This window comes from Aegilops tauschii, chromosome 7 (assembly GCF_002575655.3).
Source record: "Aegilops tauschii subsp. strangulata cultivar AL8/78 chromosome 7, Aet v6.0, whole genome shotgun sequence".
In the NCBI taxonomy this organism is placed as follows: Eukaryota; Viridiplantae; Streptophyta; class Magnoliopsida; order Poales; family Poaceae; genus Aegilops; species Aegilops tauschii.
The window spans coordinates 73,052,617-73,340,974 of NC_053041.3; the positions used below are offsets into that span (position 1 = coordinate 73,052,617).

General features: G+C 47.6%; 1 protein-coding gene across 2 annotated transcripts; it reads left to right on the forward strand.

The window, feature by feature from the left end:
- Positions 1-245,290: 245,290 nt before the first annotated feature.
- On the forward strand, positions 245,291-248,847 carry LOC109753420 (uncharacterized). 2 transcript variants are annotated; one of them, XM_020312320.4, is made up of 6 exons: positions 245,291-245,960; positions 246,495-246,614; positions 246,812-246,865; positions 247,350-247,405; positions 247,769-247,946; positions 248,662-248,847. In XM_020312320.4, the coding sequence occupies exons 1-4, from the start codon at positions 245,796-245,798 to the stop codon at positions 247,359-247,361; spliced, it is 351 nt and encodes a 116-aa protein (XP_020167909.3). In that variant the 5' UTR covers positions 245,291-245,795; the 3' UTR covers positions 247,362-247,405; positions 247,769-247,946; positions 248,662-248,847. The 2 variants fall into 2 exon arrangements, 1 of the variants encoding a protein (XP_020167909.3); XR_012188747.1 differs by having other exon boundaries at positions 245,315-245,960; positions 246,464-246,865.
- Positions 248,848-288,358: the final 39,511 nt, after the last annotated feature.

Sequence of the window (288,358 nt, forward strand, 5' to 3'; positions counted from 1 at the left end):
GTTTCTACATATATACAACATGACAAAGTTATATGGAGGAGTACGAACGCTAATTTGCATTGCATGGTGCCCACAATGATATTTATTCCGCACTGTGAATTTGTATATTTTTATACTATATACAAAGTTAGTCATAATAAAGAGAAACGAAGAGAATCTCTCTCTCCATCGCATACCCCCCTGTACGCCCCTTTCACGTATGCACACAAAACTATCTCGAGGTCCTCTAAAAGTAAGCCCCCAGAAAATTCATGCATGTTTCATCTTTCTCTCGCGATATATGCAATGACGATCTTTGTATTTGAAGCGAAAGCACGATACATACGTTGGACTTCAGAATCCACTCATGATGGTCACCATTTATGTTTAGTGGTTATTATACAGTCACAGGCTCACCGTACAACTCTGTATTTGCTCATGACATGACTAGTTGACCAGTTAAACGCTCGACTTGGTACCTCGAGTGTTGCATCACATTATCTCACTACCATCGTGCCCACCTGTCGACTTGTATATACTCTACATCTACACTCTTATAAAATACATAAAATACACTCTTATAAAAACAGAGTTGGTGATGATCGTGTGCCTGCCATCCTGCAATATAGGCCGTCCGATTTATATCTGACGGATAGGAAAGGAACTATGGCAATTTTGCAAAAAAGTATCCACACACCTCTCCACATTTTCAAATAAGGCCTTCCCTCGTTCATCCATTTCTCTCACAAGATAAACAAGTCATACAAATGCATCTTGATGTTACGTGCAACGCACGGGCATCTTGCTAGTAAGAATGAAAACAAACGACAAAAAAATATTTGGACGGTAGTTCGAAGTCATGACCACGGGCACAGCGGACAAGGTGGCCTTGTATTGGTATGCTGAGCCGTCTGTTGTAACACACATGAGCTAGTGTGGTGATTATACACACACGCACGCATGCACACGAACTGCATCCACGCAACACTCACAGAAACACATGCACCCACGCACGGACGCAACACTCACACGTACACACGCAGCCACGCACGCACGCAACACCCACACGCACACATGCACGCATGCATGCACACACTAGTACACCACACGACCAACACACACTCTCACGCTCAAGTGCTCAACCTACAGGTGCATGCGCACACATCAGGCCCTGACAGACACATACACAACCAGGTGATTCCCGTGCACGGGTTGGAGCCTTGTCGCGCCTATGTAAATTTGTGTTTATCTGACCTTTTGCCTATGTGAACTGACAGGTGGGACCCACAAGGAACGTGGTCAATTTAACTAGTCAACATGGCGCCACGCAGACTATTTGGCCGGTCAACAGAGTGCAATCCGATGCTGAACTGTGAGCAAGTGACCGTATAATCACAGCAAAACGTATATAGTGACCGTAATCAGCTTATTCTGAAGTTCGGTGACCGTATTACGCTTTTCTCTCTGTAGGCCCTCCATAACTACATCTCTACACGTTCTCGCATATTACATCTAACAACTATGCAATACAACACTACTACTACACTCTAACACAATAAATCATATGTGTTTTTAGTTTTACTAGATATCATATTGTTACTTATAATTATTCAGTTTGCATACATTAAAATTGCCTTTGAAATGTATGGCCAGTATCATCTACCGTGCGGGAAAAATCCCGCCCTTTCCTGTTTAATCGGGTTTGTATCGATGGATCGTGCGAAACAGCAAAACTGTAGTACTATAAAGTACTACAAGTGACAGTTCACTGGGCCGTCGTGTCGTCTACTCCTCCGTCGTAAGAGTGGAGCGCTCGCTTTCATAAATCTTCTAGTCCCTTTCGCCGACATGTGGGACATCAAGCTACCGGGTCCACGTGCCATACCGGAATACAGTGCAGAGCAGCCGGGGTGAAGCACCCCAGTCATGGCACCGGCGTAGTAATGAGCAATGAGGCGTCAAATCACAAAGCTGCACCTTTCCCGCAGTTAAGTTGGAGGGACGAAGCAACCATCATTTCACTCGTTGCTGAATCTGCTTCTCCCTCATCTTCTTCAACTTAACCACGTGTTGCTTCTGCTGTTGTTCTGCCTCATGTGGGACGCGGATCGGCTTGGTAAAGCACTGACACGTGGGACCGCACACTAGTAGAAAAAGGGGCTTTTACCCCGGTTGGTAAGGGCCTTTTGTCCCGGTTTTCGAACCGGGACTAAAGGGTCGTTACTAAAGCCCTAACCCTTTAGTCCCGGTTCTTACACGAACCGGGACAGAAGGTCCTCCATGTGGCCGCTGCTGCCAGCCCAGGCAGGGGGGCCTTTGGTCCCGGTTGGTGCCACCAACCGGGACCAATAGGCAGGGCCTTTTGTCCCGGTTGGTGTCACCATCCGGGACCAATAGGCATCCACGCGTCAGCATTTCAGGGGCTGGGGTTTTTGTTTTTTTTGAAGGGGGGGGGGGGTTGGGGGGTTTTGGGGGGTTAATTTAGGTGTTTCATATATTGTGTTTGCTAGCTAATTAATAGAGAGAAGTGTCCTCTCTTATCTCCGTGCTTGGTCGACACTACGTACTATATACGTATGGAGAGGACAAGACACGCTAGCTAGTAAGCAAATGAAGGAAACAGAAGATCGTCATGAACATATGCATACAGAGAGAACTGATATCGACCACCTCTCCTTCTCCAAGAGATTGGTCGAACAACAAGTTCTCATATCTCTATCTGACACTACCGGCAACATATATACAATAATTATCTCTTACAATATAATCTCCTAATTAAATTGTAAGAACACAGGGTCCACATAGTATTCTCCATTTTCAGCGATCACGTGGTCAAGGAAGAATGCCGCCAATTCCTATTGAATTGCTCGCATACGATCTGGTGCTAGGAGTTCATCCCGCATCCGAAAGATCTAATTTGAAGAAGGGGGTCAATACATATATATATGAATAAATGAAACTCGACACAAATGATGGTAATAAAATAAAATTGTGAATATTATTGCTTACGCACTTCATATTGTTCGTCAGAGAAGCCCCGCTCACAGGTCGTGTGGCGGATAGACTCGCAAACGTAGTATCCATAGAAATCATTCCCTTGTTCCTGCCACAACCACTTTACAAGAAATAGAGGTCAATCTAACTGATAAGCAAGCATGCTAAATGGTATTGATGAACTAGCGCTTGAATCACTAGGAGATGTGCGGAACATGCTACTATAGTACTTACTTTCGGGTGTCTAAATTGCAGCTTCTTCGGCAGTCCCGGAGCTTTTGTGGTGAATTTTCTCAAAACCCTGCCAGACAAAGAAAACAATTACTTGATATCAGGAAATGAACAAAGTTGTTGATATGGCAGATAATGATCGATTTAACTTACTTCTCGAGCATTTGAGTCATGTCCGCGTTGTCCTGGGGATCTTTCCGTCTCGAGTCTAAGACGGTTACTACTCCCTGCTCAAGCTTAATCTCTAGGAGAATATAGTGGAAGCTGCGCATGCATGCATAAGTCATCAATTGCATTACCATAACCTGGCCTATAAGGGAAACCGAATATGCACAAGACAGTAACACTCACTTGAAGTTGTAAGGAAAGAGTATTATATCCTTGTTTTGATTTAATACCAACAATCGTAGCAAGTTGGCCTCGCCTTCTCTGGCATATTTTTCAACCGTATATGCATCTATGAGATTTGTGTTAATGAACCCAATATCACCGATTTGTCGTTTCTTCAATTCGGCGATCTTCAATCTGCATAATATAGTGAGGATAATTATAAATACATGCAATGAAAGAGCTGACCTATATAGAGAGACTTAATGACCGAAGTAGTACTACTTACAGACAGTAGCAAGTGATCGTTGATTTATCGAGGGCCTTTTGATTGAAAAACTGGAAGAACTCCTCAAATGGAACATTCAGAAGTTCAATTCCAACGAGGTTATGCTCCGGTTTAACTCTCAGCGTCAAAGTATTCATCCCATCAGACTCTCTGCAGGTTTTCATGTACCAATCATGTAGTCTTCGCATCATCGTGCTTAGAGATCTTTCATCTTTTAAGAGAGGCTTCCCGTAATGGTATTTGTGTTTGTCCACCTCCATGATTTCATAATGTACATCGTCGGGCAGGTAATATCCAAGATTGCTATAACCGGCCACCATCCTCGGATCATTAGCGACGATGTCTTTAGACACCTTGAGCGGGGGGCACGATTGGTTTGCTTGTTCGCCGAGCTGGGCAATTTTTTCCCAGCTCGTCGTTCTTTTAACCTTTGATCACTGACAGTACTTCCCGACTGCTCCGCTTCGACAAATGTGTTTGCAATAATGCGCTCATAGTTGCCTTTCGGCGGAGACTTTGGTGGTTTTGTCAGGGCATCCAGAGTGCGCTGCGCTTTCACCGGATCTACCTTCTCCTCCAGAGGTGGCTGTTTCTTTGCTTTCACCCCTTCAAAGAAGTTCTTCACTTTGGCTCGCACGATCTTTGCGTTCTCCTCCTCGGTCCTCTCGTATGGTAACTTCTCTGGAGTCTTCAGAGAAGGACCGAATCTGTATTGCCTCCCGCCTCTGGCAGTTGTACTGGTAGACGCCGGCAGAGCAGACGGAGCGGCTGCGGCTGTCTTCTTTCCTTGCTTGCGAGGTGGAGGAGAAGGACTACGACGCGCCGGAGCAACCGGAGCGGCGGGGGGTCTCTTCCGCCCTTGCTGACGAGGCAGAGAAGGAGGAGGCTGGCTGCTCTGGCATGCCGGCGCAGGCGGAGAAGGAGGCAGAGTGCCGCCACGCGCCGGAGAAGGAGGCTGAGTGCCCTGATCACTCGCCGGAGAAGGAGGCGGAGGAGGAGGCGGAGTGCCGCCATGCGCCGGAGAAGGAGGCTGAGTGCCCTGATCACTCGCCGGAGGAGGAGGCGGCGGCGGAGTGCCCTTACTCGCCGGAGGCGTCCAGTTCGGAAGGTTAATGAGCTCCTTCCACCATAGGCACGGAGTCTTCAGAGCTAAACCCAGCCGAGTCTCCCCTTCACCGGTAGGGTGGTCAAGCTGGAGGTCCTCAAATCCCTCCGTTATTTCATCCACCATCACCCTAGCATATCCTTCTGGTAAAATAGAGCCAACAGCCGCCTTGACTTTGAAGTTCTGCCATTGCGGCATAAGGTGGCAATGTTGAGACTCCGTGATAGCATCCACGGGGTAGCTAGCAGGAGCCATCAAGACATGCTCCGGCTGAAGCAGCTCGGTGGAAGCCACGCTGCTTCTCCGCTGAGATGGCGGGGTAGTTTCGGCATGTCGATTGCCGTCTCGTTCCTCTAGCGCTTGAACCCTTTCGTGCAGCTTCTAAATTTGGGTCTGCTCCATTTTTTCCTCCTCTCCTGGCATTTGTAACCGCCTGCGTCCGGAAAACCAGCCTTCCACAGAACGGAGCCTGGCGTGCCTCGTGGCCGTCCAGGGTGCTCAGGATTACCGAGGGCCATTGTGAGCTCGTCGTTCTCTTTGTCTGGAACGAACGTCCCTTCCTGCGTTGCATCGATATATTGCTGAATCTTCTTGACTGGTATTCTCAAAAGCTCGTTCGTCCAAACGCACCTCCCTGATACAGGGTCCAAGGTCCCGCCAGCACCGAAGAACCAAGTCCAGCAACGGTCTGTCCAGTTCATTGTCTGTGGTTCAATCCCTTTTTCAAGCAGATCATTTTCAGCCTTGGCCCACTTAGGTCGGGCTTTGAGGTAGCCACCTGACCCCGTGCGCTGGTGAAGCTTCTTCTTCGCAGCATTCTTCTTGTTTGTCGCTGACATCTTCTTACTCTTTTCCGCTGTCTTGTGGGCCACAAATGCGGGCCAGTGATCTCTGATCTTCTCATACCGGCTGATGAATTCTGGTGTCTCTTCTTTGTCGACAAATGTTTTCACCTCGTTCTTCCACCTCCTGAATAGGTCTGCCATCTTCTTAAGAGCATGAGACTTGATTAATTGCTCTTTAACTAGCTTCTCCGGATCCTCCTCTGGCGGTAGGGTGAAATTTGCCTTCAGCTCAGTCCAAAGATCATCTTTCTGCATATCATTGACATAAGACACCACAGGGTCTTCCTTCTTAGGCTTATACCATTGGTGGATGCTGATCGGGATCTTGTCCCTCACTAGAACCCCGCACTGAGCAGCAAATGCATCCTTTGTCGGGATGGGTTCAATCGGTTGGCCGTCGCGCGCGATTGCTGTGATCTCAAACCTTTCATCTGAGCGCAACTTTCTCTTCGGGCATCGTATCTTTACCGAAGTTGTGCTCGATCCGGAGGGCTAGAAAAAAGAAGAAAGACGAGTGTTAGTTAATATGTGTACATACCAAAACAATGAATGCATCAATTAGCTAGTCAGCACAGGCTTAACTAATATATTTACCTGGCCGGACTCTGTTCGGTCACCGGAGCCGTCACCACGGGCTCCTTCTTGCACCAGCATTGGGTCACCGGAGCCATCATAATCATGTCTTTCCTCCTCCACTCTTCGATCACCGTAGCCTGCTTCTTCACCCTGTTCTTCTAGACCATCTTTGTCGTTAAGATACGACAAGATATCACCTCCGGCTAAGATTATGTCCCCCAACACCTCTTCTGCTTGCTCATCTCGTCCGTGCTCCATTGTTTCTGCAAATATTACAACATGGCAATTATTACACAAACATGACAGCAGGTGGATATATTAGTGCAAACATAGACCTAGCTTACTCCGGGTTTGGGGTGGCCTCGGAAACGCTTCGAGGGTAGGGGCGCGGCGGGAGGGGGTAAGAGACCGACATCGTTTTTTTCTAGGGTTTGGGTGTCCTCGAGAGTTTTGGTCGAGCGAGAGGGCCGGGGGGTGCTCCCGTGGTATAAGTTATCACGGTCGAGAGGGGGTATAAATATCGACCATCCATCATGTCGAAGTTATCTGGGAGGGAGTTATATATATCGACAACGACGACATACATATATGGGAAAATAATGTTATCGGGGAGGGGGTATATCGACCCCCCACGTGTTGAAGTTATCGGGAGGGGGTTATATCGACAACGACGACATACGTACATGGGAAAATAATATTATCGGGGAGGGGGTATATCGACCCCCCCTCGTGTTGAAGTGATCGGGAGAGGGCTATATCGACGACGACAGACCCGATAAAACATAAGAAAACGAAGAAGAAACAAAAATAGGAGAAGAAGAAAGGAATAGAGGAGAAGATCGAAGAAAAAAAAGAAGAAAAAAAAGAGGAGAAGAAGAAAGGAATAGAGGAGAGAAGAAGAAAAAATAGAATTTTTTATATTTTTTCTTCTTCTCTTCTATTACTTTCTTCTTCTCCTCTTCTTTTTCTTCTTTTTTCCTCTTCTTATTTATTTCTCCTCTTCTTCCTCTCCTCTTCTTCTCCTTTCTTCCTCTTCTTATTTTCCTTTTTCCTCTCATTCATAAAAAATGTTCAAATAGAAAATTTCGAAATAAAGTAAAGGTTTTGCCTAATGCATTGTTCATATGAATATACAAACATTTGCATATTCTATAATAATTAATATCACCAAAAAAATATATGAACAGAAAAAAATCCTAAGTTTTCTAAAAATCTTTCTTTTGCATATATACATGAACATATATATACACAGAGAACATATGTACATACATATATACATTTTTATAAAAATGCAAAAAGAGATCTAAAAAAAGGACATATAAACAGATATACACACATACATATACTCATACATATACATATAATCAGGAAAAAAACATCATATATATGTGTAGAAAAAAACAGGGAGGAAGGGGGCAGTGCCGGCCCTGACCAAGGCGACGGCGGCGCGTCGGGGCAAGGGCAGAGGCGACGGCGGCGTGGTCGGGGCAGGGCGAGGCAGAGGCGACGGCGGCGTGGTCGGGGCAGCTGGGGCGACGACGACGTGGTCGGGGCAGGGGCGCGCGGCGTGTTCGGGGTGGGCCGCCGGCGGCGTGCTCGGGGAAGGGGCGGCTGCGCGTCGACGAGGCAGCAGAGGGCGGCGACGGCGTCGACGGGGCGAGCTCGGGCAGCCTGGCGGCGTCGTCTGGGCGGGGGAACTGATGCAGAGATGAATCTGAAAAACGCTAAGTGCTTTCTTATATACTAAGAGCATTGGTACAGGTTCATGGCACCAACCGGGACCAATGCCCCCCTTTAGTCCCGGTTGGTGCCACCAACCGGGACGAAAGGCCTCTTTTCAGCAGCCCAAAGGGCAGGAAGCGGCGGCCTTTGGTCCCGGTTGGTGGCACCAACCGGGACTAAAGGGGGGCACTGGTCCCGGTTGGTGCCACGAACCGGGACCAAAGGGTGGCATTGGTCCCGGTTCGTGGCACCAACCGGGACCAATGGCCTTGCACAGCGGCATGGTGGTGGGAGTTTAGTCCCACCTTGCTAGCTGAGAGAGAGCCGCACCTGTTTATAAGGTGCGGTGCGCCTGAGCTGTCGAGCTCCTCTCTAAAGCAGGGTTACGGGCCTAACCTCTCTGTACATGCCTGTGGGCCTACTGGGCCTTCTGCGGGCCTGAATCCTGGCCCATGGATGGGTTTCTAGTCGTATTCAGGCCGTGGTGGCCCAGTAGGTGGCATAATTTTATTTTTTGCCTGTTTTTTTGTTTTCTTTTTTGCTTTATTTATTTTGTTTTGTTTCTACTCACAAAAAAAACTTATTTATTTTATTTTATTTCGTTTCTAATTACTTATTTATTTTACTTTATGATAATTCTTTTTGCTATTAAAGTTTCTAACAAAAAAAGTTCTTTATGAAAATTATTTTTGCTTTCAGTGATTTTGAACAGAAAATACTTCGATAATTTTAGTTGCATCAATTTTATATAATTTTAGTTTCAATAATACTGGAGGTTGCTTATAATGTTTTGAACAGAAAATACTTTCATAATTTTAGTTTCATAAATTTTATTTATGTTATTAAAGTTTATTTTATTTTGTTTCTACTTATATATTTTATTAAAGTTTATATTATTTTGTTTTTAATTACTTATTTATTTTATTTGTTATTTTTCATGCACCATTTTTCATGCATTTACTGAGTATTTTGAGCTATAAGACCCTAAAAGTGAAAAGCATTTCAAATGAACTCTGAAAAGGTTGAAAGTTGGCATCGTATCATCATTTCATCCACATAGCATGTGCAAGAAAGTTGAGAGGGTTACGGCAAAAACTGGATGCACTTCATGTACAAAATGGACAATCTCTTTCGAAGTATCAGGATTTCATACGGAAACTCGTCTGTTACAAAGGGATTTCATTTTTTAAAACTTATTTGAACTCCTGACTTTTTGTGTGTTCAAAATGCACCATTCAAAGCCACATCATCAATTTTCAACCCTTCTGACTTCATTTGTTATTTTTCATGCATTTACTAATTATTTTGAGCTATAAGACCCTAAAATTGAAAAGCATTTCAAATGAACTCTGAAAAGCTTGAAAGTTGGCATGGTATCATCATTTCATCCACATAGCATGTGCAAGAAAGTTGAGAGGGTTACGGCAAAAACTAGACGCACTTCGTGTACAAAACGGACAATGGTATCATACTCGTCTGTTACAAAGTTGGCATGGTATCATTATAATAGTTGCGGGTTTCGTCTTCACTTTTTCTTCGCTTGTGTCATTTGCTTATTGCGCCATAGCCATGGATAATCTTCATCATTTATCAGGATGCTTGGGTCAGCCTTGACTTTGAAGGGAGGAATTTCATGAAACTTTTCATAATCTTCAGACATGTCTGTCTTGCCCTCCACTCCCACAATGTCCCTTTTTCCTGAAAGAACTATGTGGCGCTTTGGCTCATCGTATGATGTATTCGCTTCCTTATCTTTTCTTTTTCTCGGTCTGGTAGACATGTCCTTCACATAGATAATCTGTGACACATCATTGGCTAGGACGAACGGTTCGTCAGTGTACCCAAGATTGTTAAGATCCACTGTTGTCATTCCGTACTGTGGGTCTACCTGTACCCCGCCTCCTGACAGATTGACCCATTTGCACTTAAACAAAGGGACCTTAAAATCATGTCCGTAGTCAAGTTCCCATATGTCCATTATGTAACCATATTATGTGTCCTTTCCCCTCTCGGTTGCTGCATCAAAGCGGACACCGCTGTTTTGGTTGGTGCTCTTTTGATCTTGGGCGATCGTGTAAAATGTATTCCCATTTATCTCGTATCCTTTGTAAGTCAATACAGTCGAAGATGGTCCCCTGGACAACGAGTACAACTCATCACAAATAGTGGTGTCACCTCTGAGACGTGTTTCCAACCAACTGCTGAAAGTCCTGATGTGTTCACATGTAATCCAGTCGTCACACTGCTCCGGGTGTTTGGAGCGCAGATTGTTCTTGTGTTCATCGACATACGGGGTCACCAAGGTAGAGTTCTGTAGAACTGTGTAGTGTGCTTGAGACCAAGAATATCCATCCCTACATATTATTGAGTCCCCTCCAAGCGTGCCTTTTCCAGTCAGTCTCCCCTCATACCGCGATTTAGGGAGACCTGTCTTCTTAAGGCCAGGAATGAAGTCAACACAAAACCCAATGACATCCTCTGTTTGATGGCCCATGGAGATGCTTCCTTCTGGCCTAGCACGGTTACGGACATATTTCTTTAGGACTCCCATGAACCTCTCAAAGGGGAACATATTGTGTAGAAATACGGGCCCCAGAATGACAATCTCGTCGACTAGATGAACTAGGACGTGCGTCATGATATTGAAGAAGGATGGTGGGAACACCAGCTCGAAACTGACAAGACATTGCGCGACATCACTCCTTAGCCTTGGTATGATTTCTGGATCGATCACCTTCTAAGAGATTGCATTGAGGAATGCACATAGCTTCACAATGGCTAATCGGACGTTTTCCGGTAGAAGCCCCCTCAATGCAACCGGAAGCAGTTGCATCATAATCACGTGGCAGTCATGAGACTTTAGGTTCTGGAACTTTTTCTCTGGCATATTTATTATTCCCTTTATATTCGACGAGAAGCCAGTCGGGACCTTCATACTGAGCAGGCATTCAAAGAAGATTTCTTTCTCTTCTTTCGTAAGAGCGTAGCTGGCAGGACCTTCATACTGCTTCGGAGGCATGCCATCTTTTTCGTGCAAACGTTGCAGGTCCTCCTGTGCCTCAGATGTATCTTTTGTCTTCCCATACACGCCCAAGAAGCCTAGCATGTTCACGCAAAGGTTCTTCGTCACGTGCATCACGTCGATTGAAGAGCGGACCTCTAGCTCTTTCCAGTAGGGTAGGTCCCAAAATATAGATTTCTTCTTCCACATGGGTGCGTGTCCCTCAGCGTCATTCGAAACAGCTAGATCGCCGGGACCCTTTCCAAAGATTACGTGTAAATCATTGACCATAGGAAGTACGTGAGCACCGGTACGCATGGCGGGCTTCTTCCGGTGATCTTCCTCGCCTTTGAAATGCTTGCCTTTCTTTCGACATTGATGGTTGGTCGGAAGAAATCGACGATGGCCCAGGTACACATTCTTCCTGCATTTGTCCAGGTATATACTTTCAGTGTCATCTAAACAGTGCGTGCATGCATGGTATCCCTTGTTTGTCTGTCCTGAAAGGTTACTAAGAGCGGGCCAATCGTTGATGGTTACAAACAGCAACGCGTGCAGGTTAAATTCCTCCTGTTTGTGCTCACCCCACGTACGTACACCGTTTCCGTTCCACAGCTATAAAAGTTCTTCAACTAATGGCCTTAGGTACACATCAATGTCGTTGCCGGGTTGCTTAGGGCCTTGGATGAGAACTGGCATCATAATGAACTTCTGCTTCATGCACATCCAAGGAGGAAGGTTATACATACATAGAGTCATGGGCCAGGTGCTGTGATTGCTGCTCTGCTCCCCGAAAGGATTAATGCCATCCGCGCTTAAACCAAACCATACATTCCTTGGGTCAGCTGCAAACTCAGCCCAGTACTTTCTCTCGATTTTTCTCCACTGCGACCCGTCAGTGGGTGCTCTCAACTTCCCGTCTTTCTTATGGTCCTCACTGTGCCATCGCATCAACTTGGCATGCGCTTCGTTTCTGAACAGACGTTTCAACCGTGGTATTATAGGAGCATACCACATCACCTTCGCAGGAACCCTCTTCCTGGGGGGGCTCGCCGTCAACATCACCAGGGTCATCTCGTCTGATCTTATACCGCGATGCACCGCATACCGGGCATGCATTCAGATCCTTGTACGCACCGTAGTAGAGGATGCAGTCATTAGGGCATGCATGTATCTTCTGCACCTCCAATCCTAGAGGGCATACGACCTTCTTTGCTGCGTATGTACTGTCGGCAATTCGTTATCCTTTGGAAGCTTCTTCTTCAATATTTTCAATAGCTTCTCAAATCCTTTGTCAGGCACATCATTCTCTGCCTTCCACTGCAGCAATTCCAGTACGGTACCGAGCTTTGTGTTGCCATCTTCGCAATTGGGGTATAACCCTTTTTTGTGATCCTCTAACATGCGATCGAACTTCAGCTTCTCCTTTTGACTTTCGTATTGCGTCCTTGCATCGACAATGACCCGGCGGAGATCATCATCATCGGGCACTGGTTCCTCTTGATCTTCAGCAGCTTCCCCCCTTGCAGCATCATTGGGCACATCGTCTGGTTCCTCTTGATCTTCAGTAGCTTCCCCCGTTGCAGCATCACCATATTCAGGGGGCACATAGTTGTCATCGTCCTCTTCTTCTTCGCCGTCTTCCATCATAACCCCGATTTCTCCGTGCCTCGTCCAAACATTATAGTGTGGCATGAAACCCTTGTAAAGCAGGTGGGTGTGAAGGATTTTCCGGTCAGAGTAAGACTTCGTATTCCCACATGTAGGGCAGGGACAACACATAAAACCATTCTACTTGTTTGCCTCAGCCACTTCGAGAAAATCATGCACGCCCTTAATGTACTCGGAGGTGTGTCTGTCACCGTACATCCATTGCCGGTTCATCTGCGTGCATTATATATAATTAAGTGTGTCAAAAACCATTACAAAACATCATGAATAGATAATTAAGTGACCAAATTAATAGAAGTTCATCATCACATTAAAACCAAAGTACATACATAGTTCTCATCTAACAACATATATATAGCTCTCCAGAGCATCTAATTAATTAAACCATACATTGAAACTATGTAAAACATTTCAATGCGAAAACAAATGCGATCATAATCGCAACCAAGGTAACAATTGATCCAATGGCATAATGATACCAAGCCTCGGTATGAATGGCATATTTTCTAATCTTTCTAATCTTCAAGCGCATTACATCCATCTGGATCTTGTGATCATCGACGACATCCGCAACATGCAATTTCCAATATCATCTTCTCCTCCTCAATTTTTTTTATTTTTTCCTTCAAGTAATTGTTTTCTTCTTCAACTAAATTTAACCTCTCGACAATAGGGTCGGTTGGAATTTCCGGTTCAACCACCTCCTAGATAAATAAAATCTATGTCACGTTGGTCGGCATATTTGTCATAAACAATAAATGAACCAAATAGTTATAAAAAGATAATATATACCACATCCGAATCATAGACAGGACGAGGGCCGACGGGGGCGGATACCAAAACCATCACACTATGTAATAAGAAGGAATAATAAAAGTAACAAAATTAGACAAGTATCTATCTAAAGTAAGAATTTTTTTTCTTTCAGAAAGAAGATAAGAACAAGAGGCTCACCACGGTGGTGCTGGCGACGAGATCGGCGCGGGCGATCGGCGGCGGTGAAGACGGGGACGGCACGTGACGGACCGCTAAACCTAGACAAATCTCGGGGAAAATGGAGCTCGGAGGTCGAGTTTCGAGAGGAGAAAGATTACCTAGTGTGGCTCAGACATTTTATCGAACACCTCATGTGCATAGGAGGTGAGCTAGAGCACCCAAATGCCCTCCCCTCGCCGGCCAGAAAAAACAGAGTACTCTGGAGTGCTCTACTGTGGCGATGGGGTATATATAGGCAACTCATTGGTCCCGGTTCGTGGCACCAACCGGGACTAAAGGGGGGCCATTCGTCCCGGTTGGTGCCGCGAACCGGTACGCATGCCCCCCTGTAGTCCCGGTTGGTGGCACCAACCGGGACCAAAGGCCTTGTGCTGCCCCACGTCAAAAGTTTAGTCCCACCTCGCTAGTTGAGAGAGCTCGAGAGTGGTTTATAAGCGCTGCTGCACCCACCCTCTCGAGCTCCTCTCAACTGCAGGCTTTCGGGCCTAACCATTCTCTTTGCCTGTGGGGCCTACTAGGCCTTCTGCGGGCCTGAATCCTGGCCCATGGATGGGTTTCAAGTCGTATTCACGCCGTGGTGGCCCAGTAGGTGGCATAATTTTTTTCCCTGTTTTTTGTTTTCTCTTTTGCTTTATTTATTTTGTTTTGTTTCTACTTACAACAAAAAACCAATTTATTTTATTCCATTTTGTTTCTAATTACTTATGTATTTCACTTTATTTATTTTATTTTTATTTATTTTACTGCTGCTATTTTTATTTATTTTACTGCTGCTATTTTTATTTATTTTATTAAGGTTTATTTATTTTATTTACTATATTTTATTTTATTTTATTTTATTAAGGTTTATTTATTTTTATTTATTTTATTAAGGTTTATTTATTTTATTTACTATAAAAAATGAACATAGATGCGCCTATAGAGAAAATTCAACCTAAATTCATAATAAATTTCTATGAAATTCAAAGAAATTTTCTCAGAATTTAGGTCAGCCTGTATAAGGGCATCTATTTTCACTTTGAGAGGAGCTCAACAAGGCAGAGAGGGACGGGCTTATAAACCGGTGTGAGCGCCCTTCGGTTGGTGAGGTGGGACTAAACTCTGACCGCTACTAGGACCAACCCTTTAGTCCAGGTTTGTGGTATGAACCGGGACAAAAGGGTGAGCCTCTGGTCCCGGTTCAAGCCACCAACCGGGACCAATGGTGGTGGGCCAGGAGCGAGGCCCATTGGTCCCGGTTTGTCCCACCAACCGGGTCCAAAGGGGACGGACGAACCGGGACCAATGCCCCCACGAGGCCCGGCAGGCCCCTGGCCGCACGAACCGGGACCAATGCTCACATTAGTCCAGGTTCGTGACTGAACCGGGACTAATTTGAATATTGCCCTGTGACCAAAGCCCAGTTTTCTACTAGCGGCATGTTAGCAAACCGCCAGGACAACGTCCTCCGAAAATAAGAAGCCTAATCCTAGACTTACAAAGGGATACGTAGCTGCTACGTATACTTTCCATCTAATCTATCTATGCCCCCCCTGATTTTCAGGTGGGGTGGGCCTAATCCTCTCCTTTAATCCAATCAAATAGTCCCACATCACATCAGTTCGTAACTTTACATAAACCATTACGTGGATGTAGCATTGCTCAAATAAGAAACCTCTCCCGCCATCCGTGCGGCAAAATCACCTCCTTTTTACTAATCTTGATTCTATAATTTTTTAGATCAATATAATTGAGATTTGTATAGATAGCACACAGGAGCAAAACCAAGTAGTACGGTTAAGGGTATCAACAATGTGTAGCCAAATGTGAAAATACCTTTTGGCATCGTGGGAACCATTGTGGACGGTGTTGCCAAAGCCAAAAAGATGGAACCGAAGCTCCCTGATTAATTGATTGAAGGAATAGAAAAATGCAACGTCTCTCCTCTTTGTCCCATGCTTGGACGCATGTAGTACAGTATAGAGCACAGAGTCTACTCCCCTGTCCCTTCTATCACAAATCACAAAGCAGTGAGGCGTCCAATCACAAAAGCACGGACGAAGCAACCATCATTTCACTCTTCGCTGACTCCGCTTCTCCATCGTCTTCTTCGAGAAACCATCTCACCGCACTAGTACTCCTCGTAGTACTAGTAAAGGACTTCCTGGATGCAAATAAGACTTCCTGCCACATTAGTTATCGACCTTTATTTTTTAACATACAATCTGAGTGGATAGCTCCTGTGGTTATCACACGTGAGCGGATATATAGGTGGGCTAGGTGGGCAGGCGGCAACAATCTAAGTGCTAAAAGAGTTGATCTGGAAAAAAGAGTTGATCCAATGCTTGGTTTTGTTTGGATTTTCCAACTATGACAATTGGATAGAGTGGATCAATGGCTTACGTTCAAAGTTATTCTCATTCTATAGAATGGTATAGGAACGTGGAGTGATTGGGTTGATTTTATATCGCTGAATAATATAAATTAGTATGAGTGCACATGCTCCACCCCGAGGTTTGTAGCTTCTTTTTGGCCGTCGGGAATCTATGCTCTTCCACTCTTTCGTTTAAGACATGAGCTTTGTTCATCCTGTTGCCGACACGCGGGACATCTATATGCCTCCATTCTATAAAATCATACTATATGCCTCCATGACACGCGGGGCATCTAGCATCAAGGTGGCGTGTCATGCAAGAAAATGGAGATATGCAGTGCGTAAGTGAGTCGTGCACTTCGATGGCACCTAGTACTATGCTATATTTTTTCTCCTCGATGGCACGTGAATAGTGCACGTACTCAATGACAGAGCACGGGATGGTAGCCATGGACATGGTCGGCCCTTTTTGAAGAGAGTACTAACAAATAACTTTGATGTGTCCCGTCAACTCACAGAATGACGAGAAGCTTGCTTACTACGCCTTCTCCCTCGCCAACGCGTGCACGGTGGCTCGCAGCACGAGGAGAAACTTTTTCTTACAAGCGGTGGACGTGCAACAGTTCATTTGGTGTCAAATTGCCAAAAGTATTACTGTAGTACCATAATTATTGTTCGACTTCCGGAAGAGGAGAAGAGCCAACCGCAAGGTCACCTACTAACCTAGTACAGTACTACTATAGCCAAAACTGGTCCACCTTTTTAGAGCATGGTTAATTAATATAGGCGGCTCTTGCAGCGGCACATCATTTAGAGCAAGTACTCTCTTCGTAGCAACAAAGGAAGTGAAACAAAAGTTGGAGTGGATGCTAGATTGCCAATTAAAACATGATTACATAGGAAAAACATCCTATAGCATTCTATCCTATGAATCAAACGACCAATGTAGGAAAATTATGAGGGGGGTCTCTCCAACAGTGTTCCTTGGCTCGCACCTAGCATCACGGTGGTCGAACTTGGAGTCCTTCATCTGGTACACGTGGCATCTCAGATCTGGACACAAGGTGACGCGAAGGAGGTACACTTGCGCACGGCTGTCGCGGTCGCACCGCACCCTCACACGGTCGCTCCTGCACGCCGCGGTCGCACCGCACCCTCACACAGTCGCTCCTGCACGCCGCAAACCCAACCAAGGGAACGCACCGTCACTGACACGTGCTGTCGCATGTGAAGAAACCAAACTCAGCCATCCTATCGCTGACACATAATTTTCATTCATAGAGTATGTTTATCCAACCGCATGTTGGGGAGTATCCGTACGGCCCGTGCGGTGGTCTGTTGGGGAAGAAGAAGAGGTGAGGAAGAAGGAAAGAAGGGTTCGGAGACGTAGGATATTCATCCAACCGCCTGAAATGGTAGACTGACCCAAGTCAGGTGACTTGCATAACAAATATATATTTTTACACAGCAAAATATCCATAAAAACAACAACATAAAGAAAAAGTATCACCGCTCGCGGAAAGAGATGGCCTCGTTGTCTTTGGCTGCCGGCGCGAACCAGCCGTCGCTGCCGACGTGCGTCTCCGCACCGTGGTTGTCCTCGGCCTCTAGCTACTCGTTCAAGCGGAGCGTGCGGGCGCTCTGCATGGACGAGAGCACAGTCCGGTTCAAGTCGAGGACGTCCGATTCCGCCTGCAGGAGGGCCTCGATGGCAGCGGCATCCGCGCGCTCCGCGTCGAGTCGAGCCTCTGCCGCCCGGTTCAAGTCCAGGACGTCCGGTTTCGCCTGCAGGAGGGCATCGATGAGAGCGGCATCCGCGCGCTCTGCGTCGAATCGAGCCTCTGCCGCCCGGTTCAAGTCCAGGACATCCGGTTCCGCCTGCAGGAGGGCCTCGATGGCAGTGGCATCCGCGCGCTCCGCCTCAAGTTGAGCCTCCGCTGCCCGGTTCACATCCACGACATCCGGTTCCGCCTGCAGGAGAGCCTCAATGGCAGCGGCATGCGCGCGCTCCGCGTCGAGTTGAGACTCCGCCTCCCGGTCCTCCTTTAGTATCGCCATGTTGAACCGCTGGTCCGTCTGCACCATGGGGGACTCGGACGCCAGCACGAAGTCGACGTCCATCGTCTCACACCCATCGGGGGCCTTCTGCGCCGCGACCTCCGCCATGAACATTGGATCGGCTTCCTCCTCCCCGTAGCTTGGATCCAGAGAACTCGGCGATTGGCCCGCCGCAAAGCGAGCTTGGGAACGGAGGTCTGTGGCGCCGACCACCGCCGCGATTTCTGCACGGCGCTCCGGCGTCAGCGTCTTGTAGTAAGTGATCTTGCGGCGCACCATGGCTTTCCGGTGAACTAGGGGACGCTTGATGCGGGCTAGGGGATCGAAAGGTGGGGGAATGGGCTGGAGATTTGGTGTGGTTTTAGGGTAGTGGCTGGCGTAGGCCGAGCAGCGAAGGTTCTGGTGTGAATAGTGGTTCCGGTGACGACCGGTCAATCGGTTTTGACTGTACATCGCTCTTGTTGCATTCGCGTTGCAGCCCGGCACGCTGGACCCTCCACGTCGCTCACCGAATGGAACACGCTTCGTCTTGCGTTTTCGGTCGCTTGTGGGACCGCAGTTGAGAGCAAACCGACGTCCCTCCCCCTCCCCCTCCCGCATCATTTATTATACCACCACTCCCTCCGTTTTATGCGGAGTAAATAAAAACAGAGGGAGTATACTATGGATGAGGATCCCCTGACGTGGCCGAACCCATTGAGTAACTGACATGCGGGGCCTAGCAAGCATGGGGTCCGCCAGTAAGTGACCGAAAGGGAGGGTAAGGCAGGGATACCTACGTCAGAGGATCCACTTCCACTATACTACTTTGACCAAATGTTAGAGTAATGATATATGACATGCAACTTACACAAATGTTAGAGTAATAATATATGACATGCAACTTACACAAAGCATACAGGGTCTAATGCGTTTTTCGAGGCTAACTTTGACAAAATGTTAGAGTAATAATATATGACATGCAACTTACACAAAGCATACGGTCAAATTCGTATGTGAAAGGAGTTTCCAATGATATAATTTTCACATTATACATCTCATGTACTATTAATCTTGTCAATAATCAAATTGGAAACCATCTCGAGTACAAATCTAGGAGTACGTACGAATCTAACAATATTGATTGGGCGTTGCTGAATGTTGATTCCTTTTTTATCAAAGTAGAGATACTTTGACTACACATAAAACTTATATGTAAACTAGAAAGGATAGGGGGAGTATATTGTACGTTCAAAAACGAAACGAACATTGAATACCCTTTATATATGATTTGCGGATGCTATGATCACCGGTTCAAAATTTTGAATCTGCCTTAGGTATCACGTGCCCCCACTCGTTCCCTCTCGATTTCATCTCGGGGTCCGGAGATCTATTGAAAGAGGACTAGGGTGGGTACATGCGAATGATACTCGGCGGAATGTTCAAATGAGCCATGCGGGAGGATGGACTCGACTGGAGGGCGAAATGATCGATGGAGAAGAGGGTTGGAGAGGAATGAGAAATAAGCAAACGCCACATGATTATACTTGAACGGCTCAAATAAACAATAAGTTGTCTCGCTTGGCCTACATAGTGAAAGGCCTAATGCGCAACGCGGAGCACTGACGCTCGAATATGGCCGGGAAAACAGGGAAACCGACATGTGGGGCACACCCGTCGGGACGACGTAGAGTAGGCTAGTCCAATGGAGGAGCTGGCCCACGACCTCCTCACCACCGACAACCGTTCATGCGGGTCGTTGGGGCCAACAACGGGGCGCAGCTCCAGCACCACGTCTGGACACGGCGACCGCGGTGAGCGACACGCTCATATCGTCGCTAGACACGGTCGGTTTCAGTGTGCCGAGGGTGGCCTTAGTGCTCTGGCACGACTAACGGTATGTTTGGTTTGTGCCCAAGGTTGCCCCATCAAAGCATTGGGTAGCCAAAATTTTTGTTGAGGTATTGGTTGCCCATGGTTTGGCCGACATTGGGAAGAAAAATGAACTAGAGTTGGCTAGAGTTCATTGGCATGCCAAAGAAATGGCAACCATCCAAACAAAGACCAATCTTTGGGTCATGACCAAAATTTTGGTTGTGGTATTGGTTGCCCATGATTTGGCCGACATTGGCAAGAAAAATGAACTAGAGTTGGCTAGAGTTCATTGGCATGCCAAAAAATGGGAACCATCCAAACAAAGACCAATCTTTGGGTCATGACCAAAATTTTGGTAAGGTGCACTTTGGCCACAATCCAAACACACCCCAACACCCGGCTCGTCGAGGATGCACGGGGCGCCGCGACGCGTCCCCGGAGTGGTGTAGCGCGGCCAACTGCATCCTCTGGACCTGAGACCATGCCGGGTCGTCTTGCTTTTTCAATGACATGCGGGGATCGCATGTGAGCAAAGGGCATCTCCAACGTTGCCACGACCGCAGCTGACTACCCTGGCACACCAAAACCCTCGTCCCTCGCGCAGTCGCATGGTGCGTTCCCAGCCGGCGCCAGCTACCCGCATTCGTGCCGTCTGTTCGTAGGTCGTCGTTAAGAGGCTGGGTGCCCTAAGGAACCAACTCCAGCAACTTAATGACGCACCCAGACGCTTAGCCTCACCGGAATGCGCTACTTAAAGCGGGAACGCCCAGCTAACCTCCACACCATAGCGCATCGTCCTCCTACCTGGCACCACATCCGCCATGACCGCAAGTGCGAACACTCTGCGGGAGAGCTTGTCTTCGGGGATGAAGCTCGAGGTCGCCGCCCTTGCTCAAGTCGCCTCTCGCGACGCAATAGCGGCGTAGCCGGACGCGGACGCGACCACACAAGCGGTGGCCACGCCGGCGGCCGACGACGGGAGCACCGTCAGCCACGCGTCCTACTTGCCGCCGTCCAACGTCCGGCACCGCCGAGGTCGGGGACTCCTCCGAGGATGAGTAGGGCATGGGAGGCGGCAGGGCATGGTGTGCCAACTGGCTGGTCCGTATCCCGTGTTCTACTCTTCCTCGCCGGAGACCGCACCTTCACTTCACCGGTCTTGAACCCCGCCCCGTACATAGAGACCGCAGATGGAGGACGTCGGTCGCTGCCGTAGAATAGGTTTAGGGTCGGGTTTTTTTTTTATTTTTCTGTCCTATAAAAGTTCGAAATGTAATGGAAATCTGCCGTGTTTGCATTAATCTCGGCCGGTGTATATGAACTTTCACAATAATATACATATTGTAGGAGTACTAGCAAGATGCCCGTGCATTGTACGGAAGATCAAGATCTTGTGGGAGAAAAGGATGAACAAGGGAAAGCCTTATCTGCAAATGTGGAGAGGAGTGCATGTAAATTGTCATAGTTTCCTTCATATCCATTAGATATAGATCGGATGGCCTATATTGCAGGATGACAGGCACACCATCATCACCAACTATGCTTTTTATTGAACCGAGACAAATCTAACATGCGAAGTAAAATAAACACATAGGGCCTATACGTACACAAATTATCTTAGGCACTCTAATAGTACGTCCACTACACATTCACGCATTTCACATCTTTCTACATCTACGGGAACCTACGAAAGGGTTAACGTAAATTGCATCTCTCTCTCCTCCCCTGATTTTCAAGGTGGTGGGCCCCTCCCTCCCCCTAATCTACAATCAACAGCTCACATGTTTCATTACGTTAATTACGTAACTGGGAGTACGTAGGTGTAGCATTACTCGTCCTAAAAAACCCAACTAAGCCAACCTCCCAGCATATCGCGCGGGAAAAGACCAGGCCGCGCCGTTTTAGTCGGGATTACCGGATTACTAGTAGTAGTACCGATGGATCGCGCGAAGCAACACATTTTTTTTGAGGGTGCTAAGCACCTAGTTTAAAAGGAAAAAAGGCGGTACATTCACAACACTCCTGTCGCGGTCGCATTGCACTCCACACACGTTCGGTCCTGCACACGGCTCACGCAAACGGAACGCGCTTCGACTTGCCTCTTCACTGACACGTGGGACTGCACTTGGAGAAACCGACCATGAGCCAACCCCCCCCCCCCCCCCCCCCGCCCACCGCGCAAAAATCCTCCCCCCCCCCCACACCCAAAAATTCCCCCCAAATCCGATTCAACCGCCCTTCGGCCAACTATCCAATAATATTCCCCAGACCCCCCTCCCCCCTGTCCCCCTCCACTCCATTCGCTCCGCCAAAGCCTCCCTCCCCGCCGCATCGATACGTCGGCGCCGCGGTTCGGCGATCCTCTCGCTCCCACAGTACGCTCTCGTAGACTGCCGTCCTCTAGCCGCGCCGCCACCTCTGGCTACATTCTTGTGGAGGCGCACGGCGGTCAGCGCCGCCACCGCTGGCGACGTTCGTGTGGAGACGCATGGCGGTCAGCTTCTCCCACGGTACGCGCATTCTGGACTGAGGCCCCTTTCATGTCGGTGTAGCGCTGAATGTTAGCTGATAGACGCTATTAATCTCACTGTTTGCAGAAGTAGTTTACTGTCAATATGCTCTGCTTAAGAAGCTTCCTTGCCCTGTTCTGCACTTAATCTGCTTAGCTGAGATGGCATGCCAAGGCCGATTAGTTGGTAAAATATCCTGCCATATATTTATTGTGACATAGATTGCCATGGTCTAGTAGCTAATCTGTTAGGTGAAATAGCTCTACACCGTTTTATACTCGATCTTTGTTGCTGCGATGGCCTTCGATAGTTCGATGGCTGTGTGCTCGGCCTCATTGACTGCTGAAACAGCCTGCCATAATTTGGCACTCAAATCAGTTTGCTGAATTAGCTTTACATATATTTCGTTACTTAGATCTGCTCGTCCAAATATCTTGCCATAGCTTTAGACATCGACCTAGGTATTTTTTTCTGTACTTCATAAAAAAGCATATATGTTTTTCCTGTAATATCTAGTAGAAGAACTACTTTGTATGTCTAACTGATGGACATGACTTGGATAACTTCTGCTCGAAGATTCTCCGTTGCATATGTCGAGGGGGTTGAAAACTTCATGAACTTTATGAGAGCTGAGTACGGTGGTCCGAAATCAGATGTGCTCTGCCCGTGTAGCAGTTGTATGAATTCAGTTACAAGACCCCAGTGAATTGTGCAAAATCATCTACACTTCTATGGGATGTCAGTCACATATACTAGGTGGGTTCATCATGGTGAAGCTGTGAACGTCAATGTCATTGACTATGTGGAAGCAGCAGATCACCATCTTGATCTGCCTGATGCTCAAGTGGAAGAGGAGGAGGAGGTGGTGGTGGCGGAGCCAGTGAGTTTGACCAACGTTGAAACAATGCTACGAAATGCTCGTGCATTCCATGAACTTTCACCTGCAGAAGAAAAATGGTGGGCCCGCATGTTGGAACAATGCAACGTTGCTGTCACCCCAGGAAATAAGCTGTCAGTATTCTCAGCTATGGTCACCTTTCTTCAGGTGAAGACATGTGAGCGGATGCCCAACAAATCATTCGATGCGATGTTGGCTGCTTTCCGCAAATCTTTCCCAGATGCGTCTGAGCTGCCACACACCTACAGTAAAATGAAGAATTTCCTTCGTGCAGTAGGAATTGGATATGATATGATCCATGTTTGTAAGAATAATTGTGTTCTGTTCCGGAAGGATTATGCCAACTTAAGTGAATGCCCGAAATGCAAATCATCAAGATGGAAAGATGGCGATGCTGTGAAGAGGATTCCTCATAATGTTCTGAGACATTTTCCAATTACACCAAGATTGCAGAGGTTGTTTCATGATGCTGAAACAAGAGAGGATGTACTGTGGCATTCTAGGAACCAGGAGTGCAGAGATCAGAATGTAATGAGCCATCCATCTCATGGTAGTGAGTGGAAAAGCTTCAATGATAAACACAAAGAGTTTGCTGCTGACCCGAGAAACATTAGACTTGGCTTAGCTTCAGATGGATTTAACCCATTTGGCCACCAGAGCGCCACATATAGCATGTGGCCAGTGCTTGTTATCCCTTACAACATGCCTCCAAATGTCTGCACCAAAGAATCAAACTACATGATGGCCTTGCTCATCCCAGGTCCAAAAAGTCCTGGAAAGGATTTTGATTTGTTCATGGAGCCTCTTGTGGAGGAACTTCAACAACTATGGAAGGGTGTTCTCACTCGAGACCTATATAGCAGCCCACCAGCTGATTTCTTTCTGTGTGCTGTTATAATTTGGTGCATCCATGATTATCCGGCTTTGGGCACTATGTCAGGGCGAACGACACATGGTTACAATGCATGTGTTCGCTGTGACAGGAATCCGCTGTCATACGCAATACTTAGCAAGATCTGTTACATTGGACACCGCCGTTTCCTTGCCAAGGACAAGCCGCATCCTAGAAAATACCCAAGACATGTGTTCAATGCAAAGCATGAAAACCGTGATGCGCCAAAGAGGCTCACCGCCGATGAGTTGCAAGTGGAATTGGAGAAGGTCAGGCATATTACACCAGGAAACCATCCTGGTAATGGTAGCGGGAAAAGGAAGCGTGGCAGGGTAGAAGAGAGATTATTGTTTACCCGCAGGTCCACTTTGTGGGACTTGGAGTATTGGAAAGATTTAGATGTGCTGCATAATCTTGACGTGATGCACATCGAGAAAAATATATGTGACAGCATTATCGGCACACTTCTTAATATTGAAGGCAAGACGAAAGATACATTAAAATCTAGGATTGATTTGACACACCTGGGTATCAGAAAGGATTTGCAGGTGCAAGATGAAGGTAAACCACGGGATATGGCACTAGCTGTGTACGTCTTGGACAAGGTAAAAAGAAAAGAATTCTGCGAGGTCCTGTCACATGTGAGATTCTCACATGGATTTGCTTCCAACCCTAAAAGGAGAGTCAGTGCAGATGGAAACAAGGTACAAGGGTTGAAAACTCATGACTGCCACGTCCTACTTCAAAGGGTTTTACCTGTTATCCTTAGAGGATTGGGCCGCCCTGACTTATACAGAGCAGTTGTAGAGTTGGGACAATTCTTCAGGGAACTCTGCAGTAGGAACATCAGGATAGATGCTTTGGAGCGTCTTAGAGACAAGATACCAACTATCCTATGCGACCTTGAGAAGATATATCCTCCAGCCTTCTTTGATGTGATGGTGCATTTGGCTGTTCATCTACCTCATGAGGCACTACTTAGATGTCCAGTACAGTATGGCTGGATGTACCCTATTGAAAGGCGGCTAGGAACTTTCAAGGGCTATGTTAGGAACAGAGCTAGACCCGAGGGTTCCATTGCAGAGGCCTACATTGCTACAGAAGCGTTGACATTCTGCTCAAAATACATTGAAACAGCTGATTAGCTTAGCAAAGAGGTGGGTGAAGACAATCCCGGGCTCAATGTTTTCGATTATTCTGCTCGAGTTACAGGGAAGAGTCGACAAGAGGACAAACCTAAAGATTTGGACAAAATGGTTTGGTATGTGTTGAATAACTGTCTTGAGATACTACCTTATATCAAGTAAGTGCAGTACTGCAGCTTATACATCGTAATCTACTAAACTTGCAGCACATTCTTATATATTTAGATGTTTGACGCGATCACTATGTTGTGCAGCATCTACAAAGAGGAGTTACTGCCGCACAATCCAAGAAACATTGACAAACTGGTTATGGCAGGATTTGCGAAATGGTTCAAGAACCATGTAAGCTTTTGAAGTGCACTGTCAGTTTTTTTTAATATATTGGGTACATAAGATGATCAGCTTGTCTATTTTCTAACCATAGGTTAAGAAGATGCGGGAGGATGGGCAGGCAGTTGATGATGCCCTTTACTCACTAGCAATGGGTCCTGATACTCGGGTAAGACATTATGAATCTTGCATTGTTGGAGATGTGCGCTACAACACCCTTGCACGAGACGAAGGCAGGAAGACACAAAACAGTGCCATCATGAGCACGGATACGTATGACAAAAAGATAACTGAAATGTATGCTAACATAACAGACATTGTTCAGTTGCAGTATATCTCCAGTTTCGAGGATCATCGGTGTGTGGTTCTTTTGTGCTCTCATTGGTACAACCTGTTTTCCAGGATCGCAAAACCCATAGCTGACGATTATTTCAAATCCATCAATGTCAAGGCGGCGTACCAGACCAACAAGCCTTTTATTTTGGCAAATCAAGCAACATAGATATTTTTCTTGGAAGACAAATTTGCACGTACCGATGACTGGAGAGTATTGCAAAGGTTTGAGCAGATGAATTCGTTTAATGAAGTTGCACAACAAGATGATGCTTACACTGCTCCTGATGTACAAGATAACACAGATGTTCCTAATATCTTTGAGAACCATCACGTCAATGACGCCGGCGAAAAGATTGCCTATCGTGCTGTGGACATACAAGAGTTGATCAAGAAGAAGCCAACATTCGAGGACGTTCAGGACAAAGAAGAAGATGACACCGTGGGGAATTACGATTCAGATTGATACACATGGCGACGATGTTGACGCTGCTGCTGCGGATGATGATTACATTGCTTTTGTCGTATTTGCCTGTCAGAAGACGTTTTTTATCTACTATGTGAAATTGTGTTTGCTATGACAACTGAAACCTGATGAACATGTTGTTCAGTATTTTGCTGTGAGAAAATCACTTGTTATGTATGCTGATTTGTGCTTGGTGATTGTATGACAACTAAAACATGATGACATTCTTGTTTAGTTGTACTCATATTTGGCTGTGAAACTTGAATTTGATGACATAGTTTGCTGTTGGACAGCAATTTGCTCGACGTCTTCGAATGAGAACAAAGCTGACCCGACAGGGCCTCTGCTATTTATTTATTTGATAAAAGGGGATACCCCTTGATTTCGGTTAATAGAAATCATTAGATGTTCACAACACTACGCCCAGCCTGCTACACAGGTTTCATTCATTACTAGTTTCAGCAAAGTGCTCATGTCGTAGCCACTGAATACATCACGAGTGCTACATACACTGCAAATAAAGAGACAATCATCCAACAGAGCACATCGATTTTGCCCATTATCTTCACAAGCTCTTTCATCTCCTCATTGCTGTCAAGGCCGTTCAACAGCTGTTGCTTGCCCATGATCAGAGGAACTGTATCTTTAACCTTCTGCTCTGCATCTTCCTCTTCTGTCGTTCCTTCCGTTACTTGTCCAACACCCCAACCTGCTGGTATTGGGTTTCCTCGGCTAACCAAATAATCAGCATAGTTGCGTTCCCCCACATCAACAACTTCCCAGAAATACAAATCACATAAATCTTCCCTTTTCTGCACGAATCAAATTGGAAGATCATCAACCAAACTATTAAAAAAATCAGCAACTGAAAGCAGCAGAACAACACTTAAACATATTATTACCCCATGATTCGGGCATTTGTAGAAGACTCGGCCAAGGTTGCGGATTGTGGTTGAGACGTGACGGATTACTCTACATGATTTGCAGCAGTGGCACCACACCAACGGCAGCGGGTTGCGATGGAGCAATCGGCTGGAGTGCGCGTGCCGGCGGGGGTGTGATGAGACCCACAGGCGATGGTACGGGTGGCGACTTGGCGCATATCTGGTTGTTGCCTGCTGAAGAGCAGGTGGACGAGCAGCCAGCGGACATGGTTGCTGCGGCCAGTGCTTCTGATGCTAGGCAGAGTAAGTAGAGAAGAGGAGAAGCGAACGTTGGATATGTCAGTTTCATTACTTGCAGAGTAGCATAGCACCATATATAGTCATAGTCTAGGTTTGGATTCGAACCAGCTACAGGAGCACGTCTTTCTTTTTTCTAAAACACGGCAACGTCTCTTTGATTTTCTTTCCCTTTTTTTTGTGAGGAAGGAAGGACAAAATTGAGAGTTCCTAGGACTCGAACCCAAGACCTCTCGGTTGAAAACCAAGGGTGCTAGTCACTTATGTGGCGAACGTTCCCTGTGAGGAGGACGGCAGAGGAATACATTTTCCTCGAAGTTTTCTTCCTATATATGAAAAAGTATGCTACTTGGTGTCCGCTTAGTCAACAAACGATTGTGCCACCCTTGACCGTTGGATTGACGTTCAACGTCTGTCGCGTTTCTTCAGTCTCTTCTTCCTCGAGCCGCCAAAGCCAAACCAGCGTCGGCGGGACCGCCTCCCACGGCTGGCTGTGATCTTCCCCGGCTCCTGTTCGTTCTCGTCCGAGGCCTCACCATCGTCCTCCACCTTGGTTCGCTCGCCGCGGCGCCGCCCTCCGGTGTTGTCAACATGGTAAACAACCGAGAGGAATAAGGAGATGACTGTACATGGTGAGGATGACAGTAGGGACCCAGCAGCGCGCGTAGTAATATTGTTTTTTCGGGACGGAGAAGGGTATCAACCGGGTTATTGTGACACCCAAAATTTTATTTGGCTTTTTCAAACTTTTATTTGATTTGAGGGATGTTATTTAAAATTTTCTGAAGTACTGTCCCTCTCAAAATATTTTCTTGTATGACAAGTATTTTGTTTGGATTCACCCAAGACTTGCTTTTTTTTGGTCTTGGAGGTTTTCCCTTCTTATTTGGACTCAAAACCAAATGCTTTTCACTTGGGAAAATTTCTTTTGAAGACCTTTTAAATAGCCCTATGGCATTTGGAATGATCCCTTCCACTTTCAAAAATCCCTCTTGGCATGACATGAGTGGAAACCACCTCCCAAAAGCCATTCCCCATCTCTGTGTCAAGCTATGCTTCAAATCCAGCAAGTTGAACCTCTCCATATATTTGTTTCCATTTAATTCTTATCAAAAATAATTTCTGCCTTCTAGTTTGATCGTTGGAGATTTTCAAAGGAGCTGCCCTTTCTACTTTGAATTTTTCCTCCAAACCAATTTCCCTAGCTAGTCCTTTGAGCCCTCAACCAGGATCCATGAAGATCCACTGGTCTCCAGTTCAAATATTTCAAATTGTACTTGCTGCAAGTTTGGACCTTATTTGCCAAATTTGATGAAATTCATTTGAATCCTCCTCCTAAAAATCTGAGAAAATTCAGGCAGCCTCTGGGTGCATTGAGAGGTCACCTCACCAAGTCCCAGCTCTAGAAATTTTTTTCTTCATGCCAAATCATTTCGTCAAGCACTTGAAGGGCACTGTTGTTGTCATGTTCAGTAAGTTCAGTTAACAGTTTCAGGAACTGCTCTCGTTTTCTTCAGAGCCCGACGTCGATCTCGCCAGTACCGCGGTGGCGCCTTGCTCCCTGTCCCCTCCTTCTTATCCCTACGCCGCACGATCTCCTTGAGGCTTGCGGGCGTCGGCGACAAGCAGGAGGAGGTGCGCCACCCTGTGAGCGATGGCAGCGGCGGCTTTGCGGCCGCCAGAGAGAGGCGCAGCATGGACGGCGCCGTCCAGCGCCGCCCAAGCCACCGGAGGCCGCCGCGTGGCCACCCACTCGCCCGTGCGCGCTGACACCCTCGTCGTGAACTGCTAGGCGCGGAGCGCGCTCTCTGCCGTCGCCGTGCCCGTACGACCGCCCCGTCGAGGACCGGCGCTATTACGCCAAGCCCGACCAAGGTTAGCGGGGGAACGGCACCAGTGAACCTCCCTGATGTTGCCTGGCCACTTAAACTCCCTGCCCAACCCCTGCCTCGCCGTAATTGCTCGCCGGAGCGATCCCGTTCACGGCCACCCCCTTGGATCGCCTATAAATAGAGCCCCCGAGCTCGAACTCGAACCCACACCACCTCTGCACTCCACCAACACCACGCCAAGCCACTGGAAGAGCCCCGAGGGAGCCTTCTTCCCCAGCTCCGGCCGCATCGACCCGCCACGGGACCCAGCTCGATTCACTCCCATGCGTGCACCCCTGCCCCTCAGCTCTTGCCAGTAGCCTTCTAGTGCATCCACTCTGCTGACCCGCGCTTCAATTTGGAGTTTGCAGCATCCACCGGAGTTCTCCACCATCGCCCGAGCCACCGTCCGCCGGAGAAAGTGTCGCCGTCGACGTGGTGCTCTCCGTCGGTCAAGTCCACCACCCACCGACGCGGAAGAACACACTGAACCTCTTGGTACCCTCCGATCCCTCTATCTCGCCGCGGTTCAACGTCGGCGACCACCGCAGCCTTCGGGCGCCGGCGAGGTCCGTTGGCCGTTTTTAAACCTGACGTGTGGACCCCCCCCCCCCCCCGTCAGCCTCTCTTCTTTCACCCGCGAACCGTTTACTGAAAGCGCCTTCGGGCAGAGTGCGTTTCCTCTTTGGGCTGGCGCATTTCTTTCCGAACCATTTTCTGCTTTCTCAGTTAAGTCCCTGGATCTTTTCTGTTTCATCACAGATTAGTCCCTGGACTAAAACCCTTATAACTTTTTAATAAAAGATGATTTTTGAGTGATTCTTTTTCTGTCAGTATTGTATTTATGTCTAGTTTTTTATAGTATTTATTTGGAAACTTTTGGAAAAAAAATTATGCACGCGATGATTTTCAGGTTAGTGTACGTTTTCGCTACCGTAGGTTCCGGAAGAGGTGACGGAGCCGCGAACTTCGCCGAGCTAGACTCCGACTTCTCCGAACCAGGCAAGCATGTTTGAACCTTTGATATGACGGGTGTTTTGCATGTTTGCTTGAATGGTTTGTGCATGGCATATGAGCATCGGTGAGTATCTCGTTGCATGTAAGGCAACTACCCGTGTGTTCCGAAGTTACTATGATCTCTGATGAGAGATGGCCTAGTCATGTGGTGAAATGAAAGGCAGTAAGGTGGTATTGTTGTAGCATGCCAGCCTTACGACATTCGATAAACTCCGACGTTAACGTGGACTGAGTCACGTTACCGTTCTTCCCCTTTCATGCTGCCACATGTTTTCTGCAAGGAATACGGTTTAGTAAGTTGTTAACCTCTTTCCGTGTACACACCAAATAGAGAGGCCGGGATGAGGGTTCCATGGCCCTGGATTAAAGCCAGTCATCCGGTCAGGGGGCATGGGTGTTTCCGGTTGGGACCGAGAGGGGGGCACCCCTTAGAGCGCGCGTATATAAATTTGATCCCATGCTATGCGAGGTTGTAGCCTCCCCGTCTCAAGGTTTTTCTTGAACGTTGCCGAGGGTGATTCCTGGCATCAGAATGTTGAATGGTGTGTACTGGTTAGATGTACTTCTCCTAAAACACCGTAAACGGAACTAGTCCCTGTGACTACTAAAATCCGTTGGCTGTGGTTGAAGTACAAACTCTACAGAGTCAAATCCTTCCGAGTCATCGTATCCATGGTCAAGGACCGTGACCAATGTATCCATATCTATGTCAATCCTCGTGGTAAATCCCTGGTGAACAAGCTTGAGTGGTATACCCGTTTGAATTGTTATTCCTGTGGATGGACTAACCTTTATTTTATCACGTATCTCAATATTCCCTTGTGGTGATATTAAATTCATGAGCTACTAGATTATTAAGTTGTGAATATAAGCCCTTTATGTGATGTGGCTCAGACGTCCGACTGTGGCATGCTTGTCATTTACTTTCAATATAAGCCCTTTATGTGATGTCGCTCAGACGTCCGACTGTGGCATTCTTGTCATTTCTTTCAATATAAGCCCTTTATGTGATGTCGCTCAGACGTCCGACTGTGGCATTCTTGTCATTTACTTTCAATATAAGCCCTTTATTTGATATCGCTCAGACGTCCGACTGTGGCACTCTTGTTATTTACTTTTGATATAAGCCCTTTATGTGATGTCGCTCAGACGTCCGACTGTGGCACTCTTGTTATTTACTTTTGATATAAGCCCTTTATGTGATGTCGCTCAGACGTCCGACTGTGGTACGCACTGTCTTTATATTCTTTTATAAGACCTTTATGTGGTGTTGCCTTGACGCCCGACTGCGGCATTGTTATTCTTTTTGTATCCCTTCGAGGAGTCATTCAAACACTCGATTGGCCTTCAGTATTACTTTGTGATTTCGGGAGGACTACCGCCCGACTTCTCTTTTATTTCCCCTGCATTATTATGTCGATGTCTGAGTGCGCTTGTTAATCTGGTCATATGTATCATGTTTACATTTGTTATATCTTATGTCCGAACTGTCTTGCGAGTACTTTCATAGTACTCACCTGGCTTGTTGATTTGGCCAGATGTTGACGAAGGCGATCTCATGGATGAAGAGTTTGATAGTGAGTCCGACGCCTAGAGGAGTCCCAGTCAGTCCCGTGCGATCCTGGATATTGGTCACTTGTATTATATACGCTTCCGCCACCCACAATAGGTATTCTCGAGCCTCACTCCGACGCTCGAAGAGCTATTAGTTTCAGGAGTCATATCACCCACTTCGTTGTGATATTTCTACCACCGCTTTTATCATGAGTTAGTAGTTATGCCACCCTATCCGCCTTTATGTTTTATTGGCGTGTTTGTAATAAATTGTTGAGCAGTCTCCGCTCAACCTTGTATTATATTCAGTACTCCTGGTATTTTCTTCTGTGATCAAGATTTTGTCTACCAGTAAGAAGGATTCTTCTCTACTGGTCCGTAAAAGAGATCGATTTCTCAATAAATATTTTTATTGGAAAACCGGTCATGACAAGCTTGGTATCAGAACCAGGCTGACTATAGGAAGCCACTAGGTGCGATCGCTAATCGGTTATTAGCGTCTTTAGTGCTTTTTCAGCATTTTGCAAATGTAGCTATTTTCTGTTGGTCATCATAAATTTATGATTTGACTACTCAGAATTTTTGCCTACTTTTGTAGATCGCTGGCAACGGCTGCGAGACTCGGGTGTTCACTAACGTGCCCGAGGGGTTTGTCAAACTCCTCGTCTCCATCACCAAGCTCGCGATCGGGCCAGCGACTCGTCCGGAGTTCATGCTTTACCAGCACAAGCTCTGCGACGACGTGTCTATGCACCAAGCCGTGGTGCAATTCAAGGGAGGACGTTCTGCGTCACGCCACTTCCGTTTTGTGGGAAGGGCCATGCCTACGGAGAGGCATGCCATGTAGATGGCCGCCCGTGAGGCGATAGCTCGCCATCGGGATTTCCTTCCTATGATGAAGACTCGTCGCTACCGCTACCTCCCATGCCATGTGCCAGATACTTGTCACTATGCATTCGCCTGCCATAGGGGAGAGCGAGATGAAGCCGTCGAGATGGTTGTGTAGTATCTCAAAGCTCTGCAGGAATCTTTCGACAACCTCGTGGACGATTGTCACGACCGGTTTTCCAATAAAAATATTTATTGAGAAATCGATTCCCTTTACGGACCAGTAGAGAAGAATCCTTCTTACTGGTAGACAAAATCTTGATCACAGAAGAAAATACCAGGAGTACTGAATATAATGCAAGGTTGAGCGGAGACTGCTCAACAATTTATTACAAACATGCCAATAACACATAAAGGCGGATAGGGTGTCATAACTACCAACTCACGATAAAAGCGGTGGTGGAAATATCACAGCGAAGTGGGTGATATGACTCCTGAAATTTAACAACTCTTCGAGAGTCGGAGTGAGGCTCGAGGATACTTATTGCGGGTGGCGGAAGCATATATAATACAAGTGACCAATATCCAGGATCGCACGGGACTGACTGGGACTCCTCTAGGCGTCGGACTCACTATCAAACTCTTCATCCATGAGATCGCCTTCGTCAACATCTGGCCAAATCAACAAGCCAGGTGAGTACTATGAAAGTACTCGCAAGACAGTTCGGACATAACATATAACAAATGTAAACATGATGCATATGAACAGATCTGCAAGCGCACTCAGACAATGAGATAATAATGCATGGGAAATAAAAGAGAAGTCGGGCGGTAGTCCTCCCGAAATCCCAAAGTAACACTGAGGGCCAATCGAGTGTCTGAATGACTCCTCGAAAGGATACAAAAAGAATAACAAAAGCCGCAGTCGGGCGTCAAGGCGACACCACATAAAGGGCTTATAATGGAATATAAATGACAGTGCGTGCCACAGTCGGACGTCTGAGCGACATCACATAAATGGCTTATATCAAAAGTAAATAACAAGAGTGCCACAGTCGGACGTTTGAAGCGACATCACATAAAGGGCTTATATTGAAAGAATAAATAACAGTGCATGCCACAGTCAGACGTCTGAAGCGACATCACATAAAGGGCTTATATTGAAAATAAATGACAAGAGTGCCACAGTCGGACGTCTGAGCGACATCACATAAAGGGCTTATATTTCATAACTTAATATCTCAGTAGCTCAAGAATTTAAATCATATCAAGGGAAGAATCAGGTATGAGATAAACAACAGGGTTAGTCCATCCACAGGAATAACGTTCAATCAAGTTTACCACTCAAGCTTGTTCACCGGGGATAATACCAGGTGGACTGACATAGATATGGATATACTGACCATGGTCCTTGACCATAGATACGATGACTCGGAAGGATTTGACTCTGCAGAGTTTGTACTTTAACCACAGCCAACGGATTTCAGTAGTCACGGGGACTAGTTCCGTTTACGGTGTTTTAGGAGAAACACATCTAACCAGTACACACCCATTCAACATTCCGAAGCCAGGAATCACCCTCGGCAACGTTCAAGAAAAACCTTGAGACGGGGAGGCTACAACCTCGTGTAGCATGGGATCAAATTTATATACGCGCCCTCTAAGGGGTGCCCCCCTCTCGGTCCCAACCGGAAACACCCATGCCCCCTGACCGGATGACTGGCTTTAATCCAGGGCCATGGAACCCTCATCCCGGCCCCTCTATTTGGTGTGTACACGGAAAGAGGTTATCAACTTACTAAACCGTATTCTTTGCAGAAAACAAGTGGTAGCACGAAAGGGAAAGAACGGTAACGTGACTCAGTCCATGTTAACGTCGGAGTTATCGGATGTCGAAAGGCTGGCATGCTACAACAATACCACCTTACTGCCTTTCATGTCACCACATGACTAGGCCATCTCTCTTCAGAGACCACAGTAACTTCGGAACACACGGATAGTTGCCTTACATGCAACGAGATACTCACCGATGCTCTTATGCCATGCACAAACCATTCAAGCAAACATGCAAAACACCTATCATATTAAAGGTTCAAACATGCTTGCCTGGTTCGGAGAAGTCGGAGTCTAGCTCGGCGAAGTTCGCGGCTCCGTCACCTCTTCCGGAACCTACGGTATAGCGAAAACGTACACTAACGTGAACATCGACGCGTGCATAAAAATTGTTCCAAATTTTTTCCAAATAAATACTATAAAAAACTAGACAAAAATATAAGACTGACAGAAAAAGAATCACTCAAAAATCATATTTTATTAAAAAGTTATAAGGGTTTTAGTCCAGGGACTAATCTGTGATGAAACAGAAAAGATCCAGGGACTTAACTGAGAAAACAGAAAACGGTTCGGAAAGAAACGCGCCAGCCCAAAGAGAAAGCGTATTCTGCCCGAAGGCGTCAACTGAAAACGGTTCGAGGGGGAATAGAGAGAGACTGACAGGGGGTCCCACATGTCAGGTTTGAAGACGGCCAACGGAGCTCGCCGGCACCCGAAGGCTGCGGTGGTCGCCGGCGTCGAACCGCGGTGAGATAGGGAGATCGGAGGGTACCAAGAGGTTCAGTGTGTTCTTCCGCGTCGGTGGGTGGTGGACTTGGTCGTCGGAGAGCACTACGTCGACGGCGACACTTTCTCCGGCGGGCGGTGGCTCGGGCGATGGTGGAGAACTCCGGTGGGTGCTGCAAACTCCAAATTGAAGCGCGGGTCAGCAGAGTGGATGCTCTAGAAGGCTACTGGCAAGAGTTGAGGGGTAGGGGTGCACATACGGGAGCGAATCGAGCTGGGTCCCGAGGCGGGTCGCGGCGGCCGGAGTTGGGGAAGAAGGCTCCCTTGGGGCTCTTCCAGTGGCTTGGCGGGGTAATGGAGGTGTGCAGAGGTGGTGTGGGTTCGAGTTCGAGCTCGGGGCCTCTATTTATAGGCGATCCGAGTGGGTGGCCGTCAACGGGAAATCTTCGGCGAGCAATTACGGCGAGGCAGTGGTTGGGCAGTGGGTTTAGGTGGCCAGGCAGCATCAGGGAGGTTCACTGGTGCCGTTCCACTGCCAAACTTGGTCGGGCTTGGCGTAATAGCGTCGGTCCTCGACGGGGCGGCCGTACGGGCACGGCGGCGGCAGAGAGCGCGCTCCGCGCCTAGCAGTTCACGACGAGGGTGTCAGCGCGCACGGGCGAGTGGGTGGCCACACGGCGGCCTCCGGTGGCTTGGGCGGCGCTGGGCGGCGCCGTCCACGCTGCGCCTCTCTCTGGCAGCCGCAAAGCCGCCGCTGCCGTCACTCACGGGGCGGCGCACCTCCTCCTGCTCGTCGCCGACGCTCGCAAGCCTCCAGGAGATCGTGCGGCGCAGGGATATGAAGGAGGGGACAGGGAGCAAGGCGCCACCGTGGCACTGGCGAGATCGACGTCGGGTTCTGAAGAAAACGACAGTAGTTCTGAGACTGTTTGTCTGAATTTTCTGAACATGATAGCAACAGTGTCCAGCAGGTGTTCGACGAAATGATTTGGCATGAAGAAAAAAAATTCTGGAGCTGGGACTTGGTGAGGTGACCTCTCAATGCACCCAGAGGCTGTCTGAATTTTCTCAGATTTTTAGGAGGAGAATTCAAATGAATTTCATCAAATTTGGCACATGAGGTCCAAACTTGTAGCAAGAATAATTTGAAATATTTGAACTGGAGACCAGTGGATCTTCATGGATCCTGGTTGAGGGCTCAAAGAACTAGCTAGGGGAATTGGTTTGGAGGCAAAATTCAAAGTAGAAATGGTAGCCCCTTTGTAAATCTCCAAGGGCTAGAATAGAAGGCAGAAATCATTTGTGATAAGAAATAAAAGGAAGAGAAATTAGGGGGAGGTTCAAACTGCTGGATTTGAAGTATATCATGATCCAAAGGTGGGGAAAGGCTTATGGGAGGGGATTTCCACTCATGCCATGGCAAGAGGGATTTTTGAAAAGGGGAGGAGATCACTCAAAATGCCATAGGGCTATTTAAAAGATTTTTCTAAAGAAATTTTCCCAAGTGAAAGGCATTTGGTTTTGAGTCCAAATAAGAAGGAAAAACCTCCAAGACCAAAATCAAGTCTTGGGTGAATCCAAAACAAAACACTTGCCATAAAAAATATTTTGAGAGGGAGAGTTCTTCAGAAGAAAAATTTAAATAACCTCCCTCAATTTTAAATAAAAGATTGAAAAAAACCAAATAAAATTTTGGGTGTCACAACACCTACCCCCCTTAGGAAAAATCTCGTCCTCGAGATTTCAGCTGATCCTCAAATAGATATGGGTACTCTGCCTGAAGAAAATCTTCTCTTTCCCAGGTAGCTTCATCCTCGGTGTGATTGCTCCACTGGACCTTGAAGAATTTTGTTGTTTTCTGACGGGTCCTCCTTTCAGACTCTTCCAAAATCTTTACTGGCCGCTCTCTGTAGGTGAGGTCTGGTTGCACATCAATGATCTCATGAGATACATGCTTCTCCGGGTTACTCACACATTTTCTCAACTGTGAGACGTGGAACACGTCATGGACGTCTGACAGCTCCTTGGGTAGGTCTAGTTTGTAGGCCACTGTGCCTCTTCGTGCCATTATACGTAATGGTCCAATAAATCTCGGGGCTAGCTTCCCCTTAATTTTGAACCGTTGCAGGCCCCTCATAGGAGACACTCGGAGATATACGTAATCACCAGGTTCAAAGCTGACCTCACGATGCTTTTGATCGTAGTAGCTCTTCTGTCAGCTTTGGGCTGTCTTGAGTCTGTCCCTGATCTGCTTAACCTTCTCCTCGGCCTCCTTGAGCATGTCTGGGCCGAAGATACGACTGTCACCTGTTTCTGACCAATTCAGTGGGGTACGACACCTCCGTCCGTACAATGCCTCAAAGGGTGCCATTTGTAAGCTGGCTTGGTAACTGTTGTTGTAAGCAAACTCGACATATGGTAAACTTTCTTCCCAACTGGATCCATAGGTGAGCACACAGGCTCTCAGCATGTCCTCTATGATTTGGTTCACGCGTTCCGTTTGTCCATCAGTCTAAGGGTGGTACGCTGTACTGAAAGCTAGTTGCGTGCCCAGAGCTTGTTGCAGGTGATCCCAAAATTTAGAGACAAATTGAGTGCCTCGGTCGGATATTATAGTCTTTGGGACTCCATGCAAACAAACTATACGGGAGAGATAAAGCTTGGCTAGCCTTTGTGTGCAGTAGGTCGTCTTCACGGGAATGAAATGTGCTACCTTGGTTAGCCTATCTGTGATGACCCATATGGCATCATTTCCGCGTTGCGATCGAGGTAGTCCGATGATGAAGTCCATTCCAATTTCATCCCATTTCCACTCAGGTATCCTGTTTGGCTGGAGTAGCCCTGCTGGCTTTTGATTCTTGGATTTAATGCGCTGACAAGAATCGCAACAAGCAATGAATGCGGCTATATCCCTTTTCATACCATGCCACCAAAATCTTTCCTGAATGTCTTTGTACATTTTGGTTCCTCCAGGGTGGATCGAGTATGGAGCGGTGTGGCTTTCGGTTAGGATTTTTTGCTTGAGTTCCTCAATGTTAGGTACGCAAAGTCTGTCCCCGTACCATAATATTCCTTCATTGTCTGTGACGAACTCTGAAGCCTTGTCAAGGCTCATCTTCCTCTTTATACCTTCGATGCTGGGATGTCCTTGCTGCGCCTTCTTAAATTGTTCCATTAGGGTGGGATGTATCTCCAGATTTGATACGTTGCCCTCAAAGACTAACACCATGTTGAGTCTAGCGAACTCCTGCTGAAACTCAGGCCTCAAGTTTTGTGGACCGTCGTTGCCCAGGCTGGGGTTCCGACTAAGGGCATCTGCCACTACATTTGCTTTCCCTGGATGGTAGTGAATGCCGACATCATAGTCCTTGACCAATTCCAACCAGCGTCGCTGCCGTAAATTTATCTCTGGTTGTGTGAAAATACATTTAAGGCTCTTATGGTCCGTATATATTTCACAACGATTTCCCAACAGAAAGTGCCTCCATTCCTTGAGTGCGTGGATGACCGCTGCTAGCTCCAAGTCATGAGTTGGATAATTTTCCTCATGCTTCCGTAGTTGCCTGGAAGCATACGCGACAACTTTGCCATCCTGCATTAGTACACATCCGAGGCCCTTCCGGGATGCGTCACAATACACTTCAAAACTCTTGTGTATGTCTGGCACAGTTAAGACCGGTGCGGTTGTTAGTTTCTTCTTGAGTTCTTGGAAGCTTTTCTCGCATGCTTCCGTCCATACAAATTTCTTGTCTTTCTTGAGCAACTGTGTCATTGGTTTTGCCACAGTGGAGAATCCTTCAATAAATCTTCTGTAATATCCGGCCATTCCCAGGAAACTCCGCACATCTGTCACGTTGGCTGGTGGTTTCCAGTCAAGTATGGCTTTGACCTTTTCTGGGTCTACGGCCACGCCTTCTTGGGTTAATATATGGCCTAGGAAACCAACTTGCCTGGGCCAAAATTCACACTTGCTAAATTTGGCGTACAATTGGTGTTTCCTTAATTCTCCCAAAAAAATTCTGAGATGCTCAGCATGCTCTTCTGGTGTCCTTGAGTATACCAGAATATCGTCAGTGAACACCACAACAAATTTGTCCATGAATTTCCTAAACACTTTGTTCATGAGGTGGACGAAATATGCGGGGGCGTTCGTCAGTCCAAACGGCATTACTGTGAACTCATATAATCCATATCTGGAGGTGAATGTTATCTTAGGGATATCTTCTGTCTGTTCTTTTAATTGATGATATCCCGATCTGAAATCAATTTTTGAGAACACCTTGGCTTGTGGGAGCTGGTCAAACAAATCATTTATCCGTGGCATCGGATATTTGTTTTTGATGGTGACCATATTGAGAGCTCGATAGTCTATACACAATCTCAGTGTCCCATCCTTTTTCTTGGCGAATAATACTGGCGAACCCCATGGTGAGGAGCTGGCTCTAATAAATCCTTTGTCCAGTAATTCCTTTATCTGCTTCTTCAATTCTACCAATTCTGAGGGTGCCATTCTATAAGGTTTCTTATAGATGGGAGTGGTGCCAGGTGCTAGTTCAATGTTGAACTCTATCTCTCGGTCTGCTGGCATGCCTGGTAGTTCTTCAGGAAATATGTCAGGGAACTCGCACACCACTGGAACTTTTCTCTGTTCTGAAATGTCCACTTTGTTCAATTTTGGTTGCCGCGACCGTGGTCTCTCTTGAGCGGTAACCTTTATTGTCTTGCCGTGATGATGAGTGAGAATCACAGTCCGATTGAAACAATCAATAAATCCGTTGTTGGTGGTCAACCAGTCCAGCCCTAAGATGACATCCAATCCTTTAATTTCCAACACGATGAGTTTGCTTGAAACTTTAGTCCTTCGAACTCAATGGTCACTCCTTGGCAGTAACTCTGAGCGATCTGCTTATTTCCGGGGGACTTGAGGATCATAGATTTTTCCAAGGGAAGTATCGAAAAACCATGTTGTAAAACAAAACTCTTCGAAACGAACGAGTGAGAAGCTCCAGAATCAAACAAAACCGTGGCAGGGTGTTGACAGGGAACGTACCGAGCACAATGTCTGGGGCATTCTGCGCTTCTTCCCTGGTCACATGGTTCAGGTGACCCTTCCTGTGATTGTTGTTGGGGTTGAAATTGTTGCGCTTGGGGGCTGGATTATTCCCACCATTGTTCGGCTTGGGGACCGAGTTCCTTGGCTTTGGGCACTGTTTGGCATAGTGCCCTTCTTCACCACAAGCATAGCAAGTGACCCCTGGACGGTACGTGAAGTCCTTGTCCCTGGAATGAAACTGTCTGGTTGGCCTTAGATCAGTAGTCGTGGATTTTCTCGCTTCATTCCTTGGAACCTCAGTCTTGCTTCGATTGTTGCGAGCAAGAGTCGTCTTGTCCCTTTTCCGCTTACGGATATCCTCCAGACTGCGGCCCTCATTCTCCAAAGTAATGGCCTTGTCAACCAGAGTTTTAAAATCCGGGAAAGTGTGTATGACCAGTTGGCATCTTAGTGCTGGCGCCAGGCCGTCCAAAAACTTTTTCATCCTTTTGTTCTTAGTCATATGCTCGTCGTAGGCATAACGAGATAGCTGGGTAAACTGACCATTGTATTCTATCACTGACATGCCTCTTTGCTTGAGGTCATCAAATTCTCTTTTCTTGATTTTTATGATGCTCCTGGGGATGTGTGCTCCGCGAAAGCCTTCCTTAAACTCTTCCCAGGTGATGTTGTGTTCGCTGGGATGCATGTGTAGGAAGTTCTCCCACCATGCTGCAGCTGCTCCAGTAAGGTAGTGGGGTGCATAAAGCACCTTCTCATGGTCTGAACACTGCGCAATAATCAGCTTTCTTTCGATGTCCCGAAGCCAATCATCGGCTTCAAGCGGCCTATCAGTGTGAGCAAACGTTGTAGGGCGAGTCTTCTGCAGTTCAGACAACTTGGAGTGTGGTTGGTATGGCTCATGGTGGTTTCCCATATTGATGATGTGATTCATCATCTCTTGGTGCTGCTGTTGGCTTTGCTCGAAGAGGCGGCATACTTGGGATAAGGCTGCTTCGCTGTCCTGTTGGCTAGACTGTCCCTGAGTGAAGTTGTTGCTTGTTTGTGTTCCATAAACTTCTTCTGGTTGATTGGGCATGGAACGGGTCCACGGACGAGACATTTTCCACTCTGGGGTATTATTTTGCAAAACTCATGGGAAGAACTGTGTGGCACAAGGAAAATCTTGCAAAGGCAAAAATTCAAAAGACCTCAAGATTTTTCAAGAAAACATAAATGATTTCGCACGGAGAAGGATTGCTTAGCCCATATCTTATACGCGATATGCAAACATACGATACAGCACTCAGGATGTGCGTACACATTCCTGACATGTTATTTAGACTAGCACACTCCTCCGGAATGCAGCGCACACAACTACTACAAACTAACGAACATAAAAACATATCATACAGCAGACACAACGCGCGGCTACTCGGCGCAATCAGTCGGAGATGGTGACGATGTCCTTTCCCTTGGCAACGGTAAGACCCAGCGGTGCAGGAGACTCAACCTCCACCTCCTCCCTAGTAGGCTCCAGGCGCGTAGCACTGCGCTGAGGTGATGGTGCGGGAGCGACAGGCGGCAGTGCGGGTGCGGCAGGCGGTGCAGCTCTGACTGGAGTGGGAGCGATGACTCGGTCGAACTCCTCAGTGGTAGGCAGACGGCGAGCAGTGGCCAAAATGGCCGGTGCATAAGATGCTGAGGACGAGACGAAAGTCAGTGGCGGTGCCATGTGGAGAAGCTCCTTCCTGCTGGCAGGACCGCCCCGAACTAAGTCCATGCGGGCAGCCACAAGATCGTCCACGAGGTTGTCGAAAGATTCCTCCAGAGCTTTGAGATACTCCACAACCATCTCGATGGCTTCATCTCGCTCTCCCCTATGGCAGGCGAATGCATAGTAACAAGTATATGGCACATGGCATGGGAGGTGGCGGTAGCGACGAGTCTTCATCATAGGAAGGATATCCCGAAGGCGAGCTATTGCCTCACGGACGGCCATCTGCATGGCATGCCTCTCCGTAGGCATGGCCCTTCCCACAAAACGGAAGTGGCGTGACGCAGAACGTCCTCCCTTGAATTGCACCACGGCTTGGTGCATAGACACGTCGTCGCCGAGCTTGTGTTGGTAAAGCGTGAACTCCGGCCGAGTCGCTGGCCCGATCGCGAGCTTGCTGATGGAGACGAGGAGTTTTACAAACCCCTCGGGTACGTTAGTGAACACCCGAGTCTCGCAGTTGCTGCCAGCCATCTACAGAAGTAGGCAAAAATTCTGAGTAGTCATGTCATAAATTTATGATGACCCACAGAAAATAGCTACATTCGCAAAATGCTAAAAAAGCACTAAAGACGCTAATAACCAATTAGCGATCGCACCTAGTGGCTTCCTACAGTCAGCCTGGCTCTGATACCAAGCTTGTCACGACCGGTTTTCCAATAAAAATATTTATTGAGAAATCGATCCCCTTTACGGACCAGTAGAGAAGAATCCTTCTTACTGGTAGACAAAATCTTGATCACAGAAGAAAATACCAGGAGTACTGAATATAATGCAAGGTTGAGCGGAGACTGCTCAACAATTTATTTCAAACACGCCAATAACACATAAAGGCGGATAGGGTGGCATAACTACCAACTCACGATAAAAGCGGTGGTGGAAATATCACAGCGAAGTGGGTGATATGACTCCTGAAATCTAACAACTCTTCGAGCGTTGGAGTGAGGCTCGAGGATACTTATTGCGGGTGGCGGAAGCGTATATAATACAAGTGACTAATATCCAGGATCGCATGGGACTGACTGGGACTCCTCTAGGCGTCGGACTCACTATCAAACTCTTCATCCATGAGATCGCCTTCGTCAACATCTGGCCAAATCAACAAGCCAGGTGAGTTTATGAAAGTACTCGCAAGACAGTTCGGACATAAGATATAACAAATGTAAACATGATGCATATGAACAGATTTGCAAGCGCACTCAGACAATGAGATAATAATGCATGGGAAATAAAAGAGAAGTCGGGCGGTAGTCCTCCCGAAATCCCAAAGTAATACTAAGGGCCAATGGAGTGTCTGAATGACTCCTCGAAAGGATACAAAAAGAATAACAAATGCCGCAGTCGGGCATCAAGGCGACACCACATAAAGGGCTTATAATGGAATATAAATGATAGTGTGTGCCACAGTCGGACGTCTGAGCGACATCACATAAAGGGCTTATATCAAAAGTAAATAACAAGAGTGCCACAGTCGGACGTCTGAAGAGACATCAGATAAAGGGCTTATATTGAAAGAATAAATAACAGTGCATGCCACAGTCGGACGTCTGAAGCGACATCACATAAAGGGCTTATATTGAAAATAAATGACAAGAGTGCCACAGTCGGACGTCTGAGCGACATCCCATAAAGGGCTTATATTTCGTAACTTAATATATCAGTAGCTCAAGAATTTAATTCATATCAAAGGAATAATCAGGTATGAGATAAACAACAGGGTTAGTCCATCCACAGGAATAACGTTCAATCAAGTTTACCACTCAAGCTTGTTCACCGGGGATAATACCATGAGGACTGACATAGATATGGATATACTGACCATGGTCCTTGACCATAGATACGATGACTCGGAAGGATTTGACTCTGCAGAGTTTGTACTTTAACCACAACCAACGGATTTCAGTAGTCACGGGGACTAGTTCCGTTTACGGTGTTTTAGGAGAAACACATCTAACCAGTACACACCCTTTCAACATTCCGAAGCCAAGAATCACCCTCGGCAACGTTCAAGAAAAACCTTGAGACGGGGAGGCTACAACCTCGCGTAGCATGGGATCAAATTTATATACGCGTGCTCTAAGGGGTGCCCCCCTCTCGGTCCCAACCGGAAACACCCATGCCCCCTGACCGGATGACTGGCTTTAATCCAAGGCCATGGAACCCTCATCCCGGCCCCTCTATTTGGTGTGTACACGGAAAGAGGTTATCAACTTACTAAACCGTATTCTTTGCAGAAAACAAGTGGTAGCACGAAAGGGAAAGAACGGTAACATGACTCAGTCCACGTTAACATCGGAGTTTATCGGATGTCGAAAGGCTGGCATGCTACAACAATACCACCTTACTGCCTTTCATGTCACCACATGACTAGGCCATCTCTCTTCAGAGGTCACAGTAACTTCGGAACACACGGATAGTTGCCTTACATGCAACGAGATACTCACCGATGCTCTTATGCCATGCACAAACCATTCAAGCAAACATGCAAAACACCTATCATATCAAAGGTTCAAACATGCTTGCCTGGTTTGGAGAAGTCGGAGTCTAGCTCGGCGAACTTCGCGGCTCCGTCACCTCTTCCGGAACCTACGGTATAGCGAAAACGTACACTAACGTGAACATCGACGCGTGCATAAAAATTGTTCCAAAAAATTTCCAAATAAATACTATTAAAAACTAGACAAAAATATAAGACTGACAGAAAAGAATCACTCAAAAATCATCTTTTATTAAAAAGTTATAAGGGTTTTAGTCTAGGGACTAATCTGTGATGAAACAGAAAAGATCAAGGGACTTAACTGAGAAAACAGAAAATGGTTCGGAAAGAAACGCGCCAGCCCAAAGAGAAAGCGTATTCTGCCCAAAGGCGTCAACTGAAAACGGTTCGAGGGGAAATAGAGAGAGACTAACAGGGGGTCCCACATGTCAGGTTTAAAAACGGCCAACGGAGCTCGCCGGCGCCCGAAGGCTGCGGTGGTCGCCGGCGTCGAACCGCGGCGAGATAGGGAGATCGGAGGGTACCAAGAGGTTCAGTGTGTTCTTCCGCGTCGGTGGGTGGTGGACTTGGTCGTCGGAGAGCACCACGTCGACGGCGGCACTTTCTCCGGCGGGCGGTGGCTCGGGCGATGGTGGAGAACTCCGGTGGGTGCTGCAAACTCCAAATTGAAGCGCGGGTCAGCAGAGTGGATGCTCTAGAAGGCTACTGGCAAGAGTTGACGGGTAGGGGTGCACGTACGGGAGCGAATCGAGCTGGGTCTCGAGGCGGGTCGCGGCGGCCGGAGTTGGGGAAGAAGGCTCCCTCAGGGCTCTTCCAGTGGCTTGGCGGGGTAATGGAGGTGTGCAGAGGTGGTGTGGGTTCGAGTTCGAGCTCGGGGCCTCTATTTATAGGCGATCCGAGGGGGTGGCCGTGAACGGGAAATCTCCGGCGAGCGATTACGGCGAGGCAGTGGTTGGGCAGTGGGTTTAGGTGGCCAGGCAGCATCAGGGAGGTTCACTGGTGCCGTTCCACTGCCAAACTTGGTCGGGCTTGGCGTAATAGCGCCGGTCCTCGACGGGGCGGCCGTACGGGCACGGCGGTGGCAGAGAGCGCGCTCCGCGCCTAGCAGTTCACGACGAGGGTGTCAGCGCGCACGGGCGAGTGGGTGGCCACGCGGCGGCCTCCGGTGGCTTGGGCGGCGCTAGGCGGCGTCGTCCACGCTGCGCCTCTCTCTGGCAGCCGCAAAGCCGCCGCTGCCATCGCTCACGGGGCGGCGCACCTCCTCCTGCTCGTCGCCGACGCTCGCAAGCCTCCAGGAGATCGTGCGGCGCAGGGATATGAAGGAGGGGACAGGGAGCAAGGCGCCACCGTGGCACTGGCGAGATCGACGTCGGGTTCTGAAGAAAACGACAGTAGTTCTGAGACTGTTTGTCTGAATTTTCTGAACATGATAGCAACAGTGTCCAGCAGGTGTTCGACGAAATGATTTGGCATGAAGAAAAAAAATTCTAGAGCTGGGACTTGGTGATGTGACCTCTCAATGCACCAAGAGGCTGTCTGAATTTTCTCAGATTTTTAGGAGGAGAATTCAAATGAATTTCATCAAATTTGGCACATGAGGTCCAAACTTGTAGCAAGAATAATTTGAAATATTTGAACTGGAGACCAGTGGATCTTCATGGATCCTGGTTGAGGGCTCAAAGAACTAGCTAGGGGAATTGGTTTGGAGGCAAAATTCAAAGTAGAAATGGTAGCCCCTTTGTAAATCTCCAAGGGCTAGAATAGAAGGCAGAAATCATTTGTGATAAGAAATAAAAGGAAGAGAAATTAGGGGGAGGTTCAAACTGCTGGATTTGAAGTATATCATGATCCAAAGGTGGGGAAAGGCTTATGGGAGGGGATTTCCACTCAAGCCATGGCAAGAGGGATTTGTGAAAAGGGGAGGAGATCACTCAAAATGCCATAGGGCTATTTAAAAGATTTTTCAAAAGAAATTTTCCCAAGTGAAAGGCATTTGGTTTTGAGTCCAAATAAGAAGGAAAAACCTCCAAGACCAAAATCAAGTCTTGGGTGAATCCAAAACAAAACACTTGCCATAAAAAATATTTTGAGAGGGAGAGTTCTTCAGAAGAAAAATTTAAATAACCTCCCTCAATTTTAAATAAAAGATTGAAAAAAACCAAATAAAATTTTGGGTGTCACAACGATCTTGTGGCTGCCCGCATGGACTTAGTTCGGGGCGGTCCTGCCAGCAGGAAGGAGCTTCTCCACATGGCACCACCACTGACTTTCGTCTCGTCCTCAGCATCTTATGCACCGGCCATTTTGGCCACTGCTTGCCGTCTGCCTACCACTGAGGAGTTCGACCGAGTCATCGGTCCCACTCCAGTCAGAGCTGCACCGCCTGCCGCACCCGCACTGCCGCCTGTCGCTCCCGCGCCATCACCTCAGTGCAGTGCTACGCGCCTGGAGCCTACTAGGTAGGAGGTGGAGGTTGAGTCTCCTGCACCGCTGGGTCTTACCCTCGGCAAGGGGAAGGACATCGTCACCATCTCCGACTGAGTGCGCTTAGTAGCCGTGCGTTGCGCCTGCATGTATGTATGTTTTATTTGTACGTTAGTTTGTATTTTTTGTGTGCGCTTCATGTAGGGTTCCGGAGGAGTGCGCTAGTCTAAATAACATGTCAGGAGTGTGTACGCACATCCTGAGTGATGTATCGTATGTTTGCGTATCGTGTGCTAAGCAGTCCTTCTCCGTGCGAAATCGTTTATGTTTTCTTGAAAAATCTTGATGTCTTTTGAATTTTTGCTTTTGCCACACAGTTCTTCTCATGAGTTTTGCAAAATAATACCCTAGAGTGGAAAATGTCTCGTCCGTGGACTCGTTCCATGCCCAATCAACCAGAAGAAGTTTATGGAACACAGACCAGCAACAACTTCACTCAGGGACAGTCTAGTCAACAGGACAGCGAAGCAGCCTTATCTCAAGTATGCCGCCTTTTCGAACAAAGTCAACAGCAACACCAAGAAATGATGAATCACGTCATCAATGTGGGGAGCCACCGTGAGCCATATCAACCACACTCCAAGTTGTCTGAACTGCAGAAGACACGCCCTTCAACGTTTGCTCACACTGATAGGCCGCTTGAAGCCGATGATTGGCTTCGAGACATCGAAAGAAAGTTGATTATTGCTCAGTGTTCAGATCATGAGAAGGTGCTTTATGCACCTCACTACCTCACTGGAGCAGCTGCAGCATGGTGGGAAAACTTCCTACACATGCATCCCAGTGAACACAACATCACCTGGGAAGAGTTTAAGGAAGGCTTTCGTGGGGCACACATCCCCAGGAGCATCATAAATATCAAGAAAAGAGAATTTGATGACCTCAAGCAGAGAGGCATGTCCGTGACAGAATACAACGGTAAGTTTACCCAGCTATCTCGTTATGCCTACGATGAGCATATGACTGAGAACAAAAGGATGGAAAAATTCTTGGACGGCCTGGCACCGGCACTAAAATGCCAACTGGTTGTACACACTTTCCCAGATTTCAAAACGCTGGTTGACAAGGCCATTACTTTGGAGAATGAGCGCCGCAGTCTGGAAGATATTCGTAAGCGGAAAAGGGACAAGACGACTCTTGCTCGCAACAACCGAAGCAAGACTGATGTTCAGAAGAATGAAGCGAGAAAATCCACGGCGACTGCTATAAGGCCAACCAGACAATTTCATTCAAGGGACAAGGACTTCACGTACCGTCCAGGGGTCACATGCTATGCTTGTGGTGAAGAAGGGCACTATGCCAAACAGTGCCCAAAACCAAGGAACTCGGCCCCCAAGCCAAACAATGGTTGGAATAATCTAGCCCCCAAGCGCAACAATTTCAATCCCAGCAACAATCACAGGAAGGGTCACCTGAACCATGTGACCAGGGAGGAAGCGCAAAATGCCCCAGACATCGTGCTCGGTACGTTCCCTGTCAACACAGTACCTGCCACGGTTTTGTTTGATTCTGGAGCTTCTCACTCGTTCGTTTCGAAGAGTTTTGTTTTGCAACATGGTTTTCCGATACTTCCCTTGGAAAAATCTATGATCATCAAGTCCCCCGGGAATAAGCAGATCGCTCAGAGTTACTGCCAAGGAGTGATCATTTAGTTCGGAGGACTAAAGTTTCAAGCTAATCTCATCGTGTTGGAAAATAAAGGATTGGATGTCATCTTAGGGATGGACTAGTTGACCACCAATAAGGGATTTATTGATTGTTTCAATCGGACTGTGATTCTCACTCATCATCACGGCAAGACAATAAAAGTTACCGCTCAAGAGAGACCACGGTCACGGCAACCAAAGCTGAACAAAGTCGACATTTCAGAACTGAGAAAAGTTCCAGTGGTGTGCGAGTTCCCTGACGTATTTCCTGAAGAACTACCAGGCATGCCACCAGACCGAGAGATAGAGTTCAGCATTGAACTAGCACCTGGCACCACTCCCATCTATAAGAAACCTTATAGAATGGCACCCTCAGAGTTGGTAGAATTGAAGAAGCAGATAAAGGAATTACTGGACAAAGGATTTATTCAGGCCAGCTCCTCACCTTGGGGTTCGCCAGTATTATTCACCAAGAAAAAGGATGGGACACTGAGATTGTGTATAGACTATCGAGCTCTCAATATGGTCACCATCAAAAACAAATATCCGATGCCACGGATAAATGATTTGTTTGACCAGCTCGCTCAAGCCAAGGTGTTCTCAAAAATTGATTTAAGATCGGGATATCGTCAATTAAAAGTACGGACAGAAGATATCCCAAAGACAGCATTCACCTCCAGATACGGATTATATGAGTTCACAGTAATGCTGTTTGGACTGACGAACGCCCCCGCATATTTCGTCCACCTCATGAACAAAGTGTTTATGAAATCCATGGACAAATTTGTCATGGTATTCATTGACGATATTCTGGTATACTCAAGGACACCAGAAGAACATGCCGAACATCTCAGAATTGTTTTGGGAGAATTAAGGAAACATCAATTGTACGCCAAATTTAGCAAGTGTGAATTTGGCTAAGGCAAGTTGGTTTCCTAGGCCATATATTAACCCAAGAAGGCGTGGCCATAGACCCAGAAAAAGTCAAAGCCATACTTGACTGGAAACCACCAGCCAACGTGATAGATGTACGGAGTTTCCTAGGATTGGCCGGATATTACAGAAGATTTATTGAAGGATTCTCCACTGTGGCAAAACCAATAACACAGTTGCTCAAGAAAGACAAGAAATTTGTATGGACGGAAGCATGCGAGAAAAGCTTCCAAGAACTCAAGAAGAAACTAACAACCGCACTGGTCTTAACTGTGCCAGATATACACAAGAGTTTTGAAGTGTATTGTGACGCATCTCAGAAGGGCCTCGGATGTGTGCTGATGCAGGATGGCAAAGTTGTCGCGTATGCTTCTAGGCAACTACGGAAGCATGAGGAAAATTATCCAACTCATGACTTGGAGCTAGCAGCGGTCATCCATGCACTCAAGGAATGGAGGCACTTTCTGTTGGGAAATCGTTGTGAAATATATAGGGACCATAAGAGCCTTAAATATATTTTCACACAACCAGAGCTAAATTTACGGCAGCGATGCTGGTTGGAATTGGTCAAGGACTATGATGTCGGCATTCACTACCATCCAGGGAAAGCAAATGTAGTGGCAGATGCCCTTAGTCGGAACCCCAGCCCGGGCAACGACGGTCCACAAAACTTGAGGCCTGAGTTTCAGCAGGAGTTCGCTAGACTCAACATGGTGTTAGTCTCTGAGGGCACCGTATCAAATCTGGAGATACATCCCACCCTAATGGAACAAATTCAGAAGGCTCATCATGGACATCCCAGCATCGAAGGTATAAAGAGGAAGATGAGCCTTGGCAAGGCTTCAGAGTTCGTCGCAGACAATGAAGGAATATTATGGTACGGGGACAGACTTTGCGTACCTAACATTGAGGAACTCAAGCCACAAATCCTAACCGAAAGCCACACCGCTCCATACTCGATCCACCCTGGAGGAACCAAAATGTACAAAGACATTCAGGAAAGATTTTGGTGGCACGGTATGAAAAGAGATATAGCCGCATTCATTGCTTGTTGCGATTCTTGTCAGCGCATTAAAGCCAAGCTTCAAAAGCCAGCAGGGCTACTCCAGCCAAACAGGATACCTAAGTGGAAATGGGATGAAATTGGAGTGGACTTCATCGTCGGACTACCTCGATCGCAATGCGGAAATGATGCCATATGGGTCATCACTGATAGGCTAACCAAGGTAGCACATTTCATTCCCGTGAAGACGACCTACTCCACTCAAAGGCTAGCCAAGCTTTATCTCTCCCATATAGTTTGTCTGCATGGAGTCCCAAAGACTATAATATCCGACCGAGGCACTCAATTTGGCTCTAAATTTTGGGATCACCTGCAACAAGCTCTGGGCATGCAACTAGTTTTAAGTACAGCGTACCACCCTCAGACTGATGGACAAACGGAACGCGTGAACCAAATCCTAGAGGACATGCTGAGAGCCTATGTGCTCACCTATGGATCCAGTTGGGAAGAAAGTTTGCCATATGCCGAGTTTGCTTACAATAACAGTTACCAAGCCAGCTTACAAATGGCACCCTTTGAAGCATTGTACGGACGGAGGTGTCGTACCACACTAAATTGGTCAGAGACAGGTGATAGTCGTATCTTCGGCCCAGGCATACTCAAGGAGGCCGAGGAGAAGGTTAAGCAGATCAGGGACAAACTCAAGACAGCCCAAAGCCAATAGAAGAGCTACTACGATCGAAAGCATCGTGAGGTCAGCTTTGAACCCGGTGATTACGTATACCTCCGAGTGTCTCCTATGAGGGGCCTGCAATGGTTCAAAATTAAAGGGAAGCTAGCCCCAAGATTTATTGGACCATTCTGTATAGTTGCACGAAGAGGCACAGCGGCCTACAAACTAGACCTACCCAAGGAGCTGCCAAACGTCCATGACGTGTTCCATGTCTCACAATTGAGAAAATGTGTGAGTAACCCGGAAAAGCAGGTATCTCATGAGAGCATTGATGTGCAACCAGACCTCACCTACAGAGAGTGGCCAGTAAAGATTTTGGAAGAGTCTGAAAGGAGGACCCGTCAGAAAACAACAAAAAATTTCAAGGTTCAGTGGTGCAACCACACCGAGGATGAAGCTACATGGGAAAGGGAAGATTTTCTCCAGGCAGAGTATCCATATCTATTTGAGGATCGGCAGAAATCTCGGGAACGAGATTTTTCCTAAGGGGGTAGGTGTTGTGACACCCAAAATTTTATTTGGCTTTTTCAAACTTTTATTTGATTTGAGGGATGTTATTTAAAATTTTCTGAAGTACTCTCCCTCTCAAAATATTTTCTTGTATGACAAGTATTTTGTTTCGATTCACCCAAGACGTGTTTTTTTTGGTCTTGGAGGTTTTCCCTTCTTATTTGGACTCAAAACCAAATGCTTTTCACTTGGGAAAATTTCTTTTGAAGATCTTTTAAATAGCCCTATGGCATTTGGAATGACCCCTTCCACTTTCAAAAATCCCTCTTGCCATGACATGAGTGGAAACCACCTCCCAAAATCCATTCCTCATCTTTGTGTCAAGCTATGCTTCAAATACAGAAAGTTGAACCTCTCCATATATTTGTTTCCATTTAATTCTTATCAAAAATAATTTCTGCCTTCTAGTTTGATCCTTGGAGATTTTCAAAGGAGCTACCCTTTCTACTTTGAATTTTTCCTCCAAACCAATTTCCCTAGCTAGTCCTTTGAGCCCTCAACCAGGATCCATGAAGATCCACTGGTCTCCAGTTCAAATATTTCAAATTGTACTTGCTGCATGTTTGGACCTTATTTGCCAAATTTGATGAAATTCATTTGAATCCTCCTCCTAAAAATCTGAGAAAATTCAGGCAGCCTCTGGGTGCATTGAGAGGTCACCTCACCAAGTCCCAGCTCCAGAAATTTTTTTCTTCAAGCCAAATCATTTCATCGAGCACTTGAAGGGCACTGTTGCCGTCATGTTCAGTAAGTTCAGTTAACAGTTTCAGGAACTACTGCCGTTTTCTTCAGAGCCCGACGTCGATCTCCCCAGTACCGCGGTGGCGCCTTGCTCCCTGTCCCCTCCTTCTTATCCCTGCGCCGCACGATCTCCTGGAGGCTTGCGGGCGTCGGCGACGAGCAGGACGAGGTGCGCCACCCCGTGAGTGACGACAGCGGCGGCTTTGCGGCCGCCAGAGAGAGGCACACCGTGGACGCCGCCGTCCAGCGCCGCCCAAGCCACCGGAGGCCGCCGCGTGGCCACCCACTCACCCGTGCGCGCTGACACCCTCGTCGTGAACTGGTAGGCGTGGAGCGCGCTCTCTGCCGCCGCCGTGCCCGTACGGCTGCCCCGTCGAGGACCGACGCTATTACGCCAAGCCCGACCAAGGTTAGCGGGGGAACGGCACCAGTGAACCTCCCTGATGTTGCCTGGCCACTTAAACTCCCTGCCCAACCCTTGCCTTGCCGTAATTGCTCGCCGGAGCGATCCCGTTCACGGCCACCCCCTCGGATCGCCTATAAATAGAGGCCCCGAGCTCGAACTCGAACCTACACCACCTCTGCACTCCACCAACACCACGCCAAGCCACTGGAAGAGCCCCGAGGGAGCCTTCTTCCCCAGCTCCGGCCGCCTCGGCCCGTCACGGGACCCAGCTCGATTCACTCCCGTGCGTGCACCCCTGCCCCTCAGCTCTTGCCAGTAGCCTTCTAGTGCATCCAGTCTGCTGACCCGCGCTTCAATTTGGAGTTTGCAGCACCCACCGGAGTTCTCCACCATCGCCCGAGCCACCGTCCACCGGAGAAAGTGTCGCCGTCGACGTGGTGCTCTCCGTCGGTCAAGTCCACCACCCACCGACGCGGAAGAACACACTGAACCTCTTGGTACCCTCCGATCCCTCTATCTCGCCGCGGTTCAACGCCGGCGACCACCGCAGCCTTCGGGCGCCGGCGAGCTCCGTTGGCCGTTTTTAAACCTGACGTGTGGACCCCCCCCCGTCAGCCTCTCTTCTTTCACCCGCGAACCGTTTTCTGAAAGCGCCTTCAGGCAGAGTGCGTTTCCTCTTTGGGCTGGCGCATTTCTTTCCGAACCATTTTCTGCTTTCTCAGTTAAGTCCCTGGATCTTTTCTGTTTCATCACAGATTAGTCCCTGGACTAAAACCCTTATAACTTTTTAATAAAAGATGATTTTTGAGTGATTCTTTTTCTGTCAGTCTGTATTTCTGTCTAGTTTTTTATAGTATTTATTTGGAAACAATTTGGAAAAAAAATTATGCACGCGATGATTTTCACGTTAGTGTACGTTTTCGCTACCGTAGGTTCCGGAAGAGGTGACGGACCCGCGAACTTCGCCGAGCTAGACTCCGACTTCTCTGAACCAGGCAAGCATGTTTGAACCTTTGATATGATGGGTGTTTTGCATGTTTGCTTGAATGGTTTGTGCATGGCATATGAGCATCGGTGAGTATCTCGTTGCATGTAAGGCAACTACCCGTGTGTTCCGAAGTTACTATGATCTCTAATGAGAGATGGCCTAGTCATGTGGTGACATGAAAAGCAGTAAGGTGGTATTGTTGTAGCATGCCAGCCTTACGACATCCGATAAACTCCGACGTTAACGTGGACTGAGTCACGTTACCGTTCTTCCCCTTTCGTGCTGCCACATGTTTTCTGCAAGGAATACGGTTTAGTAAGTTGTTAACCTCTTTCCGTGTACACACCAAATAGAGGGGCCGGGATGAGGGTTCCATGGCCCTGGATTAAAGCCAGTCATCCGGTCAGGGGGCATGGGTGTTTCCGGTTGGGACCGAGAGGGGGGCACCCCTTAGAGCGCGCGTATATAAATTTGATCCCATGCTGCGCGAGGTTGTAGCCTCCCCGTCTCAAGGTTTTTCTTGAACGTTGCCGAGGGTGATTCCTGGCATCGGAATGTTGAATGGGTGTGTACTGGTTAGATGTGTTTCTCCTAAAACACCGTAAACGGAACTAGTCCCTGTGACTACTGAAATCCGTTGGCTGTGGTTGAAGTACAAATTCTGCAGAGTCAAATCCTTCCGAGTCATCGTATCCATGGTCAAGGACCGTGACCAATGTATCCATATCTATGTCAATCCTCGTGGTAAATCCCCGGTGAACAAGCTTGAGTGGTATACCCGTTTGAACTGTTATTCCTGTGGATGGACTAACCTTTATTTTATCACGTATCTCAATATTCCCTTGTGGTGATATTAAATTCATGAGCTACTAGATTATTAAGTTGTGAATATAAGCCCTTTATGTGATGTCGCTCAGACGTCCGACTCTGGCATGCTTGTCATTTACTTTCAATATAAGCCCTTTATGTGATGTCGCTCAGACGTCCGACTGTGGCATTCTTGTCATTTACTTTCAATATAAGCCCTTTATGTGATGTCGCTCAGACGTCCGACTGTGGCATTCTTGTCATTTACTTTCAATATAAGCCCTTTATGTGATGTCGCTCAGACATCCGACTGTGGCACTCTTGTTATTTACTTTTGATATAAGCCCTTTATGTGATGTCGCTCATACGTCCGACTGTGGCACTCTTGTTATTTACTTTTGATATAAGCCCTTTATGTGATGTCCCTCAGACGTCCGACTGTGGTACGCACTGTCTTTATATTCTATTATAAGCCCTTTATGTGGTGTCGCCTTGACGCCCGACTGCGGCATTGTTATTCTTTTTGTATCCCTTCGAGGAGTCATTCAGACACTCGATTGGCCTTCAGTATTACTTTGGGATTTCGGGAGGACTACCGCCCGACTTCTCTTTTATTTCCCCTGCATTATTATCTTGATGTCTGAGTGCGCTTGATAATCTGTTCATATGCATCATGTTTACATTTGTTATATCTTATGTCCGAACTGTCTTGCGAGTACTTTCATAGTACTCACCTGGCTTGTTGATTTGGCCAGATGTTGATGAAGGCGATCTCATGGATGAAGAGTTTGATAGTGAGCCCGACGCCTAGAGGAGTCCCAGTCAGTCCCGTGCGATCCTGGATATATGCTTCCGCCACCCACAATAAGTATTCTCGAGCCTCACTCCGACGCTCGAAGAGCTATTAGTTTCAGGAGTCATATCACCTACTTCGCTGTGATATTTCCACCACCGCTATTATCGTGAGTTAGTAGTTATGCCACCCTATCCGCCTTTATGTTTTATTGGCGTGTTTGTAATAAATTGTTGAGCAGTCTCCGCTCAACCTTGTATTATATTCAGTACTCCTGGTATTTTATTCTGTGATCAAGATTTTGTCCAACAGTAAGAAGGATTCTTCTCTACTGGTCCGTAAAAGGGATCGATTTCTCAATAAATATTTTTATTGGAAAACCGGTCGTGACAGTTGTGCGGAACCCGTGGCCCGTCTAGCCCTTTTATTTCATATGTTTAGCACATGACCAGCCCAGTTTGGTTTTTTCCTTTCTGAAAATGGCTAGCCAGCTATTTTGTTTTTTTGCAGAATAACCAACGTAGGCCTACTTGCTTTTCTACGCCCTGCTGGGCCGGAAATCTTTCAAGACGAGGAGGGATGCATTTTGCCCAGAAAATGGGCTATAAGTAATAAGAAATGGGCTATAAGTAATAATAAATGGGCAATAAAATGAAAAAATACAGCAAACATGCAATTAGTTCCAAAATACTGTTTTCTTTCCGATTTTGATATTTTAAATTTCATTGTTTTTGTGCGGGTAAAATTTCATTGAATTTAAATTAAGGTATATTTAGATTTAAAATTAATTTGAATCTGGCTAGAAATTTTAGGCTGTATGCTGTTTGGGACAGATTTGGAGGCTCACTTGTGGGTCTACTAGGTTGACGTGTACTTTGGCTTTGTCAACTTAGTCCACAAACAATTCTAGCAGCAGTGACCGTTGGATGTTAATCCAACGGCCGTGCTGCTTCTTACATATCTGATCTTCTTGCTCCAGCCGCCCAAACCAGCTCCGGTGGGACTGCCTGCTCTGGCCTCCCGTGGCCGGCTGTGCTGCCGCACAGGCCGCACCGCCCCACCCTACTTCATTGCTGGCTAGGCCATTCCTCTACTCACCCACACCTCCTATTATTTTCCGGCGATGGTAGCCGAACCGGTAAACCCTCGTACTCCCCACCGCGTGGGCAACCATTGTCGAGTCTTCCCCAGCTCCGTGTCGTTCCCTTCCTAGGCCTCGCAGTCGTCCACCGCCATGGTGCTCTCGGCGCGGCCTGGTCAACGTGGTCAACGAACGACATCCATCGGCCGTGGACTGTATGCGCAAAATAATGATTCCTCCACCTGACAGCTGGGACCCACCGGAAGGGCCTCTGTATTTCGTGAAAAAATGTTCCCCCCGCTGACATGTTAGACCCACCAGCTATATCTTCGCATGGAAGGAAGTGCCTCCTTATTACGTACAGAAAAATGAATACCCCCTGCTAGCTGGGACCGACCATAGTGGGAGGATGACTTGTGGGCCAACTAAGTTGACGGGGACGGAGGGCTTTGTCAACTTAGTCAATATGAACGATTCTAGCTCTAGTGACCGTACGATGTCCATCCAACGGCCGTAGTGCTTCTTCAACCTCTGGTCTTCTTGCTCCAGCCGCCCAAAGCAGCGCCGGTCGTGTCGCATGCTCCTGCCTCCCGTGAGCGGCTCTGCTGCCGCGGAGGCCTCACCGCCCCCTACTATTCCCACCACTGGCCAGGCCCTGCGGCGGTGGCAGCCTCACACCGCAGCCGAACCAGTGAACCCTCGTACTCCTCTCCGCGCGGGCTTCCACTGCCGCGTCTTCCCCGGCTCCGCGTCGTCACCTTCCTAGGCCTCGCCGTCGTCCACTGCCGTGGTGCTCTCGGCGCGGCCTAGTCAACATGGTCAAGGAACGACTTCCATCGGACGTGGACTGTACATGGAGAGGCTGACAGGTGGGTCCACGGCCGCAGCAAGGAAGTGCCTCCTTATTACGCGGAAAATAATGATTCCTCCACCTAACAGCTGGGACCCACCGGACGGGCCACTGTATTTCGCGGTAAAAACGTTTCCCCCTGACTGCTGGGACCCACCATCTTCATCTTCACACGCAAGGAAGTGCATCCGGGCAAAAAAAAAAACGATTCGCCCCCTGACTGCTGGGACCCACCAGCTACACCTTCGCACGCAAGGAAGTGCGTCCAGGCAAAAAACGATTCGCCCCCCTGACTGCTGGGACCCACCGGCTACATCTTCGCACGCAAGGAAGTGCATCCGGGCAAAAAAAAGATTCACCCCCCTGACTGCTGGGACCCACCAGCTACGTCTTCGCAGGCAAGGAAGTGCCTGACAGTCGGGACCCACCTGGTCGAAGCGTACGTAGCGTTGTCATTCTGGTCGCGAACGTGTACGTACATACTGGTCGATGTAGAGGCGCGCACGTAGCATGTACACATATGTACAGCGGCCAGGGTGGAAGAAAGAAAATACGGCCACGTATATGTACATACGGGCGGGGTCTCGAACGCCTACTCGCGCATACGTACGGCCAGGGCTCGTGTACATGGCTGGGTCGGAACGGATAAACAGCGTTGTCGTCGTGTTCATGGGGAGGCAACGGAATGCGTCGTGTTCATGGGGAGGCAACGAAATGCATCATGTTCATCGGGAGGCAACAGAACGCGTGGGAGCCAACTGGCTGGGTCGGAACGGAATGCGTGGTCGTGTTCATCGGGAGGGCTTGGACGGAACAGGCGATGGAAACGAGACATGGCGTACCACAAAACGGAGGAAACAGACCTCCTACGTTCGGAACGGGGTCCTGTTGATCGGGAGGGGTGTGGCGTACCGCAAAACGGAGGAAACAGAACTCCTACAGTCGAAACAGGGGTCGTGTTGATCGGGAGGGGTGTGGCGTACCGCAAAACGGACGAAACGGACCTCCTACCGTCGAAACGGGGGTCCTGTTGATCGGGAGGGGTGTGGCATACCGCAAAACGGACGAAACGGACCTCCTACTGTCGAAACATGGGTCCTGTTGATCGGGAGGGGTGTGGCGTACCGCAAAACGGACGAAACGGACCTCCTATGGTCGAAACGGGGGTCCTGTTCATCGGGAGGGGTGTGGCGTACCGCAAAACGGGACTCCACGGGATACTATTCATCTCCACCGTCGACCTCCTCCAGCCTCCACGGGCTACCGTCGGCCTCCTCCAGCCTCCACAGGCTCCTGCTCATCTAGCCTCCACCACGCGCTACTCCACCGGCTACTGTTCAACCAGCCCTCCGCGGGCACCCCTCGACCGTCTACTGTTCATCTAGCCCTGCACACCACGGGGTCCTGTTCAACCACCCCTCCACGGGCACCCCTCCACCGTCTACTGTACATCTAGCCCTCCACCACACCACGGGGTCCTGTTCATCCAGAGGCAACGCCACCGCTCACTGTACATCCAAACCCCCCCCCCCCCCCCCGCAACGCTCACTGTTCATCCAAGAGGCAGCATCGATCGGCTTCAGTTAGCAGTAGTAGCAAAGGAATCGCTCGATCGGGTTCAGTTAACAGCCATCGATCGATCGCTCGGGTTCAGTAACGCGTAGCCTGCAGTGCAATCGCTCGGGTTCAGTTAGAGCCCAACGCCTCGCTCGGGTTCAGCTAGAGCCAACGCCTCGCACACTTGCGTGTACGTGTACGAGAGAAACGCGCATCGCTCGGCCCCCGACCTCCCACCGTAACCGGGAACTCCTCGAAATTTTCCTCCCCCTCGCTTCTACCATGGTTTTTTCCGTCATGGACGGCCCAAAGAATGTCATGCAGCTGCGTCTCCGGCCCGCCCAGGACGAAAAGCCCATTTTCTGTCAGGATTTTTTGTCATAGAAGTAGGAGCCCACCACATCTATGATGGTACCTGATTAGTCACAATTATCCTCATAGAAGTGTCATATGTATGACAGAGAAAAAAATTCGTTCGGCCCAAAATGTCACGGATGTGTCTTTCTTTACTTGTGTAGGTAGTGCTAGTAGTCTACCAAGAGGCACCCAGCACAGGTGGGCTTGGGACAGACTAGGTGCAGTGGCACGGTGTACCAAGTGGCACCCGGATGGTGGGCTTGGGAACCCTGCTCACATCGTTTGGGGCCGTGAGCGACACCTCGGGCGGATCTCCTTGCGGATGGAACCCGAATAGGCGATAAACCTGGACTAGAGACTTCTGTGGTTAGTCAGGTCGTGGCTGACTCCCTCGCCAGGCTTCCGCTTGAAGGTTGCCGAGATACACGACGTGTACATGGTGGTAAGTGGCGAGAGCGTGTGTGAAGAAGTACACCCCTGAAGGGTTAACATCTTCTATTCGAATAGCCGTGTCCGCGGAAAAGGACTTCTGGGTTGCCTGTATAGTTCATAGACAAGTGAAAGTGGATACTCTAAAATGCGCAAGATAAGCGTGAGTGCTATGGATGGCGTTCTCGTAGGGAGACGGGAGAGGATCCATAGTGGGGTATTGATATGGTGAATATGTGGACTCCTGTGCGCCACCTCAAAAGAGTTACTTGCAGTCGTAGTTCAGGATAGCCACCGAGTCAAAGCTGGCTTGCTGCAGTAAAACTCCACCACCCCTTTTGTTGATACTGATGCATATGTAGAGAGTTTTGATGTAAGTCTTGCTGGGTACATTTGTACTCATGTTTGCTTAATTTATGCTTTTGCAGAGAGACGTCAGTCTCAATAGTAGTTCCGCGTGGACTTCGATGTTTAGCTTGTTACCTCAGGTACGATCTTGTACCCTTGGGAGGGTCTTGTAGATAGTCAGGCTTCTCAGCCTTTTTCATTTGTAGTTGTCTGTACTCAGACAAGTTAAGCTTCCGCATGTGCTCATTGCTTGTATGACTTGAATGCTGGGTCATGAGACCCATGTTTGTAATATCTGACTCTTCGGAGTCTTATGGATAAATACTTTGAGTCATAGAGTTTTGTTGTGAAGCCATGTTGTATTTACACATATCGAGCATATTGTGTGTATGATTGAAATGCTTGGTATGTGTGGGATCCGACAACCTAGTTATCTATCCTTGGTAGCCTCTCTTGTGGGGAAATGTAGTCTAGTGCTTCCATTGAGGCATGGTAGTCTGCTACAGCCCGGTTTACGGGAGTCCTGTTAGCCCAGTTGCTACTGCTCCGGAACACTGAGACTGGCCGGCATGTGTCCTTCTTCGATGCTGTGTCTGTCCCTTCGGGGAAATGTCACGTGGTGCCTTTCGGAGTCCTGTTAGCCTGCTACAGCCCGGATTCCCGGAGTCCTGCTAGCCCAGTTGCTATAGCCCGAATTCACTCGCTGATGACCGACACGTTCGTTGCTGGGTCATGTATGCCTGTCCCTACAAGTTAGTGCCACAGTGGGTTCACGACTAGTCATGTCGGCCGAGTTCTCTGTCATATGGATGCTAGCGACACTATCATATACGTGAGCCAAAAGGCGCAAACGGTCCCGGGCCAGGTAAGGTGGCACCCGTGGCAATACTGTGCGTGAGGCCGCAAAGTGATATGATGTGTTACATGCTAGATCGGTGTGACTTAGGATCAGGGTCCTGACAGCTTTGGTATCAGAGCCTGACTTGCTGTAGGATTACCAAGCCAAACTGGTCGAAGTTGAGTCTAGAAATTCTTTAGTTATGTAAGGGAATTGATTGTGGAAGGGAACGTAAGGCTCTATTTTCTTCTTTACCTTATGCCCTTCTGATCTAAGTCAACCTCTTCTTTTCTACGGGGATTAAGAACTAGGCCTTCTCATATATTTATCAGGATGACGTGTTACTAATCCATAGACTTATAGGATTGATGGATTCAAGTCTCAGTTTAGTTTCTACTACTTCCGTGTGTTCATAGCTTGCCTCAGAACCTTGATATTATGATGTTCTAGTGGTTATGCCACCATTTTGCAGGATGTCTCAAATCATTTTGAACATTTATAGCCGTTATGCTGTCCGAGTCATCCCAGGATTCTAAATAGTCTGATGCATTTGCAAATCCCTTCTTTCCGTTCCCGATGTCCCTTTGGGCCAGTTCAACCACACTAATCGGTGAGTAGAGGTACTCTATTGCCTCGACATATATGTTGGAACTATTATTATGACCCTAGGTATCTTAGGGAGTCACATAGTAATCTAGCAATGCTTTGTATTCCCAGTGTGATGATTCTGGCCATTATTCTCGAAAGCATCCCGTGATGCCATTTAGTTAGTAGGCATTCTATTTCTGGTTCTTGAACCCAAGATTCACTCTACTTAATTCGTGTAGATAGTGTTGCTCGTTCCTTTAGGATATTAGTAACCTTGTGATAGTCCTCGAGGTCCGTGGTATTTCCTTCTTCCAAATACCATGAACCATTAAGGCAGAAGTTCTTTGAACCAAAAGCTCACAATCAGATTACTCTTGAGGAGTTCTCCATTCATAATTGTGATTCTGCCAGTTCTACCTTTCTGCATGGGTTATCTGGAAGAAACGTGTTGAACTTGGTTCGACATATTAATCTATGGATCCACAACTCAGAAAGATATATGTTCCCTTGAGTTGTTCCTCTTCATTTGTATTCCGACCATCGTCTATCAATTGATAGTCATGAGTAATTGTGCATCCGTGTTATCGATGCTTATTATTCTTGTGGTCCGTCAAGCCATTCTATTTCAGAATGACTAGGAGAAACAAACTCCAGTAGCTCGTCCATCTCTTGGATTGGGTCATGAGAATTGCACCAGCTCTTATGAATTCTTGACACAGTGATACTTCTCGCCATCATCATTCGCTCCTCGGTTCCGTGTTGTTGCAACCGGAATACCGACAAGTGAACCGTGATGTGTGAAATCAATAGTCCTAGCAACTAGTTGCTTGGTAGTAAATGGATAATATTCTCATTCTTAGCGAGTTGGTTATTGGATCATCATTCTAAGATAGATTGTCATACCTAGTCATTATTTCCGGTGCACTCTTCGATCAATGAGTTAGGATGATTCAATCCCTTGCTTATTTGATCATATCGTCTTGCTCTGAAAAGCAAGATTGTTCTCGAGCTTAGTAACATATTGGTGGTTTGTGATGTTCTGAATATCTTCTCGGAAGTATTACCAGGTTGTCACCTGACCGCTATGTTGAGTTCGTGATCATGTTGGTTTTCCTCCAAACCACCCATTCTCCGAGAATCTGTGTTGGATACCCCTGAGCTAGTTGGTTAAGCCAAACAACAACTTCGAGAGTTGGAAGATAAATGCTTGTCTGACTTAGTTCATGTTAATGGATATCTTTTTGTGTGTGTGTGTGTTGAAGAAAGATGATATCTCCATCGATTGGTCCTCGCGATCAGTTGTTGGATCTATTGCCTTGTCAAAACTTTGACTTGAGTATGGGCTATCGTCAAGTCAAATCAGAACCAACGATGTTCGTAATGTTGTCTTACTCGTGGTTGATCCCTCGAGCATACACCATTACATCTTTTGGTCTGACCAATGCTATCACCGTGTTCACATGATGGTGGAAGTCCAGTGAAATGGAAATTCCGATGAGTTGCTGTTGAGCCCATCAGCAGCATTTTGTCTCCCCCATGATTCATGTTGAACATCCTGCTAGTGTTGGAAACTTGTGAGCAATGCTTTCGAGATCCGTTCATGAAGCATATGTTCGGATGAAAGAAGCGATTTCCTCTAATACGTGTGCATTTGATGCAAGTTGCCGCCGTGAGTTTGAGAAAGATTGCTTTTGCCTCCTCTGGAATCATCCCAAGTTAGTCATGCATGTGCGAAGTGCTCTATGGTTTCATAGGTTGGCCGCCTCCTCTCCATATATGTTCCTAGCACACCAAGCCACTTATTGATTTGTTCGAGGAAAAGGAGTTGCTATGCGAATACTAGTTCATGCACAAGATTCCAATATCCTCGATGATGGTTCCCCACCCGAACCCGGTACTGTTTTATTGTAAGACTACCACGTGGTCATGCTTGTCTGGGACAGCATGTTCACATGTGTGTAGCCGTACCTGCTCATGTTTTGGAGCTTGCTATCGTAGTTCATCTCCCGAGAATCTCGCAACGTCATCTCATCGATTGTGTTGCAAACTTTCCATTTCAAGCATGTGGATGTCTGAAATATCCCTTTACCAGCCAGATCTGAATCTCTGGTAGACATGATGGTTGGAACATTCCCAACATTTGCATTTTATCCCCAGCTTGCACCACCATTGTGCCAATTCCCATGGGCTGCCCTTCTCAGCAGTTGTTGTCCAGGATCATCTACAAAAGTGGTCCTACCATGGGTCCCATCCATTTTCGACGATAAGCAAAAATCATCCATAACGTTGTCTTCAACAAGGTAGTCCACATCATCCATCCTAGTACGAGTATGTCATTCTCCTGAACTACTTCAAATGATCGATTGTGATTGCCTCAGGCTGGTATCAAGAGTTTGAATGATTCTTGTATAAAAAGTAATTCTTCTTGCCAGTTAAGGGAATAGTTCTGTCAGTCACCTTCCGTAAGGTGCCCCGCTGTGGTATTAAGGGCAATATATCTCCTCACTACTCTGAAACTAGCGCACCGTCTTATTCAAGCATGTAGTTGTCGTCTACCAAGTGAACCTTTCGTCATCTGTTTCACTCCATTCCTCTGGATGTATGTTTTGTGTCTCAACTCGAGAGATGTTTCAATGTCTCACTTCATGAGTTGATCCTGAGTTGCTCGATCTTCAAGAAGATCGATTCTTGTAGAGCTTCTTTCTGTCATCATTGTGTTGGATGAAGATCTCGAAAGCAAAGACGTCGAAGATCAATATGAAGCAATGAATCAATGTCCTCGAGATGGCAATTAGACCATGAAGGTCGTGTTAGATTGGTGTCCCCTCTGTCCTCTTACCTCACGTCTTGAATCTCGGGACGAGATTCTTGTTTAGTGGGGGCGAGTTGTCATAGCCCTAGATTGCTTGTAGTTAGTTGCATCTGTGAGCATCCATGCATCATGTTTATTTTCAAAAGAATTTGAATTGGGGATGTTCAAATCCTAGCACCAAATGAATTCAACTAGGTTCAAATAAAAATATTTTCTATGAACTCAAAATGCCCTGCAGAAAAGTTCATCATTTTTGAATTGGCTAAAAACCTCTTACAAAAATGGTGCACATATTTCTAGGACATTTTGGATTTTTGAATTAATCCATATTGTATTTGAATTGGGGCATTTAAATTCTATAAATAGTTTAAATGTTCTAATAATGGTGAACTAGTTGAGGGCTGTTGGAGATAATTTCAAAAGTGCCCACAAATATTTTCAGCATTTTACAAAATGCTTTAGTACTTTTACTAAAGCCAAAACAACAGCAAAAAAATAGAAAACAGAAACAAAATTACATAACTAGAGAGAAGCAGAAACTTACCAGGTCTACACTGTAGTGGCCCGGCACTGTTCCTGGCCCAGCCCAGGGATAGGGGCGTCTTCTTCCTCGTGCCAGTGGGCACGAGGGCGTGTGCCCACGGCACGCCGGCCACCTCCTGCTTACCTACTCGCTGCTGGAAGCACCCGAGGGCGCCACGCACTCCCCCTCGACACCCCTGGACCGCTCGCTCTCTCCCTCGCCCTCATCCCCTCCTCTACTCCCTCCCTTCTCTCTGTCCATGGGCGCCGAGACCGCCGATGAGCACCACCGCGACGACAGCCTCCCCCGTGCCTCTCCGACGTGACCTCGGGCTCCGCCGTTGACCCATACGCCGTCTCCACCGAGCCACGTGACGGGAAGAGCCCCGGAGCGCCGCCCCCGAAGTCTTCTTCATCCTCGGGTCACTGAGATCGCCGGCGACCGTGCTTCCGCTCCGAGGCATCCCCGAGCCCGCTGACCTTCTCCTCCGCCCCAAGTGAGCCCCTGATCGCTTCCCCCCTGTCCCCTTCTGCGATATCGCGCCCTAACTAGCCCACCGTCGAGGTCGAGATCTCCCCGCCACCGGCCATGTCACCACCGTGGCTACGGCCGCGCAAGCTCGCGTACGAGCTCACAGATGCACTCACCGCACTCCCTCGAGTCGAACACGACCATCCATGGCTCCTTTCGTGCCCCACATCGCCCAAACCATTGTTGGCCGAACTTCGGCCGCCGCACTCATCGTCGCCACCGCCGCTACAGAGCACCCCAGCTCCAGCCGCCACCACCGTTGGATGCGCCACCCCGCCATCTCCTCGTAGATGCTCTCCGCGCGTCCAACCGTCGACCGTAGCGCAAGTCCGGTTAACCTCCACCATCGTTTTTGTCGCCACCGGCCAAATTCCGGCAGGCTGACATGGCGGTTTAGCTTAAGTCTAATTACCCTATCTAGTTAACCCCCAAAGACTGACAGTGGGCCCTAGCCCTTGTAATTACTTTAGTTAAGATTTAACTAAACCCCGTTAGCCACTGTGTCTTTGACATATGGGTCCCACAGGTCAGGTTTGACCTGGACCGGGTCAGGTGAACTGCTGACGTCACTGTTGACCTTGCTGACGCAATAAAGCTTTTCTGGTATTTTCAATAATCAGGAAATTCCAGAAAATAGTTAAAACTTCTAAAAATTATAGAAAATCAACCGTAGCTCAGAATGAAATAATTTATATATGAAAAATTATCAAAAAATCCAATCGATCCATCTGTACCTTTTTCACGCATGTTAGAACAACTTGAAGTTGCTGAATTGGTTAAAACAATTAAATGCATTTTTAATAACCACATGTGGAGTTTGAATTTGAACCTAGGGTTCAAACCAACTTCATTTAACTTGTTGCTAGATGCATTAGTGTAAATCATAACATTCTTGACATGTAATGATCATGCGTCATATTGTTGAATTGCATTGTTTATGTTCCCTCTTGTTTGCCGGTGGTTGTTCCCCATCGGTAGTCGTATGTTCCGACGATGAGATCGATGACAGCGATGAAGAACTATACTATCTTCAGAAGTGCCAGGCAATCAAAACCCCCTTGTTCATTCCGACACAATCCCATTCTCTCGCTCCTGCTCTCTTTTACTGCATTAGGACAACACTGTTTCAACTGTTACATGATGCTGTAGCTGAACCCCTTTCCTCTGCATGACCTGTCATTGCCACAGTAAATAGATGAAACCCACTAGCATGAGTAGGAGTTGTTTGAGCCCTGATGTGCCTACTCATTCATGTTTGTTTGTCATGCCTGCTACTGCTTAGAGTTGAGTCAGGTCTGATTCATCGGGGATGAATTGGAATGTGGTGAACATGTCCTACTTTTGAGAGCTAAGTGTGTGAACACGATTTGGTAAAGGTAGAGGTGAGAGGCCATCTAGGAGTACATGGTGGGTTGTCTCATTGAAACCGTCCTCAGGAACTGAGTTCTGTGTTTGTGATCCATGAACAGCTACTACCACACATTGGGCTCCGGGCACTCCAAGCTCTCTCGACTTATTAATCAACCTGATATCTGTCCAGGAGTTGCAACTAGTTTCTGGTGTTTGTAGGTAGTGCTAGTAGTCTACCAAGTGGCACCCGTTACAGGTGGGCTTGGGACAGACTAGGTGCAGTGGCACGGTGTACCAAGTGGCACCAGGATGTGGGCTTGGGAACCCTGCTCACATCGTTTGGGGCCGTGAGCGACACCCCGGCCGGATCTCCTTGCGGATGGAACCCGAATAGGCGATAAACCTGGACTAGAGACTTGTGTGGTCAGTCAGGTCGTGGCCAACTCCCTCGCCAGGCTTCCGCTTGAAGGCTGCCGAGGTACACGATGTGTACATGGTGGTAAGTGGTGAGAGCGTGTGTGAAGAAGTACACCCCTGTAGGGTTAACATCATCTATTCGAATAGCCGTGTCCGTGGAAAAGGACTTCTGGGTTGCCTGTACAGTTCATAGACAAGTGAAAGTGGATACTCTAAAATGCGCAAGATAAGCGTGAGTGCTACGGATGGCGTTCTCATAGGGAGATGGGAGCGGATCCATAGTGGGGTATTGATATGGTGAATATGTGGAATCGTGTGCGCCACCTCAAAAGAGTTACTTGTAGTCGTAGTTCACGATAGCCACCGAGTCAAAGCTGGCTTACCGCAGTCAAACTCCACCACCCCTTTTGTTGATACTGATGCATATGTAGATAGTTTTGATGTAAGTCTTGCTTGGTACATTTGTACTCATGTTTGCTTAATTTATGTTTTTGCAGAGAGACGTCAGTCTCACTAGTAGTTCCGCGTGGACTTCGATGTTTAGCTTGTTACCTCAGCTATGATCTTGTACCCTTGGGAGGGTCTTGTAGATAGTCAGGCTTCTCAGCCTTTTTCATTTGTAGTTGTCTGTACTCAGACAAGTTAAGCTTCCGCATGTGCTCATTGCTTGTATGACTTGAATGCTGGGTCATGAGACCCATGTTCGTAATATCTGACTCTTCGGAGTCTTATGAATAAATACTTTGAGTCATAGAGTTTTGTTGTGATGCCATGTTGTATTTACACATATCGAGCATATTGTGTGTATGATTGAAATGCTTGGTATGTGTGGGATCCGACAACCTAGTTGTCTATCCTTGGTAGCCTCTCTTATGGGGAAATGTTGTCTAGTGCTTCCACTGAGCCATGGTAGTCTGCTATAGCCCGGTTTACCGGAGTCCTATTAGCCCAGTTGCTACTGCTCCGGAACACTTAGACTGGCCGACATGTGTCCTTCTTCGATCCTGTGTCTGTCCCTTCGGGGATATGTCACGCTGTGCCTTTCGGAGTCCTGTTATCCTGCTACAGCCCGGATTCCCGGAGTCCTGCTAGCCCAGTTGCTACGGCCCGAATTCACTCGCTGATGACCGACACGTTCGTTGCTGGGTCATGTATGCCTGTCCCTGTAAGTTAGTGCCACTTTGGGTTCACGACTAGTCATGTCGGCCCGGGTTCTCTGTCATATGGATGCTAGCGACACTATCATATACGTGAGCCAAAAGGCGCAAACGGTCCCGGGCCAGGTAAGGTGGCACCCGTGGGAATACCGTGTGTGAGGCTGCAAAGTGATATGCTGTGTTACATGCTAGATCGGTGTGACTTAGGATCGGGGTCCTTACAGGATTGGCCAACCATGTCAGGTGGAGCACTCCCCTGACCTAGCCTGCCGCTTCCAACTTCCTAATCTCCTCTGTGATGAACTCTTGTCGTTCCAAAGCTTGCTTCCTGACCATCTGCTTAATGGGCCGCGCATGAGGGCAGACAGCAATATGGTGCTCGATCAGCTCCCTGGGAACGCCGGGGATGTCGGATGCTTGCCATGCAAACACATCAACATTCGCCCGCAAGAAGGTGACGAGCGCGCCTTCCTATTTGCTGTCGAGGGTGGAGCTTATGGTGAAAGCCCCTCCCGTGCCATCCTCCTTGATGGACACCTTCTTGGTCTCTGGCGGTGCAGCTCTGGATTTCTTGCTCTTGCCGGTGGAGCTCTCTGGCACGTCCTCGACGAAAGCACAATACTCCGAAGAGGTGCGCTTGCCGGAGTGGGTGCGAGAGGTCTTGCCGGTCTTCTTCCCTCCCGGGGCTTCAGCGGCAGGAGCAAGTGCCTTAGCGGCAGTTGCTGCAACTGCCTCCCGGTAGAGTTTGTCGGCGCAGATCAACATGTCTTTCTTGTCAGAGGGGACGGTGATGATGGTCATCGGCCCAGGCATCTTCAGCGTGTTCTAAGCGTAATGTGACACCGCCATGAATTTGGCTAGTGCTGGGCGGTGGAGAATCCCGTTGTAGGGCAAGGGGATCTCGGCAACATAAAAAACAATCCTCTCTGTCCTATAGTTCAGCTCGCCTCCGAATGTAACGGGCAGCGTGACCTTACCCTCTGGCTGACTTCTTCCCTGATTGACCCCTTGAAACAGGCGAGATCAAGTTCATCAGGAATCTACAGCCTTTTGATCACAAGAGGTGAGATCAATTTCAGACCGGCCACGCTGTCAACCAGCATTTTTGTCACCTGAAGGTTGTGTATTGTTGGTGAGACCAACAACGGCAAACACCCGACCGCACTTGTGCGATCAAGGTGGTCCTCGGTGTCAAAAATGATAGGCGTGCTGGACCACTTTAGTGGATTTTGAGCATCGAACCATGGTTCCGCTGCTGTGATCTCCCACGCCCATTGCTTGAGCCGGCGGTGAGAGGTGTGCAGTGAGGCGCCACCATCGATGCACATGGCCTCCGTAGCTTTCTGGAACTCATGCTCGCCGGACTCATCGTCCTCGTCATGATCATCGTCTTCCTGTTTCTTGTCGCAGCCCCGAGCAGGCCTTTCTTGTTGATTATCTTTGCCGTGGCGGCCAACTTGGCCGACATGCTTCTTCCCGGATCCCTGAGCACCATCCTGGCCCTTCTCCTTGTCCCGCCTTTCATATTCGGCTTTCCGCTCCTCTGCGAGCTGCTCGACTTGCCGGCAGTTTTGGAGGTCATGGCCCTTGGTGCGATGGATCTTCCAGTACTGCTTGTCAGAGCCTCCTGGCTCGTCGGCACCCGCCAAGGCCCGGCAGGCGGCGCACTCGGCAACTTCCTCGCCGGGGTCGTCTTCCTTGGTCTTCTTGGCAGCACCGGCATCGTCGGATCCCACAACGGCAAGCACAGCCTTGCCCTTGCGCTTCCTGTTGCGGAGTCGGCCCTTCTTTGCCGGGGCGATGACATCTTCGTCTGAGGAGTTGGTTTCCGCACCGGCGTCTTTGCCGGGGTACTTCCTTCCCTCTTCAGCCCGAGCACATCTATCGGCTAGAACGTAGAGTTCCGCCACATCTTTGACCTTGTTCATCGCTAGCTCTTCACGCATCTTATGGTTACGCACATTCTGATGGAATGCGCTGATGATAGCGGCGGGATGAACATCCAGGATGTTGTATTGCACTCGGCTGAACCTCTGTATGTACTTGCGTAGATTTTCGCCTTCTTTCTGGGGGATGACATGCAAGTCACTTGCCTGGCCATGAGCTTGGTGGCCTCCCGTAAAGGCACCAACAAACTCATGGCACAAATCCGACCAAGAATAAATAGAATCCACTGGCAAGTGCATCAACCATGACATGACGTTGGGTTTAAGTGCCAACGGGAAGTAATTGGGAAGCACCTTGTCGTCGCTAGCTCCGGCAGCTTGCATCGCGATGGTGTAGATGCTAAGGAACTCTGACGGGTGAGTCTTGTCGTTGTACTTCTCGCCAACGTCAGGCTTGAACGTGCGGTGAGTGGGCCACTGGAACCGCCGCAGCTCACGGGTAAAGGCTGGGCAACCCACCTCGTAAGGTAGGCTACCAGAGCCTCCCGGTGCTGGGTGGTCCATACTCGCGCTGTCGCTTGATGGTGATTCGAGCGTCTTCATGGGCTCGCTCCCGAAGAACTTTGCGCTGATCGCGGTGGGTCCGTGGGTCGCACGACGCTATGGAAATGTTATCACAGGCGTTGTCCCGACGGACCGGCACCCGCGGTAACTGGCGTGGAGGAGGAGCTGCAAAACACCTCCGGTCCTTCCACCACTGGCATGCGGTGGCTCGACAGAGCATCGGCCTTAGGGCCCAGCTGGTCGCGGCCCATCTTTGTTGGCGATGCCGACGAGGCTTCGGATGGTGCCTCTCCACTCGTCGAGCTTTTTCGCAGCAGGAGGGAAGTCGAGGAGCAACTGCGCGCGCCAAAGCTTCTGCTGGCGTGGGTGGCGGCGAAAGCTGCGTGGACCGTGACGCGCTCCGACTCTTAACCATGTTAGAAGGAGCTCTATCACGGCCTTGCGGCTGCGCGCCATTTTCGCTAGTGCCTCGGCGTGCATGCTGGTCCTCTACGTCTCGTGAATGACGCGGAGGACTCTTCCCGTGGTGGCACTGCTCGTCGCGCACAACCTGAGAAGAGCGCGTTGTGGACGCCGGCGTAGGCGTCTTGGAAGTCACCATGCCGCCCGTAGGTGGCACGACGCTGCCCTTGAGGGCCCCGCGCCGCCTGCAGGGGGCACGGCTCCGTGTATGAATTTGGTGGCGTGCGGCTCGTTGTCTCGTGCACGAACGACGCCGCTCGCCAGGCTTTGGCAGCGAGAGCGATGTGGGTGTTTGCAGGCCGTGCCTCGGCCTCCGTCCGCGACCGCCATGTTGCTCGCCCGCAGTAGTACGGGTTGCTCGGCTCTAGATGAACCGGTCACCGTGATCGTCTTCTTCTTGGGAGCCATGGTGATGAAGAACAGCTATACTAACTACTAGGCCAGATTCTCACAACTGCGCCCCCTACCTGGCGCGCCAAAGATGTCGGTGGAAACCTATGGGATCACGGGGATCCCTTCTACGGTTGGCGGGCGCAGGGTAGCGCGGAGAGTGGGTCTAGTAGCTAGCACAGCAAGATTTACCCAGGTTCGGGCCACGAGGATGCGTAATACCCTAGTCCTGCTTTGGTGTATATTTGAGTGTTCTTGAGCTCTTGAACTAGCTATGGTGCGTTTCTAGTCCAAAAGATCTGAATCCTCTCCTCAGTATGCTTCGGGCCTCCTTTTATAGTCAAAGGGGCTGCCAGAGTGGCACACAGGAGGTGGAAAGGTATGTACAGAGTACAAGCTTATCGCCTGTCATTACAGGACAAAGCGCATTAAATGCGCTACTTAGGTATCCTCTTGCTTTATTGGGGACGGTAACGAGGCCCGTCTCGTCCGTCGCTGCTCCGCCTTGCTTCGACACGCGTCCAGGCCGACGAGGCATGCAGCGCCATGTAGGCTGACATCCTGCTGAGCTGGCGTGGTGGTAGTGTCGTCACGAAGATCTGCATGCCACCATGAAGGTGCTTGACTAGTTGGATTAGGAGCCACGTACTGCCACGTGGGTACTTGCTTTAGTCGATGGGTTGGCCGCTGAGCTGGGGCGGCGATGGGGCAGCAAGGCCTTGCCGCGGTCTTGTGGATATTCCCGGCAAGACACTTGCCGGGGCCTTGTGAGCACCCTCGGCAAGACCCTTGCCGGGGCCTTGTGGGAGTCTTCAGCAAGGAGCCTTGCCGGGGCCTCGCGGGCATCCTCGGCAAGGAGCCTCGCGGTTGTTTTGCCTTCTGGTTCTCATCTGGGCTTTGTATGCTCTTTGTCTTCACAAAGATCTACATGCCACCATGCAGGCATTTTCCGAGCCTTGGTTCCAACATTGTCGATGGTGTCGGAACTCTCAGGCTTCAAGGGTGGCTGTGATTTTGGTGTTAGGTGAGCTGCCCCGGCAAGACTCTTGCCCGGGTTGCATAGGCCACTCCGGCAAGGGTCTTGCTAGGGGAAAGCCCATCTTGTTGCTTGACCTTCCTGCACCTCTGTCTTGGCGCCGCTCCAGTAGTCTTGTATTTATGCTTCCCTCCTCTGCCCCGCTATAAGTGTGGCCGCAGGCGCGGCTCTGACTGCCCGTGCAGAAGTAAAGGGGTATAAAGGAGAGCCCCTACTTTTGTACACCGATAAAATTGCATATGTTCTTCCTACCGACAGTCCATAAAAAGCTAAAAAATAGGGTTAGATCATCATCTTCAGACAAATCTGTGTCTTTTGCAATATTCTTTTCAGTGTTTTTCTTTTTTGAATTTGCGGTTGCATCGCCATGAAGAGTCGTTCGTCTTAGCGTCTAGTCCCTTAGAGTTTTGACTTGTGGCCCACATAGGGGTAGTTACCCCACATGTCCTCTATACTATCATTTGATACTATCTATATACTAATTTACCATTCTAAATATGTTCATCTACTATATCTAAGATATATGGAAACAAGTTATACGAAAAAAATTCATTTGAGTCCATAGTTTTTTGTATATTTTGAAAATACCTTCATATTTGTATGTATAACACAATATACTAAAAAAATCACATACTACCTAATAATAGGATATATATATATATATACACTACCTCAAATATTCTTATATACTACATACTATATGTACATGCTATCAGTTTTGACATATACTAAATAGAACATGCAAAACTCACGTGAGGGTAACTACCATTGGTGGTAGGAGACATTTGTCTTATATATATACCGTAGTTCCATAAAGCCACCACATATCCGTCGCCATCACGACAATCCGAGTCCACCACCAACACATTCCCGCCATCAATCTGTGTTCCACCGCTCATACATATATCTGCCGCCAATCCGAATTCCACGAGATTCATCTCCTCCACCAATCCTAGTCCGAGTTGACTATGTACCTCTTTGTTATTGATTTGTAAATCACGCCATAGTACGTGTCATGATCAAGTCGACGTTCACATATGTTGCCCACCTGAAGAAGAGTTCCAGGTCCAAACTAAAAAAATTGTGTCTGGAAAATTCTGACTAGGCAGTTTTTAAACCTTGTGGGAACTTTTCCGATTTTTTGTCGCTGAGCAGAAAAAAGAGGGAAAAAGCATAATAAAAAGAGAGTCAGAGTGTGCTTCTCCCTTGATTACATGTCGCGCCATGATTTTGTTAGTGTTCTAGGCTTGCATCTCTAGTTCGGTCTAGCCTAGGACCAGCATAGTATCGTCGTTGAGCGTCTATTCAAGTTTGCATCTCTGAATTGATTATTGCCGACATTTTTTCTATAATATAGTAATCTTTGCCAACTCCCCATATCATCTACATCATGTGTTTGACACCACCTAGCAATCGCTCTTTCTGCTTTGAGAGTTTTGACTACAACAGTTGCCCATCACCACATGTTGCTTGGTAAGAACCGATAAGAATTTGTGATTTTCTTGATGGATTTGTGCCTTTATACCACACCACATCCTATTAGTAGTTAGCAGGACCATATTATTTTGTGTTTCTCTTGCTGCTAACCATGGCAGGATCACCAACCGGTGAGCTGGACTGGGAGAAGATGATGAATAAGGAGCTACATGATAAATTTCAACAAATGATGGGTGAACACGTGCTAGAGTTGCTCAAAAAATTTGAAGAGACCATGGACAGAATAAATGGCTTTGAGAAGACGTATGAAACCAAGTGTGACGGCCCCGATTCAATCATGCACTAATCATACATGCAAATGTGTACGGTCAAGATCAGGGGCTCACGGGAAGATATCACAACACAACTCTAGACACAAATTAAAGTCATACAAGCTTTATATTACAAGCCAGGGGCCTCGAGGGCTCGAATACAAACGACTTAGCGGAAGCAACAATACCCTAGTATAGACATAAGTTAAACAAGGTTGCCTTAAGAAGGCTAGCACAACAGCAACAACGATCGAAAAGGCAAGGCCTCCTGCCTGGAAGCCTCCTATCTAGTCCTGGTCGTTGGCGGTCTCCACGTGGTAGTAGGCACCCTCGGGGTACTAGGAGTCTTCGATGGTGGCAGCTGGCTCCTAGGATCTGCCATCTGATCACAGCAATCGGGTATACGGGAAAAGAAGTAGCAAAGCAACTGTGAGTACTCATCCAAAGTACTTGCAAGACTTAGATCAGAACTATGCTAAGTATGCATCGATATCAAAGGAATGGGGCTGCATCTTTGCAGTGAACTGCGGAAATGCCAGAAGAGGAGGCAAAGCCTAGCCTATCGAAGACTAGCATCTTCAAGCATCTAGCAGCATATAGAAGAGTACAATATAGCATATTATAATTAGCAAGCATGTTGTAGTATTAATGCCCAGATATCCTTTCTTGACTCCCTGCGAGAAAGCAATCCCGGAGCCAAATATATCCATTCCACATCTCAGTATTCAGTTCTAGTTGTAAAGATCGGGATACAACTCCAAGTCGTCCCTCTTACCATGGACACGACTATTTGAATAGATTATCTTCCCTGCAGGGGTGCACCAAATTACCCAACACGCTCGATCACTCTGGCCCGACACACTTTTCTTGGTCATGCCCAGCCTTGAAAGATCAACACATCACAACCCTACCTAGGCTCAACAGATTGGCCAGCACGCCGGTCTACATCCTAAGCACACAAGGCTCTTGGGCCCATCGCCCTTTGCACTCCTGCATGTTGCGTACGCGGCTGGTGTGCAGACCTAGCCCCCTTATATAAGCGAAGGCTGACACAGTCCAACCCGGTGCATTGCTCAGTCGCTGATGTCTGGAAAGCTTCGGCTAATACTACGACGCCGGTTGCCCATATCTTGTCCTACTTGGCGGTTAGTGCGTATAGGCTAGTGGCCAACTCAGATCAAATACCCAACCTCATTAGTGTCTTGGGAGCGCACGGTAATGATCAATGATCCATGATATGCGGTCCCGCCGCCCCGTCTCACGGACTAACCGCAAGGGCGAAGAATGTCGGGTCGTGCCGCGTAGAAAATTCGCAGGTACCCTCCAGGTCAACCTGACTTCACATCAGTCGTCACATTTCTCTCGTGGGTACCCCTCAGGGCCGACCCAACTTCATCATGGTTCTGTGGTTAAGTCAAAGTAACCTTGTGTCCAAAGCAGCAAGGGGGAAATCCAAGGATTACCCTCGATGAATTCCTACTCGATCTAACCGTCAAGGTGGACTTGGAGGAATCACCCTCGATGGTCCACACTTGAGGGGTTGCACGACAGAGTCGTTATCGAAAGTGGTGAAGGAGGAATCACCCTTAATGACCATGACCGAATAGCTACACTACAGAGTTAGCATTAGGAGTGCGCTACGAGGTATCACCCTCGACACTCGATAGTAGCTCTGCAGATTCGAGCAACTAAGGGGGGTGATGTGCTGTGTTGGGCCCTGGACGTCGATCATGTTGGTCGAGTCATCAGTCATCAAGCAGGCGCAACTGGGACAAGGTGAGGGCTCTCTAATGGATCACTAACCAACATATACTAAGCAGTTTAGGATAAGCAGGTAAGGTAACAAGTGCAGGTTACAAAATCGGGCTATGCATCAGAATAGGATCATACACAAGCAGTAGCAGTTCTAATGCAAGCATGAGACAGAAGGGAATGGGCGATATCAGAAAGATCAAGGGGGTTTGCTTGCCTAGAAACTCTGCAGACAGATATAGATCCTCAACGGTGAAATAGAAGATCACTGGTTCAACCGCGGTCTCGGGGTCTACCGGAAAGAAGTAATAGAGGGGGAACAGAACAAATAACAGAGCAATCAAAGCATCACAAAGCATAACATGGAAATACACGGTTCTAGGGGTGACCTATCGTAGTACTAGATGTTGTGGACGGAGAGGGAAATCATCTATGGATGTATTTCCGGTGTTCGGCATTTTCTGGACAGATTAAAGGGAGGGGACATTTCATGTTTAGCATGCTAGAGGCAAGTGACGGATGAACGGATTGCATATTCAGATTCGTTGTATTTTTATAAGCAATTTTCATATATAAAATATTTCCATCTTAGTTACTAATTAATTTATATGAATTTTTGAAGTTTTATGCTATTTCTAAGAATTCCTGGAATTATTTTAAATCCAAAATGCACCAAATCAGCTAGGTGCACCCAGAGTGCACCAGAGGCTGACCAGCGGGCCCCCATTGACCTAGGTTAATGGCCTAGTCAGGTGGTCAACTGTACCAGTTGACCAGTCAATGGGACCCGCGGGGCCCAGCGGTAGTGACTCCGGAGGTGCCACGCGGCCGCCGCATTAGCGTCGGGCGCGGGGAGCAGCCACATCGCGGACGCCGGCACGCCGAGGCAGTGAGCACGTAGGTCGGACCGACAGCAAGGGCGGGCGCAGGGAGCGACGGCCGGAGGTGTGTGGCTAGGGCGGTGAGCGGCACGCAGCGGAGGGCAGTGTCCGCCGACAGGCGGCGATGCGTGCAGAGCCTAGGTGGCGCGAGCGGCGTACGGGGCGGCCGGCGCGTGGGACAACAGGGGTGCAAACGTAGGTGCTTGCAGGGTGGCAGCAGTAGCAGGCCAGCAATGGCAGGCGACGGCGAGGGAGTGGCGGGCAGCGGCCGACGTCGTGCGGTGCTGGCATGGGCAGGCGAGGCGGGGCGCGCGGCTGGAGCTTGCAGGGCATGTGCATGGTGTAGCGGGGGAGCCGCATCGACAATTGAAGACGGCATGTGAGGCCACACGCGGGCGGGCGCTCGTATGCGTAGCGGGGTCACCGGTGGTCGGAGACGAGGGCTAGCAGTGGGCCAGTGCAGACACGTGAGGGCGCGACGGTGGTAGTAGGCAGCTGCGGCAGCAGGCAGCGCATCGTGCAGTAGCAGTGCATGGGAGCAACAAATGCAACGGCGAATTGCGGGCGGCGGGAGTGCGAGCGAGCACGGACATGGGGACGGCCGCATTCGGCAACAGAATCGATGACAGAAAGGGGGTGGATGCGGCTCACCGAGAGGGGAGTCGGGACGAGCTCAGGGAAGCCGAGGCGGTCCGCTGGCGGCGGATCCGACGACGATGGCCGCCGGGGTAGAGTAGGAAGTCGAGGCCGTTCCGACAAGGTAGGAGCTCAGGGCTCGAACCCGCGGATGAAGACGACAAAGGGGACAACGACGAACCTCCCAGACGTAAGCAGATGGAGAACGGTGGCTGATGGCCACGTGCACGGTGTGTCGGTGTGGAACGACACCTATGGGATCACAAGAATCCCTACTACGGTTGCCGGGGCGCAGGGTTGCAAGAAGAGTAGGATCAGTAGCCAGCACAAGAATCGTTTACCCAGGTTCGGGCCGCGAGGATGCTTAAAACTCTAGTCCTGCTTTGGTGGGTGTATTTCAGAGAGTTCTTGAGCTCTCGAACTAGCTGTGGTCAGTGCGTGGTTCGAAAGAGCCGAATCCTTCTCCAGTATGACATGGGCCTCCTTTTATAGTCGGAAGGGGCTGCCACAGTGGGACACAGGAGGTGGAAAGGCGTACAGTGCCCGGGGCGAGGCCTGTCCCGTCCGTCGCTGCTCCTCCTCGCTTTGACACGCGCCCTGGCCAGCGATGCGTGCGGCGCCATGTAGGCAGGCAGGCAGCTGAGGTGGCGCGGTAGTGGAGCCTTCACGAAGATCTGCATGCCGCGACGCAGGCGCTTGATGAGTTGGCCTGGGGGCTGCATGTTGCCACGCAGGTGCCCGCCCAACTAGTTGGTCTGCCAGCTGCATGTGAACGGCGGTGGAAGCTTGGTTGGCGTAGGCCTAGCGGTGGCCCTGCTGGCGTCCTTGGTGAGGGCCTTGCCGGGTGGCCTGGCAAGTGTCTTGCCGTGTGGTCCGGCAAGGGTCTTGCCATGGCGCGCTGTCGTCCCCGGCAAGGGCCTTGCCGGGCGTCTGGTGGCCTTCCTCGGCAAGGATCTTGCCGAGGATCGTCGTCTTCTAATCCTCATCTAATCTTGAATATGTCTTCACAAAGATCTGCATGCCACCACAGAGGTGCCTTCCCGAGCCTTGGCCCCACGTGGATGATGGCGTTGGGGACCGCGGGCTCAAGGGTGGCTCGCTTTGTTGGTGTGGGGCGAGCTGCCCCGGCAAGGATATTGCCGAGGCTGCCGAGGATGCCCCGGCAAGGGTCTTGCCGGGGGAACCTGCTTCGTCCCTCTGGCCTCGCAACACTTCAGCATTTGCCCTCTCCGCTTGGCCGTTGCTCCGTGGGTGTGCCACGGAAACAAAACAGACCTTGCTACTGAGGTCTTGAATGTATTGCATGAAGGTGTGGCTTGTGAACTGCGTGCCGTTGTCGGTGATGACTCTGTTTGGCACACCAAAATGGCAGACCGGTCCCTTGAAGAACTTGAGGGCTAACTGAGCAGTCACCTTTCTCACTGCTTCCACTTCCGGCCACTTTGTGGACTTGTCGATTGCAATGTACAAGTACTCAAAGCCCCCGACAGCGAGGGGGAAAGGGCCCAGTATATCAAGCCCCCAGACCGAGAATGGCCAGGAGAGAGGGATTGTTTGAAGGACTTGAGCTGGTTGATGAAGCTTCTTTGAATGGAACTGGCACGCTTCACACTTGGTTACTAGTGCCGTCGCACCCTGGAGGGCGGTGGGCCAGAAGAAACCTTGCCGGAACGCCTTCCCGGCAAGGGCCCTCGACCCTATGTGGGAGCCACATACGCCTCAATGTATCTACGCCAACAGCTCCAGTCCTTCCTCCCGGGGGATGCACTTCAATTTCACACCATTTGGCCTTCTCCTGTACAGGACGTCACCGATGAACTGGTACAGGGCGGACCGACGGGCTACTTTTTCCGCTTCTTCCTGCTCCTCAGGAAGCTCCCCTGTTTGGAGGAATTGGATGGTATGCTGCGCCCATGCCGGAGCCTGGGGCTCGATGGCAAGGGCCAAAGGCATTTCTTCCGCCATGGGAGCGGCTGTCTCTATGGCTAGGGCTTGACGCCCTGCCGGAGCCAGTTGCTCTTGGGCAGGCTCAGCGTCCGCGGCAGCACCCTTGCCAGCAGCCCAAGGGGGCTCGGTAGGAAAGTACTTGCTGGGACCTGACTTCCTCCGCTTGTTCTACCCAGTTGATGGCTCGACGGATGGTGGCCCTCCACTCGTCGAGCTTCTCTGCGGCAGGAGGGAAGTCGAGGAGCAGCTGCGCGCGCGCCAAAGCTTCTGCTGGCATGGGCGGCGGCGATAGCTGCGTGGATCGCGGAGCGCTTCGAGTTCTAACTATGTTAGAAGGAGCTCCGTTACGACCCAGCGGCCGTGTGCCATTTTCACCAGCGCTTCGACGGGCATGCGGAACCCCTTCATCCCGCGGATGACGCACATGGCTCTTCCCACGGCAGAGCTCAGGGTCACCAGCGTGGTGACGCTGCTCGTCGCGAACACCATGGGAAGAGAGCGTAGTGGTCGCCGGCGTGGGCGTCTCTAAGGTCGCTGCGCCGGCCGGAGGTGGCACAACGACACCCTTGGAGGGCCCCGCGCCGCATGCGGGGGGCCCAGCTCCGTCTTTGGATCTGGCGACGTGCGGCCGGTCATCTGGGGCGCGAACGACGCCGCTCGCCAGGCTCCGACCGCCAGGGCAATGCTGCTGCTCGCGGACCGTGGCCCGGGTCCTGTCCGCGACCGGTCCATTGCTCGTGCGCACCGGCACGGGCCGTTCGTGTCCCAACGAGCCGATCGCCGTGGCCGTCTTCTTCTGGGGAGCCATGGCGATGAAGAGCCGCTAGGCTAACTACTAGACCAGATTCTCACAATCGCGCCCCCTACCTGGCGCGCCAAAGATGTCAGTGTGGAAAGACACCTATGGGATCACATGAATCCATACTACGGTTCTCGGGGTGCAGGGTTGCAAGAAGAGCAGGATCAGTAGCCAGCACAAGAATCGTCTACCCAGGTTCAGGCCGCGAGGATGCGTAAAACCCTAGTCCTGCTTTGGTGGGTGTATTTTAGAGAGTTCTTGAGCTCTCGAACTAGCTGTGGTCAGTGCGTGGTTCGAAAGAGCCGAATCCTTCTTCAGTATGCCACGGGCCTCATTTTATAGTCGGAAGGGGCTGCCACAGTGGCACACAGGAGGTGGAAAGGCGTACAGTGCCCGGAGCTTATCGCTCGGATTACAGGAGAAGACGCATTTAATGCGTAGGTTAGGTGTCCCTTTGCTTTATTGGGGATGGGGGCGAGGCCTGTCCCGTCCGTCGCCGCTCCTCCTTGCTTTGACACGCGCCCTGGCCAGCGAAGCGTGTGGCACCATGTAGGCAGGCAGGCAGCTGAGGTGGCGCGGTGGTGGAGCCTTCTCGAAGATCTGCATGCCGCCACGCAGGCGCTTGATGAGTTGGCCTGGGGGCTGCATGTTGCCACGCAGGTGCCCGCCCAGCTGGTTGGGCTGGCAGCTGCATGTGAACGGCGGTGGAAGCTTGGTTGGCGTGGGCTTGGCAGTGGCCCTGCTGGCGTCCTTGGTGAGGGCCTTGCCGGGTGGCCCGGAAAGGGTCTTGCCGTGGCGCGCTGTCGTCCCCGGCAAGGGCCGTGCCGGGGGTCTGGTGGCCTTCCTCGGCAAGGATCTTGCCGAGGATCGTCGTCTTCTAATCCTCATCTGATCTTGAATATGTCTTCCCAAAGATCTGCATGCCACCATATAGGTGCCTTCCCGAGCCCTGGCCCCATGTGGATGATGGCGTTGGGGACCGTGGGCTCAAGGGTGGCTCGCTCTGTTGGTGTGGGGCGAGCTGCCCCGGCAAGGATATTGCCGGGGCTGCTGAGGCTGCACCGGCAAGGGTCTTGCCGGGGGAACCTGCTTCGTCCCTCTGCTCTTTGTGGTCTCGGCCTTGGCGTTGCTCTGATTGTCTTGGGCTTTGGCCTTACCTTGGCTCACCTCCCCTGTTCTGCTTGGTGTGACCGCGGGCGCGGCTCTGACTGCCCGTGCACAGGTAAAGGGGTACAAAAATGCACCCCTCTTTTTGTACACCGACATGGCGAGGATGCGGCGAGGGCGGGCTCGGCTCCGCGAGAGGAAGAGAGGAACAGCGTGAGGAGGAAGAGAGCAGGGCTAGGGTCGGGCCGAGGGGGTGGAGCGCGTGCTTAACCACGTCGGGGGTTCCGACAGATGGCCGACACGTGTGCACATCCTTGATGTGAATGAGCGCTCTGCCTCCAGCGTGATGGAGATGAACAGAGGTTAAGGATGGCGCAGTGGTGCGCTGGGCTAGCACTGTTCATATTGGGCTGAATTGTACAGTAACTTCTGGCCTTTAGTCTTTCTTTCCTTTTATTCTGTTTCACTTTTCTTTTATGTTTGTAATCTATTTAATTACTAAAAGAGTTCTCTTAAGTATGAGACTTGTCCCAAAAATGACTTGCAATATTATGGGGTTGTCCACAAAGTTTGCGGTCAAATGGACAATATATAAAATTAGGTTTATATTTAAATTCTTTTGGACCACTTATTAATTTTGTAGGAGTTTATTTGTGAGTCAAATGAAGTTGGTATCAACTTGAAAATGGCCAGGGGAATTATAGAATATTGTGAACATTTTAGTTGTACTGTTAGAAGAAATAATTAATTTGACTTAGATTTTAACCACGAGAAATTAAATTTAGCAAAATGGGATGATGTGGCATCATTAGTGAGGGATTCAATGTAGCATAAGTATCGGGGTGTTACAAATCTCCTCCACTACAAGAAATCCCATCCCGAGATTTTAGAGGTGGAGTAAGGGGAAGTTCTGGTTATAAAATTCTAACGGGTCTTCTTGTCCTTGGTTGCTCTCTTCGAAGAAGTTGATCCCTCTCGTTGATGTCTTCATTTGTCTACTTCAGGTCATCATGATAAAGTCATCATCCTTTCTTCTGAATTTCCATCGTACTTACGAGACAAGGGGTAACTTCGAAAGAACGGACCTTACAAGGTTGATTACCTGGTACATAGCCCGGGGAATGTGGTAGAAAGTATATCTCGAATTGAACATAAGAGAACAACGAGAGAAAAATAAGAAGGTACAATAAGAAGTTTCAAGCAGTTAAACGATCATTCGGTGCCTGAAACAGAGCGTGAAGAGGTTCAGAGCAACGGAAGAAAGATACCGTGCCTGATACTACAATAGATCATCCCTAGGACGTTAGCTCCACTACAAAAAAATACACTTCCGTGATGATACGTGTTTGTCACAGTAGGTCACGTTTTCTGTCATGCATGTACATCCATGACGATTTTATGACAGAATCAAGATAGTCATACCTGTGCTGTCATAGAAGTGGTCCATGACATTACCAAAATTATCATCACGGAAGTGTCCACTTCCATGACGATAAATCGCGTGTCATAGAAGTGCTTTCATCAAGGGTGACCGACACGTGGCATCCACCATAACGGACCGCCGTTAAGCTATCGGGTCCGGTTTTGGATCCGATTACCCGTTAACAGCCCCGACCAATGGGGATTTTCCATGTGTAAAATCATCATTGGCTGGAGGAAACACGTGTCGGTTCACCGTTGGGACAGATGTCATCCACTCGTTGGACCCAAAGCGCCTATGATACATCGACACATGGCACGGCACAACAAAGGCCCATTCCTGTGAAAAGGCCGGCCCGTTTGACTTGGTCAAAAGGTGGAGGGATGGCCCACGGCAAGCCTATTAACGGCCTATTCGCATATAGCCTATTTACAGCCCGATAACCCAGGGCCCATTTATGGCCTATCCGAATTAGGCCCAGTAGCGTCATCTGGGCCGTCCAATATAATTCCAGCCCGTTTTAACTTTCGGCCCATGTATGGCCCATGACGTCTTTCGGCCCAGATGAGGCCCTTTGTAACTATCGGCCCATTAACGGCCCGTGGTAAAACTGGCCTGTAATGAAAAGTGTATCACTTTATAACCATTAACGGCACGTGGTGAAACTGGCGCGTAATGAAGAGTGTATCACTTTATACCCATTAACGGCCCATTATTCCGTTGGGCCATTTCCAGCTCATGTTATCTTTCGGCCTTCTCAGGGCCCATTTATTCTTGGGCTCATTTCCAGCATTCGTTTACTTCCGGCCCGTTACTGTCATTTTCTGCTTGTGGGCCAAATTCAGCCCATGGTTAAAGTCGGCCGGTTTGTGGCCCGTTAATATGTTGGGCCGTTTTCATAGCGTCATCAAATACGGCCGATTAACGAAGGCCCGTTATGGTCGGCCCATGAACGGACGATTTCAACTCTAGCCCATTTACGGCCATAATGTGGTCTGTTATTGGCCCATGTTTGTCCAATCGATCATATGACCCATAGAAGGCCCATTGATGATACGGCTCGTAGAAGGCCCATTGTGTCTACGGCCCGTATAAGGCCCGTTGTTTCTACGCCCCGTAGAAGGCCCATTGTTTTTACGGCCCGTAGGAAGCCCATGTTAACTACAGTAAATATGTAGCCCATGGTTATTGTGACCTAGTTTTAAAAAATAGGTTATTGCGGCCACTAGCAAACCACGAAAAAAGAACTACACTGACTACAAGAAAACAAATAAACAAGACAATAAGGAAATAAATTAACAAGCAACTTACGCTAGGCTATCACGGCTATTACACATTTTACATCCACTCGGCATCAAAGTTCGCCACCAGTGCAAATATAGGGAACAAAGCAGCATATAAACGCCGTAGCAAAACAAGTCCAGAACTGAAACCACTTCAGAAGAGCTCAGGAAACAATATCCTGGGTACCCATAATGCTGCCAAGATGCTTAGCAAGCTTATTAACTTTCTCTTGTTTGGCGCTTAAATCCTCCAGCACTTGTTGTTGCACCAGAAAGTATGCATCTGAATTCTACAGGGACCTCCTCAGTCTTTCGGCTTCCTGTCGCATACCATCTGATCGATGTCTTTCAACTTGAAGTTGAGACTCAAGAAGCCGAACTGATTCAGGCTGCAAGTTCGAAGAGCTGGTGCCAGCAGTAGTAGCCAGTAACTCAAACACTACGTCAAGACAGGACTTTGGGGTTGTCTCAGTGTCTTCAATATAGTTTTCATCAGCTTTCTTGGAGACCAACAGGGATGTCTCACTATCTTGAACCTTATCTGCATTAGTTCCTTTACCATTGCATAACGGGGTACTCTTCTCCGATATATTATCCGTGTTCTAAAAGAAAAACAAACAAACACATCACAGGTTTACAATGTAGTATATGAAACTCATTTTGGTAAACCAGTTCAGTAGTAAGGTGGATAGGATAACAGCATGAAACTAACATATATCTATGTAGTATGGTCACTGTATGGTCCATATCATTCTAGTTTATGTTGCCAAATCAAGATAGATACAAGTCGAATCATATCTATTTAAGACAATGCAGCATAGACAGAATATAAGTGTGGGAAACTACACAGCAATAACAACACTTGTATGTGCATGGCATGAGAACATAACTGTTTATTCAATTGAAACTGAAATCAACATAGAGCAAGTTACAATAGCAAACACATTAAAGAAACGGGTTTAAAACATACCTGTTGAGCCATTGGAGTTTGAGTTGCATCCTTCAAATTTGAAATTAGTTGGTATGAGTAAATACAGTGATTCAAGAGCAAAGTAGTATGAACCATAGCTACGGAACCTGACCTGAGAACAATTCTTCTTCTGCTTTAAGCGTTGACTTGGGGTTCGGAGTGGTTCTCCTCGTGCTTTGGGCACTACAGTTGCCTTACTAACTGCTCGTATTTGGGTGCTCTGTGGTGGAGACAGTGATGTGTCAACGGGAACTGGGTTACTATCTGCTGGGGTTGGTGTTAGAAGGGGTGTAGCTGGTTCTCTGTCCAACTGGGTAGGGGTACAATCTGCGTGAGTCTAGGTTATGTGTGGTGGGGCTGGTTCTTGGGCAAGTACAACCGTGGTTCTATCTCCATCGACAGGTAGCACAATCTTTTCTGAAGATCGTGTTTTTACTCCCACAGATACTACCATCACCCCTTCAATTGAAATGGCTGATAAACAAGAAAAGTAATTGAATGTACATACATTGTAAGATAGACAGGCGCAATCGATGGTAGGGAAGAAAACATGGCATGAAATAATTCACATTTATGTGGTCTAACCAAACAGAATAGCAGGACATAATTTCACATATATGATGGCTCATTAAACAGGATAGCATGACACAATTTCACATGTATGATGGTTAACTAAACAGGATAGAATGAGATACTTCAAAATATGATGACTATGTAAACAGGATGACATGATATAACTATACGATGTGTCTATTAAAGTGGTTGTCATGTCATAAATCACAAACATGCCATCGATGGAAACATGATGGCATGATATAATTCATGGATAGAATGACATAATTCAAAATATGATGACTATGTAAACAGGATGAGATGATCTAACTATATTATGTCTTTAGAAAATGGGTTGGCATGCCATAATTCAAATACATGCTGAGGGAGTCCTGGACTAAGGTGTCCTCGGGCGTCCGGCCTATTATCCATGGGCCGGACTGGTGGGCTGTGAAGACATGAAGGCCGAACACTCTACCCGTGTCCGGATTGGACTCTCCTTGGCATGGAAGGCAAGCTTGGCGATCAACTATGAAGATTCCCTCCTATGTAACCGACTCTATGTAACCCTAGATCCCCCCGGTGTCTATATAAACCGGAGGGTGTAGTCCGAAAACGATATGCTCATTACCATAGTCATACAGGCTAGACTTCTAGGGTTTAACCATTACGATCTCGTGGTATATCAACTCTTGTAACACTCATATTCATCAAGATCAATCAAGCAGGAAGTAGGGTATTACCTCCATAGAGAGGGCCTAAACCTGGGTAAACATCGTGTCCCCTATCTCCTGTAACCATCGATCCTAGACGCACAGTTCGGGACCCCCTACCCGAGATCCGCCAGTTTTGACATCGACATTGGTGCTTTCATTGAGAGTCCCACTGTGCCATCGACGAAAGGTTCGATGGCTCGCCTTGTCCTTAAAGACATCATCACCTCCGGGGGAGCCCTGGCCCCAGCCCAAACCCTCCGGCTGGGCGGCTTTACCATGATTGCCCGTTCGGCCGTTGAGCCGACGATGACCTCTCGGGCCATCGAAAACCCCCTTCACATCAACTCCGAACACTCCAAGCAGATGGATCCGGCTGAGTTTTCGTCCTTGAATGAGCTCCTAGATTGCATCGCCGCTTTGGGAATCGCCACAGATTACGATCGGATCGGGCATAAAACCAATCAAGGAGAAATCAAAACTCCACCGGTCACTCACCAGATAGCGGTGGTCGAGGAGCAGGACGGCGAGTGTTCTTCTATATCGAAGACGGACTATTGTCGGGTCGCCGATCAGGAAGAACCGAATACGCACCAGCGAAAGGATGCGACCAGCCCTCCGAACAAAGAACCAGACGGCAGTCCTAAACAATCAGAAGATACTCCGAAGACCGGACTGTTGAGTCTGGAAGGTCTTCAGACTCCGAACAATCAATCAGGTCAGGATTAGGATTTAATTCCACCCACCCACCCGGACATAGATGCTCTCATGAGCATAAAACAGCAGTCTCAGGAGACGGTCCACCACTTCTTGGCCAGATTCCTCCTTGTCAAAGACAAGGTAAAAAATTGCTGCGACGAGGACACAATATCAGCGTTCCTCAACAATTCCCCGCCGCATACTGAAGCTCGCTAACTTAGAAACTATCGTACAGACACTACTAGGAAAAGGCCTACTAGTGGCGCACCAGTTTTGCCTACTAATGGCGCACTACTGGTGCGCCACTAGTACCACACCACTAGTATTAAATACTAATGGCGCACCACAGGTGCGCCATTAGTATACCAGATACTAATGGCGCACCATGTGGTGCGCCATTAGTATATCATTCGGTGCTCCACTGGTATTCCCTCCAGGTGCGTCACTAGTAAGGGCTTAAATGCGCCACTAGTAATGTATTTGGAAATCAAAAAAAAATCTAAATTTACAGAAAACAACGTATAAGGAAAAATAATTTTAAAACAAAAATGAAATAGAATCATAATTTTTATTATAGTAAGAATATTACAATGTCTTTACAAGTTTCCAATGAAAGGAAAATTGCAAGGAAATAAAAGAAAATCCTAAAACTAATCTTCTAGTAATCTTTTCTTCTTTTTCTTCACTTTATCCCTGCAAAATGTGACAAAATAAACAGAAAGACAAACAAACTATTTATAACATGTCAATACTGTCATTTTTTATGCAGAACTAGATATGAGCATATATTTCCAAAATTACATGGTAAGTAGTGCAGCATCTGTTGTTAAGTAATGATGAGAACCTCAGGACACCATCATTGGCATGGCAAGATTAAGGAGCACATGTTCTTATCAGTGAGAGTAGGAGAGAAAGAAAGAAAGTGAAGAGACCAGTGTAGCATCTGTCCAAATCAGATTTAAGAGAGAGGGAATTGGCAAGGAAAGATATAGTCCATAACCTGCAAGAAGAAATAGGCCATTGATAGCACATTTACTAAACATCTGCTGTAAGCAGAACACATACACCCACTTACACATGGGTACTTTTCTGTATATAGGTACACAAGCACAACACATGCACCTGGTATAGATAGGAGTATAAGCATGCATCTAAATCATGTGAAACATATGAAATAGCTAATGCAAAGAAAGAATTATCACTACACGCAACCATCAGGACTATGTCCTGTACAATATACAACTAAACCACCAGTAGATGACGTACTAAACCATACAAGAAATACCAATACATGGTATTTAGATAAAGACTAGTATATATCAAACACAATACCAGCTTGAAAGAGAAACTGTATTTTTATACCACTACGGGAGCAAGTCATGAACTACAGAGTAATTGCAGTAAACAGATGAATCAATATATGTTCATCAATAAGAGAGTTACAGCTATATACAAATGAAGGACTATATCCTTTATAAGATAACAAAGAAACATTAGCACTTATACATATGAACAAATAGAACCAGCAGCCAACTAATAAAGAAAGTAGCATGTGATATATGACAGGAACAATAACATCTATAAGACCAAGATAATTGCAATGATAACAGTAGGGTCATGCCATCATTCGATCCAATCATTGCAGAACTAGTTGAGCGACAAATCAAATATAACAGTAGTTCCATTGGTTCAGCCAACAAGTTAACAAAAGTTTACTTCCTACTAATTTTGCAACTCGTGATAATAAAGAAAGCAGAGCTCGACATCACAGCAACTAAAGTGGTAGACTAGGAGCTTGGAACCATGCACGTCAAATCGCAGAGCAGAAAAATAGCAGTACTACCTGGAGCAATAAGAAACTCAACAGACTGGGGCAACATTTGGAAGGAGACAAGCAAGTACTAAAACAGCTAGCTAGGCTGAATTCAAGATTAAAAAAAATTCATATGTTGAGCATGATTATACACGTCAAGGGGAAGGGGTTCACGGCAGGGACCTTCAGGTCATGGCATGGCATGCATCTCTCCTCTGCATGTGCATTGGTTTGCATCCAATCCTTGTAGTCCAATCCATGGACGTCCCTCCCTCCCTGCATCTCTAGAACAACACAACACTTAAATTTCATCAACTTCCCTTGCTACTGAATAAAAGAGGAGCAAGATGAATATGCTGCATAAGACATACATGGAGAAGCAAGCTCCTTGAAAACAGAGGAGATCCACGATGGTTGTTTTCATTCGCAACAGAAGAATTCAAAAAAATGCGCAAGTGTATGCTATCTATGGATACACCACCTCCACTAGTACCTAGATCCCAAACAGAGAAAAGAAATCCATTCATATGCAGAAACCCAAACTTGACTTTGAGAGAGCGGACTGATTAACATTTTTTTTGTTGCGTCGAATTTTTCACAAATAGAAGCACTCCAGCAACTATGAGAATAAATCATAGAGGCTGGCCGAACTAATTGGCGCACTCAAACGATACCTGAGAGCGGCCTGATGAACACATTGTTAGGGACGCACATCTAGCTAGTTTCCTGTATATCAATTAAGCTACTAGCTTGGTTGCTTCTTTTAGCTAGCATACACGTACGGGATTTGTTATAGCATACATAAACAAACACACGTTTCTTTTAGCTAGCTAGGCAGAAGTGAAGATTGACCAAAATCACATTCATATCAAGCAATGTGAAGCATCATTATACAAGGAAAAGGGGGGAACAGAGGAGTGCAGAGGGGCTCATGATGGGGGTGCTTTAGCCGATGCAGTACACCGCCGTCTCGCCGGAGTTTACCCGCCGCGTGCTTCCGCCCCGCAGCCACCGGGTGTAGGAGCATCGACCACGAGGCGGAGCCGCCCGTGGGACTTGCGGTGGGCGTCGGAGAGGGCGGAGCAGAGTCGCCAACGACACACCGGAGTTGGAGGGGACACCACCCTCGAAACCCTAGCCATGGGAAGGGGTCGTGGGTGAGCTCTCGGGGCCGCGAGAGGCGGATCTGGTGGGAGGGAAGGGAAGAGCGGCGGCAGGGGAGCACGGATCTGTGCTGCGCGCCGGCGAGGGCCGCCGGAACACGCCGGAATCGAGCGGCGTAGGCAGCGGCGGCGAGGGTTTCGTGGGTGGGGGGAGGGAGCAGGGAGAGACGAGTGAGAGAGGGAGAGGGAGAGGCCGTGCTGCAGGGTGCCTTTTCTCTAGATGGATGGATGGATGTGGGGTGGAGAGCTAGTGGCGCACGGGGTGACTGGTGCGCCATTACTAGTTAACACTAGTAATGGCGCACTGTGCCACGGTGCGCCATTATATTTTTGGAAAAAAAATTTAAAAAAAAATTTGTTAGTAGTGGCACACCATGTTTGTGGTGCGCCATTAGTGTCTATCACACTAATGGCGCACCAGCACACGGTGCGCCATTAGTATTTTCTGGAAAAAAAGAAAAAAAATTGTTAGTAGTGGCGCACCAGAGTTGTGGTGCGCCATTAGTGTCTATCACACTAATGGCCCACCAGCACACGGTGCGCCACTGCTATATAGGAGTGGCGCACCACATGTCTGGTGTGCCATTAGTGTGCATATTGTCTATAGCCCATTTCCTAGTAGTGAGAAGTACAACGCGATGGAAAGCGCCTGGAAAACTTAGGCAGCTTGCTGGGAACCGTCGGTCCCAACTCAATTCCTCCTATAGGCGAAGAGGGCGCATCCCCGTGGCACGCCCAGTCCAACAGTCAAGAAACATAAACCCATTACGCTGCACGGCACCGTTCTGGAGGGATGGCTCGATGGCCCATGCAAAATACACACGACAACAAATACCGTGGCAACCCACAGCCTTAGAGCATGTTGGATACTCCGGCAGGTAGGCAAGAGCGGCGAAGACATCCTTATCAAGGATACCCCAGAGCAGCACCCTCAAGAAAACGACGACACAAGAGTATTGACGGTCTTCGAGACATTCGCTTCAAACAACAAGCGCCAAAGGGCACTCAGCGACCTCGCCGAAGTCTGCCAAATAGCTGCAATAAACCCTTGGAACGACATGACTATAACATTTAATGTCAGTGACGAACCGATGTATAGGACAGTCCGAGTACTAGCCGTATTAGTCCTCAGTCCCATCATGGACGGGTGCCGACTGACTAAGGTCCTCATGGACGGCGGCAGCAGACTAAACCTCATTTATGAGGATACACTCCATAAAATGGAAATAGACAGGAGCCGCATCAAGCAAAGTAGCACAACCTTCTGAGGAATCATAGTCGGGAGGCGCGGTGCGCATGAAAAATCACACTGGACGTAGTATTCGGGACGCCGGAGAATTATCGGTCCGAAGAAATCACTTTCCAAGTGGCACCTTTCAGCAGCGGATACCACGCCTTGTTGGGGCGGGATGCTTTTACACGCTTCCGAGCTATACCTCATTACGGGTATATGAAGCTATAAATGCCCGGACCAAACGATATAATCACTCTCGTCAGTGATCCGGACATAGCACTCCGTGCTGAAAAGAAAACCGCATCCCTGGCCCTTGAGGCACTATCTGAAGCCCTCGCGGCCAAAGAATTAACCGCGCCGCGCTTCACGGTGGACAGGGATGACGTGATCGTCGACAAACGCCCCAAATCCGCCTCCTTCAAACCAGCAGAAGAAATAGTCAAATTCAAGGTCCACCCGACGGACCCCAAGAAGACAGCATCTATCGGAGCACAACTGAACCCAATAGTTGACGCAACACAACGAGAATTCCTGCGTGAAAACTGTGACATATTTTCCTGGCACCCTTCAGATATGCGAGGGATCCCACGCAAGCTGGCCGAACATAGCCTCAATATATTAAAGGGATTCAAACCTGTCAAGCAAACACTGCCACGCTTTTCCGAACCCAAGCGACAAGCCATGGGGGAGGAGCTGGCCAAGCTTATCGAAGCCGGATTCATTAGAGAAATCAAACATCCGGACTGGCTGGCAAACCTGGTGATGGTACCAAAGAAGGACAAATCGTGGCGCCTGTGTGTCGATTTCAAAGACCTCAACAAGGCTGTCCCTAAGGATCCCTCCCCCCCTCCCCCACATATGGGCCATTCTGCTTCAACACCATGCCCTTTGAGCTCAAGAACGCCGGCGCCACATACCAACGCATGATCCAAACATGCCCGGAGAAGCAGATCGGCAAGACAGTTTAAGCTTACGTGGATGACGTCGTCATCAAAACTAGGCACGTCGAAACACTAATAGACGACTTACGTCTTACATTCGACAACCTCCATGCGTATGACATTAAGCTCAACCCGGAAAAATGTGTCTTCGGCGTCCCTGCTGGAAAACTGCTGGGCTTCATCGTTTCCAATAGAGGAATAGAAGCAAATCCAGCTAAAATCCGAGCTCTGTGACAGTTGTCTACACCAACAGACCTCAAACAAGTCCAAAAACTAGCTGGTTGCATGGCAGCGTTAAGTCGCTTTATCTCCAGATTAGGAGAAAAGGCACTAACACTCTATCACCTTTTACGGCGCACCGATAACTTCAAATGGACAGGCGCGGCGACTGCTAGACTGGAGGAAATAAAGGACCTCCTATCAAGCAACCAAATCCTGCCCGCACCAAACGCTGGCGAACCCATGTTTCTATACATATCGGCAATACACCAGGTGGTGAGCGCCATGCTCGTCGTCGAACGAGAACAATACGGACACAAATTCCCACTTCAAAACCCAGTATACTACGTATCTACTATCCTCACACCATGCAAATACCGGTACCCCACTACCAAACAATAGCATACGCGGTCTTCATGGCATGTCGAAAGCTGCGACACTACTTCCAGGAGTGTTCAATCACGGTGGCTTCCAAAGTCCCACTCAACGACATAATAAACAACCGCGATGCCACGGGACGGATCGCCAAATGGGCCATAGAGCTACTCCCATTTGACATAACATACAAGCCACGTCGAGCCATCAAATCATAAGTGCTGGCTGACTTCGTCACCGAATGGACACAGGCCGAACTCCCTAAAGAGTACGACGCATATTCCAATTGGGTTATGTATTTTTACGGCTCCAAAATGTTGGCGGGGCTGGGAGCGGGCGTCGTGCTAACGTCCCCCACTGGAGATGTCGTCCAGTACGTGCTCCAAATATTGTACACAGACTCCAACAACGCAGCCGAATATGAGGCCTTATTGCATGGTGTTCGGACGGCCGTATCCATGGGCATACAACGCCTGGAGGTGCGCGGGGACTCAAACCTCGCAATATCTCAAATGAATGGAGACTTCGATGCCAAAGATCCAAAGATGGCAGCTTACCATAATGTTGTCCTAAAAATGTTGGCTCGGTTCGAGGGGCTTGAATTCATCACGTCGCCCGAGAAAGTAACCAGGCGGCGGACGTCCTTGCTCGCATTGCCGTTAAGTGCGACCCCGTCACACCTAACATCTTCCTGGAAAGGCTTTTCAAGCCATCCGTGGTGTGGCAAGGGGAGGGCGGCAACAACAGTCCAGATCCAAACACAACCCCAGATTCTGAACACACCGATATCATCGGGGGCTCAGCCACCGAAATTACACCATCGGCCCATCTCATTATGGCAGTCATTACCCCATGGACCGAACCCTTCTTGGCCTACATTGATAGGAAGGAGCTGCCCGAAGACCAGAATGAGGCCCGCCGCATTGTCCGGCGCTCGAAATCTACAAGGTTCACGACGGAGAGCTTTACAAGAAAAGTACTACCAGAGTACGTCAAAGATGTATCTCCGAGGAGGACGGGCGACAGCTTTTGGTAGAAATTCATGCTGGTCTCGGCGGACGCCACGCCGCTGCCCGGGCCCTAGTTAGCAAGGCCTTCTGTACAGGGTTTTATTGGCCGATGGCCCGAGCAGACGCGCATGACTTTGTCCAACGCTGCGTCGGGTGCCCACTCTTTGCCAACCAATGCCACATGCCCCCAACTGCCTTACAGACTATCCCCATTACTTGGCCTTTTGCTGTCTGGGGACTAGATATGGTTGGACCCCTTAAAGGGGGAAGCCATAAGAAAAAATATCTGCTGGTTATGGTGGATAAATTCACTAAGTGGATAGAGGCTAAACCGGTCAAAACGGCTGAGTCCGGCCCGGTGATAGACTTCATATACGGTGTTGTGCACCTTTACGGTGTCCCACACGGCATCATCACCGACAACGGCTCTAATTTCGCAGCCGACGAGGTAAAAACCTGGTGTACTAATCTGGGCATTAAACTCGGTTACGCCTCCATCTACCACCCGCAAACCAACGGTCAAGTCGAACGAGAACTACAAAAAAAAGACACTTCCGTGAAGATACGTGTTTGTCACAGTAGGTCGTGTTTTTTGTCATGCATGTACATCCATGACTAATTTATGACAGAATCAAGATAGTCATACCTGTGCTGTCGTAGAAGTGTTCCATGACATTACCAAAATTATCATCACGGAAGTGTCCACTTCCATGATGATAAATCGCGCGTCACAGAAGTGCTTTCGTCAAGGGTGACCGACACGTGGCATCCACCGTAACGGAACGCCATTAAGCTATCGGGTCGGGTTTTCGGTCCGATAACCCGTTAACAGCCCCGACCAACGGGGATTTTCCACCTGTAAAATCATCATTGGCTGGAGGAGACACGTGTCAGGTCCGCGCTGGCACAAGTGTCACTCATCCAATTGGCGAGACGCGCCTATGATATGTTGACACGTGGACCGGCCCATCAAGTTTAAATGGGCCGGCCCAACTGAAGGCCCACAAGATTTTGCGAACCATAATGGGCCGGCCCAGCTAAAGGCCCACGAGATTTTGCGGACCATAATGGGCTGGCCCAGCTAAAGGCCCACAAGATTTTGCGGGTCATAATGGGCCGGCCCAGGTAAAGGCCCACAAGATTTTTGTGTGCCATAATGGGCCAGCCCAGGTAAAGGCCCACAAGATTCTTGCGGATCAGAATGGGCCGGCCCAGCTAAAGGCCCACGAGATTTCACCAACATTAATGGGCCGGCCCAGCTGTAGGCCCACAAGATTTTGAGGACCCTAGTAGGCCGGCCCATTAACTGGCTGCCATGTTTTGGGCCAAATGCTGGCCCATATTTGATCCCGTCCATTTATGGCCTGCCACGCTCCGGGCCTAATAGTGGCCCATATGAGATCCGGCCCGTTAAAAGCCTACCACATTCTGGGCCAAATTACGGCCCAGATCAGGTCCGGCCCTTTAAGAGGCTTTGGGCTCAATTATGGCCCATATCAGATTCGGCCCGTCAACTGGATGCTATGCTTTGGGGCCCACTTGCTAAAGGCCCACTTAGTAATTCGGCCTGATATTAGTTTTGGCCTGTTAAGGGACCGTTTAACATTTTGGCCCTATATTAATTTCGGCCTGTTAAAAGCCCGTCATATAGTTGGGCCTAACTACGGCCCGGTTTGCATCCGGCCTGCTCGCAGCCGATATCTGATTGGGCCAAACAAAGACCGAGACAATTTTGGCATGTTAAAAGCCCGTGATTTGATTAGCACAATCATGGGCCGGGGTTCATTTCGGGCTGCTGCTGGCCCGTGAGTTGTTCGGCACGTTTTAGGCCCAACCTACATCGTGATTGCATGACGGCCCGATTATGTACCGTAATTTTACGGTTTGGCCGCTTTACTGCGAAGACAGGATATATATATAGTAAAATAACTGCAGCATCGTGAATAAGAAAAAACCTAGACTATACAATAAAGAAATTACGGCATATTACATCCACTGGGCATAAAAGTTCGCCACTATGATAATAAAGCACAAGCAGACAGCAGATTACATACACTGGGCATCAAAGATCGCCACCAGTGCAAATAAACACGCCGACAAAATAATATACAAAACTGACAGCACTTCAATAGAGTTCAAGAAAGGTTAGCCCTGCTGGGGAGCTGCAGCGCAAGCAGCTGAGCAAGATGATGAGACTGCGCTTGTTCAACACTTATATCTTCCTCACTCTGAGAGATAAACAAGCAGACAGATGACAGGTTTTGCACATAAAAGTATCAGTGCTGACAATTCATCACATTTCTTACTGACGAATGAAGTGACACGGTTTAAAATTGCATTAACACAATATGGTATTGTTCAGGTCAAGACATGGCAGGAAATGACATTGTGAAGGAGTTGGCAGCTTCACGACACCACTGGATTACAGATCAAGAACTCATAAGTATCAATGGTTAGTGTGTTGTCAATTTATACCATTTTAGATTGGCAAATAAAGAGATGGTTTAAATAATAGTAGAATGATATGACATTGTTCATAGTTAAGACATTGGAGAATATGAATTGTGCTGTAGTTGGTAGGTTCACCACACCACTTGATTATGGATGAAGAACAGAAGCGTACATGCAGTGCAAAAGAAGATCACTTGCTCTGTATAGTTTAATTTACATGGTATGAAGAAGGAACTTGGTTGTACAACTGAAAACTTAAATTGAGAAAGGACAAACTTTTGTTTATGAACTACATAATAAACTTTAAACAAGCAATTTGATGCAAACACCAAAAATAAACAGCTGTTGCAGTCATGCCTAACCAAATATATACAACAAAGTTTGAAGGCTTGAGATCGACAAACTTACATTATTGGTGAAGATAGGCTCTATAAAGGCCTTGTCCATGCTGATGGGGGGGCTATTCAAGAAGTTTACCACAGAATCTTCTTCAAAAGCATTGCCTTTATTCTACATTTTGTTAAGAGTAAATATAGATGTGATAATATACGCAAAAATGGAGAATATTTAAGATAAGATGAAGAGTGATGCTACATAACCAAGTAGCTATAAATGTAAGTGCAGTGATACAGGCAAAAGGTACAGCCAAGAGCCATGCACAGCTAAACTTCTTCAGTACCAACCTTATGGTAAGAGTAAATATAGATCTGATGTGTAGAAAATGGAGGGCAAAGGAAAATAAGCTGCAGAGTGCTGGTACATGAACAACTACCTGTCATTATAAGTACACTGATAAAGGACAACATGTACTTACAAGAACAATGCAGAGCTAAAAAAACATTGGCATTGGATATATTCTACACTAATGTAACCATTCATACAGATCAGATAATTTGGAGCGAACAATTGATAAGCAAGTTATCATGCATACTGCTGTCACATAATGAACCAGGTATGTATGCAAGTACAGTGATACAGGAAAACATGTACTAACAAGAGCAAAGCAGCGGGCAGCATATTTGCGATATCCTGTCGTTCTTGTCAAACCGGAATTCTTCTTCGAGCAGATTTCCTACAAAAAAGATCCATAAGGAACATGCGGAAAAGTAGAAGTTCAAATTTTCATGTGATTTCATAGACAGTACCTCATCCTGGGAACGAGACTAGTGCATAACAAGGTTTTTCCATTCAATGTCTTCTAAATTTAGCACATGAGACTTCACTGGAAATTCGTTTATAGACTTGCCATCAAAGTGTGATTTCCTCAGGTAACACCGATACTACTGCAATGTTTCCTTGAAAAGCACAAGCAAGCTTTGCTTGTCATGACTATCCAGATTGACCCTCGCCTAGTTACAACAATGTAATGTAAATCATTGATGTGTTCAATCAGCAAAAAACAGGAAAATAATAACCATGAATAATAGCACATACACGTAAGTTGGACAGGAAGATGTGAAAATGGTGTTTGTCTTCACAATAATCTTTCCATGATGGGAATATATGCACGTAGTCCCTAACAACATTGAAAGCATTGTCTTTTAAACTGGGAATAAATCGAATGGGGTTCCAATCTGCAGGAATTGGCCATCTCTGCAGTTGGGATAGGTCTTCGGCCGGTGGACTTGCTGTACTTTTTGCTGGAGTGGGATTTTTCTGTGGTACAGCTGGTGCTATGGCAAATGAAATCGGTATACCTTTTGCTGGAGTGCAGGTCCTGTGTGGTGGGGCTAGTGGTGTGGCGAGTGAAGTATGGGTACAGTCTGCTGGAGTCGGTCCTACGTTTTGTGCCACTGGTTGTACAGCCAATATAAGTGGGGTGTTGTCTGATTTCTCCGACACCACCACGTTTTTCAAGGACTTTGCTGGTGCTCCTTCAGGTTCGGCAATCACCCTCTTCCTTTTTGATGTCTGATGCACAAGAACAGCATTTGAGTGGAAAAACATGGTATGATGACAGATGGAATATGTATTGATAATGGATGGGCATGGCATCTCAACATATATGATGAGTAAACTAAGCAGATGGCAGTGCAACAAAGTAGAAGAAATGCAAGACAACATATGCAAGATACCCGCAATCAATAAAACATTGCCAAATTAGGACAGGCACCTTGATGGGTGAACAGGACAAGCCAACTGCCTTTGACTCCTCAAGGTTAGAATAGTCATTAGGATCATATTCTGAACAAGAATCAACAGGTGGGGAGCGTATGAGTTTCATTGCATCCAGAATGGCACTCAATGCCTTGGTGCCAATTTTGTAAGTCATTTCAGTGTTTAGCTTCAAGAGTGGACTGCTGCTAGTGCGACACAAAGCAGCTACACAGATCATAGTGTAGATATAACGGGAAAACCTTAAGCATCAGAGTAAGATCAGCAAAGTGGAACTTGCTGGAATATATGTGCTAGTATTGCCGGTACGGCTAGAAAGGCTTCGGATACCAGCTCTCTTCAAGTGAAGGTGCGGTACTGTTAATATCAATGTAACTCTCAAAGGCGACATAGCTCCCCGCATTTCCTTGCTATTCTTATAGGATTCAAGTGGGCAGGCCACTACAAATCCTATTCCTATGTTTACAAGATCCTACGTATCAAAGAGGCTCAAAGTGTCCATCACAACTGACCGTATAGACCTCTACACTGCAAATGTCCATGCTCATCTTCAGTACAAGGAACATACTATACAACTATCATACTCCCTCCGTTCCAAAATATATGTCTTGGTAGAGATTTCCACTATGGATCACATACAGATGTATCCAGATACATTTTAGAGTGTAGATTCACTCATTTTGCTCCATATGTAGTCCATGGTGGAATCTATACAAAGACTTGTATTTAGGAACGGAGATAGTACATATTAAAGAAGAACGGAAGAGGAACATGGTAAAGAAGAGCAAGCAGATTTTGGATAATAAAATGTTGGTTGCACAGTGCCCACACATGATGAACCAGAGCGCATTAAGAATGCAACTCCCAGCTGTCTCTCGACCATTTCAGGCGGTTGGATGAAGATCCTACGTCTCCTAACCCTTCTTCTTCCTCGTCTTTGATTCTTCCCATACAGAACACCGCACGGGCCGCCGGGCGGACCACCGGCCCCCACCGCCTGTGTTCCTCCGCCACCACCACCCCCACCCCTACCCCCACCCGCGTTGAGTTTTCTTCGTTCGGCGAGGCCCCACAACCACCCGAGCCTCTTCGATCGCACCGGCGAACTCCGGCGAGCTCTGAAAAATTGACTGACCCAATTTTGAAATTTAGTCTACTGTGATTTAACTAGTGTGGAATATAAAAGGGGAAAACCATAAGCATTGGGAGTATAGTGTTGAGCGTGCCATGGTGGATCTGAAGGTGCAAACCGGACAAAGGCAACTTTGCAACCAAGACAAGAAATCAGAGTAAAGCAGTGGCGATCTATTTTCTTGCTGCGATAAATAAGTTGAGCAGATACGAAAGAGTACCGCCTCTGGTGTGGCGCCGTGTACGCATTTGCTGAGAATTTGACGGTGCTGCGGTAGCGATGGCTATCAGCAGCGTGGAAGCAGATCTAGGAGGGTAGACGGTGGCGGCGGGGAGTGGTGGACGAGACGGTCGTAGGAGCGGCGCTGGCAAGTTGGACGACGGCGGGGATGAAGCGAGAGGACGGGATGCAAGGATCCCGGTCCAAAGCCGTGGATGAGAGAGGTCGATCTCTTGTAATGGACGGCGGCGCCGGGGTATCAGCTCTGGCATGGTGGAGGATGGTGGTGGATGGGGTGGCGGACGGCGGCGGACGGAGGAGGGTGGGGTGGAGAGGGTGTTTTGGCGCCCACGGAGTACGAATGGGGAAAAGGGAGGTAGAGAAGAAGGGGGGAACCATGTATTCAGGGCGCGCTTGTCTCAAATGCGAGGAAATTTACAAACTTAGCCCCCGTTTCAAATTTCTACTACATCACAGCAACATTAGTCGGTTGGGGATAGGACGGTAATCTCGCATACACCGAATATTTGCCGACGAGAGTTTCTTTTTGACGCCCACCGTGTATGAATATGAATCGGGGAGGGAGTCGATTTCGGCCGAGGACACACTGTGTTTTGGCGCCCACCGTGTATGATTCCGGGTGAGAGGCGGTTACGTCACGTTTGGGTGAAATTACAAACCTACCCCTATCGAGACCTATAGAAATCCAGCAAATAGGCTTTGCGTGGAAAGGATAGGCAGTATTGATTTCCATCTCGCAGATTTTGGTTTTGGGCGGTTACTGTGACTTTCCCCGCTTCGTTCAAATTTTGCAGAGTGCACGTTTACCGTGCCAACTCAATTCGAATCCCGTTTGTATTCTATTTTTTCGGGCGGGATCCATTTTCAATTGGAATTATATTCTATATACATCATTTTTTATATATGCTTTCAAAAGCATAACAAAGAATTCTGCTCCTTTATATGTATAATATGATTTACAAATACAACGATCTCGAAATCTTAAGGTTGAATTCGAAAAAATTTAACCAAATTATGTTCTACTAAAATGTATGGATCAGTAATATCTACATATTAAATAACATAGATGTGCGTGAATTCATATGAGTATGCATGTTTGATAGATCAATTTTGGTTCGAGTATGGATTACATGTATCATCATCTCGAATTCAAATATTTGAATCCCTTTTTTGTTCACTCCTTTCACGCCCATCTCTCTCGCATGCATGCTCCTTCAGGTAGCTATCACTCTATTTTCTCCAGCTCACCTGCACGCTCAGTTCATGTTTCTCCTATCCTCGCAAACATGGTCTCTCGACGTCTCCCTTGAGAAGTGTCACACTCTCCCTATCATTATACATTACACGGTTTTCATTATCTCTCACGTCTCTACTGTTCTCTGGTATCACTCGGTACCTAAGCTTTCTTTTTCACCACCACACACACAATCTCCACTCGTCTTTCACTTTGTCTTTCTCTCAATGGGATTCTCTCACACACCCTATATGTCTCTACATATGACTCATACCAGTAAAATTACTCTCTCTCTCTCTCCTGTAGACACAACATTTGTTGCAGTCTCCTATTCGTCTCCATCCCAGACTGACATTATTCATCTGTTTACCGATCAGACAACCCCGACTACCATCTCCTCTCTCTCTCTCTCTCAGACACACACACACAACTCCTGCTTCCACTCCCCTTCCTGACTACCGTCTCTCTCTCACACACACAAAACTCTCGCTTTCGCTCCCCGACTCGTATTTCTCTCACAAACATTTATCGACTAGCTAGCCTCTAAATAGGTTTATACACCCGCACACTCGTGCTTCCACCATCGCATACATGTCTCTCTCCCGCTCCTTGTATCTATGTAGATTTTTCTTCCCTTCTTGAGACACGCCCTCTCGATCGTGCACACACACACTATCGCCTCATTTTAAGCTGATACCTATCGCACACACACTCCTTGTGTCTTTGTCACACATGCACTCCGTCCTCCTCCACTCTCCCTCTCTCTCACACACACATGGGCTTTTTGCAACAACTAGCAAGATGCCCTTCCGTTGCACGGAACATCAAGATGCATTTGTATGAGTAGTTTATCTTGTGGGGGAAAAGGATGAACGAGGGAAGGCCTTATTTGCAAATGTGGAGAGGGGTGTGGGTATCTTTTTGCAAAATTGCCATAGTTTCCTTCCTATTCGTCAGATATAGATCGGACGGCCTATATTGCAGGATGGCAGGCACACGATCATCACCGACAATGCTTTTTATAAGAGTAGGCATAAAAAATAGAGTTGGTGATGAGGGTGGGCCGGCCATCCTGCAATGTTGGTCGTCCGATTTATATCTGATGGATAGGAAGGAAAATATGGCAATTTACCCGCACTCTTCACCACATTTGCAGATAAGGCCTTCCCTCGTTCATCCTTTTCTCCCACAAGATCTTGATGTTCCGTGCAACGCACGGGCATCTTGCTAGTAAGAGTAGAAATTAGACATATACCACTTCTCGAATCTTGAAACCAACAACATTCCTCCTTTACCTCATCAAAACCGCCAAAGGAATATATTTTGAGTGAAACATAACATATTTTTAGTGATATACGTATTTCAAAACTAGACCTTTTTTCTATCAAATCGGTGAATATGTATTAATCTACTTTGATCGTGTGGCAATGCATTGGCACATTGCTAGTAGTTATTATAATTTTTTGGACACCAGACAAACGGTGGAGTACATATACGAAGAGAAGAGGCGCACGCACGCATTCGGCCTCTCGCTGTCTCGCACACATGAGTGTTACATAAAGGTGACGTTAACAAATAAACCCTAAAACCCTAGGTGCACGATTGCTGCATTCGCGGGTACCGGGTACGTGGTGGAGCACCTTTGTAGGAATAGTCAGCTCGCGTGATAATTTGATCCGTAGGAGTTGATGGTCGGGACCACAGGTGAACGACTTGGAGCGCGGTGGCTCGCTAGTTGCCACAGTTCGAGTAGCCACGTTTAAAATATTGTTTTTTAGCGGGGTTAAGAGTTCCGATTTTCAATGGCGCGTTATAAGTAGTAAGTAGTTTCTAGAACGATTGGTATGGAGCGAAAATGGAATTCATAGTACTACGTACCTCCTTGCCGTATGGTTGTATGGTTTTTTTTTGCGATGGAGGTTGTATGGGTTTATGTTGCGAGATGTTGAACCTGGTAGTTCTAGGGAAAATACTATGGTTTAGATTTAGATGCTGGTTTTCAGTAATGAAAATCGGAAGGGGAAACCCTTCTTTGATTAAAAAAACTACTACCTCCATTTTGGTTTACTAGTCCCCATCGTACTTTGGGTCAAAGTTTGTCCACAAATTTTACTTGTAAAATGTGAATGGAAAACGAGATTTTGTTATACCCAAACAAAAAAGGACCGGAGGGAGTGATTGCTCTGACACGGACGCGACCTTTCATAACGTAGGCATTGAACCGGCGCGCCGACCAAGAGGGCCGCACTCGCTGCAGGCCCAGCTGAGCACGCCTCCTCGCCGCGTACAACCAGCTTAAGACTGCCCCGCCTGCCTTCATTGAATCCGCGCGTGTGCCGGCAACACGTCCTTCCGCGAGCCGGTAGGCATTTTAGAACACAAAAAATGACTAAAATATAATTAATTTACGCATGGTCTTGACTTGTTGTGCTCGCACTGGTAGCAGGAACTAGTAGAGGATTTTCTTTATTTATAACTCTCCTCACATTTTTTTGGCTTTGAAGTGAATCATGGTTGTGGACATTATGTATGAATGTGCAGATATCTGTGAACATGAGTTTGATCTGGAAGTTGAACTTGGAATGCCGGGCTTGCGCGTGAACTATACCATGTCCAATGCTTCGTCTGTTATTGTTTGGAAAGTAATTGCTGTTATTACATGACCCAAAAAAACATTTTGTGCCACATCAGTAGATGCACGGACATCACAACAGGCATGCTGACTGAATAAACATTTGAACCTAGCTATTATGAAGGAAATTTTGTATTGACAACAGTTTTAGATAGCAGGAGACGCCTAGCCTGCTCTGCCTCTGCTAGCTTATTTCTGGCTTCTTCCATCTCTTCTTTGGCTTGGGTGAAGAGAGCATCTGATTGCTCTTTTCGCTTCTTCAGGAACTCAGCTACATTCTTAAGGGCTGCTGCATGCTTTCATTCAGCCTTTACTAATGCCACGAGGACACGAACAGCTGACGACTCCACCTGGCTTGTGTGTAATCCAGCATCATCTGGAAATTTGCACCTTGTGTCTAATCCAGCATCATTAGGGAACTGGCACCTTGTGTGTAATCCAGCCTCATTTTGGAAACATGATCTCGAGGTTGACCATACTTCCCTCCTCGCAGGAACTGCATCCTGACATGAAGTTACTTCTTTTTTAGATCAATACTCAGAGCAACCTAGATCCATTTAGTAGAATCCAGATAAACAGAACTCGGAGAAGTGAATTCAAAAGGAAAAAAATAAAAACAGACTACAAGGTGAGAACACCCACTTCCTACATCAAGCTAAAAACGAAAGCATTAGGACGATTAAGACTCTTCTTATTACACATCGAAGAACACCACGCTTAAGAGAAACAGAAACTACAACATATACACATCGAAGAACACGAGGATACACGAAAGTAATTGAAACGGTGTTACTTACCAAAGCTCATTTTACAGGTTCGGTGCAGCTCCTCTTTAACCTTCCACGCTCCTTGAAGATGTCCCGAATATCCCGTGTTTGGTCTTCATTGCTCCTCTGCATGTTTGCACTCATGGTTTTAAAATCTCAACATGGCAAGAAAAATATACTACTAGTAATACTCGCGCATCTTGTGGGCAACATTAAAGCACTCACCTGCCATGTTAGAGCATCTCCAACAGAATCACAACGTGCGGCGCTTTAAAAAAGCGTTTACAGTGCTGAGATCGAGAAGTAGATACTAGAGAGTAGAGGATAGTTCTCAGCATAGATAGATAAAAAAACATAATACAACTACTCCTCGTCGTCCGACGTCTGACTGTAGGCGTGAAGATACCGATCATCGTAGGATTCCCAGGGCGACGCTGCTCCTAGCCTCATGTTGAATTGAGCGTCCGCTTTTCGCCTACGCTTGTCCTCGCGATAGGCGGCTCGCTCCGCCCTCCTCTTATCCCTCTCCGCCTTCCTTTGTGCGTAGAACTCGCGCTCTTTGATGATGTCCTGCGGGAAGTGTTGGCGCCACAGCGCCATGGCTTCCTCATCCATCTCGGCGATGCCGAGACGGTGCTCCCGCCTCCGGTTGTCGCGACGATCCTCGTCGGTGCTAAACCGCGGCAGAGGCGCGAGCTCCTGCGCCCGCTCCCGCATCGGCACGTTGGGGAAGTTCAATGTTCTATGAGGCCACCAGAGGCGCCACACCACCGCGTCGTACGCGCGGGCGGCCTCGTTGGCGGTGTCGAAATTGCCGAGGCCGAGGCGCATCCCGCGGAACCAGATCTCGGCGGAGAAGCCGCCGGAGGGGTGCCCGCGGACGCCGCGGTATCCCCAAGTTTCCCGGCGACGCGGCGGCATGGTGGCGCGGCAGCGGCGAGGTGAAAAAGAGCGGGGAGAGAGCGGTGGCGAGGCACAGAGCGGGGAGAGAGCGGTGGCAAGGCACAGAGCGGTGGGAGGGCGTTGGATTTTATAAAGCGCGCCGGACGCCGCGCGCCAAAACTAGCGCACGCCCGACCGCTTTTTCCCGCGCGCGCGCGATCCTTTCTCGATGTCTCTGCTATCTCTACTGTTATATTTATTATATATTTAATATTTATCTCTACTTCCTTTACTGTCTACTTTTTTTCTCTATACTTTTTTTTCTTGCAATATAGGCCGTCCGATTTATATCTGACAGATAGGAAGGAAACAAATGGGAATTTTGCAAAAAGATACCCATACCCCTCTCCAGATTTGCAAATAAGGCCTTCCCTCGTTCATCCTTTTCTCCCACAAGATAAACTACTCAAACAAATGCATCTTGATGCGTGCAACGCATGGGCATCTTGCTAGTTCTAAAAACCTTTCCATCATTTGCCACACTACTGGTTGCTGATGAAAAACCTACCCAAGCACAGTGCGATACAGGAGTGACGCACAATTACAAGCTGATATTCTGTTGGACAATGGAGGCTATAACCAATTACTTTTATGGGAACAATAGCACCCAGGAAATTTGAAGGGTAGGTATGAACAAAATTGGAACTGCACATGTACTGCTAAGTGATTCAATACACACATTACCAATCGAGGAGGAGAGCGATGGTCGCGGCGGCCTCTGTGAGTCATGGTCGGCAACGGGAGTCAGTTCATTGTCCACGACGGTGGTACTTCTGCGCTTGGCGTCAGCTTTCGGGAAGCAGATCTGAGACCGTGGAAGACGATGTCGGGGAAGAGGCTCCGTGTACGAAGACGACGGTGGACCGGCTCCAGTGCGGCGAACGAGGTCTTCGATGAGGCAGATGCGCTGCGGTGGACGAGTGCGCTGATGTAAAGGGGAGGAGCACGAAGGCTGCGGTGCCGTGGAGAAATCTATTTTGCGGTGGGGATAGAAAATGGGGAGTATTCAGGTGTACTACTCTGGGTGCCGGGGTGGGGTTGGCTGGGTAGGGTGAACCTGAAGTTACGAAAATAGCCCCCTACCAAGCGTCATCCGTGGGCCTGTTCCGAAGGCTATGATGGTAACTTCCCACTGCTCGAATCAGGGTCGCGGGAGATTTTCCTGCCGACCTCAAAATTTTGTGACACTGGACTCCTGGTGTGGCGTGTTGAGTGATTCGGCTAAGCAACTAGCGAGTATTAGTAGTAAACTCTGCATATTAGGTTTGACCGAAGTCAAACTTCCTAAAGTTTGACCAAGTTTATAGAAAAATATGAACATTTACCATAACAAATATGTATGATGTGAAAGTACATTCAATAATGAATCTAATGGTATTTATTTGTTATTGTATATGTTAATATTTTTTGTTATAAGCTTTCTCAGAGTTTACAAAACTTGACTTTGACCAATGCTAATACGCGGACTTAAATAAAAACGGAGGGAGTACACATTTGTTTTCTTAGTTTGTAGTGAACTAATCATTTGTTGAAATTGTGAAATAAATATATTAGGCTTTTGACTTCGAATGTAATGGTCTATACAATTCAATAGTTACAATCATTGTCGAATCCCAAGATGTATAAAAGGTCTATAGTACTTCACAACATGCTCAAACTCACATAATCTCAGTCAAATGAGAATTTAAATGCATTTCATAGTTATTACTTTGTAGGATGCAACAAATACAACCATAACTCTACATCAGCCATTATAGAAGCAACATTTTGACATATCCCAATGTGTGAATGAAACGTGCAGAGAGAGCTTTTGAAGATGGAGCAGATAGGGCGGGAAAGATTGTATGTATGTGGACGAGAGAGTAGGAGACAAACCTAACAAGACAGAGAGAGAGAGATAGAGAGAGAAAGAGAGAGGAAGAAGTTAGGTCTGTGAGAAAGAGGATACATGTAATATACATGAGATGCATGTGCATCTGGATTCTGTATACATGGAAGGAGAAGAGGCAACATGTTTGAGGAGAGAGCTGGAAAAACATGGACGAGAGGGGAAGGATCTCGTGGGTTGAGGGATTGACAATTTTGTGCGGGGGAGAGAGGGATTGGTAATTTTGTGCAAGAGAGAGAGAGGGTGGGGGGAGGAGTCAGTCAGCCGTCGTCACATCACCCTGCTTCCAAATGATCCCGCATTCTCTAGCGTGGTGTGGTCGCCGTCTTCGATCTGCTCGATGCCCTCTTTGAAGATTGAGGTGTTGTGCATGTTGGGGTTCAAAGAAGCACAAGCGAGAGTGGTAGCCGTATAACCTTGGATGGGGATGAATTGTGTGCTCGGGGGAGTGTGTGTGTGTGTGTGTGTGTGTGTGTGTGTGTGTTGTGCTGCGTGTGTCTCTGTGTGTGTGTGTGTCAGATATTGAGAGAAAACAATCGTAAGGAAAGAAATGGGTATTCACGAAGAGATTGTGCGGGCCTTGAGGTGGGCAGGGGCCGGGTGAGGGTGTCAAAATGTGCGCGTTGATGCATGTATTGCATGCGACCGTGCGAGGGACGGACGAATCGAGAGAGATGGTTGTTGTGTTACGGATGCTCCTCTCTCTGTCTCTCTCTCTCCCTCTCTCTCTCTCTCTCACACACACACACACACATACAAGTAAACTAGAAGACCGTTCTCTCATGCATACACAACGTATCGGCATATGTCTATGTCTCACTCATGCATGATCATTTGCACATTCACACCTCTCTATGTCTGTATCACACGCACACCGTCTCCACATTGCCCTTCCGCCACAACACACATATGGACACATACACACGTTCTCTCTCAGTCACACACACAAAATCAGTATTAAAAAAATCTAGGGCGCACCTAAAACGTCCAAATCCAAATAAACACGAACTGGAGCTAAATTCAAATATATGGAAATATTGCAGCGTCAAGAACTTTCACATAAAAAAAGTGGAGTAATATTCGAGGATTGTTTTCACACACACAAAAAGGTTCGGTGGATGTCCTTCGAGCACGACACGGTGATGCACCGTTCGATCGACCGCGCGGCCGCGGTTCACGCGCTTGCACAGGATTCCGTATCGTGGTTGTGGTACTAACTAATAAAAGCGTTTCCTAAGTCTAATGTTTACGTGTACTAGTACGGTTTTCTTTTAAGTTTGACCAACCTTATATATAAAACTAAAGTAAGCTCCCAGACGTGCACTCATCAATATGCCGCCGCCACCGTTGCGCATGCCGGCGCCCGCCTGCTCCGGCCAACAATTTCTCGTCCATCACCGTCGTGTCGCCGCCATCCCTGTGCCATGAAGCCGAAGGCTCGCCCGCTCACGTCGTCTGCCCGTCCAATCCGTTGTGACCAGCAATATTTCCACCCCTTCGCTCCCCCGTAATTTACTCCAACAAATATGCCCACATAGCTGTTACTTAACTGCAGGTGCATTGGGTCACTGACATATGGGCCCAACAGGGGTCTGCCCCACATGTCAGTGACGCAACTGGACCTGCAGGTAAGTTAGTGCGGCTCAGTCCATATCTTACGTAGGTGTGCCATTGCTCGCTATAAATATTGCGCCTCCCAAGACATCGCTATCTCGTCCCCCTCACACTCACGTTCATCGCTATCTCCTCCCCCTCCCTCTCACGTCGACCACCATGGCATCGCCCCTCCCAAGCCCTAGGAGCCCCTCGTTGCACCGCGCGGACGGTCACGCGTCGCCGTTCCGTTCCTCGGCGCCACTAGTCGAGGAGGACGTGTCGGTGTTCCACTCCTCGCCGCTACGCGACGCGTCGCCGTTCCGTTCCTCGCCGCCACTAGTCGAGGAGGACGCGTCGGCGTTCCGCTCCTCGCCGCGACGCGACGCGTCACCGTTCCGTTCCTCGCCGCCACTAGTCGAGGAGGACGCGGTGGCGTTCCGCTCCTCGCCGTGACGCGTCAAGGTGGACGCGTCGGTATTCCCAATCTTGCCAGCACGCGCGCCGGAGGACGCGTCGGCTCCCCACTACGAGGAGAATGGCGCGCCGCCCGCTGAGCCCCCCAGCCTTGAGGAGCTTTGGAAAGAAATGGATGTCGCCTTGTGGGAGGCTTTGCCTCCAGCAGAGCGCGCCAAAGTAGAGGCGGAGAAGAAGGCCGAGGAAGAGAAGCGCACCGCGGAACAAGCTGCCTGGGAGGCCTATGTCACGTCCGAGAGAGTCAGGCAATTGGGTCTTTGGCAGAAGGCTCGTGCGAGGGCCATTAGGGTGGCGGAGGACACCCCTGCCGACGCCCTGAGTGCAGTCGGGCCCAAGCGCCTCATCTACGCTTGGCGGTACGTGGACCGGGTGCATGCTTCCAGCGAGGAGGAGTACCTGTTGGCGCCGGATCACCACACCGGTGAGATCGCGCTCACCCGCCGGCAAGCCGCCAATCAGCACCTCGCGAGTTGCGAGGCTAAGGAAGAGGCGTTGTGTCGGCGCGCTGGGAAACGGTCGCGCACCAGGGCACTCGTGGCACGCCGCAAGCGCTCCTGCGAGCGCCGTGGCTTTTAGGAGGAGTATAATTTTTGTTTCGTAAGGCGATCTGATTAGTTTTGGGACGCAAATGATAAATCCCGAACGTTCAGGAATTTTTAGCGTCCTTAATTAAGTATGTAAAAGGGAAAGTTTGGAAACCTTGTGTATTCGTACGCATTTTGCAAGTACGTGCATATATCACAAACTTTACTATATACTATCGCACTACACATCTCTCTCGATATATGCTTGCAGACTGTGCTACTCCCTCCGTCCAGGTCAATAAGTCATCTTTGGTTGTGCACCGTGACCAAGAAGGAGGGAAGACTTATACACCTAGGCGGCGGGAGTACTACTATTACGTGTGTACGTGCAAATGCACGTTTTAACATTACGATGCGGTTTTTGTAAAATTAGAAAAACAGTACTAGTCAAGCTTGTGAAACGATTCAATGCAAAACAAATAGAAAAATGCTCATTTGATTGTTTACTTTTAGCTTCCTTCTCTGTGGTTATTTCTCTGTCGTACTTTGTACGGAGTATCTCACTGGTTGGAAAGGCATGCAAATTCCCAAACTGCTTCCTACACCCTGTATCGAATTTTTTGCCTAACAAGTTGTGCCGTGCAATTGGAATTCCAACTTGAGTACTACTACTAGTAGGAGTACCATGGGCCAGTTCTTTTAGGCTTCTATATTAGTAATCCCATAACTACTACATCCGTCCTGGTTTATTGGTCCCCATTGTAATCTGTGTCAAATTTTGATCATAAATTTAACTAATGAAATGTTAGTGCATGTCACATGCACTAATATTTTATCAGTTAAATCTTTGGTCAAAATTTGGCACAAATTACAATGGTGAGGAATAAACCAGGACGGAGGTACTACTAGTAGTAGTTTAGAAGCCCAAATAAATGAGTGAGGCGCCTTAATGTTACTCTCCATTGTGACTAGTCTTATGGGAAAAGCTGGGGAAGCTGCCAAAAGAACTGGCCCTAGGAGTAGTAGCTAGGGATCGAGTGTGCGAGATGGACCAGAGAAAGTAATTGCAGAGAGATGAAATGCGAAAAAGACGGAGGGATGTGATGGTTGCTTGTCCGTTTATTTTACTAGGCCACTTATTACTGGGAGTGCTTGGGTTTTGTGATATGACGGCTTTACTGCCGCGCCACGAGCAGGGCGAGACTCCCGTGCGGCACCGCCCTCTACACTAGTACTACATCGGTCGTGGTTTATCCCCCATTGAATTTGACTGAAGATTCAACTGACAAAATGTTAGTGCATGTCAACAAAAACAATATCGTTGGATTCGTATTTGAACATAGTTTTCAATGATATAATTTTAGGTGACATGCATCATCATTTATCGTACTATATATAATGTTAGTTCAATTTTTGGTCATACTAATCTATAGTAAGGTGCCCGTGCGTTGCACGGAAGAGTGAAATGCATTGATTGGGGAGTTGTTTATTTTGACAAAGGATGTGGGGGTCATCGCATGTGTAATGGGTATCGATAGGTTTGTTCGGATATTATTTCATCTCTAGAGCTCACAAACATCCGGGTGAAATAGATAAAAAAAGTATCTTTTGCAAACAAAAGCGTTCAACTGTTCAACCTGCATCCAAAACTCGTGAAGAAATAACTCTTATTGTGCTTTGCAAGAAATGATCTTCAAGTTAGTTTTTGAGTATCCATTGTTATACATGTTGGCTATAGATGACATGGCACTTTCTTATAGTCAACAGTTGATTATACTATTTAAGTATTAACCATGCCCTTATACACCTAGACGGAGGGATTAAATCAGGATGACTCGGAAGGGGGCAGAGGATATGTAAGAAATGGTTCATCATAAGTCTTTCACCAGTACTGTAGTAAAAATTCATACATGGAAGATTCTAGATTAAACCATAAATGGATACACTTTTATTCATGCGCGATACTCCAATAGAGCAAGATCATGCATGGAAGTCTCCACATGCTTAGACAGCTGATTACATTGAGCGAAGACTAATGATCAACATTTAACTTGATAATGCAGATGTCCAGGTGAACCTCCTTGGAGTCCCCGTGCACATGGTTGGGGGTCAAATAATACCATGCGTCTTCCATGTCCACATCGGCGGGAAGGTCCCAGCTCGGCAGAGTCCAAGTCAGCTTGACGTAGCCAGTGTCGCCGCCCACGTACCTCCGAGGGGTAGTAATAGTGAGCACGCACCCGTATATCGGCCTCGTGTCAGTGTCAGCTTCAGCGCCCCTGACGCACACTACAGAGACGGGGCGGCGGCCTGCGCGGGCCTCGCCGGTCCCCACGATCAAGAGGAAGATGCTGCCGCCCTCCTTCGAGACTAGCAGGCGGCGGTGATCCTCCAGCGACTCCGGCACGGTGAACGGGTAGCACGTCTCGTACTTGATGTTCTTAGCCAAGGGCCAGTAGTGATCCTCGCACACCTGCGTCAGGTGATGCATGATGTCCGCAGGCGAGCCCCAAAATGGCACTAGGTACTCATAGCAGTAGACGAAGGGCTCCTTGGAGGCATCGACCAGGCCGTCCATGAAAAGGGAGTGGCTGTAGGGGACGTTCCGCCAGTTGAATATATGAGCAAGTTACTACGAGATTTAGTACGAATAAGCACAAAATAAATCATGACGGCTATAATAGAGATTAAACTAATCATGCGGACTAGCATAGTAGATGAACAGATCGAATCTAGGACACAGACTAGAAACATGAATTCTACCAAGATTTCGAACAGGAAGGACAGAAACACATCCGATGCAACGGGAGCAGCACCATTGGCGTTGAGGTTGTCGCCCGTGTCGTTGAGGAAGAGGTTGCCGAGGTCGGGGAAGAAGTCGTCGTCGGTGAAGTCGTCGCTGCTAGCAGTCGAGAGAGTGCGCTCCCCAAATTTCAATAGCGCCTGCCGAATGGAGCGCAGGAGGGAGTGGCTGTAGGGGACGTTGCGGCCGCCGAATGGAGGGCAGGAGTAGCCCACGAAGCAGTAGATGGTGCTCCTCCCTAGTCTCTATTCTTATCTCTATCTCTACTACTGTTCTTTGTTTTTTATAATATACTAGTTGTAGTTGTCAAATCGAATAGTACTGCGCCGTCCACTGCACGCCCGGCTGAACACGCCTCCTCGCCTCCATCAAACCCCTCCGTTAAACCTGCATGCAAACCGAGAAACCTACTCTGGCCCGCAGGAGGAAATTTGTCGGTTGCACTTGGTGAATAATAGAGTCACGTCCAATCCATTTGAGTTAATTGCGTGTATGATTCTCCCTCTATAAAAAGTTAATTGCATCCTTAATCTTGTATTCTAAGTACTCTGTGGGTTCCACTGTTAGTACAGTGTACATGACTTGCAGGCTGGCTACAGATTCGTACAGAAAGTTAAAAAGAAACAAATCCATCCTTAATCCTGTATTCTAAGTACTCTGTGGGTTCCACTGCCAGTACAATAGCAAAAGAAGTAGTATATATTAAAAAAATATAAAAAGCTAAAGTTGAGGACAGAATTCGAACTCAGGTCATCGGGCTGCGAGCATCTGGCCCGGACCAGTACACTAGGTGTTGGTTGCGGAGAATGCAAGAGATAAACCTTTATAACTATGAGCCCGTCCATTGCAACAGATCCAAAGTAGAATAATACATATTCAGAAATTTGAAAGAAAACAGTTTACTTTTTATATACATATCACTAAAAAAATCTTATGTTTCACTCCAAATATATTCTTTGGGCTGTTTTGATGAAGTAAGGGAGGAATGTGGTTGGTTTCAAGATACTAAGGGGTTTTCTGTAAACTGGAGCAGAGAAGTGGGAATTGTTGCAAAAGTCCACAACTTACATCACAGCCGTTAGATGCAGATCTAATGGTCAGAAATTGCGGATGGCAGACACGGCATCATCATCAACTGAGTCTTTTATAGGAGTAGGAGTAGAGAAAAACCGAGTTGGTGATGATGGTGCACCTGCCATCTTATAATATAGATTGTCCGATCTATATCTGATGGATAGAACGCAAATTATGACAAATTTACAAAAGATACCCGCTCCTCTCTCCACACTTACAGATAAGGCCTTGCCTCGTTCATCCTTATCTCCCACAACCTCATTGCTGAGCAATTACAAAAGGAAGTCTCTGGAACAATCTGGCATGGTGGCCGCTGCCGGCGCCGTCCATCCCCATGCCTCTGCCCAGTCTGACCACCAGTCACCACCACGCCCCACTCCTCCTCACCTCTATCATCTCTCTCGACATATCATTTTTCGATGAAATGGTCGACATACTATTTTCCGATAAAATTCTCAAGATATCATTCGTTTTTACACATGGGATTACTCCTGCCCACGATCAATAGGAAGACGCTGCCGTCCTCCTCCGAGACTAGCAGGCAGCAGTGATCCTCGAGCGACTCCGGCATGGTGAACGGGTAGCACGTCTCGTACTTGATGTTCTCCGCCAAGGGCCAGCAGTGACCGCTGCACGCATCCGTGAGGTGATGCACCATGTCCGCCGGTGAGCCATAAAACGGCATAGGGCACTCATAGCAGTGGACGAAGGGCTCCTTGGAGGCACCGACCAGGCCGTCCATAAAATAGGAGTGGCTGTAGGGGACGTTGCGCCAGTTGAATATATGAGCAAGTTACAACGAGATTTAATCTAAATAAGCACAAAATAAATCATGACGGCTATAACAGAGATGAAACTAATCATGTGGACTAGCATAGTAGTAGGATACAGAGTAGAAACATGAATTCTACCATGATTTCGAACAGGAAGGACAGAAACACATACGGTGTAACGGGAGCAGCACCGTTGGCGTTGAGATTGTCGCCCATGTCCAAACACCACGTAGACACGGTCTTTGAGCACGGTTCGTAGTCGTTCCACGCTCGGGCATTGAAGTTTGTAACTATTTTAGATTAGAATATACTACTCCTCCCGTGCTAGTAGTAGAGCAGAGTCCTACTCTACTACTCTACTCAAGCAAGTTAGGGCATAGCACTGTAGGGAGTACCAGTACTGTGATCACTCAAGCAAGTTGTCTGGCATCGACATGACCCTACGCTGCTGGTATGTGTCTCGTAAGTCAAGCGGCGTGCTACAGTCATCATCACCTGTCCACTTCCTGCAGCACATATTCGCTTCTCCTTCTTTGTCCGCACATAATCTCGTCCAATCTTCCATCCCCGCTAAGGCGCCTCGCCCCTCGTCCGAAACCCACGCACTAACAATGGCAGAACCGAGCAGCGTCCGCCGAAAGAGTGGCTGGAATTCCCTCCCCACAGAGGTAATCAAGCTCATTGTTTCGCGTGTGGACAATCTCAGTACCATGCCGCTCGCCGCGTGCTCGTCGGGGCTGTACCGTTTACTCAAAGCCCTCAGGCGGAGCTTTTTAAGCCAGCTCCTTGCTTGCTGATGCCGCCTGATCTTCAGAAACTGTGTGTCACGCAACATAACGATCGTAGGGTGGCGAGCATCAACCCCCTTGACTGCGATCCGATCCCCGTCAGCCTCAACTACATTAACGGTATGTACTGGGTCGGCATGAACACGTCTTGGATGGTGCTCGTCGATGGTCGCGGCAGCTGGATGCTTGTGGAGGTCTACACCCAGCGATTGATCCCCCTTCCTTCGATTAACACTGCACTGCTTTGGCACCGCGGCCCAGAATACTAGGAAACTTACAGTAGCCAACATGCACTACTAGGAAAAGGGCTATAGATAATATTGACATTAATGGCGCACCACACATGTGGTGCGCCACTACTATATACTAATGGCGCACCATGTGTTGGTGCGCCATTAGTGTCCAAATACTAATGGCGCACCACATCCACGGTGCGCCACTAGTAACAATTTTTTTTATTTTTTTTTCAAGACTAGTAATGGTGCACTAGGGGATAGTGCGCCATTACTAGTTAAACTAGTAATGGCGCACCACATCCACGGTGCGCCACTAGTAATTTTTTTTTAATTTTTTTTCAAAACTAGTAATGGCGCACCGTGTGTGTGGTGCACCCTTACTAGTTCAACTAGTAATGGCGCACCACTCCCACGGTGCGCCATTACTAAGTTGGCCCAAAAACTCCACCGAATGCACCCTTTTTTCCAAAACTAGTAATGGCGCACCGTGTGTGTGGTGCGCCATTACTAGTTGAACTAGTAATGGCGCACCACTCCCACGGTGTGCCATTACTATCTTGGCACAAAAAGCCACCGAATGCACCCCCCCCCCCCCCGCTGTGGACCGCCTTTTCAGTTTAAAAAAATAAAAGAAAATGATGGAAATGTCAAAAAAATAAACGAAAAAAAGTTTCCCATGTGATATGTGGTCAACATGTTGGGAAAATTTACAAATATGAATTTCGACTTTATTTGCAAAATCTCTCTGGAATTTGTAAAATGGGCATAACTTTTACGGGGCTTTTAAGATCTAGAGGGGAAAAAATGAAAAAAAATTCAAACTTACTAGTGGCGCACCATTTGCTAGGTGCGCCACTAGTAACAGAAAAAAAAATTGGTTTCGAACTTTTTTTTTTGGAATTTCTTTTCAAAAAATGATACGTAATATGACCGGCAAGTTTGAAATATTTTTCATAATTTCATCATACTCATGAACATGAACAAAGTCCTAGATATGAACAAGGTTTAATAGGATTGATATGATAGATATATCAACAAGTGCCTGTTAAGTGAGGTGGTGCTGGGGTTGGATAGAACTGCGAAGTTAAGCGTGCTCGGGCTAGATTAGTTTGAGGATGGGTGACCTTCTGGGAAGTTTGACCACTTAGTGCGATTTGACTTAAGATTAAGCATATTGACCCGAGATTAAGCCATATTGACCCGAGATTAAGAAAAAAATAAAAAAATGAAAAAAAAATTTGGAAAAAAAATTCTGAAAAAAAATTGAAAAAAAATGTTAGTAATGGCGCACTTCTATGTGGTGCGCCATTACTAAGTCAGATAGTAATGGCGCACCGTGGGATATACTAATGGCGCACTCCCTGGTGCGCCATTAGTATCTGGTATACTAATGGCGCACCCCTAAATTCTAATGGCGTGATGCTAGTGGCGCACATGTAGTGCGCCATTAGTAGCCAAAATAGGTGCGCCACTAGCAGGCCTTTTCCTAGTAGTGATGATACCAAGTTTGATTTGTTCAAGGTTGTAATCTGCCAAGTGCCCACAAGTTCTACTAATTATAAAGACTTCATGCTAATTGCGTTCTTCAACCGCTGTCTCGCCTATCTGACAGGTCACTACGGTAAGTGGATAAATCTGCACGTCCATCGCAGGATCATACATCCTCCATGGTTCTCTGATACCATTGAACACAAGGGCTTCATTTACGCTGTCGACTCCTTCTATGGCTGGACGTATTGCTGGCCTACTCCAGTCATCGCTACCAACGGCTGTTACAGCAGTATGTTACTTTCCTATAATATCATGATGGCTTGCTTATATTACTGTCAACATTTGCTGAAAAATATTCATGCTCATAACATGTTGTTCTTAAGATTGACTAAATCAAGAGCCCTTTTTTATTTGACTCCAACTTGATATGATGTTGTAGGCCGCCTGGTGTCCCTACCCTTCCTAATCCCAGAACCTTTCAAAGAAAAGCGGCATGGCAGTTGCAGGTGGTTCCTGGCTCGATCAGACGATGGCGAAAGATTGATGATCGTTCACACGTACCGGACGTGTTGTTTCGCGGAATACAATCACAGTCACTTCAAGGTCTTTGAGCAGGATCCCAGCTTCTCTGGGCCTTCAGGAATTTTTGACTAGAGGCTGGTAAGTAGCCTTGGTACACGCTCTCTATTTGTCGGACTGAATTATCCGATTAACCAGGAGATAACCGACGGCAAGGATCATGATAGCAGCGTGGTTTCGCTCATCAGGCAAAACTATGTGTACACAGCGTACCATGCGTCTCTGCATGCACCATACCCTGATATGTGCCGCCACGCTCTGCAGCCCAAAGTAGGAGAGAGGGTCGCAAGTATCAGACTTTGACCTGCTGGCTGGAATTTCCCCCGTCAGGCACCCATCTGGTTCAAGCCGTCAGCCATTCTCCACAGCTTAATAAATAGTAACGTGTAACTGAGCCTGTTAGTTAGATGCGTACACTTGGTGTAGTAGGATCTTCATTTAGTTTGATGCATACACTTGTTCTTTTTTGGTAGCCCTTTTGTAATGATGGCTGATGTTTGGTTTGGAAGAGAGAGCCGCGTCTTCACTCTTCTGGCCTGCTTACTGCTTATGTTGCACCCCCAGCCCTGGTTGATGTTGCTGCTGTTTTCAATGTACAATCAGTAGTATATTTCGTCTGTTGGTTGAATAAATGTGTTCTTAGAACGACAAACACAATGTTTTGGAAGTCGTTGCACGGTTCGATCCTTTAGTGCCCCGTACTGTACGTAGCGCATACTATTTTTCGTACGGAACACATTTTCCACTTGTTGATAACATGCAGCCCACTGATGAAGGCCCAATAGAGAAGCCCATAATTAACCGGAAGGTCGGCTCTCGGATGAATCCGGCCCAGGTACATGCTCATGGTCCCCTAAACATAAATAAGTAAATAAGTAAATAAATAAAGCTAAATGCTCATGCACCGGTTCTTTGGGAAAATAGGTAGCCCAGTATTTCTTTTTGAAGAATACCCAAGCTAGGCCTATTTGTTTTCTCCGAATTACTGGGCGGCAAAGCTTTCAAGACGAGGAGGGATGCATTCCGGCCTGGCTTAAGAGTATGGTCAATGTCTGTTAAAAGTAATATCAAAAGGGGTTGAAAATTCCAAAAAAATTATAGAAAATGGAATATAAGTTTCTTTTTTTGTTTTTGTTCTTCACTGATATCTTATACGTATTTCATTGGATTTAACATGACATAGTACTAATTTATTTTTAAATTTTTTTTAGTATGGCTATTAATTTTTGGATTAAAAATATTTTGTTCCCCAGCAAACATTTGCGAATTTTCAAAATTTCCGACATATTTAGTTAATTTTTTGACCCTGGTACTGACCAAAAAATGGCCAGCAATTCTAAAAATGGAAAACGGGCTGCAACAAATTCCATATGAATTAGAAAATGAGTAAAAATTATAAAAATAATAGCAAATGGGCTGTACACGCCATAGATTTCGAGGCTGACTTGTTTACGCAAGGCTTTGTCAGTGAACACACGATTCTAGCAGGAGTGACTGTTGGATGTCCATCCAACGGCCGACGTGCTTCTTCAATCTCTGATCTTCCAGCTCCAGCCGCCTAAATTAGCGCCGGTGGGACTGCCTGGTCCCTCCTCTTATGGCCCGCTGTGATGCCGCGCAGGCTTCCCCGGCCCACCCTACTCCCTCCGCTGGCCTGACCGCACGCAATCAACTGCCTCGTTATTATGCAAAAAATATGATTCCTCCCACTGACATCTGGGGCGCACCGGTTGGGAGGCTGACCTGTGGGCCTACTAAGTTGACGCGTACGCAGGGCTTGTCAACTTAGTCAACAAACGATAGCAGCAGTAACCGTTGGATTTGAATCGAACGGTCATGCTGCTTCTTCAATCGCTGCTCTTCTTGCACCAGCCACCCAAACTAGCGCCGGGGAGACCTCCTGCTCCTGCCTCCAGTGGCCGGCTGTGCTGCCGTTGAGGCCTCAGCACCCCCTACTACTCGCACCGCTAGCCAGGCCCTGCGGCGACGGCAGCGTCACACCGCAGCCGAACAAGTGAACCCTCGTACTCCTCTCCGCGTGGGCATCCACTACCGCGTCTTCCCCGGCTCCGCGTCGTCCCCTTCCTAGGGCTCGCCGTCGTCCACCGCCTTGGTGCTCTCGGCGCGGCGTGGTCAACTTGGTCAACGACATTCCATCGGAAGAGTACTGTACGTGGAGAGGCTGACATCTGGGTCCACGGCCACAGCCCAGTTTTTTTGTGATTTGCCAACTAAGTCGCTTTGTCAGGCCTGTTGGGTTGCAAATCTTTCAAGACGAGGAGAGCTTTGATTCGGGTGGCCGAGAAAATGGCCCATCAGTAATGAGAAATGGGCGGTACATTTTTAAAACACATCAAACCGGCAATTAGTTTCAAATATCTTTTTTTTCATTTCGAGATTTTAAATTACATTAATTTTTATGCGTGGAGAATTTGTTGGATTTTATATTGATATACATTTATTTTTAAATTCATTTTCAAGGTGAGTCGAAATATGCAAAATTTTGTATAATTTTTTTTGGGATTGAAAACAGTTCGGACCGCACCGAAATATGCAAAATTTCGTATAATTTTTTAACCGTGGCCACAATATGGGCTGTAATGCTAACAAAAAGCATATGGGCTCCAAAAAAAACCTTAATAATTAGCAAATGGGCTGTAAATTATTACAAATAATGGCAGATGGGTTGTATGCTGTTTTCCACAGATTTGAGGCTTTCCTAAAAAAAGGTTGACGCACAAGCACTAACTGTTGGATGTCCATCCAACGGCCGTCGTGCTTCTTCAATCTCTGCTCTTCATGCTCCAGCCGCTCAAACAAGCGCTGGCGGGACTGCCTGCTCCCTCCTCCCCGCGGCCGGCTCTGCTGCCGCGCAGGCCTCACCGCCCCACCGTACTCCCATCGCTGGCCTAGCCATCCCTCTACTCACCCACACCTGCTGTTATTCTCCGGCGATGGCAGACGAACCAGTAAACCCTCGTACAGTCGTACTCCCCTCCGCGTGGGAAACAACTGCCGAGTCTTCCCTGCCTCCGTGTCGTTCCCTTCCTAGGCCTCGCCGTCGTCCACCGCCCTGGTGCTCTCGGCGCGGCCTGGTCAACGTGGTCAACGACCGACATGCATCTGAAGTGGATTGTACGTGGAGAGGCCGACAGCTGGGTCCACGGCCGCGCGCAAGGAAATGCCTCCTTATTACGCGCAAAATAATGATTCCTCCACCTGACATAAGGGACCCACAGAAAGGGCCTCCGTATTTCGCGAAAAAAACGTTACCGCCGCTGACAGCTCGGACCCACCAGCTATATCTTCGCACGCAAGGAAGTGCCTCCTTATTACGCACAAACAAAAATGAATACTCGCCCTGTTAGCTGGGACCCAGTATAGTGGCAAGCTGACTTGTGGGCCTACTAGGTTGACGGGGACGGATGGCTTTGTCAACTTAGTCAATATGCACGATTCTAGCCCCAGTGACCGTACGATGTCCATCCAACGGCCGTAGTGCTTCTTCAACCTCTGGTCTTCTTGCTCCAGCCGCCCAAACCAGCGCCGGTCCTGCCTCGTGCTCCTGCCTCCCGTGGCCGGCTGCGATGCGGCGGAGGCCTCACCACCCCTACTACTCCCACCGCTAGCCAGGCCATCTTTCTACTCACCCACACCCCCTGTTATTCTGCGGCGACGGCAGCCTCACACCGCAGCGAACCAGAGAACCCTCATACTCCTCTACGCGTGGGCATCCACTACCGCGTCTTCCCCGGCTCCGCGTCGTCCCCTTCCTAGGCCTCGCCGTCGTCCCCCGCCCTGGTGCTCTCGGCGTGGCGTGGTCAACGTGGTCAAGGAACGGCTTCCATTGGACGTGGACTGTACGTGGAGAGGCTGACAGCTGGGTCCACGGCCGCAGCAAGGAAGTGCCTCCTTATTACATGCAAAATAATTATTCCTCCACCTAACAGCGGGGACCCACCGGACGGGCCACCGTATTTCGCGAAAAAACGTTTGCCCCTGACTGCTGGGACCCACCAGCTACATCTTCGCACGCAAGGAAGTGCGTCCGGGCAAAAACAACGATTCGCCCCCCTGACTGCTGGGACGCACCAGCTACATCTTCGCAGGCAAGGAAGTGCCTGACAGTCGGGACCCACCTGGTCGAAGCGTACGTAGCGTTGTCATTCTGGCCGCGAACGTGTACGTACATATATACTGGTGGATGTAGAGGTGCGCACGTGTCGCAGTAGAGGCGCGTACGTGTCGTAGTAGAGGCGCGCACGTAGCATGTACACGCACGTCCAGCGGCCAGGGTGCAAGAAAGAAAATACGTCCACGTATGTGTACATACGGGCGGGGTCTCGAACGCCTACTCGCGCATACGTACGGCCAGGGCTCGTGTACATGGCTGGGTCGGAACGGAGAAACAACGTCGTCGTCGTGTTCATGGGGAGGCAACGGAATGCGTCGTCTTCATGGGGAGGCAACGGAATGCGTCGTGTTCATCGGGAGGCAACGGAACGTGTGGGAGCCAACCGGCTGGGTCGGAACGGAATGCGTGGTCGTGTTCATTGGGAGGGCTTAGACGGAACAGGCGATGGAAATGAGGCCTGGCGTACCGCACAACGGAGGAAACGGACCTCCTACGTTCGGAACGGGGTCCTATTGATCGGGAGGGGTGTGGCGTACCGCACAACGGAGGAAACGGACCTCCTACGTTCGAAACGGGGGTCCTGCTGATTGGAAGGGGTGTGGCGTACCGGAAAACGGACAAAACGGACCTCCTACGGTCGAGACGGGGGTCCTGTTGATCGGGAGGGGTGTGGCGTACCGCAAAACGGACGAAACGGACCTCCTACGGTTGAAACGCGGGTCCTGTTGATCGGGAGGGGTGTGGCGTACCGCAAAGCGGACGAAATGGACCTCCTACGGTCGAAACGGGGGTCCTGTTCATCGGGAGGGGTGTGGCGTACCGCAAAACGGGACTCCATGGGATATTGTTCATCTCCACCGTCGACCTGTTGGGGATCGTTGCAGAAATTTAAAATTTTCTATGCATCACCAAGATCAATCTATGGAGTCATCTAGCAATGAGAGAGAGAGGAGTGCATCTACATACCCTTGTAGATCGCGAGTGGAAGCGTTCAAGAGAACGGGGTTGATGGAGTCGTATTCGTCGTGATCCAAATCACCGATGATCCTAGCGCCGAACGGACGGCACCTCCGCGTTCAACACACGTACGGAGCAGAGACGTCTCCTCCTTCTTGATCCAGCAAAGGGGAAGGAGAAGTTGATGGTGATCCAGCAGCACGACGGTGTGGTGGTGGAAGCAGCGGGATTCCAGCAGGGCTTCACCAAGCGCTACTAGAGGAGGAAGAGGTGTCACGGGAGGGAAAGGGAGGCGCCAGGACTTAGGGTGCGGCTGCCCTCTCTCCCCTCCACTATATATAGGGGCTGGGGGGCGCATGCCCCCTTTGGAGATCCCATCTAGAGGGGGCGCGGTGGCCCCCGGGGCGGCGGCCCCTCCGGGGGCAACGGCCCCCTTAGGGTTTCCACAATGGCCCCCTAGGGTTTCCAACCCTAAGCGCCTTGGGCCCTTCGGTGGGGCGCACCAGCCCACCAGGGGCTGATTCCCACGCCACTTCAGCCCATGGGGCCCTTCGGTGGGGCGCACCAGCCCACCAGGGGCTGATTCCCACGCAACTTCAGCCCATGGGGCCCTCCGGGATAGGTGGCCCCACCCGGTGGACCCCCGGGACCCTTTCGGTGGTCCTAGTACAATACCGGTGACCCCCAAAACTCTCCCGGTGGCCGAAACTGAACTTCCTATATATAAATCTTTACCTCCGGACCATTCCGGAACTCCTTGTGACGTCCGGGATCTCATTCGGGACTCCGAACAACTTTCGGTTGACCGCATACTAACATCTCTACAACTCTAGCGTCACCGAACCTTAAGTGTGTAGACCCTACGAGTTCGGGAGACACGTAGACATGACCGAGACAACTCTCCGGTCAATAACCAACAACGGGATCTGGATACCCATGTTGGCTCCCACATGCTGCACGATAATCTCATCGGATGAACCACGATGTCGAGGATTCAAGCAATGCCGTATACAATTCCCTTTGTCAATCGGTACGTTACTTGCCCGAGATTCGATCGTCGGTATTCCAATAGCTCATTCAATCTCGTTACCGGCAAGTCACTTTACACGTTCCGTAATGCATGATCCCGTGACTAACTACTTAGTCAGATTGAGCTCATTATGATGATGCAATACCGAGTGGGCCCAGAGATACCTCTCCGTCATACGGAGTGACAAATCCCAGTCTCGATCCGTGCCAACCCAACAGACACTTTCGGAGATACCTGTAGTGCACCTTTATAGCCACCCAGTTACGTTGTGACGTTTGGTACACCCAAAGCATCCTTACGGTATCCGGGAGTTGCACGATCTCATGGTCTAAGGAAATGATACTTGACATTAGAAAAGCTATAGCAAACGAACTACACGATCTAGATCTATGCTTAGGATTGGGTCTTGTCCATCACATCATTCTCCTAATGATGTGATCCCGTTATCAATGACATCCGCCAATGTCCATGGTGAGGAAACCGTAACCATCTATTGATCAACGAGCTAGTCAACTAGAGGCTCACTAGGGACATCTTATGGTCTATGTGTTCACACATGTATAACAATTTCCGGATAACACAATTATAGCATGAACAATAGATAATTATCATGAACAAGGAAATATAATAATAAGCATTTTATTATTGCCTCTAGGGCATATTTCCAACAGTCTCCCACTTGCACTAGAGTCAATAATCTAGTTACATTGTGATGAAGCGTACACCCATAGAGTTCTGGTGTTGATCATGTTTTGCCCGTGGAAGAGGTTTAGTCAACGGATCTGCAACATTCAAATCCGTACGCACTTTACAAATATCTATGTCTCCATTTTGAACATTTTCACGAATGGAGTTGAAGCGACGCTTGATGTGCCTGGTCTTCTTGTGAAACCTGGGCTCCTTGGCAAGGGCAGTAGCTCCAGTGTTGTCACAGAAGAGAGCCATCAGCCCCGATGCATTGGGAAGGACTCCTAGGTCGGCAATGAACTCCTTCATCCAGATTGCTTCATGTGCTGCCTCCGAGGCTGCCATGTACTCCGCTTCACATGTAGATCCCGCCACGACGCTTTGCTTGCAACTGCATCAGCTGACTGCCCCACCATTCAAAATATACCCGTATCCGGTTTGTGACTTAGAGTCATCCAAATCTGTGTCGAAGCTAGCATCGACGTAACCCTTTACGACGAGCTCTTCGTCACCTCCATAAACGAGAAACATATCCTTAGTCCTTTTCAGGTACTTCAGGATGTTCTTGACCGCTGTCCAGTGTTCCATGCCGGGATTACTTTGGTACCTTCCTACCAAACTTACGGAAAGGTTTACATCAGGTCTGGTACACAACATGGCATACATAATAGACCCTATGGCCGAGGCATAGGGGATCACACTCATCTTTTCTCTATCTTCTGCCGTGGTCGGGCATTGAGCTGTGCTCAATCTCACACCTTGCATTACAGGCAAGAACCCCTTCTTGGACTGATCCATATTGAACTTCTTCAATATCTTGTCAAGGTATGTGCTTTGTGAAAGACCTATGAGGCGTCTCGATCTATCTCTATAGATCTTGATGCCTAATATGTAAGCAGCTTCTCCAAGGTCCTTCATTGAAAAACACTTATTCAAGTAGGCCTTTATGCTTTCCAAGAATTATATATCATTTCCCATCAATAGTATGTCATCCACATATAATATGAGAAATGCTAGAGAGCTCCCACTCACTTTCTTGTAAACACAGGCTTCTCCATAAGTCTGTGTAAACCCAAACGCTTTGATCATCTCATCAAAGCGAATGTTCCAACTCCGAGATGCCTGCACCAGCCCATAGATTGAGCGCTGGAGCTTGCATACCTTGTCAGCATTCTTAGCATCGACAAAACCTTCCGGCTGCATCATATACAATTCTTCCTTAAGGAAGCCGTTAAGGAATGCTGTTTTCACGTCCATTTTCCATATTTCACAATCGTAGAATGCGCCAATTGCTAACATGATTCGGACGGACTTCAGCTTCGCTACGGGTGAGAAGGTCTCATCGTAGTCAACTCCTTGAACTTGTCGATAACCCTTAGCGACAAGTCAAGCTTTATAGATGGTAACATTTCCATCTGCGTCCGTCTTCTTCTTAAAGATCCATTTATTTTCTATCGCTCGCCGATCATCGGGCAAGTCTGACAAAGTCCATACTTTTTTTCATACATGGATCCTATCTCGGATTGCATGGCTTCAAGCCATTTGTTGGAATCTGGGCCCGCCATTGCTTCTTCATAGTTCGAAGGTTCACCCCGCCATCTCCCCGTAGATGCTCTCCGCGCGTCCAGCCGTCGACCGTAGCGCAAGTCCGGTTAACCTCCACCGTCGTTTTGGTCGGCTTCGGCCAAATTCCGGCGGGCTGACATGGCGGTTTAGCTTAAGTCTAATTACCCTATCTAGTTAACCCCCAAAGACTGACAGTGGGCCCTAGCCCTTCTAATTACTTTAGTTAAGATTTAACTAAACCCCGTTAGCCACTATGTCTTTGACATATGGGTCCCACAGGTCAGGTTTGACCTGGACCGGGTCAGGTGAACTGCTGACGTCACTGTTGACCTTGCTGACGCAATAAAGCTTTTCTGGTATTTTCAATAATCAGGAAATTCCAGAAAATAGTTAAAACTTCTAAAAATCATAGAAAATCAACCGAAGCTCAGAATGAAATAATTTATATATGAAAAATTATCAGAAAAATCCAATCGATCTAGCTGTACCTTTTTCATGCATGTTAGAACAACTTGAAGTTGCTGAATTGGTTAAATCAATTAAATGCATTTTTAATAACCACATGTGGAGTTTGAATTTGAACCTAGGGTTCAAACCAACTTCATTTAACTTGTTGCTAGATGCATTAGTGTAAATCATAACATTCTTGACATGTAATGATCATGCGTCATATTGTTGAATTGCATTGATTATGTTCCCTCTTGTTTGCCGGTGGTTGTTCCCCATCGGTAGTCGTATGTTCCGACGATGAGATCGATGACAGCGATGAAGAACTATACTATCTTCAGAAGTGCTAGGTAAGCAAAACCCCCTTGTTCATTCCGATACAACCCCATTCTCTCGATCCTGCTCTCTTTTACTGCATTAGGACAACACTGTTTCAACTGTTACATGCTGCGGTAGCTGAACCCCTTTCCTCTGCATGACCTGTCATTGCCACAGTAAATAGATGAAACCCACTAGCATGAGTAGGAGTTGTTTGAGCCCTGATGTGCCTACTCATTCATGTTTGTTTGTCATGCCTGCTACTGCTTAGAGTTGAGTCAGGTCTGATTCATCGGGGATGAATTGGAATGTGGTGAACATGTCCTACTGTTGAGAGCTAAGTGTGTGAACACGATTTGGTAAAGGTAGAGGTGAGAGGCCATGTAGGAGTACATGGTGGGTTGTCTCATTGAAACCGTCCTCGGGAACTGAGTTCTGTGTTTGTGATCCATGAACAGCTACTACCACACATTGGGCTCCGGGCACTCCAAGCTCTCTCGACTTATTAATCAACCTGATATCTATCCAGGAGTTGCAACTAGTTTCTGGTGTTTGTAGGTAGTGCTAGTAGTCTACCAAGTGGCACCCGTTATAGGTGGGCTTGGGACAGACTAGGTGCAGTGGCATGGTGTACTAAGTGGCACCCGGATGTGGGCTTGGGAACCCTGCTCACATCGTTTGGGGCCGTGGGCGACACCCCGGCCGGATCTCCTTGCGGATGGAACCCGAATAGGCGATAAACCTGGACTAGAGACTTGTGTGGTTAGTCAGGTCGTGGCCGACTCCCTCGCCAGCCTTCCGCTTGAAGGTTGCCGAGGCACACGATGTGTACATGGTGGTAAGTGGTGAGAGCGTGTGTGAAGAAGTACACCCCTGCAGGGTTAACATCATCTATTCGAATAGCCGTGTCCGTGGAAAAGGACTCTGTGTTGCCTGTACAGTTCATAGACAAGTGAAAGTGGATACTCTAAAATGCGCAAGATAAGCGTGAGTGCTATGGATGGCGTTCTCATAGGGAGATGGGAGCGGATCCATAGTGGGGTATTGATATGGTGAATATGTGGACTCGTGTGCGCCACCTCAAAAGAGTTACTTGCAGTCGTAGTTCAGGATAGCCATCGAGTCAAAGCTGGCTTGCTGCAGTCAAACTCCACCACCCCTTTTGTTGATACTGATGCATATATAGATAGTTTTGATGTAAGTCTTGCTTGGTACATTTGTACTCATGTTTGCTTAATTTATGTTTTTGTAGAGAGACGTCAGTCTCACTAGTAGTTCCGCGTGGAATTCGACGTTTAGCTTGTTACCTCGGCTATGATCTTGTACCCTTGGGAGGGTCTTGTAGATAGTCAGGCTTCTCAGCCTTTTTCATTTGTAGTTGTCTGTACTTAGACAAGTTAAGCTTCCGCATGTGCTCATTGCTTGTATGACTTGAATGCTGGGTCATGAGACCCATGTTCGTAATATCTGACTCTTCGGAGTCTTATGAATAAATACTTTGAGTCATAGTGTTTTGTTGTGATGCCATGTTGTATTCACACATATCGAGCATATTGTGTGTATGATTGAAATGCTTGGTATTTGTGGGATCCGACAACCTAGTTGTCTATCCTTGGTAGCCTCTCTTATGGGGAAATGTTGTCTAGTGCTTCCACTGAGCCATGGTAGTCTGCTATAGCCCGGTTTACCGGAGTCCTGTTAGCCCAGTTGCTACTGCTTCGGAACACTTAGACTGGCCGACATGTGTCCTTCTTCGATCCTGTGTCTGTCCCTTCGGGGATATGTCACATGGTGCCTTTCGGAGTCCTGTTATCCTGCTACAGCCCGGATTCCCGGAGTCCTGCTTGCCCAGTTGCTACAGCCCGAATTCACTCGCTGATGACCGACACGTTCGTTGCTGGGTCATGTATGCCTGTCCCTGTAAGTTAGTGCCACTTTGGGTTCACGACTAGTCATGTCGGCCCAGGTTCTCTGTCATATGGATGCTAGCGACACTATCATATACGTGAGCCAAAAGGCGCAAACGGTCCCGGGCCAGGTAAGGTGGCACCCGTGGGAATACCGTGCGTGAGGCTGCAAAGTGATATGCTGTGTTACATGCTAGATCGGTGTGACTTAGGATCGGGGTCCTTACAGGATTGGCAAACCATGTCGGGTGGAGCACTCCCCTGACCTAGCCTACCGCTTCCAACTTCCTAATCTCCTCTGTGATGAACTCTTGTCGTTCCAAAGCTTGCTTCCTGACCATCTGCTTAATGGGCCGCGCATGAGGGCAGACAACAAGATGGTGCTCGATCACCTCCCTGGGAACGCCGGGGATGTCGGATGCTTGCCATGCAAACACATCAACATTCGCCCGCAAGAAGGTGACGAGCGCGCCTTCCTATTTGCTGTCGAGGGTGGAGCTTCTGGTGAAAGCCCCTCCCGTGCCATCCTCCTTGATGGACACCTTCTTGGTCTCTGGCGGTGCAGCTCTGGATTTCTTGGTCTTGCCGGTGGAGCTCTCTGGCACGTCCTCGACGATAGCACAATACTCCGAAGAGGTGCGCTTGCCGGAGTGGGTGCGAGAGGTCTTGCCGGTCTTCTTCCCTCCCGGGGCTTCAGCGGCAGGAGCAAGTGCCTTAGCGGCAGTTGCTGCAACTGCCTCTCGGTAGAGTTGGTCGGCGCAGATCAGCATGTCTTTCTTGTCAGAGGGGACGGTGATGATGGTCATCGGCCCAGGCATCTTCAGCGTGTTGTAAGCGTAATGTGACACCGCCATGAATTCGGCTAGTGCTGGGCGGCGGAGAATCCCGTTGTAGGGCAAGGGGATCTCGGCAACATAAAAAACAATCCTCTCTGTCCTATAGTTCAGCTCGCCTCCGAATGTAACGGGCAGCGTGACCTTACCCTCTGGCTGACTTCTTCCCGGATTGACCCCTTGAAACAGGCGAGATCAAGTTCATCTGGAATCTACAGCCTTTTGATCACAAGAGGCGAGATCAATTTCAGACCGGCCACGCTGTCAACCAGCATTTTTGTCACCTGAAGGTTGTGTATTGTTGGTGAGACCAACAATGGCAAACACCCGACCGCACTTGTGCGATCAAGGTGGTCCTCGGTGTCAAAAATGATAGGCGTGCTGGACCACTTAAGTGGATTTTGAGCATCCAACCATGGTTCCGCTGTTGTGATCTCCCGCGCCCATTGCTTGAGCCGGCGGTGAGAGGTGTGCAGCGAGGCGCCACCATCAATGCACATGGCCTCCGTAGCTTTCTGGAACTCATGCTCGCAGGACTCATCATCCTCGTCATGATCGTCGTCTTCCTGTTTCTTGTCGTGGCCCCGAGCAGGCCTTTCTTGTTGATTATCTTTGCCGCCGCGGCCAACTTGGCCGACATGCTTCTTCCCGGATCCCTGAGCACCATCCTGGCCATTCTCCTTGTCCCGCCTTTCATATTCGGCTTTCCGCTCCTAAGCGAGCTGCTCGACTTGCCGGCAGTTTTGGAGGTCATGGCCCTTGGTGCGATGGATCTTCCAGTACTGCTTGTCAGAGCCTCCTGGCTCGTCGGCACCCGCCAAGGCTAGGCGGGCGGCGCACTCGGCAACTTCCTTGCCGGGGTCGTCTTCCTTGGTCTTCTTGGCAGCGCCAGCGTCGTCGGATCCCACAACGGCAAGCACGGCCTTGCCCTTGCGCTTCCTGTTGCGGCGTCGGCCCTTCTTTGCTGGGGCGATGACATCTTCATCTGAGGAGTTGGTTTCCGCACCGGCGTCTTTGCCTGGGTACTTCTTGCCTCTTCAGCCCGAGCACATCTATCGGCTAGAACGTAGAGTTCCGCCACATCCGTGACCTTGTTCATCGCTAGCTCTTCACGCATCTTACGGTTACGCACATTCTGATGGAATGCGCTGATGATAGCGGCGGGATGAACATCCAGGATGTTGTATTGCACTCGGCTGAACCTCTGTATGTACTTGCGTAGATTTTCGCCTTCTTTCTTGGGGATGACATGCAAGTCACTTGCCTGGCCATGAGCTTGGTGGCCTCCCGTAAAGGCACCAACAAACTCATGGCACAAATCCGACCAAGAAGAAATAGAATCCACTGGCAAGTGCATCAACCATGACATGACGTTGGGTTTAAGTGCCAACGGGAAGTAATTGGGAAGCACCTTGTCATCGCGAGCTCCGGCAGCTTGCATCGCGATGGTGTAGATGCTAAGGAACTCTAACGGGTGAGTCTTGTCGTTGTACTTCTCGCCAACGTCAGGCTTGATCGTGCGGTGAGTGGGCCACTGGAACCGCCGCAGCTCACGGGTAAAGGCTGGGCAAGCCACCTCGTAAGGTAGGCTACCAGAGCCTCCCGGTGCTGGGTGGTCCATACTCGCGCCGTCTCTTGATGGTGATTCGAGCGTCTTCATGGGCTCGCTCCCGAAGAACTTTGCGCTGATCGCGGTGGGTCCGTGGGTCGCACGACGCTATGGAAATGTTATCACAAGCGTTGTCCCGACGGACCGGCACCCGCGGTAACTTGCGTGGAGGAGGAGCTGCAACACCTCCGGTCCTTCCACCACTGACATGCGGTGGCTCGACAGAGCGTCGGCCTTAGGGCCCAGCTGGTCGCGGCCCATCTTTGTTGGCGATGCCGACGAGGCTTCGGATGGTGCCTCTCCACTCGTCGAGCTTTTCCGCAGCAGGAGGGAAGTCGAGGAGCAACTGCGCGCGCCAAAGCTTCTGCTGGCGTGGGTGGCGGCGAAAGCTGCGTGGACCGTGACGCACTCCGACTCTTAACCATGTTAGAAGGAGCTCTATCACGGCCTTGCGGCTGCACCCCATTTTCGCTAGTGCCTCGGCGTGCATGCTGGTCCTCTACGTCTCGTGAATGACGCGGAGGACTCTTCCCGTGGTGGCGCTGCTCGTCGCGCACAACCTGAGAAGAGCGCGTTGCGGACGCCGGCGTAGGCATCTTGGAAGTCACCGTGCCGCCCGTAGGTGGCACGACGCTGCCCTTGAGGGCCCCGCGCCGCCTGCGGGGGGCACGGCTCCGTGTATGGATTTGGTGGCGTGCGGCTCGTTGTCTCGTGCACGAACGACGCCGCTCGCCAGGCTTTTGTAGCGAGAGCGATGTGGGTGTTTGCAAGCCATGCCTCGGCCTCCGTCCGCGACCGCCCTGTCGCTCGCCCGCAGTAGTACAAGCCGCTCGGCTCCAGATGAACCGATCGCCATGATCGTCTTCTTCTTGGGAGCCATGGTGATGAAGAACAGCTATACTAACTACTAGGCCAGATTCTCACAACTGCGCCCCCTACCTGGCGCGCCAAAGATGTCGGTGGAAACCTATGGGATCACAGGGATCCCTTCTACGGTTGGCCGGCGCGGGGTAGTGCAGAGAGCGGGTCTAGTAGCTAGCACAGCGAGATTTACCCAGGTTCGGGCCGCGAGGATGCGTAATACCCTAGTCCTGCTTTGGTGTATATTTGAGTGTTCCTGAGCTCTTGAACTAGCTATGGTGCGTGTCTAGTCCAAAAGATCTGAATCCTCTCCTCAGTATGCTTCGGGCCTCCTTTTATAGTCAAAGGGGCTGCCAGAGTGGCACACAGGAGGTGGAAAGGTATGTACAGAGTACAAGCTTATCGCCTGTCATTACAGGACAAAGCGCATTAAATGCGCTACTTAGGTATCCTCTTGCTTTATCGGGGACGGTAATGAGGCCCGTCTCGTCCGTCGCTGCTCCGCCTTGCTTCGACACGCGTCCAGGCCGACGAAGCATGCAGCGCCATGTAGGCTGACATCCTGCTGAGCTGGCGTGGTGGTAGTGTCATCACGAAGATCTGCATGCCACCATGCAGGTGCTTGACTAGTTGGATTAGGAGCCACGTACTGCCACGTGGGTACTTGCTTTAGTCGGTGGGTTGGCCGCGAGCTGGGGCGGCGATGGGGCAGCAAGGCCTTGCCGCGGTCTTGTGGATATTCCCGGCAAGACTCTTGCCGGGGCCTTGTGAGCACCCTCGGCAAGACCTTTGCCGGGGCCTTGCGGGTGTATTCAGCAAGGAGCCTTGCCGGGGCCTCGCGGGCATCCTCGGCAAGGAGCCTCGCGGTTGTTTTGCCTTCTGGTTCTCATCTGGGCTTTGTAGACTCTTTGTCTTCACAAAGATCTGCATGCCACCATGCAGGCGTTTTCCGAGCCGTGGTTCCAATGTTGTCGATGGTGTCGGAACTCTCAGGCTTCAAGGGTGGCTGTGATGTTGGCGTTAGGTGAGCTGCCCCGGCAAGACTCTTGCCCGGGTTGCGTAGGCCACTCCGGCAAGGGTCTTGCTAGGGGAAAGCCCATCTTGTTGCTTGACCTTCTTGCACCTCTGTCTTGGCGCCGCTCCAGTAGTCTTGTATTTATGCTTCCCTCCTCTGCCCCGCTATAAGTGTGGCCGCAGGCGCGGCTCTGACTGCCCGTGCAGAAGTAAAGGGGTATAAAGGAGAGCCCCTACTTTTGTACACCGATAAAATTGCATATGTTCTTCCTACCGACAGTCCATAAAAAGCTAAAAAATAGGGTTAGATCATCATCTTCAGACAAATATGTGTCTTTTGCAATATTCTTTTCAGTGTTTTTCTTTTTTGAATTTGCGGTTGCATTGCCATGAAGAGTCGTTCGTCTTAGCGTCTAGTCCCTTAGAGTTTTGACTTGTGGCCCACATAGGGGTAGTTACACCACATGTCCTATATACTATCATTTGATACTATCTATATACTAATTTATTCATCTACTATATCTAAGATATATGGAAACAAGTTATACGAAGAAAATTCATTTGAGTCCATAGTTTTTTGTATATTTTGAAAATACCTTCATATTTGTATGTATAACACAATATACTAAAAAAATCACATACTACCTAATAATAGGATATATATATATACACTACCTCAAATATTCTTATATACTACATACTATATGTACGTGCTATCAGTTTTGACAGATACTAAATAGAACATGCAAAACTCACGTGAGGGTAACTACCATTGGTGGTAGGAAACATTTGTCTTATATATATACCGTAGTTCCATAAAGCCACCACATATCCATCGCCATCACGACAATCCGAGTCCACCACCAACACATTCCCGCCATCAATCTGTGTTCCACCGCTCATACATATATCTGCCGCCAATCCGAATTCCACGAGATACATCTCCTCCACCAATCCTAGTCCGAGTTGACTATGTACCTCTTTGTTATTGATTTGTAAATCACGCCATAGTACGTGTCATGATCAAGTCGGCGTTCACATATGTTGCCCACCTGAAGAAGAGTTCCAGGTCCAAACTAAAAAAAATTGTGTCTGGAAAATTCTGACTAGGCAGTTTTTAAACCTCGTGGGAACTTTTCCGATTTTTTGTTGCTGAGCAGAAAAAAGAGGGAAAAGCATAATAAAAAGAGAGTCAGAGTGTGCTTCTCCCTTGGTTACATGTCGCGCCATGATTTTGTTAGTGTTCTAGGCTCGCATCTCTAGTTCGGTCTAGCCTAGGACCAGCATAGTATCGTCGTTGAGCGTCTATTCAACTTTGCATCTCTGAATTGATTATTGCCGACATTTTTTCTATAATATATTAATCTTTGCCAACTCCCCATATCATCTACATCATGTGTTTGACACCACCTAGCAATCGCTCTATCTGCTTTGAGAGTTTTGACTACAACGGTTGCCCATCACCACATGTTGCTTGGTAAGAACCGATAAGAATTTGTGATTTTCTTGATGGATTTGTGCCTTTATACCACACCACATCCTATTAGTAGTTTGTAGGACCATATTATTTTGTGTTTCTATTGCTGCTAACCATGGCAGGATCACCAACTAGTGAGCTGGACTGGGAGAAGATGATGAATAAGGAGCTACATGATAAATTTCAACAAATGATGGGTGAACACGTGCTAGAGTTGCTCAAAAAATTTGAAGAGACCATGGACAGAATAAATGGATTTGAGAAGACGTATGAAACCAAGTGTGATGGCCCCGATTCAATCGTGCACTAATCATACATGCAAATGTGTACGGTCAAGATCAGGGGCTCACGGGAAGATATCACAACACAACTCTAGACACAAATTAAAGTCATACAAGCTTTATATTACAAGCCAGGGGCCTCGAGGGCTCGAATACAAACGAGTTAGTGGAAGTAACAATACCCTAGTATAGACATAAGTTAGACAAGGTTGCCTTAAGAAGGCTAGCACAACAGCAACAACGATCGAAAAGGCAAGGCCTCCTGCCTGGAAGCCTCCTATCTAGTCCTGGCCGTTGGCGGTCTCCACGTGGTAGTAGGCACCCTCGGGGTACTAGTAGTCTTCGATGGTGGCATCTGGCTCGGATCTGCCATCTGATCACAGCAATCGGGTATACGGGAAAAGAAGTAGCAAAGCAACTGTGAGTACTCATCCAAAGTACTTGCAAGACTTAGATCAGAACTATGCTAAGCATGCATCGATATCAAAGGAATTGGGCTGCATCTTTGCAGTGAACTGCAGAAATGCCAGAAGAGGAGGGAAAGCCTAGCCTATCAAAGACTAGCATCTTCAAGCATCTAGCAGCATATAGAAGAGTACAATATAGCATATTATAATTAGCAAGCATGTTGTAGTATTAATGCCCAGAGATCCTTTCTTGACTCCCTGCGAGAAAGCAATCCCGGAGCCAAATATATCCATTCCACATCTCAGTATCCAGTTCTAGTTGTAAAGATCAGGATACAAGTCCAAGTCGTCCCTCTTACCATGGACACGACTATTTGAATAGATTATCTTCCCTGCAGGGGTGCACCAAATTACCCAACACGCTCGATCACTCTGGCCCGACACACTTTTCTAGGACATGCCCAGCCGTGAAAGATCAACACATCACAACCCTACCTAGGCTCAACAGAGAGGCCAGCACGCCGGTCTAAATCCTAAGCGCACAGGGGTCTTGAGCCCATCGCCCTTTGCACTCCTGCATGTTGCGTACGCGGCCGGTGTGCAGACCTAGCCCACTTATATAAGCGAAGGCTTACACAGTCCAACCCGGCGCGTTGCTCAGTCGCTGATGTCTGGAAAGCTTCGGCTAATACTACGACGCCGGTTGCCCATATCTTGTCCTACTTGGCGGTTAGTGCGTATATGCTAGTGGCCAACTCAGATCAAATACCCAACCTCATTAGTGTCTTGGGAGCGCACGGTAATGATCAATGATCCATGATATGCGGTCCCGCCGCCCCTACTAACCACAAGGGCGAAGAATGTCAGGTCGTGCCGCGTAGAAAATTCGCAGGTACCCTCCAGGTCAACCTGACTTCACATTAGTCGTCACATTTCTCTCGTGGGTACCCCTTAGGGCCGACCCAACTTCATCATGGTTCTGTGGTTAAGTCAAAGTAACCTTGTGTCCAAAGCAGCAAGGGGGAAATCCAAGGATTACCCTCGATAAATTCCTACTCGATGTAACCATCAAGGTGGACTTGGAGGAATCACCCTCGATGGTCCACACTTGAGGGGTTGCACGACAGAGTCGTTATCGAAAGTGGTGAAGGAGGAATCACCCTTAATGACCATGACCGAATAACTATACTACAGAGTTAGCATCAAGAGTGCGCTACGAGGTATCACCCTCGACACTCGATAGTAGCTCTGCAGATTCGAGCAACTAAGGGGGGTGATGTGCTGTGTTGGGCCCTGGACGTCGATCATGTTGATCGAGTCATCAGTCATCAAGCAGGCGCAACTGGGACAAGGTGAGGGCTCTCTAATGGATCACTAACCAACATATACTAAGCAGTTTAGGATAAGCAGGTAAGGTAACAAGTGCAGGTTACAAAATCGGGCTATGCATCAGAATAGGATCATACACAAGCAGTACCAGTTCTAATGCAAGCATAAGACAGAAGGGAATGGGCGATATCAGAAAGATCAAGGGGGTTTGCTTGCCTAGAAACTCTGCAGACAGATATAGATCCTCAACGGTGAAATAGCAGATCACTGGTTCAACCGCGGTCTCGGGGTCTACCGGAAAGAAGTAACAGAGGGGGAACACAACAAATAACAGAGCAATGAAAGCATCACAAAGCATAACATGGAAATACGCGGTGCTAGGGGTGACCTATCGTAGTACTAGATGTTGTGGAAGGAGAGGGAAATCATCTGGGGATGTTTTTCTGGTGTTCGGCATTTTCTGGACAGATTAAAGGGAGGGGACGTTTCATGTTCAGCATGCTAGAGGCAAGTGACGGATGAACGGATTGCATATTCAGATTCGTTGTATTTTTATAAGCAATTTTCATATATAAAATATTTTCATCTTAGTTACTAATTAATTTATATGAATTTTTGAAGTTTTATGCTATTTCTAAGAATTCCTGGAATTATTTTAAATCCAAAATGCACCAAATCAGCTAAGTGCACCCAGAGTGCACCAGAGGCTGACCAGCGGGCCCCATTGACCTAGGTCAATGGCCTAGTCAGGTGGTCAAATGTACCAGTTGACCAGTCAATGGGACCCGCGGGGCCCAGCGGTAGTGACTCCGGAGGTGCCACGCGGCCGCCGCATTAGCGTCGGGCGCGGGGAGCAGCCACAACGCGGGCGCCGGCACGCCGAGGCACTGAGCACGCAGGTCGGACCGACAGCAAGGGCAGGCGCAGGGAGCGACGGCTGGAGGTGTGTGGCTAGGGCGGTGAGCGGCACGCAGCGGAGGGCAGTGTCCGCGGACAGGCGGCGATGCGTGCAGAGGCTAGGCGGCGCGAGCGGCGTACGGGGCGGCCGGCGCGTGGGACAACAGGGGTGCAAACATACGTTCTTGCAGGGTGGCAGCAGTAGCAGGCCAGCAATGGCAGGCGACGGCGAGGGAGTGGCGGGCAGCGGCCGACGTCGTGCGGTGCTGGCACGGGCAGGCGAGGCGGGGCACGCGGCTGGAGCTTGCAGGGCATGGGCATGGTGTAGCGGGGGAGCCGCATCGGCAATTGAAGACGGCATGTGAGGCCACACGCGGGCGGGCGCTCGTATGCGTAGCGGGGTCACCGGTGGTCGGAGACGAGGGCTAGCAGTGGGCCAGTGTAGACACGTGAGGGCGCGACGGTGGTAGTAGGCAGTTGCGGCAGTAGGCAGCCCATCGTGTAGTAGCAGCGCATGGGAGCAACAACTGCAATGGCGAATTGCGGGCGGCGGGAGTGCGAGCCAGCACGGACATGGGGACGGCCGCATTCGGCAACGGAATCGATGACGGAAAGGGGGGTGGATGCGGCTCACCGAGAGGGGAGTCGGGGCAAGCTCGGGGAAGCCGAGGCGGTCCGCTGGCGGCGGATCCGACGACGATGGCCGGCGGGGTAGAGTAGGAAGTCGAGGCCGTTCCGACAAGGTAGGAGCTCAGGGCTCGAACCCGCGGATGAAGACGACAAAGGGGACAACGACGAACCTCCCAGACGTAAGCAGATGGAGAATGGTGGCTGATGGCCACGTGCACGGTGTGTCGGTGTGGAACGACACCTATGGGATCACAAGAATCCCTACTACGGTTGCCGGGGTGCAGGGTTGCAAGAAGAGTAGGATCAATAGCCAGCACAAGAATCGTTTACCCAGGTTCGGGCCGCGAGGATGCGTAAAACCCTAGTCCTGCTTTGGTGGGTGTATTTCAGAGAGTTCTTGAGCTCTCGAACTAGCTGTGGTCAGTGCGTGGTTCGAAAGAGCCGAATCCTTCTCCAGTATGACATGGGCCTCCTTTTATAGTCGGAAGGGGCTGCCACAGTGGCACACAAGAGGTGGAAAGGCGTACAGTGCCCTGATCTGATCGCTCATATTACAGGACAAGACGCATTTAATGCGTAGCTTAGGTGTCCCCTTGCTTTATTAGGGACGGGGGCGAGGCCCGTCCCGTCCGTCGCTGCTCCGCCTCGCTTTGACACGCGCCCTGGCCAGCGATGCGTGCGGCGCCATGTAGGCAGGCAGGCAGCTGAGGTGGCGCAGTAGTGGAGCCTTCATGAAGATCTACATGCCGCCACGCAGGCGCTTGATGAGTTGGCCTGGGGGCTGCATGTTGCCACGCAGGTGCCCGCCCAACTGGTTGGGCTGGCAGCTGCATGTGAATGGCGGTGGAAGCTTGGTTGGCGTGGGCCTGGCTGTGGCCCTGCTGGCGTCCTTGGTGAGGGCCTTGCCTGGTGGCCCGGCAAGTGTCTTGCCGTGTGGTCCGGCAAGGGTCTTGCCGTGGGGCGCTGTCGTCCCCGGCAAGGGCCTTGCCGGGCGCCTGGTGGCCTTCCTCGGCAAGGATCTTGCCGAGGATCGTCGTCTTCTAATCCTCATCTAATCTTGAATATGTCTTCACAAAGATCTGCATGCCACCACAAAGGTGCCTTCCCGAGCCCTGGCCCCACGTGGATGATGGCGTTGGGGACCGCGGGCTCAAGGGTGGCTCGCTTTGTTGGTGTGGGGTGAGCTACCCCAGCAAGGATATTGCCGGGGCTGCTGAGGATGCCCCGGCAAGGGTCTTGCCGGGGGAACCTGCTTCGTCCCTCTGCTCTTTGTGGTCTTGGCCTTGGCGTTGCTCTGATTGTCTTGGGCTTTCACCTTACCTTGGCTCACCTCCCCTGTTCTGCTTGGTGTGACCGCGGGCGCGGCTCCGACGGCCCATGCACAGGTAAAGGGGTACAAAAATGCATCCGTCTTTTTGTACACCGACAGGAGCCCCTGGCCTGGTCCACACATAAGCGCGACACGATGTTGGGCCAGGCCCAAAACGGTGCGCGGGCAGGCGGGGCAGTATTTACCGCGGTAAAACTTTTCGCGCGCTGCGCTCCCCACGACCCGCGCGCTCGGCACGGCATGGAGGGGTGTGCGTGACGTGGGCTTCATGCCCGGGGCGGTCTCCACACGCATGCGTCACATCGCAGTAAAGAGGCGGCTCGCGCCTTCCCCGTAAAAAGATGGAGGCGTGGAGGCGCGGCTCATTTACTGAACGGGGCCAGGGCACGGTCTTCAAGGCGTCCACTCCCCACGATCACAGGGTGGGGAGAGGTCGCTTCGCCCGTCCCCTCGGTTCTGCACGTTCGCCACGCCTCCTCCATGCACTTGGGGTGGCAAGCGGTGGAGGCGGGAAACCGGGCCGTCGCTGGTTGGGGTAGCGGGTCGGTCCCGATTCCCCGCGCCTCTGGTGGCCGGATTGGCCGAGCGAGGCGGCCGAGCCCCTACCCCGCTCCCTTATAAGGAGGGGGAAGGGGAGATGGCGTCCCGCACTCTTCTGTCATCTATCTCCTCTCGCTTCTGCTTCTTCCTTTCACTCGCCATGGAGAAAGGGAATCCTGCTCCTTCGACGGTGGCGGCGAGGGTAGCCTCTCGACAACGCGTCCCTCCTCCTCCTGAGCCCGCGGTGGTGGAGCCGGCCGTGAGGGGAAGGGGGAGGGGCGAGGCCGTGGGCGAGGCCGAGGTGCTCGGGGAAGAGGAGGGCGGGGCGGTGCACCGGCCTTGCCCCCGCCAATGATGCCATTCCCAACGGAGGGCCACGTTGAAGACCAGCCCTGCGAGTTCTTCATTAGGCTGCGCCGGCCTCCGCGTCGTCGTCTTCGTCTCCCCGCCCCGTTTGCTCGGGTGATCGAGCGTGTGTTGGAAATATGCCCTAGAGACAATAATAAATAGGTTATTATTATATTTCCTTGTTCATGATAATCGTTTATTATCCATGCTAGAATTGTATTGATAGGAAACTCAGATACATGTGTGGATACATAGACAACACCATGTCCCTAGTAAGCCTCTAGTTGACTAGCTCGTTGATCAATAGATGGTTACGGTTTCTTGACCATGGACATGGGATGTCGTTGATAACGGGATCACATCATTAGGAGAATGATGTGATGGACGAGACCCAATCCTAAGCCTAGCACAAGATCGTGTAGTTCGTTTTCTCAGAGCTTTTCCAATGTCAAGTATCAGTTCCTTAGACCATGAGATTGTGCAACTCCCAGATACCGTAGGAATGCTTTGGGTGTACCAAATGTCACAACGTAACTGGGTTGGCACGAATCGAGACTGGGATTTGTCACTCCGTGTAAACGGAGAGGTATCTCTGGGCCCACTCGGTAGGACATCATCATAATGTGCACAATGTGACAAAGGAGTTGATCACGGGATGATGTGAGTTACGGAACGAGTAAAGAGACTTGCCGGTAACGAGATTGAACAAGGTATAGGGATACCGACGATCGAATCTCGGGCAAGTAACATATCGATAGACAAAGGGAATTGTATACGGGATTGATTGAATCCCCGACATCGTGGTTCATCCGATGAGATCATCGTGGAACATGTGGGAGCCAACATGGGTATCCAGATCCCGCTGTTGGTTATTGACCGGAGAACGTCTCGGTCATGTCTGCATGGTTCCCGAACCCGTAGGGTCTACACACTTAAGGTTCGATGACGCTAGGGTTATAGGGAAGAGATATACGTGGTTACCGAATGTTGTTCGGAGTCCCGGATGAGATCCCGGGCGTCACGAGGAGTTCCGGAATGGTCCGGAGGTAAAGATTTATATATGGGAAGTCCTGTTTTGGTCACCGGAAAAGTTTCGGGTGATATCGGTAATGTACCGGGACCACCGGGAGGGTCCCGGGGGTCCACCAAGTGGGGCCACTGGCCCCAGAGGGCTGCATGGGCCATGTGTGGGAGGGGACCAGCCCCAGGTGGGCTGGTGCACCCCCCCACAAGAGGCCCAGGGCGCAGGAAAGGGGGGAAGGGGGAAACCCTATGCTCAGATGGGCCTAAGGCCCATCTAGTGGGGCGCCCCCTCTCTCCCCCCTTTCACCGCCCCCCAAGCCCCATCTAGGGCTGGCCGCACCCCTTGGGGGGGGGGGGGGGAAACCCTAGATGGGGGCGCAGCCCTCCCCGTCCCCTATATATATTGGGGTTTTGGGGCTGCCCAAGACAGGAGAACGTCTCTCTTTCGGCGCAGCCCTACCCCTCTCCCTTCTCCTCCTCTCCCACGGTGCTTGGCGAAGCCCTGCGGGATTGCCACGCTCCTCCATCACCACCACGCCGTCGTGCTGCTGCTGGATGGAGTCTTCCCCAACCTCTCCCTCTCTCCTTACTGGATCAAGGCATGCGAGACGTCACCGGGCTGCACGTGTGTTGAACGCGGAGGCACCGTTCTTCGGTGCTCAGATCGGAATCAACCGCGATCTGAATCGCTACGAGTACGACTTCCTCATCCGCGTTCTTGCAACGCTTCCGCATCGCGATCTACAATGGTATGTAGATGCACTCCCCTTCCCCTCGTTGCTAGATTACTCCATAGATTGATCTTGGTGATGCGTAGCAAATTTTGAATTTCTGCTACGTTCACCAACAGTGGCATCATGAGCTAGGTCTATGCGTAGTTTCGATGCACGAGTAGAACACAAAGCAGTTGTGGGCGTAGATGTTGCCAATTCTTCTTGCCGCTACTAGTCTTATCTTGTTTCGGCGGCATTGTGGGATGAAGCGGCCCGGACCGACCTTACACGTACGCTTACGTGAGACAGGTTCCACCGACTGACATGCACTAGTTGCATAAGGTGGCTAGCGGGTGTCTGTCTCTCCCACTTTAGTCGGAACGGATTCGATGAAAAGGTCCTTATGAAGGGTAAATAGAAATTGGCATATCACGTTGTGGTTTTACGTAGGTAAGAAACGCTCTTGCTAGAAACCTATACAAGCCACGTAAAAACTTGCAACAACAATTAGAGGACGTCTAACTTGTTTTTGCAGCATGTGCTATGTGATGTGATATGGCCAGAAGATGTGATGAATGATATATGTGATGTATGAGATTGATCATATTCTTGTAATAGGAATCACGACTTGCATGTCGATGAGTATGACAACCGGTAGGAGCCATAGGAGTTGTCTTTATTTTTGTATGACCTGCGTGTCATTGTATAACGCCATGTAAATTACTTTACTTTATTGCTAAGCGCGTTAGCCATAGAAGTAGAAGTAATCGTTGGCGTGACAACTTCATGAAGACACAATGATGGAGATCATGATGATGGAGATCATGGTGTCATGCCGGTGACAAAGATGATCATGGTGCCCCGAAGATGGAGATCAAAGGAGCAAAATGATATTGGCCATATCATGTCACTATTTGATTGCATGTGATGTTTATCATGTTATGCATCTTATTTGCTTAGAATGACGGTAGTAAGTAAGATGATCCCTCACTAAAATTTCAAGAGACGTGTTCCCCCTAACTGTGCACCGTTGCGAAGGTTCGTTGTTTCGAAGCACCACGTGATGATCGGGTGTGATAGATTCTAACGTTCGAATACAACGGGTGTTGACGAGCCTAGCATGTACAGACATGGCCTCAGAACACATGCAAAACACTTAGGTTGACTTGACGAGCCTAGCATGTACAGACATGGCCTCGGAACACAAGAGACCGAAAGGTCAAGCATGAGTCGTATAGAAGATACGATCAACATGGAGATGTTCACCGGTGATGACTAGTCCGTCTCACGTGATGATCGGACACGGCCTAGTTTGACTCGGATCATGTATCACTTAGATGACTAGAGGGATGTCTATCTGAGTGGGAGTTCAATAATCAGATGAACTTCATTATCATGAACATAGTCAAAAGGTCTTTGCAAATTATGTCATAGCTTGCGCTTAATTTCTACTGTTTAAGATATGTTCCTAGAGAAAATTTAGTTGAAAGTTAATAGTAGCAATTATGCGGACTGGGTCCGTAAACTGAGGATTGTCCTCATTGCTGCACAGAAGGCTTATGTCCTTAATGCACCGCTCGGTGTCCTTAATACACGTTTTGATGACTACGTGATAGTTCAGTGCGTAATGCTAACGGTTTAGAATTGTGGCACAAGAGACGTTTTTGAAAACGTCGCAGAACATATGAGATGTTCCGAAGACTGAAATTGGGATTTCAGACTAGTGCCCATGTCAAGAGGTATGAGACCTCTGACAAGTTTCTTAAGCCTGCAAACTAAGGGAGAAAAGCTCAATCGTTGAGCATGTGCTCAGATTGTCTGAGTACCACAATCGCTTGAATCGAGTGGGAGTTAATCTTCCAGATGAGATAGTGATGGTTCTCCTTAGTCACTGCCACCAAGCTGTTAAAGCTTCGTGATGAACTATAACATATCAGGGATAGACATGATGATCCTTGAGCAACTCGCGATGTTTGACACCACGAAAGTAGAAACCAAGAAGGAGCATCAATTGTTGATGGTTAGTAAAACCACTAGTTTCTAGAAGGGCAAGGGCAAAAGGGATACTTCATGAAACAGCAAATCGTTTGCTGCTCTAGTGAAGAATCCCAAGGTTGAACCCAAACCCGAGACTAAGTGCTTCTGTAATGAGGGGAACGGTCACTGAAGCTGTACTACCCTAGATACTTGGTAGATGAGAAGGGAGGCAAGGTCGACAGAAGTATATTGGATATACGTTATATGAATGTGTACTTTACTAGTACTCCTAGCAGCACCAGGGTATTAGATACCGGTTCGGTTGCTAAGTGTTAGTAACTCGAAATAAAAGTTGTGGAATAAACGGAGACTAGCTAAAGGTGAGATGACGATATGTGTTGGAAGTGTTTCCAAGGTTGATGTGATCAAGCATCGCATGCTCCCTCTACCATCGAGATTGGTGTTAAACATAAATAATCGTTATTTGGTGTTTGCGTTCAGCACAAACATGATTGGATTATGTTTATCGCAATACGGTTATTCATTTAAGGAGAATAATGGTTACTCTGTTTATTTGAATAATACCTTCAATGGTGTTGCACCTAAAATGAATCTCGATCGTAGTGATACACATGTTCGTGCCAAAAGATATAAAATAGTAATGATAGTACCACATACTTGTGGCACTGCCATTTGAGTCATATTGGTATAGAACGCATGAAGAAGCTCCATGTAGATGGATCTTTGGACTCACTCGTTTTTGAAAAGAGTGAGACATGCGAACCATGTCTATTGGTATATATGCATGAAGAAACTCCATGCAGATGGATCGTTTGGACTCACTTGATTTTGAATCACTTGAGACATGCAAATCATACCACATGGGCAAGATGACTGAAAAGCCTCGTTTTCAGTAAGATGGAACAAGAGAGCAACTTACTGGAAGTAATACATTTTGATGTATGCAGTCCAATGAGTGCTGAGGCACGCAGTGGATATCGATATGTTCTTACTTCACAGATGATTTGAGTAGATGCTGAGAATATTTACTTGATGAAACACAAGTCTGAATTATTGAAAGGTTCAAGTAATTTCAGAGTGAAGTTGAAGATCGTCGTGACAAGAGGATGAAATGTCTATGATATGATCATAGAGATATCTGAGTTACGAGTTTGGCACACAATTAAGACATTGTGGAAAGTGTTTCACAATTAATACCGCCTCGAACACCATAGAGTGATGGTGTGTCCGAACATCATAACTGCACCCTATTGGATATGGTGCATACCATGATGTCTCTTATCGAATTACCACTATCGTTTATGGGTTAGGCATTAGAGACAACCGCATTCACTTTAAAAGGGGCACCACGCAATTCCGTTGAGACGACACCGTTTAGAGAAACCTAAGTTGTCGTTTCTTAAAAGTTTGGGGCCGCGAAGCTTATGTGAAAAAGTTTCAGGCTGATAAGCTCGAACCTAAAGCGGATAAATGCATCTTCATAGAAAACCCAAAACAGTTGGGTATACCTCCTATTTCAGATCTGGGAGCAAAAGTAATTGCTTGTAGAGACAGGTCCTTTCTCGAGGAAAAGTTTCTCTCAAAAGAATTGAGTGGGAGGATGGTGGAGACTTGATAAGGTTATTGAACCGTCACTTCAACTAGTGTGTAGCAGGGCACAGGAAGTTGTTCCTGTGGCACCTACACCAATTGAAGTGGATGCTTATGATAGTGATCATGAAACTTCAGATCAAGTCACTACCAAACCTCGTAGGATGACGAGGATGCGTGCTACTTCAGAGTGGTACATGATCCTGTCTGAGATATCATGTTGTTGGACAATACTGAACCTACGAGCTATGGAGAAGCGATGGTGGGCCCATATTCCGACAAATGGTTAGAAACCATGAAATCCGAGATAAATGGATCTTTGAGAAGAAGACGGACGTGGACGGTAATGTTACCGTCTATGAAGCTCGACTTGTGGCAAAGAGTATTTCCACAAGTTCAAGGAGTTGACTACGATGAGATTTTCTCATCCGTAGCGATGCTTAAGTCCGTCGGAATCATGTTATCATTAGCTGCATTTATGAAATCTAGCAGATGGATGTAAAAACAAGTTTCCTTACCAGTTTTTGTAAGGAAAGGTTGTATGTGATACAATCAGAAAGGTTTTGTCGATCCTAAGGATGCTAAAAGGTATGCTAGCTCCGGCGATCCTTCCATGGACTAGAGCAAGCATCTCGGAGTCAGAATATACGCTTTGATGGAGTGATCAAAGTTTTTGGGTTTATACAAAGTTTGTTAGAAACTTGTATTTACAATAAAGTGAGTGGGAGCGCTGCAACATTTCTGATAAGTATATGTGAATGACATATTGTTGATCCGAAATGATGTAGAATTTCTGGAAAGCATAAAGGGTTGTTTGAAAGGAGTTTTTCAAAAGACGACCTGGATAAAGCTGCTTACATATTGGGCATCAAGATCTATAGAGATAGATCAAGACGCCTGATGATACTTTCAAAGAACGCACACCTTGACATGATTTTGAAAGAGTTCAAAATAGATCAGCAAAGAAAGGGGTTCTTGGCTGTGTTACAAGGTGTGAGTATTGAGTAAGACTCAAGACCTGACCACAGCAGAAGAGAGAGAAAGGATGAAGGTCGTCCCCTATGCTTTAGACGTAGGCTCTACAGTATGCTATGCTGTGTACCGCACATGAAGTGTGCCTTGCCATGAGTTGGTCAAGGGATACAATAGTGATCCGGGAATGGATCACATGACAGCGGTCGAACTTATCCTTAGTACCTAGTGGACTAAGGAATTTTCTCGATTATGGAGGTGAAAGGGAGTTCGTCGTAAAGGGTTACGTCGATGCGAACTTTGACCCTAATCCGGATGACTCTGAGTAGTAAACCGGATTCGTATAGTAGAGCAATTATTTGAAATGGCTCCAAATAGCGCGTGGTAGCATCCACAAGATGACATAGATATTCGTAAAGCACACACGGATCTGAAAGGTTCAGACCCGTTGACTAATAACCTCTCTCACAAGCATAACATGATCAAACCAGAACTCATTGAGTGTTAATCACATAGTGATGTGAACTAGATTGTTGACTCTAGTAAACTCTTTGGATCTTGGTCGCATGGTGATGTGACCTATGAGTGTTAATCACATGGTGATGTGGACTAGATTATTGACTCTAGTGCAAGTGGGAGACTGTTGGAAATATGCCCTAGAGGCAATAATAAATAGGTTATTATTATATTTCCTTGTTCATGATAATCGTTTATTATCCATGCTAGAATTGTATTGATAGGAAACTCAGATACATGTGTGGATACATAGACAACACCATGTCCCTAGCAAGCCTCTAGTTGACTAGCTCGTTGATCAATAGATGGTTACGGTTTCCTGACCATGGACATTGGATGTCGTTGATAACGGGATCACATCATTAGGAGAATGATGTGATGGACGAGACCCAATCCTAAGCCTAGCACAAGATCGTGTAGTTCGTTTGCTCAGAGCTTTTCTAATGTCAAGTATCAGTTCCTTAGACCATGAGATTGTGCAACTCCCGGATACCGTAGGAATGCTTTGGGTGTACCAAACGTCACAACGTAACTGGGTGGCTATAAAGGTGCACTACAGGTATCTCCGAAAGTGTCTGTTGGGTTGGCACGAATCGAGACTGGGATTTGTCACTCCGTGTAAACAGAGAGGTATCTCTGGGCCCACTCGGTAGGACATCATCATAATGTGCACAATGTGACCAAGGAGTTGATCACGGGATGATGTGAGTTACGGAACGAGTAAAGAGACTTGCCGGTAACGAGATTGAACAAGGTATAGGGATACCGACGATCGAATCTCAGGCAAGTAACATAGCGATAGACAAAGGGAATTGTATACGGGATTGATTGAATCCCCGACATCGTGGTTCATCCGATGAGATCATCATGGAACATGTGGGAGCCAACATGGGTATCCAGATCCCGCTGTTGGTTATTGACCGGAGAACGTCTCGGTCATGTCTGCATGGTTCCCGAACCCGTAGGGTCTACACACTTAAGGTTCGATGATGCTAGGGTTATAGGGAATAGATATACGTGGTTACCGAATGTTGTTCGGAGTCCCGGATGAGATCCCGGACGTCACGAGGAGTTCCAGAATGGTCCGGAGGTAAAGATTTATATATGGGAAGTCCTATTTTGGTCACCGGAAAAGTTTCGGGTGATATCGGTAATGTACCGGGACCACCGGGAGGGTCCCGGGGGTCCACCAAGTGGGGCCACCGGCCCCAGAGGGCTGCATGGGCCAAGTGTGGGAGGGGACCAGCCCCAGGTGGGCAGGTGCGCCCCCCCCCCCACAAGAGGCTCAGGGCGCAGGAAAGGGGGGAAGGGGGAAACCCTAGGCTCAGATGGGCCTAAGGCCCATCTAGTGGGGCGCCCCCTCTCTCCCCCCCTTTGGCCGCCCCCCCAAGCCCCATCTAGGGCTGGCCGCACCCCTTGGGGGGGGAACCCTAGATTGGGGCGCAGCCCTCCCCCTCCCCTATATATATTGGGGTTTTGGGGCTGCCCAAGACAGGAGAACGTCTCTCTTACGGCGCAGCCCTACCCCTCTCCCTTCTCCTCCTCTCCCACGGTGCTTGGCGAAGCCCTGCGGGATTGCCACACTCCTCCATCACCACCACGCCATCGTGCTGCTGCTGGATGGAGTCTTCCCCAACCTCTCCCTCTCTCCTTGCTGGATCAAGGCATGGGAGACGTCACCGGGCTGCACGTGTGTTGAACACGGAGGCACCATTCTTCGGTGCTCAGATCGGAATCAACCGCGATCTGAATCGCTACGAGTATGACTCCCTCATCCGCGTTCTTGCAACGCTTCCATATCACGATCTACAATGGTATGTAGATGCACTCCCCTTCCCCTCGTTGCTAGATTACTCCATAGATTGATCTTGGTGATGCGTAGAAAATTTTGAATTTCTGCTACGTTCCCCAACAGCGTGACCCGCCCCAGACCCTCAGGTTGCACATGAGGGGCTGTGGGAACGGGGGCACGCGGGTTGATGTCGACTTCCTGGCTCCTCAGGTTATCTACCTCCGCGGTGGATGGAAGACGTTCGCTCGCATCCACAGCCTGACGGCGGGGCTCGTCCTCTACTTCAAATTAATGGAGGACGGCCTGCTCTCCGTCAAGGTCTTCGGAGAGTTTGGAACTCGCCTGAAGTGCTGCGTGGAGAGCTCCTCCGATGGAGATTCCGACGATGGAAGTTCTTCCTCGAGCGAAAGTGATGAGGAGGAAAGCGGGGCAGATGACGGGGACGAGTCCGACTAGGCGTCGGACACCCCGCGCCTGGGCGGGTGCGGCAGCAGCAGCATCTGCACCTGGCCGCTCCCCCGGTGGAGGTTTGCCGGGGGTGGGGCCAGCTCCTTGAACTTCTCGGGGCCATGTCCTTGGGCGGCTGGCGTCGGGAGGCTGTGGAAGAGGAAGAGGACGGGTGGCAAGGCCGTCAACTCGGAGTACGCGGGCACCGACGCCTTCATCGCGTATTGCCGGTCCTGCCGCCTCGTCTTCCAGCTCCTTTCCCGGCACTGTCATCACCGGCCCACCTGTGGGCGGCCACCGAGGTGTTCTCTTGGTGCTTTCTGCTGCTCGTAGCTCGCCTAGGCTCCCCTTTTGTCATGTTGCCTCCTTGGCCTGCCTTCTGAGGAGAGGGACAAGAAAGGGATTACGGGCATCTTATCTCTTTTTTAGTTTGTAAGCCTGCGGGCTTTCATTAAATTTAGAACTTGTAATCCCCTTGTTCATGTTTTTCATTTCGTACGAACTGTACCTGTATGGGATGTTTTTAATGAAAAAGGGATGCTTGCCAGGTTTTTCGTTCGTGGGTAAATCCCGCGACAAGGAGCAAATCCTTGTTATTGTTTAAGATAAACGTTTTTCGCCCGGCAATAGGCCTTGCCGCCCCCCCACTCCACTCGACCGTTCTCGCGCTTTTGGCGGAGGCAGGGATGAAGTGGGCTTTAGGCTCCTCATTCTACCTCCTCACCGCCGCAGCTACAACCAAATCCGGACCCAGGAAATAATCCCTAGGTATAGGAAAAAGGGGAGCACGATAGCCTAGAGATAAAAACGAGGTTTCACATGCCCCAGTTCGGTTCCGAAATGCATGACAGAGGATAAAAGACTTATCTGGATCTGCAGCCCCCGGCAATCTCATCTTGCCGCGGTTGGATCCTTGTGCTTGAAGCCCCCGGCAACTCTGGTTTGCCGGGGTCGGGACGCCGGTCCGTTTACTTTCTTCCAAGTAGCTCGGCAGAAGTGCTCATGTGCCCTGCGAACCAAAAGAGGACAGAAGAGAAAGAGATAGACGCGCACTCGACCTCTAAGCTAGGGGTTAGTCGCTGCTGAGCAATATCAACCCTAACCAAGGAAGAGACTCGACCTAGCATGCATGCTATGACTTAGGGCGCCAGCGCTTCATTTATTTATGCTCAGGGTCTACGCCTGGCTTTGTACAAAAGGTCACATGCCTTGCCAGCAAAGCTTGTACAAAAGGTGGCTTGCCAGGAGGCCCGGCAAGCCGCGCCTTATGGGTAAAACTTGCGAAGATGCTTGATGTTCCACGAGTTGCTCACTGGGACGGCATCTTCGGTCTCTAGGCGGACTGCGCCGGGCCTGGTGACTCGTATTACCCGATAAGGGCCTTCCCACTTCGGCGTCAACTTGTTGGTATTCTTGGCCGACTGAACGCGCCGAAGAACAAGGTCGCCTTCCTCAAAGCTTTGGGCATGAACTTTGCGGCTATGATAGCGGGGCAAGGCTTGCTGGTAGCGCGCTGCTCTCACAGCCGCCCGAAGACGATGTTCCTCAAGGAGCGCCGCGTCATCTTGACGCAACCGCTCTTGCTCAAGGTCATCATAAGCGAGCACTCGAGGTGACCCGTATATGAGTTCCGTGGAGAGAACTGCTTCTGCCCCGTAGACCAGGGAAAAAGGTGTCTGGCTGGTGGCTCGATTTGGCGTCGTCCTGATCGACCAAAGAACCGCCACCAACTCATCAATCTAGCGCATTCCACTCTTGTGCAGCTTGTCAAAGGTCTTCGTTCTCAGGCCTCGCAACACTTCAGCATTTTCCCTCTCCGCTTGGCCGTTGCTCCGTGGGTGTGCCACGGAAACAAAACAGACCTTGCTACCGAGGTCTTGAATGTATTGCATGAAGGTGTGGCTTGTGAACTGCGTGTCGTTGTCGGTGATGACTCTGTTTGGCACACCAAAATGGCAGACCAGTCCCTTGAAGAACTTGACGGCTAACTGAGCAGTCACCTTTCTCACTGCTTCCACATCCGGCCACTTTGTGGACTTGTCGATTGCAATGTACAAGTACTCAAAGCCCCCGACAGCGCGGGGGAAAGGGCCCAGTATATCGAGCCCCCAGACCGAGAATGGCCAGGAGAGAGGGATTGTTTGAAGGACTTGAGTTGGTTGATGAAGCTTCTTTGAATGGAACTGGCACGCTTCACACTTGGTTACTAGTGCCGTCGCACCCTGGAGGGCGGTGGGCCAGAAGAAACCTTGCCGGAACGCCTTCCCGGCAAGGGCCCTTGACCCTATGTGGGAGCCACATACGCCTCAATGTATCTCCGCCAACAGCTCCAGTCCTTCCTCCCGGGGGATGCACTTCAATTTCACACAATTTGGCCTTCTCCTGTGCAGGACGTCATCGACGAACTGGTACAGGGCGGACCGACGGGCTACTTTTTCCGCTTCTTCCTGCTCCGCAGGAAGCTCCCCTGTTTGGAGGAATTGGATGGTATGCTGCGCCCATGCCGGAGCCTGGGGCTCAACGGCAAGGGCCAAAGGCATTTCTTCTGCATTGGGCGCGGCTGTCTCTACGGCCAGGGCTTGACGCCCTGCCGGAGCCAGTTGCTCTTGGGCAGGCTCAGCGTCCGCGGCAGCACCCTTGCCGGCAGCCCCAGGGGGCTCGGTAGGAAAGTACTTGCTGGGACCTGACTTCCTCTGCTTGTTCTACCCCGTTGATGGCTCGACGGATGGTGGCCCTCCACTCGTCGAGCTTCTCTGCGGCAGGAGGGAAGTCGAGGAGCAGCTGCGCGCCCGCCAAAGCTTCTGCTGGCATGGGCGGCGGCGATAGCTGCGTGGATCGCGGAGCGCTTCGAGTTCTAACTATGTTAGAAGGAGCTCCGTTACGACCCAGCGGCCGTGTGCCATTTTCGCCAGCGCTTCGGCGGGCATGCGGAACCCCTTCATCCCGCGGATGACGCACAGGGCTCTTCCCACGGTGGAGCTCAGGGTCATGAGCGTGGTGACACTGCTCGTCGCGCACACCATGGGAAGAGAGCCTAGTGGTCGCCGGCGTGGGTGTCTTGGAGGTCGCTACGTCGGCCGGAGGTGGCACAACGACACCCTTGGAGGGCCCCGCGCCGCATGCGGGGGGCCCAACTCCGTCTTTGGATCTGGCGACGTGCGGCCGGTCATCTGGGGCGCAAACGATGCCGCTCGCCAGGCTCTGACTGCCAGGGCAATGCTGGCGCTCGCGGACTGTGGCCCGGGTCCAGTCCTCGACCGGTCCATTGCTCGTGCGCACCGGCACGGGCCGTTCGTGTCCCAACGAGCCGATCGCCGTGGCCGTCTTCTTCTTCGGAGCCATGGCGACGAAGAGCCGCTAGCTAACTACTAGACCAGATTCTCACAATTGCGCCCCCTACCTGGCGCGCCAAAGATGTCGGTGTGGAACGACACCTATGGGATCACAAGAATCCATACTACGGTTGCCGGGGCGCAGGGTTGCAAGAAGAGCAGGATCAGTAGCCAGCACAAGAATCGTTTACCCCGGTTCGGGCCGCGAGGATGCGTAAAACCCTAGTCCTGCTTTGGTGGGTGTATTTCAGAGAGTTCTTGAGCTCTCGAACTAGCTGTGGTCAGTGCGTGGTTCGAAAGAGCCGAATCCTTCTCCAGTATGCCACGGGCCTCATTTTATAGTCGGAAGGGGCTGCCACAGTGGCACACAGGAGGTGGAAAGTGTTGGGGAACGTAGTAATTTCAAAAAAATTCTACGCACACGCAAGATCATGGTGATGCATAGCAACGAGAGGGGAGAGTGTTGTCCACGTACCCTCGTAGACCGACAGCGGAAGCGTTATCACAACGCGGTTGATGTAGTCGTACGTCTTCACGATCCGACCGATCAAGTACCGAACGTACGGCACCTCCAAGTTCTACACACGTTCAGCTCGATGACGTCCCTCGAACTTCGATCCAGCCGACTGTTGAGGGAGAGTTTCGTCAGCACGACGGCGTGGTGACGATGATGATGTTCCACCGACGCAGGGCTTCGCCTAAGCTCCGCAACGGTATTATCGAGGTGTAATATGGTGGAGGGGGGCACCGCACACGGCTAAAATATCGTATATCAAGTGTGTAGAGAGGTGCCCCCCTGCCCCCGTATATAAAGGAGCAAGGGGGGAAGGAAAGAGAGGGAGAGGGAGAGGGAAAGGGGGCTGCGCCCCCCTCTCCTAGTCCAACTAGGACTCCTCGGAGGGGGCGCGCCACCTCCTGGCTGCTGCCCTCTCTCTCCCCTCAAGGCCCACCAAGGCCCAATACTTCCCCGGGGGGTTCCGGTAACCCTCCGGCACTCCGGTTTAATCCGAAACTTCTCCGGAACACTTCCGGTGTCCGAATATAGTCGTCCAATATATCAATCTTTATGTCTCGACCATTTCGAGACTCCTCGTCATGTCCGTGGTCACATCCGGGACTTCGAACAACCTTCGGTACATCAAAACATATAAACTCATAATATAACTGTCATCGTAACTTTAAGCGTGCGGACCCTTTGGGTTTGAGAACTATGTAGACATGACCGAGACACCTCTCCGGTCAATAACCAATAGTGGGACCTGGATGCCCATATTGGCTCCCACATATTCTACGAAGATCTTTATCGGTCAGACCACATAACAACATACGTTGTTCCCTTTGTCATCGGTATGTTATACTTGCCCGAGATTCGATCGTCGGTATCTCGATACCTAGTTCAATCTCGTTACCGGCAAGTCTCTTTACTCGTTCCGTAATACATCATCCCGCAACTAACTCATTAGTCACAATGCTTGCAAGGCTTATAGTGATGTGTATTACCGAGTGGGCCCAGAGATACCTCTCCGACAATCGGAGTGACAAATCCTAATCTCGAAATACGCCAACCCAACAAGTACCTTTGGAGACACCTGTAGAGCACCTTTATAATCACCCAGTTATGTTGTCACGTTTGGTAGCACACAAAGTGTTCCTCCGGTAAACGGGAGTTGCATAATCTCATAGTCATAGGAACATATATAAGTCATGAAGAAAGCAATAGCAACATACTAAACGATCGGGTGCTAAGCTAACGGAATGGGTCAAGTCAATCACGTCATTCTCCTAATGAGGTGATCCCGTTAATCAAATGACAACTCATGTCTATGGCTAGGAAACATAACCATCTTTGATTAACGAGCTAGTCAAGTAGAGGCATACTAGTGACACTCTGTTTGTCTATGTATTCACACATGTATTACGTTTCCGGTTAATACAATTCTAGCATGAATAATAAACAATTATCATGATATAAGGAAATATATAATACTTTATTATTGCCTCTAGGGCATATTTCCTTCAGTCTCCCACTTGCACTAGAGTCAATAATCTAGTTCACATCGCCATGTGATTTAACATCAATAATTCACATCACCATGTGATTAACACCCATAGTTCACATCTCTATGTGACCAACACCCAAAGGGTTTACTAGAGTGAATAATCTAGTTCGCATCGCTATGTGATTAACACCCAAAGAGTATTAAGGTGTGATAATGTTTTGCTTGTGTGTTAATTTTAGTCAACGGGTCTGTCACATTCAGATCCGTAAGTATTTTGCAAATTTCTATGTCTACAAAGCTCTGCACGGAGCTACTCTAGCTAATTGCTCCCACTTTCAATATGTATCTAGACCGAGACTGAGAGTCATCTAGATTTAGTGTCAAAACTTGCATCGACGTAACCCTTTACGACGAACCTTTTTTCACTTCCATAATCGAGAAACATATCCTTATTCCACTAAGGATAATTTTTGACCGCTGTCCAGTGATCTACTCCTAGATCACTATTGTACTCCCTTGCTAAAATCAGTGTAGGGTATACAATAGATCTGGTATACAGCATGGAATACTTTATAGAACCTATGGCCAAGGCATAGGGAATGACTTTCATTCTCTTTCTATCTTTTACCGTGGTCTGGCTTTGAGTCTTTACTCAATTTCACACCTTGTAACACAGGCAAGAACTCTTTCTTTGACTGTTCTATTTTGAACTACTTCAAAATCTTGTTAAGGTATGTACTCATTGAAAAACTTATCAAGCGTCTTCATCTATCTCTATAGATCTTGATGCTCAATATGTAAGCAGCTTCACCGAGGTCTTTCTTTGAAAAACTCCTTTCAAACACTCCTTTATGCTTTGCAGAATAATTCTACATTATTTCCAATCAACAGTATGTCATTCACATATACTTATCAGAAATGCTATAGTGCTCCCACTCACTTTCTTGTAAATACAGGCTTCATCGCAAGTCTGTATAAAACTATATCCTTTGATCAACTTATCAAAGCGTATATTCCAACTCCGAGATGCTTGCACCAGTCCACAGATGGATCGCTGGAGCTTGCATATTTTGTTAGCACCTTTAGGATTAACAAAACCTTCTGGTTGCATCATATACAACTCTTCTTTAATAAATCCATTAAGGAATGCAGTTTTGTTTATCCATTTGCCATATTTTATAAAATGCGGCAATTGCTAACATGATTCGGACAGACTTAAGCATAGATACGAGTGAGAAACTCTCATCGTAGTCAACACTTTGAACTTGTCGAAAACCTTTTTGCGACAATTCTAGCTTTGTAGATAGTAACACTACTATCAGCGTCCGTCTTCCTCTTGAAGATCCATTTATTCTCAATTGCTTGCCGATCATCGGGCAAGTCAACCAAAGTCCACACTTTGTTCTCATACATGGATCTCATCTCATATTTCATGGCCTCAAGCCATTTTGCGGAATCTGGGCTCACCATCGCTTCTTCATAGTTCGTAGGTTCGTCATGGTCTAGTAACATAACCTCCAGAATAGGATTACCGTACCACTCTGGTGCGGATCTTACTCTGGTTTACCTACGAGGTTTGGTAGTAACTTGATCTGAAGTTACATGATCATCATCATTAACTTCCTCACTAACAGGTGTAGAAGTCGCAGGAACAGATTTCTGTGATGAACTACTTTCCAATAAGGGAGCAGTTACAGTTACCTCATCAAGTTCTACTTTCCTCCCACTCACTTCTTTCGAGAGAAACTCCTTCTCTAGAAAGGATCCATTCTTAGCAACGAATGTCTTGCCTTCGGATCTGTGATAGAAGGTGTACCCAACAGTCTCCTTTCGGTATCCTATGAAGACACATTTCTCCGATATGGGTTTGAGCTTATCAAGATGAAACTTTTTCACATAAGCATCGCAACCCCAAACTTTAAGAAACGACAACTTTGGTTTCTTGCCAAACCACAATTCATAAGATGTCGTCTCAACAGATTTAGATGGTAGCCTATTTAACGTGAATGCAGCTGTCTCTAATGCATAACCCCAAAACGAAAGTGGTAGGTCGGTAAGAGACATCATATATCGCACCATATCTAATAAATTACGGTTACGATGTTTGACACACCATTACACTGTGGTGTTCCAAGTGGCGTGAGTAGTGAAACTATTTCACATTGTTTTAACTGAAGGCCAAACTCGTAACTCAAATATTTTACCTCTGCGATCATATCGTAGAAATTTTATTTTCTTGTTACGATGATTCTCTACTTCACTCTTAAATTCTTTGAACTTTTCAAATGTTTCAGACTTGTGTTTCATCAAGTAGATATACCCATATCTGCTCAAATCATCTATGAGGGTCAGAAAATAATGATACCTGCTACGAGCCTCAATATTCATCGGACCACATACATCTGTATGTATCATTTCCGACAAATCTGTTGCTCCCTCCATAGTTCCAGAGAACGGCGTTTCAGTCATTTTGCCCATGAGGCACGGTTCGCAAGCATCAAGTGATTCATAATCAAGTGATTCCAAAATCCCATCAGTATGGAGTTTCTTCATGCGCTTTACACCAATATGACCTAAACGGCAGTGCCACAAATAAGTTGCACTATCATTATTAACTTTGCATCTTTTGGCATTAATATTATGAATATGTGTATCACTGCGATCGAGATCCAACAAACCATTTTCGTTGGTGTGTATGACCGTAGAAGGTTTTTATTCATGTAAACAGAACAACAATTGTTCTCTAACTTAAATGAATAACCGTATTGCAATAAACATGATCAAATCATATTCATGCTCAACGCAAACACCAAATAACACTTATTTAGTTTCAACACTAATCCCGAAAGTATAGGGAGTGTGCGATGATGATCATATCAATCTTGGAACTACTTCCAACACACATCGTCACCTTGCCTTTTACTAGTATCTGTTTATTCTGCAACTCCCGTTTTCGAGTTACTACTCTTTAGCAACTGAACCAGTATCAAATACTGAGGGGTTGCTATAAACACTAGTAAGTACACATCAATAACATGTATATCCAATATACCTTTATTCACATTGCCATCCTTCTTATCCACCAAATACTTGAGGCAGTTCCGCCTCCAGTGACCAGTCCCTTTCCAGTAGAAGCACTTAGTCTCAGGCTTAGGTACAGACTTGGGCTTCTTCACTTGAGTAGCAACTTGCTTGCCGTTCTTTTTGAAGTTCCCCTTCTTCCCTTTGCCCTTTTCTTGAAACTAGTGGTCTCGTCAACCATCAACACTTGATGTTTTTCTTGATTTCTACCTTCGTCGATTTCAGCATCACGAAGAGCTCGGGAATTACTTTCGTCATCCCTTGCATACTATAGTTCATCACGAAGTTCTACTAACTTGGTGATGGTGACTAGAGAATTCTGTCAATCACTATTTTATCTGGAAGATAAACTCCCACTTGATTCAAGCGATTGTAGTACCCAGACAATCTGAGCACATGCTCACTAGTTGAGCGATTCTCCTCCATCTTTTAGTTATAGAACTTGTTGGAGACTTCATATCTCTCAACTCGGGTATTTGCTTGAAATATTAACTTCAACTCTTGGAACATCTCATATGGTCCATGACGTTCAAAACGTCTTTGAAGTCCCGATTCTAAGCCGTTAAGCATGGTGCACTAAACTATCAAGTAGTCATCATATTGAGCTAGCCAAACATTCATAGCATCTGCACCTGCTTCTGCAATAGGTCTGTCACCTAGCGGTGCATCAAGGACATAATTCTTCTCTGCAGCAATGAGGATAATCCTCAGATCACGGATCCAATCCGCATCTTTGCTACTAACATTTTTCAACATAATTTTTCTCTAGGAACATATCAAAAATAAACACAGGGAAGCAACAACGCGAGCTATTGATCTACAACATAATTTGCAAAAATACTATCAGGACTAAGTTCATGATAAATTTAAGTTCAATTAATCATATAACTTAAGAACTCCCACTTAGATAGATATCCCTCTAATCATCTAAGTGATTACGTGATCCAAAGCAACTAAACCATGTCCGATTAACACGTGAGATGGTGTAGTTTCAATGGTGAACATCACTATGTTGATCATATCTACAATATGATTCACGCTCGACCTTTCGGTCTCTGTGTTCCGAGGCCATATCTGTATATGCTAGGCTCGTCAAGTTTAACCTGAGTATTCCGCGTGTGCAACTGTTTTGCACCCGTTGTATTTGAACGTAGAGCCTATCACACCCGATTAACACGTGGTGTCTCAGCACGAAGAACTTTCGCAACGATGCATACTCAGGGAGAACGCTTTTATCTTGAAATTTTAGTGAGAGATCATCTTATAATGCTACCGTCAATCAAAGCAAGATAAGATGCATAAAGGATTAACATCACATGCAATCAATATAAGTGATATGATATGGCGATCATCATCTTGTGCTTGTGATCTCCATCTCCGAAGCACCGTGCTTGTGATCTCCATCTCCAAAGCACCGTCATGATCACCATCGTCACTGGCGCGACACCTTGATCTCCATCGTAGTATCGTTGTTGTCTCGCCAACTAATTGCTTTTACGACTATCGCTACTGCTTAGTGATAAAGTAAAACTATTACATGGTGATTGCATCTCATACAATAAAGCGACAACCATATGGCTCCTGCCAGTTGCCGAGAACTCGGTTAAAAACATGATCATCTCATACAACAAATTATATCACATCATGTCTTGACCATATCACATCACAACATGCCCTGCAAAAACAAGTTAGACGTCATCTACTTTGTTGTTGCAAGTTTTACGTGGCTGCTACGGGCTTAGCAAGAACCGTTCTTACCTACGCATCAAAACCACAACGATAGTTTGTCAAGTTGGTGCTGTTTTAACCTTCGCAAGGACCGGGCGTAGCCACACTCGGTTCAACTAAAGTGAGAGAGACAGACACCCGCCAGTCACCTTTAAGCAACGAGTGCTCCGAACGGTGAAACCAGTCTCGCGTAAGCGTACGCCTAATGTCGGTCCGGACCGCTTCATCTCACAATACCGCTGAACCAAAGTATGACATGCTGGTGAGCAGTATGACTTATATCGCCCACAACTCACTTGCGTTCTACTCGTGCATAGCATCAACGCATAAAACCAGGCTCTAATACCACTGTTGGGGAACGTAGTAATTTCAAAAAAATTCTATGCACACGCAAGATCATGGTGATGCATAGCAACGAGAGGGGAGAGTGTTGTCCACGTACCCTCGTAGACCGACAGCGAAAGCGTTATCACAACGCGGTTGATGTAGTTGTACGTCTTCACGATCCGACTGATCAAGTACCGAACGTACGGCACCTCCAAGTTCTACACACGTTCAGCTCGATGACGTCCCCCGAACTCCGATCCAGCCGAGTGTTGAGGGACAGTTTCGTCAGCACGACGGAGTGGTGACGATGATGATGTTCCACCGATGCGAGGCTTCGCCTAAGCTCCGCGACGGTATTATCGAGGTGTAATATGGTGGAGGGGGGCACCGCACACGGCTAAAATATCGTATATCAAGTGTGTGGAGAGGTGCCCCCTGCCCCCGTATATAAAGGAGCAAGGGGGAGGCCGGCTGCCTATGGGCGCGCCAAGGAGAGGGGGGGAGTCCTCCTCCTAGTAGGAGTAGGACTCCCCTTTCCTAGTCCTACTAGGAAAAGAAGGGGGGAAGGAAAGAGAGGGAGAGGGAGAGGGAAAGGGGGCTGCGCCCCCCTCTCCTAGTCCAACTAGGACTCCTCCTGGGAGGGGGCGCGCCACCTCCTGGCTGCTGCCCTCTCTCCCCTCAAGGCCCACCAAGTCCCAATACTTCTCCGGGGGGTTCCGGTAACCCTCCGGCACTCCGGTTTAATCCGAAACTTCTACGGAACACTTCCGGTGTCCGAATATAGTCGTCCAATATATCAATCTTTATGTCTCGACCATTTCGAGACTCCTCGTCATGTCCGTGATCACATCCGGGACTCCGAACAACCTTCGGTACATCAAAACATATAAACTCATAATATAACTGTCATCGTAACTTTAAGCGTGCGGACCCTTTGGGTTCGAGAACTATGTAGACATGACCGAGACACCTCTCCGGTCAATAACCAATAGCGGGACCTGGATGCCCATATTGGCTCCCACATATTCTACGAAGATCTTTATCGGTCAGACCGCATAACAACATATGTTGTTCCCTTTGTCATCGGTATGTTACTTTCCCGAGATTCGATCGTCGGTATCTCGATACCTAGTTCAATCTCGTTACCGGCAAGTCTCTTTACTCGTTCCGTAATACATCATCCCGCAACTAACTCATTAGTCACAATGCTTGCAAGGCTTATAGTGATGTGTATTACCGAGTGGGCCCAGAGATACCTCTCCGACAATCGGAGTGACAAATCCTAATCTCGAAATACGCCAACCCAACAAGTACCTTTGGAGAGACCTGTAGAGCACCTTTATAATCACCCAGTTACGTTGTGACGTTTGGTAGCACACAAAGTGTTCCTCCGGTAAACGGGAGTTGCATAATCTCATAGTCATAGGAACATGTATAAGTCATGAAGAAAGCAATAGCAACATACTAAACGATCGGGTGCTAAGCTAACGGAATGGGTCAAGTCAATCACGTCATTCTCCTAATGAGGTGATCCCGTTAATCAAATGACAACTCATGTCTATGGCTAGGAAACATAACCATCTTTGATTAACGAGCTAGTCAAGTAGAGGCATACTAGTGACACTCTGTTTGTCTATGTATTCACACATGTATTACGTTTCCGGTTAATACAATTCTAGCATGAATAATAAACAATTATCATGATATAAGGAAATATATAATACTTTATTATTGCCTCTAGGGCATATTTCCTTCTGTCTCCCACTTGCACTAGAGTCAATAATCAAGTTCACATCGCCATGTGATTTAACATCAATAATTCACATCACCATGTGATTAACACCCATAGTTCACATCTCTATGTGACCAACACCCAAAGGGTTTACTAGAGTCAATAATCTAGTTCACATCGCTATGTGATTAACACCCAAAGAGTATTAAGGTGTGATTATGTTTTGCTTGTGTGTTAATTTTAGTCAACGGGTCTGTCACATTCAGATCCGTAAGTATTTTGCAAATTTCTATGTCTACAAAGCTCTGCACAGAGCTACTCTAGCTAATTGCTCCCACTTTCAATATGTATCTAGACCGAGACTTACAGTCATCTAGATTTAGTGTCAAAACTTGCATCGACGTAACCCTTTACGACGAACCTTTTTTCACTTCCATAATCGAGAAACATATCCTTAGTCCACTAAGGATAATTTTTGACCGCTGTCCAGTGATCTACTCCTAGGTCACTATTGTACTCCCTTGCCAAAATCAGTGTAGGGTATACAATAGATCTGGTATACAGCATGGCATACTTTATAGAACCTATGGCCAAGGCATAGGGAATGACTTTCATTCACTTTCTATCTTTTGCCGTGGTCTGGCTTTGAGTCTTTACTCAATTTCACACCTTGTAACACAGGCAAGAACTCTTTCTTTGACTGTTCTATTTTGAACTACTTCAAAATCTTTTTAAGGTATGTACTCATTGAAAAACTTATCAAGCGTCTTCATCTATCTCTATAGATCTTGATGCTCAATATGTAAGCAGCTTCACCGAGGTCTTTCTTTGAAAAACTCCTTTCAAACACTCCTTTATGCTTTGCAGAATAATTCTACATTATTTCCGATCAACAATATGTCATTCACATATACTTATCAGAAATGCTGTAGTGCTCCCACTCACTTTCTTGTAAATACAGGCTTCATCGCCAGTCTGTATAAAACTATATCTTTTGATCAACTTATCAAAGCATATATTCCAACTCCGAGATGCTTACACTAGTCCACAGATGGATCGCTGGAGCTTGCATATTTTGTTAGCACCTTTAGGATTGACAAAACCTTCTGGTTGCATCATATACAACTCTTCTTTTATAAATCCATTAAGGAATGCAGTTTTGTTTATCCATTTGCCATATTTTATAAAATGCGGCAATTGCTAACACGATTTGGATAGACTTAAGCATAGATACGAGTGAGAAACTCTCATCGTAGTCAACACTTTGAACTTGTCAAAAACCTTTTTGCGACAATTCTAGCTTTGTAGATAGTAACACTACTATCAGCGCCCGTCTTCCTCTTGAAGATCCATTTATTCTCAATTGCTTGCCGATCATCGGGCAAGTCAACCAAAGTCCACACTTTGTTCTCATACATGGATCTCATCTCAGATTTCATGGCCTCAAGCCATTTTGCGGAATCTGGGCTCACCATCGCTTCTTCATAGTTCGTAGGTTCGTCATGGTCTAGTAACATAACCTCCAGAACAGGATTACCGTACCACTGTGGTGCGGATCTTACTCTGGTTTACCTACGAGGTTTCGTCATAACTTGATCTGAAGTTACATGATCATCATCATTAACTTCCTCACTAATTGGTGTACAAGTAACAGGAACAGATTTCTGTGATGAACTACTTTCCAATAAGGGAGTAGGTACAGTTACCTCATCAAGTTCTACTTTCCTCTCAATCACTTCTTTCGAGAGAAACTCCTTCTCTGGAAAGGATCCATTCTTAGCTACGAATGTCTTGCCTTCGGATCTGTGATAGAAGGTGTACCCAACAGTCTCCATTGGGTATCCTATGAAGACACATTTCTCCGATTTGGGTTTGAGCTTATCAAGATGAGACTTTTTCACATAAGCATCGCAACCCCAAACTTTAAGAAACGACAACTTTGGTTTCTTGCCAAACCACAGTTCATAAGATGTCGTCTCAACGGATTTAGATGGTAGCCTATTTAACGTGAATGCAGCTGTCTCTAATGCATAACCCCAAAATGATAGTGGTAGATCGGTAAGAGACATCATATATCACACCATATCTAATGAAGTACGGGTACGATGTTTGACACACCATTACATTGTGGTGTTCCAGGTGGCGTGAGTAGTGAAACTATTTCACATTGTTTTAACTGAAGGCCAAACTCGTAACTCAAATACCTCTGCGATCATATCGTAGAAACTTTTATTTTCTTGTTACGATGATTCTCTACTTCACTCTTAAATTCTTTGAACTTTTCAAATGTTTCAGACTTGTGTTTCATCAAGTAGATATACTCATATCTGCTCAAATCATCTATGAGGGTCAGAAAATAATGATACCTGCTACGAGCCTCAATATTCATCGGACCACATACATCTGTATGTATGATTTCCAAAAAATCTGTTGCTCTATCCATAGTTCCGGAGAATGGCGTTTCAGTCATCTTGCCCATGAGGCACGGTTCGCAAGCATCAAGTGATTCCAAAATCCCATCAGTATGGAGTTTCTTCATGCGCTTTACACCAATATGACCTAAACGGCAGTGCCACAAATAAGTTGCACTATCATTATTAACTTTGCATCTTGCGGCTTTAATATTATGAATATGTGTATCACTGCGATCGAGATCCAACAAACCATTTTCGTTGGTGTGTATGACCATAGAAGGTTTTTATTCATGTAAACAGAACAACAATTGTTCTCTTACTTAAATGAATAACCGTATTGCAATAAACATGATCAAATCATATTCATGCTCAACGCAAACACCAAATAACACTTATTTAGTTTCAACACTAATCCCGAAAGTATAGGGAGTGTGCGATGATGATCATATCAATCTTGGAACTACTTCCAACACACATCGTCACCTTGCGTTTTACTAGTATCTATTTATTCTGCAACTCCCGTTTTCGAGTTACTACTCTTTAGCAACTGAACCAGTATCAAATACTGAGGGGTTGCTATAAACACTAGTAAGTACACATCAATAACATGTATATCCAATATACCTTTATTCACTTTGCCATCCTTCTTATCCACCAAATACTTGAGGCAGTTCCGCCTGCAGTGACCAGTCCCTTTGCAGTAGAAGCACTTAGTCTCAGGCTTAGGTACAGACTTGGGATTCTTCACTTGAGTAGCAACTTGCTTGCCGTTCTTTTTGAAGTTCCCCTTCTTCCCTTTGCCCTTTTCTTGAAACTAGTGGTCTCGTCAACCATCAACACTTGATGTTTTTCTTGATTCCTACCTTCGTCGATTTCAGCATCACGAAGAGCTCGGGAATTACTTTCGTCATCCCTTGCATACTATAGTTCATCACGAAGTTCTACTAACTTGGTGATGGTGACTAGAGAATTCTGTCAATCACTATTTTATCTCGAAGATAAACTCCCACTTGATTCAAGCGATTGTAGTACCCAGACAATTTGAGCACATGCTCACTAGTTGAGCGATTCTCCTCCATCTTTTAGCTATAGAACTTGTTGGAGACTTCATATCTCTCAACTCGGGTATTTGCTTGAAATATTAACTTCAACTCCTGGAACATCTCATATGGTCCATGGCATTCAAAACGTCTTTGAAGTCCCTATTCTAAGCCGTTAAGCATGGTGCACTAAACTATCAAGTAGTCATCATATTGAGCTAGCCAAACGTTCATAACGTCTGCATCTGCTCCTGCAATAGGTCTGTCACCTAGCGGTGCATCAAGGACATAATTCTTCTGTGCAGCAATGAGGATAATCCTCAGATCACGGATCCAATCCACATCTTTGCTACTAACATTTTTCAACATAATTTTTCTCTAGGAACATATTAAAAATAAACACAGGGAAGCAACAACGCGAGCTATTGATCTACAACATAATTTGCAAAACTACTATCAGGACTAAGTTCATGATTAATTTAAGTTCAATTAATCATATTACTTAAGAACTCCCACTTAGAAAGATATCCCTCTAATCATCTAAGTGATTACGTGATCCAAAGCAACTAAACCATGTCCGATTAACACGTGAGATGGAGTAGTTTCAATGGTGAACATCACTATGTTGATCATATCTACTATATGATTCACGCTCGACCTTTCGGTCTCTGTGTTCCGAGGCCATATCTGTATATGCTAGGCTCGTCAAGTTTAACCTGAGTATTCCGCGTGTGCAACTGTTTTGCACCCGTTGTATTTGAACGTAGAGCCTATCACACCCGATTAACACGTGGTGTCTCAGCACGAAGAACTTTCGCAATGGTGCATACTCAGGGAGAACACTTTTATCTTGAAATTTTAGTGAGAGATCATCTTATAATGCTACCGTCAATCAAAGCAAGATAAGATGCATAAAGGATTAACATCACATGCAATCAATATAAGTGATATGATATGGCCATCATCATCTTGTGCTAGTGATCTCCATCTCCGAAGCACCGTGCTTGTGATCTCCATCTCCGAAGCACCGTCATGATCACCATCGTCACCGGGGCGACACCTTGATCTCCATCGTAGTATCGTTGTTGTCTCGCCAACTAATTGCTTTTACGACTATCGCTACTGCTTAGTGATAAAGTAAAACTATTACATGGTGATTGCATCTCATACAATAAAGCGACGACCATATGGCTCCTGCCAGTTGCCGATAACTCGGTTACAAAACATGATCATCTCATTCAACAAATTATATCACATCATGTCTTGACCATATCACATCACAACATGCCCTGCAAAAACAAGTTAGACGTCCTCTACTTTGTTGTTGCAAGTTTTACGTGGCTGCTACGGGCTTAGCAAGAACCGTTCTTACCTACGCATCAAAACCACAACGATAGTTTGTCAAGTTGGTGCTGTTTTAACCTTCGCAAGGACCGGGCGTAGCCACACTCGGTTCAACTAAAGTGAGAGAGACAGACACCCGCCAGTCACCTTTAAGCAACGAGTGCTCCGAACGGTGAAACCAGTCTCGCGTAAGCATACGTGTAATGTTGGTCCGGGCCGCTTCATCTCACAATACCCCTGAACCAAAGTATGACATGCTAGTAAGCAGTATGACTTATATCGCCCACAACTCACTTGTGTTCTACTCGTGCATAGCATCAACGCATAAAACCAGGCTCTGATACCACTGTTGGGGAACGTAGTAATTTCAAAAAAATTCTACGCACACGCAAGATCATGGTGATGCATAGCAACGAGAGGGGAGAGTGTTGTCCACGTACCCTCGTAGACCGACAGCGGAAGCGTTATCACAACGCGGTTGATGTAGTCGTACGTCTTCACGATCCGACCGATCAAGTACCGAACGTACGGCACCTCCAAGTTCTACACACGTTCACCTCGATGACGTCCCTCGAACTCCGATCTAGCCGAGTGTTGAGGGAGAGTTTCGTCAGCACGACGGCGTGCTGACGATGATGATGTTCCACCGACGCAGGGCTTCGCCTAAGCTCCGCGGCGGTATCATCGAGGTGTAATATGGTGGAGGGGGGCACCGCACACGGCTAAAATATCGTATATCAAGTGTGTAGAGAGGTGCCCCCTGCCCCCGTATATAAAGGAGCAAGGGGGAGGCCGGCTACCTATGGGCGCGCCAAGGAGACGGGGGGAGTCCTCCTCCTAGTAGGAGTAGGACTCCCCTTTCCTAGTCCTACTAGGAAAAGAAGGGGGGAAGGAAAGAGAGGGAGAGGGAGAGGAAAAGGGGGCTGCGCCCCCTCTCCTAGTCCAACTAGGACTCCTCCTGGGAGGGGGAGCACCACCTCCTGGCTGCTGCCCTCTCTCTCCCCTCAAGGCCCACCAAGGCCCAATACTTCCCCGGGGGGTTCCGGTAACCCTCCGGCACTCCGGTTTAATCCGAAACTTCTCCGGAACACTTCCGCTGTCCGAATATAGTCGTCCAATATATCAATCTTTATGTCTCGACCATTTTGAGACTCCTCGTCATGTCCGTGATCACATCCGGGACTCCGAACAACCTTCGGTACATCAAAACATATAAACTCATAATATAACTGTCATCGTAACTTTAAGCGTGCGGACCCTTTGGGTTCGAGAACTATGTAGACATGACCAAGACACCTCTCCGGTCAATAACCAATAGCGGGACCTGGATGCCCATATTGGGTCCCACATATTCTACGAAGATCTTTATCGGTCAGACCGCATAACAACATACGTTGTTCCCTTTGTCATCGGTATGTTACTTGCCCGAGATTCGATCGTCGGTATCTCGATACCTAGTTCAATCTCGTTACCGGCAAGTCTCTTTACTCGTTCCGTAATACATCATCCCGCAACTAACTCATTAGTCACAATGCTTGCCAGGCTTATAGTGATGTGTATTACCGAGTGGGCCCAGATATACCTCTCCGACAATCGGAGTGACAAATCCTAATCTCGAAATACGCCAACCCAACAAGTACCTTTGGAGACACCTGTAGAGCACCTTTATAATCACCCAGTTACGTTGTGACGTTTGGTAGCACACAAAGTGTTCCTCCGGTAAACGGGAGTTGCATAATCTCATAGTCATAGGAACATGTATAAGTCATGAAGAAAGCAATAGCAACATACTAAACGATCGGGTGCTAAGCTAACGTAATGGGTCATGTCAATCACGGCATTCTCCTAATGAGGTGATCCCGTTAATCAAATGACAACTGATGTCTATGGCTAGGAAACATAACCATCTTTGATTAACGAGCTAGTCAAGTAGAGGCATACTAGTGACACTCTGTTTGTCTATGTATTCACACATGTATTATGTTTCCGGTTAATACAATTCTAGCATGAATAATAAACATTTATCATGATATAAGGAAATGTATAATACTTTATTATTGCCTCTAGGGCATATTTCCTTCAGAAAGCCGTACGGTGCCCTGAGCTTATCGCTTGTATTACAGGACAAGACGCATTTAAGGCGTAGGTTAGGTGTCCCCTTGCTTTATTGGGGACGGGGGCGAGGCCTGTCCCGTCCGTCGCCGCTCCTCCTCGCTTTGACACGCGCCCTGGCCAGCGATGCGTGCGGCGCCATGTAGGCAGGCAGGCAGCTGAGGTGGCGCGGTGGTGGAGCCTTCTCGAAGATCTGCATGCCGCCACGCAGGCGCTTGATGAGTTGGCCTGGGGGCTGCATGTTGCCACGCAGGTGCCCGCCCAACTGGTTGGGCTGGCAGCTGCATGTGAACGGCGGTGGAAGCTTGGTTGGCATGGGGCTGGCAGTAGCACTGCTGGCGTCCTTGGTGAGGGCCTTGCCGCGTGCCCGGCAAGGGTCTTGCCGTGGCGTGCTGTCGTCCCCGGCAAGGATCTTGCCGGGGGTCTAGTGGCCTTCCTCGGCAAGGATCTTGCCGAGGATCGTCGTCTTCTAATCCTCATCTGATCTTGAATATGTCTTCCCAAAGATCTGCATGCCACCATATAGGTGCCTTCCCGAGCCCTGGCCCCACGTGGATGATGGCGTTGGGGACCGTGGGCTCAAGGGTGGTTCGCTCTATTAGTGTGGGGCGAGCTGCCCCGGCAAGGCTATTGCCGGGGCTGTTGAGGCTGCACCGGCAAGGGTCTTGCCGGGGGAACCTGCTTCGTCCATCTGCTCTTTGTGGTCTTGGCCTTGGCGTTGCTCTGATTGTCTTGGGCTTTGGCCTTACCTTGGCTCACCTGCCCTGTTCTGCTTGGTGTGACCGCGGTAGCGGCTCTGACTGCCTGTGCACAGGTAAAGGGGTACAAAAATGCACCCCTCTTTTTGTACACCGACACGGCGAGGATGTGACGAGGGCGGGCTCGACTCCGTGAGGGGAAGAGAGGAACAGCACGAGGAGGAAGAGAGCAGGGCTAGGGTCTGGCCGAGGGGGTGGAACGCGTGCTTAAATACGTCGGGGGTTCCGGCGGATGGCCGACACGTGTGCACATCCTTGATGTGAACGAGCGCTCTGCCTCCAGCGTGATGGAGATGAACAGAGGTTAAGGATGGCGCAGTGGTGCGCTGGGCTAGCACTGTTCATATTGGGCTGAATTGTACAGTAACTTCTGGCCTTTAGTCTTTCTTTCCTTTTATTCTGTTTCATTTTTCTTTTATGTTTGTAATCTATTTAATTACTAAAAGAGTTCTCTTAAGTATGAGACTTGCCCCAAAAATTCCTTGCAATATTATGGGGTTGTCCACAAAGTTTGCGGTCAAATGGACAATATATAAAATTAGGTTTATATTTAAATGGTTATTTAAATTCTTTTGGACCACTTATTAATTTTGTAGGAGTTTATTTGTGAGTGAAATGAAGTTGGTATCAACTTGAAAATGGCCAGGGGAATTATAGAATATTGTGAACATTTTAGTTGTACTGTTAGAAGTAATAACTAATTTGACTTAGATTTTAACCAGGAGAAATTAAGTTTAGCAAAATGGGATGATGTGGCATCATTAGTGAGGGATTCAATGTAGCATAAGTATCGGGGTGTTACAAATCTCCTCCACTACAAGAAATCCCATCCCGAGATTTTAGAGGTGGAGTAAGGGGAAGTTCTGGTTATAAAATTCTAACGGGTCGTCTTGTCCTTGGTTGCTCTCTTCGAAGAAGTTGATCCCTCTCGTTGAGGTCTTCATTTGTCTACTTCAGGTCATCATGATAAAGTCGTCATCCTTTCTTCTGAATTTCCATCATACTTACGAGACAAGGGGTAACTTCAAAAGAACGGACCTTACAAGGTTGATTACCTGGTAGATAGCCCGGGGAATGTGGTAGAAAGTATATCTCGAATTGAACATAAGAGAACAACGAGAGAAAAATAAGAAGGTACAATAAGAAGTTTCAAGCAGTTAAACGATCATTCGGTGCCTGAAACAGAGCGTGAAGAGGTTCAGAGCAACGGAAGAAAGATACCGTGCCTGATACTACAATAGATCATCCCTAGGACGTTAGCTCCACTACAAAAAAATACACTTCCTTGATGATACGTGTTTGTCACAGTAGGTCACGTTTTCTGTCATGCATGTACATCCATGACGATTTTATGATAGAATCAAGATAGTCATACCTGTGCTGTCGTAGAAGTGGTCCATGACATTACCAAAATTATCATCACAGAAGTGTCCACTTCCATGACGATAAATCGCGTGTCACAGAAGTGCTTTCATCAAGGGTGACCGACACGTGGCATCCACCGTAACGGACCGCCGTTAAGCTATCGGGTCCGGTTTTGGATCCGATAACCCGTTAACAGCCCCGACCAATGGGGATTTTCCATGTGTAAAATCATCATTGGCTGGAGGAAACACGTGTCGGTTCACCGTTGGGACAGATGTCATCCACTCGTTGGACCCAAAGCACCTATGATACGTCGACACATGGCACGGCACAACAAAGGCCCATTCCTGTGAAAAGGCCGGCCCGTTTGACTTGGTCAAAAGGTGGCGGGATGGCCCACGGCAAGCCTATTAACGGCCTGTTCGCATATAGCCTATTTACAGCCTGATAACCCAGGGCCCATTTACGGCCTATTCGAATTAGGCCCAGTAGCGTCATCTGGGCCGTCCAATATAATTCCAGCCCGTTTTAACTTCCGGCCCATGTATGGCCCATGACGTCTTTCGGCCCAGATGAGGCCCTTTGTAACTATCGGCCCATTAACGGCCCGTGGTAAAACTGCCCGTAATGAACAGTGTATCACTTTATAACCATTAACGGCACGTGGTGAAACTGGCCCGTAATGAAGAGTGTATCACTTTATACCCATTAACGGCCCATTATTCCGTTGGGCCATTTCCAGCCCATGTTATCTTTCGGCCTTCTCAGGGCCCATTTATTCTTGGGCTCATTTCTAGCATCTGTTTACTTCCGGCCCGTTACTGTCATTTTCTGCTTGTGGGCCAAATTCAGCCCGTGGTTACAATCGGCCCGTTTGTGGCCCGTTAATATGTTGGGCCGTTTTCATAGCGTCATCAAATACGGCCGATTAAAGAAGGCCCGTGATGGTCGGCCCATGAACGGACGATTTCAAATCTAGCCCATTTACGGCCATAATGTGGTCTGTTATTGGCCCATGTTTGGCCAACCGATCATACGACCCATAGAAGGCCCATTGATGATACGGCTCGTAGAAGGCCCATTGTGTCTACGGCCCGTATAAGGCCCATTGTTTCTAAGCCCCATAGAAGGCCCATTGTTTTTACGGCCCGTAGGAAGCCCATGTTAACTACAGTAAATATGTAGCCCATGGTTATTCTGGCCTAGTTTTAAAAAATAGGTTACTGCGGCCACTAGCAAACCACGAAAAAAGAACTACACTGACTATAAGAAAACAAATAAACAAGACAATAAGGAAATAAATTAGCAAGCAACTTACGCTAGGCTATCACGGCTATTACACATTTTACATCCACTCGGCATCAAAGTTCGCCACCAGTGCAAATATAGGGAACAAAGCAGCATATAAACGCCGTAGCAAAACAAGTCTAGAACTGAAACCACTTCAGAAGAGCTCAAGAAACAATATCCTGGGTACCCATAATGCTGCCAAGATGCTTAGCAAGCTTATTAACTTTCTCTTGTTTGGCACTTAAATCCTCCAGCACTTGCTGTTGCACCAGAAAGTATGCATCTGAATTCTGCAGGGACTTCCTCAGTCTTTCGGCTTCCTGTTGCATACCATATGATCGATATCTTTCAACTTGAAGTTGAGACTCAAGAAGCCGAACTGATTCAGGCTGCAAGTTCGAAGAGCTGGTGCCAGCAGTAGTAGCCAGTAACTCAAACACTACGTCAAGACAGGACTTTGGGGTTGTCTCAGTGTCTTCAATATAGTTTTCATCAGCTTTCTTGGAGACCAACAGGGATGTCTCACTATCTTGAACCTTATCTGCATTACTTCCTTTACCATTGCATAACGGGGTACTCTTCTCCGATATATTATCCGCGTTCTAAAAGACAAACAAACAAACACATCACAGGTTTACAATGTAGTATATGAAACTCATTTTGGTAAACCAGTTCAGTAGTAAGGTGGATAGGATAACAGCATGAAACAAACATATATCTATGTAGTATGGTCACTGTATGGTCCATATCATTCTAGTTTATGTTGCCAAATCAAGATAGATACAAGTCGAATCATATCTATTTAAGACAATGCAACATAGACAGAATATAAGTGTGGGAAACTACACAGCAATAACAACACTTGTATGTGCATGGCATGAGAACATAACTGTTTATTCAATTGAAACTGAAATCAACATAGAGCAAGTTACAATAGCAAACACATTAAAGAAACGGGTTTAAAACATACCTGTTGAGCCATTGGAGTTTCAGTTGCATCCTTCAAATTTGAAATTAGTTGGTATGAGTAAATACAGTGATTCAACAGCAAAGTAGTATGAACCATAGCTACGGAACCTGACCTGAGAACAATTCTTCTTCTGCTTTAAGCGTTGACTTGGGGTTCGGAGTGGTTCTCCTCGTGCTTTGGGCACTGCAGTTGCCTTACTAACTGCTCGTATTTGGGTGCTCTGTGGTGGAGACGGTGATGTGTCAACGGGAACTGGGTTACTATCTGCTGGGGTTGGGGTTAGAAGGGGTGTAGCTGGTTCCCTGTCCAACTGGGTAGGGGTACAATGTGCGTGAGTCTAGGTTATGTGTGGTGGGGCTGGTTCTTGGGCAAGTACAACCGTGGTTCTATCTCCATCGACAGGTAGCACAATCTTTTCTGAAGATCGTGTTTTTACTCCCACAGATACTGCCATCACCCCTTCAATTGAAATGGTTGATAAACAAGAAAAGTAATTGAATGTACATACATTGTAAGATAGACAGGTACAATCGATGGTAGGGAAGAAAACAGGGCATGAAATAATTCACATTTATGTGGTCTAACCAAACAGAATAGCAGGACATAATTTCACATATATGATGGCCAATTAAACAGGATAGCATGACACAATTTCACATGTATGATGGTTAACTAAACAGGATAGAATGAGATACTTCAAAATATGATGACTATGTAAACAGGATGACATGATATAACTATACGATGTGTCTATTAAAGTGGTTGTCATGCCATAAATCACAAACATGCCGTCGATGGAAACATGATGGCATGATATAATTCACGGATAGAATGACATAATTCAAAATATGATGACTATGTAAACAGGATGAGATGATATAACTATATTATGTCTTTAGAAAATGGGTTGGCATGCCATAATTCAAATACATGCTGAGGGAGTCCTGGACTAAGGGGTCCTCGGGCGTCCGACCTGTTATCCATGGGCCGGACTGGTGGGCTGTGAAGACATGAAGGCCGAAGACTCTACCCGTGTCCGGATTGGACTCTCCTTGGCGTGGAAGGCAAGCTTGGCGATCAACTATGAAGATTCCCTCCTATGTAACCGACTCTATGTAACCCTAGATCCCCCCGGTGTCTATATAAACCGGAGGGTGTAGTCCGAAAAGGATATGCTCATTACCATAGTCATACAGGCTAGACTTCTAGGGTTTAACCATTACGATCTCGTGGTAGATCAACTCTTGTAACACTCATATTCATCAAGATCAATCAAGCAGGAAGTTGGGTATTACCTCCATAGAGAGGGCCCGAACCTGGGTAAACATCGTGTCCCCTGTCTCCTGTAACCATCGATCCTAGACGCACAGTTCGAGACCCCCTACCCGAGATCCGCCAGCTTTGACACCGACATTGGTGCTTTCATTGAAGTCCCACTGTGCCATCGACGAAAGGTTCGATGGTTCGCCTTGTCCATAAAGACAACATCACCTCCGGGGGAGCCCTGGCCCCAGCCCAAACCCTCCGACTGGGCGGCTTTACCATGATCGCCCGTTCGGCCGTTGAGTCGACGATGACCTCTCGGGCCATCGAAAACCCCCTTCACATCAACTCCGAACACTCCAAGCAGATGGATCCGGCTGAGTTTTCGTCCTTGAACGAGCTCCTAGATTGCATCGCCGCTTTGGGAATCGCCACAGATTACGATCGGATCGGGCATAAAACCAATCAAGGAGAAATCAAAACTCCACCGGTCACCCACCAGATAGCGGTGGTCGAGGAGCAGGACGGCGAGTATTCTTCTATATCGAAGACGGACTATGTTCGGGTCGCCGATCAGGAAGAACCGAATACCCACCAGCGAAAGGATGCGACCAGCCCTCCGAACAAAGAATCAGACGGCAGTCCTAAACAATCAGAAGATACTCCGGAGACCGGACTGTTGAGTCTGGAAGGTCTTCAGACTCCGAACAATCGGTCAGGTCAGGATTCGGATTTAATTCCACCCACCCACCCGGACATAGATGCTCTCATGAGCATAAAACAGCAGTCTCAGGAGACGGTCCACCACTTCTTGGCCAGATTCCTCCTTGTCAAAGACAAGGTGAAAAATTGCCGCGGCGAGGACGCAATATCAGCGTTCCTCAACAATTCGCCGCCACATACTGAAGCTCGCTAACTTAGAAACTATCGTACAGACACTACTAGGAAAAGGCCTACTAGTGGCGCACCAGTTTTGCCTACTAATCGCGCACTACTGGTGCGCCACTAGTACCACGCCACTAGTATTAAATACTAATGGCGCACCACAGGTGCGCCATTAGTATACCAGATACTAAAGGCGCACCATGTGGTGCGCCATTAGTATACCAGATACTAATGGCGCACCATGTGGTGCGCCATTAGTATATCATTCGGTGCTCCACTCGTATTCCCTCCAGGTGCGCCACTAAAAACCTTATAGGTGCGCCACTAGTAATAAAGGAAGGTGCGCCACTCATAAGGGCTTAAATGCGCCACTAGTAATGTATTTGGAAATCAAAAAAATCTAAATTTACAGGAAACAACGTATAAGGAAAAATAATTTTAAAACAAAAAATGAAATAGAATCATAATTTTTATTATAGTAAGAATATTACAATGTCTTTACAAGTTTCCAATAAAAGGAAAATTGCAAGGAAATAAAAGAAAATCCTAAAACTAATCTTCTAGTAATCTTTTCTTCTTTTTCTTCACTTTATCCCTGCAAAATGTAACAAAATAAACAGAAAGACAAACAAACTATTTATAACATGTCAATACTGTCATTTTTTATGCAGAACTAGATATGAGCATATCTTTCCAGAATTACATGGTAAGTAGTGCAGCATCTGTTGTTAAGTAATGATGAGAACCTCAGGACACCATCATTGGCATGGCAAGATTAAGGAGCACCTGTTCTTATCAGTGAGAGTAGGAGAGAAAGAAAGAAAGTGAAGAGACCAGTGTAGCATCTGTCCAAATCAGATTTAAGAGAGAGGGAATTGGCAAGGAAAGATATAGTCCATAACCTGCAAGAAGAAATAGGCCATTGATAGCACATTTACTAAACATCTGTTGTAAGCAGAACACATACACCCACTTACACATGGGTACTTTTCTGTATATAGGTACACAAGCACAACACATGCACCTGGTATAGATAGGAGTATAAGCATGCATCTAAATCATGTGAAACATATGAAATAGCTAATGCAAAGAAAGAATTATCACTACACGCAACCATCAGGACTATGTCCTGTACAATATGCAACTAAACCACCAGTAGATGACGTACTAAACCATACAAGAAATACCAATACATGGTATTTAGATAAAGACTAGTATATATCAAACACAATACCAGCTTGAAAGAGAAACTATAATTTTATACCACTACGGGAGCAAGTCATGAACTACAGAGTAATTGCAGTGAAGAGATGAATCAATATATGTTGATCAATAAGAGAGTTACAGTTATATACAAATGAAGGACTATATCCTTTATAAGATAACAAAGAAACACTAGCACTTATACATATGAACAAATAGAACCAGCAGCCAACTAATAAAGAAAGTAGCATGTGATATATGACAGGAACAATAACATCTATAAGACCAAGATAATTGCAATGATAACAGTAGGGTCATGCCATCATTCGATCGAATCATTGCAGAACTAGTTGAGCGACAAATCAAATATAACAGTAGTTCCATTGGTTCAGCCAACAAGTTAACAAAAGTTTACTTCCTACTAATTTTGCAACTCGTGATAATAAAGAAAGCAGAGCTCGACATCACAGCAACAAAAGTGGTAGACTGGGAGCTTGGAACCATGCACGTCAAATCGCAGAGCAGAAAAATAGCAGTACTACCTGGAGCAATAAGAAACTCAACAGACTGGGGCAACATTTGGAAGGAGACAAGCAAGTACTAAAACAGCTAGCTAGGCTGAATTGAAGATTAAAAAAAATCATATGTTGAGCATGATTATACACGTCAAGGGGAAGGGGTTCACGGCAGGGACCTTCAGGTCATGGCATGGCATGCATCTCTCCTCTGTATGTGCATTGGTTTGCATCCAATCCTTGCAGTCCAATCCATGGACGTCCCTCCCTCCCTGTATCTCTAGAACAACACAACACTTAAATTTCATCAACTTCCGTTGCTACTGAATAAAAGAGGAGCAAGATGAATATGCTGCATAAGACATACATGGAGAAGCAAGCTGCTTGAAAACAGAGGAGATCCATGATGGTTGTTTTCATTCGCAACAGAAGAACTCAAAAAAATGCGCAAGTGTATGCTATCTATGGATACACCACCTCCACCAGTACCTAGATCCCAAACTAAGAAAAGAAATCCATTCATATGCAGCAACCCAAACTTGACTTTGAGAGAGCGGACTGATTAACATTTTTTTGTTGCGTCAAGTTTTTCACAAATAGAAGCACTCCAGCAACTATGAGAATAAATCATAGAGGCTGGCCGAACTAATTGGCACACTCAAACGATACCTGAGAGCGGCCTGATGAACACATTGTTAGGGACGCACATCTAGTTAGTTTCCTGTACATCAATTAAGCTACTAGCTTGGTTGCTTCTTTTAGCTAGCATACACGTACGGGATTTGTTATAGCATACATAAACAAACACACGTTTCTTTTAGCTAGCTAGGCGGAAGTGAAGATTGACCAAAATCACATTCATATCAAGCAATGTGAAGCATCATTATACAAGGAAAAGGGGGGAATAGAGGAGTGCAGAGGGGCTCACCATGGGGGTGCTTTAGCCGATGCAGTGCACCGCCGTCTCGCCGGAGTTTACCCGCCGCGTGCGTCCGCCCCGCAGCCACCGGGTGCAGGAGCATCAACCACGAGGCGGAGCCACCCGTGGGACTTGCGGTGGGCGTCGGAGAGGGCGGAGCCGAGTCGCCAGCGACACACCGGAGTTGGAGGGGACACCACCCTCGAAACCCTAGCCATGGGGAGGGGTCGTGGGTGAGCTCTCGGGGCCGCGAGAGGCGGATCTGGCCGGAGGGAAGGGAAGAGCGGCGGCAAGGGAGCACGGATCTGTGCTACGCGCTGGCGAGGGCCGCCGGAACACGCCGGAATCGAGCGGCGTAGGCAGCGGCGGCGAGGGTTTCATGGGTGGGGGGAGGGAGCAGGGAGAGACGAGCGAGAGAGGGGGATGGAGAGGCCGTGCTGCAGGGTGCCTTTTCTCTAGATGGATGGATGGATGTGGGGTGGAGAGCTAGTGGCGCATGGGGTGACTGGTGCGCCATTACTAGTTAACACTAGTAATGGCGCACTGTGCCACAGTGCGCCATTATATTTTGGGAAAAAAATAAAAAACAAATTTTGTTAGTAGTGGCGCACCATGTTTGTGGTGCGCCATTAGTATTTTTTGGAAAAAAAGAAAAAAAAATTGTTAGTAGTGGCGCACCAGAGTTGTGGTGCGCCATTAGTGTCTATCACACTAATGGCGCACCAGCACACGGTGCGCCACTTCTATATAGTAGTGGCGCACCACATGTCTGGTGTGCCATTAGTGTGCATATTGTCTATAGCCCTTTTCCTAGTAGTGAGGAGTACAACGCGATGGAAAGCGCCTGGAAAACTTAGGCAGCTTGCTGGGAACCGTCGGTCCCAACTCAATTCCTCCTACAGGCGAAGAGGGCGCATCCCCGTGGCACGCCCAATCCAACAGTCAAGAAACATAAACCCATTACGCTGTACGGCACCATTCTGGAGGGATGGCTCGATGGCCCACGCAAAATACACACGACAACAGATACCGTGGCAACCCACAGCCTTAGAGCATGTTGGATACTCCGGCAGGTAGCCAAGAGCGGCGAAGACATCCTTATCAAGGATATCCCAGAGTAGCACCCTCAAGAAAACGACGACACAAGAGTATTGACGGTCTTCGAGACATTCGCTTCAAACAACAAGCGCCAAAGGGCACTCAGCGACCTCGCCGAAGTCTGCCAAATCGCTGCAACAAACCCTTGGAACGACACGACTATAACATTTAATGTCAGTGACGAACCGAGGTATAGGACAGTCCGACTACTAGCCGTATTAGTCCTCAGTCCCATCATGGACGGGTGCCGACTGACTAAGGTCCTCATGGACGGCGGCAGCAGACTAAACCTCATTTATGAGGATACACTCCATAAAATGGAAATAGACAGGAGCCGCATCAAGCAAAGTAGCACAACCTTCCGAGTAATCATAGTCGGGAGGCGCGGTGCGTGGGAAAAATCACACTGGACGTAGTATTCGGCACGCCGGAGAATTATCGGTCCGAAGAAATCACTTTCCAAGTGGCCCCTTTCAGCAGCGAATACCACGCCTTGTTGGGGCAGGATGCTTTTACACGCTTCCGAGCTATACCTCATTACGGGTATATGAAGCTATAAATGCCCGGACCAAACGATATAATCACTCTCGTCAGTGATCCGGACATAGCACTCCGTGCTGAAAAGAAAACCGCATCCCTGGCCCTTGAGGCACTATCTGAAGCCCTCGCGGCCGAAGAATTAACCGCGCTGCGCTTCACGGTGGACAGGGATGACGTGATCCTCGACAAACGCCCCAAATCCGCCTCCTTCAAACCAGCAGAAGAAATAGTCAAATTCCAGGTCCACCCGACGGACCCCAAGAAGACAGCATCTATCGGAGCACAACTGAACCCAATAGTTGACGCAACACAACGAGAATTCCTGCGTGAAAACTGTGACATATTTTCCTGGCACCCTTCAGATATGCGAGGGATCCCACGCAAGCTGGCCGAACATAGCCTCAATATATTAAAGGGATTCAAACCTATCAAGCAAACACTGCGACGCTTTTCCGAACCCAAGCGACAAGCCATGGGGGAGGAGCTGGCCAAGCTTATCGAAGCCGGATTCATTAGAGAAATCAAACATCCGAACTGGCTGGCAAACCTGGTGATTGTACCAAAGAAGGACAAATCATGGCACCTGTGTGTCGATTTCAAAGACCTCAACAAGGCTGTCCCTAAGGATCCCTCCCCCCTCCCCCACATATGGGCCATTCTGCTTCAACACCATGCCCTTTGGGCTCAAGAACGCCGGCGCCACATACCAACGCATGATCCAAACATGCCCGGAGAAGCAGATCGGCAAGACAGTTCAAGCTTACGTGGATGACGTCGTCATCAAAACTAGGCACGTCGAAACACTAATAGATGACTTACGTCTTACATTCGACAACCTCCATGCGTATGACATTAAGCTCAACCCAGAAAAATGTGTCTTCGGCGTCCCTGCTGGAAAACTGCTGGGCTTCATCGTTTCCAATAGAGGAATAGAAGCAAATCCAGCTAAAATCCGAGCTCTGTGACAGTTGTCTACGCCAACAGACCTCAAACAAGTCCAAAAACTAGCTGGTTGCATGGCAGCATTAAGTCGCTTTATCTCCAGATTAGGAGAAAAGGCACTACCACTCTATCACCTTTTACGGCGCACCGATAACTTCAAACGGACAGACGCGGCGACTGCCAGACTGGAGGAAATAAATGCCCTCCTATCAAGCAACCCAATCCTGCCCGCACCAAACGCTGGCGAACCCATGTTTCTATACATATCGGCAATACACCAGGTGGTGAGCGCCGTGCTCGTCGTCGAACGAGAAAAATACGGACACAAATTCCCACTTCAAAACCCAGTATACTACGTATCTACTATCCTCACACCATGCAAATACCGGTACCCCACTACCAAACAATAGCATACGCGGTCTTCATGGCATGTCGAAAGCTGCGACACTACTTCCAGGAGTGTTCAATCACGGTGGCTTCCAAAGTCCCACTCAACGACATAATAAACAATCGTGATGCCACGGGACGGATCGCCAAATGGGCCATAGAGCTACTCCCATTTGACATAACATACAAGCCACGTCGAGCCATCAAATCATAAGTGCTGGCTAACTTCGTCGCCGAATGGACACAGGCCGAACTCCCTAAAGAGTACGACACATATTCCAATTGGGTTATGTATTTTTACGGCTCCAAAATGTTGGCGGGGCTGGGAGCGGGCGTCGTGCTAACGTCCCCCACTTGAGATGTCGTCCAGTATGTGCTCCAAATATTGTACACAGACTCCAACAACGCAGCCGAATATGAGGCCTTATTGCATGGTGTTCGGACGGCCGTATCCAGGGGCATACAACGCCTGGAGGTGCGCGGGGACTCAAAGCTCGCAATATCTCAAATAAATGGAGACTTCGATGCCAAAGATCCAAAGATGGCAGCTTACCATAATGTTGTCCTAAAAATGTCGGCTCGGTTCGAGGGGCTTGAATTTCATCACGTCGCCCGAGAAAGTAACCAGGCGGCGGACGTCCTTGCTTGCATTGGCGTTAAGCGCGACCCCATCACACCTAACATCTTCCTGGAAAGGCTTTTCAAGCCATCCGTGGTGTGGCAAGGGGAGGGCGGCAACAACAATCCAGATCCAAACACAACCCCAGATTCTGAACACACCAATATCATCGGGGGCTCAGCCACCGAAATTACACCATCGGCCTATCACATTATGGCAGTCATTACCCCATGGACCGAACCTGTCGGAGTAAATGGCCAAGGGTAGCCTAATCGACTACCCATGGCTCTCCAGAAAATTTATCAGGCCTTTGGGCCTTCAAGCACTCCAAGCATTTGGGCCGCCTTCCCCGGCCGGCTACCACTAAAGCCGACTCCCGGAAGTCGACCCAGCCTCACCGAGTCCTCCCCAAGGCGACTACGGGGTGGCCGACTCCGTGAAGCCGGCCAAGACCACAACCACTCCTACATAACGGCGACGTGATGGGGTGTGGCCACAGTGCGGCCCACTACCCCCGAAGCACGAGGCGGGTGTGGCTACAGGAGGCCGTACGGGACGGACGTCTCCCGTGCGGCTCGGCACTGTAGCCATGCTGACCTCGACATCATCCACGACCCCCTCCTGTACGGACCAAGGACTGCGGGCCCCTTCGGCCAGAGAGAGGCGTGAAGGCGGCCCGGCCTTTCCCAGTCGGCCGAGAGCCTAGCCGGCCTCCAGAAGCCGGCTGATCCCTTCCTCGAAGCAGGAGCCCCATTAAGGAGACGAGACGAGGTAAGGTTACAGTGATAGCCCCCGAGGCGGCCCACTGTAGCCATGCTTACCTCGACGAAGCCCTCGTCATCACAGGCGAGGCTACAGTAAGCAGCCGCCGACAAGACCCTAGGCTGTGGGGCCGGCCTGTCGACCTAGTAGCCGGCAGCCGGCGGGACCCAGCAGCCGGCGGGACCCAGCAGCCGGCGGAGAAACTGGCGAGCGTAGACACTGACGGCTGGGACCAGTTCCCAGTCGGATTACCATTGTACCCCCGGGGGGTAGGCCTATATAAACCCCTCGGAGCGCCCATGCAAAGGGTTCGCTTCCAGTGCGCTTCTAAGCATAGCACCCACACACACCATAGATATAGAGAGAAGCAAGAGCTAGCCTTGTCCTTCTTCTCCCTTGATCTCAACAGCTCTAGGAGCGATTGTAGCTACCTTTTATCGATCTAGTGATCATGCGGAGACCCCGCAGAGCAGGACTAGGGGTGTTATCTCCTCGGAGAGCCCCGAACCTGGGTAAGATTCGCCGGCGTGCATGTCTACGCCTCATCCCGTTTCCAGGCACCGGCGACGTTTTATTGGCTCCCACAATGATAAGCCATCCCTTGGCATATGTCGCACCAACCACCCGACATTTGGCGCCCACCGTGGGGCCAGGTGCACCGTCGTCCGGAGACCTGTTCTGGACGGGAACCCTCTTCCTCCCCCGCGAGCGCAGCCAGCCTGCTGCGCCCGATGGCGTTTGCCTCGACGCGCTGCAAGGCGTCGACGACGCCTGCGCAGCGAGCCGCCTCGCCGATCTGCTCGGCGAGACTCGCATCTCCGACGAGCCTGCGTCCGACGCAGGCACCGACTACCCCGAGAGCCGCCTCGTCAGCCTCCTCGACCAACTTCACGTCTCCAGCGAGCCTGCTGCGGACATGGAGTCTGTCGGCTCCACCGACCCGATGCTCATCGACTCCGACACCGCATCGCTCGACGCCTACCCCTCCGATGTGGTGGTCTTTGACGACCCCCTCCCTCGAGCTGACAGCGGCAGCAGCGCTGTCACCGAAGTGCTGGTCATTAGCCACGTCTCCAACTCGGGCGAGAACGCCCGCGACGCTCAGCAAGCGGCGATGCACGACCTCTCCGTCCCCATCCCGGCCGATGCCGATGCCGAGACCCTGGAGGCACGCCGCCTTGCCCTCATCGCGGAGGGAAAGAAGATAGCCTCGATGAGACGCCTCACCGAGGCCCACCAGCGCGAAGTCGACCGCGCCGCCTTCGGCACGCCGCCGCCTAGCGGCCCGAGCAGAGGCGGCTTCGTCCAGAAGCGCGGCGCAGCCGTTGCTAGCATGCTGGGCACAGATCGCCCCGTCTACGCCACCCCGCTCGAGAATCTGCGAGCCGCTCAGGCGGCTGCAGAGGAGCTCAATGGGCTGGGAGCCGATGAGCTCCCCTACATGACAAGACGGATCCAGCAGCTGATCGATGCGGCTGCAAAGCGGCACGAAACCGGCGCCCGCGCTGATAGCCATCCCCCGCACCGGGAACACGCCGCGACGTCCCGCTCGCCGACTGCGAGCGGCGCGCGCCAGAGGAAAGACAAAGAGCCGGCTGCCAGCCGCAGCCGGACTCGCATCACCATCGAGCGCGACGCGGATGGCCGCCCTCGAGCGGTAGAGCACCAAGGGAATCTGCCTCCTCCCCCGCCTCGAAGAGAAAGACGCCTTACTCTGCCGCCGGTCACGCATCTGACTCTTGGTGACCGACTCGGCCGCCGAGAAGGAGTCGGCGAGAACGACGCCCGCCACAGGATCGACCGCCTAGCTCGGTCCTTGGCGTTAGAGGAAGAAGACGGTGTCGGCCCGCCATGCTTTGGCCCCCGCATCCGCGACGAGCCCTTTCCCAAAGGGTTCTCGCTCCCCAGAGACACGCCCAAGTACTACGGATCGGTGAAGCCGGAAGATTGGCTCATCGACTACTCCACGGCCGTCAGCATAGCCAACGGCAACCGGCGCGTCGCCGTAAAGTACGTCCCCCTCATGCTGCAAGGCCCGGCACGCACATGGCTCAATAGCCTCAAGCCCTACAGCATCAACAGCTGGCTAGACTTCACCGAAGTCTTCGTCCGCAACTTCACCAGCACCTACAAGCGGCCTCCCAAGCCTCGCCAGCTCTCCCTCTGTGTCCAAGGGCCCAACGAGTCGGCTCGCGACTACCTCACGCGATGGGCCGAGCTCTGCAACTCTTGCGAAGGGGTGCATGAGGTCCAAGCCATCGAGTACTTCACCGCCGGGTGCCGAGAGGGCACCCTCCTCAAGCACTGACTCCTCTGCGACGAGCCGGCTACCCTCGATGAGTTGCTGATCATCGCCGACAAGTACGCCACCGCCGACTCCTCGATGAAGACCGAGCTCTGAGTGGATGCCTCGGGGAAAGTGATCGCTCCGGCTCCCAAGACGCCGGCTGGCGACGCAAACCGGTGCCCCTACCAGAACGACCACAAGCGCAAGGGCCCTATGCCGACTTCCTCTAGCCGGCAGGTGGCCACGGTTGAAGACGAACAGCCCGAAGAGCGGCCCGCTCCCAAGAAGAAGGGTGGCCGGCCGCCTTGGCAGCCGGCCTTCTCCTACGAGCAGGCTCTTGATGCCCCCTGCAAGTTTCATAGCGGCGCGAAGCCGTCCAACCACACAACCCGGAAGTGCCACTGGCTCACCCGCATCACCAAGGGCGAGGGAATGCAGCCGCCTCCTCCTCCTCCCGGCCCGCCGCCTCCAGCCCCTCAGCAGCCGGCGGTTCGGCCGGCAGTCGGCGCCGTCCAAGACGAGTTCCCCGAAGCGCACGACGCCTACGTCGTCTTCACAAGTCAAGCTGACGACAAGCGCAGCCAACGCCGGCAGCACCAAGAAGTGAACGCAGTCACCTCTAGCCTCGCCGAATTCATGCACTGGTCGGAAAAGCCCATCAGCTGGAGCCAGGCCGACCACCCAGAGGTGATGCCATCGCCTGGCTCCTATGCTATGGTCTTGGACGTCACCCTTGCGACGGAGAGGCGAGCTGCCAGATTTTCCCGCGTCCTGATAGACGGCGGAAGAAGTATCAACATACTGTACCGTGATACCATGGACAAGCTGAACATCAAAGCGAAGCAGCTCATGCCGAGCCGCACCGTCTTCCACGGTATCGTACCCGGCCTATCTTGCTCTCCAATCGGCAAGATCAAAATGGATGTTCTCTTCGGAGACAAAGATCATTTTCGCCGGGAAGCAATATGGTTCGAGGTAGTGGATTTGGAGAGCCCCTATCATGCACTGCTTGGCCGACCTGCTTTGACCAAGTTCATGGCTGTGCCCCACTACGCCTACCTGAAGATGAAGATGCCAAGCTCGAAGGGGATCATCACGGTAGCCGGCGACTACAAGAAGTCCATCGAGTGTGCCATGGCCAGCAGCCGGCTGGCCGAGTCCCTCGTGGTGGCGGAAGAGAAGAAGATGTTGGAGCGGGCTGTGGCCATTGCCGGCAAGCAGCCGGCCTTGTCCCCCAACCCCAAGGATTGTGATGCGCAGGGCTCCTTCCAGCCTGCGAAAGAGACAAAGAAGATACCTCTAGACCTGGAGCACCCGGAGAGGTTCGCCGTGATTGGGGCGAACCTGGACAGTAAATAGGAAGGCGAGCTCGTCGACTTCCTCCGTGAGAATCGAGACATCTTTGCATGGTCCCCAAAGGACATGCCGGGTGTCCCGAAGGATTTCGCCGAGCACAAACTACACGTCCGAGCTGATGCGAAGCCGGTCAAGCAACCCCTCCGCCGACTATCAGAGGAGAAGCGAAGAATTGTGGGAGAAGAAATAGCCCGGCTCCTTGCCGCCGGCTTCATCATGGAAGTGTTCTTTCCAGAATGGCTTGCCAATCCAGTTCTGGTTTTGAAGAAGAATAACAAGTGGCGTATGTGTATAGACTACACGAGTTTGAACAAGGCCTGCCCAAAGGATCCGTTTGCTTTGCCACGGATTGACCAAGTGATAGACTCTACAGCCGGATGCGAGCTGTTAAGTTTTTTGGATGCATACTCAGGGTATCATCAGATCAAGTTGGACCCGGCTGACCGCCTGAAGACTGCCTTCATCACGCCCTTTGGAGCTTTCTGCTACCTGACGATGACATTCGGCTTGAGAAATGCCGGTGCCACCTTTCAGCGTTGCATGCAGAAATGTCTCTTGAAACAACTCGGCAGAAATGCCCACGTCTACGTAGACGATATTGTGGTGAAGACAGAGAAGCGCGGTACCTTGCTGGAAGACTTGAAGGAAACATTTGCCAACTTGCGCCGATTCCAGATCAAGCTCAACCCCGAGAAGTGCGTGTTTGGAGTGCCAGCCGGCCAGCTGCTAGGCTTCCTGGTCTCCGAACGCGGCATTGAGTGCAACCCTGTCAAGATCAAAGCCATTGAGAGGATGGAGATTCCCACCAAGCTGCGAGATGTGCAGAAGTTCACCGGCTGCTTAGCCTCCCTGAACCGTTTTATCAGCCGACTAGGAGAGAAGGCCCTCCCTCTGTACCGACTCATGAAGAAGTCCGCTCACTTTGAGTGGAATGATCAAGCCGACCAAGCCTTCCATGAGTTGAAGAAAATGTTGACCACTCCGCCTGTCCTGGCTGCGCCGACTGAGAAGGAGCCCATGCTCCTCTACATCGCCGCGACAAGCTGAGTCGTCAGCACTGTTGTTGTGGTCCAGCGACCGGAGGAAGGCCGAGCCCAGCTAGTCCAGAGGCCGGTCTACTATCTCAGCGAAGTACTGTCCAGCTCAAAGAAAAACTACCCGCACTACCAGAAGATGTGCTATGGGGTGTACTTCGCTGCCAAGAAATTGAAGCCCTACTTCCAAGAGCACCCCATCACGGTCGTGTGCACTGCCCCGCTCGCCGAAATCATAGGCAGCCGGGATGCATCCGGCCGGGTGGCCAAATGGGCCATTGCCTTGGCGCCCTACACGATTTTCTATCAACCCCGCACCGCCATCAAGTCGCAAGCATTGGCCGACTTCCTCGTCGACTGGGCCAAGACCCAGTACTTACCGCCGGCTCCCGACTCTACCCATTGGCGGATGCACTTTGACGGGTCCAAGATGCGCACCGGCTCGGGAGCCGGCATCGTCCTCACCTCTCCCAAAGGCGACAAACTCAAGTACACGCTGCAGATCCACTTCGCCGCCTCCAACAACGTGGCCGAGTATGAGGCGCTCGTACATGGGCTCCGGCTTGCCAAAGAGCTTGGCATACGCCGGATCCTGTGCTACAGCGACTCAGACTTGGTGGTCCAGCAATCATCTGGCGATTGGGACGCCAAGGATGCGAACATGGCGAGCTATCGTTTCCTCGTCCAACAGATAAGCGGATACTTCGAAGGGTGCGAGTTCCTTCACGTGCCAAGGGCCGACAACGACCAAGCAGATGCCCTAGCACGAATCGGCTCCACCCGACAAGCCATACCGACTGGCGTCTCCCTCCAGCGCCTCCTCAAGCCATCCATCAAGCCGTCTCCAGAATCGGATTCCATCTTCGTGCCGCCTACACCAGAAACAGCCGGATCCGGCTCAAGATATCCCGCAAGCGGCACGGGGACTTCGACGACTGGCCCGGGGACTGCTGTAGTCGCACCCGGCCCGGGGACTGCAGCAGTCGGCCCGGGGACCGCAACGACACAAGGAGCGGTGGCCGACTCCAATGCAACACCCAACCCACCCACCCGAGTCATGGTGGCCACATTAACAGCAGAAGAAGTCACAGCTCCCTCATGGGCCCAGCCCATCCTCAAGTTCCTAGTCAACAGAGAGCTACCGGCTGATGAGATCGCAGCAAGACTAGTGCAACGACGAGCCGCAGCATACACAATAATCAACAGGGAGCTTGTGAAGCGCAGCGTTACTGGAGTCTTCCAGCGTTGCGTCGAGCCAGAAAAAGGAGTGGCAATCCTCAAAGACATCCACCAAGGCGAATGCGGCCATCACGCCGCCTCAAGATCCCTCGTGGCCAAGGCTTTCCGCCATGGTTTCTTCTGGCCGACTGCCTTGGAGGATGCCAAAGAAATAGTCAAGAGCTGCAGAGGATGTCAAGTCTTCAGTTCCAAACAACACCTGCCGGCTTCTGCCCTCAAGACCATTCCCCTCAACTGGCCTTTTGCCGTCTGGGGACTGGACATGGTGGGCCCTTTCAAGAGAGCCCGCGGCGGCTTGACACATCTACTCGTTGTTGTGGACAAGTTCACAAAGTGGATTGAAGCCAAGCCAATTAAGAAGCTGAACGGGCAGACTGCCGTGACATTCATCACCAACATCACTACTCGGTACGGCGTGCCGCACAGCATCATCACCGACAACGGCACGAACTTCGCCAAAGGAGCACTGGCACGTTTCTGCGCGACGCAGGGCATCCGATTGGACTTAGCGTCCGTTGCCCACCCGCAGTCAAACGGCCAGGTCGAGCGAGCAAACGGACTCATCCTCTCCGGCATCAAGCCTCGACTCGTTGTACCACTGGAGCGATCGGCCGGTTGCTGGCTCGAAGAGCTGCCGGCTGTCCTCTGGAGTCTGCGCACTACACCCAACAAATCAACCGGCTTCACTCCATTCTTCCTTGTGTACGGTGCCGAGGCTGTCATCCCAACAGACATCGAGTTCGACTCGCCTCGGGTCACCATGTACACGGAGGAGGAAGCCAAAGAAGCAAGAGAAGACGGCGTCGACCTACTGGAAGAAGGCCGACTGTTAGCCCTCAGTCGGTCCGCCATCTACCAGCAAGGGCTGCGCTGCTACTACAACCGCAAGGTCAAGCCAAGATCCTTCCAAGAGGGCGACCTTGTGCTCCGGCTGATCCAGCGAACAGCCGGCCAGCACAAGCTTTCGGCCCCTTGGGAAGGCCCCTTCGTCGTCAGCAAAGCACTCGGCAACGACTCCTACTACTTGATCGACGCACAAAAACCAAGAGCACGCAAGAGAGACGACTCCGGCAAGGAGTCGGAGCGACCATGGAACGCAAACCTCCTAAGACGATTTTACAGCTGAAAAGCAGTATGTATCACGCTCCCTTTTTTGTATTATGTACAACCCAACAGGCCCCCCGAACAGTACTCGGGGACTGCCTTTTATTTATCTATGAATGACGAGTGTCATATCCTTGAAAGTATTATTACATTTTGAATTCTTGTCCGGTACCGGGTTCGACTAGTCGACCCGGGGACTGGCCGCCTTGAGCTATATTGAAAGTTCTTCCTGAAGTCAGAAAAGTAGTGCGCCGGCTCCCGAGTCCCCTCTTATTGCAAGTCGCAGCTCAAAGAACTGACTGCCCGACTAGCAAGAGGCAAGACAGAAAGGACGCCTACACGAAAAACGGCTAAGGAACAACGAACCTATATAGCAAAGAGACGGCCTCCAAACATACCTGCCGGCTACCAGAGCAGCCGGCTGGCCGGCTTCCTAAAAAACTTAGCTTTAGTCCAGCAGAGCTAAAGTACTTCCCCCTCCCCAATCGGCCAGGCACCCCCCCGGCTACAGATTGCAGAGCAACTGTCTGACTGGGGAGGCGGCAACCAAGGGAGGGCGGCAAAGGAAAAAAGCAGAAGGACAAAAAGCGAAAGTACAAGGAAAGACCGATTGCATAATTTATATACATAAAGCCGCCCACGGGCCGGCAACAGACTTAAGTTTGAATACACCCAGTGGGTGGAATTGTGCAGACTTAACCAAACATTGTTCGAAAGTAACAAGACAGGAAAACAAAGAAAGAAGACTAGGGCGCGACATAAAGGCCGAGTCGGTCGGTGAAGGCGACCTCGCCGGCCAAAGGAGCGGCCGCCTAACTGGTCCCGGCTTGACCACCTCCAGCGGCAGAAGGCGTGGAGGCGCGCGGCGTAGTGCTGGAGGAGCGGTCAAGCTGAGGCTGGTCGGCCGCTCCACCAGCCGGCTCGTCGTCTTCACCCTCTTCCTCCTCCTCTTCGCCCTCGTTGCTGGAGTCGATCTCCTCCGCCGAGTCCTCGCCGTACGCCGGGTCCAGCCCGAACCAATCTTCCGGCTGGGCGACTCCATTGTCGTCCACCTCGGGGGCGAAGACGTTGGTGTCGGTGTACTCGGTGATCGCTGAAGCTCGCCGAATGATGGCCGGCCGCGCCGACTCCAGCTCCGTGTCGGCTTGCTGCCGCCAGGTCGCCAGCTGGTCCAGGTTCAGGCCGGGATACCAGGCCTTGACGAACTCCAACGCCTGCCTGGCGCCGGAGCGAGCCGCTGACGCCTTCCAAGCCTCGAAGCAGCCGACCGCCACCTCCAGCCAGTCGGCGGTCCGACTGGGGGTGCGAGGGACCACCTGGCCGGGCCAGAGGGCGGCCAAGACCTGCGATCCCGCGCGCTAAAGCCGGCGGAGAAGCCGGTGAGCCGGCTGGATGCGAGCCTGGATCGCCAGGAGCTGTTCCTCCAGCGAGCGGCCGGCGGTTGGCGAGATCTCGAAGCCGGCTTGCCTCTTCGCCTGGCGACGGGCCTTGATGACCTGGTTGGCAGCGGTGGAATAGCCGGGGAAGTACTTTGCGCGAAGAAGAAAAGGAAAGAAAAACACCAAGATCAGAAAAACAAGCCAAAGTGGCAGACGGCAGGAAAGGACGAGGGGATAGACGGCTTACCGTCAACCAGATCCTTGATCTGGCCGTAGCCGGAGACCAGAGTCTGCTTGACGTCCGCCCAGCCGGCCGCCTCAGTCTCGAACTCGGCCTGGAGAGCGGCTTCGCGGTCTTGCGCCGCCTTCAGCGCCGCCTTGTGGCTTTCCTCCTGGTCGGCTAGCTTCTTGACCAGGCGGTCGCGCTCCTGCACCAAGGCGGCAAGGTCCGCATCCTTGGCACGAAGAGCAGTCTGGGACTCCCCCAGCTGTGCCCTCAGACTGGCGTTGGCCGCTGCGGAGATAGAAGAAGAAGAAGAACAATGAGGAATCATCAAGGAAGATCCGAGCCGACTGCTCAGCAGTCAGCCCGAATCTCGGGGACAAAACCCAGTGGGTGCGCCGACGCGCCCCCACATGAGATAAAAATCAAGTCACATACCTCGGCTTTCAGTGAGATCGGCGGTCTTCTGAGTCAGCTCCTGAGCCTAGGAGTTGAAGGCGGCCGCTCGGAGGTTGTGGTAGTCCTACAAGACGGACAGAAGACCAAAGTGAGAACAAAAGCGGCAAAAACAAAATCTCCAGGAAGTTCCAAGCCGCCTGCTCAGCAGCCGACTCGGAACTCGGGGACTACACCCAGTGGGTGCGCTGACGCACCCCCACAGGAGAAGTCAAGATCAAGAAAAAAGCAAAGTCTAGAAGAAACAAGGCGGGAGCACTAACCCGGATGGCCGCCCGAGTCGCGAGGAACTCGTCGGTGAACTGCCTTAGCGCCGCGGCTTGGCTTTGGAGCCGGGTCCGGACGTCTTGTGCAACCACATTCACCACGGCCGTCCCTCCGCCAGGTGTCCACCCTGAGGTAGCGCTGGCTGCCTCCGCGTCTTGGGCCGACGAGCTGGAGCCCACGGCCGGCTGCGGCTCCAACGCCGCCTTCTGCGGCTCCGCCGCGGCCTTCCCCGCACGCCGGCTTGGCGGAATCCTGACCGCCACCTCGACCCTCGCGGCCGGCTCGCCCTCCGCCGACTGCGCAGGCGGCGGTTCAGGCCGGCCACCTTGGCCCGCCCCAGTCGGCGGGGTCGACTCCGGAGCCTTCTCCAAGATAACGACGTCGTCGCCGCTTCCTCCCAGCCCCGGCTGGGAGCCGCTGGCTCCCCCTGGCGAGGGTCCCATGCCCCCAGGCGCCATGGTGCGCAGGGGGGTGACCATCAGAGCCTCCCCTGCCACCACTTCGGCCTCGGCCTCTGCCTGGGCCTTGGCTGCGGCTTCGGCGAGCGCCTTCGCCGCCTCCTCCTCCCGAGCTGCCTGGGCGGCGGCTGCCCTCCGCGCCTCCGCCTCCCGCGCTTCCTGCTCCTCCCGCGCCTCCCGCGCGTTCCTTTCCGTCGCCTCCAGGAGGGCGGCGCGGGGATCTACGCGGCGGGCGGTGCTCCCAGAGCCCCCTGGCGACTCGACGACGGAGCCGGCAGCCGCCCGCTCAAGTGACAGTGGAGCTCTGATCATTGAAGAAAAAACGAAGATTCAAGAACCACCGAAGGAAAGAAAGAAGGACAATACATAGAAAGAGAAAACTTACGCCGACACAGTCTGCGGCTGCTTCACCACTTTGCGGAAGCGAGCCGCCTTTGCGGCCGCCTCTTCCCGCCTGGTGGCCGCCGCCCCACCCCTGGGCTTCTTCGTCCGGCTCCCGAACATGCCCTGAGTAGCGCGACGCTTCTGGCCTCTACCCCGAGCAGGCTGCGCGCCGGAGGAGCCCGCGCCACGTCCGGCTGCCGGCTGGTGATGCGGGACGGCATCGGCTTCGTCCTCGTCCGGCCAGTCGTCGAAGGTCGCGGTGAACCCAGAGCCGCCTGCTTCGTCGCCGGCTTGGCCGCTGGCCGGCTCGGCGGCATCCTCCATATGGACTGCCCCAAGGTCGGGGTCATCCTGGTCGTGTTCGGTCCGGTCGGGGACGAGGCGGCGCTCCACGTCTGCCCCGCCGGCCGGCCGGAGCAGAGGACTCTGTCGAAAAGAGCAAGCCGACAGAGTTAGTGTCGGCCCAGAGGAACTCGGCGACAAAGCTGAGAGAGAGAGAGAAAAAGAGACGAGGGGAGCGTACCGCAGGCAGAGGATTGGCGCGACTGTATGGCTCCTTGCCGAATTGCCAGTCGTCAGGAAGTTGGCAGTTGGCGAGGTAATTCACCATGTCGGCGGCGTTGGGCGGCGGCATCTCCTTGGTGCACATCCGGCTCGGATCGAGCTGGCCACTCATCTGACATATCAGATGAGGCCGGCTCGGGAGCGGAAGGACCCGGCGCGTGACGAACGCGGCCAGGAGATCGGGCCCCGTCAGGCCCTCCGACTGGACCATCACCCGGAGGCGGGCGATGGCGGCGTTTCCTCGTGGCGACAGCATCACGGCCCGGAAGGACCACTGGGGCAGCCTGCCCGCCGGAGGGCCGGCTACGTAGGCCGGCAGGTTGAGGTAGTCGCCCCGGGAAGCGATGTTCCGCACGTAGAAGTATGACTTCTGCCACTTCTTCACCGATTGGATCAGCGTGATGACGGGGAAAGGGTTGTCGGCGCCTGATCTCCGCGACGCGATGAAGGCGCCGGTCTGAGCCGGCACGCCCCGCATGCGCGTGCCCAGCTTCAACTGGAAGAACTCCCCCCAGAGCTCGAGGGTGGGGAGGACGCCAAGGTAGCCCTCGCACAGGGTGACGAAGGCCGACAGCAGCACCACCGCGTTGGGGGTGAGGTGGTGCGGCTGGAGCTGGTAGAAATCCAGCCAGGAGCGGAAGAAGGCGCTCACTGGCAGGCCGAAGCCGCGCAGGAAGTGCGAGCGGAAAACCACCCGCTCGCCCTCCCGCGGCGCCAGCCTGACTTCCTTCTCCAACGCAAGGCGGACCTCCACTTTGTCCGCGCTGGGCAGACGCCGGGTGTCGCGGAGGAAGTCGATGTCGTCGCTATGGACGATGGAGCCATCCCAATCCCCGCCAAGCTGCTCTACGTGGGGAGGCATAGCGGAAGCAAGCACGGTGACGGAGGGGCGTGCGGAGGAAGAGCGCGGCGGCGAGGCGCTGACGCGAGAACGAGCAAGGCAAGAAGACGGCTGGAAGCAGGAGGAGCGTGCGAGGACCTGCCGCCCTTCACCTCCCCCTACTTATAGCCTCACGCGGCTGAAGAGGCCGAACGTGGGGGGGGAGATGTGGGATTAACTGCGCCCACTCCCCCCATGTCTCGCGTTAATTGCGCATTAGTGCGAGCCGAAACTGCCGCACGGAACGTGCGGGCGGTTTCGGGATACAAAGGATCCGCGCCTGGGCCGGGGCGCGGACGTGGCGGGCCCCCACCCTGCAGCGACGTCCCGTCACGCGCGTGGGCTGGCAGGCTTTCTAGCCACGTGGCACGCCGATGGCCCGAGGCCGGCCCGCGGCCCGGTGCACGTGCTTGCGGGTACCCGCCCCCCGACTCCAGAAGAATTCGACTAAGGCGGCGCGCCTGACCAAGGCCGACTCCCAGCTGCCGGCTTGTCATGATAGGAAGCTGATCGAGCTTCTTGAATCCCACTCCACCTCGAAGCGCAATCAGCTTCGGGGACTACTGTCGGAGTAAATGGCCACGGGTAGCCTAATCGACTACCCATGGCTCTCCAGAAAATTTATCAGGCCTTTGGGCCTTCAAGCACTCCAAGCATTTGGGCCGCCTTCCCCGGCCGGCTACCACTAAAGCCGACTCCCGGAAGTCGACCCAGCCTCACCGACTCCTCCCCAAGGCGACTACGGGGTGGCCGACTCCGTGAAGCCGGCCAAGACCGCAACCACTCCTACATAACGGCAACGTGATGGGGTGTGGTCACAGTGCGGCCCACTACCCCCGAAGCCCGAGGCGGGTGTGGCTACACGAGGCCGTACAGGACGGACGTCTCCCGTGCGGCTCGGCACTGTAGCCATGCTGACCTCGACATCATCCACGACCCCCTCCTGTACGGCCCAAGGACTGCGGGCCCCTTCGGCCAGAGAGAGGCGTGAAGGCGGCCCGGCCTTTCCCAGTCGGCCGAGAGCCTAGCCGGCCTCCAGAAGCCGGCTGATCCCTTCCTCGAAGCAGGAGCCCCATTAAGGAGACGAGACGAGGTAAGGTTACAGTGATAGCCCCCGAGGCGGCCCACTATAGCCACGCTTACCTCGACGAAGCCCTCATCATCATAGGCGAGGCTACAGTAAGCAGCCGCCGACAAGACCCTAGGCGGTGGGGCCGGCCTGTCGACCGAGTAGCCGGCAGCCGGCGGGACCCAGCAGCCGGCGGGACCCAGCAGCCGGCGGAGAAGCTGGCGAGCGTAGACACTGACGGCTGGGACCAGTTCCCAGTCGGATTACCATTGTATCCCCGGGAGGTAGGCCTATATAAACCCCCCGGAGCGCCCATGCAAAGGGTTCGCTTCCAGTGCGCTTCTAAGCATAGCACCCACACACACCATAGATATAGAGAGAAGCAAGAGCTAGCCTTGTCCTTCTTCTCCCTTGATCTCAACAGCTCTAGGAGTGATTGTAGCTACCTTTTATCGATCTAGTGATCATGCGGAGACCCCGCAGAGCAGGACTAGGGGTGTTATCTCCTCGGAGATCCCCGAACCTGGGTAAGATTCGCCGGCGTGCATGTCTACGCCTCATCCCGTTTCCAGGCACCGGCGACGTTTTATTGGCTCCCACAATGATAAGCCATCCCTTGGCATATGTCGCACCAACCACCCGACAGAACCCTTCTTGGCCTACATTGATAGGAAGGAGCTGCCCGAATACCAGAATGAGGCCCGCCGCATTGTCCGGCGCTCGAAACCTACAAGGTTCACGACGGAGAGCTCTACAAGAAAAGTACTACCAGAGTACGTCAAAGATGTATCTCCGAGGAGGACGGGCGACAGCTTTTGGCAGAAATTCATGCTGGTCTCGGCGGACGCCACGCCGCCGCCCGGGCCCTTGTTAGCAAGGCCTTCCGTACAGGGTTTTATTGGCCGATGGCCCGAGCAGACGCGCATGACCTTGTCCAACGCTGCGTCGGGTGCCCACTCTTTGCCAACCAATGCCACATGCCCCCAACTGCCTTACAGACTATCCCCATTACTTGGCCTTTTGCGGTCTGGGGACTGGATATGGTTGGACCCCTTAAAGGGGGAAGCCATAAGAAAAAATATCTGCTGGTTATGGTGGACAAATTCACTAAGTGGATAGAGGCTAAACCGGTCAAAACGGCTGAGTCCGGCCCGGTGATAGACTTCATATACGGTGTTGTGCACCTTTACGGTGTCCCACACAGCATCATCACCAACAACGGCTCTAATTTTGCAGCCGACGAGGTAAAAACCTGGTGTACTAATCTGGGCATTAAACTCGATTACGCCTCCATCTACCACCCGCAAACCAACGGTCAAGTCGAACGAGCACTACAAAAAAAAGACACTTCCGTGAAGATACGTGTTTGTCACAGTAGGTCGCGTTTTTTGTCATGCATGTACATCCATGACTAATTTATGACAGAATCAAGATAGTCATACCTGTGCTGTCGTAGAAGTGTTCCATGACATTACCAAAATTATCATCACGGAAGTGTCCACATCCATGATGATAAATCGCGCGTCACAGAAGTGCTTTCGTCAAGGGTGACCGACACGTGGCATCCACCGTAACGGAACGCCGTTAAGCTACCAGGTCGGGTTTTGGATCCGATAACCCGTTAACAGCCCCCACCAATGGGGATTTTCCACCTGTAAAATCATCATTTGCTGGAGGAGACACGTGTCAGGTCCGTGCTGGCACATGTGTCACTCATCCAATGGGCGAGACGCGCCTATGATATGTTGACACGTGGACCGGCCCATCAGGTTTAAATGGGCCGGCCCAACTGAAGGCCCACAAGATTTTGCGAACCATAATGGGCCGGCCCAGCTAAAGGCCCACGAGATTTTGCGGACCATAATGGGCTGGCCCAACTAAAGGCCAACAAGATTTTGCGGGCCATAATGGGCCGGCCCAGGTAAAGGCCCACAAGATTTTTATGTGCCATAATGGGCCAGCCCAGGTAAAGGCCCACAAGATTCTTGCGGATCATAATGGGCCGGCCCAGCTAAAGGCCCACGAGATTTCACCGACATTAATAGGCCGGCCCAGCTGTAGGCCCACAAGATTTTGAGGACCCTAGTAGGCCGGCCAATTAACTGGCTGCCATGTATTGGGCCAAATGCCGGCGCATATTTGATCCGGTCCATTAATGGCCTGCCACGCTCCGGGCCTAATAGTGGCCCATATGAGATCCGGCCCGTTAAAAGCCTACCACGTTCTGGGCCAAATTACGGCCCATATCAGGTCCGGCCCTTTAAGAGGCTTTGGGCTCAATTATGGCCCATATCAGATTCGGCCCGTCAACTGGACACTATGCTTTTGGGCCCACTTGCTAAAGGCCCACTTAGTAATTCGGCCTGATATTAGTTTTTCCCTGTTAAGGGACCGTTTAACATTTCGGCCCTATTAATTTCAGCCTGTTAAAAGCCCGTCATATAGTTGGGCCTAACTACGGCCCGGTTTACATCCGGCCTGCTCGCAGCCGATATCTGATTGGGCCAAACAAGGACCGAGACAATTTTGGCATGTTAAAAGCCCGTGATTTGATTCGCACAATCATGGGCCGGGGTTCATTTCGGGCTGCTGCCGGCCCGTGAGCTGTTCGGCACGTTTCAGGCCCAACCTACATCGTGATTGCATGACGGCCCGATTATGTACCGTAATTTTACGGTTTGGCCGGTTTACTGCGAAGACAGGATATATATACACAGTAAAATAACTGCAGCATCGTGAATAAGAAAAAACCTAGACTATACAATAAAGAAATTACGGCATATTACATCCACTGGGCATCAAAGTTCGCCACTATGATAATAAAGCACAAGCAGACAGCAGATTACATACACTGGGCATCAAAGATCGCCACCAGTGCAAATAAACACGCCGACAAAATAATATACAAAACCGACAGCACTTCAATAGAGTTCAAGAAACGTTAGCCCTGCTGGGGAGCAGCAGTGCAAGCAGCTGAGCAAGATGATGAGACTGCGCTTGTTCAACACTTATATCTTCCTCACTCTGAAAGATAAACAAGCAGACAGATGACAGGTTTTGCACATAAAAGTATCAGTGCTGACAATTCATCACATTTCTTACTGACGAATGAAGTGACACGGTTTAAAATTGCATTAACACAATATGGTATTGTTCAGGTCAAGACATGGCAGGAAATGACATTGTGAAGGAGTTGGCAGCTTCACGACACCACTGGATTACAGATCAAGAACTCATAAGTATCAATGGTTAGTGTGCTGTCAATTTATACCATTTCAGATTGGCAAATAAAGAGACGGTTTAAATAATAGTAGAATGATATGACATTGTTCATAGTTAAGACATTGCAGAATATGACATAATATTGTGCTGTAGTGGGTAGGTTCACCACACCACTGGATTACGGATGAAGAACAGAAGCGTACATGCAGTGCAAAAGAAGATCACTTGCTCTGTATAGTTTAATTTACATGGTATGAAGAAGGAACTTGGTTGTAGAACTGAAAACTTAAATTGAGAAAGGACAAACTTTTGTTCATGAACTACATAATAAACTTTAAACAAGCAATTTGATGCAAACACCAAAAATAAACAGCTGTTGCAGTCATGCCTAACCAAATATATACAACAAAGTTTGAAGGCTTGAGATCGACAAACTTACATTATTGGTGAAGACAGGCTCTATAAAGGCCTTGTCCATGCTGATGGGGGGGCAATTCAAGAAGTTTACCACAGAATCTTCTTCAAAAGCATTGCCTTTATTCTACATTTTGTTAAGAGTAAATATAGATGTGATAATATACGAAAAAATGGAGAATATTTAAGATAAGATGAAGAGTGATGCTACATAACCAAGTAGCTATAAATGTAAGTGCAGTGATACAGGCAAAAGGTACAACCAAGAGCCATGCACAACTAAACTTCTTCAGTACCAACCTTATGGTAAGAGTAAATATAGATCTGATGTGTAGAAAATGGAGGGCAAAGGAAAATAAGCTGCAGAGTGCTGGTACATGAACAACTACCTGTCATTATAAGTACACTGATAAAGGACAACATGTACTTACAAGAACAATGCAGAGCTAAAAAAACATTGGCATTGGATATATTCTACACTAATGTAACCATTCATATAGATCAGATAATTTGGAGCGAACAATTGATAAGCAAGCTATCATGCATACTGCTGTCACATAATGAACCAGGTATGTATGCAAGTATAGTGATACAGGACAACATGTACTAACAAGAGCAAAGCAGCGGGCAGCATATTTGCGATATCCTGTCGTTCTTGTCAAACCGGAATTCTTCTTCGAGCAGATTTCCTGCAAAAAAGATCCGTAAGGAACATGCGGAAAAGTAGAAGTTCAAATTGTCATGTGATTTCATAGACGGTACCTCATCCTGGGAACGAGACTAGTGCATAACAAGGTTTTTCCAATCAATGTCTTCTAAATTTAGCACATGAGACTTCACCGGAAATTCGTTTATAGACTTGCCATCAAAGTGTGATTTCCTCAGGTAACACCGATACTGCTGCAATGTTTCCTTGAAAAGCACAAGCAAGCTTTGCTTGTCATGACTATCTAGATTGACCCTCGCCTATTTACAACAATGTAATGTAAATCATTGATGTGTTCAATCAGCAAAAAACAGGAAAATAATAACCATGAATAATAGCACTTACACGTAAGTTGGACAGGAAGATGTGAAAATGGTGTTTGTCTTCACAATAATCTTTCCATGATGGGAATATATGCACGTAGTCCCTAACAACATTGAAAGCATTGTCTTTTAAACTGGGAATAAATGGAATGGGGTTCCAATCTGCAGGAATTGGCCATCTCTGCAGTTGGGATAGGTCTTCGGCCGGTGGACTTGCTGTACTTTTTGCTGGAGTGGGATTTTTCTGTGGTACAGCTGGTGCTATGGCAAATGAAATCGGTATACCTTTTGCTGGAGTGCAGGTCCTGTGTGGTGGGGCTAGTGGTGTGGCCAGTGAAGTATGGGTACAGTCTGCTGGAGTCGGTCCTACGTTTTGTGCCACTGGTTGTACAGCCAATATGAGTGGGGTGTTGTCTGATTTCTCCGGCACCACCACGTTTTTCAAGGACTTTGCTGGTGCTCCTTCAGGTTCGGCAATCACCCTCTTCCTTTTTGATGTCTGATGCACAAGAACAGCATTTGAGTGGAAAAACATGGTATGATGATAGATGGAATATGTATTGATAATGGATGGGCATGGCATCTCGACATATATGATGAGTAAACTAAGCAGATGGCAGTGCAACAAAGTAGAAGAAATGCAAGACAACATATGCAAGATACCCGCAATCAATAAAACATTGCCAAATTAGGACAGGCACCTTGATGGGTGAACAGGACAAGCCATCTGCCTTTGACTCCTCGAGGTTAGAATAGTCATTAGGATCATATTCTGAACAAGAATCAACAGGTGGGGAGCGTATGAGTTGCATTGCATCCAGAATGGCACTCAATGCCTTGGTGCCAATTTTGTAAGTCATTTCAGTGTTTAGCTTCAAGAGTGGACTGCTGCTAGTGCGACACAAAGCAGCTACACAGATCATAGTGTAGATATAACGGGAAAACCTTAAGCATCAGAGTAAAATCAGCAAAGTGGAACTTGCTGGAATATATGTGCTAGTATTGCCGGTACGGCTAGAAAGGCTTCGGATACCAGCTCTCTTCAAGTGAAGGTGCGGTACTGTTAATATCAGTGTAACTCTCAAAGGCGACACAGCTCCCCGCATTTCCTTGGTATTCTTATAGGATTCAAGTGGGCAGGCCACTACAAATCCTATTCCTATGTTTACAAGATCCTACTTATCAAAGAGGCTCAAAGTGTCCATCACAACCGACCGTATAGACCTCTACACTGCAAATGTCCCTACTCATCTTCAGTACAAGGAACATATTGTACTACTATCATACTCCCTCCGTTCCAAAATATAAGTCTTGGTAGAGATTTCCACTATGGATCAGATATAGATGTATCCAGATACATTTTAGAGTGTAGATTCACTCATTTTGCTCCATATGTAGTCCATGGTGGAATCTATACAAAGACTTAGGAACGGAGAGAGTACATATTAAAGAAGAACGGAAGAGGAACATGGTAAAGAAGAGCAAGCAGATTTTGGATAATAAAATGTTGGTTGCGCGGTGCCCACACATGATGAACCAGAGCGCATTAAGAATGCAACTCCCAGCTGTCTCTCGACCATTTCAGGTGGTTGGATGAAGATCCTACGTCTCCTAACCCTTCTTCTTCCTCGTCTCTGATTCTTCCCATACAGAACACCGCACGGGCCGCCGGCCGGACCACCGGGCCCCACCGCCTGTGTTCCTCCGCCACCCCCACCCCCGCCCCTACCCCCACCCGCGTCGAGTTTTCTTTGTTCGGTGAGGCCCCACAACCACCCGAGCCCCTTCGATCGCACCGGCGAACTCCGGCGAGCTCTGAAAAATCGACTGACCCAATTTTGAAATTTAGTCTACTGTGATTTAACTAGTTTGGAATATAAAAGGGGAAAACCATAAGCATTGGGAGTATAGTGTTGAGCGTGCCATGGCGGATCTGAAGGTGCAAAAACACGGTGTGTCCTCGGCCGAAATCGACAACAAAGAATTCTGCTCCTATTTTTCGGGCGGTTACTGTGACTTTCCCCGCTTCGTTCAAACACGGTGTACCCCTATCGAAACCTATAGAAATCCAGCAAATAGGCTTCGGGCGGTTACTGTGACTTTCCCCGCTTCGTTCAAATTTTGCAGAGTGCTCGTTTACCGTGCCAACTCAATTCGAATCCCGTTTGTATTCTATTTTTCGGACGGGATCCATTTTCAATTGGAATTATATTCTATATACATCATTGTTTTATATATACTTTCAAAAGCACAACAAAGAATTCTGCTCCTTTATATGTATAATATGATTTACAAATACAAGGATCTCGAAATCTTAAGGTTGAATTCGAAAAAATTTAACCAAATTATGTTCTACTAAAATGTATGGATCAGTAATATCTACATATTAAATAACATAGATGTGCGTGAATTCATATGAGTATGCATGTTTGATAGATCAATTTTGGTTCGAGTATGGATTACATGTATCATCATCTCGAATTCAAATATTTGAATCCCTTTTTTGTTCACTCCTTTCACGCCCATCTCTCTCGCATGCATGCTCCTTCAGGTAGCTATCACTCTCTTTTCTCCAGCTCACCCGCACGCTCACTTCATGTTTCTCCTATCCTCGCAAACATGGTCTCTCGACGTCCCCCTTGAGAAGTGTCACACTCTCCCTATCATTATACATTACACGGTTTTCATTATCTCTCACGTCTCTACTATTCTCTGGTATCACTCGGTACCTAAGCTTTCTTTTTCACCGCCACACACACAGTCTCCACTCGTCTTTCACTTTACCTTTCTCTCAATGGGATTCTCTCACACACCCTATATGTCTCTACATATGACTCATACCAGTAAAATTATTCTCTCTCTCTCTCTCCTGTAGACACAACATTTGTTGCAGTCTCCTTTTCGTCTCCATCCCAGACTGACATTATTCATTTGTTTACCGATCAGACAACCCCGACTACCGTCTCCTCTCTCTCTCATAGACACACACACACACAACTCCTGCTTCCACTCCCCTTCCCGACTACCGTCTCTCTCTCTCTCACACAAAACTCTCACTTTCGCACCCCGACTCGTATTTCTCTCACAAACATTTATCGACTAGCTAGCCTCTAGATAGGTTTATACACCCGCACACTCGTGCTTCCACCATCGCATACATGTCTCTCTCCCGCTCCTTGTATCTATGTAGATTTTTCTTCCCTTCTTGAGACACGCCCTCTCGATCGTGCACACACACACTATCGCCTCATTTTAAGCTGATACCTATCGCACACACACTCCTTGTGTCTTTGTCACACATGCACTCCATCCTCCTCCACTCTCCCTCTCTCTCACACACACATGGGCTTTTTGCAACAACTAGCAAGATGCCCTTGCGTTGCACGGAACATCAAGCTGCATTTGTATGAGTAGTTTATCTTGTGGGGGAAAAGGATGAACGAGGGAAGGCCTTATTTGCAAATGTGGAGAGGGGTGTGGGTATCTTTTTGCAAAATTGCCATAGTTTCCTTCCTATCCGTCAGATATAGATCGGACGGCCTATATTGCAGGATGGCAGGCACACGATCATCACCGACAATGCTTTTTATAAGAGTAGGGATAAAAAATAGAGTTGGTGATGATGGTGGGCCGGCCATCCTGCAATGTTGGTCGTCCGATTTATATCTGATGGATAGGAATGAAAATATGGCAATTTACTCGAACTCTTCACCACATTTGCAGATAAGGCCTTCCCTCGTTCATCCTTTTCTCCCACAAGATCTTGATGTTCCGTGCAACGCACGGGCATCTTGCTAGTAAGAGTAGAAATTAGACATATACCACTTCTCGAATCTTGAAACCAACAACATTCCTCCCTTATCTCATCAAAACCGCCAAAGGAATATATTTTGAGTGAAACATAACATATTTTTAGTGATATACGTATTTCAAAACTAGACCTTTTTTCTATCAAATCGGTGAATATGTATTAATCTACTTTGATCGTGTGGCAACGCATTGGCACATTGCTAGTAGTTATTATAATTTTTTGGACACCAGACAAACGGTGGAGTACATATACGAAGAGAAGAGGCGCATGCACGCATTCGGCCTCTCGCTGTCTCGCACACAAGAGTGTTACGTAAAGGCGACGTTAACAAATAAACCCTAAACCCTAGGTGCACGATTGCTGCATTCGCGGGTACCGGGTACGTGGTGGAGCACCTTTGTAGGAATAGTCAGCTCGCGTGATAATTTGATCCGTAGGAGTTGATGGTCGGGACCACAGGTGAACGACTTGGAGCGCGGTGGCTCGCCAGTTGCCACAGTTCGAGTAGCCACGTTTAAAATATTGTTTTTTAGCGGGGTTAAGAGTTCCGATTTTTAATGGCGCATTATAAGTAGTAAGTAGTTTCCAGAACGATTGGTATGGAGCGAAAATGGAATTCATAGTACTACGTACCTCCTTGCCGTATGGTTGTATGGTTTTTTTTGCGATGGAGGTTGTATGGGTTTATGTTGCAAGATGTTGAACCTGGTAGTTCTAGGGCAAATACTATGGTTTAGATTTAGATGCTGGTTTTCAGTAATGAAAATCGGAAGAGGAAACCCTTCTTTGATTGAAAAAACTACTACCTCCATTTTGGTTTACTAGTCCCCATCGTACTTTGGGTCAAAGTTTGTCCACAAATTTTACTTGTAAAATGTGAATGGAAAACGAGATTTTGTTATACCCAAACAAAAAAGGACCGGAGGGAGTGATTGCTCTGACACGGACGCGACCTTTCATAGCGTAGGCATTGAACCGGCGCACCGGCCAAGAGGGCCGCACTCGCTGCAGGGCCTGCTGAGCACGCCTCCTCGCCGCGTGCAACCAGCTTAAGACTGCCCCGCCTGCCTTCATTGAATCCGCGCGTGTGCCGGCAACACGTCCTTCCGCGAGCTGACAGGCATTTTAGAACACAAAAAATGACTAAAATATAATTAATTTACGCATGGTCTTGACTTGTTGTGCTCGCACTAGTAGCAGGAACTAGTAGAGGATTTTCTTTATTTATAACTCTCCTCACATTTTTTTGGCTTTGAAGTGAATCATGGTTGTGGACATTATGTATGAATGTGCAGATATCTGTGAACATGAGTTTGATGTGGAAGTTGAACTTGGAATGTCGGGCTTGCGCGTGAACTATACCATGTCCAATGCTTCGTCTGTTATTGTTTGGAAAGTAATTGCTGTTATTACATGACCCAAAAAAAACATTTTGTGCCACATCAGTAGATGCACGGACATCACAACAGGCATGCTGACTGAATAAACATTTGAACCTAGCTATTATGAAGGAAATTTTGTATTGACAACAGTTTTAGATAGCAGGAGACGCCTAGCCTGCTCTGCCTCTGCTAGCTTATTTCTGGCTTCTTCCATCTCTTCTTTGGCTTGGGTGAAGAGAGCATCTGATTGCTCTTTTCGCTTCTTCAGGAACTCAGCTACATTCTCAAGGGCTGCTGCATGCTTTCATTCAGCCCTTACTAATGCCACGAGGACACGAACAGCTGAAGACTCCACCTGGCTTGTGTGTAATCCAGCATCATCTGGGAATTTGCACCTTGTGTCTAATCCAGCATCATTAGGGAACTGGCACAATCCTGCTGTAATGCTTTATATCTGACAGATAGGAAGGAAACAAATGGGAATTTTGCAAAAAGATACCCATACCCCTCTCCAGATTTGCAAATAAGGCCTTCCCTCGTTCATCCTTTTCTCCCACAAGATAAACTACTCAAACAAATGCATCTTGATGCATGCAACGCATGGGCATCTTGCTAGTTCTAAAAACCTTTCCATCATTTGCCACACTACTGGTTGCTGATGAAAAACCTACCCAAGCACAGCGCGATACAGGAGCGACGCACAATTACAAGCTGATATTCTGTTGGACAATGGAGGCTATAACCAATTACTTTTATGGGAACAATAGCAACCAGGAAATTTGAAGGGTAGGTATGAACAAAATTGGAACTGCACATGTACTGCTAAGTGATTCAATAAACACATTACCAATCGAGGAGGAGAACGATGGTCGCGGCGGCCTCTATGAGTCATGGTCGGCAACGGGAGTCAGTTCATTGTCCACGACGGTGGTACTTCTGCGCTTGGCGTCGGCTTTGGGGAAGCAGATCCGAGACCGTGGAAGACGATGCCGGGGAAGAGGCTCTGTGTACGAAGACGACGGTGGACCGGCTCCAGTGCGGCGTACGAGGTCGTCGATGAGGCAGATGCGCTGCGGTGGACGAGCGCGCCGATGTAAAGGGGAGGAGCACGAAGGCTGCGGTGCCGTGGAGAAGTCTATTTTGCGGTGGGGATAGAAAATGGGGAGTATTCAGGTGTACTACTCTGGGTGTCGGGGTGGGGTTGGCTGGGTAGGGTGAACCTGAAGTTACGAAAATAGCCCCCTACCAAGCGTCATCCGTGGGCCTGTTCCGAAGGCTATGATGGTAACTTCCCACTGCTCGAATCAGGGTCGCGGGAGATTTTCCTGCCGACCTCAAAATTTTGTGACACTGGACTCCCCGTGTGGCGTGTTGAGTGATTCGGCTAAGCAACTAGCGAGTATTAGTAGTAAACTCTGCATATTAGGTTTGACCGAAGTCAAACTTCCTAAAGTTTGACCAAGTTTATAGAAAAATATAAACATTTACCATAACAAATATGTATGATGTGAAAGTACATTCAATAATGAATCTAATGGTATTTATTTGTTATTGTATATGTTAATATTTTTTGTTATAAGCTTTCTGAGAGTTTACAAAACTAGACTTTGACCAATGCTAATACGCGGACTTAAATAAAAACGGAGGGAGTACACATTTGTTTTCTTAGTTTGTAGTGAACTAATCATTTGTTGAAATTGTGAAATAAATATATTAGGCTTTTGACTTCGAATGTAATAGTCTATACAATTCAATAGTTACAATCATTGTCGAATCCCAAGATGTATAAAAGGTCTATAGTACTTCACAACATGCTCAAACTCATATAATCCCAGTCAAATGAGAATTTAAATGCATTTCATAGTTATTACTTTGTAGGATGCAACAAATACAACCATAACTCTACATCAGCCATTATAGAAGCAACATTTTGACATATCCCAATGTGTGAATGAAACGTGCAGAGAGAGCTTTTGAAGATGGAGCAGATAGGGCGGGAAAGATTGTATGTATGTGGATGAGAGAGTAGGAGACAAACCTAACGAGACAGAGAGAGAGATAGAGAGAGAAAGAGAGAGGAAGAAGTTAGGTCTGTGAGAAAGAGGATACATGTAATATACATGAGATGCGTGTGCATCTGGATTCTGTATACATGGAAGGAGAAGAGACAACATGTTTGATGAGAGAGCCGGAAAAACATGGACGAGAGGGGAAGGATCTCGTGGGTTGAGGGATTGACAATTTTGTGCGGGGGAGAGAGGGATTGGTAATTTTGTGCAAGAGAGAGAGAGAGGGTGGGGGAGGAGTCAGTCAGCCGTCGTCACATCACCCTGCTTCCAAATGATCCCGCATTCTCTAGCGTGGTGTGGTCGCCGTCTTCGATCTGCTCGATGCCCTCTTTGAAGATTGAGGTGTTGTGCATGTTGGGGTTCAAAGAAGCACAAGCGAGAGTGGTCGCCGTATAACCTTGGATGGGGATGAATTGTGTGCTTGGGGGAGTGTGTGTGTGTTGTGCTGCGTGTGTCTCTGTGTGTGTGTGTGTCAGATATTGAGAGAAAACAAACCTAACCAAAGAAATGGGTATTCACGAAGAGATTGTGCGGGCCTTGAGGTGGGCAGGGGCCGGGTGAGGGTGTCAAAATGTGCGCGTTGATGCATGTATTGCATGCGACCGTGTGAGGGACGGATGAATCGAGAGAGATGGTTGTTGTGTTACGGATGCTCCTCTCTCTGTCTCTCTCTCCCTCTCTCTCTCTCTCACACACACAAACACACACACACACATACAAGTAAACTAGAAGACCGTTCTCTCATGTATACACAACGTATCGGCATATGTCTATGTCTCACTCATGCATGATCATTTGCACATTCACACCTCTCTATGTCTGTATCACACGCACACCGTCTCCACATTGCCCTTCCACCACAACACACATATGGACACATACACACGTTCTCTCTCAGTCACACACACAAAATCACTATTAAAAAAAACTAGGGCGCACCTAAAACGTCCAAATCCAAATAAACACGAACTGGAGCTAAATTCAAATATATGGAAATATTGCAGCGTCAAGAACTTTCACATGAAAAAAAAAGTGGAGTAATATTCGAGGATTGTTTTCACACACACAAAAAGGTTCGGTGGATGTCCTTCGAGCACGACACGGTGATGCACCGTTCGATCGACCGCGCGGCCGCGGTTCACGCGCTTGCACAGGATTCCGTATCGTGGCTGTGGTACTAACTAATAAAAGCGCTGCCTAAGTCTAATGTTTACGTGTACTAGTACGGTTTTCTTTTAAGTTTGACCAACCTTATATATAAAACTAAAGTAAGCTCCCACACGCGCACTCATCAATATGCCGCCACCACCGCTGCGCATGCCGGCGCCCACCTGCTCCGGCCAACAATTTCTCGTCCATCACCGCCGTGTCGCCGCCATCCCTGTGCCATGAAGCCGAAGGCTCGCCCGCTCACGTCGTCTGCCCGTCCAATCCGTTGTGACCAGCAATATTTCCACCCCTTCGCTCCCCCGTAATTTACTCCAACAAATATGCCCACGTAGCTGTTACTTAACTGCAGGTGCATTGGGTCACTGACATATGGGCCCAACAGGGGTCTGGCCCACATGTCAGTGACGCAACTGGACCTGCAGCTAAGTCAGTGCAGCTTAGTCCATATCTTACGTAGGTGTGCCATTGCTCGCTATAAATACTGCGCCTCCCACGACATCGCTATCTCCTCCCCCTCACATTCACGTTCATCGCTATCTCCTCCCCCTCTCTCTCACGTCGACCACCATGGCATCGCCCCTCCCAAGCCCTAGGAGCCCCTCGGTGCACCGCGCGGACGGTCACACGTCGCCGTTCCGTTCCTCGCCGCCACTAGTCGAGGAGGACGCGTCGGTGTTCCGCTCCTCGCCGCTACACGACGCGTCGCCGTTCCGTTCCTCGCTGCCACTAGTCAAGGAGGACGCGTCGGCGTTCCGCTCCTCGCCGCGACGCGACGCGTCACCGTTCCGTTCCTCGCCGCCCCTAGTCGAGGAGGACGCGGCGGCATTCCGCTCCTCGCCGTGACGCGTCAAGGTGGACGCGTCGGCATTCCCAATCTTGCCAGCACGCGCGCCGGAGGACGCGTCGGCTCCCCGCTATGAGGAGAATGGCGCGCCGCCCGCCGAGCCCCCCAGCCTTGAGGAGCTTTGGAAAGAAATGGATGTCGCCTTGTGGGAGGCTTTGCCTCCAGCAGAGCGCGCCAAAGTAGAGGCGGAGAAGAAGGCCGAGGAAGAGAAGCGCACCGCGGAACAAGCTGCCTGGGAGGCCTATGTCACGTCCGAGAGAGTCACGCAATTGGCTCTTTGGCAGAAGGCTCGTGCGAGGGCCATTAGGGTGGCGGAGGACGCCCCTGCCGACGCCCTGACTGCAGTCGGGCCCAAGCGCCTCATCTACGCTTGGCGGTACGTGGACCGGGTGCACGCTTCCAGCGAGGAGGAGTACCTGTTGGCGCCGGATCACCACACCGGTGAGATCGCGCTCACCCGCCGGCAAGCCGCCAATCAGCACCTCGCGAGTTGCGAGGCTGAGGAAGAGGCGTTGTGTCGGCGCGCTGGGAAATGGTCGCGCACCAGGGCACTCGTGGCACACCGCAAGCGCTCCTGCGAGTGCCGTGGCTTTCAGGAGGAGTATAATTTTTGTTTCGTAAGGCGATCTCATTAGTTTTGGGATGCAAATGATAAATCCCGAACGTTCAGGAATTTTTAGCGTCCTTAATTAAGTATGTAAAAGGGAAAGTTTGGAAACCTTGTGTATTCGTACGCATTTTGCAAGTACGTGCATATATCACAAACTTTACTATATACTATCGCAGTACACGTCTCTCTCGATATATGCTTGCAGACTGTGCTACTCCCTCCGTCCAGGTCAATAAGTCATCTTTGGTTGTGCACCGTGACCAAGAAGGAGGGAAGACTTATACACCTAGACGGAGGGAGTACTACTATTACTTATGTACGTGCAAATGCACGTTTTAACATTACAATGCGGTTTTTGTAAAAGTAGAAAAACAACACTAGTCAAGCTTGTGAAACGATTCAATGCAAAACAAATGCAAAAATGCTCATTTGATTGTTTACTTTTAGCTTCCTTCTCTGTGTTTATTTCTCTGTCGTACTTTGTACGGAGTATCTCACAGGTAGGAAAGGCATGCAAATTCCCAAACCGCTTCCTACACCCTGTATCGAATTTTTTGCCTAACAAGTTGTGCCGTGCAATTGGAATTCCAACTTGAGTACTACTACTAGTAGGAGTACCAGGGGCCAGTTCTTTTAGGCTTCTAGATTAGTAATCCCATAACTACTACCTCCGTCCTGGTTTATTGGTCCCCATTGTAATCTGTGTCAAATTTTGATCATAAATTTAACTAATGAAATGTTAGTGCATGTCACATGCACTAATATTTTATCAGTTAAATCTTTGGTCAAAATTTGGCACAAATTACAATGGTGAGGAATAAACCAGGATGGAGGTACTACTAGTAGTAGTTTAGAAGCCCAAATAAATGAGTGAGGCGCCTTAATGTTACTCTCCACTGTGACTAGTCTTATGGGAAAAGCTGGGGAAGCCGCCAAAAGAACTGGCCCTAGGAGTAGTAGCTAGGGATACTAGGAGTAGTAGCTAGGGATCGAGTGTGCGAGATGGACCGGAGAAAGTAAATGCAGAGAGATGAAATGCGAAAAAGACGGAGGGATGTGATGGTTGCTTGTCCATTTATTTTACCAGGCCACTTATTACTGGGAGTGCTTGGGTTTTGTGATATGACGGCTTTACTGCCGCGCCACGAGCGGGGCGAGACTCCCGTGCAGCGCCGCCCTCTACACTAGTACTACATCGGTCGTGGTTTATCCCCCATTGAATTTGACTGAAGATTTGACTGACAAAATGTTAGTGTATGTCAACAAAAACAATATCGTTGGATTCGTATTTGAACATAGTTTTCAATGATATAATTTTAGGTGACATGCATCATCATTTATCGTACTATATATAATGTTAGTTCAATTTTTGGTCATACTAATCTATAGTAAGGTGCCCGTGCGTTGCACGGAAGAGTGAAATGCATTGATCGGGGAGTTGTTTATTTTGACAAAGGATGTGGGGGTCATCTCATGTGTAACGGGTATCGATAGGTTTGTTCGGATATTATTTCATCTCTAGAGCTCACAAACATCCGGGTGAAATAGATAAAAAAGTATCTTTTGCAAACAAAAGCGTTCAACTGTACAACCTGCATCCAAAACTTGTGAAGAAATAACTCTTATTGTGCTTTGCAAGAAATGATCTTCAAGAATTAGTTTTTGAGTATCCATTGTTATACATGTTGGCTACAGATGACATGGCACTTTCTTATAGTCAACAGTTGGCTATACTATTTAAGTATTAAACATGCCCTTATACACCTAGACGGAGGGATTAAATCAGGATGACTTGGAAGGGGGCAGAGGATATGTAAGAAATGGTTCATCATAAGTCTTTCACCAGTACTGTAGTAAAAATTCATACATGGAAGATTCTAGATTAAACCATAAATGGATACACTTTTATTCATGCGCGATACTCCAATAGAGCAAGATCATGCATGGAAGTCTCCACATGCTTAGACAGCGGATTACATTGAGCGAAGACTTATGATCAATATTTAACTTGATAATGCAGATGTCCAGGTGAACCTCCTTCGAGTCCCCGTGCACATTGTTGGGGGTCAAATAATACCATGCGTCTTCCATGTCCACATTGGCGGGAAGGTCCCAGCTCGGCAGAGTCCAAGTCAGCTTGACGTAGCCAGTGTCGCCGCCCACGTACCTCCGAGGGGTAGTAATAGTGAGCACGCACCCGTACATCGGCCTCGTGTCAGTGTCAGCGTCAGCGCCCCTGACGCACACTACAGAGATGGGGCGGCGGCCTGCGCGGGCCTCGCCGGTCCCCACGATCAAGAGGAAGATGCTGCCGTCCTCCTTCGAGACTAGCAGGCGGCGGTGATCCTCCAGCGACTCCGGCACGGTGAACGGGTAGCACGTCTCGTACTTGATGTTCTTCGCCAAGGGCCAGTAGTGATCGTCGCACGCCTGCGTCAGGTGATGCACGATGTCCGCAGGCGAGCCCCAAAACGGCATTGGGCACTCATAGCAGTAGACGAAGGGCTCCTTGGAGGCATCGACCAGGCCGTCCATGAAACGGGAGTGGTTGTAGGGGACGTTCCGCCAGTTGAATATATGAGCAAGTTACTACGAGATTTAGTATGAATAAGCACAAAATAAATCATGACGGCTATAACAGAGATTAAACTAATCATGCGGACTAACATAGTAGATGAACAGATCGAATCTAGGACACATACTAGAAACATGAATTCTACCACGATTTCGAACAGGAAGGACAGAAACACATACGATGCAACGGGAGCAGCACCATTGGCGTTGAGGTTGTCGCCCATGTCGTTGAGGAAGAGGTTGCCGTGGTCGGGGAAGAAGTCGCCGTCGGTGAAGTCGTCGCTGCTAGCAGTCGCGAGAGTGCGCTCCCCAAATTTCAATAGCGCCCGCCGAATGGAGCGCAGGAGGGAGTGGCTATAGGGGACGTTGCGGCCGCCGAATGGAGCGCAGGAGTAGCCCACGAAGCAGTAGATGGTGCTCCTCCCTAGTCTCTATTCTTATCTCTATCTCTACTACTCTTCTTTTTTTTATAATATACTAGTTGTAGTTGTCAAATTGAATAGTACTGCACCGTCCACTGCACGCCCGGCTGAACACGCCTCCACGCCTCCATCAAACCCCTCCGTTAAACCCGCATGCAAACCGAGAAACCTACTTTGGCCCGCGGGAGGAAATTTGTCGGTTGCACTTGGTGAATAATAGAGTCACGTCCAATCCATTTGAGTTAATTGCGTGTATGATTCTCCCTCTATAAAAAGTTAATTGCATCCTTAATCTTGTATTCTAAGTACTCTGTGGGTTCCACTGTTAGTACAGTGTACATGACTTGCAGGCTGGCTACAGATTCGTACAGAAAGTTAACAAGAAACAAATCCATCCTTAATCCTGTATTCTAAGTACTCTGTGGGTTCCACTGCCAGTACAATAGCAAAATAAGTAGTATATATTAAAAAATATAAAAAGCTAAAGTTTCGGACAGAATTCGAACTCAGGTCATCGGGCTGCGAGCATCCGGCCCGGACCAGTACACTAGGTGTTGGTTGCGGAGAATGCAAGAGATAAACCTTTATAACTATGAGCCCGTCCATTGCAACAGATCCAAAGTAGAATAATACATATTCACAAATTTGAAAGAAAACAGTTTACTTTTTATATACATATCACTAAAAAAATCTTATGTTTCACTCCAAATATATTCTTTGGGCTGTTTTGATGAAGTAAGGGAGGAATGTGGTTGGTTTCAAGATACTAAGGGGTTTTGTGTAAACTGGAGCAGAGAAGTGGGAATTGTTGCAAAAGTCCACAACTTACATCACAGCCGTTAGATGCAGATCTAATGGTCAGAAATGGCGGATGGCAGACACACCATCATCACCAACTGAGTCTTTTATAGGAGTAGGAGTAGAGAAAAACCGAGTTGGTGATGATGGTGCACCTGCCATCTTATAATATAGATTGTCTGATCTATATCTGATGGATAGAACGCAAACTATGACAAATTTACAAAAGATACCCGCTCCTCTCTCCACATTTACAGATAAGGCCTTGCCTCGTTCATCCTTATCTCCCACAACCTCATTGCTGAGCAATTACAAAAGGAAGTCTCTGGAACAATCTGGCATGGTGGCCGCTGCCGGCGCCGTCCATCCCCATGCCTCTGCCCAGTCTGACCACCAGTCACCACCACGCCCCACTCCTCCTCACCTCTATCATCTTTCTCGACATATCATTTTTTCGATGAAATGGTCGACATACTATTTTCCGATAAAATTCTCAAGATATCATTCGTTTTTACACATGGGATTACTCCTTCCCACGATCAAGAGGAAGACGCTGCCGTCCTCCTCCGAGACTAGCAGGCGGCGGTGATCCTCCAGCGACTCCGGCATGGTGAACAGGTAGCACGTCTCGTACTTGATGTTCTCCGCCAAGGGCCAGCAGTGACCGCTGCACGCATCAGTGAGGTGATGCACCATGTTCGCCGGTGAGCCACAAAACGGCATAGGGCACTCATAGCAGTGGACGAAGGGCTCCTTGGAGGCACCGACCAGGCCGTCCATAAAATGGGAGTGGCTGTAGGGGACGTTGCGCCAGTTGAATATATGAGCAAGTTACTACGAGATTTAATCTGAATAAGCACAAAATAAATCATGACGGCTATAGCAGAGATGAAACTAATCATGTGGACTAGCATAGTAGTAGGATACAGAGTAGAAACATGAATTCTACCATGATTTCGAATAGGAAGGACAGAAACACATACGGTGTAACGGGAGCAGCACCGTTGGCGTTGAGGTTGTCGCCCATGTCCAAACACCACGTAGACACGGTCTTTGAGCACGGTTCATAGTCGTTCCACGCTCGGGCATTGAAGTTTGTAACTATTTTAGATTAGAATATACTACTCCTCCGGTGCTAGTAGTAGAGCAGAGTCCTACTCTACTACTCTACTCAAGCAAGTTAGGGCATAGCACTGTAGGGAGTACCAGTACTGTGATCACTCAAGCAAGTTGTCTGGCATCGACATGACCCTACGCTGCTGGTATGTGTCTCGTAAGTCAAGCGGCGTGCTGCAGTCATCATCACATGTCCACTTCCCGCAGCACATATTCGCTTCTCCTTCTTTGTCCGCACATAATCTCGTCCAATCTTCCATCCCCGCTAAGGCGCCTCCCCCCTCGTCCGAAACCCACGCACTAACAATGGCAGAACCGAGCAGCGTCCGCTGAAAGAGTGGCTGGAATTCGCTCCCCATAGAGGTAATCAAGCTCATTGTTTCGCGTGTGGACAATCTCAGTACCATGCTGCTCGCCGCGTGCTCGTCGGGGCTGTACCATTTACTCAAAGCCCTCAAGCGGAGCTTTTTAAGCCAGCTCCTTGCTTGCTGATGCCGCCTAATCTTCAGAAACGGCGTGTCACGCAGCATAACGATCGTAGGGTGGCGAGCATCAACCCCCTTGACTGCGATCCGATCCCCGTCAGCCTCAACTACATTAACGGTATGTACTGGGTCGGCATGAACAGGTCTTGGATGGTGCTCGTCGATGGTCGCGGCAGCTGGATGCTTGTGGAGGTCTACACCCAGCGATTGATCCCCCTTCCTTCGATTAACACTGCACTGCTTTGGCACCGCGGCCGAGAATACTCGGAATCTTACAGTAGCCAACATGCACTACTAGGAAAAGGGCTATAGATAATATTGACATTAATGGCGCACCACACATGTGGTGCGCCACTACTATATACTAATGGCGCACCATGTGTTGGTGCGCCATTAGTGTCCAAATACTAATGGCGCACCACATCCACGGTGCGCCACTAGTAACAAATTTTTTTAATTTTTTTTCAAAACTAGTAATGGTGCACCAGGGGATAGTGCGCCATTACTAGTTAAACTTGTAATGGCGCACCACATCCACGGTGCGCCACTAGTAATTTTTTTCATTTTTTTTCAAAACTAGTAATGGCGCACCGTGTGTGTGGTGCACCATTACTAGTTCAACTAGTAATGGCGCACCACTCCCACGGTGCGCCATTACTAACTTGGCCCAAAAACTCCACCGAATGCACCCTTTTTTTCAAAACTAGTAATGGCGCACCGTGTGTGTGGTACGCCATTACTAGTTGAACTAGTAATGGCGCACCACTCCCACGGTGCGCCATTACTATCTTGGCCCAAAAAAGCCACCGAATGCACCCCCCCCCCCCCCCCCCCCCGCCGTGGACCGCCTTTTCAGTTTAAAAAAAATAAAATGATGGAAATGTCAAAAAAATAAAAGAAAATAAGTTTCCCATGTGATATGTGGTCTACTTGTTGGGAAAATTTACAAATATGAATTTCGACTTTATTTGCAAAATCTCTCTGGAATTTGTAAAATGGGCATAACTTTTACGGGCCTTTTAAGATCTAGAGGGGAAAAATGAAAAAAATTCAAACTTACTAGTGGCGCACCATTGGTGCGCCACTAGTAACAGAAAAAAAATTGGTTTCAAACTTTTTTTTTGGAATTTCTTTTCAAAAAATGATACGTAATATGACCGGGAAGTTTGAAATATTTTTCAAAATTTCATCATACTCATGAACATGAACAAAGTCCTAGATATCAACAAGGTTTAATAGGATTGATATGATAGATATATCAACAAGTGCCTGTTAAGTGAGGTGGTGCTGGGGTTGGATAGAACTGCGAAGTTAAGCGTGCTTGGGCTGGAGTAGTTTGAGGATGGGTGACCTTCCGGGAAGTTTGACCACTTAGTGCGATTTGACTTATGATTAAGCATATTGACCCGAGATTAAGCCATAGTGACCCGAGATTAAGAAAAAAATAAAAAAATGAAAAAAAATTTGAAAAAAAAATTCTGAAAAAAATGTTAGTAATGGCGCACTTCTATGTGGTGCGCCATTACTAAGTCAGATAGTAATGGCGCACCGTGGGATATACTAATGGCGCACCCCTGGTGCGCCATTAGTATTAAATTCTAGTGGTGTGATGCTAGTGGCGCACCTGTAGTGCACCATTAGTAGCCAAAACAGGTGCGCCACTAGCAAGCCTTTTCCTAGTAGTGATGATACCAAGTTTGATTTGTTCAAGGTTGTAATCTGCCAAGTGCCCACAAGATCTGTGAATTATAAAGACTTCACGCTAATTGCGTTCTTCAACCGTTGTCTCGCCTATCTGACAGGTCACTGCGGTAAGTGGATAAATCTGCATGTCCATCGCAGGATCATACATCCTCCATGGTTCTCTGATACCATTGAACACAAGGGCTTCATTTACGCTGTCGACTCCTTCTATGGCTGGACGTATTGATGGCCTACTCCAGTCATCGCTACAAACAGCTGTTACAGCAGTATGTTACTTTCCTATGATATCATGATGGCTTGCTTATATTACTGTCAACATTTGCTGAAAAAATATTCATGCTCATAACATGTTGTTCTTAAGATTGACTAAATCAAGAGCCCTTTTTTATTTGACTCCAACTTGATATGATGTTGTAGGCCGCCTAGTGTCCCTACCCTTCCTAATCCCAGAACCTTTCAAAGAAAAGCGGCATGGCAGTTGCAGGTGGTTCCTGGCTCGATCAGACGATGGCGAAAGATTGATGATCGTTCGCACGTATCGTACGTGTTGTTTCGCGGAATACAATCACAGTCACTTCAAGGTCTTTGAGCAGGATCCCAGCTTCTCTGGGCCTTCAGGAATTTTGACTGGAGGCTGGTAAGTAGCCTTGGTACACGCTCTCTATTTGTCGGACTGAATTATCCGATTAACCAGGAGATAACCGACGGCAAGGATCATGATGGCAGCGCGGTTTCGTTCATCAGGCAAAACTATGTGTACATAGCGTACCATGTGTCTCTGCATGCACCATACCCTGATATGTGCCGCCACGCTCTGCAGCCCAAAGTAGGAGAGAGGGTCACAAGTATCAGACTTTGACCTGCTGGCTGGAATTTCCCCCGTCAGGCACCCATCTGGTTCAAGCCGTCAGCCAATCTCCACAGCTTAATAAATAGTAACGTTTAACTGATCCCGTTAGTTAGATGCGTACACTTGGTGTAGTAGGATCTTTATTTAGTTTGATGCATACACTTGTTCTTTTTTGGTAGCCCTTTTGTAATGATGGCTGATGTTTGGTTTGGAAGAGAGAGCCGCGTCTTCACTCTTCTGGCCTGCTTACTGCTTCTGTTGCACCCCCAGCCCTGGTTGCTGCTGCTGTTGTTTTCAATGTACAATCAGTAGTATATTTCGTCTGTTGGTTGAATAAATGTGTTGTTAGAACAACAAACACAATGTTTTGGAAGTCGTTGCACGGTTCGATCCTTTAGTGCCCCGTACTGTACGTAGCGCATACTATTTTTCGTACGGAACACATTTTCCACTTGTTGATAACATGCAGCCCACTTATGAAGGCCCAATAGAGAAGCCCATAATTAACTGGAAGGTCGGCTCTCGGATGAATCCGGCCCAGGTACATGCTCATGGTCCCCTAAACATAAATAAGTAAATAAGTAAATAATTAAATAAATAAAGCTAAATGCTCATGCACCGGTTCTTTGGGAAAATAGGTAGCCCAGTATTTCTTTTTGAAGAATACCCAAGCTAGGCCTATTTGTTTTCTCCGAATTACTGGGCGGCAAATCTTTCAAGACGAGCAGGGATGCATTCCGGCCTGGCTTAAGAGTATGGTCAATGTCTGTTAAAAGTAATATCAAAAGGGGTTGAAAATTCCACAAAAATTATAGAAAATGGGATATAAGTTTCTTTTTTTGTTTTTGTTCTTCACTGATATCTTATACGTATTTCATTGGATTTAACATGACATAGTACTAATTTATTTTTAAATTTGTTTTAGTATGGCTATTAATTTTTGGATTAAAAATATTTCGTTCCCCCGCAAAAATTTGCGAATTTTCAAAATTTCCGACATATTTAGTTAATTTTTTGACCCTGGTACTGACCAGAAAATGGCCAGCAATTCTAAAAATGGAAAACGGGCTGCAATAAATTCCATATGAATTAGAAAATGAGTAAAAATTATAAAAATAATAGCAAATGGGCTGTACATGCCACAGATTTCAAGGCTGACTTGTTTACGAAAGGCTTTGTCAGTGAACACACGATTCTAGCAGCAGTGACTGTTGGATGTCCATCCAACGGCCGACGTGCTTCAACAATCTCTGATCTTCCTGCTCCAGCCGCCTAAATTAGCGCCGGCGGGACTGCCTGGTCCCTCCTCTTGTGGCCCGCTGTGATGCCGCGCAGGCTTCCCCGGCCCACCCTACTCCGTCCGCTGGCCTGGCCGCACGCAATCAACTGCCTCGTTATTACGCAAAAAAATGATTCCTCCCACTGACATCTGGGGCGCACCGGTTGGGAGGCTGACCTGTGGGCCTACTAAGTTGACGCGTACGCAGGGCTTGTCAACTTAGTCAACAAACGATAGCAGCAGTAACCGTTGGATTTGAATCAAATGGTCCTGCTGCTTCTTCAATCGCTGCTCTTCTTGCACCAGCCACCCAAACTAGCGCCGGGGAGACCGCCTGCTCCTGCCTCCAGTGGCCGGCTGTGGTGCCGTTGAGGCCTCATCACCCCCTACTACTCGCACCGCTAGCCAGGCCCTGCGGCGACGGCAGCCTCACACCGCAGCCGAACGAGTGAACCCTCGTACTCCTCTCCGCGTGGGCATCCACTACCGCGTCTTCCCCGGCTCCGCGTCGTCCCCTTCCTAGGCCTCGCCGTCGTCCACCGCCTTGGTGCTCTCGGTGCGGCATGGTCAACGTGGTCAACGACATTCCATCGGAAGAGTACTGTACGTGGAGAGGCTCACATCTGGGTCCACAGCCACAGCCCAGTTTTTTTGTGATTTGCCAAGTAAGTCGCTTTGTCAGGCTTGTTGGGCTGCAAATCTTTCAAGACGAGGAGACCTTTCATTCTGGTTCGCTGCGGTGTGGGCCTACTAGGTTGACGGGGACGGATGGCTTTGTCAACTTAGTCAATATGCACGATTCTAGCTCCAGTGACCGTACGATGTCCATCCAACGGCCGTAGTGCTTCTTCAACCTCTGGTCTTCTTGCTCCAGCCGCCCAAACCAGCGCCGGTCCTGCCTCGTGCTCCTGCCTCCCGTGGCCGGCTGCGTTGCGGCAAAGGCCTCACCGCCCCCTACTACTCCCACCGCTAGCCAGGCCATCCCTCTACTCACCCACACCCCCTGTTATTCTGCGGCGACGGCAGCCTCACACCGCAGCGAACCAGAGAACCCTCGTACTCCTCTACGCGTGGGCATCCACTACCGCGTCTTCCCTGGCTCCGCGTCGTCCCCTTCCTAGGCCTCGCCGTCGTCCACCGCCCTAGTGCTCTCGGCGCGGCGTGGTCAATGTGGTCAAGGAACGGCTTCCATCGGACGTGGACTGTACGTGGAGAGGCTGACAGCTGGGTCCATGGCCGCAGCAAGGAAGTGCCTCCTTATTACGTGCAAAATAATTATTCCTCCACCTGACAGCGGGGACCCACCGGACGGGCCACCGTATTTTGAGAAAAAACGTTTGCCCCTGACTGCTGGGACCCACCAGCTACATCTTCGCACGCAAGGAAGTGCGTCCGGGCAAAAAAACGAATCTACCCCCTGACTGCTGGGACCCACCAGCTACATCTTCGCAGGCAAGGAAGTGCCTGACAGTCGGGACCCACCTGGTCGAAGCGTACGTAGCGTTGTCATTCTGGCCGCGAACGTGTACGTACATATATACTGGTGGATGTAGAGGTGCGCACGTGTCGTAGTAGAGGCGCGTACGTGTCGTAGTAGAGGCGCGCACGTAGCATGTACACGTACGTCCAGCGGCCAGGGTGCAAGAAAGAAAATACGGCCACGTATGTGTACATACGGGCGGGGTCTCCAACGCCTACTCGCGCATACGTACGGCCAGGGCTCGTGTACATGGCTGGGTCGGAACGGAGAAACAACGTCGTCGTCGTGTTCATGGGGAGGCAACGGAATGCGTCGTGTTCATGGGGAGGCAACGGAATGCCTCGTGTTCATCGGGAGGCAACGGAACGTGTGGGAGCCAACCGGCTGGGTCGGAACGGAATGCATGGTCGTGTTCATCGGGAGGGCTTAGACGGAACAGGCGATGGAAACGAGGCCTGGCATACCGCACAACGAAGGAAACGGACCTCCTACGTTTGGAACGGGGTCCTGTTGATCAGGAGGGGTGTGGCGTACCGCACAACGGAGGAAACGGACCTCCTACGTTCGAAACGGGGGTCCTGTTGATTGGAAGGGGTGTGGCGTACCGCAAAACGGACGAAACGGACCTCCTACGGTCGAAACGGGGGTCCTATTGATCGGGAGGGGTGTGGCGTACCGCAAAACGGACGAAACGGACCTCCTACGATCGAAACGGGGGTCCTGTTGATCGGGAGGGGTGTGGCGTACCACAAAGCGGACGAAACGGACCTCCTACGGTCGAAACGGGGGTCCTGTTCATCGGAAGGGGTGTGGCGTACCGCAAAATGGGACTCCATGGGATATTGTTCATCTCCACCGTCGACCTGTTGGGGATCGTTGCAGAAATTTAAAATTTTCTATGCATCACCAAGATCAATCTATGGAGTCATCTAGCAATGAGAGAGAGAGGAGTGCATCTACATACCCTTGTAGATCGCGAGCGGAAGCGTTCAAGAGAACGGGGTTGATGGAGTCGTACTCGTCGTGATCCAAATCACCGATGATCCTAGCGCCGAACGGACGGCACCTCCGCGTTCAACACACGTACGGAGAGGAGACGTCTCCTCCTTCTTGATCCAGCAAGGGGGAAGGAGAAGTTGATGGAGATCCAGCAGCATGACGGCGTGGTGGTGGAAGCAGCGGGATTCCAGCAGGGCTTCGCCAAGCGCTATTGGAGGAGGAAGAGGTGTCACGGGAGGGAGAGGGAGGCGCCAGGACTTAGGGTGCGGCTGCCCTCCCTCCCCTCCACTATATGTAGGGGCTGGGGGGCGCATTGTTGAGGAACGTAGTAATTTCAAAAAAAATCCTACGCACACGCAAGATCATGGTGATGCATAGCAACGAGAGGGGAGAGTGTTGTCCACGTACCCTCATAGACCGACAGCGGAAGCGTTATCACAACGCGGTTGATGTAGTCGTACGTCTTCACGATCCGACCGATCAAGTACCGAACGTACGGCACCTCCAAGTTCTACACACGTTCAGCTCGATGACGTCCCTCGAACTCCGATCCAGCCGAGTGTTGAGGGAGAGTTTTGTTAGCACAACGGCGTGGTGACGATGATGATGTTCCACCGACGCAGGGCTTCGCCTAAGCTCCGCAACGGTATTATCGAGGTGTAATATGGTGGACGGGGCACCGCACACGGCTAAAATATCGTATATCAAGTGTGTCTAGAGGTGCCCCCTGCCCCCATATATAAAGGAGCAAGGGGGAGGCCGGCTGCCCTTGGCGCGCCAAAGAGAGGGGGGGAGTCCTCCTCCTAGTAGGAGTAGGACTCCCCTTTCCGAGTCCTACTAGGAAAAGAAAGGGGGGAAGGAAAGAGAGGGAGAGGGATAGGGAAAAGGGGTTGCGCCCCCTTCTCCTAGTCCAACTAGGACTCCTCCTGGGAGGGGGCGCGCCACCTCCTGGCTGCTGCCCTCTCTCTCCCCTCAAGGCCCACCAAGGCCCAATACTTCCCCGGGGGGTTCCGGTAACCCTCCGGCACTCCGGTTTAATCCGAAACTTCTCTGGAACACTTCCGGTGTTCGAATATAGTCGTCCAATATATCAATCTTGATGTCTCGACCATTTCGAGACTCCTCGTCATGTCCGTGATCATATCCGGGACTCCGAACAACCTTCGGTACATCAAAACATATAAACTCATAATATAACTGTCATCGTAACTTTAAGCGTGCGGACCCTTTGGGTTCGAGAACTATGTAGACATGACCGAGACACCTCTCCGGTCAATAACCAATAGCGGGACCTGGATGCCCATATTGCTCCCACGTATTCTATGAAGATCTTTATCGGTCAGACCGCATAACAACATACGCTGTTCCCTTTGTCATCGGTATGTTACTTGCCCGAGATTCGATCGTCGGTATCTCGATACCTAGTTCAATCTCGTTACCGGCAAGTCTCTTTACTCGTTCCGTAATACATCATCCCGCAACTAACTCATTAGTCACAATGCTTGCAAGGCTTATAGTGATGTGCATTACCGAGTGGGCCCAGAGATACCTCTCCGACTATCGGAGTGACAAATCCTAATCTCGAAATACGCCAACCGAACAAGTACCTTTGGAGACACCTGTAGAGCACCTTTATAATCACCCAGTTACGTTGTGACGTTTGGTAGCACACAAAGTGTTCCTCCGGTAAACGGGAGTTGCATAATCTCATAGTCATAGGAACATGTATAAGTCATGAAGAAAGCAATAGCAACATACTAAACGATCGGGTGCTAAGCTAACGTAATGGGTCATGTCAATCACGTCATCTCCTAATGAGGTGATCCCGTTAATCAAATGACAACTCATGTCTATGGCTAGGAAACATAACCATCTTTGATTAACGAGCTAGTCAAGTAGAGGCATACTAGTGACACTTTGTTTGTCTATGTATTCACACATGTATTATGTTTCCGGTTAATACAATTCTAGCATGAATAATAAACATTTATCATGATATAAGGAAATATATAATACTTTATTATTGCCTCTAGGGCATATTTCCTTCAGTCTCCCACTTGGACTAGAGTCAATAATTTAGATTACACAGTAATGATTCTCACACCCATGGAGTCTTGGTGCTGATCATGTTTTGCTCGTGGAAGAGGCTTAGTCAACGGGTCTGCAACATTCAGATCCGTATGTATCTTGCAAATTTCTATGTCTCCCACCTGGACTAAATCCCGGATGGAATTGAAGCGTCTTCTGATGTGCTTGGTTCTCTTGTGAAATCTGGATTCCTTTGCTAAGGCAATTGCACCAGTATTGTCACAAAAGATTTTCGTTGGTCCCGATGTACTTGGTATGACACCTAGATCGGATATGAACTCCTTCATCCAGACTCCTTCATTTGCTGCTTCCGAAGCAGCTATGTATTCCGCTTCACACGTAGATCCCGTCACGACACTTTGCTTAGAACTGCACCAACTGACAGCTCCACCGTTCAATGTAAATACGTATCCGGTTTGCGATTTCGAATCGTCCGGATCAGTGTCAAAGCTTGCATCAACGTAACCCCTTACGATGAGCTCTTTGTCACCTCCATAAACGAGAAACATATCCTTAGTCCTTTTCAGGTATTTCAGGATGTTCTTGACTGCTGTCCAGTGATCCACTCCTGGATTACTTTGGTACCTCCCTGCTAAACTTATAGCAAGGGAGACATCAGGTCTGGTACACAGCATTGCATACATGATAGAGCCTATGGCTGAAGCATAGGGAACATCTTTCATCTTCTCTCGATCTTCTGGAGTGGTCGGGCATTGAGTCTTACTCAATCTCACACCTTGTAGTACAGGCAAGAACCCTTTCTTTGCTTGATCCATTTTGAACTTCTTCAAAACTTTGTCAAAGTCCAATTAAGCGTCTTGATCTATCTCTATAGATCTTAATGCCTAATATATATGCAGCTTCACCGAGGTCTTTCATTGAAAAACTCTTATTCAAGTATCCCTTTATGCTATCCAGAAATTCTATATCATTTCCAATCAGTAATATGTCATCCACATATAATATCAGAAATGCTATCGAGCTCCCACTCACTTTCTTGTAAATACAGGCTTCTCCAAAAGTCTGTATAAAACCAAATGCTTTGATCACACTATCAAAGCGTTTATTCCAACTCCGAGAGGCTTGCACCAGTCCATAAATGGATCGCTGGAGCTTGCACACTTTGTTAGCTCCCTTTGGATCGACAAAACCTTCCGGTTGCATCATATACAACTCTTCTTCCAGAAATCCATTCAGGAATGCAGTTTTCACATCCATTTGCCAAATTTCATAATCATAAAATGCGGCAATTGCTAACATGATTCGGACAGACTTAAGCATCGCTACGGGTGAGAAGGTCTCATCATAGTCAATCCCTTGAACTTGTCGAAAACCTTTCGCAACAAGTCGAGCTTTATAGACAGTAACATTACCATCAGCGTCAGTCTTCTTCTTGAAGATCCATTTATTTTCAATGGCTTGCCGACCATCGGGCAAGTCAACCAAAGTCCATACTTTGTTCTCATACATGGATCCCATCTCGGATTTCATGGCTTCAAGCCATTTTGCGGAATCTGGGCTCACCATCGCTTCTTCATAGTTCGTAGGTTCGTCATGGTCTAGTAACATGACCTCCAGAACAGGATTGCCGTACCACTCAGGTGCGGATCTTGATCTAGTTGACCTACGAGGTTCAGTAATAACTTGATCTAAAGTTTCATGATCATTATCATTAACTTCCTCACTAATTGGTGTAGGTGTCGCAGAAACTGATTTCTGCGATGATCTACTTTCCAATAAGGGAGCAGGTACAGTTACCTCATCAAGTTCTACTTTCCTCCCACTCACATCTTTCGAGAGAAACTCCTTCTCTAGAAAGGATCCATTCTTAGCAACGAATATCTTGCCTTCGGATCTGTGATAGAAGGTGTACCCAACAGTCTCCTTTGGGTATCCTATGAAGACACATTTCTCTGATTTAGGTTCGAGCTTATCAGGTTGAAGTTTCTTCACCTAAGCATCGCAATCCCAAACTTTAAGATACGACAACTTTGGTTTCTTGCCAAACCATAGTTCAAAAGGCGTCGTCTCAACGGATTTCGATGGTGTCCTATTTAGAGTGAATGCAGCCGTCTCTAAAGCATAACCCCAAAATGATAGCGGTAAATCAGTAAGAGACATCATAGATCGCACCATATCTAATAAAGTACGATTACGACGTTCGGACACACCATTAAGCTGTGGTGTTCCGGGTGGCGTGAGTTGCGAAACTATTCCGCATTGTTTCAAATGTAGGCCAAACTCGTAACTCAAATATTCTCCTCCACAATCAGATCGTAGGAATTTTATTTTCTTGTTACGATGATTTTCAACTTCACTCTGAAATTCTTTGAACTTTTCAAATGTTTCAGACTTATGTTTCATTAAGTAGATATACCCATATCTGCTCAAATCATCTGTGAAGGTGAGAAAATAACGATATCCGCCACGAGCCTCAATATTCATCGGACCACATACATCTGTATGTATGATTTCCAACAAATCTGTTGCTCTCTCCATAGTTCCGGAGAACGGTGTTTTGGTCATCTTGCCCATAAGGCACGGTTCCCAAGTACCAAGTGATTCAAAATCAAGTGATTCCAAAATTCCATCAGTATGGAGTTTCTTCATGCGCTTTACACCGATATGACCCAAACGGCAGTGCCACAAATAAGTTGCACTGTCATTATCAACTCTGCATCTTTTGGCTTTGACATTATGAATATGTGTATCACTACTATCGAGATTCATTAAAAATAGACCACTCTTCAAGGGTGCATGACCATAAAAGATATTATTCATATAAATAGAACAACCATTATTCTCTGATTTAAATGAATAACCGTCTCGCATTAAACAAGATCCAGATATAATGTTCATGCTCAACGCTGGCACCAAATAACAATTATTTAGGTCTAAAACTAATCCCGAAGGTAGATGTAGAGGTAGCGTGCCGATGGCGATCACATCGACTTTGGAACCATTTCCCACGCGCATCGTCACCTCATCCTTAGCCAATCTTCGCTTAATCCGTAGCCCCTGTTTCGAGTTGGTATCATCATTTCATCCACATAGCATGTGCAAGAAAGTTGAGAGGGTTACGGCAAAAACTAGATGCACTTTGTGTACAAAACGGACAATCTCTTTCAAAGTATCAGGATTTCATCCGGAAACCCGTCTGTTACAAGGGGATTTCATTTTTTAATACTTATTTGAACTCCTGACTTTTTGTGTGTTCAAAATACACCATTCAAAGCCACATCATCATTTTTCAATCCTTTCTGACTTCATTTGTTATTTTTCATGCATTTACTAATTATTTTGAGCTATAAGACCCTAAAATTGAAAAGCATTTCAAATGAACTCTGAAAAGGTTGAAAGTTGGCATGGTATCATCATTTCATCCACATAGCATGTGCAAGAAAGTTGAGAGGGTTACGGCAAAAACTAGATGCACTTCGTGTACAAAACGGACAATCTCTTTCAAAGTATCAGGATTTCATCCGGAAACTCGTCTGTTACAAAGGGATTTCATTTTTCAATACTTATTTGAACTCCTGACATTTTGTGTGTTCAAAATGCACCATTCAAAGCCACATCATCATTTTTCAATCCTTTCTGACTTCATTTGTTATTTTTCATGCATTTACTAATTATTTTGAGCTATAAGACCCTAAAATTGAAAAGCATTTCAAATGAACTCTTAAAAGGTTGAAAGTTGGCATGGTATCATCATTTCATCCATATAGCATGTGCAAGAAAGTTGAGAGGGTTACGGCAAAAACTGGATGCACTTCGTGTACAAAACGGACAATCTCTTTCAAAGTATGAGGATTTCATCCGGAAACTCGTCTGTTACAAAGGGATTTCATTTTTTAATACTTATTTGAACTCCTGACTTTTTGTGTGTTCAAAATGCACCATTCAAAGCCACATCATCATTTTTCAATCCTTTCTGACTTCATTTGTTATTTTTCAAGCATTTACTAATTATTTTGAGCTATAAGACCCTAAAATTGAAAAGCATTTCAAATGAACTCTGAAAAGGTTGAAAGTTGGCATGGTATCATCATTTCATCCACATAGCATGTGCAAGAAAGTTGAGAGGGTTACGGCAAAAACTAGATGCACTTTGTGTACAAAACGGACAATCTCTTTCAAAGTATCAGGATTTCATCCGGAAACTCGTCTGTTACAAGGGGATTTCATTTTTTAATACTTATTTGAACTCCTGACTTTTTGTGTGTTCAAAATGCACCATTCAAAGCCACAGCATCATTTTTCAATCCTTTCTGACTTCATTTGTTATTTTTCATGCATTTACTAATTATTTTGAGCTATAAGACCCTAAAATTGAAAAGCATTTCAAATGAACTCTGAAAAGGTTGAAAGTTGGCATGGTATCATCATTTCATCCACATAGCATGTGCAAGAAAGTTGAGAGGGTTACGGCAAAAACTGGATGCACTTCGTGTACAAAACGGACAATCTCTTTCAAAGTATCAGGATTTCATCCGGAAACTCGTCTGTTACAAAGGGATTTCATTTTTTAATACTTATTTGAACTCCTGACTTTTTGTGTGTTCAAAATGCACCATTCAAAGCCACATCATCATTTTTCAATCCTTTCTGACTTCATTTGTTATTTTTCATGCATGTACTAATTATTTTGAGCTACAAGACCCTAAAATTGAAAAGCATTTCAAATGAACTCTGAAAAGGTTGAAAGTTGGCATGGTATCATCATTTCATCCACATAGCATGTCCAAGAAAGTTGAGAGGGTTACGGCAAAAACTGGATGCACTTCGTGTACAAAACGGACAATCTCTTTCAAAGTATGAGGATTTCATCCGAAAACTCGTCTGTTACAAAGGGATTTCATTTTTAATACTTATTTGAACTCCTGACTTTTTGTGTGTTCAAAATGCACCATTCAAAGCCACATCATCATTTTTCAATCCTTTCTGACTTCATTTGTTATTTTTCATGCATTTCCTAATTATTTTGAGCTATAAGACCCTAAAATTGAAAAGCATTTCAAATGAACTCTGAAAAGGTTGAAAGTTGGCATGGTATCATCATTTCATCCACATAGCATGTGCAAGAAAGTTGAGAGGGTTACGGCAAAAACTAGATGCACTTCGTGTACAAAACGGACAATCTCTTTCAAAGTATCAGGATTTCATCCGGAAACTCGTCTGTTACAAAGGGATTTCATTTTTTAATACTTATATAAACTCCTGACTTTTTGTGTGTTCAAAATGCACCATTCAAAGCCACATCATCATTTTTCAATCCTTTCTGACTTCATTTGTTATTTTTCATGCATTTACTAATTATTTTGAGCTATAAGACCCTAAAATTGAAAAGCATTTCAAATGAACTCTGAAAAGGTTGAATGTTGGCATGGTATCATCATTTCATCCACATAGCATGTGCAAGAAAGTTGAGAGGGTTACGGCAAATACTGGATGCACTTCGTGTACAAAACGGACAATCTCTTTCAAAGTATCAGGATTTCATCCGGAAACTCGTCTGTTACAAGGGATTTCATTTTTTAATACTTATTTGAACTCCTGACTTTTTGTGTGTTCAAAATGCACCATTCATAGCCACATCATCATTTTTCAATCCTTTCTGACTTCATTTGTTATTTTTCATGCATGTACTAATTATTTTGAGCTATAAGACCCTAAAATTGAAAAGCATTTCAAATGAACTCTGAAAAGGTTGAAAGTTGGCATGGTATCATCATTTCATCCACATAGCATGTGCAAGAAAGTTGAGAGGGTGACGGCAAAAACTGGATGCACTTCGTGTACAAAACGGACAATCTCTTTCAAAGTATCAGGATTTCATACGGAAACTCGTCTGTTACAAAGGGATTTCATTTTTTAATACTTATTTGAACTCCTGGCTTTTTGTGTGTTCAAAATGCACCATTCAAAGCCACATCATCATTTTTCAATCCTTTCTGACTTCATTTGTTATTTTTCATGCATTTACTAATTATTTTGAGCTATAAGACCCTAAAATTGAAAAGCATTTCAAATGAACTCTGAAAAGGTTGAAAGTTGGCATGGTATCATCATTTCATCCACATAGCATGTGCAAGAAAGTTGAGAGGGTTACGGCAAAAACTGGATGCACTTCGTGTACAAAACGGACAATCTCTTTCAAAGTATCAGGATTTCATCCGGAAACTCGTCTGTTACAAAGGGATTTCATTTTTTAATACTTATTTGAACTCCTGACTTTTTGTGTGTTCAAAATGCACCATTCAAAGCCACATCATCATTTTTCAATCCTTTCTGACTTCATTTGTTATTTTTCATGCATGTACTAATTATTTTGAGCTATAAGACCCTAAAATTGAAAAGCATTTCAAATGAACTCTGAAAAGGTTGAAAGTTGGCATGGTATCATCATTTCATCCACATAGCATGTCCAAGAAAGTTGAGAGGGTTACGGCAAAAACTGGATGCACTTCGTGTACAAAACGGACAATCTCTTTCAAAGTATCAGGATTTCATACGGAAACTTGTCTGTTACAAAGGGATTTCATTTTTTAATAGTTATTTGAACTCCTGACTTTTTGTGTGTTCAAAATGCACCATTCAAAGCCGAGACTGATTTTGAATGGTGCATATTCAACACACAAAAAGTCTGTAAAGATCGCCAACCCCAACATAAAAAAATGAGCATAGATGCGATTATAGAGAACATTCAACCTAAATTCATAATAAATTTCTATGAATTTCAGAGAAACTCACTCTGAATTTAGGCCAAATTCCCTGTATAAGGGCATCTATTTTCATTTTGAGAGGAGCTCAACAAGGCATAGAGGGACGTGTTTTTTTCTCTTTTGCTTTATTTGTTTTGTTTTGTTTCTACTTACAACAAAAAACTTATTTATTTTATTTCTAATTACTTATGTATTTTACTTTAATTATTTTATTTTTATTTATTTTACTGCTGCTATTTTTATTTATTTTACTGCTGCTATTTTTACTTAATTTATTAAGGTTTATTTATTGTAGTTACTATAGTTTATTTTATTTTATTTTATTAAGGCTTATTTAGTTTTATTTATTTTATTAAGGTTTATTTATTTTATAAATATAAAAAAATGAACATAGATGCGCTTATAGAGAAAATTAAACCTAAATTCACAGTAAATTTCTATTTACTATGAATTTAGGTGAAATTCCCTGTATAAGGGCATCTATTTTCACTTTAAGAGAAGCTCAACAAGGCATAGAGGGACGGGCTTATAAACTGGTGTGAGCGCCCTTCGGTTGGCGAGGTGGGACTAAACACTGGCCGCAACTAGGACCAGCCCTTTAGTCCCTGTTTGTGGTATGAACCGGGACTAAAGGGTGGTGGGCCAGGAGCGTGGCCCATTGGTCCCGGTTTGTCCCACCAACCGGGACCAAAGGGTCCGGACGAACCGGGACCAATGCCCCCACGAGGTCCGGCAGGCCCCTGGCCGCATGAACCGGGACCAATGCTCACATTAGTCCTGGTTCGTGACTGAACCGGGTCTAATGTGAAAACTGCCCTGTGACCTAAGCCCTGTTTTCTACTAGTGATAGAACTCGTTCTTGAGTTGGTTGGTGATTTTTTGGGAGGAAGAAGGAGTGTGTGGTGGCTGGAGTAAGTGGAGGGGAGCCACCATGGGGCCACAAGGCAGGGGCGCACCCTGGACCCTCATGGCCAGGTGCTTGCTCCCCCTGCTGTGTTCTCAGTGCCAGATATTCTCAAATATTCTAGAAAAAAATCATATTTCAATTTCGGGGCATTTGGAGAACTTTTATTTCGGGATATTTTTTTATTGCACAGATAATTCAGAAAACAGACAGAGAATACTAATTTTGCTTTATTTAATCTAAATAACATAAAGTAAAAGGAGGGTACAGAAGGTTGTGCCTTCTAACTTCATCCATCTCATGCTCATCAAAAGGAATCCACTAACAAGGTTGATCAGGTCTTGTTAACAAACTCATTCCGAATCGCATGAAACCGGAGAAATTTCGAATAACACTAAGTTACGTCAACGGGGATATGCACGTCCCCAATAATAAGAATATCATATTTCTTCTTGACAGTAGGAAGAGGAAATTCAAAACCTCCAAAAATAATCGATGGAATTTTTCCAATAGAGTTTATAGTATGAACTTGAGGTTGTTTCCTCGGAAAGTGTACCGCATGCTCATTACCATTAACATGAAAAGTGACATTGCCTTTGTTGTAATCAATAACAGCCCCTGCAGTATTCAAAAAGGGTCTTCCAAGAATAATAGACATACTATCATCCTCGGGAATATCAAGAATAACAAAGTCCGTTAAAATAATAACATTTGCAACCACAACAGGCACATCCTCACAAATATCGACAGGTATAGCAGTTGATTTGTCGGCCATTTGCAAAGATATTTCAGTAGGTATCAACTTATTCAAATCAAGTCTACGATATAAAGAGAGAGGCATAACGCTAATACCGGCTCCAAGATCACATAAAGCAGTTCTAACATAGTTTCTTTTAATTGAGCATGGTATAGTTGGTACTCCTGGATCTCCTAGTTTCTTAGGTATTCCACCCTTAAAAGTATAATTAGCAAGCATGGTGGAAATTTCAGCTTCCGGTATTTTTCTCTTATTTGTAACAATATCCTTCATATACTTAGCATAAAGATTCATTTTAAGCATATCAGTCAAACGCATATGCAAGAAGATAGGTCTAATCATTTCAGCAAAGCGCTCAAAATCCTCATCATCCTTTTTCTTGGATGGTTTAGGAGGAAAAGGCATGGATTTCTGAACCCATGGTTCTCTTTCTTTACCGTGCTTCCTAGCAACAAAGTCTCTCTTATCATATAGTTGATTCTGTGACTGTGGGTTATCAAGATCAACTGCAGGTTCAATCTCTGAATCATTGTTATTACTAGGTTGAGCATCAACATGAACATCATCATTAACATTATCACTAGGTTCATGTTCATCACCAGATTGTGTTTCAGCATCAGAAATAGAAATATCATTGGGATTCTCAGGTGTGTCAACAACATGTTCACTAGAGGCATGCAAAGTCCTATCATATTTCTTTTTCTTCCTCTTAGAAGGACTAGGTGCATCAACATTAGTTCTCTGAGAATCTTGCTCAATTCTCTTAGGGTGTCCCTCAGGATACAAAGGTTCGTGAGTCATTTTACCTCCTCTAGTTGCAACTCTAACAGCAAAGTCATTTTTCTTATAATTTAATTCATTGAGCAAATCATTCTGAGCTTTAAGCACTTGTTCTACTTGAGTGGTAACCATAGAAGCATGTTTACTAATGAGTTTAAGTTCACCTTTAACTCTACACATATAATCGCTCAAGTGTTCAAGCATATCAGCATTGTGTTCCAATTGTCTACCAAAATAAGCATTAAAATCTTCTTGCTTAACCACAAAATTATCAAACTCATCTAAACATTGGCTAGCAAACTTAGTAGGAGGGATTTCAGCTTTATCATATCTATATAGAGAATTTACCTTTACTACCTGTGTCGGGTTATCAAGACCATGTATTTCTTCAATAGACGGTAAATTAAGACCATGTATTTCTTCAACAGGAGGTAAATTCTTAACATCTTCAGCTTTTATACCTTTTTCTTTCATAGATTTCTTTGCCTCTTGCATATCTTCAGAACTGAGAAATAGAATACCCCTTTTCTTTGGAGTTGGCTTAGAAGTTGGTTCAGGGAGTGTCCAATTGTTTTCATTCGTCAACATATTAGTCAATAGAATTTCAGCTTCATCAACAGTACTTTCCCTGAAAACACAACCAGCACAACTATCCAGGTGGTCTCTTAAAGTATGGGTTAGTCCATTATAAAAGATATCAAGTATTTCATTTTTCTTGAGAGGATGATCCGGCAAGGCATTAAGTAATTGGAGAAGCCTCCCCCAAGCTTGTGGGAGACTCTCTTCTCCAATTTGCACAAAATTATATATATCCCTTAAAGCAGCTTGTTTCTTATGAGCAGGGAAATATTTAGAAGAGAAGTAATAAATCATATCCTGGGGACTACGCACACAACCAGGATCAAGAGAATTAAACCATGTTTTGGCATCACCCTTTAATGAGAACGGAAATAATTTAAGGATATAATAGTAGTGAGTTTTCTCATCATTAGTGAATAGGGTAGCTATATCATTTAATTTAGTAAGATGTGCCACAACAGTTTCAGATTCATAGCCATAGAAAGGATCAGATTCAACCAGAGTAATTATCTCAGGATCGACAGAGAAATCATAATCCTTATCAGTAACAAAGATAGGTGAAGTACCATAAGAAGGATCATATTATCAAGCATAGAAGTAGTTTCATCATAAGTATCATGCATAGCAAAAGTGGCATCATCAATAACGTGCGACATATCAGAATTAATAACAGAAGCAGGTTTAGGTGTCGCAAGCTTACTCAAAACAGAAGGTGAATCAAGTGCAGAGCTAGATGGCAGTTCCTTACCTCCCCTCGTAGTTGAGGGATAAATTTTAGTTCTTTCGTCTTTCAAGTTCCTCATAGTGACCAGCAGATATAACTCCCAAGTGACTCAAAGAATAGAGCTATGCTCCCCGGCAACGGCGTAAGAAAATAGTCTTGATAACACACAAGTATAGGGAATCACAACAATTTTCGAGGGTAGAGTATTCAACCCAAATTTATTGATTCGACACAAGGGGAGCCAAAGAATATTCTTAAGTATTAGCAGTTGAGTTGTCAATTCAACACAACCTGGATAACTTAATATCTGCAGCAAAGTATTTAGTAGCAAAGTAGTATGGAAGTAACGGTAACGGTGGCAAAAGTAACAGTGATAGTTTTGTAGTAATTGTAAAAGTGGCAACGGAAAAGTAACTAGGCAAAGAGCAATATGTGAAAAGCTCGTAGGCATTGGATAGGTGATGGGTGATTATGTCGGATGCGATTATTCATGCAACAATTATAACATAGGGTGACACAGAACTAGCTCCAGTTCATCAATGTAATGTAGGCATGTGTTCTGAATATAGTCATACGTGCTTATGGAAAAGAACTTGCATGACATCTTTTGTCCTACCCTCCCGTGGCAGTGGGGTCCTATTGAAAACTAAGTGATATTAAGGCCTCCTTTTAATAGAGTACCGGACCAAAGCATTAACACATAGTGAATACATGAACTCCTCAAACTACGGTCATCACCGGGAGTGGTCCCGATTATTATCAATTCGGGGTTGCCGGATCATAACACATAGTAGGTGACTATTGACTTGCAAGATAGGATCAAGAACTCACATATATTCATGAAAACATAATAGGTTCAGATCTGAAATCATGGCACTCGGGCCCTAGTGACAAGCATTAAGCATAGCAAAGTCATAGCAACATCAATCTCAAAACATAGTGGACACTAGGGATCAAACCCTAACAAAACTAACTCGATTACATGATAAATATCATCCAACCCATCACCGTCCAGCAAGCCTATGATGAATTACTCACGCACGGCGGTGAGCATCATGAAATTGGTGATGTAGGATCGTTGATGATGACGACGGCGACGGATTCCCCTCTCCGGAGCCCCAAACAGACTCCAGATCAGCCCTCCCGAGAGAGATTAGGGCTTGGCGGCGGCTCGTACCGTAAAACACAATGAATCCTTCTCTCCGATTTTTTTTCTCCCCGAACGTGAATATATGGAGTTGGAGTTGAGGCCGGTGGAGCACCAGGGGGCCCACGAGGCAGGGGGCGCGCCCAGGGGGTAGGCGCGCCCCCACCCTCGTGGACAGGGTGTGCGCCCCCTGGCCTTGATTCTTTCGCAGGTATTTTTTACTATTTCCAAAAATAATCTCCGTGAAGTTTTAGGTCATTCCGAGAACTTTTATTTCTGCACAAAAATAACACCATGGCAATTCTGCTGAAAACAGCGTCAGTCCGGGTTAGTTCCATTCAAATCATGCAAGTTAGAGTCCAAAACAAGGGCAAAAGTGTTTGGAAAAGTAGATACGATGGAGACATATCAAAGACCTTTTTTCCAATCTAGCTTTTTCCATGACCGTGCCGAATGGCTGATGCACAGGAAGAGTAATTGAATGTACTAAAATTGTTGACAAATTTAACACGTAATAAAAAATGATGTCATGATGTAATTCACATATACGATGACTGGCTAACCAGGGTGGCATTGCAAAATTCACATATATGATGCCTGGCTAAACAAGATGGCATTGCATGATTCACATATATTATAAAGAAACTAAACAGATGGCATTGACACAAAGCATGTCTAAACTAAGCAGATGACATCTTTGATGTATACAGTAAGCAATGCAAGGCACCATATGCATGATATTATGAACATCAGCATGCCAAGTTAGAGCGAAGACCTCATGGGGTAAATAGGAGTGGTCTTCTGCTTCTGAATCCCCCTCAGACCAGTTATCTTCCTCTTGATTACGATCCGAAATGGGTGGAGGGGGGCTGCCTTTACGCCCACCATGGAGCGACGTCTGCATGAAATTTTATTGCCATGCAAGGCTCGTCTCTTTTGGTCTACATGTTCAGTTCCATTGTGTACAATAACTGACATCCATAGGAATAAAACATACTGCATGCACAAATCCAGAGTGATGGTAGCAAACTGTGGATAGACCCAAAACCAATGATTGCAGGTATATAATAGCTTTAGTTAAAAAATACAGATAATGGCTCCTTAATGTTTGTTTGCACCCAACATGAAACTCATAGTAGACAACCGAGATTAACCAGATAGTAGACAAATAGTACTGATTGCTGCCCCAATATGTACCCCACAACCATTTAAAAACTCGAGTTTCAGCATAAGTTTGGACCTGACTCGGAGTCTAATAGGTGAACACGACGATAAAGTAGCATGTCATCATATTAAGCGATGCATAACGTAAGCAGACACGGAAGAGTGCGACCTCTCTTGCGGACCCGTGTAGTCCTCAAGGTCATCTGGTCAGTTGACGATGGTAATGCAGTTGTTGTGGCTGCCAGCGGCGGGGAAGAAGATCTGAGGCGGCGAAAGATAGTCTGGAGAGCGGATCCCTACTGTGGTGAACCCTTCCGTCGTTGGAGCAGCTGAGCTGGGGTGGAACACAACACCGCAGGAGCAGGACAAACCACACAAGGTTTTCTTTGACACATATTTGTAACAAAAGTAATTGTGTAAGGGCTTGTTTGAATTTGAGGATTCTAACAATGCAGGGATAGGAAATAGACAGGAATAGGATAGGAATGCATGTGCAAAATAGAGAATTTAAAAACACAGGATTTCTGCCAATCTGGGTGTTTGGTTCACAAGAATTGGAAGATCACAGGATGCAAAGAAGCATCGTGAGATTAAGTCAAACTACAAGAAAATGTATGATTATAATGCTATTATGCTACTATCTCTTAGTCTTGTGCTTCATGAATAGGAATTTGAAAAGGAGGACAAGTGGACATTAAAATTCCTACGGTTTTTCTTTCAAGGAGACACTAAAGGAACAAATCCTACAGTTTTCCTTTGCTCCATTCCTTTGCACCAAATTCATGAAAAGTAGTACCATACGAAACTTTCCAATTCCTATGTTTTACATTCACTTTTCCTTTCAAGCACTGGCGATTCTAGTAGGCAGGCTTGAGCAAGAAAAAGCCTACACTAAAAAAATGTTTTTGTGCTACTTCTATTACTTTGGACCCAGGCCACTGCCCTACTAGCTCAGCTCCCAGGGCCATCGACAAATGCACAGCTCAAACGCGCAGAGATAAATAATGATGGCGTTCAAGAGAGTCCATCACGGATAGCTAAGTTGCCTGGTACCTCACTGCTTGTCATATAGTAGGATACAATAATCATATTTCCCGTTACTCCGTGTGCTCAGTGGACAATATATATAACATGTAGAGTCAAAAAGAGATGCAACAAGTGTACAACCTCTTTGTTGAAGCCATGTCGATATCAGCGTGATTAGGTTGGCCGGTGAGGATGCTCCGGCTGACTTGGCTGTCGGAGGAGGGGAAGAAGATCTTAGGCGTCTGGAGATGGAGCCCGAAGTACTGCTCCGCTGTGATGGAGGGTTTCGTTGTTGGAGTAGCTCCGGTGAGTTGTACGACGTCGAGGCTGAAGCAGGACAAGAGAGACAACGTTAACCTGAGTGGAATTCTAATAGCATCTCCAATAGATGGCGTAAAATACATAACCACAAAGTGCTAGATGTAAAATACACCAGCCGCTCATCTCTGAACTTAACTGTCGAAACTGAATTTAACTGTCGAAACTGAACTTAACTGTCGAAACTGAATTTTGCTGTCGAAACTGAATTTTACTGTCCGAACTGAACACACTAGAGGTGAGGCTACACGTCAGTAGACTGACTTTTTCATCTCTGGTTAGTCGATTTTGCAGCCATCGGATACGAAATCAAGGGCCTGCAGTTCATCTTCAACCTCCACCCCCTGAGCCGCCAGCCACCACCGGCCAAACAGCCGCCCCCCGCCGCCCGCGGACGGCAGTGCGCCGCCCCGCCTGCCCCGAAAATACTCCCCACCTCCGGTCCGCCGCGGCCCCGGCCATCCCTCTAGCCCCCCCCCTGCCGAGCTTTTTCTCCGGCGATCCCCACGCCACTGCCCCACCACCGCCGGCGACCACCGCCCCCATCCCTGAACCCTAAGATAGATAGTGGGGTTCCTCTCCGGCGAGCCCCCTTCCCCGCTGCGGCTGGTTCTTCCTTAACACCGGCGAGCCCCCACCCCTTGAAAATCGACTGACCCAAAAGTCGATTCAGTCGACTGAAGTGTAGCTAAATCAGAGCAGCATCGCAAGCAAGAGCAAGAGCGAGAGCAGCAGCGCGAGCAAGAGCAAGAGCAAGAGCAGACAAGGCAGGGGACCGAGAGCAAGAGCAGAGCAGCAGCGCGAGCGAGAGCTAAAGCAGCAGCAGCTCCTGCTGATGTGGACGTCGCCGCCGAGGGAGCGATGCCGTGGAGGAAGTGGCCGGCGATGCTGCCGTGGATGGAGGCGCGTCGTGTCGGCTCGGGACCGAGCGCCGACAGCACCGTGAGATCGAATGAAGAAGAAAATGCGGCGATTAGGGTACAACCTCTTTGGTGGCGCCGATTAGGCCGCAGCTTCATCCGAGGAAACGGTGATGATGATGCTCTTTCGGTGGTGCAGGTGAAGACGGCGGTGTGGGAATGGAGGTGGCGCGAAAGACGAGGGGAAGGTAGGGGCAGCTCCTTGGAGGTGGAGGACGGGGTGGCTGAATCGGCGGGACGACCAGATCGACAATGGATCCTCATCCGGTACGGTGGATGAGGGACGTCGAGGTGTTGTTGCGGACGACGTCGTCGGGGAAGAGGCTCCGGCTGGGTGGCGAACGGAGGAGGGTGTGGGGCTTCGCGGGTTTTCCCGGCCTCGGTGTACGAATGGGTGGGCAGATGGGATGGGTGTGGGGAACCATGGCTTAGGGACGCGCTTGTCCGAAATGTGGGGTAAGTTACGAAAGTATCCCCACCGATTTGAGGCGGTTCTTTCGGTTCAGGGATATCACGGGCATTTCGCGTGTCGGGATTTCACAGGAGGTGGGAGTTTTCACGCGCGTTGTAATTTTGGAATAGCAAGGCGCGGGTTGAGATGGAGGGTGTTGTCGTAGCACAACGAGAGAAAGATATATCATAAATATTTCGGGCTAACAAGGCGCGGGTTGAAATTTCCGGACAAGCCTAACCTGTACTGTACCAAATCAATTCGCACTACAAATGTCATTCAAAACTTTGAATTCATGTTATGTTCAATTAAAATATTTCGCTACGTGTATAATGCATGCAACCTACTACTCAAATGAATGTTTTAGTGCATTCCAAATGTATATACTACCGCTTCAATATGAACTAAATTTAAATTCGTTTTTTTATTTGAATAAGATCTACAATAATGATTGTTGTGAAGTCAAAGCATTTGAATTTGTTTCTCTATTTTAATAAGATCTACAATCATCATTATTGTCAAGTTAAACCATCATTTGTGTATTATCTTCACAGCACACCACATGATTAGTCTCGAGTTACATATGAACTATGTGTACTATATGAACTCGAACTAGATTTTTTGAATTGACTTTATGTTGATCTCAAATCACAGTGCATTTCAAGCTCTAGCTAGATCTTCATAATCTAAACCATGTCTCATATGTATAATGTGTTTATCACATTATGTATGGTGCCCCGCCCCCTACGCCTACAAGTATTTAGATGTGAGTTGCAAACACCACACATTACCACAAATTCAAATAAAATGTGAGAATGTTTGATATATAGTATTGTTTAGATTGTTCGATATTTAGTTGTAAGCTGCAAACGCCACACATCTATTTATATATAAAAAGGAATTGACGGGTTAACCACAAAAAAGAGAAATAGATTAAAATTCCCTCAATAATTAGAAAGATCTAACCATCTATTTGGTGGATTAATTATTAATAGCCATTCGATTTAAGTGATTAAAATTATCCACCAATGCCATTACTTACATGGAAATTGGCCTTGGTTTAACAAAAAAACTGCAAAAAGAGAAATATGCTAAAAAAATCCTATAGTAATTAGAATCATCTGGCCCTTTGTTGGATTTTTAAGAAAATCACAACCATTTGATCTGCTAACATCACAATAGTTACAGAAATTACACACCGCTGCCATTATGTAAAGAAAACCTTTCACGTATTCCATCATATTGTAAAAGAAATTCACGCCTCAAACAGTTTTTCTCTGTAAACTAGCAGCCTCCATCGCCGCCACGGCCCAAGTCTCCTCTGTGATCTGCCGATCTCCATTATTCTACCTTCATGAAGCTCATGCAACAGATGATCGTCATGTCCATGCGCATGGATGGGTCAGGCAGGAGGATCCTCTCGTTTTCTCTGCCTCTGTAACCTCGCAGCCTCCATCGCCACCATGGCCCAAGTCTCCTCCACGATCTCCATTGCTCTACCTTGATGGCGCTCATGCAAGAGATGATCGTCATGTCGACGCGCATGGATGGGTCTGGCAGGAAGATCCTCCCGTGGATGACCATGATGATTATGATGGACGGGTCTGGAAGGTGGCTCCTCCCGTGGATGACCATGATGATTATCTTCTCCAAATCGGTCCGATTGTCTTATTGTCATGAGCATGATGTTATTATCACTAGTAGAAAACATGGCTTTGGTTCGGCCAGAAAAGAGCATTAATCCCGGTTGCATTACGAACCGGGACTAATGTGAGCATTAGTCCCGGTTCGAGCGGCTAGGGCACCGTACAGGCATTGGTCCCGGTTCAAATGGGACCTTTAGTCCCGGTTGGTGCCATGAACCGGGACTAAAGGGTGCGATGCCCATTAGTACCGGTTCGTGGCACCAACCGGTATTAAAGGTTAGACCTTTAGTCCCGGTTCGAGCCACCAACCGGTACTAATGGGGTTTGAGGCATTAGTACCGGTTCGTGGCACGAACCGGTACTAAAGGTCCCATTTTCAAACTCTACCCCCCCCCCCCTCCCCGTGGATCGCCTTTTCAGCTTTGTAAAAAACAAAAGAAAATGATAAAAACTTCAAAAATTTGGACATGTTTTGCAAAAAGTGTAGGGAAAATGTAAAACGGCTATAACTTTTGCATAAGATGTCAGAAAAAAACGTATAATATATCAAAATGTTCAGCACTAAAATCCGCATCCGATTTTGACCGCCTACGGCCTGTTTGAAATTTTTTAGAATCCTCAAATTCTAAAAGGAAAAAAAGTTATGCTCAAATTTCATTTTTTTGAATTTTTGTTAAATCTGGTCAAACTATGGTCAAACTACTTATTCAAGAAGTATTAGTGTTACTAAATAATTATTCAAGAATATTAGTGTTACTAAATAATTATTTCAGTTTTTTTAAATTTTGGTCAAATCTGGTCAAATTGTGGTCAAACTGTGGTCGAACTATGGTCAAACAATGGTCAAACTAATTATTCAAGAAATATTAGTGTTACGAAATAATTATTTCAGTTTTGTTGAATTTTGGTCAAATCTGGTCAAACTGTGGTCAAACTATGGTCAAACTACTTATTCAAGAAATATTAGTGTTACTAAATAATTATTGTTTTTTAGAACAATAGTTTCAAACTCAAACAGTGAAATGTGTGACTTCATGCTCAAGCTAAATTCCTGAGGGTTAATAGGATTGACATCTTACTATTGTGAGGAAAACAACAAGTGCAGACTTGGAAACGAGGGAGATTAGAACCCGGAAGTTAAGCGTGCTCAGGCTGGAGTAGTGAGAGGATGGGTCACCGTCCGGGAAGTTAGATGATTTGGAATGATGAGGGTTTTTTAGAGATTAGAGGTTAAATTGAGCAGTGATGAGGGGTGATTAGAGATTAGAGGTTAAAATAATTCAGAAATTTGAAAATAAAAAAAATTCAAAAAAAAATCATAAAATTTCCTTTAGTACCGGTTCGTGTTACCAACCGGGACTAAAGGTGGACCTCCAGGCAGCGGCCACGTGGAGGGCCTTTAGTCCCGGTTCGTGTAAGAACCGGGACTAAAGGGGGAAGCTTTAGTAACGACCCTTTAGTCCCGGTTCCAGAACCGGGACTAAAGGCCCTTTTTCTACTAGTGTATGTCCATGGAGAAGGCACTGAAGGAGGTTCAAAGATTAATTAGTTGTCAAAGCGTCGAAGGACATGAGCATCGATGGTAGTGCAGATCCGTTCAGAAAGGACCAAATCCAATCAGATCCATTGAGCACGGACAGCAAGGTAGCCGATACGTGGTTTTCCTCAACTTTTGAGAGAAAAATGGGTGAGAAGCAATCCAGGGATTTATATGCTTGCTGTATCTATGGGATATGATCAGTTCACGTCAATGGACAGAGAAAACGAGAGACACTACAAGAAATATGTCAACTAGTGACCTTCTCTCAGTGACCCCGGCTGAATTGGTCGTAAATCCACGGCCATTTCGCTTGGAAGGGCTCAAACCCTGAAATTGCCTTACACCAAATGGTCATAAAGCAGACAAGAGTGGTCAACGACCTTCTTTCTACCTGATTACGACCAATATAAATGGTCATGAGGTTGTGAACGTGGATGCATTGGTACTTAAGGTGTCGCTCAAGGTGGGCTTGGGCCTCGGTGGAACGAGGCCACCTTCTTTTAAAAAAAATATGTGTGCCATGTAGGCCCCGGCCCATCCAGGAAGAAATGTGGGATGCCCTCATATTACTCAAAAAGAACATATATTCGGCCCAACGAAAATGGGAAAATAACAAGTTTTTCATTAGAATGGGAAAATAATGAACTCCTTCGTGAATCTTGCTATATGGTTTAGCAATTACAAAACTAAACATGTAATTCAAAAAAATGTTAATGTTAATACGTATTTCAAAAAATGTAATCACGTGTTTAAAAAACTATATGTGTGCATTTGAAAATTTTCATGCATATAAAAAATGGTAATCATAAATAATATTAGATATGTAAAAAAAAGTTTCATGTGTATGCAAAAATAATCATCAGTACGTATATATGAAAATTTTACAATATATATATGGAAAAGTAGATAACAAAACAAGATTTTCTAAAAATGTTAATCATGTATTTAAATTTTTCTAACCAATATCAACAATGTTTTATATGTATAAAAAAATGTACAATGTGTAAAAACAAATATAGACATCAATACCTATGTATGAAAAGATATTTTTTTATTGGGAATACATGAAAATATGTTAATCATGTATTCGAAAAAAATTAAACATATATAAACAATATGTACAATGTGTCTTAAAAATGTAGACATGTGTTCAAAATATTAGACATCAAAATATTTATTAAAAATGTTAATGATGTAACTAAAAACCGTTTAATATCTATAAAAAATGTTTCTAGTGTACACAAATTTGTTCATAAAATGTGGTCTAATATTTGCCGTATTACAAGTTTATTATTTTTGCTGGTAACTTGGCCACATATAATGACACAATGCGAAGGTTTTCCAATTTTTTGATTTTTTTTTAATTTTCTATGCTTGTTTCAAAATGCGGTCAAAACGGCGGGCATGACCGTTGCTAGCGAGTGGGTGAATCTTGGAAAGATTTTGGTGTTTCTCTAATTAAATAGATACTTTTGTACCTAAAAATGATTTTTGGCAAAAATAAATAGCAAACTATAAGGCAGCTACAGTTCAAATTTGACCCATTTCCTGTTAAATCGGCGGAATTTTGTCTTTTTCACGAGAGGTAGATAAAAACTATTGACACCTAACCATTTTGTCAATTGTGCATTAAATATGGCCTAATATTTTAGAAAATTGATTTGGTCCAATTTTGCAACAAATATATGGTAGATCCTTCACAAAAAAACTCATTTTGGGCATTCAAACAATGGAAAATGAATTTTTCGTCCAAAGAAAATGAAAACTCCCTTAGGCAACATCGTTTGCCATTCCAAGATGCACCCTCGTGCACAATATGAGATCATTTGAACAAACTATGCCATGAATGTGGCCATAAGATTGATCATTTGGGTTGAAAGCCATGAATCTTCACACATGATAGCTCATTTCTGAAAACATTTTTTAAAAGGTTTGCCGTATTACAAGTTTATTATTTTTTATGGTAACTTGGTCACATATAATGACACAATGCGGAGGTTTCCCAATTTTTTGATTTTTTTTGAATTTTTTATGCCCGTTTCAAAATGCGGTCAAAACGGCGGGAATAACCGTTCCTATCTAGTGGTTGAATCTTGAAATTTTTTTGGTGTTTCTCTGATTAAATAGATACTTTTGTACCTAGAAATGATTTTTTGAAAAAATAAATAGCAAATTATGAGGCAGCCGTAGTTCAAATTTGACCCGCTTCCTACTGAAACGGCAGAAATTTGTCTTTTTCACAAGAGATTGATCAAAACTTTTGACACCCAACCATTTGGTCAATTGTGCATTAAACATGGCCTGGTATTTTAGAAAATTGATTTGGTACAATTTTACAACAACTATTTGGTAGGTCCTTCACAAAAAAACCTCTTTTCGGGCACTCGAAAAATGGAAAATGAATTTTCCGGGCAAAGAAAATGAAAACTCCCTTAGGCAACATTGTTTGGAATTCCAAGATGCACCCTTATGCACAATATGAGATCATTTGAACAAACTATGCCATGAATGTGGCCATAAGATTGATCATTTGTCTTGAAAGTTATGAATCTTCACGCATGATTGCTCATTTCTGAGAACATTTTTTTAAAATAATTGTCGTATTACCAGTTTATTATTTTTCCTGAAAACTTGCTCACATATGATGACACAATGCAAAGGTTTTCCAATTTTTTTTATTTTTTATGCCCGTTTTAAAATGCGGTCGAAACGGCGGGCTTGACCGTTCATAGCTAATTGTTGAATCTTGGAAACCTTTTCATGTTTCTCTGATTAAATAAATAATTTTGTACCTAAAAATGATTTTTGGGAAAAATAAATAGCAAACTATGAGGCAACTGCAGATTAAATTTGACCCGCTTCCTATTGAATCGGCGGATATTTGTTTAAATGAACAAAAATAGCTAGAAGGATCGGAGATGCATACAAATTGGTGATCATCCATAAAATGTGGTCTAAACTAAGTGAAAATTTTAGTGATGCCATTTGCAAAATAATTTTGCTAGTTGGTTCACAAAACCCCCTGTTTTTAGCACTAAGAGATAATTTAAATAAATACCTCATGTTTTGAACCAATCAGGAAGCAGCCCACGAATCACCCCCTGTAGTCGATCTGAGCCGTCCACACTCTCCGTCAGTCCCCCGATCCAGCGTCTCTCGCTCACCTCTCACCTCTCGTCCCTCTCCCACCAACCCTCCCTCTCTCCCTCCCCGATCCAGATCGCCGCTGCCTCCCCCTCTCTCTCTCCCCGATCCAGATCGGTCGCCTCTCCTCCCTTCCTTCTGCCGCTTCCCTATCTCTCTTCCCGTCACCGGCGGCGGCGCCCTCCTTCCCTCACGCTGCACCCAAACCTCCCTCCCGCTCCCAGCTTTTCTTCCTCCTCCGCCGCCTCTAGGGTTTCTCTCCCCGATCCCCAATCCCCTAGCGCTCCACTCCTTCCTTGCCGCCGCCACCTCCGGTGCCCGATCCTGGTGACCTCAGGCGGGAATCGAAGACCCCTGTCCGGCAAGATCTGGCGGGCGCCCGAGCCCGAGCGATGAGGTGGTCCAGATCGTGCACGGGGACGCAGCGGGGGACCCGACGGTGGTCACCGTCAGCTGCCCGAACAAGACCTGCCTGGGCTGCGACCTCTGCCGCCTCGTCGTCCTCTTCGGCCTCAACGTCCACAAGGGCGACATGAGCACCGACGGCCGCTGGTGCTACATCGTGCTCGGGGTCGCCGCCTCGCGCCGGGCCGGGCCGTGGACTGGGACGTCCTCAAGGAGCGGCTGGTGGAGCTTCGTTCGCACCGCGCTGGAGCAGACCCGCCTCCGCACCGCCCTCACGCCCCACCCCTCGCAGGTTGGTTCATGTCCTACTACTTCCCTTTGCTCGCCTTGCCGAGCTCCCTGCTCCTGTTTCCTTGCCACCTTGCAATGTCCTAGCTCGGTACACGCTGCGCTGGCGAGCATGCTCTGTCTGCTCGAGGTGACTAGCAAAGCCGTAACTGCATACTGGTGTCCATGCTAGCCCAGCCCGTTAGGCAGGTGTCCACGAATTCAGATGCGCCTGCTAACTGAAAATTTAGTCTAAAACAGAGGAGCAAAACCAGTACTGTTGTGATGTCGCACTAGTGCCAGCTGAATTTCGGTGCAATATTCAGGTCTTTGTCTGAAGCACGAGCGTCATTTCATTTCTTCAGATATATAATCAATTGTTGACTACTTAAGGCTTTGAGTGAGGGTCAGTCTCCGAGTCTGGTATAGTGGTATAGGCATTTTTTTATGCAATTGTCCATCTAGAACATCATAAAGTGTAGGTCTCCTGTGATATCAGCTGACGCCAGTCACATTTGTCATTCACAGAAGATGATTTTGTCCTGTGTCATGCTTCCAGGAAAAGTTCAGGCTCATACGAGCCAACGACGATGCGACTGTTTTGGATGCTCTCTCCTTCAGCGCTCGTAAAATTAGACTGCTTCACAGCTTGACGGTTGAGAAGAAAAACTATGTTCAGGTACTTCATCTCCAAGTCCAAAGTTTCCTTGACCAAAACCCACCAACAATTATCCCAAAAGGCTATGAACTGAAATATAGGTTTACATGTGAAGCTGCTTATATCTGAATATTACAGCTGCAGTTTGTTCTGTAAAAATAGTTGCTAGCTCTTTCTGTGACCCATCTTTATTTCTTTGTTCTGTTTGGATCGAGGAGGAGCCCTCTTTGGTCGACATGCACGAGGAGGAGGAAATTGTCTCCCCACACAAGGTTGATCCCTCTCGACTTTACTGTGAGGTTTTTTCTATCACTGCTATGTTGTAGCCTAGTTTCTGTTGTGGCCCTTAAACCAAGCTTATATCATATTTGCACCTGTATGATGTGTGTGTGCTTGATGCTCATGTACTAAGTAAGGTTGGTGGTTGTTTTGCGACTGAATCGTGTTTCAGTTTGATACCACTATGCTTTCTCTTGTCAAATTCGTCCCTGACTAGTATAGTTAGTACTATTGCAGCAGGTTGATTGATTGAGGGAAAACTCTTGCCTCTGCTTAACATATCTAAAATCTAGTCAAATTCCTCAACAACATATTTTTTTTACAACAACAATGCATTCAAAAATCTGACCTATCTATATACACACATTGTGGAAGAAATAGGATATATATGTGCTTCTGTTGCTTCTATATTATATATATACATGTACGTTTAGTTATTCGACATGATTCAACATTTTTCTGTTTGATTTGGTGCAGGAGGATGCCTGAGCTGACCAGGAGGACACCCTCGTCCACCCCGGCCACCACACAAGGTCGTCCTTCTATTTCTTTCGCTGTTTGTTCATGTGCTACTTGTGTTTCAGTTCCATTGGCTCCTATTGCAAACAAGTCTATACATTAGACTAGCCCAAGTGTTGTAAGTGCTGGGTGTCCTAGATACAGAAATATACCAAGTGCAAGTGGGTGCTCGTGTTGTGCATAGTAGCAGATCTGTTTATGTGAGCTATACAATGGCCTATTTCTTCCTAATGCTATGAACACTATCTCATGATCGACCAGGTCCCTGCTCTGTTTCTTCTTTTGCATCCTGTATGTATGTATGTGTCTGACGACAAAGTGGTTTCTTCAGAATTGATCGAGTCTGACAAAGTTGTTCTGAACATTTCTTGAAACAGGGCGAGGCCGGTGATGTCCGTGCGGTGATGTCCCTGGGGTGGCGCCACTGTGCCCGGCGCTTTCCCTGGTCGCTGCGGTGGTGCTTCGGCGGCTTCCAGACCCTCTCCTCGATGTGGTGATGGTCACACCACAGCCGTGGTGTGGCTGAGCCTGTGCTACGGTTACAACCTTCCTCTGGTGAGCTCCTCCCCGTTCCTTCTTCTCTGATGTAGCTCCTGCATGGCCTTGGCCATGATTTGGGTTGGATGTGGGGCTCTGCTAGTTGCTGCTAGATGCTGTAACCAAGCATCAACTCCTACTAGAGCTCTCTGCTGATAAATTCATGCGGTTCTAGGGTCTGTCAGTAGCTGCCCATGTGTACTTGCTTTATAAATGTGCTCCCGTGATGCTCTGGTGGTATGGGGTTGCTCTGGATTTGCTAAGTTGGTTAGGAGCAGTGCTTAATCTGTTGTTTGCTCCTATGTGGCTCTGTTGTTTGCTCCTATGTGGCTCTGTTGGACTCATGCTCTGCTCCTACACCAGCAGCTTTATTGGTTCTATATACACTAGCAGCAGTAGCTCATGTACATGTAATTGGACTCCCAGGGTGTTGTTCTTGTAAATTCTTCCGTGTCTTTCTCTTTTTGCTGGTGCTACTACACATGTTAGATTGTTAGCTGTACTTGTTTCCATCTCAAATTACTTATCTTCTTGAACATATGCCTGATGCTTGGTGCATGTAGGATGTGCTCCGTGTGGATATCTATGCATTTGTTAAGATTTTTGTAGCACATGCTATGGCCTCAAAGATTGTTTATTTTATTTTCGTTCATACATGAGCACAGTTTTTTATTGCCGTCAAGGGGTGAATTGATTTGATCGTTAATATGTGGTTGGATGTGATGTTTTGCAGGTTGAAGGCGCTAAGGTGTTGGAGACGTGCGTGTACTTGTTGAGCGTTTTATCTGTAGAGTGCTATACTGTGATTGGTGTAATATTATATGGTTATATTGTGATTGGTGGAATGTAATAAACTTGATTGGTACATCGGTGATTTGGCTGTTATTTGAATATATTTAAATGTGTTCTCTGATTGGTATATCATTGAGTTACAAGTTGTGAAAAATTAAAACATGATGTTTGGGACCTAGTGCCTAGAAGAATCTGACAATGTGCATCCAATTGACTACAATAATCTGAAAATTGAATGTAACAAAAAAAAAAGAAAACCTGAAAATAAAAAATAAATAGAATGTGAAAAGGCTGCACCTCATGAAGCAAAAAAAGGCCGAACCAATGGCCCAAGCCCATGTAGCTAGTAAAAAACAATAGGCAAAAATACATTAAAAAGGCTGAATTGTTTGGCTCGGCCCATGTAAAACGCCGAATCGGACCGGGCTGATTCTTGTGCCACATCAGCTTGCCACGCTGGATGCCTACATGGCCTGAGGAGGTTGCTAGTGACCAAAAATTTGGTCGAAGAACCAACGACCTTTTACATATCACAGAGAAGGTCACTAATTTCAGTTTACGACCGCCAGCTTTTGACCTTCTGTTTTTGGTCACAAAAAGGTCGCAAATGAAAAACTATGACCTTTCAGCGGCCAATAGTGAGGGTCACAAGTTGACATATTTCTTGTAGTGAGAGTTGGAGCTGAAGATGGGGAGGATGGCCACGATCTGCACGGCTGCACCATACTGCTGGTCTTCCATCTTCTAATTTAATCAACTTAGCAGAAGATGTTCCCGGCTTCAAGCTCACTTGACAATCTCTTTGACACATGCCATATATACATCTCTAGGGCTGCACCATGATGACTTGTAGGATTAATTCCACCTGCTCTCCAGATCCGTCATGTGGTTGTTCCCAACTTCAAGCTGGCCTTAAAACCTCCTTGACACGGGCCACACATCTGCAGAGCTGCACCATGCAGCTGGTCTTTTGACTTCTTATTTAACCAACAAAGTGGGAGTTGTAGGATGAAGCAATCTCATCAAGAGAAAGTTGCAAGTGTTCCATGAGGTAATTGTTCACATTATTTTTTCTCAGCAAGAATTCATGGATTGGTTATTCTCAGTCTTTCAATCATTGTATGTAGTAAAAACTTCAAAATCATTATCCAATTTTTATTAGCTAGCGCACGGAACGATCATGTCATTTGCCTAAGGCTGCAATTGTCCTTGCAGAAAGCTCAGGTTTTGAGCAAGTAGAGCACTTTGCAAGACGGGCAAAAATCTAGCCTCCTTTCTCATGTACCTATCGAACCAGCGTGAGTCGACTGTGCAGACAGGTCACTGGATCCAAAATCAGATATAAACCCTCCTCTACTTAGTTTATTTTGGTGCGAAGTTATCAAAGATGTAGACTGCCGCCCGCAAAAAAAATGGGGCAGACGGCCGCCTAAAATATTGGGAAACATATGCAGCCGTAGAGGTTGGCGAGGACGATTGGAGCATGCACCCACATGGCTGGAGTACGTGGACATCGATCCAGTATGGCTGCATGTGTAGACGCTCCAGTGGCTTGGATACAAATGTTTTCTCTCTCTTTTTACCGGTCAATTAATGATTTCGTGGCTTCAGAAAAAAAACTTTCAAAAAAAGGCCAACATGAGATGTGTAGTGTACATGCACGTGTATGTAAGGGAATTTCAGTGACACGAGGACACAAGCACCTGAAAACTGTACATACATTGTCTTGATAGTTTGTGTCATACGACCCAAGCAGCCTCACCAAAGGTAAAAACGTTCCCGGCGCCATACATTCCACACAACACATCAAAATATATATACTGTCCTACCTACTGTGTCGTCATGCAAATAATCAATAAATTTATGGTGATCAAGTTGAATACTGAAACAGAGGCCTTGATATTCATGTTGAGGGTGTAGATTATTAGTTCACATGGAAGAAATGGAGTATATATTATATATATATATATATATATATATATATATATATATATATATATATATATATATATATATATATGTATGTATGTATATGTATATGTATGTTTATCGGAAGGAAGGAAAGTGCTCATATAATTGCACGGTAGCTAGGTACGTTTTGTTCAGGAATATCTTTTATGATCAATTTTATCCTTAGAACTTTACCAATTTTATTTCTATTTCTATTTCCCCTACTTTTCAAGAGATGGACAAGGTAATTGCATTTGCATGATCTGCATTGCAAGCTTTAAATAAACCTACACAAGTGTCTGGAGTTCATGTCACAATTCTATCAGATTTTTCGTCCATTGATACATATATTGAGTCCACTTTACATGCTGACATGTGAGATATTATAGGCTTCATGCATGCCTCAAATAGAATAAACTGCACGATTTTTTACATTGCCATTATCAACATTTTTGTCTAAAATTTTATGGGATAGACTTTTAATATGCCTGGCAGTGGTGATTTATCTTGGCGTCACACTTGAAAGATTTCAGCTCTCGGTTGCATAGCAGCACACGGAGATGAGTTGATGGGCCTCAACCTTCAAAGATAATATTCTAATATTTGCTTCGCTTCACCTTTCCGTCTGCAACCTATATAGAAAATTTTACTACCGTAGCTTTGAGAAAATTATTTTGTATGTGGAAAAGCACTTTTCTCCCTAATTGAGTGCATTATTCCTTTATAAATTTTGGTGTCATTTGTTTTCACTATGCGGTCTATGAGAATAGCGTGTCGTCTTGGAATGTAATATGATCCCTCCCATTAGTATTGACTCCAGCCTTAATCAATACACACCATCTTGGATGTCTTTAAATCAAAAGATTTTTCTATATCACTTATAATATAGGAATACTTTACGAACTGAATAGTGACATGAGAACAAGTTTGGTTCGACAATATAGGTGTTTCAGCAAGACTGTGGACTGAAGTGGTGCTCGGTTCAATAGGGAATAAGAATTGAAAGTAATGGTGACAGAGAAACAGTAAGTCTTTTAGAACTTCTTATACGTCAGCTGGAAGAAGAAAATTGCATGGCAATACGATCTCACAAGAAGTAGCAATTTTTTTTATGGATGATATATTTGGTTACTAAACTTTCAATGTTTCATGTAAGGATATATACATGACACACCATTCACATGTGATATGTTTTATGCAAGTTAAGTCGGAAGCTCGATTCATGGAGACATGTATCTTCTATATGTTCTTTAAGCTAGAAGGTGTGCGTAATTATTTTGCTATTCTTATCGAAGTAATACATGTTCAGGTAATACTGGGGACCAACATATGTTTTGTGAAGGACAAGTTTTGTTATTCCTTGCATCTCTAAATCACACTTGCCGTGGGATCCCTATGGTTTGAGAAGATGTTATATCGAGGACAAAACAAAATTCAAAATACTAGGATTTTCAGGAACACGTCCCAATATATTGTTCAGATGAACTTCAAGCACTACACTTAAATCTTAGTGTTCGACTTTTACATACTTTGAAGGACCATTCACTTTCTGACAATTTCTAATTTTACATTAGCGTCATGTGACCATATTGTTATGAATGTGCAAAAGTATCTTGTAGTTCCGTGGGCAGAGCTCATACACAGCTAAAGATTTATTATCTCCTCAACTAGATTCACATATGTTTAGTCCATTTTTTTCCGGGAACACATATGTTTATTCATGTGAAGTACATTTTTTATATTTTCCTCCTTGTATTATATCTATTAGTGACCAGGTTCACCTGGAAGACAACATGGAGACCTCCTGTAATGTTAGAAGCGCTGATCAATATCAGGATAATGTGTTTTCATGCCAAGCAAGAGGTTGAATAAGTCATGCTTTTAGCACGGTTGCCAAGACACGTAATTAGTTGCATCATCTATTCTAAGTTATATTTAACTTGGGCATGTTGGATATCTGAAACTGTTTGAATCATTTTGATTATTGTCTGCACGAACAACCAAAGTCGGCGGATAACCTTTGGACACTTGGACAATTATTGTAGTATTTGTGATAACCATATATGTATATGAATTATGTTCTCCCATGTATCTTGATGAAATGTGCTAGCGAATGATGTTTTATTACAGTTTTGACATTCATTGTAGTAGCATTTAGTACACGTAGAACTACAGTGATGATACTTATGTTAACAAAGGGAAGCCCAAAGTACAAATGCTCCTTATAAATGACAATACATTAGGTATTGTTTTCGAAACTACAGACAATGATATTTTATATTCACATTTCGGTTTGAATTTGTTTTTTTCGCAAATCAAATAATATGCCCTCATTATAAAGTTTCTAAAGTTCTAGCCCGCGCATCGAGCGGGCCACTTTGCTAGTTATCACAAATTCAAATAAATTTGAGATTGTTCGATGTATAGTATGGTTTAGATTGTTCGACATTTAGCTGTGAGTTGCAAACGCCATGCATTATCACATTATGGTACAACATGTGCAAAACCACAACACGTGTATCACCGCTATATTCATGCATGCATATGTTTAAAACACTATGATCTCCTATTCAAATATATGAATCCACTTTCATATCAAATTATGATCTTTGTTAGTCTCTTACACCCACACAATCCTCTAATCTTTGTAGCTACCACTAACTTTCTCTCATGCATGCACACGCCCTCCACGCCCTCCCCCTCCCTCAGCATTCTCTCCATCGCGCACATTCATTTTTTTTCTTTAGGTCGTTCTCCCACAGTCTCCACAACTCCTTTACGACACACACTGATCGATAAACCTCTCCAGCGATGTCTGCCTACAACATACACACGCACCTTCAATCTCCTCCTTTATGTGTCCTTGCCTCGTGTCTCTCATACGGTCCCACACACGTGTAAACTCTCGCCCCTCTTTTCATCGATCTCACAACCGCACACTCCTCCCCCTCTCTAGCTAGTAGCTGGGCCTCTCGCACCACCTCATAGCTCCATTCTCTCTGTCTATCCGTCTCGCTGGGCCTTATTTGCCTCTAACAAATGGACGTACACCGACCGATCTCCTGCTATACATATAGCTAGCTAGGTCCTTATAACTCGTTTTTCCCCACGCGTCGATCGATCTACCTCATTAGTTATGTCTCTCCCTTCCTCCGACAAACAACAATTGATCTACCGATCTAGTTAGGTTTGCTTACCAAACACATGGTTCCCCTTCATCATCCATGGATGCATCCCGATAGCTCTATCACGCACAGGCACACACAGAAACACATCCCCACTCTTCGAGAAGCAACTCCATCACCCATCCAGCACTCTACCCCTCTCCCTCCCTCTCTCTCCTCTCTCTCTCTCTGTCCCATCCCATTTCCCGTCCTTCAGTTTTGTATGGATGTCGACCGATCTCCCTCAAGACATAGCTGGGTCTCTCCTTCTCAACACATATACGAGTCATTCTACCTCTATAGTTAGGCCTCTGGCTACCCCCTCCCCCACCCCCTCCCATACACACACACACCGATACATCGAGCGCTCTACTCATGTCTCCCTGCCACACACAAACTTGACATGTGCCCTCTGACGTTCCGGTAGGTCAGTCGCCCTATATCTTTGACTTGCACACACACACAATTTCGATGGCTCTCTTCATCGATCTCGCACCCACCCACTTGATCCTCTCTTCGACTCTATCGATATCTACGACCCCTCTATATATGATATGGATAGGCCTCCATTTCACACACATTGCATGCAAAATTTTGTTTGAGATGTCATCGATACATATTCCCACAAATACATTCACGAAATCAACCTCCCCCCCTAAAGAAAAAAACACTCAAGAACGCACAAGCCATTTGTCTAGGTTTGTATCTCTCACACACACCCACGTAGGTGGGGGATGTGCACGAAGAGAAGAGGTGCACGCACGGCGCACGTACTCCCGTCTCTTTCCCAACCACACCTGCCTGGGTACACGGTGGAGCTCATTTTTGTACGAAAAGGCAGCCCACGTGGTAATTTGACACGTGTACTGGTTGTCCACTTGATGGAGGGAGGATCGTCTACCACGGGTGAACAAACAAATTGCGACTTGACGCGTTATGTTAAAAAAGAGGAAAACCATGTGGGGCCTACCTTAGAGGCAAGGCTCTATACACTAGAGTACTTTTGATGTGTCCCGTCAACTCGCAGAAAGAGGAGAAGCTTGCTTAGTACGCCGTCTCCCCCGCCCACGGGCGCGTTGGCTGGCAGGATGAGGTGAAGCTTGCTTACTATAAGTAGTACTGTACGCCTTACGCCCGCTCCCTCGCCCACGCGCGCGGTGGCTCACAGGACGAGGAGAAAATTTTACTACTCCCTCCATTTACTCCTCGTCCCTAGTACCTTGGTTAGAGAGATTATCATATTGTTTGGAATATATATGTCCTTTAGTCGATTTCAATATGAACTACTAGTACATACTCCAAACACTGATGTATATAGACGTATTTTAGAGTGTAGATTCACTCATTTTGCTCCGTATGTAGTCCATATTGAGGCCCTGTTTGGTTCATCAGTCCTAGGACTTTTTCTAGTCCCAACTAAAAAGTCCCTACTCCTTAAAAAGTCCCTCCCCGTTTGTTTTCAGGGACTAAAAAGTCCCTAGTCCCTCCCTAGAGGTTATTGAATGACCATGTTACCCCCAGTATACAGAAAAATAACAACCAAACAACACCATGGGGCGGCAGGGCAATGGGTGTAGGGAGGGGCATTGTTGGAAAAGTCGCAAAAAAGACTCTCCTTGAGAGTCTTCTTCATTAAGTCCCAAAAAGCAAATTTTATTCCCTAGTAGTCCCTCCTGTTTGGTTAAAAAGTCTCTAAGAGGGACTTTTTCTAGTCCCTACACTAAAAAGTCCCTGGAAACAAACACCCCCCGCATAAAGTTGAGACATTTATTTTGGAACGGAGGGAGTACATATTTGCTATGATCTGTCAATCATCGAGATGCAATAGCATGCATGTTAGTCTCCTTTGTATTTGATGAAATGTTGCAACGGGCAACCTTGGACGCAAGATACATGTAACAGAAGCTGGAAGCTTCATAGCATTGTACTATCTCGCTGATAAATTACAGTACGTACTATACTAGTAGTACTATGTAAAGAGTTACGTGTCACACGATGTCCAGAAAATATGGTGATAGTGTGAGGTGGGCCATGTAATCACTGAGCCTGCGTGTTTTCACTGCTCTTGCACTCCTCCACCGTAAGAATGGAGAAAATTGTAATCTAGTAGTACCTCCTTTCGCCGAAAGCGTGGGACATCCAGCAGTCCTACCACCTCAGTAATAATGACCAATGAGCCGTCAAATCGCATAGACCCAGCAGTAAGTTGGACGGACGAAGCAACCATCACTCTTGAATCCGCTTCCCCCTTCAACGCAGGCGCCAGTGAGAGGTCGCGTCCGCTCTGCCCGGGCATGAATGCGGCACCGATTCTTTGGAGCGGCGCTGACCGTTTCGGGCGGGTAGCGTTCGCGGGCGATGGAGGGGCTTTGGGTGGGCCAGGCTGGTCAGGAGCGGGCGTGGCAGCTGTCCGCCTGTCCGTACCGGATGCCCGGAAACGAGAGGATGCACCGACTCTCGTGGCTAAAATCATACACTACATGCCATCTCTCTGCAGGAGTAGGTCGATCTGTCGCTCTCTCTAACACACACACATGCTGTTAAACACACACACACACACGCACCCACCCACAGGTTCATAGAATAGGAAAATCATGCGAGTGCGAAGCCACAAGAAGTGAGATACAAATGGAGTACGTACAAGAAGAGAAGAGGTGACAACTATTCCACCAAACCTAGACTGAGGAGTAGTACTCCCTCCTTCTAGGTGTTAAGTCATCTTACGAAAATCAGATATTCCCAAAATGTTTAGGCGTCGTCCATTAACTTCGCATCTCAATCCCCTCCTGGCCTCGTTGCTAGCGAGCGTTTCGATCCTTAGCAAGAAAAGCTTATAGCATAGCCGAGCAAGGTTAGGCATTTGGAACTGTTAAAATATGTTAGCTTTTGTGGGCCAGCTAGCTTGGGTGGGCTAGAAAAACCTCGCTAGCTCAGGAGAGCCAGATCGGCTCGCTTCCGACGGCAAGCTTCGCGTAGTAGTAACATAGACTAGTAACATATGCATGATACTAGTCCAAGTTACTGACCACTATGACCAGCCTAAGCAATGTAACTGAACGCTCCTTGCTCTGCCTTGTTATCTCCCCCGAAAACCCAATGCATGGAGAGCAACTACGCGTTGATCAGTCAAGAAATCAAAGTCGGCTTGCATGCGAGTTAATACGTGGCCCTGCATGGTAGCTAAAACGGCATCTCTTAGTTGTTTGGATTAATTGTTGCGTTTAGAGACAGAAATCAGGGCTTTGATTGCAGGAATGACCGGTCAAGTTTCTCCTTCTCCTCCAATCTGCTTGCACCTTGGTCCCGCTGCACCTTCTAACGTGACTTATTACACCTAGACGGAGGGAGTCGTACGAGATACGGTGGCACACTGACTTAGGTCGAATACAAGTGTCCAAAATTGTGTGCATGTGATAATAAGGATTCACTTAAAATAGTACGTGAGCGAACAGAGGGATGAATTGGACAGTGTTCCCGAGCAGTAGCGAGATGTGTGAGGTAAGATACACCGCTGGCGCTTTTAATTTTTCTTATTAATTTGTTTGTTTCACCCTCTGATTGGTGGGACCCAACGTACTACGTGGAGAGAGGTAAGGTGACTAAGGCTGCATTATTTCTACACTACTTTGGATAGTCTTACCACCAAAGCCACATGACATGATTATGATTTAAATCCCAATGACTCCCACACAAAAAAACACGGCATGCTTGTCACACGAATGCAAGAATCTATAAAAGGTTATTTTCCTCTCGTTGAACATAACGGGAGGGTTGTGTAGCTGGTTAGCCTATTCGCTCATCAAACTTGAGGTCTCGGGTTTGATAACTACACTTGAGCATAATTCGTGCCGGGAGGATTCTTTGACTGGTCAAAATGGATGGATACGGAGCTATACGATCTCGTAGTGACCATGTAATCACCTCATCACGTATAAGCTGCAGCCTCAGCGCTTGTTTTCTAGGGTTTGCACTCTTCACACTCTCTCTAGTATATATATACACGCCGGAGCCTCAGCGCTTGTAGTTGTTCTCTTCACACCCTCTCACCCTCTCCAGATCTAAACAAGACTTCGTTGGCCTCTCTCTCTCCCCTCACTGCTGGTCTTCTTGTAGTTGCTCTCTTCCCACTCTCTCACCCTCTCCAGATCTAAGCAAGACTTCGTTGGCCTCTCTTTCTCCCCTCATTGCTGGTCAAAGAGCCGGCAGGATCCGTTCGCCGGGAAGGGAAGGAGGCTTAACGGTGTCGCCGTCGACGAGGGAGGGAATCCACTACCGGTGCAACTGTTCACTTTCACGTAGCGGCGGCGCGGGAGGGCCTCCGACCCCTTCTTCTTCGCCGCCGTACATAGTGTGGGCCGAACGGCCTCCGGTCGCCCACCGAACCACACCCCAAGAACCTTAAGGTATAATTTACTTATTCCACATGCATTGCTCTAGGTGCATGTGGGCTTTTTCCGCTTCTGCACTCGAATCTAGGTGTTGGATCAAACAAGAAAGTAGTGGGGAAAGTTGTATACCATGAATCTAGGACGTGGTTCAAAGAGGAAAGGAATGGGGGAAAGTAGTGGGAAAAGTTGTATAGCATGAATCTAGGACGTGGTTCAAAAAGGAAAGGGAAGGGGGAAAGTAGTGTGTTAAGTTGTATCACATGAATCTAAGACGTGGTTCAAAGAGGAAAGGAATGGGGGAAAGTAGTGGGGAAAGTTGTATAGCATAAATCTAGGACGTGGTTCAAAGAGGAAAGGAAGGGGGAAAGTACTAGTACAGACTAGATATCCAGCACCTACGTTGGTCGAAAAGGGAAAACAATGACAAACACAGTACGCACATCTGTAACGAACTGATCTTTTGTTTTGGTGGACAAGGCTGTAGAGTTTGAGCAGGACTAGATTTGCTGCGCTCACATAGGGAAAGGTGTCTAAAGATAACAAAATTGGGACCAACACAAATATGCTCCTTGGTTGTCTGTTCTTTGTTTCAACAGACTGTGCATCACCCCAGTACATCGGTAGATGCACATGGTGCTGGTGCGTCCACTGTCCCGTGCAACTCTTTAGCTGTTGTTAATCTAAGGCCCTGTTTGGTTTAAAAACTCCCTAGTCCCTACCTGCTTGGTTCCAGGGACTAAACATGGACTAGAGGTTATTAAATGACATGCTAAAAGACCATGTTACCCCTAGTAATGAACTAATAGAGACAAGGTGCAATGCGTGGCAGGGGCAACTGTTGGAAAAAGTCCCAAAAAGACTCTCCTTCGGGGTCTTCTTTCTTTAGTCCCAAATTCCCACTTTTAGTCCCTAAAAGTCCCTCCTGTTTAGTTTAGATGGGACTGACACGGAGTTTTTTTAGTCCCTCCACCAAAATGTCCCTGTAAACAAACACCCTCTAATAATGCCGCTGGAAAATTGATGCAATGCCCCAGTTAAAAGCAAATTACATGTTTAACGAATTTTATTGTTAATATAATCTCTCTGTTAATATTAATCAATGCCACCGTTTGAGAAATGCCATTGTCTTGCTTTCTTTCCCATTTAGATAAGGTAGATGCTTCTTTTTGTTGGCTTCTGTGTCATCCACCGTTATTGACCACTAGTTGTTTCCTTTGAACCTCTGTGTAAACAGGGTTATCTACTTCACCTCGTTGCCATTGTGACCTTTTGTTGTACTGCACAGAACACATTTGTTTTAAGAGTGTTTTGTGCAGTTCAACCAAAATGTCACACCGACAACGTTGCTTGATTGCTTGATCTTAGTGGAACTACACAAGAGCAGATCTTACTTCCTATCCGTGTTGGAAAATTTGGTTCAGATCTTCTTCTTGTGAGTTGTTTGAATTCCGCGTCATCAGAGGTCAGTACAAGCCTTCTTTCACATGATTCTGCAGTGTGCTTTCATATGTTGTGCTACTTGTACGGTAATGTTGCTTGATTTTAGTGAACTGCACAAATGGAGACAAGACTTCCAATCTGTATGTGCACCGTAATATCCCATTGAGGTAAGATAAGGATATTTCACAACTGTTGGCCTGTATTTTTTCACTTTCATCAGAAAATTAATGTCATTGTTTAGTGCTATACTTGTGCAACCTAATTGACATGCCAAATCTTACATTGAAGGCGAAGCTTGTCTGTTAGTGAACCAAGTGATGAAGGGGAAGAACAAGCGGAAGAAAAACAAAAATCAACTCCTGGTGCTGTAATGAAGCACTGGAACAGTGATGACACAAGTAATGATATAGTTTTGCATCTTAATTTATTGCTATGGCTGGAACGAGCAATTGTTTTGCCACTGATTTGATGCCACTCTTAATGTAATACGTAATTATCTCTACTTGTGTAAACAGGGATCTTATTTGAAGATACCATATATTTTAGTGGAACTGCACAAGAAGATGTTGGAAACATTAAACTAATCGAGGAGTATATAGTAAGCATGGCCACCACAGTAGATAGGAACAGATGGTTCCGGAGAAGTGCTTCATCTGTATGCTCTGCACAATAAGCCTGCTGATAAAGGTTGGTACTCGCCCACTGATTTCATCCATATGATTGAGCTTTGTCATCTCTATTGGTGTTGTGCTACTGTTTAGATACTGTCATGAAAAAGTGGTATTGTCCTTGAGAAGTGCTTCATCTGTGCTGTTTTAAATATTTCCTTTCCTTTTTTCGAGCAAACAGGGATGCTAGCATTTAGTTGTCCTCTTGTCTTTGCACAACTGGATCATCCTCCTCTGAAGAAGAATATGGAGTACGTGAAGTGACTAGTTCCGATTATGCCAGGATGAAGAAGCCCTGTCTATCTTCTCATCAGAAGGAGCAGTTGAAGGATGGTTACATTACCCCCATAAGACCAAACTAACTTCAGCTGAGAAGGACTGACAAATCTCCTTTTTCTTGCTGTGATGCGCAAGTACAATGTTATTCTAGGATTCTTTCCGGTGAGTTCCATTTTTCTAAAAGTGTGCTCTACATGGACCATGTAGGTGCCTGTTTAAACTGTCAATTCATAGTACAGTTTGCTTTATACTAATCACTTTTTTTGTATTTGTGCAGACAGGGGTGCTCAGCTTGATTTCAATGGGAACTGCACAAAATGTTCATGAATATATCAAATCATTCATTTCCAGCACAAGAAAGGAGGTGCCGATAAGTTCAAGGCGTTGCAACATATAAGGGAAAAATCATACAAGCTATGCGCGAATTTGGTTGATTTTGGTGGAACTGCACAAAAAGAACAACTGGTTTATTTAGCATGAGGTGCCATGTCAATGTCCGAACTGATGGCAAACCCTGCCCATTCCACAATCGTAGGCATTTGATATTTTGGAATGGGACAACCTTGTTAAATTTTGCTCATTGATTTTAGCAAGAAGACATGCGTTTGATATTTTCGAATGGGACGCCCTTTGCTGTTAGCAGCGTCGTTCCATTTTTTCTTTATTCTTTAGTTGTGAAGTAAAAATTGGCTCTGACATGTGAATCGCTGAGATGCATAATCATCGATTGTTTTGAATGTTCTCTATGAATTGCCAGGCCCGTGTGTTTGATTGCAATGTACTGGAACGCTAAAAAGCTGCTCAAACTCTTTGTACTCCTTCTGTTCCTTTTTACTTCGCACATTGTGAAAGTGCATACTTTTTTGTATAAGATTGGTCAAAGTAGAGATACTTTGACTGCAGACAAAACTTGTATGCAGACTAGAAAGGACCGGAGGGAGTACATGTGAAACTGCTGCAAACGAGGTGATCACCCTGGGAATAATGCTAGTACGTATTGTTTTGCATGTTCATCCAATGCCAGTGATACAAGAATTCGAACTAATCGAAATAAATTCATTCATACACGGTCGGATTTCATATAAACATGCCGGATTTCATTACATTTCATACATTCTTCAACTAAAAAGGGGTGCGCTGGAGGTATAATTAATTAACCGAAGCTACCCACCTGTGTCCGGCTGAGCCGAACAGAAGCTTCAGTGACTTAACTGCAGGTGCAGTTGCGTAACTGACATGTGGCCAGATGCCTGTTGGACCCATGTGTCAGTCAGCCAACTGCACCAGCAGTTAAGTAGAAGCAGCGTCCTTCTCCAACATAGCTCTCCAACACCACGTCGCTGCCAAGAAGCTAACCGGCCGTCAGTGGTCAACCCGCCTAGCTTGGCTTCAACCGGAGGGTAGTAGCGGTTGCCTTACTTGGACCCGAGCGGCGGCGACCTGCCGTGTTGTACTCTTCCTCGTTTTCTGTGTAGCGCGGCCTCGTTGGCAGTGGGACGGGGCCTCGACAGAGCCGGCGATGTCCTCTGTATCGTTGCCGGCGGGTGGCGCCTTGGTGGAGTAGGGGAAATCCTCCCTCTCGTTGCCGGCAGGGCGGGGCCTCGGCAGAGCAGGGCCTCATTGACGCTAGCGGAGCGGGGACTCGTCGGAGTCGGCATTGTCCTCTGCCTCGTGCTCGGTCTCACCAAACAGCGCCTCGCCCGCTTCATCGCCCTCTTTGTAGGCGGCCGCAGCCTCCGCCACCCGCATGCGGTACCACCAGCACTCGCGGGCGGAGCGGTATGAGTCGAGCAGCGCCTCCTGCTCCGCCCGCTCCGGCGATCTGCTCCTCCGCCTGCAGGTGCTCCTGGAGGAGATGGTGGTTGTAGGTGGCATCGGCCTGCGCCTCCCAGAACTGCTCCTCAAGCTTCTACCTCACCGTGTCCATATATTGGGCACGGGCCTCGCCGATGGTCATGGTGCAATGCACTGGCAAGGATGGCACGGAGGAGGGGGTTGGTGCCGGATCATCGACTACCATGTTCTCCATTGGGATGTCGTCGTCCTCCGGCTGCCTGCCGGCCAGCCAGTCGGCAGCAATGGCTGCCATCTCCTTGTGGTCCGTCGTCCGCCCGTCCCGTAGAGCGCTGGAGCGCAAGGAAGCCATGGTGGGCAGTAGTGGTGTGGATAGGAGAAAGGGAACGGATGCGGATGACTGCGGCTATGGCCGGCGCAGCAGTTTATATAGCAATGGTGGGCGGCGGAGGGACGGACGTTTGGCGCCGGAGTAGCCGCCTCGGCAACTGCGTATCATTAATGTGGGCAGCAGAAGGACGGATGGACGGCACTTGTGTCGTTTAAAGGCGGAGCAATCGCCTGCACTGGCAAGCGGGGCGGGCTGCTTTGACCGTTTCGGGCGGAATGCGCACGCGGGCGAGGGAGGCGGTCTGGGTGGGCCAGGGTAGTCAGACTCGTGCTTGGCAGCGGGTCGGTCCAGCAGCCGGACATGCTGGCTCACCAGCTAGCTCGCCGAGCTGAGCGACGACAATCAGACGATGGAAGTAGCTTCCGACCAGGAGCTGGCGCCATTGTCCAAGCCATTTCATGCCGTGTTCACCATAGAGCAGGTGCAGCCACACTTCGACGCCCTAATGGCGGAGGAGCTACCAGCATAGGAGGACCTGTGCTGCAACCTCCGTCTCCTCAACGAGCACCGGTGAACACGCGAACGACAATGTTGTCGCGGACATGTGGCCCTATGATCCTGGCTTCCCGAATGAGCAGCGGGCGCTGTATCAGACCATCTGTAGGGCCCACGAGGCCATCTCCGTCATCCTTCGAGTTGTTGTGCTCGCCGTGGCACTGCCGTCTCGCTTTGTCAACATGGTCAACAGACATGAGGATGAGGAGATGACTTTACTTGGAGAGGATGACAGTGGGGACCCACCAGGGCCATAGCCACACGTACGCAAGTGCGTCCTTATTAGTATATAAAACTATTTTTTTTGCTTCCTCGTGGTTTCCGGACATCACGGTCCCACACCATTGTCAACCTATGTAGTCAATAAACGAGAGAATTGCACAAGAAGCGGCCGACAGCTGGGACCAAGCAGCTCAACCAGTATTTGTGTTTTTGAGCTGTGAGCACTGCAGAGTTTTTCTTGAGCGATGTTTAGCCCAGATATTAATTTTTGTCCTCTGAACAACAACGAAAACATCGCTGCAGGTATTAACTGGAAGGGTTGTGGCCCGTCTAGCCCAGGCCAGATATCCAGCCCAGATATTAATTTTTTTCAAGCTGGAAATGGCTAGCCCAGCTATACCTTTTTTTAGGAATACCCAGGCAAGGTCAAGTTGTTATTCTCCGCCTCGCTAGGCTGCAAATGTTTCCTAGGAGGGATGCATTAGGCTTAACAAGAAAATGGTCTTTAAGAAATAATAAATGGGATGTAATTATAAAAACTGGGCAGTAACTAGAAAAAATGCACCAAACACGTAATTACTTTATAAAATATTATTTTTGGATATTGAAAATTTTAATTTCATTAATTGTTGCGAGCGCAATGTTTCGTTGGATTTTTACGTAATATAAATTTATATTGAAATTGTATTTAATCTGACTAGAAATTTCGGGATAAAAATATTTCAGATCCCATCAAAATGTGGGAAATTTTATTGAATTTTGTTTTGAACGGTTGGTTGAAATGGGCTGTACTTTTAACAAACAGTAAATGGGCTGTAGTAAATTCCATTAGAATTCAAAAATTGGCTTTGCAAGGCTTTGTCAACTTATAGTCAACACACAGTTCTAGCAGCAGTGGCCATTGGATGTCCATCCAACGGATGCCGTGCTTCTTCTTCAATCCCGGATATTCTAGCTTCACCCGCCCAAAAAATGATTCCTCCTCCTGACATCTGGGGTGCACCGTTTCGGAAGCTGACCTGTGGGCCTACTAAGTTGACGCATACCAAGGGCTTTGTCAACTTAGTCAACATAAACGATTCTAGCTGCAGTGACCGTACGATGTCCATCCAACGGCCGTCGTGCTTCTTCAACCTCTGGTCTTCTTGCTCTAGCCGCCGAAAGCAGCGCTGGTCGTGCCGCCTGCTCCTGCCTCCCGTGGCCGGCTATGCTGCCGCGGAGGCCTCACCGCCCCCTACTACTCCCACCGCTGGCCAGACCATCCCTCCCCTCACCCACACCCCCTGTTATTCTGCGGCGACAGCAGCCTCACACCGCAGCCGAACCAGTGAACCCTCGTACTCCTCTCCACGTGGGTATCCATTGCCGTGTCTTCCCTGGCTCCGCGTCGTCCCCTTCCTAGGCCTCGCCGTCGTCCACCGTCGTGGTGCTCTCGGTGCGGCGTGGTCAATGTGGTCAACGACCGACTTCCATCGGAAGAGTACTCTACGTGGAGAGGCTGACAGCTGGGTCCACGGCAGCTGCAAGGAAGTGCCTCCTTATTACGCGCAAGATAATTATTCCTCCACCTGACAGCGGGGACCCACCGGACGGGCCACCGTATTTCGCGAAGAAAACGTTCCCCCCCTGACTGCTGGGACCCACCAGCTACATCTTCGCACGCAAGGAAGTGCATCCGGCCAAAAAAAAAACCATTCGCCCCCAGACTGTTGTGACCCACCAACTACATCTTCGCACGCAAGGAAGTGCCTGACAGTCGGGACCCACCTGGTCAAAGCGTACGTAGCGTTGTCATTCTGGTTGCGAACGTGTACGTACATACTGGTCGATGTAGAGGCGCGCACGTGTCGTAGTAGAGGCGCGCACGTAGCATGTACACGTACGTACAGTGGGCAGTGTGCAAGAAAGAAAATACAGCCACATACATACATATGGGCAGGGTCTCGAACGCCTACTCGCGCGTACGTACGGCCAGGCCTCATGTACATGTCTGGGTCGGAACGGAGAAACATCGTCGTCATCATGTTCATGGGGAGCCAACCGGCTGGGTCAGAACGAAATGCGTCGTCGTGTTCACCGGGAGGGCTTGGACGGAACAGCCGATGGAAACGAGGCCTGGCGTACCGCAGAACGGGAAACGGCCTTGCGTTCGACCGGCCATGTTCGAAACGGGATACTGTTCATTGGGAGAGATCTGACGTACCTCAAAACTGAGGAAACAGACTTGTGTTGGACCTCCTACAGTCGAAACGGGGTCCTGTTGATCGGGAGGGGTGTGGCGTACCGCAAAACGGAAGAAACGGACTTGTGTTGGAGCGCTACGGTCGAAACGGGGGTCCTGTTCATCGGGAGGGGTGTGGCGTACCGCAAAACGGGACTCCACGGGATATTGTTCATCTCCACCGTCGACCTCCTCCAGCCTCCACGGGGTACTTTTCATCGACCGTCAACCTCCTCCAGTCTCCACATGCGACTGTTCATCCACGGGCTCCTGTTCATTCAGCCTCCACCACGCGCTACTCCACCGGCTACTGTTGAACCAACCCTCTCCACGGGCTCCTGTTCAACCACCCCTCCACGGGCTACTGTTCATCCAGCCCTCCACCTTCTACTGTTCATCCAGCCCTCCACGGGGCCGTCCTGTTCATCCAGCCCTCCACGGGGTCCTGTTCATCGAGCCCCAACCGGCTCGATCGACCGGGGTCCTGTTCATTCAGAGGCAACACCACGGGGTCATATTCATCCACCCCCACCGGGAACTGTTGATCCAAACCCCCCAGCAATGCTCACTATTCATCCAGAGGCAGCATCGATCGACTTTAGTTAGCAGCAGTAGCGAAGGAATCGCTCAATCGGGTTCAGTTAACAGCCATCGATTGACCGCTCGGGTTCAGTAACGCGTAGCCTGCAGTGCAATCGCTCGGGTTTAGTAGGCGAACGCCTCGCTCGGGTTCAGTTAGAGCCCAACGCCTCGCACACTCGCGCGTACGTGTACAAGAGAAACGCGCACCGCTCGGCCCCGACCACCCACCGTAACCGAGAACACCCCGATATTTTCCTCGCCCTCGCTTCTACCATGGTTTTTCCGTCATGGACGGCCCAAAAAATGTAATGCAGCTGCGTCTTCGGCCCGCCCAGGACGAAAAGCCCATTTTCTGTCATGATTTTTTATCATAGAAGTAGGAGCCCACCACATCTATGATGATGCCGGGTTTTGTAACAATTATCGTCATAGAAGTGTCATAAGTATGACAGAAAATTTATTCGTTCGCACTACTACAAAAACAGCTATAGCCAATATGGACACTAATGGCGCACTGTACATGTGGTGCGCCATTACTAACTAGTAATGGCGCACCATGTGTTGGTGCGCCATTAGTAAAATATTTTTTATTTTTTCTTATTTTCAAAACTACTAATGGCGCACCAGGGGATAGTGCGCCACGGTGCGCCATTAGTAATTATGTTTCAAAAATTTTATTTTTATTTTATTTTTTAAAGTACTAATGGCGCACCGTGGGAGTGGTGCGCCATTACTAGTTTGAACTAGTAATGGCGCACCACTCCCACGGTGCGCCATTAGTAGTTTGGCCCAAACATTCCCCCGAATGCACCCCCCGCCCCTGTGGACCGCCTTTTCAGTTAAAAAAATAAATAAAAGAAAATGATAGAAATGTCAAAAAAATAAAATAAAATAAGATTCCCATGTGATATGTGGTCTAGTTGTTAGCAAAATTTACAAACATGAATTTTTGACTTTTTTGCAAAATCTCTTGAGAATTTGTAAAATGGGCATAACTTTTGCATACGAACTCGGATGAAAAAGTTTTTGATATGAAAAATCATCTACTCGAAAAGATACGGGGCTTTTAAGATCTGGAGAGGGAAAAAAATTAAAAAATATGCAAACTTACTAATGGCGCACCTGCCCATGGTGCGCCATTGCTATCTTCCCGCCTTCAAAATTCAAAATAAATCAAAAAAAGTTAGTAATGGCGCACCTGCCCACGGTGCGCCATTACTATGCCGTATATATGGCTGGGCGTGGTCCTCTCCTCCTTACCTCTTCATTCTTCTCCTCCACTCCATCTCCTCCTCTCCTCCACTACATCTCCCCTTCTCTCCTCCACCATACTACCCTCCTCCTCTCCGGCGACCTCCTCCTCCTCCTCTCCGGCGACCTCCTCCTCTCCGACGACCTCCTCCTCCCTCCTCTCCTCCCCTCCCCTCACGGTTTCTCCTACCTCCTCTCCGGTGAGCTCCTCCTCCCTCCTCTCCGGTGAGCTCCTCCTCCCTCCTCTTCTCCCCTCCCCTCATGGTTTCTCCTTCCTCCTCTCCGATGCTCCGGTGAACTCCTCTCCGGTGACCTCCTCCTCCTCTCCGGCGATGTAGGCAAGCGCCTCTCCGGTGACCTCCTCCTCCTCCTCTCCGGTGACCTCGGCCCTCCTCTCCGGCGAACTCCTCTCCGGCAAAAGAACACGGCAAAAGAACGTACAAGATCCAAAAACGAGAACAAAATTTGAAAAAATATCATGCAAAAAAACGAGCAAAAAAAACCTGCAAAAAATGGGCAAAAAAATCGCGATCCAGATCCAAATTCAAAATTCAAAAATACTAATGGCGCACGATGGGGGTTAGACGGTGCGCCACTACTATTTTCCCGCCTTCAAAATTCAAAAATACTAAAGGTGCACCGTGGCCTATACTAATGGCGCACCAGTGGCCTATACTAATGGCGCACCGTGGCCTATACTAATGGCTCACCAGTGGTGCGCCATTAGTATACCAGATACTAATGGCGCACCAGTGGTGCACCATTAGTATTTAATACTAGTGGCGTGGTACTAGTAGGCCTTTTCCTAGTAGTGTCGGCCCAAAATGTCATGCATGTGTCTTTTTTTGTAGTGCTCGTGAATTACATATGAAGCCATGTGCAAAGGCTACTTTGGAATCAAGGGTGTACAGGAGAGTCAAGTTTCAATCCTGTGGAACTATGGGTTATGGGCCCACCATCTGGGTACAAAGTAGGAAGGCACTGACATCTTGCACGGTCACGATATTAAGGCATGCCATAGGATAGCCAGTTATGTTGGCAACAACGTTGGCACCAAGGGCGAGGGACGAAGAGAGCCATTTCCTCGCTCGCAGGAACGAGGCGGACCAATAGGCAAGGTTCTCGTCCATCGGTGGTTACCAGAATGTCATCAACAATAGTAATAGGGTCTTACTGACAGAGTGGTACACCGAGGTGCTTACATAAGCAGTGAATTATCACTGCTCAGACAAGTTAGATTATAAGAAAGGTTAAACAAAATGATGGAATGGGAAAAATGATTATTAGATTTAAATAGAACAATGGAAAGGAAAATGTGTATACACGAGTATTAGGTGTATATTCTTCCCAAGGATAAGCATGGCATGATATACGTGACAGGAGATCAAGTACATCACCATTTAAATAAAAGGGAAAGGGGAATCATGATATGTTCCCATACAACGGTGTTTGGATAATTGATCAAGAGAAAGCTAGCATTACACTTCCAATGTTCTTATTGATTATTTGAGTACCACAAACATGCTTCGGTATAGCATTTACATGGTCATCAGGTAAAGGTCGTACCTTGGATTCACAAAGGCTCCATCAGAAACAACTTATAAAATAAGTCAAAAAAATTCAGTAAGGAAAAGATGAGGATGTGGCTTACGGGATCGACAACAATTCATCGAGAATTCTACAAACATGGATTTCCGCAACAAGGTGATAATATTGGACATACCGGAGTATATAATGAAGTATGTTCGAGGAGAACATCCACAAGTAAACATTGACCGAAATGTGCACCTGGAAAGAAGGACTAAGTAGCACGATCGATGCTAGAATGGTGATTCAATAACCAATAGACTAAGAATCAAACTATCGACCATTAACTTCAAGAAATAGTGTTGCTGGAAGTTTTGAATTTACACAACAAAATCCATTTGTCGGTACTCAGGTTAGAAACAACACGGGGACCAAGAAAATAATGGTGATGGTGATAAGCATCACTTGTATCTAGAATTCTCAAGAGGTGGTGAAATTCCCGTGACATTCTTGACGTAAAAGGTGGTAATACTCCAAGGTAGAACATAACACAATCTGGATAGGAAGGAACTCAAGGTACTACATGATATGTCTCCAGCGTATCTATAATTTTTGCTTGTTCCATGTTGCTATATTACCATTCTTGGATGTTTTACAATCATTTATAGCAACTTTATATCATTTTTTGGGACTAACCTATTGACATAGTGCGCAGTGCCAGTTGTTGTTTTTCCTTGTTTTTTACTTCGCAGAATATCAGTACCAAATGGAGTCCAAACACAGCAAAACTTTTTGCAGATTTTTTCTGGACCAGAAGACACCAGTGGGCCAAAGAAATACCAGAGGGGAGGCCCGAGGTGGGCACAACCCACCAGGGCGCACCCAGGAGCCTAGGCGTGCCCAGGGGGATTGTGCCCCATCGATGACCTCCCACACCGCCTCTTCGCCCTATAAATTCCCAAATATTCTAGAAACCCTTGAGGAGTCGACTAAACATAATTCCAGCCGCCGCAAATTCCTGAACCACGAGATCCAATTTAGACACCATCACGGAGGGGTTCGTCATCCTCATTGGTGCCTCTCTGATGATGCGTGAGTAGTTCATCATAGACCTATGGGTCCGTAGGCAGTAGCTAGATGGCTTCCTCTCTCTCTCTCTCTTTCTCTCTCTCTCTCTTGATTCTCAATACAATGGTCTCTTGGAGATCTATTTGATGTAACTCTTTTTGCGCTGTGTTTGTTGGGATCCGATGAACTTTGAGTTTATGATCAGACCTATATCCATGAATATTATTTGAGTCTTCTTTTGATCTCTTATATGCATGATTAGTTATAGCCTCGTATTTCTTCTTCGAATCTTTGGTTTAGTTAGGCCGACTAGATCGATTTTTCTTGCCATGGGAAGAGGTGCTTTGTGATGGTTTCGATCTTGCGGTGTTCTTTCCTAGTGACAGAAGGGGCGGCAAGACATGCATGTATCGTTGCTATTAAGGATAACAAGATGGGGGTTATTCCTACATGAATAGATCTCGTCTACATCATGTCGTCGTTCTTATTGCATTACTCTGTTTTTCCATGAACTTAATACACTAGATGCATGTTGGATAGCGGTCGATGTGTGGAGTAATATTAGTAGATGTAGGCAGGAGTCGGTCTACTAACCTTGGACGCGATGCCTATATATTGATCATTGCCTTGGATATCGTCATAATTATTTGATCTCCTATCAATTTCCCAACAGTATTTTGTTTAACCACCATGTGCTATTTATTGAGAGAAGCCACTAGTGAAATCTACGGCCCCCGGGTCTATTCTTTATTATATTTGCTTTGAGATCTATTTTTATTTGCTTTTGTTATCAGATCTATTATTCCAAAAACACAAAAATACCTTGCTGCACTTTTTTATTATTAATTTATTTCGTGTTTTATCAAGATCTATTTATCCAATCTACCACAATTTTTATCCCATCAACTTGACAATTTCTGGCGTCGTTACCCAAAGAGGGATTGACAACCCCTCATATGCGTTGGGTTGCAAGTATTTGTTCTTTGTGTGTAGGTACCATTTACATAGTTTTGCTTGCACTGGTACAACGAGGTGCTATACAAACGGTTTTTAACCCCTTTCCGCGACGGTGTTCGGAACCGTCGCCAAGTGAGTGAGTGCGATAGGGGGCCCTTCCCACACGACCGAGAAACCGTCGGGGATAGGCCGGGAGCCTCGATGCATATACAGTACTCCCGACTCGTTTGTGCTCGCATTGCCATCGCAGTCAGTATTCTGTCGTGCTACATTTATGATGTGGCTTGGAGCTACGTCGGTATTTCTTCAAAGAGGAAGGGATGATGCAGCACAGCAGCGGTAGGTATTTCCCTCAGTGATGAAACCAAGGTTATCGAACCAGTAGGAGAACCAAGCAATACAACGTAAACAACACCTGCACACAAATAACAACCACTCGCAACCCGACGTATTAAAGGAGTTGTCAATCCCTTATGGGTAACGGCGTCAGAAATTGGCACGAGGACGGGAGAAAGTTGTAATAGAGTGATAGATCGAACGCCAAATAAAATAAATAAGAATAAAACGCAGCAAGGTATTTTTGTATTTTTGGTTTAATAAATCTGAAAATAAAAGCAAAGGAAAAGTAGATCGCAAAGGAAAATATATGAGAAAGAGACCCGAGGGCCGTAGGTTTCGCTAGTGGCTTTTCTCGAGAAAAATATCAAACAGTGGGTAAAAAAATTACTGTTGGGCAATTGATATAACTTCAAATAATCATGACGATATCCAGGCAATGATCATTACATAGGCATCGCGTCCAAAATTAGTAAACCGACTCCTGCCTGCATCTACTACTATTACTCCACACATCGACCGCTATCCAGCATGCATCTAGTGTATTAAGTTCATGGAGAAACGGAGTAATGCAATAAGAATGATGACATGATGTAGACAAGATCTATCTATGTAGAAATAGACCCCATTGGTTATCCTTAGTAGCAACGATACATACGTGTCGGTTCCCTTCTGTCACTGGGATCATGCACCGTAAGATCAAACCCACTACAAAGCACATCTTTCCATTGCAAGATAAATAGATCAAGTTGGCCAAACGAAACCCAAATATCGGAAAAGAAATACGAGGCTATAAGAAATCATGCATATAATAGACCAAAGAAACACCAATAACTTTCATGGATATAAAAAGATAGATCTGATCATAGACTCAAAGTTCATATGATCCCAACAAACACACTTCAAAAAGAGTTACATCATATGGATCTCGAAGAGACCATTGTGTTGAGAATCCAGCGAGAGAGAGAGGAAGCCATCTAGCTACTAACTACGGACCCGAAGGTCTACAAAGAACTACTCATGCATCATCGGAGAGGCACGAATGGAAGTGGTGAACCCCTCTGTGATGTTGTCTAGATTGGATCTGGTGGTTCTAGGCTCTGTGGCTGCTGGAATTGATTTTCGTTGACTACCCTAGGGTTTCTGGAATATTGGGGTATTTATAGAGCAAAGAGGCGGTCCGGGGGCACCCGAGGTGGGCACAACCCATTAGGGCGGGCCTGGGCCTCCTGGCGTGCCCTGGTGGGTTGTGCTCCCCTCGGAGCACCCCCCAGGCGCAGCCCTGGCCAATTGGGTGTCTTCTAGTCCATAAAAAATCTCCGTGAAGTTTCGTTGCATTTGAACTCTGTTTGGTATTGATTTCCTGCGATGTAAAAAACATGCAGAAAACAGCAACTGGCACTTGGCACTATGTAAATAGGTTAGTACCAAAAAAGATATAAAATGATTATAAAACATCCAAGATTGATAATATAAGAGCTGGAACAATCATAAATTATAGATACGTTGGAGACGTATCAGCATCCCCAAGCTTAACTCCTGCTTGTCCTCGAGTAGGTAAGTGATGAAAATAGAATTTTTGATGTGGAATGCTGCCTAACATGTCATCTCATATTTCTTTTCTTTGTAGCATGGACATTTGGACTTTTATATTGTTCAAAGCAATAGTCTAGTTTTGACATGATAACTTAAATACTCAAGCATATCAATAAGCAACCATGTCTTTCAAAATATCAACACTAAAATAACTTATCCCTAGCCCATCATGCTCAATCATTGATCTATTCATGAAACACACTCGCATATTAACTACACCCAATACTCAAGGACGATCATATTGCCTCCTAGTTGGTGCTTTTATAAGAGAAGATGGAGACTCAAATTCAAAAAAAAAATTGCATAAAGTAAAAGCAAGGCCCTTTGAAGAGGGAAGTAGGGATTTGTAGAGGTGCCAGAGCTCAAAGCGAAAAACTTAGAGATAAAAACATTTTGGGAGGTGTGTCCTTCCCACCAATGAAAACGACTTTGAGTTCCCAACACTTTCCATGCTAGATATATCATAGGAGGTTCCCAAACAGAAAATAAAGTTTATTCCTTTTTCCACCATACTTTCACTTTTCATGGATAGCCGTATCCACGGTTGCCTTCCATACCAACACTTTCTAAGGAATTTATTATTTGAAAACATAAAGTAAATTCATTTTTCATTTCGGAACTGGGCATCCCTAATACCTTTGCCTTACTCTCGTGCAATGATAAGTGAATAAACACTCATCGTGAGAATAACACATCTAGCATGGAAAATATTATCCACCCGTCACCGCTCCGCGAGCTGTACGAACACACAAAATAGAAGTTTATTTTGAAAATTACAGATGGCAGATACAAATTTGCTTAGAACGGCAAAAGAATACAGCATATAGGTAGATATAGTGGACTCATGTGACAAAACTGGCTTAAAGGTTTTTGGATGCACAAGTAGTGATCATACTTAGTGCAAAATGAAGGCTAGCAAAAGATTGAGAAGCGACCAACCAAGAAACAAATAATCTCATAAGCGAGAATTAAGTATAATTAACACCAAATAATGCACCACAAGTAGGATATAATTTCATTGCATATTTATTGATTTTCATGCTTGCATAGGGAATCACAAACCTTAACACCAATATTCTTACTACAGCATAATTACCCATCAACATGACTCACATATCACATCATCATGTCTCAAAACTATTACTAAGAATCAATTTTATTTTGTCCAATGATCTTGATGATTTTTTATTATATCCTTCTTGAATATCTATCACTTTGGGACTAATTTTCATTTGTTGCTTTTGATAAGCTGAAACAAATATAAGTGAAGATCATGAGCATAATATTTCTTTCTCACAAATTAATTTAAGTGAAGCAAGAGAGAATTTCTTGAAATTTCTTACTAACTCTCAAATAAATCTAAGTGAAGCAAGAGAGAATTTCTTCAAAAATACTAAAGCACACCGTGCTCAAAAAGATATAAGCGAAGCACTAGAGCAAGTCCATAGCTCATAAAAATTTAAGGGAAGCATAGAGAGCAATTCTAACAAGTCATGACATAATTTTGGCTCCCTCAAATACGTGTGTCCAGCAAGGAATCAAGACTTAAGACACAAAATAAAACAAGCAAATACTCATATCATACACGACGCTCCAAGAAAAACACATAGTATGTGACGAATAAAAATATAGCTTCGAGTAAAATACCGATGGTCGTTAGAAGAAAGAGGGGATGCCACTCGTGGCATCCCCAAGCTTAGTTGCTTGTTCTATTTTGGATAATAGCTTGGGATGCCGGGGCATCCCCAAGCTTAGGCTCTTCTTACTCCTTATTCCTTCATCCATCGTAAGATAACCCAAAACTTGAAAACTTCAATCACACAAAACTCAACAAAACCTCCGTGATATCCGTTAGTATAAGAAAGCAAATCACTACTATAAGTACTGTATCAAACCAATTCATATTTTGTTCTTGCATTATATCTACTTTATTCCAACTTTTCTATGGAAAAACTAATCAAAGAAAACCATAGAACCATCAAAACAAGCACACAACGCAAACAAAACAGAATCTGTCAAAAACAGAACAGTCTATAGCAATCTGACTATTTCGAATACTTTTGTAACTCCAAAAATTCTGAAAAATTAGGACGACCTGAGCAATTTGCATATTAATGTTCTTAAAAAAGAATTGGCATTTTATCACGCTCTGGTAAAAAATAAGAATTGTTTTCGTGAGAGCAAAAGTTTCTGTTTTTCAGCAAGACCAAACAACTATCACCCAAGAAGATCCTAAAGGCTTTACTTGGCACAAACACTAATTAAAAAAACACAATCATACTAGTAGCATAATTGTGAATACACTCAAGAACAGAAAGCAAAAAAGAAAAAATAAATTTTATTCATTGCGTTGCCTCCCAACAAGCTATATAGTTTTACGCCCTTGGCTAGGCATAAAGCAAAGGATCTAAGTATTGTCGTCTTTGTTTTGAGATCCATAAGATAACCTCATGATTGATTAATAGGGTGGCCTAATTCTTGTTCTAGGAAAGTGTTCCATACCCTTCCTCAAAGGAAACTAGAACCTAATATTACCTTCTTTCATATCAATCATGGCACCGATAGTGCGTAAAAACGGTCTACCAAGAATAATTGGACAAGACGGATTGCAATCAGTATCAAGAATAATAAAATCTATGGGCACATAATTCCTATTTGCAAGAATAAGAACATCATTAATTCTTCCCATAGCCTTTTTAATGGTAGAATCTGCCAAGTGCAAATTCAAAGAACATGATTCAATATCGGTAAGACCAAGCACATCACATAAAGATTTCGGAATTGTAGAAACACTAGCACCCAACTCACACAAAGCAAAACAATCATAATTTTTAATCTTGACTTTGATAGTAGGTTCCCGTTCATCATGTAATTTTCTAGGAATTCAAACTTCTAATTCCAACTTTTCTTCAAAAGCTTTCGTCATAGCATCAACAATATGTTTTGTAAAAGCTTTATTTTGTTCATAGGCATGGGGTGAATTTATCATGGATTGCAACAAAGAAATACAATCAATCAAAGAGAAATTGTCATAATTAAAGTCTTTGTAATCCAAAAGAGTTGGCACATCACTAGGTTAAGTCTTGACCTCTTCAAACCCACTTTTATCAATTTTCTCAACAAAATTTTCACCCTCCGAATTATTGGGACGCCTTCAAACTAAAGTTGACACTTCTCCAGTCCATTTTTCATCAATATTAACTTTACTAAACAAGGAATCAATAGAAGAAACACCAATCACTTTAAGATCTTCATCACTTTTATCTTCTAACGAGATTGGTTTAGCAGCCATTCGATTTACTAGAGTAGCTTGTGCATCGGATATTTTTCCTAGAAAACTTTCAGCAAAAGCATACTTAGATTGGAGATTGCAAACTTCTCTACTAATATCATCAAGTTGTTTTGTTATAGCATCAAGCACAACGCTGTGCTCCTTAAGTTCTTCAGTAAAATACTTATTATGCTCAAATTGTGTAGTCATATATTCCTTAGTACTTTTCTCAATTTCAAGGAAAAAGTTTGGGTAAGGAACATCATAATATTTTCTTTGAGGCATCATGACTACGCAAACAAAAACACACACAAAAACAGATCCGGCAAGAAAACGGCGAACGAAAAAGAGGGGCGAATAAAACGGCAAATTTTTGTGAAGTGGGGGAGAGGAAAACGAGAGGCAAATGGCAAATAATGTAAATTGTGAGGAGATGAGATTTATGATTAGGAACCTGGTATATGTTGAAGATCCTCCCCGGCAACGGCGCCAGAAATTCCTTTTGATGCGGCTTGAAGCTACGTCGGTATTTCCCCAAAGAAGAAGTGATGATGCAGCACGGCAGCGGTAGGTATTTCCCTCAGTGATGAAACCAAGGTTATTGAACCAGTAGGAGAACCAAGCAACACAACATAAACAACACCTGCACACAAATAACAACCACTCGCAACCCGACGTATTAAAGGGGTTGTCAATCCCTTTCGGGTAACGGCGCCAGAAATTGGCACGAGTACGGGAGAAAGTTGTAATAGATTGATAGATCGAACAAGGTATTTTTGTATTTTTGGTTTAATAGATCTGAAAATAAAAGCAAAGGATAAGTAGATCGCAAAGGTATTACTATTGGGCAATTGATAGAACGGTGGATAAGTAGATTGCAAAGGTACTACTATATGAGAAAGAGACCTGGGGGCCGTAGGTTTCACTAGTGGCTTCTCTCGAGAAAAATAGAAAACGGTGGGTAAACAAATTACTGTTGGGCAATTGATAGAACTTCAAATAATCATGATGATATCTAGGAAATGATCATTACATAGGCATCATGTCCAAGATTAGTAGACCGACTCCTGCCTGCATCTACTAGTATTACTCCACACATCGAACGCTATCGAGCATGCATCTAGTGTATTAAGTTCATGGAGAAACGGGGTAATGCAATAAGAACGATGACATGACATAGACAAGATCTATCTATGTAGAGATAGACCCATCGTTTTAACCTTAGTAGTACCGATACATACGTGTCGGTTCCCCTCCTGTCGCTGGGATCAAGCACCTCTTCGCATTGCAAGATAAATAGATCAAGTTGGCCAAACAAAACCCAAATATCGGAGAAGAAATACGAGGCTATCAGCTATCATGCATATAAGAGATCCAAGAAACTCAAATAACTTTCATAGATATAAAAAGATAGATCTGATCATCAACTCAAAGTTCATCTGATCCCAACAAACACATCGCAAAAAGAGTTACATCATATGGATCTCCAAGAGACCATTGTATTGAGAATCCAGTGAGAGAGAGGCAGCCACCTAGCTACTAACTATGGACCCGAAGGTCTACAAAGAACTACTCACGCATCATCGGAGAGGAACCAATGGTAGTGGTGAACCCCTCTGTGATGGTGTCTAGATTGGATTTGGTGGTTCTGGACTCTGCGGCGACTGCAATTGATTTTCATTGACTCCCCTAGGGTTTCTGGAATAATGGGGTATTTATAGAGCAAAGAGGCGGTCCGGGGGGCACCCGAGGTGGGCACAACCCACTAGGGCGCGCCTGGGCCTCCTGGCGCGCCCTGGTGGGTTGTGCTCCCCTCGGAGCACCCCCCAGGCGCAGCCTTGGCCCATTTGGTGTCTTCTGGTCCATAAAAAATCTCCGTAAAGTTTAGTTGCATTTGGACTCCGTTTGGTATTGATTTCCTGCGATGTAAAAATCATGCAGAAAACAGCAACTGGCACTTGGCACTATGTCAATAGGTTAGTACCAAAAATGATATAAAATGATTATAAAACATCCAAGATTGATGATATAACATCATGGAACAATCAAAAATTATAGATACGTTGGAGACGTATCAGTTTATGATGCGCGACCCATCACAAATAGTTCACGATTGTAGAAGTAGACAATCACACACATTTACTTTTCATCGACTGTGTACGATTCGATGTAAGAGCTTGCACAGTTGTCGCTACAAAACTGTATGCGAAGCTTGAATACATCCCACACGATCCATCCACCGTACCCGCTGAGGGAGTCTTGGATTAGGGGGTCCACGGATGGCCGGGCTATGTGACATGGGCCAGACTGATGGGCCGTGAAGATACAAGATAGAAGGCCTTCCCCCGTGTCCGGATGGGGCTCTCCTTTGCGTGGATGGCAAGCTTGGCATCTGGACGTGTAGTTTCCTTCTTCTGTAAACCTACTTTGTATAACCCTAGCCCTCTCCGGTGTCTATATAAACCGGAGGGTTTAGTCCGTAGAGGCTATCACAAATCATACAAGCCAGACATCTAGGGTTTAGCCATTACGATCTCGAGGTAGATCAACTCTTGTAACCCCTATACTCATCAAAGTCAATCTAGCAGGAAGTAGGGTATTAACTCCATTAAGAGGGCCAGAACCTGGGTAAACATCGTGTTCCCCGTCTCCTATTACCTTCGATCCTCAGACGCGCAGTTCGGGACCCACTACCCGAGATCGGCCGGTTTTGATACCGACATTGGTGCTTTCATTGAGAGTTCCTCTGTGTCGTCAGTAGAAGGATCGATGGCTCGCCTTGTCATCAACGACAAAATCACCTCTGGAAGAGCCCTAGCTCCTGGGCAGATCCTCCAGCTTGGCAGTTTTACCGTGGGCGCCCGCTCGGCCATTAAGCCAAAAGCGGTCCCCCAAATTGCCAAAAACATATCCGCATCAGCCTCGAACACTCCGATAAGATGGATCCGGTAGATGCCTCGTCTTTGAACAAACTACTAGATCGCATCGTCTCCCTGGGAGTCGCAACAGACTATGATCGGATCAGGATTAAACCCGACCGGAGGGAAATCAGGTCCCCACCGATCACCCATCTGGTAGCGGTTGTGGAAGAACCAGCCGAGGATACCTCTCCCCCCATGCTGAGAACAAGCTACGTTTGGATCTCTGAGCCCTGCGAGCCGGATACCCATCTTTAGGAGGAGACCCTCTGTCCTCTGAACATAGAACCAGGCTTTGAGCCCGAAAACCCCCAGGACACTTCGGATATTGGGCCAGTGACCTCAGAAATTCTTCTAATTCCGGATCCCACAGTTGGTCATGGTTCGGATTCAAACCTGCCCACCCACTACAAGCAATAATCCCCAAGCAATTCCGGTCTCCCGGACATATGCGACCTAATGTATGTGCAGCAGCAGCCTCAGGAAACGGTCCATCACTTTTGGGCCAGATTCCTCCTTGTAATAAACAAGATCAAAGATTGCTATGACGACGACGCGGTTTCGGTATTTTGCTGCAACTGTACAGACGAGGGGATCCTTAATGCCCTCAACCGATGCCGCATACTGCACTTTGCAGATTTGGCACACATAGTACAGAAGTATTGCGCAATAGAAAGCGCTTGGAAAGCGCAGACAACCCGGTGGGAACCGCCTGCCTTAAAGCCACCCACCGGACGGGCAAAAAGGATGCACCCTCACGGGGCACCTGATCATCAACCTATGGATAAGAGAATTAAGCCCTTAACAGGACACAGAACTGTCCTTGATGAATGGCTCAACAAGCCCTGTCAGATACACACGACGCCAAGTTCCGAACCAACACACAGCCTTCGGGCATGTTGGGTACTCCGGCAGGTGGCTAAGAGTGGGGAGGCTATCCTCACCAACACGACCTTAGAGAAATACACTCTGGAGGACGACGATCTCAATGTATTCACAGTCTTCGAGACATTTTCTTCAAATAATCAGCGTAAAAGGGCGCTCCGCGACTTCGCTGAAGTCAACCAAGTAACCGCAATAAATCCTTGGAATGATATGGCGATAACTTTCAATGCCAATGACGAACCAAGGGCTCGATCAGTCCGAGCTCCAGCCGCTTTGGTCCTAAACACAATTGTGGATGGCTTTTGGCTCACCAAAGTGCTCATGGATTGCGTTAGTGGACTGAACCTCATCTACGAGGACACGCTCAATAAAATGCAAATGGATAGGAGCCGCATGGAGCAAAGCAGTACAACCTTTCAAGGCATTATCCCCAGTCGAGAAGCGCGATGTTCGGGGAAAATTATACTTGATGTGGTATTTGGCATGCCGGAGAACTACATGTTTGAAGAGTTAATCTTCCACGTGGCACCTTTCAACAGCGGATATCACGCCCTATTGGGGCAAGACGCATTCACACACTTTCAAGCCATACCCCATTACGGGTACATGAAGCTCGAAATGCCCGGGCCCAACGGAGTTATCACTTTCACCAGTGATCCGGACATAGCACTCCGTGCCGAAAACAAAACCGCATCCCTGGCACTCGAGGCATTATCCGAGGGCCTCGCGGCCGACGAGCTCACCGCCCTACGCTCCACAGCGGACAGGGACGATGTAATCCTCGATAATAGGACTAAGTCCACTTCTTTCAAGCAAGCAGACGAAATAGCCAAATTTCAAGCTCACCCGATGGATCCGAATAAAATAGCAGCCATTGGAGCACAACTGGATCCGATGGTTGACACTGCTCTATGGGCATTCCTGCGCGAGAATTGGGACATCTTCGCCCGGCATCCTTCGGATATGCCAGGAATCCCACGCAGACTGGCTGAACACAGCCTCAACATAATAAAGGGGTTCAAGCCAGTCAAACAAACGCTGCGACGATTCTCCGAACCCAAGCGACAAGCTATGGGGGAGGAGCTAGCCAAACTACTTGAGGTCGGGTTCATCAGAGAGAACAAACACCCGGTCTAGCTAGCAAACCTGGTCATGGTGCCAAAGAAGGACAAATCCTGGCGCCTTTGTGTCGATTGCAAAGACCTCAACAAGGCCTGCCCTAAGGACCCCTTCCCTCTGCCCCGCATTGACCAAATCATTGATGCAACTCCAGGACACCATTCACTGTGCTTCCTCGACGCATACTCCGGATACCATCAGATTAATATGAAGGAATCCGATCAGGCTGCAACGGCATTCATTACTCCGTATGGGCCTTTTTGCTTCAACACTATGCCTTTCGGACTCAAAAACGCCGGCGCCACTTACCAACGCATGATTGAAACATGCCTAGAAAAGCAAATTGGCAAGATGGTGGAGGCATACATAGATGATGTGTTCATCAAGACTAAACATGTCGAATCGTTGGTGGACGACTTATGCCTGACATTCGACAATCTCCGAACATATGACATATGGCTCAATCCGGAAAAATGCGTCTTCGGTGTTCCAGCCGAAAAACTGCTAGGGTTCATCGTTTCCAATAGAGGAATCAAAGCAAACCCAGCCAAAATCCGAGCCCTGTCACAATTGGCAACACCAACTGACCTAAAACAAGTCCAAAAACTAGCCGGGTGTGTGGCAGCTTTGAGCCACTTTATTCCCAGATTGGGAGAAAAGGCGCTGCCACTCTACCGCCTGCTCCGACACACCGATCGCTTCGAGTGGACGGATGCGGCAACAACTGGATTGGAAGAAATAAAAACTTTGTTAGAAAGCAACCCAATCCTTGCCGCACCAAACATCGGTGAACCTATGTTGCTCTACATATCTGCAACTCACCAGGTGGTGAGCGCAATGCTCGTCGTCGAACGAGAGGAAGAGGGACACAAATTCCCACTCCAAAAACTAGTGTACTATGTATCAGCGGTCCTTACACCATGCAAATCCCGATACCCACACTATCAAAAGATAGCGTATGCGGTCTTCATGGCATCTCAGAAGCTACGACACTACTTTCAAGAGTGGTCGATCACGGTGGCCTCCGAGGTACCACTCAATGATATTATAAACAATCGAGACGCCACCGGCCACATTGCTAAATGGGCTATTGAGTTCTTACCATTTGAAATAACATATAAGCCACACCGAGCTATTAAATCTCAGGTGTTGGCCGACTTCATCGCTGAATGTACAGAAGCCGAACTCCGTCAAGAGTATAGCACATACTCCAACTGGGTGATGTACTTCAACGGCTCTAAAATGTTAGCCGGACTAGGGGCTGGTGTCCTCCTAACATCCCCTACAAGGGACACAGTCCGTTATGTATTAAAAATCATGTATACGGACTCCAACAATGCAGCCGAATATGAGGCACTACTGCATGGTCTCCGGATGGTTGTTTCTATGGGCATACAACGCCTCGAGGTGCACGGGGATTCGAACCTCGCAATATCCCAAATAAACAGAGAATTCGATGCAAAAGATCCAAAGATGGCGGCTTACCACAACGCTGTACTCAAGATATCATCTCGGTTTTGAGGGGCTCGAGTTTCACCACGTGGCTCGAGATAGTAATCAAGCGGTGGACACCCTTGCTCGAATGGGCGCTAAACGCGACCCCATCCCACAAAAGCTTCGTGGAAAGGATCTTCAAGCCATCCGTGGTGTGGCAGGACGAGAGCAGCAACACTAGTCCGGAGCCGATAATACCCCCAGATGCCGAACACAATTTTGATATCATCAGGGGCTCGGGCACCGAAATGACATCTTCCGCCCATGAAATCATTGCTGTCATCGCTCGATGGACCAAACCTTTTCTGGCATACCTTAATAGGCAGGAGCTCCCTGACGACCAGAACAAAGCCCGTCGTATTGTTCGACGTTTGAAAGCCTATAAAGTTCATGAAGGAGAACTCTACAAGAAAAGTACTAACGGAGTCCTTCAAAGATGTATCTTCGAAGAGGAGGGACGGTAGCTCTTGGCCGAAATACATGCTAGTCTTGGCGGCCATCACGCCGCAGCACGGGCCCTTGTAAGCAAGGCCTTCCGTACAGGTTTCTTTTGGCCCACGGCCCGAGCAGATGCACAGGACCTCGTACAACGCTGTGTTGGATGCCATCTTTTTGCCAATCAAAGCCATATGCCGCCCACTGCCCTACGAACAATCCCCATCACTTGGCCTTTCGTGGTCTGGGGGCTGGATATGGTCGGACCCCTTAAAGGGGAAGACATAAGAAGAAATATTTGCTGGTTATGGTGGACAAATTCACTAAGTGGATAGAGGCCAAACCATTAAAAACGGTTGAGGTCGGACCGGTGATAGACAATATATCCGGTGTCGTACACCGTTATGGTGTCCCACACAGCACTATTACCGACAACGGCTCTAACTTTACGGCCGATGAGGTGAAAACTTGGTGCGCTAATCTGGGCATTAAGCTCGATTACGCCTCCATATATCACCATTAATCAAATGGTCAGGTCGAACGGGCTAATGGCCTGATAATGAGCGGCATCAAACCCAGACTAGTGCGATCCCTACGGGAATCAGATAAGCACTGGGTTGAGGAACTCGATTCCGTACTTTGGGGGCTGCGGACCACGCCCAATCGCACGACGGGATACACACCCTTCTTTATGGTGTATGGCGCAGAGGCTGTCCTGCCCTGTAACATTATTCATGACTCACCTCGAGTGCGCATGTATGAAGAGAGAGAAGCAGAGAACCATGAACATGACGATCTAGACGGCCTGGAAGAGGAGTGCGACATTGCAAAAGCGCGTTCCGCATTTTACCAACAACAGGCTCGAAGATACCAAAGCAGAGAAGTGCGGGCAAAGACATATAATGTCTGCGAACTTGTTCTACGCCTACCAGAGAAGAAAAAGGACAAGCTCAAGCCCAAATGGGAGGGTCCCTTCATTATAGATGAAGTTATCACTGGAGGAGCCTATCGCCTTCACAATGGATCGGACAATCGCTTAGAGAGCCAAACCCATGGAACGCTGCTCGGCTCTGAAGATTCTATGCCTAAGTCCGGACATATACCTCCGTTCGTTCCTCTTTCTCCTTTTCACCTTCTTTTTCTTCTTTTTCTCATTTTTACACGATTTCTAGCGTGTGTTTGGGTAAGCCGCACACTTGATGGGTATACATCCTTAAATGTACACACCCCACCATAACTGGGGGCTTCTCTCAATAGAAGCTTGTTTTTATTTTGAGCATAGAGCTCACCATATATATGTGTCGTTTGCTCATATATGTCCCTTCTTCGCCATTAATGCACCTCTATGACTTAAGTTCTTGCCAAGCTGGGTTGCCTGACTCCTGTGCTTATGCCCTACGTTCCCGCTTGTTCAGCTAGGGCATAAAGGGAGCACCTCTGCGATTGTTACAACCGGGTCATCCGGACATGTACCTCAGACGGGTGAAGCCGAAAGCTAGCATTCTTAAGAGAATAATTGGTCGGCGGACAAACGACGAACTACCTTCATTGCGATATATGAACTCTCAAAATATAAAGCCTCATGTGATTTTCTACATCACAGCATAGGCACGCATAAATAACGCATGCTGACCCATGGAGAGGAACCCCTAACGGAACTATTCTCTCTGGAAGATGTCTCTTACGTTAAAAGTAATATAACATAACTCCCCGAATACAGTTTGTCTGTTCAAGCACTCCAACCTTTGGGAACATACTTGGTGTTTACCACATGTATAGTATTCGGAAACACTCCAACCTTTGGGTGTCAGAGGTTGAAGCAGAAGGTCTGCCATGACAATCTTTTAATATTCTGCCGTAGATAAGTTCGATGATAAAGTGTATTGTTACATGGAATCAAATGCCTACTCCTCGTCTATAATATCCATAAGGCTGTCTAGTTTACAGTCCTGTTGTGACAATTTGGCGGCTATCTTTACTTGGTCGTATACCAAGCTAACCGGAATTTCTTGCCCGTCTGGTCCCCGAGGTCCGACCCGGGCCATATGATTCGGATCCAGTCCGGTATACCGCGTTTTTACCACGGCCCAGGCTTCTCGTGCACCTTCTCGACACGCTGATGCCTTCCGTAGTTCAAAACAGCGTCGAGCTCCCTTGAATAAATCCACGAGCTCCTCCATAATTTCTTGTGGCTTAGCCATAAAGCTTTAGCCACGTTCCTCATGGCTTTCCGAACTTGCTCATGCACTTTCGATAGCTCTTACAGCAAGTCACCTTGAAATCCGGACACTTCTCCCTCAGGCCGCCCAGTTAACAAACCTACAGGAACAAATCTCGTAAACTTTTGCTTTAGGGGACCGTACGAAAGCTAGGTTAAAGGACATACTGAATATGCCGCCTTTCGGCTTCCTGTTCTCCTTCAAGGCATGCGACAGTTGGGCCCATACGTCCTTTAGGTCTTCGGCTTGCTTGATGTTTGCATCCTGTAGCTTGTTCTTCTCATTAATGGTCCGTGTTAATTCACGTTGACCAGTGGCTTCTTGCCATTTGGCATGTTGTTTGTCCGCCTGAGCAGCCTTCAGCCTCTCCTCCAACTAATCTGCCGATTCTGCAGCTGTAAACAAAACAATGTATATTTAAAAATCATTGTTGGCGCAGAATCGTATTTTCCCGACACTATTGTGCTTACCATCGGGTGCCTTCTTGGATTTCTTCAAATTTTCCAGTTCGGCGGTGACAACAGTTAGCTTGGTCCGGCATTCTTCACGCTCCTTGGACAGCGTGTTGTTTTTGTCCATGAGTACCTGATGATATAACGAGCCTTAAATCAGTTGGGCCAACTGCTTCAAGTCTCAGGGGCTACTGGCACATGATTATTGAATCTACACAAAGTTTTTACCCGCATATCCTTCGCAAGCAGGTGAGTGGCTCCGGCAAGTCCATCCCAAGCAGCTCGGATATGTGCATCCGCAGAGCTGAGGGCGTTGAATGCCTCTTCGGTGAAACTTGGGTCGCACAGGGCCTCTTTCCGCCGCTGATGATTCATCGCGCTCTCCACTTCAGAATTGGTGAGAAATACATTATCTGAATCCTCTTGGAGATGACAATCCAGGGTTGCGCCCGTATCAATCCTAGTCCTTGTGGCAGGGTCCGGGGCCGGATTGGTCGATGCATGGCCGGCGAGGTCCCCGGACGCAGTCCAGCGTATGCTCTTCCTAAAATATGGCACAGCGGGAAACGTCACAATCCGGTATATCCGCCGAGTGCATGTTAAAAACTATACCTCTTTGGTGAAGGTAGGGGGCCGGTAGGATCACCGTTTGCCTTTCTTTTCAAAGAATCGCCCTGCACGGGTGCCGCCTTCTTAGAGGACGATCTGATACAGCTCGGTGAGACGAGCGCCGCCCCTTCGGAGCATGAGACTGTGTGGCAGGTGAGGCGCAATGGGAAAACTCTTTTGGAGGAGACGTCTCCTGGGTACTTCATGGGAGGACGGGAGAAGGCCTGGGTAATCGGCTATAATGGCCACTTCCGTGCCATCGTAGCTTGCCCGATAAAAGACTCCTTTCTTAAGTTCTATAAATATATCTGGATCCCTTCATATCCGGGATCCAGGTCTCGAACATGGTCCTCTGGCTGCAGAGCAGGGCTGTAGACCCCCTCGATGACCTTCCTCCACTCCTATTAAAAGTAGCCAGATAAATTTGGCTAGTATAATGCAGGAAGAGATTGAGTGAGGCCAATAATCAAAAAGAAACTCACCTAGTCAATGGGGATATACATGGAAAAACCTTCCCGACATTTCAAGCTAGTGAAGTCTTCCTTCTCCCCCTTGTAAAGGTTAGCTAAGCTGGTGGCGAGGGCGGCAAAATTGCCTGGACCCTTGCATAGACAATGGGATGCATCGTCCTACCCGTTGTAATTCCACATAGGAAAACCTCTCGATTGGAGCGGCTGAACGCATCACGTTATTGAAATCGCCATTACCTCGATCATAGACAGCCCAGAGTTGGAAAGAACTCTGATCTTGCTTGCTAGCCTCTTAACCTCCGCACTGTCTTCTTCCTCAAAGCTTCGGGGATGCCAGCTGGTGCGCTTCTTTAAAGGAGCACTGCAGAATTCGGGAAGACCATGCCGGACTGGGTCTGGAAGAACGACGTCTTGAATATAAAACCATTCCGAGGGCCACTCTTTGGATGCCTTCTTCGGAGTGTCGGGCAGGTATCTTGTCTCGGCTATGCGCCATACTTCGGCGCCGCCCACCTCGAATATAGATCCCTTTTGGGAGCAGGGGACAAGGCAGAAATATTTCTGCCATAGCTCGAAATGAGCCTCGCGGCCTAGAAACAGCTCACAAAGAGCAACAAAGCCCGCGATATGTAGAATGGAGCCTGGCGTCAGATTGTGTAGTTGGAGGCCGTAATACTGCAGGAGACCTCTGAGGAAAGGGTGGATAGGAAATCCAACGCCTCTCAAAGGGAAGGAAAAAAAGCACACCCGTTCCTCTTTTGAAGGATTGGGGAAATTTTCCGCCAGGGCTTCGCCATTGAGGGAAGTTAATCCAGCCCGAACGGTGATTAGATCCACGGGAGGAAGATATCCCTGCGTCTGAAGTTTATTCAGATGGGCGTGGGATAATGAGCAGCTTTCCCAGTCGCCTTTTTGAGGGCCATGGGGGTGTGAGGAAGAGATAGGAGCGTTGTCCATGTTTGGACAATTCCCTATGGCGAGTTCTAAGGATTTCCGTGAGGTGTGGAATGGCATCTGAGATCTAATCTCCTTAAATAGGCACCTTCCCTGCGTGGTCAAGGGGTTATTTGTAAAAAACACCTAGACCGTTCGCATTCGTTTGACACGTGGAAGCCGAGGCGACGGAAGCCAAGAACCAATAGAATATGATATCTTATGTGGAGCTGAACTATCGTCAATCCGAAGTATAATGGAGAACCCGCCTTGCAAAGCCGAAGACATAAAGCCGGATACTATGTCGTCATAGAAGGCAAGTTTGGGGGCTACTGATGGAGTCCTGGATTAGGGGGTCCTCGGATGGCCGGGCTATGTGACATGGGCTGGATTGATGGGCCGTGAAGATACAAGATAGAAGGCCTTCCCCCGTGTCCGGATGGGGCTCTCCTTTGTGTGGATGGCAAGCTTGGCGTCCGGACGTGTAGTTTCCTTCTTCTGTAA

Coding starts and splice junctions, on each gene's coding strand:
- LOC109753420 (XM_020312320.4), top strand. CDS start 245,796: ATGAGCACCGACGGCCGCTGGTGCTACATCGTGCTCGGGGTCGCCGCC. Junction 245,961..246,494: donor TCACGCCCCACCCCTCGCAG/GTTGGTTCATGT, acceptor TCATGCTTCCAG/GAAAAGTTCAGGCTCATACG. Junction 246,615..246,811: donor AGAAGAAAAACTATGTTCAG/GTACTTCATCTC, acceptor TGGATCGAGGAG/GAGCCCTCTTTGGTCGACAT.